Here is a 288,358-nt window from a genome sequence, read left to right as displayed (position 1 = left end):
AAAAATAAGGATACTGCATTTCAAAATTTAGACTTTTGGATTGTCTTGACAAACCTGGAGGACCTTGTGTGGCAACAGCTGAGCAGTGGCTGCCCCTGGTGGGGAGCAGGGAGGTGTCATCTCTGCCCACTCCAGTCTCTAGGGTTGCCTGCTGGTCTCCAGTGTTGCCCACTGTGTGCACTGGGCTGGGGTCCCTGCTCTGTGGGCCTGGGTCTACCTCCATTTATCAATCCTCCCCCTTGGAGCGAGGTTGTCTCTGAAGGCTGGCCAGGCTTCCTCTGAACTGAGATCACAGATTCCATGAGGAACTTCCTTTCATACTCTGCTGGGTGACCTTGGGTGGGCCGCCAAAGCTTTGGGACTCAGGTGCCCCCAGGAAAGAGACAGTGAGATGAGAGATGGGAACATCTTAGCAGGCACAGTGCTTAAATGCATGGCTGGTGACTTGGCTCAGACCCCATTTTTAGGTACCTTGGGCTCATTTAGGTTCTGGGGAGGTTGAAAAGATGTCGAAGACCCGTCTGGCTGGCAGTGAATTGAGGGAGTTTACTATCACACGTATTGAGTGACTTGCTCCAAACTTATTTCCAAGGGGATGACTTTTGCCCGAGACTTATAGACCATAGGCAACACCTCCTCCTGGGGCAATAATGAATAGTCTCTTCTCCTGTTTAGCCACCTTTCTGCAGCATGGTAACTGGCCACACTGTAACTGGGCAGGAGGTAGGCTGCAGAAGGCATGCTCTGTCCTGAGCAGGTCCCCATCTTCTGAACTCATCACATTAGGGTTCTTAATATCCACTTAGAATATTTAGAGGATAAAGGCTTTTAATAACCATTGTGGAGCTTGGATCCCCCTGCTCTGACCTCATGTCATGCTGAATACCAACATTAAATGGATCCTTCACAGCCATGAGACTGACATTTCTCATAGTGGATCTGTACCCAGGCGTAGCCCCACACCCACTGCCCCCAGGAACCTGTATTTTACTAAACCCTACCTAGCCAGGTAAAGTGGACTCAAGTGAAAGACTGAGGCTTAACTGATATAGACCCAAAATTTTAGAGAAAAGTTAAAAATATATATAGGCAATGGAAGTTGAGTTTTTCACTAGGTGGCTTTACTTTATAATTAAGATTTGGCAGAAAGGACAGCTGCAGTATTTAAGGCTGGGTTTAAAGGCTTTAAGAATTGAAAAAACTATGTTGTTCCCCAGATATGCCACTATAAATGCAAAATAAAAACAACACTCAAGCATAAAATGCAAAGTACATGTAGCAATAGCTTCCTTCTAGATGTGCTAATTAGCAAAGATTGAATGCATTTAGTGAAATGGAAATGGTCTTATTTTGGGGCTGCCACTGCTTAGCTGGTATCCACTGGTTCCTCATGAGTCATCTGGCTCTGGTAACATCCATCCATCCATCCATCCATCCATCCATCCATCCATCCATCCTTCTATCCACTTGTGCACTGAGTATTTATTGAGCTCACCTTATATTCTAGTGTGTGAGAGATAGGCAAGAAACAAAGTCAATACCTAAAATATATGGCATGTTAAGAGTGATAAGCACTTTGGAGAAAATAAGGCAGGCGAGGGGGACAGAAGTTCTGGAGGTTGGAGGAAGCATAACCATGGAGGGTTTCTCAGAAGGTAATGTTTAAGAAAAGTCCAAAAGAAGTGAGCGAGCAAACCAGTGGCCCTGGAGGAGGAGGGTCCAAGCATAGGGACAGAACTATGCCTAATCTGGAGCATCCAGGACACAGGACTCCTGAGCATGAGAGGGAAGGCCTGAGTGGCTCCAGGTCCAGAGGGAAACCATGCCAGGCCATCAGTTCAACTCATTGGACCTGCTTTTCACCAGCAGGTGGCCTCTAGTTCTTTTCTCTCTTATCTCTGGAGGCCAAACCCTGCTGACAGTACCACCTTCCCCTTGTGGGGCCAGGTCAGATTTGTTCAGTGGACACCAAAAAAGCACTGATTCTGTGCCTGAACCTATGCCAGGAGCCTGAAGGTTAGACACAGGAAATTGGAGCCCAGTATGAGAGGCAGAGACGGGGCCTGGAGCCCAGCCTGTGGGGTGGGCTCAGGTGCCTGCCATGTCTTTGGCCTTCTCTCATGCCATTCCCACCTTGCTCACACTTCCCAGGCACACCTGTTTCTAAGTCTCAAGATGCTAAGTCTACTTGCGTCGGGGCTTCTGTGAGTTCTTTCCCTGAATTCTCTCTCCCCAGACCTTACAGGGGGTAGTTCTCACCATTCAGGCTTCAGGCAAATGCTGCCTCCTCAGGAAGGCCCTCCAGAACTGCCCTGTAGCCTACATCACCGTCACACTGTGTGTTCTTCTTTTTGTCCTCCCTGTACCACCATCTTAAATGGCACCTGTTGGTACCCCCTCCCCCATCCTCTGTATGAGAGCTGGGTCCCAGTTTCTCTCATTCTCCCTCTATCCCAGGGCCTGACAAATAGGAGGTATTCAAACAATATTGGCAAGAAAATTTATTTAATGCACAAAGGCCTGCCGATGTATTCTTGAACAACCTGCACCACCCTCTGCCTGTGGTTGGGTTCCACATGATACATCCTCAGATGCTGCCACTGGTCATGGAGGACTATTGTCATCCATCCTGTGAGACTCAGAATTGGGGATCTAGGTAGACTTGCTTTGACCTCTGGCTCTGCCACTTTCAGACTCTGTGCCCTGGGCAAGTTAATTAACCTTTCTGAGCCTCTATTTTCCCACCTAAGCAGAGGATGCTTCCAGGAAATGGTAGCCTTTGTTTTTCTGCCCAATGTTTACCAGATTCCTCTGTTCAGAAGTGTAGCTTGTACCACCTTCCTGAGATGAGAGCCCTGGCCTAAGCTGGAGCCTCAGAGCCCTGCTGCAGAGACACCAACCAAAAAAAAGAAAGGCCAAACTCAGTGATCATGCCCTAGGGACCAGGAGCTAATGATCTGGCACTGTTAATGAGCTTGCTCCTCTGCTCTTCATTCGAAGGTTGTGTGGCAGCCTTCCAGGTCCAGTGGCTGCTCCCGCACCTGCCCCTCCACATCCAATTTCTTTGCAGTGTCCTAAAAAGCTAACCAAGCTGAAATCGCTTATAGCAAGGCTCGAAAACTCTTGCACTGTTATTCAGTGTTCTCCAAGGTCCCGGCCTTGTCCCTGCCTCCCAGTCCTTTCCATCTGTTGGGGGCAGTACAAGGACTCAGTGAAGAGAACTGCTGAGATAGTCTTTTCAGTGGTCTGCTTGAGGCTGGAAGGGCAGAATGAGGCTGTTCTGGAGGGCTGGCTTTAGTTGTGAATTCCTGCAGTGCCCACTCTCATCCATGGTGGGCAGTTCTCATGCATGTGGACAGTGTCCTACCTCAAGTGCCTGCCTTCTCTCTGCTTTTCTGCCTCCATGAGAGCTGGCTCAGCCCTCAGGCAGGCAGGGGAGGTAAACCTTCATGGACCTGGGAGATGGTGGATAAACATCCCAGGCTCCTGTTTTTCAGAGGGACAATCACTCAGAATATCCATAGTGGGACTGGGACCTAGTTACCTACAGCAGTAATCAGGTCAACAATACACAGTTATTGCCTTTTTGTCCTTCCCCTATTCTCTCCTGCTTCTTCACTCTTACTTCTTGAAATCATCTGTCAAATAACTACTGTCACTTGAATCCTTGCCTCTGGCCCTGCTTCAAGGGATTCCAAACTGAGACAGTCACACAGTGCTGGGAAAACAAGGGTATTGGCCCCCGGGTCAGGGCAGTGCTTTCTCTGCTGATTCCCAGAGCACTGGGTGAGCTGGTACACAGGGACCATGGCACTCAGGTCATGGGCAAGTACAGGTGAAACATCCCCCAGGGCTCCCAGCAGAACTCAGGGTGGTGCCACATTGCCTCCTTATTGCTTCCCAGAAGGTATTCTTTCCTTCTTTTAGTAAGAAGACTCCCTAGGCTGCCTAGGGGAGGTTTCATTTCCCAGCCTCCCTTATAGCTAGGTGTGGCCATGTTCTTGCCAATGGAATAGGAGAGCAAGTGATGTGTCTCTTCCTTAAAAAGAAATTACTTGGCCTCTAGTTCTTCTCTTTCTTATCTCTGGAGGCTGGAATGTGGACTTAGAGGTGGTGCATGAGCTCTGATTTGAATGGGAATAACATCTCAGAAATCAACAAGGTAGAAAAAACTTGGAACCCTGAGTGACTTTGTGGAGCAGAGTTACCTCCCTCCACAGGACACCATTCATTTCTGGGATGTCACTTGAGAGAGAAAGAAAGTATTCTGCTTTAACTACTAGGTTTTTGAGTCTTCCAGCAACTTATTTTGTGCGCTAACTAACATAATCAATCTGAAGGGGTCTGAGCAAGCAAATTATGAGTATAAATGCTGATGTGACCTCATTTGTGCCTTAAGGCTGTGAGGCCTGGGGGCATTTGGGTTACATAATTTTTCTATGTGGTTTGAAAAGCACCATAGGCAGAGCATCTGGGAGTTAGCTGGCCCCCAGGCTACTCTCTGACTTGTCACAGACTTTAGGGGCTCCCTTCTTACCTTGTGTGCCCTTTCCTGTAATGCTGTCTGCTTCCATGTACTTTCTCCCAATGCCTCTCCTCCTGGGGCTGGCTGTGCATTGGGGCTTGGGTGGTCCCATATGGAGTTGGCTTCAGAGGGAATTCTCAGCCAGCTTTGGGGAAGTGGGCCCCACAACAAATAGGCAGCAGTTCTGGAGCAAACATGTCCTGCCTTGTGTTTTCTTATCTTTGTTCTTCAAGTTTCTCAGTCATCCTTTGTCTCCTTATCTATCAAACAGAGCCCAGTGGTGATAACTTGTAGTATTAGTTTTCTGTTTTTGTGTAACCAATACCACAAACTTGGTGGCTGAAAATAGCACCCATTTATTATCTCGTGGTTCTGTGGGTCAGAAGTCTAGATGGACTCAGCCGGGTCCTCTGTTTCTGTCAGCGGGGTTGAGCTCTCATCTGGAGGCCCTGGAGGAAAAACAACTTCTAGCCTTAGAGTTTAGTTCCTTCTGGTTGTAGGACTGATGTCCCAGTTTCCTGGCTGGCTGTCGGCCCCTCTCTAGTCCTTACACATTGTCCTTTCATATTTAAAGCCAGAAATGACACGTTGAGACTTTCTCATCTTTGGAATGTCTGATTTACCCTTCTGCTACCAGCTTGAGAAAATGCTCAGCTTCTAAAAGGCTCACAGTGTTAGATTAAGCTCACCAGATAATAGTTTTTCTTTAAAATTGTTGTTCAGTTACAGTTCTCCCTCCTTTTTCCCCATTGCTCTCCCTTGCCCTGTCCTCCTCCTACTCCCACAGTCAATTCCCCCTCCCCACACCATTGTCCATGCCCATGAAGCCTCTGCTCATGTTCTTTGACTTGCCCCTTCCCTTTCTTTCCCCTGTTATCCTCCTCCCCTCTCCCCTTTGGTTACTGTCAGTCTGTTTTTTATTTCCAAGTATCTGGTTCTATTTTGCTCATTTGTTTGTTTTGTTCATTAGGTTCCACTTATAAGTGAGATCATATGGTATTTTGTCTCAGTTTTTTTTAAATTAACTCAAAGTCAAGTGGTAAGTAACCTTAATTATGCCTGCAACACCTCTTTTTCCATGTAAGATAATATGATTTTGCATTATATTTGCAGTCTTGGGGATTAGAGCAGGGAATCATGGGGGCCACCTTGGAATCCTGCCCACTACATGTATGGCCCCTTGAATCTTAGAATGTTTAACCATCATCTTTTCTCAAGGGAAGGAAAGGTGATCTCTTGTTGCTAGATTTGGGGAAAGACACTCCCCCCACTATGGCAAGGTGTCCAAGGGCGCTTGGAATAGGTGGAATTAAGAGCCAGAAGGATGGGTAGTCTTGGTTAAGGATGAACAATTTATTTGCTTATGCAGCCATATTTATTGAGAATGTGTAGCTCTACACTAGAAGGGTCAGTGAACAGAGCAGAGACAGTCCATGCCCTCATGGAAATGAGGGCCTTCGTGGTGTAGCATATGTTAAAGGTGATGAGTGTTCCCCAAGGAGAACTATGGGGTTCAGTGGGAGGGAAACTGAGGCTAATGACAGCTAAGGGTGAAAGTTCAAGGTTTGACACAGGGTTGAGGTAAAGTTTTATAGCTTCTGTGAAGAATGGGAAGGACACTATCTGCTAGGGGAGGTTAGAGCTTAGACACTGACAGGCAGGTCTAATGTGCACTGAGTCCTTCAAGAATCCTGAGTTCTCCTCGAGTCCCATGGATCAACAAGGAACTCCAAATTTTAGCTTATTAGCTTAGCCTCAGAGTCACTAACTTGAGTAGAAATGCCTACCAGGGTAGGAACTTAACATAAATACTTGAAGCAGTCTGCAAGTTAACAAAAGAACAGGGCACATGTGATGGCAGATGGTGGCTGGCCCTTGGCCTCAGTGTCAGGAGGTAACAAGGAGAGGTATGTGGCAGGGGGTGGGAGGTGGTGTTTAGCACGCTGGGGCAAGGGCATCTATCTACAGGAGAAGCCAGTATTTTGTCCAGCTGATTGTGCCATTGGGGACAAATAATCAGATCTGACTTTTAACTAATTCAGATGATTTTGTGAAACATCCCAGATTTTTACAATTTAAGCAATTTAAAGTTTAAGTAACTTTAAAAAAATATAAGGACCTCCAGAGAGGTGACATATGAACAAGTGTTTATGGCCCTGGGGCCAGTCTACAGGCTTCTGTTTGCGACCTCCAGTTGAGCTGCCCTCACTGAGTTGTGTTTGGATTCCCTATCATCATTTTAACTGGGAAAAGTTCTGAGATTGCAGGTGACCTCTGCATCTCAGGGTTCCCGTCCTGAAGTTCTACATCAGAAATGCCTTTGAGGTATCAGTAGAGGATGTCTTGTGTCTCATCCTTGAGGTTTCCCCTGCTTTCTTCTCTTCCACTATGACCGTGAGAACAATCAAGAGCCCTCACTGCCATGCACATTAGAAGCCCACTGTTCAATTCAATTTACCGCTCCTCCAAAATCCAGTATTTTCTCTCCCTCTTCCTCCTCATGGTTTCATCAACTCAGGCAACTGTTCCATTTCCTAGCACCTACTGTTTTACTCTGGGCAAGAGAAGTTAAGTATTTTATCTACCTCTGCATCTACAGTGACTGGTACATGGTTGGTACTCAATAAATATTTGGGTGTTAGACAACTGGTGTGCTGACTGTTGTTTTTGGTTGTTATAGGAAATGAACATGTGTCAAAGGAACTTTTTGATTTTGTAAATATTGTATTATTATTGAGAACTCATTCCTTGCATTGATTACCCAGTGTCCCTTAATTAATTAGGGTGAAGCAGTCATTTCAATTTACCCAAGACTGAGGGGTTTCTTGGAATGGGGGATGTTCAGTTTTAAAACTGGGATAGAGAGGTTTCCTGAGACATAAACTTCCATTGCAAAACTGGTCAAGCCCTAGGGAAATTGGGACAAGTTGGTCCCCCTGCTCTAAATAAAGACCAAAGGAAAATAAGATTCTATTTAAAAAAATCTTTTACCTATTTACTTTTAGAGAGGGGGGATGGAGGGAGAAAGAGAGGGAGAGAAACATCAGTGTGTGGTTGCCTCTCTCACACTCCCTACTGGGGACCTAGCCCACAGCCCAGGCTCCTGCCTTTACTGAGACTTGAACTTGCAACCCTTTGGTTCCCAAGCCAACACTCAATCCACTGAGCCACACCGGCCAGGGCAGAAAATAAGATTCTTTTAAAGTTCAAAAAGTGGGAAAAAGCCATTTTTCCTGCTACACAGGTTGTTTCATTTTATCTGCTGGTGGGAGCTATGAAAGCTCTCATGTTTTTGTCTTTGCCTTGACCTCAAGGAAGTTCCAACATAACTTGTCTGGATAAAGTCAATAGCTTCTGTAACCCCAGATTGTCTGAAATAATTGCCTCCTTTCTCTGCCTTGCTTTTTATTGTCTTTTTTCTCTTTAAGAATTTTAACATGGTGCAAATTGCACCCAGAATTACTTTAAATGACTCTCACCATGCAAACATGAGAGAATGCCTATGTCTTGCCTTTTTGCTTCTCTTCAATTGGCTATTTCACTCTATGTGTGTATTATTTCAGGGGTTGACAAACTATGGCCTGTGGGTCAAACCTGGGGCAGCTACCTCTTTTTGTAAATACAGTTTTATTAGAACACAACCCTGCTGATTAATTTATGTGTAGTCTATGGCTTTTTTGTGTGCTATAATGGCAGAGTTGTGTACTTGCCCAATGAGATTTTGTGGCCCACAAAATCCAAAATACTTAATATATATAAAGTTTGCCAACCCTGCATGATATCACAAACCTCAAATCCTTTTGAAAAGATTTATATAGAGTTTCAAATTTTACATATAAATGTATAGTTTTTGTTCCAAAGTTTATAGTTTCCATATACATTTTTCTGTTTACAAAAGTAATATATGCTCATTATAAAACTAAATCACAGAAATATGTAAAGATGATAGTAAACAGCCCAGTTTAAACTCCTTTCCTGTTGGTGGCCTGATCAACTAGTCAGTGCAGATTTTTCCTCATGCCTTTCAGTGCCTAGACTAATCTATACATCTCATAAGAATAATACTAAGAAAGAAATAAATCTCTATGTGAGCAAATTCTTCTGGGTAAGCACTCTTAAATTCTCCATCAGCATTTTTCATCCACATCTCCACTGACAGATTTGCAGACATTTCCACTCATTGTTTCCAATATCCTTCCTCATTGATCTCATTTAATCAAAAGCCTGTTCTCACTCCTCTTCACACCAGCAACATCATTGCGAGTTCTAATTATTCCTGGTCCTTCTCATTATACCAATTATTCTTTTTTAAATCATTATTAATTGTGGTTACTTTAAAAATCTCTCAGAACCAATTGTCACTTTGCTTCCAAACCATCAAGCTAAGTAAGTATTCAGGACAGTAGCGTCAGCTGATCATCCATTTGCTTCTGTGAGATGATTGGGACCCATGCCCTCACAAGGTACACATCTAATTGCATCTCTTGTCCCCAGAATTCCAAGTCTTCTAGGGCACCTGTCATCACCCAGAATCTTAGACCCACAGTGTGTTCTACATCTTGATTGGACTGCCTTGCCTTTTCCACTTTCCTCTCCAAACTTTCCTCTGTATCCTCTGGAAATCTGTTAGTAGAGCAGACATTCCAGTATTGTCAACCTCTTCTCCAAATATTTTCTTTCATTTCTTGCCTTAACTTAAACCCAAGGGTTCTCCCTCACCTTCCGGGTCATCCTTCTCGATTTTCCAATAGGTTGCTTTTCTCTCTCACCTCATGTACCTCAGGGCTCCCTTTTGCTGCTTCCAAAACATTTTCCCTCTCAAAAAATCCCCAGATCTTTCCAGAGAAGTCCTTAAATTATATGAGTAATATCAGCTGCTACTACTCAGAGTGGTCCTTTACCATCCCCTGGATCATTCAAGACTCTAGTGCCTAACTAGTAGTCACTACCTTTCTTTCCATCTCAGTCTCATCATTCTTAGTGATGCCAACATTTGAACAGATAGCTCATCCAACCCTTTGATTTCTCCATTCCTTGGCCTTCCCACATACCCATGATTCTTTCCCTCATTCTTCCTCACTCTTTCCTACAACTTTGCTGGCAGTAAATGTATAGCCTTAACCCTGAATTTATAGTCTCCCAATCTCAAGATTTCTTCTCTTACTCTAGTACCTCCACTCTGAACATTTCCCAAGTTAGCAAGACCTTTAGTCCAGCCCTGTCATCATAGAAATATGATGCAAGTCACATATATTTAAAAAATTTTTCTGGTAGCTACATTAAGAAATATAATATAAACAGTTAAAATTAACTTTAATGATATTTTTATTTAACCCAATAGATCCAAAATTTTATCAGTGTAAACAATATAAAATTATTAATGAGATGTTTTTTACATTGTCTCATACTGTCTTTGAAAGCTGGTGTGTTACATTTAGAGCGCATCTTCTACCAGCCACATTTTAAGTGCTAAATAGCCACATGTGGCTGGTGGCTGCCATATTGGACAGAACAGCTCCCCGCCATTGAGCTAATTAAGCTTCCATCCATTCTCTTGAATGTCCTCCCAATCTGTCTTCTCCAATGTAGATGATGTATCCCTTTACTATCAGCAAATGTCCTTCACTCTCCAGATGAATAGATATTCATCTAGAAAAAAACTCATTATTGGTTGGACTAAACCACCCATGTGTCCTCAGACAACTGAATACTGCAGGAGAAAATCTCACATCTGGGCTGCTCTGCTTCACCTTTGCTTCATGACCACGAATTTCCAGTGGACACATGATGTTCCCCAGGAGCCTCATCACGTGATCCTCATTAAATTTGCTTAATCTCTCTCTGAGACTACTTCAAATGTTTCCATCTTTCCTCCAACCTCCCTTCTTTACCCCTTCTCTCCCTCTCAGCTGATGACCAGCTTTATTAGTCACTAACTGACATCACAAATGTAACATGTCCAAAATGGAGCGCAACACTTCCCAGCCTGTCCAGTTCAGGGGATTGTGCCATCACTGAGGCCAAAACCCAGGAGTCAGCTTAATTGTCTCCTCCCTTCTAACTCACCAACATGTCCCATTGTCCAAAAGGAATCTAGAGCCTGTCCCCTTCTCTTTGAATCTGTTGCCACCGACTTGGATCTAGCTGACACTGCCTCTTACCCAGACTTCAGGGACGCTAACTGGTCCTCCTTTTTTCCACTCTGCCACTTCCCAACCCATCTTCTACTCAGCAGCCAGAGCAGTGTTTTAAAAACATAAATCAGAGCATGTCACTCCCTGTTTCACAAGTCCTCGTTTCCATGGCTACAGAGGTCCTACACGATGGCCATTTATCACATCTTCAATGACATTTTTCATTGCTCTTCTCCCTGTGCCCCACACTATTGTCACATGGGCTTGTCTCTTGCTTCTGGAACATATCAAGCTCTTTCATGCCTCCTGGCTTTGGCACTGCTATTCCCGCTGCCTGGAAAGATCTCCCCCTAGTGTGTCTCATGATTGATTCCTTCTCACCTTTTGGCTTTTAGAGAAATTTTCACGTAAAACCCCATGCAAAGCCCTCTTCTCCCCTTCACCATCAGTTACTCTCTTATCAGGTCTTCATTTTTTTTCCTTCATGGCATGCAGTGTCTGAATTTACCTGTTTATTTCTTTGTTTAATTTGTCAGCTGTATATCCACTAAAAGGATGTTGTCTTGTTCTCTATTGAATTCTCTGAGCCTGGCTCAGTACCCAACAGAGAAACTCAATGAATATTCACTGAATAAATGAATGGATGAGTCAGGGAACTGGTTGACCCAGTATTTCAGAACCCCTTTCATTACTGTGAAATGCACAGGCTCACAAGAGTGACCTTAACAGCCCTAGCAAGATCATTAATCTATAATCTGGGTCACTGAGATTGACACAGTACCCCTCCCCCCACCTTAATAGAGCTCATGTCTAAAAACACTTTTGGGTGTTTAAGCTCTTTAAATGTGGTAAAACAGCAAGTCTAAATATACTGCTTTCCTGACAGGGTTGGGTCAACAGAATATATTATTGCAGAGAGGCAGATGGGGGGAAGCCTCAGGGCTGCATCAGCTCCAGAGCTCAAGAGATGTTCATTATGCAGGCTGTACACATAGGCTGGAGCCTAGTGGTAGTTCTGGAAACTGACCATATACTTGCTTAAAAAATTGTGCTGGTTTCCATGTGGAGGATGGATTGGAAGGAGGAAAAAAAGGGTAGGGGGCATTGTTTATAGTATTTAATTTGCAAGTGACAGAAATTTAACTCCAATTGGTTCCAGCAGTAAAAGAATGTATTGGCTTATGCAACTGAGAAAGCTTGGGTGTTTGGCTTCAGGTATAGGTGGATCCCGGGTCTTAAAACTACTATTAACCAGGATGTGGAGTTTAATTACCTCTTCTCTCTTGAGCTTAGGCTGGACTTAATGAGTTGCTTCCAAAAAACAGAGTGTAGTAAAGGGAAAAGAACAAGCTGACTCAGAGGACACCTGGCAAACATCAACAGTGACAAGTCATTTTGATAATGCATACCCCCTGCTGTGATGTGACTGGGAGGGCATTTCACTTCTAGGGTAACCCCCCTCCAGGTCCTTAACTCCAGTCTAATTATGAGAAAAACATCAGAAAAGCCCAAATGAAGGGATATTCCTCAAAATATCTGACCAGAACTCTGCTAAGGTCTCAATGCCCGGAATACAAGGAAAGACTAAGACATGGTCACGGACTGGAGGCACCTAAGAGACATGACAACTAAATGCAACATGGTTCCCTGGATGGGGTCCTGGAACTGAAAATATAGTTGGTGGGAAAGCTGGGGATCTCTGAGTGAAGTCTGGACTTTAGTTAGCCATATGTGCCAGTGCTACTTTCTTAGCGGTGACAGTGCACTGTTGTAACGCAGGAGGTCTAGTGCTGGGGTCTCTACTATTCGCCCGGATAAGCTGAAATATCCACAAGGAGGACTGGGTGGAATAGACATTGCCTTCATTATTCACATTGCCAGGAGCTCTGATGGTGGTGGGTTGACAAGCAGGACCGCATTCCCCTGGGTCTGAGACTTGTTTTAAGGAGTCCCAAACAAAGGAGGTACGTGTCCTATGTGTGACTCTAAACTACATTACCTCAGTGTAAAAAAAAAAAAAAAAAAAAGGTCAAAAAGCAGTCATAGGACAGGAAGCCACTCCCCCAAAGTGATAAGGTAGAGGTTACAATGCATTTCCAAAACCACAGACATTCCTTCTGGCCAGGGGCCCCCTGTTCAGCCCTCAGTCATGGGAAGGGGGAGTGACCCCACACTCCACCCCAACATTGTTTTTTAACTTATACTTTTGGCGTTAATTTTTTCAATAGGGGACCTGTGTGGTGAGCATGTTGGCATATTGTGTTCATATACTAGAGACACAGTAAAGGCTACACCCCAAGACTAAAAGCACACGATAGAAGCCAAAGAGATCCAGGCTAGGAGGGTATACTACCAATAGTCTGTAGCAGTCAGTACCGTAATATTCTTGCACAGGGTTGTTGGCATTCACCTTATAAGTTGCATAATTTCATTTGCAGTCCTGTTCCTGTGTTCAATACATATGGGTACAGGGTGTCATACTTCTACCTGTAATGCTGAGAGTCACTTCACACCATCCCAAACTGTGTATGTGAACTATGGCTTGGTGTGGTTAGCCTGCTTTCTTTTGAGGGAAAACACCTTTTTATGTACTTTTTTAAAGAAGGGACCAGAAACCTTCCAGCCCTGAAGCCTGTCCCAGCTTGTCTGGTTCACAGGGTGGATCCTCCATGGCAGGCCAGCAGAGGCCATGGTCGGGAACTTTGTGCAGACCCAACAGTCTGAGTGCTAGTGCTTAGTGGTCAGCATCCTGCGCATTAGAGGAAGGTGTTGCTTCTGTAGGATCCAACCAGACAACCCTTGAGAATTAGACAGAGAAACCAGGTAAACAAGGTTATAGTGTATATTTTATGAAAACAGAAAGAACATAATGGTTTATGAACACAGAAAATCATAAACTGGTTTCCGAGTCTGCAAGAGTGTCAGATGAGAAGACTCCCAAATGCAAGGCTTTTGCTGGAATGAAGTTAAGCAGTGACAATTTGATATACTTTTTTACCTGTAGTTTAAATGTTTTTGGTTATATTATTTGGTGCTTAGGTATATTCTGTAAGGTTGATACTGCACCAGCAGTTTTCAATAATTTTAAATTAAAGGATGAAGGAAAAATGAAACACTAGTATTCAGTCTAGTTCATAGGTGAGAAATAAAATTTTACTGACAATATACTGAATTAAAGTTAATTTCCATAATTGTGTATAAGAGATTTTATTTAAACATAATTAAAAAATATTTTCATTTTTATTAAAGAGTCAAATTAAGACCAATGTATTTATTGTATTAAGTTCAGTTTCAATTTGGTCTGATTATTTGCATAAACACAACAGGAATAACAATTGATCATGTAGGCTGTTACAGACTGTTTGCTGGAACTTACTTAAGGAACTTTTAGACTGAGTTTTGGTCAACCATCCAGGGCACAGAAGCCGAGCCACACAAATTTGTCATCAGGCTTTGCGTGCACTGTTTATGTTCCTCGAGTCCTTGAGGTTTTCATTGTGTTTTGAGTTTTTTTCCTTGCTATTTTTTAGGAAAACAACTTTCATTCCTTATTTGGGAAGACTGCCATGAACTGTACAACCAAACACAGTACCAGGCTATTTTTTCAGTGGGCTTTTATTGGCATTGAAAGTCAATCTAAGTTCCTCAAGGCTTTCTGGTAACGACCAGAGTCCAGGCGTGCCTCCTTCAGCCATGACATTCGGTCCAAATCTTGTTTAATAAAATCACAATTGGAAACTGGCTTTATGTGTTCTGTTATGAAGAAATCAGACTCCTATTGGATTATGCAAACAAATATGTTATCATGGAAAGAATAATACTTATTAAGAATTTCCAAATTTTAGAGAGATTAGGCAGGGAGGAATATATAAATACCTTAATATTGTTTATGAAATTATATTTCACTAATTGTTTTAAGAAACAGAAAGTTTTCTTATGTTTGAAAAACAAATGATTAAACATTAGCAATATTTTTCAACAAAAAGGTTATAAAAGTTACAATTACTTTTAGTTTCTTATGTTCCATAATTAAGTTTTGTTTATTTTGATTATTTATAAGCACCTTTATAAATTTAGTCATTTTACAGAGCTTCAGCAATTTTTACTCAGTTCAAAGGTATGATTAAAAAATCCATTGTTAGAAATATGCAGTTCAAAAAGTCAGAGTCCTCTTCATGAACCCTTTCCAAGGCACACTATATCGTTACAACTGTGTTACAGTATAACAATGACTGTTTACATATAAATGACAAAACTTAAAAAAACATGGTTACAGATTTGAACATAATGTAATTTACAAAGGAATTTTCTTTCCTGTATCTTTATTTTAAGATAACAATTAAAATTACAAATGAGAGTGTATTGAAACCTATATAATTTTTAGAACATTTATTTTAATAATATGTGTATACAAAGAGAGTATATTTATTATTTTTTTATTTGACAAAGTTCTCCATATATTTTAAGCATATTAAATAGATCTAATTAGTTCAAAAACTTCTCTTTTATAAAAAGGGAGAACAAATCCTTGAGGTATTTCAGGGGACCATTGGAATAACTTAAGGTCATTTTTTAGTTAAAAAGTTTCTTAAAATTTAAACTTAGGGAAGGCTGTCAAATAAACTTAACCAAAAGAGCATAACATAAACTTTTTGTAAGACAACACATTTTTATGGTAATAACTTTAAAAGACATTAGTTAAACTTAAAATCAGTTTTCACATTAAATAATTTGTCTAGACCACAGGATTTTGCTTAATTTATATGACTTTAATTTTTTAGGCCAATAATATATTACACTCTAGTAATGTTATTTGGAGGCAGAAAATGTACCACATGTAATATACAGACAAACACATAGTACATATAGACTATACACATAAAGGCTATACATATGAAGAACAAGATTTTATTTGGTTGTTTTTTCATAATTGTTTAACTTATACAGACCTTTCGTAATTTTTCTAATTCCTTTTAGTTTGCCATTTTAATGCATTCAGGAATTACAACAATTTACTTTTAATTTTATTTTTTAAAATATATTGTCATAATTTATACTTTTTAGTACCAAAACCATGTAACTTGTTTTTAATTTAATTTAAATTTTTAACTTTTAGAAACCTTAATTTCCAATGATAACCAAAAATAAGCAGCCAGTGTTCCCTAGATTGACTTTTATGAACACATTTTATAATCTGTAGAAACATAGTTTCTTCTATTGGCAAATATATTTACTTATAAGAAATATACCTTTAACAAAGATATTTATTGACAAGACACTCATTAACAGCCCCAAATCCACTCCACAGCCTTTCTGCAATAAAAGCCAAAAGCTGGTGAACCCAACACTTATCTAGCAGTTAGCGTTTTAGCATTTCAAAATATTTAGATGTTCAATAACTTTAATTAAAATTCATTAATTTAGAAAGGAATACCATAGCTGAAAAAATTGATTTAATTAGATATAGCTAAGGTTTTTCTTCTTTAACCTTTTTGATAAGATTTACCTTCCAAAATTTGCATATTAAGAGATGGTCCAGATTAAGAAATTGCATATTAAGAGATTGAGACCAAGTATTTGCACTTCAAAGACAGACCTTGGTTTTGGAGTTGTAGAGGGTAGAGGAATGGGGTGTTGGCCTTTATTAGCCTCAGAAGCCTTCTTTAGTTCAGAAACAGTCTTTAAAATTTCTTATTACTTAAAAAAAAATTTACCTGTGCTCTTCCTAAAAACTTTTAATTTCCAAATTAACATATGCTTCCCATTTATTAGACCTTTGTCCAAAAGGGAAATAAGAACAATATTTAAAGCAAAGACAAAGAAAGTTTCAAGGAGAGCTTATTTTCTTTTTTTTTTTTTTTTTAACTTAAGTTAACCCTTTAATTGCCTTAATTTTGCTCTGGCTGATTCTTTCTTTTCCCCTCACAGGCCCTCTGAAAAGACCACAGGATTGTTGGGGGTGTACCCCCAATACTGGGCACCACCCTGGCTGTACTCCTGACCATTATCCATTCTTGGGATTTCCCCTGCTCTTCCCCACCCGGCATGTTGTTGTTCACAGTCTACTCAACTCAGGGATTTTTCAGGGTACCCAAATCCTGCCAACTATGCCAATTGTAATGCAGGAGGTCGGGTTCAGGGATCTCAATGGTTCATTCAGATAAGCTGAAAAATCCACAAGGAGGACTGGGTGGAATAGACATTGCCTTCATTATTCACATTGCCAGGAGCTCTGATGGTGGTGGGTCAGCAAGCAGGACCGCATGCCCCTGTGTCCGAGACTTGTTTTAAGGGGTCCCAAACAAAGGAGGTATGTGTCCTATGTGTGACTCTAAACTACATTACCTCAGTGTAAAAAATAAAGGTCAAGAAGCAGTCACAGGACAGGATGCCACTCCCCAAAAGTGATAAGGTGGAAGTTACAATCCATTTCCAAAACCATACATTCCTTCTGGCCAGGGGCCCCCTGGTCAACCCTCAGTCGTGGGAGGGGGAAGGGCCATGTCCATTGACCCCATAACAGTATGATGTAAAATACTGACACTGGGGTGCTTGGGGAGGGTTGCATGGGAGCTCCCTGTACTACCTTTACAATTTTTCTGTAAATCTAAAACTGTTGCCAAATTTAAGGTTTATTAAGTCCTTGGTATTTACCCAAAAGAGTTGAAAACATGTCCTCACAAAAATGGGCACACGTATGTTTATAGCAGTTTTATTCATAATTGCCCAAACTTGAAAGCAACCAAGATGTCCTTCAGTAACGATGGATAAATAAAGTGGTTCATCCAGACAATGGACTATTATTCAGTGCTCAAAAGAAATGAGCTACTAAGCCATCAGAAGACATGGAGGACCCTTAAATACATACGACTAAGTGAAAGAAGCCAATGTGAAAAGACCACATACTGTATGATTCCAATTATATAACATTCTGGAAAAGGCAAAATTATGGAGACAATGAAAAGATCAGGGGTTAGGAGGGAGGGAGAAATGAATCGGTGGAGCATAGAGGATTTTTAGGGCAGTGAAACTACTCTGTATGAGACTGTAATAATGGATACATGTCATTATACATTTGTCCAAACCCATAAAATATAATGTACCAAGAGTGCACTTTAATGTACACCATGGACCTTGGTGATGATGATGTGTCAGTGTGGGTTCCTCTATTGTCACAAAGGTACCACCCTGCTGTGGGTGTAAACAGTGGGGAGGCTGTACTTTAATGTGTGCAAGCAGGAGGTATACAGGAACTCCATGTACTTTCCACTCAGTTTTGCTGTGTACGTAAAACTGCTCTAAAAAAATAGTCTTCTCTTTAAAAAATTTATTAAAAAACAAAACTGTCAGCAGAACCTGGTTTCTATCTAATTCTGAGTCTTGTTCTCCCTGCTGTCAGCTCTTGTCATGTAGAATGAGCAGTCTCTCTGGTTTGACTGTGACGGTCCCAGTGTTTGCTGGTTGTGCAGCATAATTATTAATAGCATCTCCTTTTACTCTCAAAGTGTTCCAGTTTAGATGATGAATTATATGGTCACCCAGCTCTCTCTGTGGGCCTCTGGGCCAGTGCTCTGGGACCATATCCTCCCAGCTTTAAGGCCAAGAGACAGGAGAGGTCTCTGTTTCTCAGACGTTCTGACATAAGTCCCAGCGCTGTGTCTGTCCCTAATTGAGTTGGGAGACCAACAAGGAAGCAGTGATCAGGCTGGGGGTGGATCATATCCCCACGGCCCAAGTCTGGCCATGTGCCCATGGGGGCAGTAGGACTGGATCAGCTGTACCCCAATTGCTTTAGAAGGATGGAGGGCTTGTATCAGGGCTAAACTGGAATGCACACCAGGCAGGCAAAAGCACAGATGTCACCCAGCAGGGGATTGATGAGCTTTTCAAATGGTTTCCTTTGCATCTTCCCAAACCAGAGTGGTGTAAGGTTGTACTCTTTTTTTAAAAAATATATTTATTGATTATGCTATTACAGTTCTCCCATTTCCCCCCCTCACTCCACTCCATCCTGCCCACTCCCTCCCTCCCACATTCCCCACCTATAGTTGATGTCCATGGGTCATACTTATAAGTTCTTTGGCTTCTACATTTCCTACACTATTCTTACCCTCCCCCTGTCTATTTTCCACCTGTCATCTATGCTACTTATTCTCTGTACCTTTCCCCCCATCTCCCCCTCCCACTCCCCTGTTGACAACCCTCCATGTGATCTCCATCTCTATGGTTCTGTTCCTGTTCTAGTTGTTTGCCTACTTTGCTCTTGTTTTTGTTTTAGGTGTGGTCGTTAATAACTGTGAGTTTGCTGTCATTTTACTGTTCCTATTTTTTATCTTCTTTTTCTTAGGTAACTCCCTTTAACATTTCATATAATAAGGGCTTAGTGATGATGAACTTCTTTAACTTGACCTTATCTGAGAAGCACTTTATCTTCCCTTCCATTCTAAATGATAGCTTTGCTGGATACAGTCATCTTGGATGTAGGTCCTTGCCTTTCATGACTTGGAATACTTCTTTTCAGCCCCTTCTTACCTGTAAGGTCTCTTTTGAGAAATCAGCTGACAGTCTTATGGGAACTCCTTTGTAGGTAACTGTGTCCTTTTCTCTTGCTGCTTCTAAGATTCTCTCCTTCTGCTTAATCTTGGGTAATGTAATGATGATGTGCCTTGGTGTATTCCTCCTTGGGTCCAGCTTCTTTGGGACTCTCTGAGCTTCCTGGACTTCCTGGAAGTCTATTTCCTTTGCCAGACTGGGGAAGTTCTCCTTCATTATTTGTTCAAATAAGTTTTCAATTTTTTGTTCTTCCTCTTCTCCTTCTGGCACCCCTATAATTTGGATGTTGGAACGTTTCAAGATGTCCTGGAGGTTCCTAAGCCTCCCCTCATTTTTCTGAATTCTTGTTTCTTCATTCTTTTCTGGTTGGATGTTTCTTTCTTCCTTCTGGTCCACACCGTTGATTTGAGTCCCAGTTTCCTTCGCATCACTATTGGTTCCCTGTACATTTTCCTTTGTTTCTCTTGGCATAGGCTTCATTTTTTCATCTGGTTTTCAAACAGATTCAACCAATTCTGTGAGCATCCTGATTACCAGTGTTTTGAACTGTGCATCCGATGGGTTGGCTATCTCTTCCTTGCTTAGTTGTATTTTTTGTGGAGCTTTGAAGTGTTCTGTCATTTGGGCCATTTTTTTGGGGGGGGTCTTGGTGCGTCTGTTACTTTAAGGGGCGGAGCCTTAGGTGTTCACTGGGGGTGGGGTAACGCTGTTCAATGCTCTGTTATGCTTACGTGGGGGAGGGGTTGAGAGGGAGCAATGGCGCCAACTCCACTCTCCACCGGATTTCAATATTTCACTCCGCTATCCACAATCAAACTGGGCCCCTCTGGTGCTGGTTCCCAAGTGGGTGGGCTTGTGCACGCCCCAGGCCCCTGTGGGTCTCCAACGACCCCTCCTGTGAGGCTGGGAGTCTCTCCTGCTGCTGCCCCAACCCCCACGGGCGTTTTCAATCAGAGGTTTGAGGCTTTATTTCCCCGCGCTGGAGCCCTGGTTGTTTGGTCTGCTTCGCTCCCCGCCGTTTGTCCGGTTTATCTGTGTGCGAATGTGGGGCCGCAGGGTCTGCTAGTGGTCAGACTGCCTGCCCCGTTCGTCCCACACTCCACCAGTCTCGGTCCCGCCTTGGCCACGCGAGTCCTCTCCGCACTGGTGCCCGTCTCCGCCCCTCCTACCCGTCTGGATGAATGTTTATTTTTTATTTCCTTGGTGTCGGACTTCCTTGCCGTTCGATTTTCTTTCAGTTCAGGTTGTGCGGGGAGGTGCAGTGTGTCTACCTACGCCGCCATCTTGGTTCTCCAGGTTGCACTCTTAAATGCAAGGCTCTCTCTCACTTTTCATCATGGTTAGTGTGCTAAGAATCACACATATCACAGACTGTTTTGGCCACAGTTCACAGCGATGGATTGTTTCTGTGATGTTGTTGTCTTCACTGTGATACTGGACTGCTTGTGAGTTATGATTTATAGTTCATTCCAGTTTCTTTTACACTTTACTCGTGAGCAAAGTAGACATTTTGCTCTCTATGGAGGTATATTGTGAATTCTACCTAACATATGTGTCATTGGCGGGGAACGGGAAAGAACCTCCATTGCCATTTTCCATAACTAGAGGTCTCAGGACCACCCAGCAGGGCCTGCACAGTCCTCAGCACGTTGGGTTGTGGGCAAGTCCACCCACTTAGGCAGTTGAAATAAACACTGGTTAAGGTCATAGACTCAGAGGGAGGACAGCCTGTGTCCTCAGGACTGTCAAAGCTGTGTGACCTCGGCAAGTTAATCTCTCTGAGACTAAATGAGACTAATAATCATGCTCCCCTCATCTCTCAGCACTGCTTTAAGATTAAGATAATGCATAGGAAGTACTTAGTAACTCACAGTAAGAGCTTGATAAATATTTGCTGTTATTTTTACTATCCATGTACAACTCTGGAGGCCCGCCAACAAGAAGTCTGCATGCCAACACAGGCTGCCTTAAGGCACTGCAACTCCAAGTGTGGTCTGCAGCCCCGAAGCTGCAGCTGGGGGCTTGTTAGAAACACAGACTCTTGGGCCCCATCTTACACCTGTGAACCAGAATCTTTGGCACTGGGGTTTCAGTGATTTAGATGCATGCGAAGTGTGAGAATTACTGCCTTATGGCGCCTTTGCGTGAGTCCTTCACTCCGGAACTCAGTGCTTCCAAGCCATGGACTTACCATTGTGGAAAGTGATAGGAGGAAAGAAGGTAATGCAGAAGGGATGATGTTGGGGGAGGGAAGCATTGGCGCTTGAGGAGTACTCTCCAGCTGCTGGGACCTAGGCTCTGTCTGGAGGTGCAGGAGGATCTTTCCATAAAAATGAGCAGACTCCTGGGGCCACACTTATCAGGAAGATGTCAGGATGAGAAGAAGGAGGTTGGGTGGCTATTCTTTGATGAAGCTCTTACTTTGTGGAAGTCTCTCTCTCTCTTGTCCTGATTTTCCTCCCTTGCCCTCAAACCTGTTCTCAGGATTCCATTCTCAACCCTGTCCTCCTCATGCAGGTCTATCTACCTATGTGGTGCCACCCATGCCCACAGCCTCAGCCACCGTTCTTCAATGTCTGGAGCCTTTACTTCTCTCTGGAACTCAGGTGAGAGCTTTTAATGCCATCAGAACTTTGCACCAGGCCTCTCAGTCACCTCTGATTTAAAACACCCAACGCAGACACAGTGACCATCCTCTCTCAAACCTGATTTTGCCTCTGTATTCCTTGCCCTGTTGAATGACTTCTTCCAACTATCTTTCCCAATCCCACACACCTTCTACTCCAGCCATACTAGACTTATCAGACTAGTAGCAGATTCTCAAACATGTACTGAATTTTCCTCTCTCCATGGCTTCAATAGCACCTCCACCCAAATATTTTCAGTTTGTCATTTGCCCAGGTATTGCCTACTCAGTCTTCTTCCTCTTTCTAGTCAGTGGTACCACTGTCCATTTAGTTGCTGAAGCCCCAAATCAGAGAGTCATTATGGCCTCGGTGGGGTTTTTTTTTTCACCCACACCTAGCAGAACATCCGCAGGTCTTGCTGTCTGTCTTTAGTATATTCCCAGGATCCCCAGTTCTTTCTCCTCTGCCACCAACTTAGCCCAAGTCATTATCACTTCTAACCCACATTGTGATGAAACTTCCTAGCAGGTCTCCCTACTTCTGTCCTTCCTTTACCTAACAACCAGAACCATCTGTTCAAACTGCAGAAAATATTACTCCCTAGATATAAATCCACCAATAACTTTCCATCTGACTTAGAATAAAATTCATGTACCTAATCTTCAAGGCTTAATATGATCTGGGCCCCACTGGCCTTTCTCTCATGCCCACTCTTGTTTTGTCACATAGGTCTTCATTCTGTTCCTTAAACACACCCAGCTCATTCCTATCTCAGGGCCTTCACACTTGCCATGAACATCTGACTCTCATCCCCATGTCTGCACATGGCCGACCCCTTCAAAATTTTGGAAAGCCAAAGGAACCTGTCCCTGACAATTGCTAGCATATAATTAGCTGACACTATTTCCTTCCTCTTAGCATTTATCACTGGTTGAAATTATCACTGGTTGAAATACCTTGTTTGTTTACTTGCTTATAAGCACAGTGACCAGATCTATCTAGTTAGCTGCCACAGCCCCAGTGCCGAGAACAATGCTAGGTCAGAATAAGTAAGTACTCAGTAAATATTGGTGGGATAAATGTCTAAAATGTCTTTTCTAATTTTCTAGCTTGAATTAATTCCTTTGCCCTTTATATCTGGTCATAGTTTGAGTTTCAAGGAAAAAGACTCCGAGGCAGAGATTTGCAGTAGGAAACACTGGAGGTCTTGGGTGTAGCACCTGTGAGGGAGCAAGATAAGCAGGAAAGGATGGAGTTGCAAGTGAGACCTCAGCTGATCCAAGGGGGACTCATAGCTGGGGTGGCCTTTCAGACATGTCCTTAACTGAGGCAAGGCTCCTGTAACCCCATATATGCCAGTACTTTCATGTCTTTGCAGTCCCTAGAGAGGGGTATAACCTTTAGCATGGCAGATTTGCTGGCTGAGGGCAACTCCTGGAAAAGGACCCAGCTGTGAGCTGATGGCAACCGACATTTCTGGTGCTAAGGGAAGGAAGTCATGCAGGGGCAATCTGGGCAGCCCATGTGTTGTTCACTACCCACCCCCAGGATAGCATTCTGCAATATCTGCTGCATATCACTTACTTGTGTAATCCACCTCTCTCTAAATTTATCAATCCCTGGAGGCTAGGAACTGGGATTTTTCCATTTTTGTGTCCCCCTTAATGTTTGACACATATCATGTGTTTAGTAAATGGTATTTGGATTTGATTTAGCAGGAAAAAAATGTAGCTAAGAATTGCTTTTATGTTTGGGAAATTATCAGTGTAGATTCTACAAAAAGGTTAATGAAAATTCTCTTTCAGTTGGAGAGGGGAGGCCCTCAACAGGTTCCCAGAAAAGTAAGCATGGGAAAGAACTGAGCAAGCAAATCCCTTGCTTAAGGAATAAGTTTCATACTCCTAGTCATTGGGCACCTTCCTCTTTGTGAAAAGCAGAATATGAGCAGGTGCTGAGAATCACATATTCGGACTTCTTGCACGTAACACCTTGGGGTAAGAGTGTTGTTATAAGATGGAAATTTTGGGAGCAATTCAATGTGTTTTGCTGCTTTCCATCCAGATATAACACCCAGAATACACAGGCTTGAGGAAGGAACCAGAAGGAAGAGGAATAATTGAGAAGAATAATGGGTTTCAAGCCTGGTTAGTAAAAACTTTGATGTCTCTCTAATGGATGAGTAACTGAGAAGAATAAGACAGGGAATGCTAAGCATAAGGCTGTTGACAAGGATTATCAGTTTAGCGTTGAACTATTTCAGGTCCATCCTGGTGCCAGACTCTCCACCCAGCTGGAATGGCTTCTGTCTCTCTCACTCCTTGTTTCTCAGTCTCACAGCTGTTGGGGTCTTACCAGCTCTATTCCCACCGAATGAGGACAGTGAGAGGTGGCAGGGCAGTGGCAGAAGGAGTCTGATTGATTTAGGAATAGGAGGAGCAGCTAGAATGGAGAGACAAAACCAATCTACCTGGATTGTGACAAGATGCTGTGACTGTGTCCTTTTTTGGACTCCAGGATTAAACACAGAAAAGGCAGAGACCAGAGTGGAGCACAATACCTTTGAGGTTTTATTAATGTCATGTACTTTTATACCATGGGAATAAGATTATGATGTCCCCAGCTATGTGTATTTGAAATCACCAACCAATTCAGCCAGCTTCCTGTTTTTCCTTTTTATTGAATTTATTGGGGTGACATTGGTTAACAAAATTGCAGAGGTTTTCAGTGCACAATTCTATAACACAACATCTGCACACTGTGTTGTGTGTTTACCACCCCAAGTCAAGTCTCCTCCCATCACCATTTATCTCCCCTTTACCCTGTTCTACCTCCTCCCAACCCACCCCCTTGGCAATCTCCACACTGTTGTCCATGTTTATGAGTTTTTCTTCTTTTTAAATTTTTGCTCAGTTCTTCCACTTTCCACACCCTTGCCCCTGACAGCTGTTAGCCTGCTCTATCTGTGAAACTGTCTCTATTTTGCTTGTTAGTTCATTTTGTTCAGCCATCTTTTTAATAACCTCTCTTCCATGTCAAGTGGCAGGGCTGTACCTTATTCATCAGAGAATGTGGTTTAAGCAAATTTCACATACATTATGGCTTTGGATAGTTTCTTTGCATTTCCTGTTTTAAAGGTCTTAGGGACTTGGTACATGCTGAGCATAGAGGGCAGTTGACTGGAAGGCTCCAAGATTTATTCAGCAACTTTGTCCCAACAATCTCACCATATCCAGCATTAATCAACCAGACAAACACTGAAACTGGAGTCTGGCCAGATTATGAAGATTGACAATTGGGGTGGCTGGGCAGGTACTAAGTGTCCTGGGGCAGGGCAGGCTCAATGGGCCCAAGTGTGTGTCCTGGGCATCTCACATGAACTTCTGGGGCCTTGCAGGTGAGTGGAGCCCGATGGTGGTAGAGACAGACCTGATGATACAAGAATGACCATTTGGAAAGTGGGTGAATCTTCTCAGGGAGACTTTCTATTTTGGGTTGAATTGTATCCCCCCTGCTCTGCCCCCTCACAAAAGATATGTTGAAATCTTAACCTCCAGTACTTTAGAGTGTGAACTTTTGAAAATATGGTCTTTACAGAGGTCATCAAGGTGAAATGTGGTCATCAGGGGGGCCCTGATCCAATCACTGGTTTCCTTCTAAGGAGAGATTTGGACACAGAGACAGACATACATGGAAGGAGGATGATGATAAGACCTACAGGAGAAGATGGCCATATGACTGGAGTGATGCCCCTACAAGGCCAGGAAGGACAAAGGACACTGGGAAACCTCAGGGTTGACAGCAGGGCAAGGGAGGACTTTCTCCCAGAATCGTCTGAGAGACCATGAACCTGCTGACACCTTGATATTGAACTTTTAACCTTGAGAACCATAAGACAATACATTCTGTTGTTTTAAACCACCTAGTTCTTGGTACTTTGGTATAGCAGCCCTAGGAGACCACTATGATCTCCAAGAAAAACTGGCCAAGAGAATGAGGACAAGTAGCACATGACATAGTGAGAAGCAGGCTGTATTAGGGAAACTCACAAGTGTAGAGTGGCCAAAAAGGGGCAATAAATACCTCCTCCTCCTCCTCTCATCCCACAGAGTGGTTAGGACACAACATGGGCTGTACTCTGGGGGAAGAGTCAGGTCCTCTGTGTCTCCACGTTTTTACAGTATCTCTATATAAGCAGCCTTATGTGGGAAATAGAAGGCTCTGGCACAGGCATCTATGTTTAGATGCTAGTGGTACAGGGACTGCCAGCTTCTTGTAGTTGGAAGCTTGGTAGGAGTTGAATGTGAACTGCAACCCTATCTCTGAGAGCAGTGGAAACTCTGATCTCTATCACTCACTGCTGGGAAGCCTGAATTACTAGGCCCACTTACTGGCAATCCTATTTTCTCTGCAGGTGGAATCATCCTTGACATGTGCTGGAGGCACGATTCAGGGATATGCTGCTATTCCTCAGGTGGTGCCAGAGCACAAGAGGCAGGCAGGAGTGCTGTAGATAAAACCTGGGAGGGTAACAACTCAGGGCATGGTACACTGCCCAGCAGTGATGACTGGACACCAGATTTCAGATCAGAGCCGCAGAAAAGTAGATGGGGTGTAAGGAGAGAGCCTGGAGGTGAACACTGGGGCACCCAGACCTCAAGTCTGGGTCTGTGACTAGTGCTGCATTCCAAGGGGAGGAAAAAGAGGCTGTGGGCATTGCTGAAGAAGTTCAGTTCACAAAAATCAGTGCGCTCAGCATACCTTAAGGATGGTTCTTACAGGACTGGTTCAGGTTCTGGGGAAAATGGAAGGAACCTAAACCTGCAAACAGAGGAAGGAGTGGGTGGATGGGATGGGAGGGGGATGGGGAGACAGCTGGCCAGTGACAGACCACTCTGTGGGAATACAGAGGCAATGGGAAAGAGACAGGTGAACAAACTGGAATCAGAACTTCACATGGAATTAATCTTGTTTACAGTGATGATTTATATGGATAACATCTTCTTCCAGTTTGCTTAGTTTTTCCATGAAATCCTCAAGGGCAGAGACCAAACTTGGTGTATCTTTGTCTTCTCCATGCCTGAGTGAGTACTGCCACATAGTAGGTATACAAAAAAAGTTTAATGTTGTGTGGATTACTATTATGGCTACTGCATGAATAAATTATTTCTGTATTGTGGCCTTGGAGAAAAGAGGTTCTAGTATGATTTCTTCCTCATTTGTATGGAAGGTGAGCTCCCATCTCCCCCTACAGAGATGGGGTAGCTGACACAGTGTTGGATGGTGATTTTGGAGTTCAGTGGAAGTCAAACATTGAATAACACCTTACTTCAGAAATCCACACTGGGCAGAGACATTTGGATGGGACTGGACATAATGGCGGGTCACTTTTCCCAGAACTGATTAGTTCTCAAAGGATGTGATAGGCCAGGTTCTGCCTGAGGCAACAACCCAGCATTTGAATGGGTAAGAATATTTCTGAGGTGAAGCTAAATTTCATAACCATAAAATATCTTGTGAGGTCCCAAGCTGTGGAGGAGTAAGTGGAAGTTACACTAACCTCCTCCAGGACCAATCTGGAATTACAACTAAACTGTAACGAAATCATCCTAAATAACCAACTGAACACTAACTGGAGAGAAGCCTTATAACCATAGACAGAATGAAGAAACCACTTCACCACATGTGGCTGGTATGGAGTGCAGAAGAGGTGTGAGAGGGCTGGCTGCGCTTCTGCAGGCGGCAGCTGAAGTTCCAGAGGGATATTTCAGCAACCAGGGGGGTTCCCATGAGGACTGTGGGATCTAAACCCTATGCTTGTCTCTCCAGCCTACAACAGCACCAGTGCTGGGAAAGGAACCCAGATAACATCCAGCTGTGAAAAGCAGTAGGGTTTCTGTCTGCCAGGAAGAAACAGCTGGAGACACAGAAAGCCTCTTAAAGGGCCAATGCACAAAATTTCATTTGTAGCCACTTACTCTGGGCTCTGTCAGAAGGAAGGCACAGTGAACTACAGACAAGTGAGGAGAATCTGGGGCTGGTGGCTCTGGGGAAAATAAATGAAGGAACAGCCACCAAGATCCCTGTGCTGTTATTCCCCATACTGCAGAAACATCTTTCACAGGCAGAGCACTCCCTTCCAAGTGGCATCAGCCTGAGAACCAATAGCCCTGCCCACAGGAATTACTCTGCCCCACCCTGTGGAGCTTAAGCTGAGCTGCTGATTACAGCTGGAAGCTATATCACTGATTAAGTTTAAAAACTAAGGTGGATATCTAGGTGTTCTGAGCCTTTAGCTGACCCTCCCCTGGTCCTGGTTCTGGTAAAATATGGCCTTGGTGTACAGCTTGGTACTTTCTGTACACACCAAGGCCCAATAGAGGAAGCCACAAGCTGTGTATCATTGATACCTCCAAACAGGTTGCCCAGGGCAACCAGCGAAATGCCTAGCTGATGTGAGAAACAGAGTGAACAGCCAATGGTATTCCAGCATATATGAAGATCGGAGACCAAAGATAGAGGACACTGAAAGATCAGACGGTGTGACAACAAAACCAGGAGCTCTGAAAAGCCCAGAGTTAGACCCTGTTAGACCCATAAACGTCAGCTCAAGACTAGTGAGCACAGGAGAATAAGGACACGGCACCACTGAATCCCACTGGCATTCTACCATAGAAGTTCATACCATAAACCCAGGGAGTCAGAACAGATCAATTTAAGAAGCACAGGCTAACAAGAAGAGTCTCACAAACAATGGGGAGACAAAGAAACAATCCCCAAATGAAAGGAAAGGAGGAAGCCTCACAAAGAAACCTAAATGACATAGAGACAAGTCAACTATCAGATACTGAGTTCAAAGCAATGGTTATCAGGAAGCTCACTGAGCTCACAGAGAACTACCAGAAACTACAGGGAAACTACAATCAACTCATTGCAAACTATATCAACATGAAAAAGGAAATAGAAACTATCAACAAGGACCAAGAGAAAATGAAGAATACAATTTCTGACCTGAAGAACACAGTAGAAGGAATCAAAAGCAGACTTGCTGAAGCAGAGGATCAGATCAGCGAGCTGGAGGACAAAGTAGAAAAAAACACCCAGAAAGAACAAGAAGAGGAAAAGAGGCTCAGAAAGAATGAAGAGGGCTTAAGGGAAATTCAGGACAACATGAAATGTAATAATATCTGTATAATAAGGATACCAGAAGGAGAAGAAGAAGAGCAAGGGATAGAATACCTGTTTGAAAAAGTAATGATGGAAAATTTCCCTAATCTGAGGAGAGAAAAAGTCACCCAAATCCAGGAAACACAGAGAGTCCCAATCAAGAGGATCCCAAAGAGGCCCACTGCAAGACACATCCTAATTAAAATGGCAAAATTCCAAGACAAAGAGAGGATCTTAAAGACAGCAAGGGAGAAACAGGAAGTAACACACAAGGGAGCCCCAATAAGGTTAGCCACTGACTTCTCAATGGAAACGCTCCAAGTCAGGAGAGAATGGCAAAAAATATTCCAAGTAATGAGAATCAGAGGCCTGCAACCAAGGCTACTTTACCCAGCAAGGGTCTCAATCAAGATAGAAGGTCAAATAAAGAGTTTCCCAGACAAAAGAAGTCTAAAAGAATACAGCTCCACCAAACCAGCTCTGCAAGAGATGCTAAAGGGACTGCTTTAAGGAAAGGAAGGAAAAGAGAAAGAGAGAGAAACACAGGTAGGAAAAAAAGGCAATGAATAACTACCTATCGATAATAACCTTAAATGTAAATGGATTAAATGCTCCAATCAAAAGACATAGAATAGCTGAATGGATAAGAAAACATGACCCACACATATTCTGCCTACAAGAGACCCACCTCAGGACAAAAGACCTACACAGACTGAAAGTGAAGGAATGGAAACAAATTTTCCAAGCAAACAGACAGGGAAAAAAAGCAGGGCTGGCAGTACTCATATCAGGCAAAATAGACTTCCAAAGAAGGGCCATAAAGAGAGACCCAAAAGGTCACTTCATAATACTCAAAGGAAGAATCCACCAAGAAGACATAAACATTATAAATATATATGCACCCAACATAGGAGCACCCAAAGACATAAAGAAAATCTTGGAGGATTTCAAGAAAGATATTGACAGCAACACAATCATAGTAGGGGACTTTAACACCCCACTGTCAAAATTGGAAAGATCTTCCAAACAAAATATCAACAAGGATATTGTGTCACTTAACAATACCCTAGATGAAATGGACTTAACTGATATATATAGAGCTTTTCATCCCAAAGAAGCAAAATACACATTCTTTTCAAGTGTCCATGGAACTTTTTCAAAGATAGACCACATGATAGGACACAAAGCAAGCCTCAACAAATTCAAGAAAACTGAAATCATATCAAGCATTTTCTCTGACCACAAGGGACTGAAACTAGAAACCAACCCCAAAGGAAAAAACCCCAAACACTCAAAATCATGGAGACTGAATAGCATGCTATTAAACAATGAATGGGTCAAGAACGAGATTAGGGAAGAAATCAAAAACTTTCAGGAAACAAATGAAAATGAACTCACAACAACCCAAAACCTATGGGACACAGCAAAGGCAGTCCTGACAGGGAAGTTCATAGCAATACAAGCCTACCTTAAGAAGATAGAAACATTTCAAAGAAACAACCTAACCCTACGCCTACAAGAACTGGAGGAACAACAACAAAGACAGCCCAGAGCAAGCAGAAGGAAGGAAATAACCAAGATCACAGCAGAGTTAAATGACATAGACACTAAAAGCACAATTCAAAGGATCAATGAATCCAGGAGCAGGTTCTTTGAAAAGATAAACAAAATCGACAAGCCTTTAAGTAGGCTCATCAAGAAGAAAAGAGAGAGGATCCAAATAAACACAATTAGAAATGAAAGAGGAGAGATTACAACTGATACCACAGAAACACAAAGGATTGTAAGAAATTACTACGAAGAACTGTATGCCAAGAAATTTGAAAACCCAGGTGAAATGGACACATTTCTAGAAAAATATAACCTTCCAGAACTCAGTGAAGAAGAAGCAGAAAACCTGAACAGACCAATAACAGCAGAGGAAATTGAAGCAGTCATCAACAAACTCCCAACACACAAAAGCCCTGGACCAGATGGTTTCACAGGAGATTTCTACAAAGCATTTAAGGAAGAACTAACCCCTATCCTTCACAGACTGTTCGAAAAAATCCAAACTGATGGAAGACTCCCAAACTCTTTTTATGAAGCCAGCATCATCCTAATCCCAAAGCCAGATAAAGACACAATGAAGGAAGAAAACTTCAGGCCAATATTGCTGATGAACATAGATGCTAAAATTCTCAAGAAAATATTCTCAAACTGCATCCAGCAATACATTAAAAAGATCATCCACCATGACCAAGTGGGATTCATCCCAGAGATGCAAGGATGGCACAATATTCGCAAATCAATAAACATAATACATCACATAAACAACAGCAAGGATAAAAATCACATGATCATATCAATAGATGCGGGAAAAGCATTTGATAAGATACAGCACCCGTTTCTGATAAAAACACTCAGCAAAGTGGGAATAGGGGGAGCATTCCTCAACATCATAAAGGCCATATATGAGAGACCTACAGCCAACATCACACTCAATGGACAAAAACTTAGAGCTTTCCCACTAAGATCAGGAACAAGACAAAGATGCCCTCTCTCACCACTCCTATTCAACATAGTATTGGAAGTCCTAGCCACAGCAATCAGACACGAAAAATAAATAAAAGGCATCCAAATTGCAAAGGAGGAAACGACACTGTCATTGTTTGCAGATGACATGATAGTGTACATGGAAAATCCTATAGACTCCACCAAAAAACTACTCGACCTAATAAATGAATTTGGCCAAACAGCTGGATACAAAGTCAATACTCAGAAATCAAAGGCATTCCTGTACACCAACAACGAAACTGCAGAAACAGAAATCAGGAAAAAAATCCCATTTGATATAGCAACAAGAAATATCAAGTACCTAGGAATCAACCTAACCAAGGAGGTAAAAGACCTGTACTCAGAAAACTACACAACACTGAAGAAAGAAATTAAGGAAGACACAAACAAATGGAAGCATGTACCATGCTCATGGATTGGAAGAATTAACATCATCAAAATGGCCAAACTACCCAAAGCAATTTATAGATTCAATGCAATCCCTATTAGAGTACCCATGACATATTTCACAGATATAGAACAAACATTTCAGAAATTCATATGGAACCATAAACGACCCTGAATAGCTGCAGCAATTTTGAGAAAGAAGAACAAAGCAGGAGGGATCACAATACCTGATATCAAAATGTATTACAAGGCCACGGCAATCAAAACAGCCTGGTGCTGGAATAAAAACAGGCACATAGACCAATGCAACAGAACAGAGAGCCCAGAAATAAACTCAAGTCTTTATGGTCAATTAATATTTGACAAGGGAGGCAGGAGCATAAAATGGAGCAAAAACAGCCTCTTCAATAGATGGTGTTGGTAGATCTGGACAGCTACATGCAAAAAAATGACACTCAATCACCAACATACGCCACACACAAAAATAAATTCCAGATGGATAAAAGACTTAAATATAAGTCGTAACACCATAAAAGTCCTAGAGGAAAACATTGGCAGGAAAATCTCAGACATTCCATGCAGCACCATCCTCACAGACATGTCCCCTAAAGCAAGGGACATAAGGGAAAGAATAAACAAATGGGACCTCATCAAAATAAAAAGCTTCTGCATGGCTAAAGAAAACAGCACCAAATTACAAAGAGAACCAACAGTATGGGAAAACATATTTGCCAAGGATACCTCAGACAAGGGCCTGATCTCCAAAATATATAGAGAACTCACACGACTGCACTCCAGGAAGACAAACAACCCAATTAAAAAATGGGCAAAGGACTTGAACAGACAATTCTCCAAGGAATACATACAGAGGGCCCAGAGACATACAAAAATATGCTCAGCATCACTAGCCATCAGAGAGATGCAAATTAAAACCACAATGAGGTACCATCTCATACCAGTCAGAGTGGACAACATAAACAAATCCACAAACAAATGTTGAAGAGGATGTGGAGAAAAGGGAACCCTAGTACACTGTTCGTGGGAATGCAGACTGGTGAAGACACTGTGGAAAACAGTATGGGATTTTCTCAGAAAACTAAAAATGGAACTGCCCTTTGAACCAGCAATTCCGCTGCTGGGATTATACCCTAAGAACCCTGAAACACCAATCCAAAAGAACCTATGCATCCCAATGTTCATAGCAGCACAATTTACAATAGCCAAGTACTGGAAGCAACCTAAGTGCCCATCAGCAAATGAGTGGATCCAAAAACTATGGTATATTTACACAATCGAATTTTACACAACAGACAGTAAGAATGAGCTTATACGTTTTGCAACAGCATGGATGGAACTGGAGAGCCTTATGCTAAGTGAAATAAGCCAGACGGTGAGGGACAAATGCCATATGATCTCACCTTTAACTGGAACATAATCAACAGAAGAAAAAAGCAAACAAAATATAAGCAGAGAGAATGAAGTTAAGAACAATCTAACAATAACCAGGGTGGAGTGGGGAGGGGACAGTGAGGAGAGGGGATTACAGGAAGTACTTTAAAGGACACATGGACAAAATCAAGGGGGAGGGTGGAAGTGGGGGAGGGAGGGAGGTTCAGTTGGGATGGGGTGGAGGGATGGGGAGAAAAGGCATACAACTGTAATTGAATAACAATAAAAATTTTTTAAAAATGTAATTGCCTGTTTGCCAGAAAAAATTTCATTTTCAAAGTGGAGAAATCAACGCATATGTTTAAATTTATCTATGTAAAGAAAATTAATGAAATAAAAAACTCATACAGAAATGTTCAAAGAAATATGCAAATAGGTAAATAGTTTCATTTATAAAAAATGTTTTAATTGAATATTTATCTATACCAATTATGTGTATCATATATTGTTAAGAAAAAATGAAATAAGACAATACAGGACTTACATTTCCAATAATCTAATGGACTTGATATCCTGAAAAACAAATCTCTGACACAAAACACATAGAAAGGTTTTTATTTTAAATACATAAGCTAGCATGCAAATAAATAACAGAAATTCCAAGGTGCCAAAATATAAAGTAATGGCTAAAAATCAGAGTGGCAAATTGACATTGAGGCTATCATAGGCTTGGGAACACTTGCCCATCCTAGTGACCAAGAGATTTTTACAGTTTTACAGATTTTAGCAATTACATGGGGACAAATAACCAAAGGCATAGACGTACCCATGGTGGGAAAGGATTATTTTCTCGGTAAAAAGTTTCACTAGAGAATAATTCACCCCCTAGCAAAGAGACAACACTGAGGAATCTCTTGGACTTGGTCTTGGATCTGAAAAGGAAACATTTCCCTGAGAATTCATAACCACAGAGTTATTCTCACATGCATTTGGGATCTAAACTGTGCTACCTACATGGTCCAGAAAACACCAAGACAAAAAAATTAGTGGAGTGATGCCAGGTTGGTAGCACTTCTGATGCCTAGAAGAAGGAAGTGCCATTTCTCTCTAGAGGTACCCACCCTCAACCCCAGCCTCCGGAATCTATAGAAAACACTTCAGTAAACATTAGCTCACTACTCAAAACCAAAAAACTCATGAATAAATATGCCACCATTAATGGAAATAAGCAAAAACCATAAACAGTAGAATTAGACCCCAAGAACTTCATAACATAGAATTGTTGAATTCAGATTACAAAACTATGTATTTTTTAAAGAAAAAATAAAATATAATCCAGAAAGAACAGAGGAAAGAGTGAAAATAATCAAATATCACTTTTGGAAGTAAAAAAATTTTAAGTGAAAAACTCAATGAACAGATAAATCAGCAGGTTAGAAACAAATAAACAGAAAATAATGACATAGAATATACATCTGGAAAAACCACCCAGACTATTGCAGTAAAATGATAAATGGCAAAGAGATACTGATTCTAGAACATACTATCTAATCGTATTTCCAAAAGAAGAACAGGAAGGTGATGTAAGCAAGATGGTGGGTAGGAGATCCCAGCCCTCAAACCCTCATAGATATGTCAATTCTGACAACCATCCATAGACAAGAACACTTCTCTGGGAATGTGGAAGCCAGTGGAGAGATTCTAGCACCTCATTCAAGCAACAACAACAACAACAACAAAAAACAGGTACACTGAAGAGGGGAAAAAGAAGAGTATCACTCTACCTGCATCATTCCTCCTTCAGGATCGCACAGCTCAGCACCAAGAGAGGCCCCTGGCCAGCAATTTCTCCTATGGGAAATAGTGAGAGCAAACCAAGTGCCTGGTTTCCCTAACCTCTTCCTCCCCAAGAGGCCCACTTCTGCCTTGCCCCACCCAGGTTATTCAGGGGACTAGCATGCAGAAGGAGCAGGGAAAAGGCATAGAGGCTCACCATAACCACACTGTGGATCCCAAACACTGGCCACAGATCCTACTGACTGGTTCACGAACTCCACCAAGAAGCCAGCCCATAAATCCCGTGGAACTCCACCTGCATTCTCACCATCTGGCCAATTCAGATCCCAGTACTCCAGATACACTGCCTTGACAGTGCACACGAGCCTCCAAAGATGATGTGCAGGGGCTCCCCAAAGGGCCCACACAAACCCCTACAAACAATACTGGGATATTAACAGCAAGCTCAACTCTCTGGGGTTGGGAGAAGCCACACAATCTTGAACGCTTCAGGGCACTGCCCTGGGGAATATAAACAGACTCTCAGCTCCTGGCTTAACATTGTGGAATGGAGAGAAGGAACACATCCTAAGACTTCCACCCCACCCTTAAACAAAAGAAGGAAATAGAATGAATGGAGAAAAGAAATCCCTAAAGAAATAATGACTCAAAATTAATTGATTAATTAATTAATTAATTAATAGATAAATACATTAATCCTGGGACTCAGCAAGCAAAACAATTTTTTAATTCATTTCTGTGCACATCACCGTGGAACTGAAGGATACTCAAACTACCCATCCCCACTCCCCCACCAAGAGGAAATCTTAAAAGCAGCCTAAAGGATAGAAATGTAAGTGGCAGACTGATCAATAGCAGCAATGGAACCCTGTAAACAATACAACGAGATCTCAATGGGCTAGAAGAAAATACTGTCCATTTAGAATTGTATATCTAGCTAAACTGTCATTCTCTAACAAGAACTAAATAATGCCATTTAAGACCAACCAAATAAAATTATGTCTTCACTAAGGAACTAATTTTTTAAAAGTATTTCATGAATTAAAAAACAGTGAATCCAAGAAAAAAGGTCTAAAATGCACAAAGACATGTACATAGAAGCAGGTCTGTGGATTTCGTGGTGTCCATAAGTGTGGTCAGGATCACAACAGCATAGGGCATCTGATGGTGCTCTAAAGCAGGATGGTCAGGTGATCCTTTTGAAGATGCTAACACATGCAGAAACTCTTGCTCTGCAACATGTTGGTTCAGAAAATCTTCTGCAACCAGTTTAGAAAGACTTTTCTGATGGATACCCCAGTTACTTCACTTCCCCTAGGGTACTCTTCCCTCAGAATGAACTCAATCCACAACTTAACTTCCCTTGTAGTTACAGAGCTGTTAATTTTCCAGACAATTCTTCAAATCCATATGCCAGCTTTCTACCCAACTCATGAAAATTCTGGATAAATCAGCCTGATTCCTCACATAAGTAGCAAATGCCTCACACTTACAAGTATATAAGTGCCTTAAACATAAATAAATAAGTGCCTTATTTAAGGCACTTAACCACAATGTTTCCTTTGCCTAGGGAAAAATAAGGCTGTTGGAAGCTTTTATTAATTTTTCTTATTAGTCATTGATTCATGGGTAGGATTTTCCAAGATCTAGGAACTTCAGATAAATCTTTGGGCGTTAAGTATCTAAAAGGGCTGTATTTCACTATAAAAATCAGAGAACATAGGACTAGTTTGGAGGCAGATCAAATATCCATATTTTAACCAAGTCCCTTAGTTTGGACTTTGGTAACCTAGTAGATTGCTTCTCCATGAATTGAGTCTATACTGTTCTTCCATAGCAAATAGCAAGAGAGAAGCACATACTGAGAACATGGTTTTATTATCCTGAAGATTTATTTCCATGGACCTCATGAGACAAGTAACTCAGTTACTTAACTGCAATCATAAAGATGTAGCTCAATATCCATCTTGCAAAACTGAAAATTATTGTCTTTGGTACATTCCTCAAATTCATTTGATCAATGTTAAATACCAAGTTAACATTGCTGGGTATCTGTTATATTTTGCTGCTAACTTGACCCAACAAACACATAGGAAGACTGTTTGTCTATATTAAAAGTCATTTGGAAATGTGACTGAGTTTTTCCTAGTCCAGGCAAAAATGATAGCACACAAAAACTCGTGAAGACAAGAAACAACATGGTTTGCTCAGGAAATATAAATAGTGCTGCCATATAAGTGTTGGTGTAGTGATTTCTGGATATTACTTTGTATCCTGCTACTTTGCTGAATTCATTGATCAGTTCTAGTAGTTTCTTGGTGGTATCTTTGGAGTTTTCTATGTACAGTGTCTTGTCATCTGCAAATAAAGCCAGTTTTACTTTTTCCTTTCCAATTTGGATGCCATTATGTCTTCTTGTCTGAGGGTTGTGGCTAGGACTTCCAGTACTAGGTTGAATAAGAGAAGTGAAAGCAGACATCCCTGTCTTGTTTGCAATCCTAAGGGGAACAATTGCAGTTTCTGCCTGTTGAGTATGATGCTGGCAGTAGGTTTGTCGTATATGGCCTTTATTATGTTTATTATGTTTACTATTCCCACTTTGCTGAGAGGTTTTCTTTTATCATAAATGGGTGCTGGATTTTATCAAATGCTTTTTCTGCATCTATTGATATGATCATGCAGTTTTTATTCTTCATTTTGTTTATGTGGTGAATCACATTCATTTATTTGCGAATGTAGTACCAACCTGGCATTCCTGGAATAAATCCCACTTGATCATGGCATTTGATCTTGATGAATTGCTGGATTCAATTTGCTGATATTTTGTGTTTTTTTTTTAATTTTTTATTGTTATTCAGTTACAGTTGTGTGCCCTTTCTTCCCATCCCTCCACCCCACCCCGGCTGACCCCCCTCCCTCCCCCACCTCCAACCCAATTAAAAAATGGGCAAAGGACTTGAACAGACACTTCACCAAGGAAGACATACAGAGGGCCCAGAGACATATGAAAAGATGCTCAGCATCACTAGCCATCAGCGAGATGCAAATTAAAGCCACAATGAGGTACCATCTCACACCAGTCAGAGTGGCCAACATAAACAAATCCACAAACAAATGTTGGAGAGGATGCAGAGAAAAGGGAAATTTGCTGATATTTTGTTGATGATTTTAACATCTATGTTCATCAGGGATATTGGCCTATATTTTCTTTTTTGTAGTGTCTTTATCTTGTTTTGCAATTAAAATAATGCTGGCCTCATAAAATGAGTTTAAGAGTCTTCCCTCCTCTTGAACTTTTTGAAATAGTTTAAGACAAAGAGGTGTTAGTTCTCAGAATGTTTGGTAAAATTCAACTGGTTCAGGGCTTTTGTTTGTTGGGAGTTCTTTGATTACTGCTTCAATTTCACTAGGTGTAATCTGTCTATTCAGATTCTCTACTTCTTCCTAAGCAAGTTTTGGAAGATTACATGTTTTTAGGAATTTATTCATTTCATACAGGTTGTCCAATTTGTTGGCATATAGTTGTTCAGGATATTGTCATACAATCCTTTGTATTTCTTTGGTGTCAGTGATTATTATTCCTCTCATTTCTGATTTTATTTATTAGGGTCCTTTTTTTCCTTGATGAGTCTGGTTAATGGTTTTTCAATATTATTTATCTTTTCAAAGAACCAGCTCTTAGATTCATTGATAGTTTTTATCATTTTTTTAGACTCTATTTCATTTATTTCTGCTCTGATCTTTATTATTTCCTTCCTTCTATTCACTTTGGGCTTTGTTTGTTTTTGTTGTTGCTTTTCAAGATCCATTAAGTGTAAAGTTAGGGTGTTCATTTGAGCTTTTTCTTGTTTTTTGAGATAGGCCTGTAATACTGTGAATTTCCCTGTTTCCCACAGATTTTGGATTATTGTGTTCTCATTTTCATTTGTTTCAAGGTATCTTTTGATTTCTTCCTGATCTCTTGGTTGACTCATTCATTGTTTAATAACATGTTATTTAGCTTCCATGTCTTTGTGTGTTTTTCAGTGTTCTTCTTGTAATTGGTTTCTAGTTTTACAGCATTATGGTTGGAAAAGATATTTGATATGATTTCAATCTTTTTAAATTTATTGAGACTTGTTTTGTGTCCTAACATGATCTGTCCTAGAAAACATTCCATATACACTTGGAAAGTATGTATGTTCTGTTGCTTCTGGATAAAATGCTCTGAAGATATCAATTAAATACATTTGATCTAGTGTGTCATTTAAGGCTGCTCTTTCCTTGTTGATTTTCTGCCTGGAAGATCTATCCATTGAAGTCAATGGGGTGTTAAAATTTCAGACTATGGCTGTATTTCTGACAATCTCCCCTTTTATGTCCATCAAGATTTGCTTTACATATTTATGTGCGCCTATGTTGGGTGCATAAATGTTTACTAGTGTTATATACTCTTGTTGGATTGTTCCCTTTATCATTATATAGTGTCATTCTTTGTCTCTGTGCTATAGCCTTGGTTTTAAAGTCTATTTTGTCAGATATAAGTATTACTACCCCAGCTTATTTTTCCTCTCCATTTTCATGAAATCTTTTTTTCTGTCCATTTATTTTTTGTCTGTCTGTATCTTTCAATCTGAGATGGGTCTCTTGAAGGCAGCATATATATGGGTCTTGTTTTCTTACCCTTTCAGCTACCCTATGTCTTTTGTTTGGAACATTTAAACCATTTACATTTAAGGTGATTATTGATAGATATGTATTGAGTGCCATTTTATTGTTAGACTATTTTCCTTTGGTTCTTTTCTTTCTCTTTTTCTTCTTCTTTAGCCTTTGTTGCAGTACTGGCTTGGCATTAACAAACTCCTTTAGATTTTTCTTGTCTGGGAAGCTCCTTATTTCTCCTTTGATTTTAAATGATAGCCTTGCTGGGTAAAGTAGGCTTGTTGAAGGTCTTTGCTTTTCATCACCTTGAATATTTCACATCACTCCCTTTTGGCCTGATATGTTTCTGTTGAGAAATCAGATGACAATCTAATTGAAGCTCCCTTGTAGGTAACTGCCTGCTTTTTCCTTGCAAATTTTAGAATTGTCTGCTTGTCTTTAAGCCTTGCCATTTTCATTATGATGTGTTTGAATGCATACTTCTTTGGGTCCAACTTGTTTGGGACTCTCTGAGCTTCCTGGACTTGTGTGTCTTTTTCGTTCACCAAATTAGGAAAGTTTTCAGTCATGTTTCTTCAAATAGGTTCTTGATCCCTTGCTCACTCTCTTTTCCTTCTGATATTCCCATGATGCAGATGTTGTAACACTTCATGTTGCACAAATGGTTTTTAAGCTCTCCTCATTTTTTAAAATTCTTTTTTCTTGTTGCTAGTCTGCTTGGGTGCTTTCTCTACCTTTTCTTCCAAACCACTGATTTCATCCTCTGCTTCATCTAATTCATCATTTATTCCTTCCAGTGTATTATTTATTTCAGATATTGCATTTTCCATTTCTGACTGTTCCTTTTTTTATGGTTCCTATGTCTTTTTTCTTGCTCTTGAGTATCTTTTTTTTTCCTACAGGTATTTATTTATTTATTTATTTATTTATTTATTTATTGTGTGTGTCTGTCCTTTGTTAATTTTTCTTTCTTTTTTCCTTTTAGTTTTTTTACATTAATGCATTTAATATTTCTGAATTGGTATAATAGAAAAGAAAAGAGAATTTTAGTCTTTTTATACTGTCTTTCTTTTTTTTATTCTTTTTTAAAAATTTTTAATTGTTATTCAATTACAGTTGAGTGCCTTTTCACCCCATCCATCCACCCCACCCCAACCGAACCCACCTCCCTCCCTGACCACCGCCTTCCACCCCACCTCCACCCTCCCCATTGTTCAATTATTGTTATTCAATTACAGTTGTATGCCTTTTCTCCACATCCCTCCACCCCACACCAGCTGATCCCACCTCTTTCCCCCACCTCCACCCTACCCCTTGATTTTATCCATGTGTCCTTTATAGTACTTCCTGTAATCCGCTCTCCTCACTGTCCCCTCCCCACTCCACCCTGGTTATTGTTAGATTGTTCTTAACTTCAATGTCTCTGGTTATATTTTGTTTGCTTTTTTCTTCTGTTGATTATGTCCTAGTTAAAGGTGAGATCATATGGTATTTGGCCCTCAGCACCTGGCTTATTTCACTTAGCATAATGCTCTCCAGTTCCATCCATGCTGTTGCAAAACGTATAAGCTCATTCTTTCTCTCTGCTGCATAGAATTCCATTGTGTAAATATACCATGGTTTTGGATCCACTCATTTGCTGATGGGCACTTAGGTTGCTTCCAGTACTTGGCTATTGTAAATTGTGCTGCTATGAACATTGGGATGCATAGGTTCTTTTGCATTGGTGTTTCAGGGTTCTTAGGGTACAATCCCAGCAGCAGAATTGCTGGGTCAAAGGACAGTTCCATTTTTAGTTTTCTGAGAAAATCCCATACTGTTTTCCACAGTGGCCTCACCAGTCTGCATTCCCACCAACAGTGTACTAGGGTTCCCTTTTCTCCCCATCCTCTCCAACATTTGTTTGTGGATTTGTTTATGTTGCCCACTCTGACTGGTGTGAGATGGTACCTCATTGTGGTTTTAATTTGCATCTCTCTGATGGCTAGTGATGCTGAGCATATTTTTGTATGTCTCTGGGCCCTCTGTATGTATTCCATGGAGAATTGCCTGTCCAAGTCCTTTGCCCATTTTTTAATTGGGTTGTTTGTCTTCCTGGAGTGCAGTCGTGTGAGTTCTCTATATATTTTGGAGATCAGGCCCTTGTCTGAGGTATCCTTGGCAAATATGTTTTCCCATACTGTTGGTTCTCTTTGTAATTTGGTGCTGTTTTCTTTAGCCATGCAGAAGCTTTTTATTTTGATGAGGTCCCATTTGTTTATTCTTTCCCTTATGTCCCTTGCTTTAGGGGACATGTCTGTGAGGATGGTGCTGCATGGAATGTCTGAGATTTTCCTGCCAATGTTTTCCTCTAGGACTTTTATGGTGTTACGACTTATATTTAAGTCTTTTATCCACCTGGAATTTATTTTTGTGTGTGGCGTATGTTGGTGATTGAGTGTCATTTTTTTGCATGTAGCTGTCCAGATCTACCAACACCATTTGTTGAAGAGGCTGTTTTTGCTCCATTTTATGCTCCTGCCTCCCTTGTCAAATATTAATTGACCATAAAGACTTGAGTTTATTTCTGGGCTCTCTGTTCTGTTGCATTGGTCTATGTGCCTGTTTTTATGCCAATACCAGGCTGTTTTGATGACAGTGGCCTTGCAATACAGTTTGATACCAGGTATTGGGATCCCTCCTGCTTTGTTCTTCTTTCTCACAATTGCTGCAGCTATTTGGGGTCGTTTATGGTTCCATATGAATTTCTGAAATGTTTGCTCTATATCTGTGAAATATGTCATGGGTACTCTAATAGGGATTGCATTGAATCTATAAATTGCTTTGGGTAGTATGGCCATTTTGATGATGTTAATTCTTCCAATCCATGAGCATGGTACATGCTTCCATTTGTTTGTGTCTTCCTTAATTTCTTTCTTCAGTGTGGTGTAGTTTTCTGAGTACAGGTCTTTTACCTCCTTGGTTAGGTTGATTCCTAGGTACTTGATATTTCTTGTTGCTATATCAAATGGGATTTTTTTCCTGATTTCTGTTTCTGCAGTTTCGTTGTTGGTGTACAGGAATGCCTTTGATTTCTGAGTATTGACTTTGCATCCAGCTGTTTGGCCAAATTCATTTATTAGGTCGAGTAGTTTTTTGGTGGAGTCTATAGGATTTTCCATGTACACTATCATGTCATCTGCAAACAATGACAGTGTCGTTTCCTCCTTTGCAATTTGGATGCCTTTTATTTATTTTTCGTGTCTGATTGCTGTGGCTAGGACTTCCAATACTATGTTGAATAGGAGTGGTGAGAGAGGGCATCTTTGTCTTGTTCCTGATCTTAGTGGGAAAGCTCTAAGTTTTTGTCCATTGAGTGTGATGTTGGCTGTAGGTCTCTCATATATGGCCTTTATGATGTTGAGGAATGCTCCCCCTATTCCCACTTTGCTGAGTGTTTTTATCAGAAACGGGTGCTGTATCTTATCAAATGCTTTTCCCGCATCTATTGATATGATCATGTGATTTTTATCCTTGCTGTTGTTTATGTGATGTATTATGTTTATTGATTTGCGAATATTGTGCCATCCTTGCATCTCTGGGATGAATCCCACTTGGTCATGGTGGATGATCTTTTTAATGTATTGCTGGATGCAGTTTGAGAATATTTTCTTGAGAATTTTAGCATCTATGTTCATCAGCAATATTGGCCTGAAGTTTTCTTCCTTCATTGTGTCTTTATCTGGCTTTGGGATTAGGATGATGCTGGCTTCATAAAAAGAGTTTGGGAGTCTTCCATCAGTTTGGATTTTTTCGAACAGTCTGTGAAGGATAGGGGTTAGTTCTTCCTTAAATGCTTTGTAGAAATCTCCTGTGAAACCATCTGGTCCAGGGCTTTTGTGTGTTGGGAGTTTGTTGATGACTGCTTCAATTTCCTCTGCTGTTATTGGTCTGTTCAGGTTTTCTGCTTCTTCTTCATTGAGTTCTGGAAGGTTATATTTTTCTAGAAATGTGTCCATTTCACCTGGGTTTTCAAATTTCTTGGCATACAGTTCTTTGTAGTAATTTCTTACAATCCTTTGTATTTCTGTGGTATCAGTTGTAATCTCTCCTCTTTCATTTCTAATTGTGTTTATTTGGATCCTCTCTCTTTTCTTCTTGATGAGCCTACTTAAAGGCTTGTCAATTTTGTTTATCTTTCAAAGAACCTGCTCCTGGATTCATTGATCCTTTGAATTGTGCTTTTAGTGTCTATGTCATTTAACTCTGCTGTGATCTTGGTTATTTCCTTCCTTCTGCTTGCTCTGGGCTGTCTTTGTTGTTGTTCCTCCAGTTCTTGTAGGCGTAGGGTTAGGTTGTTTCTTTGAAATGTTTCTATCTTCTTAAGGTAGGCTTGTATTGCTATGAACTTCCCTGTCAGGACTGCCTTTGCTGTGTCCCATAGGTTTTGGGTTGTTGTGAGTTCATTTTCATTTGTTTCCTGAAAGTTTTTGATTTCTTCCCTAATCTCGTTCTTGACCCATTCATTGTTTAATAGCATGCTATTCAGTCTCCATGATTTTGAGTGTTTGGGGTTTTTTCCTTTGGGGTTGGTTTCTAGTTTCAGTCCCTTGTGGTCAGAGAAAATGCTTGATATGATTTCAGTTTTCTTGAATTTGTTGAGGCTTGCTTTGTGTCCTATCATGTGGTCTATCTTTGAAAAAGTTCCATGGACACTTGAAAAGAATGTGTATTTTGCTTCTTTGGGATGAAAAGCTCTATATATATCAGTTAAGTCCATTTCATCTAGGGTATTGTTAAGTGACACAATATCCTTGTTGATATTTTGTTTGGAAGATCTTTCCAATTTTGACAGTGGGGTGTTAAAGTCCCCTACTATGATTGTGTTGCTGTCAATATCTTTCTTGAAATCCTCCAAGATTTTCTTTATGTCTTTGGGTGCTCCTATGTTGGGTGCATATATATTTACAATGTTTATGTCTTCTTGGTGGATTCTTCCTTTGAGTATTATGAAGTGACCTTCTGGGTCTCTCTTTATGGCCCTTCTTTGGAAGTCTATTTTGCCTGATATGAGTACTGCCAGCCCTGCTTTTTTTCCCTGTCTGTTTGCTTGGAAAATTTGTTTCCATTCCTTCACTTTCAGTCTGTGTAGGTCTTTTGTCCTGAGGTGGGTCTCTTGTAGGCAGAATATGTGTGGGTCATGTTTTCTTATCCATTCAGCTATTCTATGTCTTTTGATTGGAGCATTTAATCCATTTACATTTAAGGTTATTATCGATAGGTAGTTATTCATTGCCTTTTTTTCCTACCTGTGTTTCTCTCTCTTTCTCTTTTCCTTCTTTTCCTTAAAGCAGTCCCTTTAGCATCTCTTGCAGAGCTGGTTTGGTGGAAGTGTATTCTTTTAGACTTCTTTTGTCTGGGAAACTCTTTATTTGACCTTCTATCTTGATTGAGACCCTTGCTGGGTAAAGTAGCCTTGGTTGTAGGCCTCTGATTCTCATTACTTGGAATATTTTTTGCCATTTTCTCCTGACTTGGAGCGTTTCCATTGAGAAGTCAGTGGCTAACCTTATTGGGGCTCCCTTGTGTGTTACTTCCTGTTTCTCCCTTGCTGCCTTTAAGATCCTCTCTTTGTCTTCGAATTTTGCCATTTTAATGAGGATGTGTCTTGCAATGGGCCTCTGTGGGTTCCTCTTGCTTGGGACTCTCTGTGTTTCCTGGATTTGGGTAACTTTTTCTCTCCTCAGATTAGGGAAATTTTCCATCATTACTTTTTCAAACAGGTATTCTATCCCTTGCTCTTCTTCTTCTCTTTCTGGTATCCTTATTATACGGATATTATTTTGTTTCATGTTGTCCTGCATTTCCCTTAAGCCCTCTTCATTCTTTCTGAGCCTCTTTTCCTTTTCTTGCTCTTTCTGTGTGTTTTTTTCTACTTTGTCCTCCAGCTCGCTGATCCAATCCTCTGCTTCAGCAAGTGTGCTTTTGATTCCTTCTACTGTGTTCTTCAGGTCAGAAATTGTATTCTTCATTTCCTCTTGGCCCTTGTTTATATTTTGTATTTCCTTTTTCATGTTGATATAGTTTGCAATGAGTTCATTGTAGTTTCCCTGTAGTTTCTGGTAATTCTGTGTGAGTTCAGTGAGCTTCCTGATAACCATTGCTTTGAACTCAGTATCTGATAGTTGACTTGTCTCTATGTCATTTAGGTTTCTTTGTGAGGCTTCCTCCTTTCCTTTCATTTGGGGATTGTTTCTTTGTCTCCCCATTATTTGTGAGACTCTTCTTGTTAGCCTCTGCTTCTTAAACTGATCTTTTCTGACTCCCTGGGTTTGTGGTATGAACTTCTATGGTAGAATGCCAGTGGGATTCAGTGGCACCGTGTCCTTATTCTTCTGTGCTCAGTAGTCTTGAGCTGACGTTTATGGGTCTAACAGGGTTTAACTCTGGTCTTTTTGGAGCTCCAGGTTTTATTGTTTCACGTGTGGGAAAAGGAGAAAGAGGAAAAAAAAAAGAAAGAAGAAGGGAAGGAAGGAGAAAGGGAATAGAAAGGGAGTGGAAGGAAGGAAGGAAGGAGGAAGGAATTAAAAAAGATCGGAGGAAAGATAAGAAGAAGGAATTTTATCAAAAATTAAAATAAAAAAAATAAATAAAAGAAGGCAGGAAGAAGGAATAAAAAAGGTAATGGATGGAAGGAAGAAGTTATAAAAAAAGAAAGAAGGACAGAAAGGAAGAAGGAATTTAGGGGGAAAGGAGGATAAAGAAAAAGAGAGAGAGAGAGAGAAAGGGAGAAAAAAAAAAAGTCTTCTACTGACTTTAAACCAGTCAGGTTAGTTCTGCTGGTCTTCCTGTGTGTGAAAGGGGAGGGAGTGGTTGGAGGGATTTCTTTCACTTTTCTCCCTTCCTGTGCCACACTCTTTGCTGCTGTTCAGCATCCAGTCCAGTTCCTCAGGGTCCTTCTGCTCCCCCTAGGCCTGTAGTTCACCAGTTGGGCTGTCCCTGAGGTGCACCAATCAGGGCAACTCACACTCCACCTTTCTGCTTTTTTTGTTTTAGATGCTAGGGGCTCTTGGTGCTCCTTCAGGGTAGTTCAGCCCCCTACTGGGTCAAGTCTTTCCAGGGACTGCAGTCTCCCCTAGCCCTGCAGCTCCCCTCTGCTAGGCATTCTGCCTTCCTCCTAGAGAGGGAGTGGGCCCTGCAGGACTCTGTGCGCAGGGGCTAGGTGGGAGTTGTTCAGAACTGGTGCTTCAGTTGTGGTCACCCCCCGGCAGCCAGGCCATTGATTGGGTTGGGTGGCCGATCCCCGGCTTTGGGCCTGTGCTCCAGGGCAGCCAGTCGCTGATCTGGGTAGCACCCATCGGAAGATTCTGGTGTGGGCGCCCACTTGGGGTTTCAGGTGTGGGCGCCCAGGCTGCTGATCGAGGTGTGCGCACACCCAGATGCTTTGGGTCTGTGCACCCAGACAGCAGGGCCACTGATCTGGATGCCCACTGAATCCCAGCTTTGTGCTTCCCGCCCCAGGGCAGCAAGGCCGCTGATCATGTTGCGTGCCCACCCGGGGTTTCAGGTGTGGTCCCCAGGCCACTGATTGGGGTACGCACCCACTGGGGTGCTTTGGGTCTGTGCGCCCAGGCAGCCGGGATGCTGATCAGTGTGCGCACCCACCCAGGGTTTCACTTGCGGGCGCCCAGTCTGCTGATCTGGGTGTGCACCAACCTGGCTTCAGGTGTGTGCTGGGGCTGCTTATCCTGCGTTCACAGTCCAGGGGCTGAGGGTGTAGTGTCCCAAGAGGCCATGGCTGCTGCAGAGGGTTCTCTAACTAGCCACTGAGTGCCTCTATTTTCTCTTTTTCTTTTCAAGAAGTTCTTCCTATTTAAGCCCCCCTGGTCCAAACAAGCACCTGGCCTCTCGCACAGCGCAGCCTGGCTCTCTCCCAAGAATTCTGCCACAGACCCTGTGTCCCGGCCGGGGGCTTCAGCCACCCTGGTCCCCGCGCTGGTCCCAGGGACCTTATTGTCCTTAAGCACTCTTCTTACTGTCTGATCTTTCAATGTCCTCTATCTTTGGTCTCCGATCTTCATATATGCTGGAGTACCGTTGGCTGTTTGCTCTGTTCCTCAGATCAGCTAGGCGTTTTACTGGTGCCGAGGGGAAGTGGACTCCGCTCCCACCTAACTTGCTGCCATCTTCTATTTTTACTTTTTAAATTCAATTTATTGGGGTGACATTGGTTCACAAAACCAAACAGGTTATAAGTGTACAACTCAAGAAAACCTCATCTGCACACTGCATCACTTGTCCATTGTGCCAAGCAAAGTGTCTTTCCACCCCCATTTACTCCCTTTTGCCCACCTCCACCTTCCCCACCCCCTTTTCGTCTGGCAATCACCACACCATTGTCTGTGTCTATGTGTTTAACATATACACACACACACACATATATGTATATGGGTTTTTTTTTTTTTTTTGCTTAGTCCCTTCACCTTCTTTTATTCAGCCCTCCAACCCCGACCCTTACAACAGCTGTCAGTCTGTTCCATGTGTCCACGTCTTGGTTTTTATTTTGTTCATTAGATTCCACATATAAGTGAGATCATATGGTATTTGTCTTTCTCTGATCAGCTTGTTTCAGTTAGTATTACAATCTCCAGGTCCAACCATGCTGTTGCAAAAGGTGAGATCCTTCTTTCTTAAGGCGGTATATTCCACTGTATAAATGTACCAGAGCTTTTTTATCCTCTCATCTACTGATGGGCACTCAGGCTGCTTCCAATACTTGATTATTGTAAATAATGGTGCCATGAACATAGAGCTGCATATATGCTTTCAAATTAGTGTTTTGGGTTTCTCCAGATACATTCCCAGAAGTAGAATCACTGGGTCATAAGGCAGTTCCATTTTTAATTTTTAGAAGTAACTCCACACTGTTTTCCACAAAGGCTGTACCAGTCTGCTTTCCACCAACAGTACACTAGAGCTCTCTTTTCTCCACATCCTGGCCAGCACTTGTTTGTTGATTTATTGATGATGGCCATTCTGACAGATGTGAGGTGCTATCTCATTGTGGTTTTAATTTGCATCTCTCTGATGATTAATGATGCTGAACATTTTTCCATATGTTTATTGGCCATCTGTATGTCCTCCATGGAGAAGTGTCTATTCAGGTCTTTTGTTCATATTTTTAGTTGGGTTTGTCTTCTTAGTGTTGAGTAATATAAGTTCTGTATATATCTTTATCATATGTATTATTGGCAAAATTGTTCTCCCATTCAGTGGGTCTCTTTTTATTTTCTTGATGGTTTCTTTTGCTGTGCTGAAGATTTTAGTTTGGTGTAGTCCCATTTATTTATTTGTTTTCTTTGTTTCCCTTGCCTGTGGAAATACATCAGCAAAAACATTGCTATGAGATGTCTGAAATTCTATTGCTGATATTTTCCTCTAGGATTTTTACTGTTTTGCAATTTATATTTAAGTCCTTAATCCATTTTGTGTTTATTCTTTTTTTTTCATGTAGCTGTCCAATTTTCCCAATAGCATTTATTGAAGAAATTGTCTTTACCCTGTTGTATGCTCTTCCTTCCTTTGTCAAATATCAATTAACCATAAAGACATGGCTTTATTTCTGTGTTCTCCATTTGATTCCAGTGATCAAAATAGCCTGTTCTTGTGCCCATAATGCTGTTTTGATTCCTATGGGCTTGCGGGTTAATTTGACATCAGGTAGTATGATACCTCCAACTTTGTTCTTTTTTCTCAAGATTGCTGAGGCTGTTTGGTGTCTTTTATGGTTCCATATAAACTTTTGGAGTATTTGTTTTTGATCCGTGAGATATGCCATTGGTATTTTAATGGGAATTGTGTTGAACATGTAGATTGCTTAGGGTAGTATGGACATTTTAATGATGCTAATTTTTCCTATCCATGAACCCCTGGGATATGCTTCCACTTATTTGTATTTTCCTCAATTTCTTTCTTTACTGTCTTATGATTTTTTGAGTACAGTTTTTTACATCCTGGGTTAAATGTATTCCTAGGTACATTGTTTTGTTTTGTTGCTGCAGTAATAGAATGGTATTGTTTTCTTTCTTTTTTCATGACGTTGTGATAAGGAATGGTTTATTAAGCCTTGTGATCTTCTGGCCAAGACAGAGGCATAGGTAGATACATTGTGCCTCCCCCCACAACCAAAAGAAGGATAACAACAAATTTAAAAATAAAAAACAACCAGAACGTCCAGAAAATCGAACTGTATGGAAGTCCAACAACCAGGGCGTTAAAGAAGAAAAATTCATTCATACTGGTAGGAGGGGCAGAGATGGGCAACTGGGGTGGAGAAGACTTGTGGTGAGGTGGTGGCTGGAGGAAGAGGAGAGTAGGGGTGTGTGCATGAGGCAGCTGTCGGTGGTCCCATATTTGCATGCCAATAAACTGGGAAGAACAACTGGGGAGCAAGACAGACCACTCAACCCAAGATTCCAGTGTGGGGAAACTAAAGCCTCAAAACCTCTGACTGTAAAAATCTGTGGAGGTTGTGGTGGCAAGAGAAAATCCTAGCCTCACAGGAGAGTTCGCTGGAGAGACCCACAGAGTCCTAGAACATATACAAACCCACCCACCCAGGAATCAGCACCAGAAGGGCACAATTCACTTGTGGGAAGTAAAGGAAGTGACTGAAAGATGGCCAAGAGCCCAGCAAGAGGCATTGTTCCCTCTTGGACCCCTCCCCCACATACAGCGCTGCAAGGCAGCAAAGTGGGTTACTCCAACCTGGCAAATACTTAAGGCTCTGCCCCTTACAATGTAACAGGTGCACCGAGACAAAGAAATATGGCCCAAATAAAATAATAGATCAAAACTCCAGAAAAAGAACTAAGCAACAAAGAGATAGCCAACCTATCAGATGCAGAGTTCAAAACACTGGTAATCAGGATGCTCACAGAAATGGTTGAGTAGGGTTCCAAAATAAAGGAAAATATGAAGGCTATGCAAAGTGAAATAAAGAAAAATATACAGGAAACCAACAGTGGAGGGAAGGAGACCGGGACTCAAATCAATGATTTGGAGCAGAAAGAAGAAAGAAACATTCAACTGGAATAGAATGAAGATACAAGAATTCAAAAAATGAAGAGAAGCTTAGGAACCTCCAGGACAACTTTAAATGTTCCAATATCCAAATCATAGGGGTGCCAGAGAAGAGGAAGAGCAAGAAATTGAACACTTATTTGAAAAAATAATGAAGGAGAACTTTCCCAATCTAGCAAAGGAAATAGAATTCTAGGAAGTCCAGGAAGCTCAAAGAGTCCCAAAGAAGCTAGACCCAAGGAAGCACACACCAAGGCACATCATAATCACATTATACAAGATTAAAGATAAGGGGAGAACCTGAAAAGCAGCAAGAGAAAAGGAGACAGTTACCTATAGAGGAGTTCTCATAAGACCATCAGCTGATTTCTCAAAAGAAACCTTATAGGCAAGAAGGGAGTTGAAAGAAGTTTTAGAAGTCATGAAAGGCAATGAGCTACATCCAAGATTACTGTATCCAGCAAAGCTATCATTTAGAATGGAAGGGCAGATAAAGTGCTTCCCAGATAAGGTCGAGTTAAAGGAGTTTATCATCACCAAGCCCTTATTATAAGAAATGTTAAAGGGACTTACCTACAAAAAAGAAGATAAAAAATACGAAATGTACAATGACAACAAATTCACAGCTATCAAAACCTGAACCTAAAAAACAAAAACAAACTAAGCAAACAACTAGAACAGGAAAAGAACCACAGAAATGGGGATTACATGGAGGGTTATTAGCATGGAAGCAGTGAGGGGAAAATGAGGGAAAAGGTACAGGGAATAGAAAGGATAAATGGTAGGTACAAAATTGACAGGGGGTGGTTAAGAATAGTATAGGAAATGGAGAAGCTAAAGAACTTATATATACAACCCATGGACTTGAACTAAGGGGAGGAGAATGCTTTTGGGGGTGTGGTGCAGGGCAGAGGGGAATAAAGGGAAGGAAAAAAATGGGACATATATATAATAGCATAATCAATAATATATACTAAAAAAAAAAGAAATAAGGCCATTCAGTTTGGGGATGGTTTATTATGTAGCCCAAGCTAACTGATACAACTATGCTGCACATTTGTTTAGGTTGAAAGTTTAGCCTCATCATTTAATTCTTTAACCTGAGAAAAGTTTCTTAATCTCCTTGTGCTTTAGTTTCCTCACCTGTAAAATAGATCAGGTAGCCCTGACCAAGTGGATTACTTGGTTGGAGTTTCATTCCATACACCAAAAGGTTGTGGGTTCAATTCCCAGTAATGGCATATACCTAGGTTGCAGGTTTGATCCCCTTTTGGGGAATGTATGGGAGGTAATCAATAGATGTTTCTCTCTCACATTGATGTTTCTTTCTCTCTCTCTAAAATCAATAATAAAAAATATCCATGGGTGAGAATTAAAAAAGAAAAAATAGATCATATAATTTTAAATGTTTAAGCATTAAATGAGTTAATATTTAAAAAATTCTCAAAATGGGGCATGGTACACAGTGCTATGTGCAAGCATAGCTAGTATAATAAATTATATTCTACCACTCATCTCATGTGTAATGAAAACAAAAGTTTAAAAATTTAATATATGTAAGGATGTCTACAAAGTGTGTTTTGGGGCTATTGAATGCAAGGTGCTATTAGCATTCCCCATACCCCCATTTTGTCTACACCTTCCATGCTTTGCCCTGTGGTTCTAATCTGGGGAGCCCAGCTGGGAACCCCTGGATGGAAAGATTCTCCCCTGTCTCCTGGCAGATGTTACAAAGGATAAAATGGCCCCTCCTTACAGCAGCCGCTATGGTTCAGAGGCTTCATCTGTATTCCAGCTGGGGAACCACAGCACAGACAAGAAACTCTAAAGCTAGCCTGAGACCCATGAAGCCTGTTCTCTGGGCCTTGATCTGTAGGACAGACAGAGCCCTTCCTGCCGACCCAGACTGTGCCCTTCTTCCTTGGGGGCTGTGCTTGTGAGAGAGGAGCTCACTTGCTGGGGTGCTCATTGGGCTGGCCAGGCTCTGGCACATGCTCTGCTTACATAGGCTTGTAGGGCCCAGAGGGTTACAGACCCGGGCCTTTGCCCACTTCTTCAGCTGCACCAGCTGATGCAGGTATTTCTCTTTAATAAATTTCCACTGAATGGTATGGATAGAGATAGAGCCAACTCCCAGTCCTTGTTCTATGTGATATCATGAAGTCATCCCAAGGGGTGCAGGGTGTCATTGGGAGCAGTCATCTTCTCCTTTATAGGCCTTTGGTTCACATCCAGCTCACTACTTACCAGGCCCCCAAACCCCCAAAATGCTGAACAGAACAAATGTGAAAGTATAAGACAAAGAGAGAGAAGAAAGAAATTCTATGGACTGTTTCAGTATTTCTCAACCCTTTAGTTTTTGTTTTCTTCCTGGGCCCACACACTGTGGCATAGAGAAGGGTTTCAGGAGATGACTTAGAGCTGAGGCTTTGATGGCAAACAGATTTGTGGCCACATCCCTGCTGAGTGACTTATTGGCCATACCTCAGTTTCCCCAGCTGTAAAATGAGGGTGACACTTCTTCCTATTGGATACAGCTGTTTGAGGATTAACAGAAATAAGGTAGGTATTCTCTGCCAAAGTTGACTTGCTTTTCCTGTCTTAGATTCCGTATTTCCTTCTTCCTCTGCCTTCTTCCCATGGAACTACTTCGTTCTATGCAGGAGGAGACAGAAAGGCTTGAGCTCGAAGCAGGTTGCTCCAGGTATCATACAAATTAGTGACAAAGCCATTCGTGGGTGCAGGTCCCTGATCTTCAAGCTCTTGACTTGTTACTCTGCCTGCCCTCCCATTAGGCCCTCTTCACATGAACCTGGTGTTGGCCTTCTAAGTGTTGATGGGACGAGTGCTAGACACCTGGCCTGAGAGGTGGCCCATCCATTCTTGTTGCCAGGAATTTGCCTGGGAGATTCCATTTCAGTTGAAGTGGTCAGTCTACATTTAGAGAAGTTGTTGTGTTGAGTAGGGGTCATGAGAGGGAGGAATGTGTGTCATGAGCAACAGGGTTCATACTGTAGAGGAAAGTGAAAGCATAAACCATGAGGACATAGTGGGAAGCATCAAGAGATGCAGACACCTGGAGAAATCAGATACAAGAATGTAGCTGGGAGAGCCTAGTCCAGAGTGGGCACTTGTCAAGTGTTTATGGAATCAGAAGGGGAAAAAAGAAAACTTTGGAATGTCCTTAGGCTCTGCTCACTCCCATCTCTCAGTTTCACTAAGGCAGGCCAGACTATGACTTTGGCTCTTGGATTTCTCGGAGACTTGCAACTCTGAAGGTCCTTGGGTATTCTGAACAAACCTCCTCCCTCTGCCTCTTTTGTAGGATTCACTCTACTCTCTGTCACATGAAAGGCACTGCTGCAGAGGGAGGGGCAGGTAGTGAGGGTGAAGATTTAAAAGGAGGACAGCATGGTCTTAGGACAGGTGGGAGGATAACCAGGAATACTGACAACCTCATTCAGGGTGGACACTCTTCTGGTTATTTATTTTGCTGTAACAAATCACCCCAAAACTTACTGGCTTAAAACAACAATTTATTTCTATCTTTCATGGTTCTGGGGGTTAATGGAACTCAGACAAGTTCTTCTTACTTGTGATCTTTTGTGAAGGGAGATGGCAGCTGAGTTGTAGTCAACCAAAGGCTCAGCTGAGGCAGAAGTCCAAAATGGCCCATGCACATGGCTGGCAGCTGATGCTGGCTGATATCTGTGAGCTCAGGTGGAGCTCGAGGCTGGGGTGCCCACATTTGATCCCTTTGTGTGTCTCAGGTTTCTCACAACATGGCAGCTGGATTTTGAGAAGGGGCATCTCAAGGGTGAGCATTCCACAGGATCCAAGTGGAAGGTGAAGGGCTTTTTATGATCTAAGAAGCATCATTTTGCTACATTCTATTGGTCATGTAAGTTGCTAAGAGCATTCCAGATTTAAAAGCAGGGGACTCAGACCCCATCTCTTAATGGGAGGAGTGTCAAAGAAGTTGTGTTCATCTTTAATCCATTGCAGAGGCCAAGCCAAACAAATAGGAAAATGTCTCTCCAGCATTCTGGCAGAAGATTGGAGTTTTGCAGGGCAGGCGAGGTTCAAAGGGTGTAGGAAAAAGGAAGGGAAACAGTAAGGCAAGTTCCCAAGGTCATCATCATCATCATCATCATTGTCTGCTTAATAAAATTAACACTTATTGAATGCTTCCTATGTGCTAAGTGCTCTCCACAACAATCCAATGGAGACTGTTGGATTCCCGATTGGCTATTCTTATCCCCATTTGAAGGGGGAGAAACTGAGCCACAGAGGCACCAAGTAAATAGGTAAGGTCACATAGCCTGTGAACAATAGAGCTGGGCCTTAACAAAAGGAATCTGGCTCTAGAGTTTATGCCACTACCCTACACTACCTAACATTATTGCCCAACTATCTATAATTGAGCACCTACTATGGTCTCAGGCCCTGTTTTTAGTCCTTTCTTATCTCATTTTGTACCAAATGAGGATATGGCTGAAACTCAGCTCTGTCATGAGTATCTGGGATCCCACAGTGGGTATAATTGCCACTAATTGCACCGGTTTGCCTCCCATGCCTTTATTTCCTATTGCCTGTACCTGGAATTTGCTGTCTGGGGGAGGGCATGAGTGATCATATCACAATGTGAGTACTAAATACAGACAAGTCAAGTGAGCCCCATCAGTCAGGCCACCAGGGTGTGACATGGCTCAGGGTTTCTCAAGGCAGTCATGTGGGCTGAGTGTTGGAATGATCTATGGCCTGATGGCTACAGCTCAGTTGGATCTAGATAGTGTAGCTGTATCACTGTTTAAGGAATTCACGTGTAACATTATATACATCTAATAAGAAAGTTCATATGTGTTTATACTGGTAGAAAAAGCTTGTCTCTTTTTGATCTCCTTAAGCATCACTTCCATGGACCAGGTGAGTAAGTCTTGCCCATAAGCAAAGATGTTGGTGTGCTCTTAGTTCCCAAAGATGGGGAGATCTGGTGTCAAAGAGTTAAGAATGCCTCTGGACACGTGAGCTGGCATTGCCTCTGAGTATAATCCCTCCATGCAAGCACAACCCCTTGCTTATTGGTCATTGTGCAAGGACACAGTGATCAATGAGGGTCTGTGAAGAATGAACTCCAGGCTCCCCCACAAGGTGGTGAGAAACTGATTCCAAAAGTCTCTAAAATGATCCCCAAGGCAATGGCAACAGCGTCATAACCCACAGACTCTATTAAAACAACCTTGTTGCTGTTCGGGTCAGAGGCAATGGTTGGTTTTACCTTTATTACCTTCTAGGTATAAGCACCACCTATCTCATTCCTTCTAGAAGTACCAGCTGTGTCCAAAATTGTGCTTACAGATGTTTCCCGAATGGTGAGGGTCTTCCTTGTGGACACTTGACCCTCTCGTAACCACCCATCATTTTTACTCTGAAACACTTGTGGGGGAATCATTATTTTAGATATTAACCAAGGATTTCCTGTCCCTCCTTGATCATTAAGTCGGTGTCTTTTAGTGCTTCACAGGAGGAATGGTATGGCAGATAAGCATGTGAGTATATGCTATCTGGGGAGAAAGGTTTGGAAATAGCTGAATGACTGAGCAGTGTTACTGCCCCGCATGGACAGTGGAGGGCAGCCAAGACAGTACAGGAGCAGGGTGGCTTGGCAGATGCCAGCATGGGCAGTGGACACTGACCAAGGACTGGATTCACCTTCTGGCACTGCCTTTCTGACCCAAGAATGTATGTGCCCTTCTCTTCCAGAAAACAAGCGGAGGTGCTCTCTGAATTATTCAGACTGTTTTCCCACCACCCCCAGAAAATGGGGTTTGGGAGAGCAATAAAGATTGGCTGTAGAACTATCCAGAAAACTCAATTTCTTGTACCCCTAATTTGTGGACTGAGATTGCATGCATGCACATCCTAATAGCAAAGGTTAGCAATAAAGCCCATGTTACCTCAAAGAAACACTGCAGCTCTGAGAGACTGGTGAGCAGAGGTGAGGTGGCTTTCAGAAGTAACTGCTGGTTTTCAAACTGATGTTACCTGTGATCAAAACGAAGGAGACTAGCTGAGCAGAACCCAAAGGAAAGACAAACAGAGAGGGAAGAACACTGCAAGAGATCTCTTTTGAAGGTGGAGTTTTGGAAAGAACCAGATCTTTCACTGGAGAGGGCAGAGCCAGGACATCAGGACAGAAAAGATTCTGATGTCAAACCAGACCTGCCTGCCTCTTAGGTTTTCAGAATGGGAGCTGTTGGGTAGTCCAGAGAGGAGCAGGTGTCAAAAGTCTCCCAGGCATGGGGCTTTCAACGGTGAAGCTGGTGGTCAGGGCCCTTGGCTTCAGGAGTGCGGCAGCTATCATAAGCAGTCTCCAGCCCTGAGTGGGGATTGGAATAGCTTAGACACAAATGCCACATTCCCGATTGACTCATTTCCATTGAGTCCATACCTAACAGGGATCTGTTAGTAATTACTGGGCTCCACTTCAGCCCTGGGAGCCTGTGTTCCGCAGGAGAAATGAGTCTGAGTGGCCTCTCTGGCAAAATAAACAGACCTGGGATGGGCACAAGGGCACTGGCTTCCTCTCTCAGTAGGGGAACTCAGGCTTCAAGGACTACAGAGAGACTCTGGATTACAGGCAAGCTTTAATGCTTTTGTAAAGCTGTAGAGGAGTAGAAGCATTGATGTCCCTAAAGTCTTGATTATTTTGCATGTTTGGAAAGGATTGAGATTAGCTCTCAGTTACTGGGTGACAGACTCTGAGCTAAGTGCTTTCTGTGCATTGTTTTGTTTAAAACTCACCACTACCCTTTCAGCTAAGGACCACTCATTGCCATTTTACAGATGAAAAAAGTAAGGCTCCCAAAAAGTGATGTCATTTGCCTGGTTGGTTAAAGATAGAACTGGTTGTCCATTTTGGGATGCTAGGGAGGGGGCAAGGATTCTGGACAGGAGGGCACAAATAACGTTTTCTTGTTGTTTCTTTGCCCTTAGGTTTGATGAGGGGGTGTCTATTTCAAAGAGATAAAGGCAAAGTAATATTTTCATATATGAAATTTTTGTCATAGTTCCTCTGTCTCACAGGAGGAAGACCTCAATAAAATCTCCTAACATGTGACTGTTAAAAAAATCTTTGTGTTCATGTAATTTAGTACAAGACCCCAAAATTTCACAGCCCTCAAGAGTAGCAAAAGGTCCTAATAACCACACATACAATATCTAGGAAAGAAAGTGACTTTTAAGATAAGTAGATTTTTTGAAAGGAAAAGCAACAAATAACAATATGCACTAAAGATTGGAAAGATGGTAGAATTTTAGATGATTTTTAAAATAATAAACCTATTTTTAATATAAAATAATCTCTGAAACAGTTATTTTAAAAAAAACACAACTGCAACCATAATAATTTTCTCCTAAAAGCCCAGCAGTGGATATAAACCATTTCAAAGACAGTGGGAATGAAAGGCAATATTTTTGATTTTATGAGGTAGGCTAGCGCTGAATTCAGGAAAAAATATTGTCCTAAATGCTTTAGCCATTAAACAAGTAAAAAGTGAAAATAAATGAATATTGACCTCAAGAACTATGAATAGAGTTTCCTTCTGGCCAAGATGGAGGCATAGGTAGATAAACTTTGCCTCCCTGCACAACCAAAACGAAGGACAACAACAAATTTAAAAGCAAAAAATAACCAGAACTGCCTGAAAATTGAACTCTATGGGAAGTCCAACAACCAAGGAGTTAAAGAAGAAACATTCATCCAATTGGTAAGAGTGGCAGAGATGGGCAGCTGGGTGGAGAGGACTCAGGGAGACGTGGTGGCTGGAGAACTTGGGTGGGTGAGGTGGCTGGCAGACGGGCAGTCCCACATTTGTGTGAGGATAAACCAGGAGAAACAACCGAGGAGCCAGACAGACCACACAACCCAGGCAGGTTCCAGTGTGGAGAAATAAAGCCTCAAAACCTGTGTCCAAAAGAACCCTGCGGGGGTTAAGGCGGCGGGAGAAACTCTTAGCCTCACAGGACAGTTTGCTGGAGAGACCCACAGGGTCCTGGAACATAAATGAAACCACCCACCCAGGAATCAGCACCCAATTTGCTTGTAGGTAGCATAAGAAGTGACTGAAAGCTGGCAGAGACCTGAACAAGCAACATTGTTACCTCTCAGACCCCTCCCCCACATACAGAGCCACAACCCAGCAACGTGGGTTGCCCTACCCTGGCGAATACCTAAGGCTTCGCCCCTTATTACATAACAGGTGAACTGCCGAGACAAAAAAAATATGGTCTAAATGAAAGAACAGATCAAAGCTCCAGAAAAAATACAACTAAGTGATGAAGAGATAAATAACCTATCAGATGCAGAGTTCAAAACACTGGTAATCAGGATGCTCACAGAAATGGTTGAGTAAGGTTCCAAAATAGAGGAAAAAAGGAAGGCTATGAAAAGTGAAGTAAAGGAAAATGTACAGGGAACCAACAGTGACAGGAAGGAGTTCGGAACTCAAATCAATGATTTGGAGCAGAAGGAAGAAAGAAAAATTCAACCAGAACAGAATGAAGAAACAAGAAAATTTTAAAAAAAAAATGAGGAGAAGCCTAGGAACCTCCAGGACAACTTTAACTATCCCAACATCTGAATCATAGGGGTGCCAGAAGGAGAAGAAGAAGAGCAAGAAATTGAACACTTATTTGAAAAAATAATGAAGGAGAACTTCCCCAATCTAGGAAAGGAAATAGAATTCTAGGAAGTTCAGGAGGCTCAGAGAGTCTCAAAGAAGTTGGACCCAAAGAAGCACACACCAAGGCACATCATAATCACATTATACAAGATTAAAGATAAGGAGAGAATCTGAAAAGCAGCAAGAGAAAAGGAGACAGTTACCTACAAAGGAGTTCCCATAAGACTATCAGCTGATTTCTGAAAAGAAACCTTATAGGCAAGAAGGGAGTTGAAAGAAGTTTTAGAAGTCATGAAAGGCAAGGAGCTATATCCAAGATTACTGTATCCAGCAAAGCTATCATTTAGAATGGAAGGGCAGATAAAGTGCTTCCCAGATAAGGTCAAGTTAAAGAGTTCATCATCACCAAGCCCTTATTATATCAAATGTTAAAGGGACTTATCCAAGGAAAAGAAGATCAAAAATACGAACAATAAAATGACAACCAACTCACAACTATCAACAATTGAACCTAAAAAAATAAAAACAAAAACAAACTAAGCCAACAACTAGAACAGGAACAAAACCACAGAAATGGAGATCACGTGGAGGGTTATCAGCAGGGAGGGAGAAGGTACTGGGGGAAAGGTACTGGGAAGAAGAAGCATAAATAATAGGTACAAAATAGGGGGAGGTTAAGAATATTGTAGGAAAGGTAGAAGCCAAAGAACTTATATGTACGAACCATGGACATGAACTAAGGTGGGGGAATCCTGGTGGGCGAGTGGGTACAGGGTGGAGGGGAATAAAGGGGAGAAAACAATGGGACAACTGTAATAGCATAATCAATAAAATATATTAAAATTTAAAAAAGAAAAGAATTAGGAATGGAGATCAACAAAATACATACAAGAAAAGCAGGAAATAGCACTTAAAAAAAAGAACAATCTTAAATTGATCTAGAAAATCTAAGACCAATAAAAATTGATAGGTACATCCAAGACCTGGTTCTTTAAAGAGACCCGTGAACTGACCAGCCTCTGGGAAATCTAAGAAAACAAGCAATATTCAGAAAGGAAAGGGAATAAGAAATACGGAATTAGAGGATATTTTTCAAGAATTATCAAAGGATATAGTAAAATACAATGAAAGTGAATTTGAAAATCTGGATGAAATAGATTCTTTTTAAGGAAAATACAAATGAATAAAATTGGCTAAAGGAAAAAGGGAAAAATGTAGATGTACCAGTAGTTCTGAAAGAAAGAAATAGTAAAAGCAGTAAGCAGACAAACAAAACCCCACTTCTCCACAAGATTCCGAGCTCAGCTAATTTTATTGGCAAGTTCTTTTAAACACACAAAGAATACATCATTTGTAGACCACTTGAATAGAGAAGATAAAAAGAAGAAAAGTTCCTCAAATTGTGTTATGAAGCTAGCATACCCGATAGTAACATCTGATAAAAACATCACAAAAAGAATATCACCAAACTTCTTTATGAATATTGACATAAAAATCCTAAATAAAGTTAACACCTAACTAATTCTAACAAAACTGATTTGAACATTATACTAAAAGTACAATAAAGGATGACCCAATGAAGCTTAGTCTTGTAATGCAAGGAAAGTTTAATATCAGGAAAGTTATAAACTTATTAGATTACATCAATAAGTACAAAGAGGGAAGCCAAATGACCAACTCTGTAGATGTTATTTTAAAAATTTGATAATCATTAATATTCATTTTTCTTAAGAACTCCAGGAAAAATTGGAATAAAGATGACAGCTGGTGGGGTGGCATTAGGGGGTGGAGGGACTGAGCAAAAAGGATAAAGGACTCATGGACTCATACAACAGTGTGTGACTGCTGGGAGGAGTGGGTATAAGGGGACTAAATGGTAATAGAAAAAAAATACAATAAAGATCAAATTGAAAAAATTGGAATAAAGTATAGTTCCCTAATGTGATAAAAAATTTCTATCTTAAAACAACATCTGCATGAACTTAAAAGAAAAATACTAGTTATAATCTAATATGGTCAAGGACAAAAAAGATGCCTATTATAATCCCCATATTATCAATATTTACACTGCCAATTTTTTATGCAAAGATTTTCAAAGATAATATCTTGTCAGAGATGATCTGAGAGGTGGTCTCTTCTGAGCATGCCACAGCTTGGTGCCTCATCAAATCTAATTTAAAAAAAGTTAAACACTTAAATTATACAAGTTGTATGTTCTCTTTGAAACAATTCAAACAATAGATGTAATTCAAGTATTTAAAGTAAAATTTTTAATCTTATCTTCCCCTTTACAAACTAATATGTAATAGGCACTGTTAAAATGTCATATGTTATTTTCCATATTTTCCTTTGTTTATATAAACATATGGAAACATATAAGTGCTTATGGAAATTCCCTTTAACAAAAGTAGGGAATACAAAAGATACTCTTCTCTGGCTTGCTTTTATCAATTACCAGTTTACCATGGATGTTCTTCTAGTTAATGCAAAATACTCTACATGATTAAAACCAATGTTCATTAAATGTTTGTTTGTTCAGCAGTTAAAAAGCACAGTGGCTACATACTATGTGGGGAAGAATGAAGAAGCATAATTTATAGTAGTTTCAGCCTCTCTGTCCGTGCCCTAACAATTTAGCTCTGGCCCTGAACTTGCATGCTCCATTAAGCAAAATAAAATCCTCTAGTTATTTGGACTCACCCTCCTCAGAGAGTAGTTTAATGACCATCTATTTTTTCCTCAAGTAATCCTCCTGAGGGGCCTACTTCACCTCTACAAATGTCTCAGTGTAACAGAGCAGCCTGGGGTCCAGCCACTTGCCACCGTGTACAAGCATAACACAAAGATTTGTGGGGAAGGAAAGTAGTTTTTATTAACAGAGTACCCAATTTGGGGGAGCTGAGAGGATATCTGCTCCAAGCCAACCTCTTCTGCAAAGCACAGACATCCCCATGTTCCCAGAAAGACTGAAATGCAAATCTATGCTCAGAAGTTCCTCTTTATTGCTTATCTGTCCTTTTGGAGCTCAAGATGCCTACACAAACAGGTCTCCACCATCAGGCTCGCTCCCTCTCTCTCTCTCTCTCTCTTTCTCTCTCTCTGGTGCACACTTGTGCCTTTTAGTGTCACCATCATCTTATGTAGCTCTCTCTCCTGGGGGTCTGTGGTGTGCTGCCAGATTGCTTCAGAAGGTTGTGCAAGGGAAGCTCTATCCATGGGGCCCTGGTGCCCAAGGTTGCCTGTGCCCCTGGGGTCGAGGAATATCCCCCAGCTTGCTCATCTATGTGCTGCTCTCAGGGAGAGAAAATGGAAGCAGTCCAGGACCTGTGCACTGTGCTACACAAGGTTGCAGTGTCCCAAGGGCTGGTGCCTGTCAAGGCATGTCACAGCATGGACTCCACCTCTGCGAGCTGGCTCCTACCCGTGTGAGGCCTAAGCCCCGAGTGGCCTGGCATCTGCTGGCCCCACAAGCACTCCCCAACTGGGGGCACAAGGCTAGGAAGAGAGAGAGGCTTCTGCGAGTGTTCTGTTTTAAAGTTCCCTCCCCAAATCCCAAGTACTGTGGGAGTGTCCAGCTTTTCAACCAATGTGGGTCAATGTCAGCCACATTTGTCAGTTGTCTTTAATCCTCTTCTGGCTGCCGGTTTCCCAAGGGGGCAAGGTATCCAGTCACACATAGGAGCACTGGGTCTCAGCCTGGTGAAGGGTGTCGCACGCCCTGCTGTGGCTTGCTGACCTCCACCATACACATGTTTTGACCTTTTCAGCCCCGGACAGCCTCAGTACAAGCTCCCTCTGGCTGGGTCAGGAGCTGCTCAGCTGCTGGGGCCATGCACGCCTTTTACCATTGCCTCAGGCAGAAGCCTCTTCTTGCAGCCCCTTCCCTGTCCAGGAAGGCATGGGTTCTGGCAGACTGCTGCTTTAATCCATAGCCCTTGGCATTTCCCTGCTCCCCCAACCCTCTGGGGTCTCTCCAGGGAAGTGTAGGTTCTTCTGTTAATTTGGGGATGCCTTTCCTTTGTCCCCAGTGATCTGGCTTGACCACCCTCTTACATCAGCATATTCCTTCAACTGCGTAAGAACCTCTTTTTGAGAGGAATTTTGGTGAATACAATGTTCAGTAATATGTGGTGCTTTCATTGATACCTCAGGTGTTTAGATGTCTTGCCTCATAATCTAGGTCTAAACCTGTGAATGAAGGGGTGGGAAATGAACACTCATACGTAGTATGTGGAAATTTGGTACTGTATTTATGTAGAGTAACTTGTGCTTCAAAATTAGTATACTGTTTGACCACATAGTTTAACATACAATAATATAACATAGATACACTTATAATATAAATAAAATAATCAGAGTTATGGGGAAGATTTTCTGGACAAGGATGTTTACCACAGATTGTATTTACAATGTCAAAAAATTCGAAACAACCTTAATGTCCATCAACAGAAAATATAATTATGGCACATTCACGAAATGCAGTTCTATGTGGTTGTTAAAAATAATGTTATAGAAAAATATTTATTTTCCCAGGAAAATAGTTATAATGTGTGGCTGCATGAAAGAAAAGATTTTGAAATATTAAGTATTGTGCATGCATACTCATACACACATAGATAAAATGCTGAAAGGGTATTTACAGAGTTCCTCCCTTTTATACCTAATGTTTTGCTAGAGGTATCTTTGGAAGTTGGCTCTCTGAAAGTGGAAAAGTAGGCTCACATATTACAAAGGATTTCTATTGCTAGGGAACTAGAAATAATAAAAATCCTGACTCACGGTTGCTACAAATCCCATATGGCTGGGAGTGTTCTACAGAGGAGCTCTGCCTTGGTCAAAGGCAGGAGGTATTGACAGTGTGGATGCTGCCCTCCTCCCTTCACTCAGCGGTGCTCACTGGGTGCCTGTGATGTGCCAGTGCCGCTGATGCGATTGGAGACGCCAGGGAGCGGAAGCAGACACATTTCTTATTCTCATGTAGTTCCCAGTCCAGTGGGTGCAATACATCCTAATGAAGTAATCACATTGACGAAGTTCCCTCCAAGAATAGAACATATCAACTGTTCCTCTAGCAGGGACAATTGATAAAATGGCTTTGAGCTACTCCCCTTGTAGCTGAACAAACTGGGGCTCGGCATGTGGCACCTTGACTCATGACACAACAATTAGTGTTGAAGGAAACAAGTTTTTATTAACAGGATTCCAACCTTGGGGGCGAGGGGCTAAAAGCACTCCTGCTTGGAGCTCTGTTCTTTCATGAGACCCAGCACTTCCCTTATTCCCCCCACCCCCAGGCTACGAAACCATGCCCAGTAGTCCCCCATATCATTCTCTGCTCTTAAGCCAGCTGTGTAAGCAGATCTCCATCCTCTCTGGAAGGTGCCCTTGTGGGTTTCAGAGTCGCCATCCTCTCTCAGCAGCTCTCTCCTTCAGGGTCTGGGGTATGTAGTCCTCAGCCTCCAATATAGTGGTTCAGGGAAACATGTGCCATGTTACACTGGATCACGATGGAGTCCAGGGAGGCACAGGTCCCAAGAGAGTGACTTCTCCGTATGTCCTTCAGAGAAGCAGAAGTCTGCAGCTCAGCATTCCCAGTCACAGTTCAGCTCCAAGCATCTGCCACAAATCCATGCTTGGTTAGGCTGCTCTCTGCACAGCTCTTCATCTCTCTCCTTACACACCAGACCTCATGGTTCACTGAATCCTGTCTGATACCCTTTTAGACCACATGGCTGCTTCTTCTCTCTCAGCCCATATGGCTTCTTTTTCCTTCTCTCTCAGCCTGCCCTTATTTTAAATGCTTGGCCCAGAACTTCCTATATGACCTCATAGCCAGCCCCCTCCTGTGATGTGCCATTTTTGCTAATTCCCTTGTATCTTTTACCTTCTTTTAGTTGCCATCATTAGTCAGGGCAAGAGTTCCCTCTGACACAGGGACATCTGCCTCACCTGGCTATGTCAGAAGTCACTATATGTTTTTTTTAATTTTAAAAATATATTTACTGATTATGCTATTACAGTTGTCCCATTTCCCTCCCTTCACTCAACTCCATCCTGCCCACCCCCTCCCTCCCACATCCCCCCCCTATAGTTCATGTCCATGGGTCATACTTATATGTTCTTTGGCTTCTCCATTTCCTACACTATTCTTACCCCCCCTGTCTATTTTCCACCTATCATCTATGCTACTTATTCTCTGTACCTTTCCCCCCTCTCTCCCCCTCCCAATCCCCTATTGAAAACCCTTCATGTGATCTCCATTTCTGTGGTTCTGTTCCTGTTCTAGTTGTTTGCTTAGTTTGCTTTTGTTTTTGTTTTAGGTGTGGTTGTTAATAACTGTGAGTTTGCTGTCACTTTTACTGTTCATATTTTTTATCTTCTTTTTCTTAGGTAAGTCCCTTTAACATTTCATATAATAAGGGCTTGGTGATGATGAACTTCTTTAACTTGACCTTATCTGAGAAGCACTTTATCTTCCCTTCCATTCTAAATGATAGCTTTCCTGGATACAGCAATCTTGGGTGTAGGTCCTTGCCTTTCATGACTTGGAATACTTCTTGCCAGTCCCTTCTTGTCTGTAAGGTCTCTTTGGAGAAATCAGCTGACAGTCTTATGGGAACTCCTTTGTAGGTAACTGTGTCCTTTTCTCTTGCTGCTTCTAAGATTCTCTCCTTATCTTTAATCTTAGGTAATGTAATTATGATGTGCCTTGGTGTGTTCCTCCTTGGGTCCAGCTTCTTTGGGACTCTCTGAGCTTCCTGGACTTCCTGGAAGTCTATTTCCTTTGCCAGACTGGGGAAGTTCTCCTTCATTATTTGTTCAAATAAGTTTTCAATTTTTTGTTCTTCCTCTTCTCCTTCTGGCACCCCTATAATTCAGATGTTGGAATGTTTAAAGATGTCCTGGAGGTTCCTAAGCCTCTCCTCATTTTTCCGAATTCTTGTTTCTTCATTCTTTTCTGGTTGGATGTTTCTTTCTTCCTTCTGGGCCACACTATTGATATGAGTCCCAGTTTCCTTCTCATCACTATTGGTTCCCTATACATTTTCCTTTGTTTCTCTTAGCATAGCCTTCATTTTTTCATCTAGTTTTCGACCAAATTCAACCAATTCTGTGAGCTTCTTGATTACCAGTGTTTTGAACTGTGCATCTGATAGGTTGGCTATCTGTTTGCTGCTTAGTTGAATTATTTCTGGAGCTTTGAATTGTTCTGTCGTTTGTGCCTTTTTTTTTTTTTTTTTTTTTTTTGTCTTGGAGCATCTGTTACTTAAAGGGGCAGAGCCTTAGGTGTTCCCCGGGGTGGGGTAATGCTGGTTGCTGGGCTGTGATGCTGTACGTGGGGAAGGGGCTGGGAGGGAGCAATGGCGCCTGCTCCACTCTCCACCAGATTTCAGTCACTCCCTCCACTACCCACAATCAAATTGGGCCCCTCTGATGCTGATTCCCGAGTGGGTGGGCTTGTGCACACTCTAGTCCCCTGTGAGTCTCTCCAACGACCTCTCCTGTGAGGCTGGGAGTTTCTTCTTCTTCTGCCCCAACCCCCACGGGTGTTTTCACTCAGAGGTTTGAGGCTTTATTTCCCCTGCGCTGGAGCCTGGGTTACGTGGTCTGCTTCGCTCCCTGCCGTTTGTCCCGGTTTATCTATGCGCGAATGTGGGGCTGCAGGGTGCTACCTGCTGCTCTGCCGGCCCGTTCTCCGCCACTCTGAGTCCAGCCCTCTCGGTTTATCTGTGCACGAATGTGGGACCGAAGGGTCTTGCCCCATTCGTCCCACACTCCGCCAGTCTCGGTTCTGCCATGGCAATGCGAGACCTCTCCACCCCGGCTACCCGTCCCTGCCCCTCCTACCAGTCTGGGTGAATGTCACACTGCGCCTCCTCGCACAACCAGAACTGACATAAAATCGAATGGCAAGGAAGTCCGATACCAAGTTGATAAAAAAAGAAACACTATATGGTTTTAAAGTCAGTACACCTTTTGCCCTAGGTGGTAGTCCTCTCCCTTCAAGAAAGGTACAGCTATTAACTTTCCATTGTTATGCAAAGTGTCTTAAACACCATATCATCCACTTCCCCCTACCCCCAACCAAGGGCTATGGGGTTTTCTCCTATTTTCAGGGTACCCCTCTCTGCATACTGTTACAGCCTGACTCAGGCCCTGCTGACCCTTCCCTCCTAACTGGGAGCCAGGGCTTGTGGTTGGAGCCTCCCACCTTAAATCTTACAGTTAACCACTTATCTGAGGCATTATTCAAAGCATTGCTGGGAGACTCAACTGTACTGATCATTGTATTCAAAATTCCTTTCAAAGAATAGTTCTTGTATGGTTGGAAGTGATATGTTGCTGAACCATTTGTAGAAGAATGATGAAATGTCAGGGAAGAAGAAGATGACAGTCTTCCCTCATTATCTTAGTGACAGGGGATGAGCATCACCTTTGCTGACTGCTCCCCACCCTTCACTGCCCAAGCACAGACCAATCAAATGGAGGCTTCTGGGCCATTCCCCAGAGAAAGTAGGGATGGTGGGGCAAGAGTTGGGAGAGGGGAGTATCTTGGTCAGGAGAGGGGACAGCCCTGGGAGGACCCAAAATCATATTCAGTCACTAGACATCCCGCAGTCCAGATTAAGACAGTTTGTTTTGCACAGTAGTTTTTTGAAAATTGAATTAGTTACTAACATTTAAAAATTGGGTGATTTTATTTAAAAATCCAGATCTCTAGCCCGTTTTGAAAAATCAGAAGATTCTGACACTACTGGTCCCCACATCCATACATGTAACAATTTCCAGGAGATGCCCTGGCCCTTTACTTTACCTGTAACTTTCTTTGTGTTGTCTTCCCAGGACCTGGGCACAGCCACCAAGCACAGCAGCACAGACTGTGCACTGCACAAGTTCAGAGTCATTCTGTCAGCTAGTAGCAATGGTGTCCCTGGAAGTATGCAATGTGGTGGTCCTGCCCTTGTTTTTACTTGTATTTTGGATCTCTGAATTAGGAATTCTGACATATAATGTGTAGTTTGTGCCCAAGTCATATTTTAAAAAGTCAAGACTCCCTCAGACCTCCATATATTAGCACTACTTATTTCTGGCTGGTGGCATATTCCTTCTTTAGTCATAGAAGGGAGAAAATGACAATAAATGTTACATCAAGAAAACAGTAAATGAGGTGTCTTGAGATTTGGCAGGCAGGAGAGAGAGGCCAGCATTTCTTTCAGGCAAGAGGCTGGAAACAGGCAACTGGAAGATTTCTAATGAGGCCAGGAGTCCAGGGAATGTGCCACAGGCTGGGCCATGATTACCCTCTGAATCTAACAGGCTCCTTTAGAAATAACTAAGTGCACAGTGTCCTGGGGACACAGGTAGATGGGCAGCTAGCATGAGAGCAGGGTACACTGCCCTAGGAATGAGGGGTGAGGTTTGCTTGCTTTCTCTCTCTCAGTGAGAGGGAATGAACATCGGCTTGAAGCCTGGGAGAAGCTTGATTAATTGTCAAGCTGGGGCTAGTGAGTACAAGTTCAATTAGAATTGCACTAATGAAATCCAAGTGTTGGAGCCAGAAACAGCAGAAGCAGTCCTGTGTTCTGAAACCACAAACCAGGAAGCTGGAAAGGGCGGGTTGGGGTACTGGAGGGAGTGGTTAGGTACTCCCTAGCACTGGAAGTGCTGTGGGCCAGAGGGGTTTCCCGACAGGCTTGGCAGCAGTAGATTGTAGTCAAGTGTGTAAACTATAAATCTCTTCATATTCTACTCTCCTATTCTGTAAAGTGAGGATAATAATACCATTTTCACAGGGTTATCATAGAAATGCAATATTTTGGCTTTAAAGGAGTTAGTTTCTCTCTCTCTCTCTCTTTTTTTTTTTAAAGTCAGTATGTTAAGTCCTTATAGAGATCAGCAGAAGGAGGACCACTATGGTAGACAGGGGGTTAAATACAGCACCATATTCTGTATGTATGTGACCTCTTTTGACATCACCTTGACCCCAGGAAATGAATAATTTATAATAACTTCATCTTTTAACTTTTCATTTTGAAATAATTTTAGACTCACAGGAAAGTTGCAAAAACAGTATAGAGAGTTCCTATTGTACCCTTCACCCAGCTAGTCCTGATGTACCATCTTACATAACCATAGTCCCATTTCTAACACTAGGTTGTTAACACTGGGGAAGGTGTGCTAAGTGAACCACAGACCTTACTTGGATTTCAGCAGTGTTTCCCCTAATGCCCTTTTTCTGTTCCAGGACCCTGCGTTGGATTTGGTTGTTGGGTCTTTAGTTTCTTCTAGGCTATGACAGCTTCTTGTCTTTCATAATCTTAATAGTTCTGATGAGCACTTGTCAGTCATTCTGCAGAATGTCTCTCAATCTGATTTTCTCTGATGTTTTCTCATGATTAAGTTAAAATATTCGATTACACATTTTGGGCAAGAATATCACAGAAATGATATTGCGTTCTTTTCAGTGCACCCTACCACACTGATCATGAGGTCACTGTGTCTTCTAATAACTTTTTAAAAACAGATAAGTCCAAGTATGGAGATTAAATAACTTACCTGATGTGGGGAACCGTTCCACGCGTGGGAAATGTGGCTCAGCCCCCACTCGGAAAAGCCAGTGGGGAGCGAGGTTGGTGGGCAGGACCCACGTCCATGGATAGGTTCTCCAGTGGGAAATCAGGCCTGCATTGTACCTAGACTGCTATGAGACTTGCTCTTGCTAAAACTCCCTCACCCTGAATTGAGGCAGCAAATGTTTACTGAGTAACTTTAACTTCCTAAAAATCTGTGCTAAACCTCCCAAGTATGGAGTGTGACCAGTTTCCCCCTTGAGCTGTAACATCCTTGTCTTTGAAGTAATTAGCAGTATTCTGTCCTGTGTCGTCCTTAAAAGGTAATTACCTGTGGTGAACCTGTGCATAGTAAATGAGGACCATCCTCCATGTAATGTGCCCAGAAAAACAATAAAAACCTGTCCAGGCGGGGTGTCTCAGGGCCCTCTCTCTAACTTGGAGAGCGGCCATGCAGCCCCTTTTTCTCCATAGGATTTCTTTAGTCTGTGTGTATTTGTATATTGCCGCCACAACACAGGATCCCACGGGTCGGGATCTGCATGAACATGAGGCCCACAGTTTTGAACCAAGCAGAATCCCAGGCTACATAAAAATGGTCTTGGGAGCAGGAAGTGTTTACAAATGTTAGAAATGTAGGTAAGAGAAGATGGTGGAGAGATAGGTGGGAGCAGAGTTAACTTCGCCCTGCACCTGGGTGAAACACCTACCCACTCTACTGAGAAACAAAGCAAACAGCCAAAAGGAGCCCAGCGTTTATGAAGATAGGAGACCAAAAAGTACAGAGGACACTGAGAAAACAGAAGGTAAGGGGATTGCTTCAAGACAAAAAGGTCCCTGGGACCAATGTGGGGACCAGGGCAGCTGCAGCCCCAGGCCCGCCCATGTGGGGCCTGCCACAGGACTCCTGGGAGAGAGCTGGGTTAACGGCCCCCTCCACTGCCAAACAAGGCCTGAGCAACACAGTGAGAGACCTGGCTGCCTGAAGTCGCAGGGAGGGGAATAAGGAAGAAGTGGAAAACCCAGGGAGACCCGCAGGCACTGGCCAAGGAGAGTTGAAAGTTGGGCCGCGTGCGATCCTGACCAGGACAGCCCCCGGCCTAGCTGGAGAGGTGGGCTGTGTGAGAGGTCAGGCCCTTCCTTGTACGGAGGGAGCCACAGGATTGAGCGGGAGGATTTTTCCCAAAAAGAAAAAGACCCTCTGGGGCACTTTGGGAAATTCCCCTGCAGCAACAGCTCCGGTCTGGGGGACTGTGAGCACCTCATCTTGCAGGGAGCTGAGACTACAGGCACCACCCGGGGGAGGGTACCCAGTGAATGGGAGTGTCTGCACCTCATCTCGGAGGTAACTGAGACCACAGGAACAAGGGAGAGTGCGAATCAAGGAAGGCTCTGCACGCACACCCATAGCCCGGAGAAGGCCTACCATAAAGAAAGAGTGGGTAGAAGCTGGGAACACCAGGATTCCTCCTGGAAGAGGAAACCCACCAACAAAGGAATCACCAACAGATAACAGAAGAAGGTGAAGGAGGAAGTGGAAGTCACACTAACTCAATGAAGGACCTATCTGGAGATACAACTAAAAGTGAGAACAAACAACTGAACAAGAGCAAGAGAAAAACCTCAAAACCTTGTACACATGGAAGAACCAGCTCCAACACAACCTGCCCACACCTGCACAACAGAAGACAAGAGGTGGGGGACACACTGACCCTCAGATAACCAGCTGGTGGGAAAGACCCACCAAAGAAAGACCCAAAAAGAACCAAAAACCAAAGGCATACACAGAGCCAACAGAAACCACAGCCCAAGATCAGTAAGATCAGGAGATCAAGGAGACCGTACACAAAATCTCAAAGGTATTCTACCACAGAACTTTACACCAAAAATTCAGGGGGTCAGAACAGAGCAACTTAAGAAGCAGAGGCTCACAGGAAGAATCTCACAAACAATGGGAAGACAAAGAAACAATCCCCAAACGAAAGGAAAGGGTGAAGTCTCAGAAACAATGCTAAATGAAAAAGAGGCAAGTCAACTATCAGATACTGAGTTCAAGGAACTGGTTATGAGGAAGCTGAATGAGCTCACACAGAATGACCAAAAACTACAGGGAAACTACAATGAACTCACTGCAAACTATATCAGTATGAAAAAGGAAATAGAAACTATCAACAAAGGCCAAGAGGAAATGAAGAATACAATTTCTGAATTGAAGAACACAGTAGAAGGAATCAAAAGCAGACTTGATGAAGCAGAGGATCAGATCAGCGAACTGGAGGACAAGGTAGAAAAAAAAACCCAGAATGAGCAAGAAAAGGAAAAGAGGCTCAGAAAGAATGAAGAGGGAATAATGCAAGAAAACATGAAATGTAACAATATCTGTATAATAGGAATACCAGAAGGAGAAGAGGAAGAGCAAGGGATAGAAAACCTGTTTCAAAAAGTAATGATGGAAAATTTCCCTAATCTGAGGAGAGAAAAAGTCACCCAAATCCAGGAAACACAGAGAGTCCCAAGCAAGAGGAACCCAAAGAAGCCCACTGCAAGACACATCCTAATTAAAATGGCAAAATTCCAAGACAAAGAGAGGATCTTAAAGGCAGCAAGGGAGAAACAGGAAGTAACATACAAGGGAGCCCCAATAAGGTTAGCAACTGACTTCTCAATGGAAACGCTCCAAGCCAGAAGAGAATGGCAAAAAATATTCCAAGTGATGAGAACCAGAGGCCTGCAAACAAGACTACTTTACCCAGCAAGGCTCTCAATCAAGATATAAGGCCAAATAAAGAGTTTCCCAGACAAAAGAAGTCTAAAAGAACACACTTCCACCAAACCAGCTCTGCAAGAGATGCTAAAGGGACTGCTTTAAGGAAAGGAAGGAAAAGAGAAAAGAGGGAAGAACACAGGTACAATGAATTGGTAATGAATAACTACCTATCAATAATAACCTTAAACTTAAATGGATTAAATGCCCCAATCAAAAGACATAGAATAGCTGAATGGATAAGAAAGCATGACCCACACATATGCTGCCTACAAGAGACCCACCTCAGGACAGAAGACCTACACTCACTGAAAGTGAAGGGCTGGAAACAAATATTCCAAGCAAATGGACAGGAAAAAAAAGCAGGGGTAGCAATACTCATATCAGACAAAATAGACTTCAAAAAAAGGGCCATAAAGAGAAACCCAGAAGGTCACTTCATAATACTCAAAGGAAGAATCCACCAAGAAGACATAAACATTGTAAATATATATGCACCCAACATAGGAGCACCCAAATACATAAAGAAAATCTTGGAGGACTTCAAGAATGATATAGACAGCAACACAATTATAGTAGGGGATCTTAATACCCCACTGTCAAAGATGGACAGATCTTCTAAACAAAATATCAACAAAGATATTGTCGCATTGAACAAGGCCTTGGATGAAATGGACTTAACTGATATATAGAGAGCCTTCCATCCCAAAGAAGCAAAATAAACATTCTTTTCAAATGCACATGGAACATTTTCAAAGATAGACCACATGATAGGACACAAAACAAGCCTCAACAAAGTCAAGAAAATTGATATCATATCAAGCATTTTCTCTGAGCATAAGGGACTGAAACTAGAAACAAATCTCAAGGAAAAACCCCCAAAACACTCAAATACATGGAGATTGAATAGCATGCTATTAAACAATGAATGGGTGAAAAATGAGATTAGGGAAGAAATCAAAAACTTTCTGGAAACAAATGAAAATGAACTCACAACAATCCAAAACCTATGGGACACAGCAAAGGCAGTCCTGAGAGAGAAGTTTATAGTGATACAGGCCTACCTGAAAAGAATAGAAACAGCTCAAATAAAAAACCTAACCATACACCTACAAGAACTCAAGGAACAACAACAAATACAACCCAGAGCGAGTTGAAGGAAGGAAATAACCAAGATCAGAGCAGAATTAAATGACATAGACATTAAAAGCACAATTCTAAGGATCAATGAATCCAGGAGCTGGTTCTTTGAAAAGATAAACAAAATCAACAAGCCCTTAAGTAGGCTCAACAAGAAAAAAAGAGAGAGGACCCAAATAAACAAAAACAGACATGAAAGAGGAGAGACTACAACAGATACCACCGAGATACAAAGGATTGTAAGAAATTACTATGAAGAACTGTATGCCAGAAAATTTGAAAACCTAGATGGAATGGACACATTTCTAGAAAAATACAACCTTCCAAAACTCAATGAGGAAGAAGCACAAAGCCTGAACAGAGCAGTAATGCCTGATGAAATTGAAATAGTAATCAAAAAGCTTCTGACACACAAAAGCCCTGGATTAGACAGTTTTACAGGAGAATTCTACAGAGCATTTAAGGGGGAGCTAACCCCCATCCTCCACAGATTATTTCAAAAAATTCAAGAAGATGGAAGACTCCCAAACTCGTTTTATGAAGACAAAATCATCCTAATCCCAAAACCAGATAAAGACATAACAAAGAAAAAAAACTTCAGGCCAATATCACTGATGAACATAGATGCTAAAATTCTCAACAAAATATTGGCAAACTGCATCCAGCAATACATTAAAAAGATCATAAACCATGATCAAGTGGGATTCATCCCAGGGATGCAAGGATGGTACAATATTTGCAAATCAATAAACATAATACACCACATAAACAAAAGCAAAGATAAAAACCACTTGATCATTTTAATACATGTGGAAAAAGCATTTGATAAGGTACAGCACCCATTTCTGATAAAAACACTCAGTAAGTGGGAATAGGGGGAGCATTCCTCAACATCATAAAGGCCATATATGAGAGACCTACAGCCAACATCATACTCAATGGACAAAAACTTAGAGCTTTCCCACTAAGATCAGGAACAAGACAAGGATGTCCTCTCTCACCACTCCTATTCAACATAGTATTGGAAGTCTTAGCCACAGCAATCAGACATGAAAAATAAATAAAAGGCATCCAAATTGGAAAGGAGGAAATGAAACTGTCACTGTTTGCAGATGACATGATAGTGTACATGAAAAATTCTATAGACTCCACCAAAAAACTACTTGACCTAATAAATGAATTTGGCCAAACAGCTGGATACAAAGTCAATACTCAGAAATCAAAGGCATTCCTGTACACCAACAACGAAACTGCAGAAACAGAAATCAGGAAAAAAATCCCATTTGATATAGCAACAAGAAATATCAAGTACCTAGGAATCAACCTAACCAAGGAGGTAAAAGACCTGTACTCAGAAAACTACACAACACTGAAGAAAGAAATTAAGGAAGACACAAACAAATGGAAGCATGTACCATGCTCATGGATTGGAAGAATTAACATCATCAAAATGGCCAAACTACCCAAAGCAATTTATAGATTCAATGCAATCCCTATTAGAGTACCCATGACATATTTCACAGATATAGAGCAAACATTTCAGAAATTCATATGGAACCATAAACGACTCCGAATAGCTGCAGCAATTTTGAGAAAGAAGAACAAAGCAGGAGGGATCACAATACCTGATATCAAACTGTATTACAAGGCCACTGTCATCAAAACAGCCTGGTACTGGCATAAAAAGAGGCACATAGACCAATGGAACAGAACAGAGAGCCCAGAAATAAACTCAAGTCTTTATGGTCAATTAATATTTGACAAAGGAGGCAGGAGCATAAAATGGAGCAAAAACAGCCTCTTCAACAAATGGTGTTGGTAGATCTGGACAGCTACATGCAAAAAAATGACACTCAATCACCAACTTACACCATACACAAAAATAAACTCAAGATGGATAAAAGACTTAAATATAAGTCGTAACACCATAAAAGTCCTAGAGGAAAACATTGGCAGGAAGATCTCAGACATTCCATGAAGCAACATCCTCACAGACATGTCCCCTAAAGCAAGGGACATAAGGGAAAGAATAAACAAATGGGACCTCATCAAAATAAAAGGCTTCTGCATGGCTAAAGAAAACAGCATTAAAATAAAAAGAGAACCAACAGTACGGGAAAACATATTTGCTAATGATACCTCAGACAAGGGCCTGATCTCCAAAATATATAAAGAACTCACACGACTGCACTCCAGGAAGACAAACAACCCAATTAAAAAATGGGCAAAGGACTTGAAGAGACACTTCTCCAAGGAAGACATACAGAGGGCCCAGAGACATATGAAAAGATACTCAGCATCACTAACCATCAGAGAGATGCAAATTAAAACCACAATGAGGTACCATCTCACAGCAGTCAGAGTGGCCAACATAAACAAATCCACAAACAAATGTTGGAGAGGATGCAGAGAAAAGGGAACCCTAGTGCACTGTTGGTGGGAATGCAGACTGGTGAGGCCACTGTGGAAAACAGTATGGAATTTCCTCAGAAAACTAAAAATGGAAGTGCCCTTTGACCCAGCAATTCCACTGCTGGGATTATACCCTAAGAACCCTGAAACACCAATCCAAAAGAACCTGTGCACCCCAATGTTCGTAGCAGCACAATTTATAATAGCCAAGTACTGGAAGCAACCTCAGTGCCCATCAGCAAACGAGTGGATCAAAAATCTATGGTACATTTACACAATGGAATTCCATGCAGCAGAGAGAAAGACAGGAGCTTATACCCTTTGCAATGGCATGGATGGAACTGGAGGGCATTATGCTAAATGAAATAAGCCAGGCGGTGAGGGACAAATACCATATGATCTCACCTTTAACTGGAACATAATCAATAGAAGAAAAAAGCAAACAAAATATAACCAGAGACATTGAAATTAAGAACATTGTAACAATAGCCACAGGGGAGTGGGGTCTGTAGGAGCTACTATAAAGGACACAAGGACAAAATCAAGGGGGACGGTAGAAGTGGTGGAGGGAGGTGGGACTGGCTGGGGTGGGGTGATGGGAAGGGGATAAAATGTAGACAATTGTAACTGAATAAAAATAAATAAATTAATTAAAACAAAGAAATGTAGGTAAGAGAGTGGGACTGTACTGGGACTTAAGTTGTCATTCGCATGTAGGTGTAAACTAAACTATGACCCCGTCCCAGGAGAAAACATGGAGGTCCAGGATCACCAACTGATTGATCAGAAGTCAGTAACTTTAGGAGGGCAGGTGGACACAGTTGGAGCAGGTGAATCCTATCTAGGGGCGGCTCTGCTCAGGGGAGCTGGCTGTGTCCACAGAGGAATGCAGGCCCAGTGTGGCCAGATTTTCCAGTTTTTAAAGAGCATCCTGCAATCTGATTCCCACAAGAAATGGCCTGATTTCTAATATTTCCCCCAGTTTTATCAAGATATAATTCACATATAAATTGTGTGAGTTTAAGTTGTACAACATGATGATTTGATACACGTATCTGTTTCAAAATGATTACCACAGTAAGGCTAGTTAACACATTTATCACCTCACATAGTTACAATTTTTTGGTGTGTGGTGAGAACATTAGAGATCTCCTCTCAGGAGTTCTCAAGAATATCATACAGTCTTGTTAACTATAGTCAACGTGCTGAGTATTAGGTCTCCAGAACTTATTTGTAGAGTTGAAAGTTTGTATCCATTAATCAACATCTTCCCATTTACCCCACTCCCAACCCTGGCAACCATCATTGTACTCTCTGTTTCTATAGGTTTGGCTTTTGTTTTAGATCCCACATATAAGTGAGATCATACAGTATTTGTCTTTTACTGACTTATTTCACTTGGCATAATGCCCTCAAGATCCATCCATGTTGTTGCAAATGGCAGTATTTTCTTCTTTTTATGGCTGAATAATATTCTATTGTGCATATATAGCGCATTTTTAAAATCCATTCATTGGTTGACAGACATTTAGGTTATTTCCAAGTCTTGGTTATTGTAAATAGTGCTGCAGTGAACATGAGGGTGCAAATATCTCCCCCAGAAAGTGATTTATTTACTTTGGATATACCCCGAAGCGGAATTGCTGGGTCATATGATAGTTCTATTTTAAATTTTTGAGGCCTCTGTAGTATTTTCCATAGTGGCTATACTAATTTACATTTCTACCATCATTCATGAGGGTTCCCCTTTCTCCACATCCTCATCAGCACTTCCTATCTCTTCACTTTTTGATGATATCCACTCTAACAGGTGTGAGGTGGTATCTCATTGTGGTTCTGATTTGCATTTCTCTGATGATTAGTGATGTGGAACATCTTTGCATGTATCTATTGGCCATTTGTATGTCCTGTTTGGAAAAATGTCTATTCAAGTCCTCTGCCAATTCTTAATTATTTGCTATTGAGCTGTATGACTTCCTTACATATTTTGGATATTGACTCCTTATCTGATATGAGGTTTGCAAATATTTCCTCTCACTCTGTAGGTTGCCTCTTCATTCTGTTGATTGTTGCTTTTGTTGTGCAAAGGCTTTTAAGTTTGATGTAAATGCATTAATTTAAAAACCATAAGATCAACCTTATAAGAGCCAAACAAATCACATCTTTTTGCTGGACATGGTTCACATATCACCTCTGGGCAAGGAAAGCAGAAAGCTTAGAGATGATCTTTGAGGTGAAGGAGGGGGAAAGAAGCCAGCCCCCAAGACGTAGAAGTCTTGGTCTGCTGGCCTATGCAGCAGGTGAGGGCAGCACCCCAAAAGGCAATTGAGGGGGGTTAGGAGAAGGTACGGATACCAACACTAAGGAATGCTGCACAAAGGCAAAGAACAGTGAAGTAGAGACTGCCAGAGGCCCATTCCTTCTGAATAACAAAACACTGATATTATTAGGGCTCATTGCCACTTGGAATAAAAGGCTATCTTCCATTCTCTCTTCTAAGTAATTATGGCCATTGAAATGTAAGAGGAAGTGTGTAGGGTTTCCAGGAAATCTCCTTAAGAGAGAAGGGGCACATCCTTTTTTCTTCCTTTCGTTCTTCTGGTTGTATGAAATATGGATACAATGGCTATGCACAAGCAACCATTTTGGACCATGAGGTGATAGTGGAACATCAGGACCGAAGGAGTCTGGGTCCCTGGTAACCATGGAGTTATTTGAGCAGTCCTGGACTCCCTATCTCAAGGCTTATTATTGCAAGAGAAAAATTAATTTCTCTATTGTTTAGGTCACTGATATGTTGAGAGGCTGGGTTGCATGTACCTTGAGCAATAAATGAGGAAAGGTCATTTAGTGTGAAAAGGATCCAGATAGCAAGTTCCATCTGAGATTAAATCAGTATTTCTCAAAATGCTCCTTCTTCCAACCAGACATCAAGGTCACCCTGTGGTGACCATGTGGATGGGGAACCAACAACCCCAAATCTTCTAAATCAGCCTCTGTGGAGGTAGATCTTAGAAGTTGCATTATAACTTGTTCTCCAGTGGTTTTATGCACATTAAAGCTTGTGATCTAAAGTAAAGAAAGAATGTATAAGGTGGAGAGAAGGAAAGTAGAGTGCTGACCATTTATCTAAATCTTATTTGCCTTGAAGAGGAGGGTTGTTATGTGGTGCCCTCCTTCCAGGAGAGTTAGACATCTCTGTCTTGAGGAACTGAGGCAAAGCAATGAGATTTGCTTCAGTCAATCAAATGTGAGCAGAAGTGACATGTGTCTCTTGTAAGCAGAACCTCTTAATACGAGCACGTTTTACCATGGCTCAGTAATATTACAAGTAGAGGCTATCCTATCAGCATGGGTCCGGGTATCAGATAACATGGAGAGAGCCTCACTCAACCTGTGCTGCATATAACTTTTCATGTTAAGCCACTGATATTTGAAGGTCATTACTGCAACAGAACCTAACCCATTCTGACTGATAGCAGCTAAGTTATCTAACGCTAATTCACCTAGTTGCCTGTGCACCTAACTATAAGGATTATTTTCTTTAATAAACATAAGGGAATTTTTTACTTAATTTAATTTCTTTGAAACATTTTCTAAATGTGTACTATTTGCATTCTTGTGGATGTCTTTTTAATCTTCTGTCTTCTGAATAACCCTTCTTTAATATGTATGTTTCTCCCAATAAATATTTTGAGACCTGCAGCATTTTGTACAGGATTTACCCAATTCATCGCTTTTGATTATTTTTGTCCCTTTCTTGATTTTTTTTGTTTTGTACTGTGAATGCCTGAGTGTACTTCATGAACTCAACCAAATTAATATGTAGCCAGAATTCTCTCCTGTTTAAGAAGGCATTGGCAGTTTACCAGGAAGGAGGAGTTTCAAAATTGTGTTGAATTTGACTCTATTTTATTTTTCAAGATACTTAATTCAAAAAGGCATTCTTAAATTGTGAGACACAATGATACATATAACATTACTACCAAGTACATTCATTATTAAATTATAAAAATTTGCAGAAAAGATCTCTAGATAAGCTGGCAAAAAGTCATTAAATTGTTTGAACATTCATTCATTCAAAAAATATTTACCTAATGTCTCTAGTCTACCACAGGACAGCAGGGAATGGCAGGCAGCTGCCCTTGTAGAGGGTTCATTAAAACGAGATGGTTAGAAAGAAGGAACTCCTACCCTTTGCAACAGCATGGATGGTACTGGAGACTATTATGCTAAGTGAAATAAGCCAGTTGGTGAAAGACAAATACCATATGATCTCATGTATAAGAGGAATCTAATGAACAAAATAAACTAACAAGCGAAACAGAACCAGAGACACAGAAACAGGGAACAAACTGATAGCTGCCATAGGAAGGGGGTGGGGATAATGGTGGAAAGAAGGGGAAGGGATTAGTCAAAGAACATATATGAATGACTCATGGACATGGACAATGGTGTGGGGATGGACTATGGGAACGGGGAGTGGGACAAGATGAAGAGGGGCAAAGGGGGAAAAATGGGATAGCTGTAATAGAATAAACAAGAATTTTAAAAAAGACTAGATGGTTAGAGGAGGAGTAGGGCCACTGGCATGGCTGAGCAAGTCACTTCACCACCTCCCCCTCCCCAGAACCTCAGTTTCTTCACCTCTAAAATGCAGATGGTCATAATTCACATGGTTATATGAGAAATGAGTAAGTTCATGTATATAAAGTGACACAAAGCTAGCCAAAAGCAAATGTTCATGGAGTAGTAGTCTTGCTGACCTTAGACATGTATGCTAGAGTGAGGATGCAAGTTTTATCAACAGAGGTTGCTTTTTTTGAGAAAAGTGTAGCAGTGGAGAAAGAAAGACGATGGCAGAGCTGAGGGAAAAGGTCGTTGGTTTAACTCAAGACAACTGAGTGTACTTATTGGCAGAGGGAGAGTGAAAAAATATAGATGACTCCAGAGGTGGGACAATAGGTGGAACTAAGCCTTGGAAAACCTAGACTGGTGTGGAATCTGAGGCAGAGAAATTAGACTCAACCCAGAGAGGTGAAACTGCTTCTTCCGAGGCAGCAACAAAGCTTAGAACAAGAGCATGGAGATGCCCAAGACTCCTGAGGGAGGGAGGCAGGGTGGAGGGCTCTCAGCTAGGGGTCTCTGCAAGGAGGAGGACACTGATGAGGCAGCTGGAAGCAGCTGGGAAAGGTTGGCAAATAAAGGCAGTTCTGGCCTGACCCTTCCTGCTGGTCCTGCCCCAGGGCTCAGCAAGTGCTGGGAGACCAGTGGGATGACGCGAGGTAGAAACATCCTCCCCTTCCCTGGCTTTTTAAAGACTGACTTCCGTCTTATGATCTCACCTTTAACTGGAACATAATAGATAGAAGATAAAAGGAAACAAAATATAACCAGAGATATTGAAGTTAAGAACAATCTAACAATGGTCAGGGGGGAGTGGGGAGGGGACAGTGAGGAGAGGGGATTATAGGAACTACTATAAAGGACAGATGGACAAAATCAAGGGGGAGGGTGGAGGTGGGGGAAGGAGGGGGGGTTGGCTGGGGTGGGGTGGAGGGATGGGGAGAAAAGGCACACAACTGTAATTGAATAACAATAAAAAATTAAAATTATTAAATAAATAAATAAATAAATAAATCCTTCATGTCGCAGATGAAAAAATAAATAAATAAAAAATTAAAGATTGACTTCCTTCCTTCCTTAAAAAAATATATTTAAAACAACCCATAAGATTTTTAGTCAGAGAAGCATGCTTTTTTTAAAGCTCCAGGCTTCCTAGGAATATAAAAGCAGCCAGGCTGCCACTCTATCCTCAGGGACAGTGTGGGAAGGAGAATCTGGTCACATCCCTGTCCCTGAGTCCTTCAATGACTAGTCATTTTCCTTTTGCCTAACAAGGGCCAAACAAGTTAACCTGTTTACAAGGCCCTTTAAGACCTGGTCCTGCTCCTCTCTCCCAGCGCACCTCACCACCCATCCTCTCCCCTACGGTGCCACATGTGTTCTTATGTAGAAGGCCGTACAAGCTTTTATAGTAGCATAAGAACTTATAACACTTTGCCTAAGACGCTACCACCTCCACTGAGACGCGACCATCTCAAAGACTGGAGGCGGTGGGACCACAGAAAATACAGAAGCTGCACTGTGGTGACTGATGGTGGAGATCCTGTGCTGTGCCTCTGCTTGCCCCTGGGTCTTCATTCATGCTCTTCCCTCCTCCTGCAACATAATTATAATTTCTACTCATCCACTTGCATGTGGGGAGTGGGAGGAGCATTTAGGGGCCAACAGAGGTGGGGGAAAGAAGCAGCGGGGGTGGGGGGAGGCGGGGGAGCAGGGGCACGCCCAGGCTGGTAATAGTTCCTTACTTGGGTTAGGACTGAAAGTCCTTTCACCTCTGTTGCTGAAAAACCATGTTGTACTTATGCAGCTGGCTTTTGAGGCTGAAGTGATGGATTCACCTTTATCAAAATGTGGGTTCTGCAGAGAAATCTCGTGATTGAGGCCGTTGGCTTTGGAATTGGAGTATCCTGAGTTTTAATCCCGCTTTATTACTTATCAGCTGTGAAATTCATTTTAGCAAGTCACTTAACTTCCCCTGAGCATCTAAGCAATGGGCGTGATGGTAATAGCCACCCTCTCTAAGAGGTGCTGCAAAGGTGGGAGGGGGAACGAGGCGTTCAGGGCTCCTGGCACAGGGCAGGGCACAGGCTGTCAGCAGGTGATCAGTATGAAAGCTGGGGGTGGGCTTTGTGAACTGACTTCCAGGGAATTTGGGGGCATCTTGCTCCCCTCCAATGCTCCCGGGCAGTGTGGTGGTGCTCGCCAGGCCTGGACCACTGCACACAGCTTCCACAACCTCTCCCGAAGGCCAGGAGGGGCAGTAGAGGTTCCGGGGTTTTCAGCCTGATTGGGGCCTGGAAAGGAAGCTCCAGGTCTTGTGGTCCCTTGACTTCCGCTGCTTCTCTCTCCCTCTGGTGAAAGCAGCTCTGCAACTCACAAAGTAACCCTTTTAAAAATGTTTTTTGCAGCAGCTAAAAGTGCCCCCGGTGGCAGCAGGGTCCCTCCTGCGCCCTCTAAGTGGTGGTAGATTGCACCTCTTGGCGGAGGTGGCTGCAGAGAGTGCCTGGATCAATAGCAGAGCCCTCCCTGGAGTCACTCTGCTCCGGCCTGCTTTCCCACCCTGCCGTGGGGTGGGCAGTCCCGGGAGCAGGTCAAGGCCAACACGGGCTCTGGACTGCTGGACTGGGTAGGCAGGACCCAACCAGACAACCACCAGGCATTGTCCTGTAGGATCTTTTGCATCCTAGGCGTCCTGGATGTTGGTGGGAGTATGTAGGGAGTGATGGAATTGGATCCAGGAGCTGAAGTGAGGCTGTAGCCCAATAGCCCCCATTACCCTCTTTCCGCCTGGTGTCCTATTTGGTGGCTGTCATAATAAGATGGTGATTGCCAGCATCAGCCCTGAGCTCAACAAACAGGTATGTGATTCAAGCTTTGCCTCTTGCTAACTATGGCTTTGGGGAAATAACGTATTTGGACCTCGGACCTCAGTTCCTTCATCTGCAAAATGGAATTGTTAAAGTAGCTTCCTCAAGTTGATGTGCTGTTATAGGTTTGGTATATTCGGTTCACTTCCAACCTGTGTGGACTGAATGATTGTGTCCTCCCTGCCCCCCAGTATCCGTATGTTGATAACCTAATGCCCAATGTGATAACCTTAGGAGGTGAGGCCTTTGGCAGGTGCTTCGCTGATGAGGATGGGACCCTGATGAATGGGACTAGTGCTCTTTTAGGGATCCCAGAGAGTTCTCTCATCCCTTCTGCTCTGTGGGGTCAAAGGTAGGTGAGGGCTATGAGACTTGAAGCAAACCCTCACTAACATCTTTGCCAGACACCAAATCTGCTGGTGCTTGGACCTTGGACTTCCCTGCTTCCAGAACTGTGAGAAATAAATTTCTGTTGTTTGTAAACCACCCTATTCATGATTTTTGTTATAGCAGCTGAAGGACTAAAACACACTACAGCCCTGCAGACATGACTAATCAATGGCAGTATTTTTCCTGCTGAGCCCAGAGAGCCTCAACTATTGTCCCTAGTGCCTGTTAATCAATGAGGGCTGATGTTCAGGATGAAATCTACAGGCCATCATGCACTTGGAGCTTTGCCAGACCAAGGGTTTTAAGCTATATCACAATGGCACCCTTTTCACCTCACTTAAGACTGAATAACCTGCAATTATTTCAGGTAAGCACATTCTAGCTTTCATTGCACTGGAAAAGTTTGCATAAGGCAATATACTTACAAATCAATGTGCATATCTTCCCAGTCATTTAGAGGAAGACAATGTATCTGGGAACAAACTTTGGTGTATCATTTGCCAGTTAGGACCTATTATGATGATGTGAGAGCTCATCAGGTTTTGACAACTAGGTGAAATAATGTAGGTAAAGTACTTACGTACAGTACCTAGAATATGGCATTGCTTGATAAGAGTTAGTTATCACTAATAGCAAGATATCAGTGACTGCAGCCCACAGGGTGTGAGCATAAATCATTGTTTAGTTAGGATTAGGTTTTGCTGCATAAACAGAAACTACTCTGCTTGATGGCATGCCCATGATTTACCCCCTGTTCTAGTCCTACTTTCCTGGCAGCATGTTTAATAAATGACTTTCACATGAATCCTTGTTTTGAGGCCTGCCTCTGGGGAACCTAGCGTGGGACAACTGCCATCACTGATATTGGAACCAGTTTGATACCAAGTCAGTTCAGCCAATCAGAACTCAGCAGCCCCCTTGTCCATCCTGGCCTTCTTATATCACTAGTCGCTAACACTTGTTCTGGGCATAGATTAATTGATTGAATCCTCACAGTAACTCTATGAAGTTGATACTCCTATCATCTGCATTTCTAGATGAAGAAACTTAGAACCAGAGAGGTCAATGACTTGCTCAAAGTCTCACAGCTAGTCAGTGGCAGAGCCTAAATTCAAACCTAGGCAGTTTGGCTCTTAGCATCTGGGTCTTAACGGAACACTCTATAGCCCATCACTACCAGATATCCAAGAAGACTCAGTAACTGAATGGCAGGAGTTGTTCATGTAAGCAAAAGATCAGTTGGGAAGTGAATTATCCAATGCTAATAAAATAATTTGGTTGGAAAAGCAACCAAAATGTCTATGAGAAGAAATTTTGGATAAGGCTAGGTGAAATAAATTTTTAAAAGTGAGTGATTTTTTTAAAAAAATACAAGTTTGTTTACAATGTTTTCCTGGGGTCTTGCTGGTCCTTGATTGAGGTCACCTCTGACTCTGGACATCCTAGCTCTGGGGTCTTGTAATCCCAATCAGAAATAGTTTCTGTAGGGCCTCCTGCCTGAAGACCTGGGTTGTAGGTGAGTACACATGTAATGCTCCCCCCCACACACAACCCACACACACCTAAAGGCTGGAGGTGCCATCTTAAGAAACCTAAAAAGGCCCAAGCTATTCCCATGAGGCCCCTGTTGTCTGATTCCTCCTCACAGAAGCTGAGGTCATCTCATTGAGGTGATGGTTCAAAGAGATGGTATTGGGGGTGTCACTGAAGGCTGGAGCTAAAGGTAAGGAAGGCACAGAATGTAAGGCAGGGGACTGGAATGTTCAAGATGGCATCTTCATTCTCACAATGGCTGTATGGCTGACAGAGCAGGATGCTGGCCATCACCTCTCTTTGTCTCTGTCTCTGTCTCTGTTTCCCTGTCTCTTTCTCTTTTAATATGACCTCTTTTCATGGCTAGCTTGGCCTTCCTTGCAGCATGGAAGTTTCATGGTAGTCTGACTTCTGATATGATGGCAGGCTTCCACCCAAGATTGCAAGCATAAGTTGTGCACCTCCTAAAGGCCAGGCCTAGATCTGGCACAGCATCAATATTGCTAAACTCCATTGGTCAAGCCAGTCACAGGGGTTAACCCAGCTTTGAGGGGAGGGGAAAAAGGCCCATGGAGTTTTAGGTGGAGGATTGGCCAAGATTTACTCTGCCATGGACTATATGATGTAAAGAAAATATAAAGTTTTATAGTTAAGCTACTAGGATGTTGGGGTTGGTTGTTACAGCAGCTGGTCTGTGCTGACTAATACATCCTGCCATAACTCATGTGGAGGGCTTATCGCACCTTCCCTCAAAAGAAGTCCCTTCCACAAGGACCATCTAGTAAATGAAGCAAGAGTGAGAGACAATGGAAAACACTATACAGAAAATAATATTTGGTTCTTGTAAAGACCTCAGTTTTCTGATTTCAAACTTTTTTTCATTAAAGGAAAATAAGTTCAAGCAAGAGATATATGGACTCATATTCGGTTCAAATAACAGGTGTTATTAGGGAAATCAAGCTGATAGTAAAGATGATTTCTAGCCAAAATAGACCATCTTGGAAGTAATGAGCTTCCCACCACTGGGGAGCACTGCCTAGTGTCACTGGGATGTTGTTGGGGGATTCCAGTCATCATTACTTCCATTCTCCAGACAAGTTTTTCTCAAACCCAGGGAGATCCCAGCATGATGGGAAATTTTCCCATTCCAGGAGACCACCTGGTTAGAATCTAAGCTCTGGATCATACCAAGCAGGCAACTAGGGAGTGTGAATAGTCATCTTGCCATTCTGTACATTTGACCCTGAGAGATCAGTTTGACATGAATCATGTACTCTCCTAATTCAAATTCTCCAACAATTCCTTGTGGTACTTGGAAGAGAGTTAGAATTCCTGCTGTGACTAGTAGCTCCGCAGGCTCTGACTCTTTATGTCTCATTAGCTTCATCTCCTACCCTCATCCTTAGGACTTGTCCTCAGCCACACTGGCACACACTTCGCACAATCCCACTGCTTCCTACTCTGACAGCATGCTATTCTCCCCATCAAATTGCCATCTTTGTCCCCACTCAGGGTCACCTCATCAGGGGACCTTCCTTGATCAGCCTAAGTAAAATAGAGGCCCCCATCATTCTCCGTCTGCCTACTATATTTCATTTTCTGTCATCAATTTATTTGCTTACTTGTTTATCTTTTTGTCTTCCCTCATAAAGTATTATTTCCATGAGACACCTTGGTTATCTCACATCCGCTGTTGAATCTCTAGAGACCAGAACAGTGCCTGGAACAGAGCAACCATTCAAGAACATCAGTGAAACACATGGGGAAAGGAAAGGATATTTGGAGCTCTCACTGCCTCTGGCACAGAGTGGGCAACCATTGACTTCATGGATGACTGAATGGATGGGAAGATTGGCTATGACTTCACACTGTCACTTAAATTATGGATACATGCAGCACGGTGGTTTTATTCTTCAGAAGGGTCTCTGAAATCCAAGAGACAATGATATGGGAAACTGTAGGATGGGGTCAGCCCACGAGGGCTCCTGCTTAGCTCTGTCCTGCACTTCCTAAAACTCTTCCACCTACCTCCTCCATGGGCCACCACACGTCCTCCAGCATAGATGTCTGATCCAGCAAGGAGCGGGTAGGCAAGTGTCTTCAAGGTCTGATTCAACAGTCCATCAACACTCTGGGTGTATAGGTGAGCTGCTAAGAGGACAGACCGTCTGGGTGGATGTAACATGTAGTCAGACTTGTTTGGATAGTGTTGTGAAAGGACTTTTTCCCTTTCTCTTTCTCCTGTGCAGGCAGGTGGCAGGCCTGGTGTTGGATTGCCTTGGGGAGGAATGTGTCAGGGCTGAGGGCAGAAGTATCCTCCAAGATTTCTGTTGTTGTTGCTGAAAACCTAAACATATTGAGGGTAGGTTTGTGGGAGGAACAGAGTCGCTTGGAAGGCTCAGGAAGGCAAGAGAGGCACTTCTCTCAGACTAAGAAAAAGAGATATTTGCTGGCTGGGGAAGATGCCAGAGGCCAGTGGGTCCTGGAGCAGTGGGAAGGCAGAACAACCCCAGGGAGAAATTGACACATGGTGTGTGTCCATGGATAGAGACTGGAGGGACCTGGGTTCCCAGTCTTGCTACATGGCTCTGCACCCTGGTGTCCCACAGGGGTGGAAGCAGCAGAGAGAACCCAGAGCTGAAGCCACCACACAGATGGAATGATGGAACTCTCAGGGAAGTTTATGACTGAAGATCCTGTGCCCTATGCTTTGGCTGCATAAGACCCCTTGACACTACAGCCTGGGTTGAGTGGAAGGAACCCCTAAGACACTGAGGTGGAGGTTCCTGCTAGCACCATGAGGTTCAGAATGGGAAACTAGGACATTTATGGATAGTAGAGAGAAGTGACAGTCCTTGACTTTTGAGACAGGGATTCAATCCACTCTGATTATTTTCGGTGGGCTAAGCAGTGAGTGAGGGAGAAGATTGCCAGGAGGATGGCAATGTTTCTGGTTGGTTAAGGGGATGGCAGAGTCTGTACTTGGTATCTAGGGTGTCCTTGAGGAGTTCCAGGGAAGTGACTTCCCCTGTGCTCTTGTGTTTACAGTGAGGAGGTGATCCATGCCCAGTGGTTTCAGAAGCACCATCATACCTTCCTTTGTGTAAATAATGTCTGATAGAAATGAGGTATGAGCAGCTGTTACAAAGAACACTTCACTGTGAAATGCTCTTCTCTGGACACTATTGACTTTCCTTACTTAGAGCTATCCCAGCAGAGAGCCTGTATCTTCATTGGTTCCTGCCAGCTGCTGGTCTCCTTGTCTAAGTCCAGAAGGGAAAGCCTCAGGTGCCTCTCCAGGACCAGCCACTCCCCATGGCATCACTGGCTTCCACCTGGTCAGGAGTCAACGTGGAAAATGCTCATCTCCTCCTCCCTGGACTGGCCCCAAAGCTCCTTTGCCAAGTGAGGCAGTAACAGTTCCCTGACCTGGGTTTACCTGCTGGTGTAGAAGCCTGTGAAGGCGAGGGGTAGCCTAAGAAGACAGTACTAGAGAACCTGGGGTGGGAGGGTATTTCTTGCCTTGAAAAGAGGAAGTAGGGTTAGTGACTAAGGTAAAGAGACTGCAGTGACTATACGGGACTGTGACAGACCAATACTGACACTAACATTAATACTAAGAGTAAGACTGGCTGTTAATCTTTATCGAGTTGTTTGCAGTGTACTGAGCACCATACTAAGAACTGAAATGCATCATCCATTTAACCTCATCCCAGCCCCATGAGGTGGGTCTTGAGTAGGCAGTATTGATCTGCAGGGAATTCATTTAGAAGAGGAGACAAGATACTGTGGCTGCTGAGTGGAAGTGAAATGAATTATGGGAGTACATTCAGGAGAAACCATGAGGTCAGCTAAGTCTTGTCTGGAGAAAGACAAAGTGAGGCATGTGGAGAACTAAGGAGAACTAAGGCATGTGGAAGTGCAGGATGTTTTTTGCCCTTTGACCCCAAGAGTGCATTTTAATCAAATGGAATTTAGGTGTCAGTAGAGACTGAACTTGTACAGACATCATTCCTGGTGCCTCAGTAATAGGACTCTCACTTTAGGATAATAACCTTGTAACGAGAAAATGCAAATGAAATAAGTGGAAACTAGAGAAAGAGCTATGTGTGTCTCTGTTAGCACTACCTTAGGGGAAGGCAGGTAACAGAGGGCAGGAAGGAAAATGCTTGTGTCATGTACAAGAATTGACCTGAGTGAATTTGGCATTGCTTCTGCAGGGCAGGTAAGCTCAGGGCCACCACCAGTGATTCTGGCAGTCTGCTGCTTAGATTTTTCTTCCTGTTCTTACTACCAGAGGGTTGGGCATGTCCCAAAGGAGTAATGGGACTAGGCCAATGCATCAGAAGTCCTTGCTATTGACACCACTGCCTAAATGAGAAAATTGAAGTCCAGAAAGGCCATGTCATACTAGAGCTGATGTTAGAACCCAAATATTTCTGAATCTAGTTCAAGCATATTGTTCCTTCTAGCCTCTTATGTACCTTCTCAAAACCAAAGAGACTGAAGGAAGACAAAGAAGATTATAATAAACTGAGTACAGAAAATGGTCACAATTCTTCCCTTCTCTGAATCCTTTTCTTTTGCAAGGTGATTCTGAAGTTTTTCCCATCAAGAGACACTTCACTCTGAAACCGGAACTGGCCTTGTTACTCCCTCTGTTGGTGTGTCAGGTCTGAGCCCACACCTCATGGCTCTTGCAGGTTTCCATGCATTTCTTAGAACCCTGTCACTGCCATGGGAGGGCTGGAGGGTGAAGAACCCTGTGGAGCAAGCTGAGGTCCCCAGCTGGCTGCAGATGCACTAGATCAACAGATAATGGCCCAGATCAGCAGAACAGCTCAGCCAATCAATGTTTATTGTCATACACCCTTGAAGTCCTATGATTGTTCATCACACAGCCCTATTGTGGCAATAGATAACTAACACAGAAAGCTGTGGAAAGACACACTATATATAGAATATAGGGCAGCAGGCTGCTCTCAAGGACTCCAGGAATCTGAAACCCTCTGAGGATTCTGCACTCAGAGATAGACAGAAAAAAATAGATATCATCTATTACCATCCTCAGAGATGTTGCCCTTGGAGAAAGAAAAAGGAATCCAACATTCTGCACTAGGCCATTGAGATTCACTGTTCCTTTTTCCCCTCACAGCTACCCTGTGGATACTGTTTCACAGCTGAGGGAGGGAAGGGATGTGTTCAAGGTCACACAGCTAAGAAGTGGCAGAGTATGGATTCTCCACCAGGTCTGATGGACTCCAAAGACCACTTTCTCCTTAATTGACTCTGAGTTTTCCATCTAGTTATGGAGTGAGCTTTTGTTATGCTGTGCCCTGTGCCAATCTTGGGATTTCCTAGTTGAATGGATGATTGTTTCTTTCCCCAGAGAATGGGAAGTCCGTGAGAAATAAGGTGTTTTGGGGTGTTATGAGACAAGTCTATTTAGAGTTCAGCTTTCTTCCAGTAGAGAAATACTGGGTCAGAGTGTTCTGGATTGAGGTGATGAATAATTTTATATGATGGTTTCCAATAACTTGGATGACTTTGACTCCTTCTTATTCCTTATCCTGACATAGGCTTGGGACTTGAGCCCTGGTTGTGGACCTAAGGCAAGACTTGATTCAGGGCTATTATTCCACTGAGTTCTGGATTTGGCCACGTTTTAGAATGGGTTACAGAGAGGGCTCTAAGGTTATACTTAGATTAAACTTTAGTTTGTGTCTGAATTTCCTTGGAATTGCTGGTTTGTCGCCTAGCTAAGCTTTTTGTTTGTTTAGGTTCTATATTTGGCTTAGGACACTAGGGTCTTGGCTGAGCTGGTATCTGAGATGGATAAGGCATGTGGGCTTAGGACAACCACCAGATAGTGATATCCCCTCTTTGATTGTCCTTTCTCTCTCTTGCTCAGCCAACCCCTAATATCTCATCTCCTAGAAGGTCTTCCTTATTTTCTTTAGAAGAAAGACACACTTTCCCTTTCACCCTGGAGTGGACATATAAAAGCATGCTTTGCATGGTGCCTCAATCTATTTGCCACTTCCCCAAACAACATTATACCACTTCCCTGATACTTGCTATTGGTGAATCCTATATCAATCTATGTCCTAGAATCTAGAGCAGGAGAACTCTAAGGACAGGTTCTGACTGCAAACTGCTAAGGCAGTCTTTCCAAGATCCTGTAGCCTCTGGGTCAAAGGTCACCTTCGAATGGGCTGTGGTCGTCAGGCTAAATGCTATGGGGTTCAGTTTGTGCCAAGTGAGCTGAATAAACCTGGAGACCTGGGATACTCTCTTGGCTGGATTTTTTTTTGGGTGGGGGAAGGGTTTCCCAAACAGAAAAGTTGGTAGCTGTCCTATCTCTGCAGGGTCTAGGCCAGTGGGTGGCTGTCCACCTATGTTCAGTAAAAAGCCATAAGACCAGTAGCAGGTTTATGGAATTAAATGCCTAGATTCTGGGCTGGAGAAGACAGCATTGACAGATATGGGGCCTCAGCTGGAAACTACACTGAAAGAAGATAGAGGGGCAAGGAGAGGAGAAACTTAATAACCACATTAAAAAATTAAACACCAGGCTCCAGTGGTTGTTGCTTTCCATCCACTGGGATGCACAACACTTGACATCCAATTATAATTGTGGGTTCCTATAAAACAGCCCATTAACTGCAAGTATAAATTATTATTGCTTATGTGGAGTAGGCTGCTGGCTTAGTAGCTGATACTGAGGATTACAGAAATTATTAATAAGCAACAGTGTCTCTCTGAGTCCTCTTGCTCTGGGGAGGATGTATGGACCCTGGAAGAATGAATACAGCCGTCAAGGAGTCTGGAACTACATTGTTCTGCCACATGTACAGCTGTCTGTGTATTTGATGGAAGGAGAGCTTCTTTCTCCAGTACTCCTCAAATGTCCATGTGGTCACCTTCCATAGACAGGAGCTACATGGCTGTGTCCAAGGACTGGGAACACACACACACACACACACACACACATTCTGTAACTTCTGCTCCTACTTTCTGAAGGAAAAACCAACGTACACCATTGGATCCAAGGAAACATTTTTTAAAATTCTAGAAGACCTTATTTCATCCTTTATCTGTTCCAGGGTCAGCAGCTTCCTCTCCCTCCCTATTCTTCTCTCAGACAGCACTGCTTCCTGGGAGGGGAGGGCCAGTGGCTAAGGATTCTGGCAACACCCTCCCACGACCCCGCCCCATTCCCCTGCCCCCTCTGCAGAGCACAAGCTCAGTCTGAGGGAGCCTTCTGTTAGGCTGTCTGCATCCATTTCACATCTTCCAAGAATTCCCTAGAGTCTCACATCTATTGATCATAGCTTTCTCTCTCTTCCAGAATTACAAAGGTTTTTGCTTACCATCTCAGTGGTATTTGGAAAGAGAATAGAGGTAAACATGTAGGCTAAATTCACCTCTAGAAAACAGAAGCTGTTCATTGCATTTTAAAATTTGGTAAGTTTTTTTTCCTTTCTTAAACAAGCAAAAAGAGTACAAGTATGTAATGTTAGTGACTGCTTTGCCAAACATTTGACAGATACCAACACAGCCATCTTCTAGAGAACATTGTGACATAGGAATTATCATTATTAGCCCTTTTTACAGATCCATAAACTAAGGCATAAGGCAGTCAAGCTCACACAACTCATAAATGGCAAAGTCAAGATTTGAACTGGGTTGTCTAAATCCAAAGCCTGTCTTTTTAACCTACCCTATAGCCTTCTTTTGGCTAAAAACAGTATTCCTTAATTCCATCTTTTAACAAAATGTGTCTTTGAATATCAAGAAAATGTGAAATAGGAATGATTATCATATGCTTTTCCACTTTTCTTTGCTTAAGTCTAAGAAGAACTTTCTTGCGCAATCTTTATTTAAATTTCCGAATCTTTTAGTTCCTCACCCCCTCCACCTATAATTTTTCTCTCCTTGGGCATCTTTACAGAGGGGGATCTCCTTGTCCATTCCTGGGTTTAAAAAAATAAGTCAGAGATCCTGCAGGTCCTGGGTCAGCCTTTTTGTTTCAGGCAAAGGGGAAATGGAAAAACATATTTTTGCAGTTTTCTTTTGCTGGATTGGGGCTTTGGTTACCTGTGATGAGTAGGAAGCAAGTTTCCAGGGGAGTGAGCATTGCAAGAGAGGAGTTCATGCTGGGCAAAGCAGTTTCCTTTCTGAGTTTATTTTGGCAGCCAAGCTAGTAGGGTACTGCCCTTCCCAATAAGGAGCTCGCTGAGGAAGGTCATCTGACTGGCTGGGCATGCGTCTGGGGATGTGCCAGGGCCAGCAACTCCATGTGTCCTGCCTTGTCTCCACAACCCAGAGCTTGGGCTTCAATGTGGGAATCCTGCATTAGGCTTGTTGCTTGGTAAACTTCCCTGTTTGTCAATGCTGATGAAGGTCTCCTCCCACCTAGCCATTTCTATTTATTTTCCTGAGCCTATTTCCATTGGAATTTATGAAGAAGAGAAATTAAAAGTATGTACTTCAATAATTATAATACAAATGCAAATTTTATATTTCCTTTTTTGAGTACTAAGGGTTATTTTACTTCTTCCTCTGTGTAAAATCCTTATTTTTGAATACCAAGTAATTATTTTATTTTATCAATCAGACAGATAACTGCTAATCGGTACTTCAGGCAAACATAGGATGATGGTGTTACCACACCGAGATAATATAATTTCAGTCAGAAGTGAAGAAGTGTTTAATAAGAAAAGAGACTGAAAGGATAAATACCCAAAGATACATCTATCTGGGTAGCAAAATTACAGATCATTTTTATCCTTTTCTTTATATTTTTCTCATTTTAGTTGGGCACCTACTATTTTTACTTAACAGATTTTTTTTTATCACCCTGGCTGGTGTGGCTCAGTTGATTGGAGAGCTGTCCTGTAACTGAAGGGTTATGGGTTTGATTCCTGGTCAGGGCACATACCTAGGTTGTGGATTCGATCCCCAATCCAGGAGCATACAATCCCTGGCACGTACAGAAGGCAACCGATCAATGCTTCTCTCTTACATCAATGTTTCTCTTTCTTCTTTCCTCTCTCAATAAAAAGCAATGAAAAAATGTCCTCAGGTGAGGATAACATTTTTTTTAAATAAGTTTTTTATCTTTTAATTTCAAATTTTGGAACATATAGGAAATAATATGTCCAGACATCCACATACCCACCACAGAAAGTTTAATGCTGAACCTTTTTAAAGGCATCAATTCCTTTTATAATGAAAGGCTTCAATACTTAGAGAACTCAGGGACTTGCTAAAGTCCTTCTGGAAAGACTCATTTCCTGACAGTGGAACAGGAAGCTGACACTGTCAATGGGAGGCCCAGTACCTAACTGTTCAGAGACACAAATCAGATTTGGGATACTGCCCCTGGTGTCACAGCCCTTCTGAGGGAGGGAAGTTAGGGGTGTATGCCCAGCTCTGATGCCTGGAAGCTGTCTCTCAATCCGAGTCTAGTGATATCCATGCCCTTGTTACTCAAAGTGGGGTCTGAAGTATTCACTGGCAGATTTTTTTTGTGGGGGAGAGTCTTTGAATACAGACGTTATTCTACAGCTTTATTGAAGTATAATTATATACAAAAACCCTGAACATGTTTAATGTACACAATTTGGTGTGTTTTAGCCTGTGCATATACCCATGACACCATCACCACCATCAATATATCCATCACCTCCAAAAGTTCCCCTGTGTCCTTTTTTATTTTTAAAAAATATTATTGTGTGTTTTTTTTTAAAGATGTAGAGTAGGTGTAAGCTGCACTCACCTCCTCCCATGATCCCATCAAAATTACAACTAAATTATAGAACAATCAACTGGAATAACCAACTGAAGACCAGCTGAACAGTCTTATAACTAAGAATATTCAGAAGTGTTCACTTGCACAGCATGTATATTAAGGATATATAGAAGAAGCTATGTTGAGACAGGTAGGAAGGGTGGAGACAAAAAAAGGGCTGGTCCTGCACCCACGTGTGGTGCTTGAGAATCCAGATGGATATCTCAGCTGTAAATGTTCCCCTTGAGAAGCAAGGGGTTTCAACTCCAAGTCAGGCTCCCCAGCCTGGAGCAACAGTGCTGGGAAGAGGAGTCCACCTAACATCTCACTGTAAAAATTAGTCTGTCTGCCCAGGAGAGATGGAAGGCTGCTGGAAACCCAGGTGTCTTCTTAAAGGGACAGCACACAAAATCTTGTTCACAGGTACTCACCCTGGGCTCCAGTGGAAGGACAGTGGCTCAGAGTGGATTAGAATCATACAGGGAGGGACTGAGTTATGTGGTTTTGGGGAGAAGGCTGGGGCGACAGTCACCAATGTCCATGTTTTTAGTTAGTTCCTTTCTTGCACCACCCACTGATGCCATCTTTCCTGGGTTAAGCACTCTTCCTATACAGCATTAGCCTGAGAGCTACACTAGCCCCAACCTGATGAATCCCAAAGCCTCACGCTACCCAGCTTGTATTCATGGTTTTAAGCTTTGTCAGAAGTTACTAGCTTGGGCTTGTATTACAGTCTTTCTTGAAAAACACTTGAAGAATTCTGGGAAAGCTTGGGACAGGGCAAGGGGTGCCACAGACACAGAGAGAGAGACCGAGTTATGTTTCTTTAGGGTGAGGACCATCTTACCATGTTCCTGACCAGTACCATCATTTCTGCACTGGACTCTCCCTCCACATAGCAAAATTTTAATTGTCTATAATCTAACGATCTCTACTGGTTCTATCCTGAGGACTCCCCAAGACATCACCTCCATCAGAGGTCCATGGGCCCCAGGAAGGTGGTGGCTGGCCTTGGTGTACCCTGAGACTTTTGCTGAGTGGCCTCAAACTCAGCACTGACACCAAGTTTGAATCTCTATTAACCTGGTGAACACCACTTGCCTTTACCTGATGATTTCTTGTGAACCTGCCTTTTGAAACTCATGTACTGCCTGAAGCTCTTTCAGTGGTTGAACCAAATGGGAAGCTGGCAGACAGCAGCAGTTCTTAGGGTGTATTGGGCCTTGTGCTGACCTGCTTCAGGCCTGGTACTAGTGGCATCTAGGATTGGTATGCAGCTTGGCCCCCTCCATGTGCACCCAAGCCCAGCACAAGCAGCTACCATATTGGATTGCTTTGTATCTCCCAACAAGTAACCCAGGCCAAGTCACAGGAAGTATCTGACATTGACCTGCACCACAGTTCCTCCCAAGGGGCCCCAGACCCAACACACCCAGTGGTTGGCTTCAGACTAAACAAAGCACAACCTGATTAGCTCTGCAAGTAGCACATGCAGAGAGAAGTCTCAGCAGGCACAAAAACCTACTGGGGAAAATTCCATGTCATGGGGTCAGCTCATGAACAGAAGCTTATACACTGGTCATGGCCAATCCTCACAGCCAGCCAGTCTGAGGGTCAACCCTACCCACAGACAAGCCAACAGAAATCAAGGCTCAACCAGAACAGGAAGGCACACATAACTCACACAAGGGACACTCATGGAGCACCCAGCTCAGATGATCAGGGAGACTATGCCACTGGGCTCCATGGGACACCTACTACATAAGGCCATTATGCCAAGATTAGGAGGCATAGAAGATCTACCTAATACACAGAAACAAACATAGAGAAACAGCCAAAATGAGGAGACAAACATGTCCAAAATGAAAAAAAAAGAACAAAACTCTAGAGAAAAAACTAAATGAAATGGAAGTGTGCAATCTACCAGATGCAGAGTTCAAAACGGTGGTTATAAACATGCTCAGGAACTTAGTGAGGACTTCAATAGCATTAAAAATGGCATAGAAACCATAAAAAAGAACAAGTCAGAAATGACAAATACAGTAAGTGGAATGGAGAATACACTAGAAGGAATCAACAATAGATTAGATGAAGTAGAGGACTGAATCAGTGATTTGGAATACAAGGTAGCAGAAAACACCCAATGGGATTAGAATAAAGAAAAAGACTTTTAAAAAATGAGAATAGTTTAAGGGTCTTCTGGGACAACACCAAGCATAACAACACCTGCATCACTGAGTTATCAGAAAGAGAAGAGAGAGATCAAGGGATTGAGAATCTATTTAAAGAAATAATGTCTGAAAATGTCTCTAACCTGGTGAAGGAAAAAGACACACAAGTCCAGGAAGGGCAGAGAATCCCAAATAAATGAATCCAAAGAAACCCACACCAATACACGTCATAATTGAAGTGGAAAAGGTTAGCCCTGGCTGGTGTGGCTCAGTGGATTGAGTGCCAGCCTGTGAACCCAAAGGTCACCGGTTCAATTCCCAGTGAGGGCACATGCCTGGGTTGTGGGCCAGGTCCCCAATAGGGGACATGAGAGAGGCAACCACAGATTGATGTTTCTTTCCCTTTTTCCCTTCCCTCTCTCTAAAAATAAATAAATAAAATCTTAAAATAATAAAATGGCAAAGGTTAAAGATTGATAGAATCTTAAAAGCAACAAAAGAAAAACAGTTAGTTACCTACAAGAACACTCCCATAAAACTGTAAGCCAATTTCTCAACAGAAACTTTTCAGGCCAGAAGGGATTGGAACAAAATATTCAAAGTGATAAATAGAAAGGACCTACACCTATGACTACTCTACTCAGCACGGATATCATTTAAAAGAGATGCCCTGGCTGGTGTGGCTCTGTGGATTAAGTGTTGGCCTGTGAACCAAAGGGTCATTGGTTCGATTCCCAGTCAGGGCACATGCCTGGGTAGTGGTCTAGGTCCCTGGGGGAATGTGAGAGGCAACCACACATTGATGTTTCTTTCTCTTTCTTTCTCCCTCCCTTCCCCTCCCTCTAGAAATAAATCAATAAAATCTTTAAAAAATAATAAATAAATAAAATAGAAGGAAAACAAAAAACTTTCCAGGCATGAAAAAACAAAAGTTATTCATCATTCATCATCACCAAACCAGCATTATAAGAAATGTTAAAGGGACTTCTTTAAGAAGAAAGAAAAATAAAAAAAAAGATGTAAATATGACTCATAAAGTGGCAATAACTACATACCTATCAATAATCACTTTAAATGTAAATGGATTAAATGCTCCATTTAATCAAATGACAATAGATAAATAAATCAAAAGACATAGGCTAGCTGAATGGATAAGAAAATAAGACTCATATATATGCTGTCAACAAGAGACTCAGTGCAGATGTAAACACACACACAGACTGAAAGTAAAGGGATGGAAAAAAATATTTCATGAAAATGGAAATGAAAAACATGGGGAAGTAATACTTATATCAGACAAAATAGACTTTAAAGCAAAGGCTATAATAAGAAACAAAGAAGGACACTACATAATGATAAAGGGAGTAACCCAACTGAGGAAATAACCTTTGTAAACATTTACGTACCCAACATAGGAGTACCTACGTGTGGAAAGCAAATATTGATGCATTTAAGGCAGGGATCCCCAGTAATACAATTTTAGTAAGGGAGATTAACAAACCATTGGCATCAATAGATAGTTCTTCCAGACACAAAATTTATAAGGAAACAGCAGCTTTAAAAGACACATTATAACAGTGCATTTAATTGATATTTTTAGAGCATTTCACTACAGAGCAACAGAACATACATTCTTTTCAAGTATACATGGAACATTCTCCAAGATAGATGGCCTCTTAGGCCACAAAACAAGTCTCAATAAATTTAATAAGATTAAAATTATATCAAACATCTTCTCTGACCACAATAGTGTGAAACCAGAAATCAATCACAAAAACTGAAAACCACACAAACACATGGAGGCTGAATAACATGTTTCTAAACAATGTGTGGGTTATCAACAAGATCAAAAGGCAAAATCAAAACTATCTTGAGAAAAATGAAAATGAAAACACAGCAACCCAAAATCTACAGGACACAGCAAAACAAGCAAGCAAAATATAACCAGAGACATTGAAATAAAGAACAAACTGATAGTAACCAGAGGGGAGGTGGGAAGAAATAATGGGGATGAAAGGGGGAATGGTCATCAAGGAACATGTATAAAGAACACATGGACAAAGCCAAAGGGGGGTTGGATCGAGGGTGGGAGATGAGGATGGCTGGGGGTGTTGGGAGTGGTGGGGAGACAATGGAGACAACTGTACTTGAACAACAATAAAAAAGGGAGAAAATTAAAATGAAATAAAATTGGCTAATATTAAACATAAATAAAGAAGTAAAAACTCATTATTTACAGATGACATGATACTGTATATAGAGAACCCTAAAGATTCCACAAAAAAACTACTAGAACTGATAAAGAAATTCAGTAGGACAATAGGGTATAAAATAAATATTCAAAAATCAGTTGAATATTTATACACCAATAATGAATTATCAGAAAGAGAAACTAAGAAAACAATCCTATTTACAATTGCATTAAAAAAGAAAACTATTAAAAAATTAACAAAGGAGGTAAGAAAAGTTGATTTGAAATATTATAAAATACTAAAGAAAGAAATTGAGGAATATACAAATAAATGGAAGCATATGCCATGCTCAGGGATAGAAATACTTAACATCATTAAAAGTCCATAGTACCCAAAGCAATCTATGGATTCAACACAATCTCTATTAAAATACCAGTGGTATTTTTCGCAGAACTAGAACAAATAATCCAAGGTTTTATGGAACCACAAAGACCCCAAATAGCCACAGCAATCATGAGAAAGAAAAACAAAGTTAGAGGAATCACTCTAACTGATATCAAACTATACTACAAGGCCACAGTAATCAAGAGAGCATGATACTGGTATACAAACAGACATACAGATCAATGGAAGAGAATAGAAGCCCAGAAATAAACCCACCCTATACGGCCAATTAATATTTGACAAGGAAGACAAGAGCATACAATGCGGTAAATACAATCTATTTAATAAATGGTGCTGGGAAAATTGGACTGATACATTAAATAATAAAACTTGACTACCGCTGAGACAAGATGGTGGAGAGATAGGTGGGAGCGGAGCCCACTTCCCCTCAACACCAGTGAAATACCTAGCTGATCTGAGGAGCAGAGTGAACAGCCAACAGTATTCCAGCATATATGAAGATCAGAGACCAAAGATAGAGGACATTGAAAGATCTGACGGTAAGAAGAGTGCTTAAGGACAATAAGGTCCCCGGGACCAGCGCGGGGACCAGGGGGGCTGAAGCCCCCACCCAGGCGCAGGGGCTGCTGCAGGATTCTTGGGAGAGAGCCAGGCTGAGCTGTGTGAGCAGCCAGGTACTTGTTTGGTCCAGGAGGGCTTGAATAGGAAGAATTTCTCAAAAAGAAAAAGAAAATAGAGGCACTCAGGGGCTAGTTAGAGAACTCCCCGCAGCAGCCACGGCCTCTGGTGCTCCTCCCCCCTCAGCCCCTGGATGGTGAATGCGGGATAAGCAGCCCCTGCACTCACCTGAAGCCCAGTTGCATGCACCCAGATTAGCGGAGTGGGGGCCCACCCCTGAAACCCCAGCGGGGCGCCCACACCTGAAACCTTGGGTGGGTGCACAGCGGGAGCAGAGGCTAGCTGCCCCAACTGAAGCAGGGTGCAGCCAAGAGGAGGGCCCCAGGAAGGGATTTGTGATGGGGTCCAGGACTTGGGGTGTCCAGGAAATATTAGAAAAATGTATGTAGGATGTCCTCACCCCCACAAGCCTGAGCCAGGGGGGATGGGACACATGGAACAGGGCCATTCAGAGCTGTTTTGGGTATCAAGAGCTTTGCAGCTAACCCCTGGCACAGTCATTTAACATATCTATAACCTTTAACTGGTTTCATGGATGTGTTAAGTAGCTGTGGCCATGCTTTGAGCCAGGGGGATGGGACCAAATTCCACCCAAGATGGGACTGGGAAGCAACTCCCCCTGGTTACAGGGCCTGTGGGAGAGCTTGGAGATGATTGGCTCCATGCCATGGGGCCACACCTGCCCAGACTTACTATGGTAGCCCAGTGAAGCTGGAAGAATACAAGGGTGCTGACAGGTGTAACTGACTAGGAGGAGTCAGAAATGGGGCTGCAAAGGAAGATGGGCACTGGGATTTAAACCTAGGCCCGGCAGGCATAGAGTGGAGGAGACCACGCGGCTCCAAAGTAAATGGGGAGGAGACCATGCAGCTCTGAAAGAAGGAGTAGACCACGCGGCTCTGAAGTAAATGGGAGAACCACGAGGCTCTGAAGCAAGTAGATAGATAGAGGTCCATGTGGTTCTGAAGTGGGGAAAAGGACTACAGGGTTCTGAAGGAGAGTAGAGAGGACCACGAGGTTTTGGAGTGCTTCTTTTTGCCACGCAGCTTAGGCAGCAGGAGACACTTTGCAGCCACAGAGAAAGGGGAGAGAGGACTCTTGCTGCTGGGCCATGAGAAGGTGCCACATGGCTTTGGATTAACTGGAGATCGCAGCAGCCACACAGCTGATGGTGCCGGCAGCCTGAATCACGGACTTCTACTTCTTTTCCTGAGACACTGTACCCCGGACTGGGCACAGGGAGAGGGAAGGACTGTGCATCTGTGGGTATTCTAGAGGACTTTAGTATCTTATTGAAGACATTAGGTCATTACTCTTAAGTTTGTGTAACTTTTAAATAAACAATTCCTTTCCTTTTCACCAGTCTCTGGCATTGAGAGACGTCTTTCCTCTGGCAGCGGGCATTTCGAACCTAGCAGGTGGGCGTGGGGGAAGGAACCTCCAGAGACAGAAAGGGGGATCCTTTCTGTAATAATTTATCGTGAACCACCCCCTGCCCTTGCACTGTAACACAACCACAGGCCCAAAGTGGCGGATCCGAGGGCCACGTGACTCAGTCCCAAAGAGGCTGGATCGGCCCAGAGCTGCCGACCAGCCAGCCGTGCGCCACCCAGGCCCAAAGTAGCAGATCAGCTGATCAACGGCCTGGCTGCCTGCCAGGGACCACACCTACAACTCCTACCTAGCCGCTGGCACAGAGCCCAGCAGGGCCTACTGGCTCTCTAGGACTAAGGCAGAACACCCAGCAGAGGGGAGCTGCAGGGCTAGGGGAGACTGCATTCCCCGGAAAGACTCGACCCAGTAGAGGGCTGAACTACCCCACAGCAGCACCGAGAGCCCCTAGCACCTAAGACAGCAAAGAGCAAGAAGGTAGAGTGTGAATTGCCCCTAACTGGTGCAATTCAAGGACAGCACAACTGGTGAACTAAAGGCCTAGCGGGGAGCAGAAGGACCCTGAGGAACTGGACTGGAGGCTGAACAACAGCGAAGAGTGTGGCTCAGGAAGGGAGAAAAGTGAAGCCAATCCTTCCAACCACCCCCTCTTGTTCCACAGACAGGAAGACCAGAACTAACCTGACCGGTTTAAAGCCAGCAGAAGATTTTTTTTTTTTTCCCTTTCCTCCTTTCCCCCTGAATTCCTTCTTCCTTTCTGTCCTTCTGTCTTTTTTCTTAATTCCTTCTTCCTTCCATCCTTTACCTTTTTTATTCCTTCTTCCTGCCTGCTTTTATTTATTCTTTTGTTTTAATTTTTGTTAAAATTCCTTCTTATCTTGCCTCCAATCTCTCTTTATTCCTTCGTCTTTCCTTCCTTTCCCTTTCTATTCCCTTTTTCCCTCCTTCCCTTCTTTTTTTTTTCTTTTTTCCCCCCTTTCTCTTTTTCCCACAGGTGAGACAACAAAACCCGGAGTGCTGAAAAGACCAGAGTTAGACTGTGTTATACCCATAAATGACAGCTCAAGACCAGTGAGCACAGGAGATTAAGGAGACAGCACCAGTGAATCCCACTGGCATTCTACCATAGAAGTTCATACCATAAACCCAGGGAGTCAGAATAGATCAATTTAAGAAGCCGAGGCTAACAAGAAGAGTCTCACAAACAATGGGAAAACAAAGAAACATTCCCCAAATAAAAGGAAAGGAGAAAGCCTCAGAAAGACTGCTAACTGAAAAAGAGGCAAGTCAACTATCAGATACTGAGTTCAAAGCAATGGTTATCCGGAGGCTCACTGAGCTCTCTGAGCTCAAAGAGAACTACCAGAAACTACAGGGAAACTACAATGAACTCACTGCAAACTATATCAACATGAAAAAGGAAATACAAAGTATCAAAAAGGGCCAAGAGGAAATGAAGAATACAATTTCTGAACTGAAGAGCACAGTAGAAGGAATGAAAAGCAGACTCCATGAAGCAGATGATCGGATCAGGGAGCTGGAGGACAAAGTAGAAAAAAACACCCAGAAAGAGGAAGAAAAGGAAAAGAGGCTCAAAAAGAATGAAGAGGGATTAAGGGAAATGCAGGACAACATGAAATGTAACAGTATCCATATAATAGGAATACCAGAAGGAGAAGAAGAAGAGCAAAGGATAGAAAACCTGTTTGAAAAAGTAATGATGGAAAATTTCCCTAATCTGAGGAGAGAAAAAGTCACCCAAATCCAGGAAACACAGAGAGTCCCAAGCAAGAGGAACCCAAAGAGGCCCATTGCAAGACACATCCTAATTAAAATGGCAAAATTCCAAGACAAAGAGAGGATCTTAAATGCAGCAAGGGAGAAACAGGAAGTAACACACAAGGGAGCCCCAATAAGGTTAGCCATTGACTTCTCAATGGAAATGCTCCAAGCCAGAAGAAAATGGCAAAAAATATGCCAAGTAATGAGAACCAGAGGCCTGCAACCAAGACAACTTTACCTAGCAAGGCTCTCAATCAAGATAGAAGGTCAAATAAAGAGTTTCCCAGACAAAAGAAGTCTAAAAGAATACACCTCCACCAAACCAGCTCTACAAGAGATGCTAAAGGGACTGCTTTAAGGAAAGGAAGGAAAAGAGAAAGAGAGAGGAACACAGGTAAGAAAAAATGGCAATGAATAACTACCTATCAATAATAACCTTAAATGTAAATGGATTAAATGCTCCAATCAAAAGACATAGAATAGCTGAATGGATAAGAAAACATGACCCACACATATTCTGCCTACAAGAGACCCACCTCAGGACAAAAGACTTACACAGACTGAAAGTGAAGGGCTGGAAACAAATTTTCCAAGCAAACAGACAGGAAAAAAAAGCAGGGGTAGCAATACTCATATCAGACAAAATGGACTTCCAAAGAAGGGCCATAAAGAGAGACCCAGAAGGTCACTTCATAATACTCAAAGGAAGAATCCACCAAGAAGACATAAACATTATAAATATATATGCACCCAACATAGGAGCACCCAAATACATAAAGAAAATCTTGGAGGACTTCAAGAAAGATATTGATAGCAACAGAATTATAGTAGTGGACTTTAACACCCCACTGTCAAAGATGGACAGATCTTCCAAACAAAATATCAAAAAGGATATAGTGTCACTTAACAATACCCTAGAGGAAATGGACTTAACTGATATATACAGAGCTTTTCATCCCAAACAAGCAAAATACACATTCTTTTCAAGTGTACATGGAAATTTCTCAAAGATAGACCACATGATAGGACACAAAGCAAGCCTCAACAAATTCAAGAAAACTGAAATCATATCAAGCATTTTCTCTGAGCATAAGGGACTGAAACTAGAAACCAACCCCAAAGGAAAAACCTCAAACACTCAAAATCATGGATACTGAACAGCATGCTATTAAACAATGAATGGGTCAAGAATGAGATTAGGGAAGAAATCAAAAACTTTCAGGAAACAAATGAAAATGAACTCACAGCAACCCAAAACCTATGGGACACAGCAAAGGCAGTCCTGAGAGGGAAGTTCATAGCAATACAGGCCTACCTAAAAACGATAGAAACATTTCAAAGAAACAACCTAACCCTACGCCTACAAGAACTGGAGGAACAACAACAAAGACAGCCCAGAGCAAGCAGAAGGAAGGAAATAACCAAGATCAGAGCAGAGTTAAATGACATAGAGACTAAAAGCACAATTCTAAGGATCAATGAATCCAGGAGCTGGTTCTTTGAAAAGATAAACAAAATCGACAAGACTTTAAGTAGGCTCATCAAGAAACAAAGAGAGAGGATCCAAATAAAAACAATTAGAAATGAAAGAGGAGAGATTACAACTGATACCATAGAAATACAAAGGATTGTAAGAAATTACTACGAAGAACTGTATGCCAAGAAATTTGAAAACCTAGGTGAGATGGACACATTTCTAGAAAAATATAACCTTCCAGAACTCAATGAAGAAGAAGCAGAAAACCTGAACAGACCAATAACAGCAAGGGAAATTGAAGCAGTCATCAAAAAACTCCCAACACACAAAAGCCCTGGACCAGATGGTTTCACAGGAGAATTCTACAAAGCCTTTAAGGACGAGCTAACCCCTATCCTTCACAGACTATTCGAAAAAATCCAAACTGATGGAAGACTCCCAAACTCTTTTTATGGAGCCAGCATCATCCTAATCCCAAAGCCAGATAAAGACACGACAAAGAAAGAAAACTTCAGGTCAATATCGCTGATGAACATAGACGCTAAAATTCTCAACAAAATAATGGCAAACTGCATCCAGCAATACATTAAAAAGATCATCCACCATGACCAAGTGGGATTCATCCCAGGGATGCAAGGGTGGTACAATATTCGCAAATCAATAAACATAATACATCACATAAACAACAGCAGAGACAAAAATCACATAATCATATCAATAGATGCGGAAAAAGCATTTGATCAGATACAGCACCCATTTCTGATAAAAACACTCAGCCAAGTGGGAATAGAGGGAGCATTCCTCAACATAATAAAGGCCATATATGAGAGACCTACAGCCAACATCATACTCAATGGACAAAAACTTAGAGCTTTCCCACTAAGATCAGGAACAAGACAAGGATGCCCTCTCTCACCACTCCTATTCAACATAGTATTGGAAGTCCTAGCCACAGCAATCAGACAAGAAAAAGAAATAAAAGGCATCCAAATTGGAAAGGAGGAAATGAAACTGTCACTGTTGGCAGATGACATGATAGTGTATATGGAAAATCCTATAGACTCCACCAAAAAACTACTCGACCTAATAAATGAATTTGGCAAAACAACTGGATACAAAGTCAATACTCAGAAATCAAAGGCATTCCTGTACACCAACAATGAAACTGCTGAAACAGAAATCAGGAAAAAAATCCCATTTGATAGAGCAACAAGAAAAACCAAGTACGTAGGAATCAACCTAACCAAAGAGGTAAAAGACCTGTACTCAGAAAACTACACCACACTGAAGAAAGAAATTAAGGAAGACACAAACAAATGGAAGCATGTACCATGCTCATGGATTGGAAGAATTAACATCATCAAAATGGCCATACTACCCAAAGTGATTTATAGATTCAATGCAATCCCTATTAAAGTACCAATGACATATTTCACAGATATAGAACAAACATTTTAGAAATTTATATGGAACCATAAATGATCCCGAATAGCTGCAGCAATTTTGAGAAAAAAGAACAAAGCAGGAGGGATCACAATACCTGATATCAAACTGTTTTGCAAGGCCACTGTCATCAAAACAGCCTGGTGCTGGTATAAAAACAGGCACATAGACCAATGGAACAGAACAGAGAGCCCAGAAATAAACTCAAGTCTTTGCGGTCAATAATATTTGACAAAGGAGGCAGGAGCATAAAATGGAGCAAAAACAGCCTCTTCAACAGATGGTGTTGGGAGATCTGGACAGCTACGTGCAAAAAAATGAAACTCGATCACCAATTTACACCATACACAAAAATGAACTCAAGATGGGTAAAAGACTTAAATATAAGTCATAACACCATAAAAGTCCTAGAGGAAAACATTGGCAGGAAGATCTTAGACATTCCACGCAGCAACATCCTCACAGACATGTCCCCTAAAGCAAGGGACATAAAGGAAAGAATAAACAAATGGGACCTCATCAAAATAAAAGCTTCTGCATGGCTAAAGAAAACAGCACCAAATTACAAAGAGAACCAACAGTATGGGAAAACATATTTGCCAAGGATACCTCAGACAAGGGCCTGATCTCCAAAATATATAAAGAACTCACACGACTGCACTCCAGGAAGACAAACAACCCAATTAAAAAATGGGCAAAGGACTTGAACAGACACTTCTCCAAGGAAGACATACAGAGGGCCCAGAGATATATGAAAAGAGGCTCAGCATCACTAGCCATCAGAGAGATGCAAATTAAAACCACAATGAGGTACCACCTCACACCAGTCAGAGTGGCCAACATAAACAAATCCACAAACAAATGTTGGAGAGGAATCGGAGAAAAGGGAACCCTAGTGTACTGTTGGTGGGAATGCAGACTGGTGAGGCCACTGTGGAAAACAGTATGGAATTTCCTCAGAAAACTAAAAATGGAACCGCCCTTTGATCCAGCAATTGCGCTGCCTGGATTATACCCTAAGAACCATGAAACACCAATCCAAAAGAACCTATGCACCCCAATGTTCATAGGAGCACAATTTATAATAGCCAAGTACTGGAAGCAACCTAAGTGCCCATCAGCAAATGAGTGGATCAAAAAACTATGGTATATTTACACAATGGAGTTTTATGCAGCAGAGAGAAAGAAGGAGCTTATACCCTTTGCAACAGCATGGATGGAACTGGAGATCATTATGTTAAGTGAAACAAGCCAGATTGTGAGGGACAAATACCGTTTGATCTCACCTTTAACTGGAACATAATAAATAGAAGAAAAATGGAAGCAAAATATAGCCAGAGACATTGAAGTTAAGAACAATCTAACAATGGTCAGGGGGGAGTGGGGAGGGGACAGTGAGGAGAGGGGATTACAGGAACTACTATAAAGGACACATGGACAAAATCAAGGGGGAGGGTGGAGGTGGGGGAGGGAGGGGGGTCAGCCAGGGTGGGGTGGAGGGATGGGGAGAAAGGGCACACAACTGTAATTGAATAATAATAAAAAATTAAAATAAAAAAAGAAGTATTCTGGAAATTTTAATGCAAGGTGCACATTTCAGTAAAGTTGCTTAACTTGCACACAAAAAAATCTTGACTACCCTCATATGTGATATGCAATAATAAACAAAATAGTTTAAAGACTTAAATTTATATCTGAATCCATAAAACTTCTAGAAAAAAAACATGGGCAGTAAAATCTCAGACATTTCTCTTAGTAATATTTTTTCTGATACAGCTCCCCAAGCAAGGGAAACAACAAAAATCAACCGATTGGACTACATGAAACTGAAAATGTTTTGCCCAGCAAAGGTAACCATCAACAAAATGAAAAGAAAACATATTGGATGGGAGGGAGTATTTACCAATAATACATCTGACAAGGGGTTAATATCCAAAATTTATAAAGAATTCATATATCTCAACATGAGAAAAACAAACAATTCAATTAAAAAGGTGACAGAGTACCTGAATAGACACTTTTCTAAAGAGGACAAACAGATGGCCAATAGACATAAGAAAAGATGTTCAACGTCACTAATCATCAGAGACATGCAAATTAAAAACAATAATGAGATATCACCTCACACCTTCCAGAATGGCTCTCATCAATAAATCAACAAACTGAGTTGTGAGATGAGAGGGGCATGGGGGTTTGTGTAAAAGGGTGAAGGGACTGAGAAGTACAAATTGGCAGTTACAAAATAGTCGTGGGGATGTAAAGTACAGCATAGGAAATACAGTCAATAATATTCTAATAACTATGTCTCATGGTGCCAGGGCATGCCACTGGGAGTCAGGAGGGTGGGGCTAGTGGATCTCCTGTTGGGGGATGGGTATTCCTGGTACCTCTCTGGTGTGCAGTGCCCACTCTGGTCTTCATGGTGCAGGTGTGGGAGAAATGGCCCCCACCCCGGAGTTGCACAACTCAGTTTCTGACATCTCTTGAGTTTCCTCTCAAGAGCCCTCCAAGAAAGTCTACACCATGGCCCAGGCAGCTGATTCCTCCACAGGACCTGAGCTAGATGGGGCAGGTGACAGGGAGTTGGGAGGGTGAGGTTATTACATTCCCCCAGGCTGATGCAGTTTGAAGGAGAGTGCTCCACCCAAGAAGGATGGTGTCTGAGGGCAGTGTGGGAGAGGGACTCAGCATAGGCACCCTGCTGGCTATCCCTTCAGCTCTTTCCCAGAGCTATACAACCCAGTGTGTCCTTGTACGATTCCAGTCAATCCAATCTGTCCTCTCTTCTTCATGTTTGTTAGGATTTGAGGGAGCCCAGGGTGAGTGGCTGTGAATGAGATTTTGTGCTTTGGTCCTTTAAGAGAGTGCCTAGGTTTTTAGCAGACCCCCACCTCTCTGTGGTGGGCAGATTTTTATAGCCAGATGTTATGTGCATGCTTTTTCTCAGCTCTGTTGCTCCAGGCTGGGGAATGCAACATGGCACTGAGAGCCCATGTTTCTCAGCAGGGACATTTGCAGGTGAGATAGATATCCCTCAGGAATCTCGACCACCACATGTGGGTGTGGGGCCAGCCCTCTTTGCCTCTCGGCTCTTCATACCAGTCTGCAAGTGGCTTTTTTTTGAAATCCTTGGTTATAAAGCTTTTGTTAAGCTGTTCTTCAGTTGGTTATTCAGGCTGATTATTCTATATTTTAGTTGTAATAACAGTTTGAATCTGAGAGAAGGTAAGTGTAGCTCCCCACTTCTTCACTGCCATCTTGGATCCCCTGTTGTACTGGTTTTGAAGTCTGAATATTACCCTGCTCCTGAAGAAAACATTTGGCCTCCAGAATGCTTTAGATTTTGGTCTCAGTTTTTATTGCCCCAATTATTACAAATTATTATCACTAGTCTTTGGATGAAGTCCATCAGGTTAAACTCAAAATATAATCTAGTCTAGCTAGAAAAGATATATAAAGCACTACAACTTACCAAATCATTGTCTAATATTTGAAAATAGGAGGAATATCTCATTGTTGGTACATTACAAGATTTTAGGTAGCATATTGATGATTTTTAAATTTTTCTTCCCATTTATTAGGATTTGAGGGACCCAGTAAAGTACTATTATTATTTTCCTCTGAATTCTGAACCAACTGAGAAAAAGACCAAAGTACAGGCAAATGGGAGATTACAATAGCCTTCTCACCATGATAAAGGCTAAAATGGGACCTGGTTTTGTTAGAGTGAGAGGACTTACTGAAACCCTCCCCTCCTCGCCCCACCTGACCACCTGAGGGGATGTGTGAATCTGAGAAACAGACCTTTTACCTAGATCACTGCCTGACTCCAGTCTGGGTGGAGAGGGAAGGAGAAAGAGACAAAACCAAGGATTTTTGATAGATTAGCTCCTGCTAATTGAGAAATGTAGACCAATGACTGCCTCCACCAACCAGGTAAATTCTTACCACCTCTGGGAAGAGGAGAGAGGACAGACAAGAATCTTGGAATGTTTGTGGAAATCCCTTCTCTTCAAAACCAAAGGGATGGGGGTGGGCAAAGACACTCCCTCATAGTAACAGTTAGGCTTTTGTATTTTAATGAATCAGGGTTAGTGAGACTGATTTTCCATGTATGATAGAAATATAAGGTTTCCTTTTTAAATAAATGTAACTAAATAAGAAGGAGTTGATGAAAAGGAAAAGATTAAGGTAATAATAGCACAGGTGGTATGTGGATATGACCAAAATTGTCAGGATGATACTTACATGATCAGGTTCACAAACATTAGGGTTTTTCATCCTAATGCTCTCTGGGTGGACAGCAGCTTTAGTTTACTTATCTGAGCAGTGGTTATGGCTTGACTGTTTCACTCAGCAGAGAGTGGTTAGAGCAAATAACCTAATACATGATTGGCTACATTATTGGCTTTCATTTCATATGTATAAATCATTTATGGGTCTAGGCATATGGTCTAAATCCTATTATTGATGTAAGGGTTTTAATTCCCTCTCTCTTTTTCTCTCTCTTATTTTTTCTAAATTCAGCAAGAATCAGAGTGGGTAGAATAGTGAATTTGATTTTTTAAAAATGGCATAAAATGAGGCTGCCCTTCAACAATTTGATGTCATTTCTATGTAAAGATAGAATTTGATGTCATTTGATGTCACTTTGATGTGAATTAGAAACATTTTCTATTGTTACATTGAACGGGTAAACTAGTATTCTTTATCCACTGGATTTCAAGGTTATAATCACATGTTCCAGGGGACAACATGAAACAGCCAAACCTGTTGACTAAATGGTGCCAGGTAGAATAAGCTAAATGTGCATTATGCCAAAAAGAAAACCTGGAGGTGGGGGAGGGAGGTGGGACTGGCTGGGGTGGGGTGGAGGGAAGGAGAGAAAATACAGACAATTGTAACTGAATAAAAATAAATAAATTAATTAAAAAAAGAGAAAAGAACATATCTTTGCCTGTCAAATCCAAAACTTCCAGCTTAAAAAAAGTTTTATTGAAGAGTTTGACTGCATAGTTCTCTTAAGAGCTAGAATTATTAAAAATAATTAGAGATTGGAAAAAAACAAAAAGAAAACCTGCATTTGGAATAAAAAAGTCTTGGCCTCCAAATGGGAAACATTAAGTTGTCCTACTCAGAAGTTACATTCACTCAATTACCTAAGGGTCATTTTGCTGCCAGATTTTCCCAAAAGGTTAATGGCTGTGCACTTGGGCTCAAAATTGAAAACTTATCTCTGAAAATGCATATGTATGAGGTGACAGCTCCCCCCATGAAAAAGTCCCTCAGAAAAAATAGAGTCATCTTATGGTTGAGTCCTTATAAAGTCTCTGTATAAAAGGACAGTCTTTACATGACTTTACTTTGAACCATGAAGGACTGTTGGGAGGAAACTCAGTGCTAATTTGGAATGTTAATATAGGTCACCGGTTGGATTGGGGCATGTGTTGAATTTTTTAATTAAGGACCACTTGGGAGACACAGTCCTGGCTCCAACAGTAATTAACTCTAGCAATCCTCTTTTTACAATAATCAAGCTTTTCATTGTTTTTATTATAAATTATAAGTTCTGTTCACAATTTGCCCAATTTCTTTTTAGAAGGTCTTATTTCACATGAAGTCATAGAATACTTGTCTTTTAGTTGCTCACTAGTGACATCATTAGTGGGGAGCCATTAACAGGTAATGCCAGAATCAGATGGCTGATATTCTAAGAAGGATTAAAATAATTATTCCCTCTCAGAATTTCCAGGCTTTATCCCTCTGTCAATTCGTACCAGCCATCACTTGTAATTCTGCACAATGTCCCCTGGATCTCCTACAGAATGCCCTTCCTGGCCCCATTATTCTATACTCTTACTATTTCATGTTTATCACTATTTTATGTAAGAAAGACTAGCATGTGGATTATCCCAGGATTTCCTGCAAAAATAATTATCAAGGATACATTATGTTGACCAGCAGCTCTTATGTGAAGAGCCTCCTCAGAAATTGGTCCTCTCTCCTCTGAGCTCACATCATTGGCTTATATAAGGCACACTACTCACTGATTTTCCTCTTTGCCTTGCCTCTTAAGAAACTCAGAGCTATGTTTGAACTCAATGACCTTGCATCGTATGTCACAAACATTTCTTGACATGATCCTATCTCTCTCTTGATGAGGGAACTTTGATCTGGAATTTTACATTGATCTGTGCAGCAATTCTGCTCTCCAAATGTCAGTTTAATTTCTGATACATGCTTGGGTCAAACCCTTACCCTTCTCTGCTTCCATTTTTCCACAAACAAGAACACCAGGATTTGATGCCCAATTTCTTATTATTATCTCCATTTCTCAGATATTAGTATACAGGACTAAAAGACAACGCATATCTGTTCTTCATTCCCAGATCTAACAAACTTTGTTGATGTCAAATTCGCCCCAGAATACAACTTAAATTTTAGTTTCTTCCTCACGAATACAAGGAATTTGGAGTTAGAAGTTATAGATTTGAGTCCTGGCATTGTTAATTTAGATAAGTGGATTTTTAAAAAGATTTTATTTATTTATTTTTTAGAGAGAAGAGAAGGGAAGGAGAAAGAGAGGGAGAGAAATATCAATATGTGGTTGGCCCTCCTGCACCCCCAATTGGGGACCAGGCCTGCAACACAGGAATGTGCCCTGACTGGGAATTGAACTGGCGACCCTTTGGTTTGCCCACACTCAATCCACTGAGCTATACTAGCCAGGGCTGACAAGTGGATTTAAAAAAAATCTCTGGGTTTCAATTCCTTCCCTCTGCAAAATGAGAACAAAAATCTTAGTTATTACCAAGAGAAAATGATGTGAGGTATATGAAAAGCTTTTATCGTCTTAAACCAGTTTACAAGTTATGTAATTATTATTAAAAGTCAGGAGGAAGATCATCAGAGTCCCATATAGATAACTTTGTGTCCTGAACACTTAAAATATCTTTGTCTCCTGAATACTTTGCCTGTGCCAGTTTATCATTGAGTCTCTGTGTTACCCAGAGTCTCCTTACTCTGCTTCTGCCCAAGGGCTCTGAATGGATACAGCCTCTGGAGAGAAGGTTCTGGACTCTGAAGGGGGCATGAGATGCTTTTAAAGCTACTTTGAGGAACCTGGAACTGAACCCAATGAAAACTAAGTTTTTCTGGGTAGACTGAATAGCAGGGCACATGCTGGGCTCCAGAGAAGCCAAATACCCAGCATGGCAGGAAGATCAGGCCAGGGGCTGAGAGGCAGCTGCAGGCAAGCTAGAAAGGCACCCTTTTCTCTGGGCCTAGAGCGGAACAGAGCCCCTTCCCAGAGGCCTGAGAGCAGGACTGCAGACCCATCGGTAGGTGTCAAGATGCCAGCCCCACTGCAAAACTGGGCATGTGTCAGTCAGACTGATACTCCTCAGACAAGCTCCAGGCCAAGGTGTCTGGGTTGCCCAGACCCACAAAGCAAGAGTCAGGTGGCTGTGATTCAATTAATGACATGTCAATCATGTTCTGGCCAGATGAGGCTCAGCAGACCCATGTCAGTTGCAGAGGCTCCTCTCCAGTTGTTCGAGGCACACACACACATTTTCATGGAAAACTCTGCTGGGTGCAGGAGGGGTGTCAACCATGTGCCCACAGAAACAAGCAGGAGGAAGGTTGATGCAGGAATTAAGAAGCTACTAGAAGGCCTTCCATCCACCCCTGCTTTTCTCTTGCCACTTTTCATTCATGGTTGACATTTCTGTTGCATTCTGAGTGTGTGTGTCCACAAGGGATGCAGATGCCACATGATGGAGGAGAATAAGTGGACTTGCCTCTCACTGAGAGATTGGGTTATAGAGTCAATAGGCCACCTGACAAAGGCAAAGACACCTTGAGAAATCCCCTTGATTCAATACTACCGTTTATCTGCCATTGCTACGGATTTGTTTATTTATCCCATTGGGCATGTGAAGAAGGAATCGGCTTGCACTTAGGGGCTGTGGAGTATGTAAAATAAGTGATAATCAACAATAGAACCACAATCAATGAAGCAAAATGGTCACACCGTGATGGGCAGCAGGGATGGAGGAGCAAAAGGTCCATGATGCCTTGCCATGGTCACTGGGTTATACGTTCACAGGCAAAATGTCAGATAAAACTACTCACATGATTTCAATCACTCCTCTCTGCTCTCTACCAGAATATAATTGAATTTAGGTGAACTACATGCTTAGTTATGTGACTGACCTCCTCACATCATTAGGTGAAACACAATCTGACTGGTTGCAGAGTTGTGAACATCTCTCAGTCCCACACCTAGATCGCAGGGTCAATCCCAGCACCAGGCACAAGTGCATCAGGAGCGCCAGGGCCTCTGACTCTTTCAGGTGTTGCCTGTGCTGGGGAGCTGGGAGGAGGAGATGATGCAGGGTGTGCACCAGAGCCAGATCCTGCTCACTCCTGAGAGCTGACTCTGCCCTCAGGGACATCACACCGGGATAGCTTGACTTGGCCCACATTCAAGTGCTGGCAGGTAGAACTTGATGCTGGGAGCATTTGCCTTGAGAAGTGGAAGGGATAGGGAGACAAGCTGGAGATCTCTAATGTGAGAGGTCCTGGAGCCATTTTGAAGATTGATTGGGAGATATTGGTAATCTAAGAGACAGCTTCATTATAACAGAGACTGTTAATTGCCTTCTCAATAACCATTCACTCCTTTTTCCTTAACATCAAAATCCTGGCTGTCAGGGAGAAATGTGTACAGCTAAGAGATTATATTTTCTGGTCTCCCTTTCATCTAGAAGTAGTCAATGTGATGGAAGTATAAATTACTGGATAGACTTTCTGGGAAATCTCCAGATGAGTTTGACTTTGTCATGAGGAATATTTTCCTGACTTTTTTCTTTCCCTCTTTTTTTCTGACTGAAACATGGGTGTGGTGGCTGGAGCACCAGCATCTGTTTTGGACCATGAGGATGAAAGCCAAGGACTAAGGACTATGTGTCAGAAAGACAAAGGAGCCTGAGTCCCTGATAATATAACATGATGGAGCTACTGTATCAGACCTGCACTGTCCAGTTCAGGATTTCTTTAATTGATCTCCTTCATTTGAGAGAATAAATCCCTAATTTGTTTAAGATACTATTGTCAGTAAAAAGCAGTGAGGAGTATAGATCCTAACTAGCACATTCATACTTTGTTTCTCAATAGAAAAATGGAACAAAATTTGCTCTAAGTTTGTTTGGGGGGTTGAGGTATATATGCTCCCCCCTTTTTTAATGATAAAAGCAACATGTTCTCCTTACTTGCCAGGAAGCCAAGTTTATGAAGAGCCAGGTTCATTGTCACAGTGTGAGGAACCCCAATGGGACACCTGTTTAGCCATCTGAATTGGTTCTTCAGCTGTCTGGTGGTGTGTGCTGTGAGGTGGGGTGAGAGATGAGGAGATTACATATGTCTCAATGAATCTAAGTTGAGTAGTGGCCCATCTTATCCTGGAAGAAGAGTGGGTCTGCATTTCTGCCCTTAGTACCAGGTAGGGAGGTATGAGGTACACTCTGAATCTGGGGAAAACTGACAGTCTCTTCTGAACTGGGTGTGGTGTAGATGGGCCCATGGTCTGACCCAGTGACCAGAATTTAGCCCAGTGCCCTTAATCCTTGGTCCCAGTTGACCCCATCTAGAAAAATCATGCTCCAGGGCATTTCAGACTCTTCTCCAACAGAGGAGTTCCTACTCATCCTTTAAGACATGGCTCCCTTCCTACTTCCCCTGGAAAAGTTCCTGCTCTCTTCCCTGTGCCCCTCATCACATGATTTCAGTTTGTTACATTGGAGAGTAATTATTTGTTGATATGGCTATGATCCTCACTAGTCTGGCAGCAGGAACAAAGTCTAACACAGTCATGCATCCAGCTTCTCTTGCAACTAATGAGACCAAGTAACTGAATTCTGCCCAAGGGGAACATGAACAGAAGTAATCCCACACCTTTGCACAAACCTAGGAGGTACCATTCACACATAATGAAGAAGCTGTGAGTAGAAAGGATATTACAACCTCAAATGGAAGAGGCTTGTTCTGCCCAAGCTGCCACTTGCTCTCAAGTAGCTGAATAGTCAACAGCAAGACCATATATGACAACAGAACTCTGACCCACAATCTCTGCAGTGCCTGTCCCACAATGGTCAGGACTCAATCAAAGATGCCAGGTTTCCTATTTTCTTGTGTCTCTGCTTCCAACTCAGAACCAACCAGAGAAAGTCATATATGCCTGCAAACCAATCGTATAGGATTCCTGTTTCTAGTCAGTCTCCTTCTAGCTTGCGTCTGCCGATGACTTCCCATCAGGGCACACCTGGAGTGTTCTCAACGCAGACTACTCGCTGTAGCGAGCTCTGAGTCCATAGACTTTGCTTGTTCTCTTTTGGTCAGTCTTCATCCATTACTGCACTCCCTGCTTCATGCAAGGCAGAATGGGCTGAGCACTGGGATGGAAGGAGCCAGAATCCCTGATATTGTGGAATCACCATACACCCTGTACTGGTAGTGAGAAACACACATGCACACACACATGCAAATGCACACACAAATGTCCGGAACTTGTGCAAGTTTGCCCTGGGGCGGCCTGGGCAAAGGGTACATTTACATTTGTACTGGATTAAGAATCAGAGTTTGCTGAGCAGATTCATGTAAACTAGTTATCACTTAATTAAACCAGGACTTTTAAGGTAGTTGAGCATCTTTCATTTGCATACAATGATCCCTATGCTAATTACAGTAGACCCTGACCTATTCATTAATATTAGGAGGCTGCTTAGTCTGGGTGGTCTGAGAATGCTTGTAGTGCAATGGAATGAAGCTGCCTTCATGTACACAAAATTCAGAATTTCCATCTCTTCTGAATGGATTCTCCTCAATCAGGATAAACAACCTATCTCACCAACTATTTCTGGGGGTTTTCCTTTGTGTCCAATGTCATTCTGTCTTCCTTTGGATACAGCTTTGGCTACCAGATGGCCCAGGATCACAGGACACCAAGTACTTTTGGATAAAGAATGTAAGGGCTATTCATCAATGTCCACATTCAACCCATCCTTCTTCTGGTCACCATAGCTTCAGGGCCCCAGCTTTTGGGAGGTGGTGGCTCTCACAGCTTTGGTGTCCTTTTGCCATGCCCACAGGGGATGTACGATGTACAGAGGGGAAAAACTCCCAGGACTGGCTTCTGGTACTGTCATTTGATCTCCTATGAGATGTTTGGGGCAGGAAGATAGGCCACCAAGACACAGAACTAACATCTTAGGGTTTCGTATCCTCCAGTCTTATAAGCCAGACTCACATTTTCAGGAAAATTCCATGATGCCTGGTGGAGCAGACAAAGGCAAAGTGGCCCTGGAGGTTCAGCAATCTTTCCTAGCCACCTGTGGGTACTATCTGGGAAGTATATCAAAGTACAGTTCTTTGAGGCATGCCTGTCCATGCCCGTAGGCCTCTAACATCCCTACAACCATTTACAAGTTCATCCAGCAAACATTTCCTGTGTGCCTACTACATGTTAGCAAGCTACAAGCTTGACTCTCAAGGAGTTCACAGTGGAGGTGCAAGATGGCGGTGAGATAGGTGGGAGCAGAGTCCACTTCCCCTCAACACCAGTGAAACACCTAGCTGATCTGAGGAGCAGAGCAAACAGCCAATGGTATTCCAGCACATATGAAGATCGGAGACCAAAGATAGAGGACATTGAAAGATTTGACGGTAAGAAGAGTGCTTAAGGACAATAAGGTCCCTGGGACCTGTGCGGGGACCAGAGTGGCTGAAGCCCCGGCCCGGGCACAGGGTCTGCTGCAGGATTCTTGGGAGAGAGCCAGGCTGAGCTGTGTGAGCAGCCAGGTGCTTGTTTGGACCAGGGGGGCTTGAATAGGAAGAATTTCTCAAAAAGAAAAAGAAAATAGAGGCACTCAGGGGCTAGTTAGAGAACTCTCCGCAGCAGCCACAGCCTCTGGCGACCCTCCCCCCTCAGCCCCTGGATGGTGAACTCGGGATAACCAGCCCCGGTACACACCTGAAGCCCAGTTGCATGCACCCAGACTAGCAGACTGGGGGCCCACAACTGAAACCCCAGCTGGCCGCCCACACCTGAGACCCCAGCGGGGTGCCCACACCTGAAACCTTGGGTGGGTGTGCACTGGGAGCAGAGGCTAGATGCCCCACGCACAGGCCCAAGGCAGCAGACCGGCCGACCAAGCACGAACCAGGCCCAAAGCGGCAGATCCGCTGATCAAACACCTGGCTGCCTGCCAGGGACCACACCTAAAAGTACCAGTTCTGAACTACTCCTACATAGCCCCTGTGCAGAGAACCCTGCAGGGCCTACTGGCTCTCTAGGACTAAGGCAGAACACCCAGCAGAGGGGAGCTGCAGGGCTAGGGGAGACTGCATTCCCCGGAAAGACTCGACCCAGTAGAGGGCTGAACTACCCCACAGCAGCACCGAGAGCCCCTAGCATCTAAGACAGCAAAGAGCAAGAAGGTAGAGTGTGAATTGCCCCTAACTGGTACAACTCAAGGACAGCACAACTGGTGAACTAAAGGCCTAGTGGGGAGCAGAAGGACCCTGAGGAACTGGACTGGAGGCTGAACAACAGCGAAGAGTGTGGCTCAGGAAGGGAGAAAAGTGAAGCCAATCCTTCCAACCACCCCTCTTGTTCCACAGACAGGAAGACCAGCAGAACTAACCTGACCGGTTTAAAGCCAGCAGAAGACTTTTTTTTTTTTTCCTTTCCTCCTTTCCCCCTGAATTCCTTCTTCCTTTCTGTCCTTCTGTCTTTTTTAATTCCTTCTTCCTTCCATCCTTTACCTTTTTTATTCCTTCTTCCTGCCTACTTTTATTTATTCTTTTGTTTTAATTTTTGTTAAAATTCCTCCTTATCTTGCCTCCGATCTTTCTTTATTCCTTCTTCCTTTCTTCCTTTCCTTTTCTATTCCCCTTTTCCATCCTTCCCTTCTTTCCCCCAACTCCCTTCTCTTTTTTCCCACAGGTGAGACAATAAAACCTGGAGTGCTGAAAAGACCAGAGTTAGACCGTGTTACACCCATAAACGTCAGCTCAAGACCAGTGAGCACAGGAGATTAAGGAGACAGCACCAGTGAATCCCACTGGCATTCTACCATAGAAGTTCATACCATAAACCCAGGGAGTCAGAATAGATCAATTTAAGAAGCAGAGGCTAACAAGAAGAGTCTCACAAACAATGGGAAGACAAAGAAACAATCCCCAAATGAAAGGAAAGGAGGAAGCCTCAGAAAGACTGCTAACTGAAAAAGAGACAAGTCAACTATCAGATACTGAGTTCAAAGCAATGGTTATCAGGAAGCTCACTGAGCTCTCTGAGCTCAAAGAGAACTACCAGAAACTACAGGGAAACTACAATGAACTCACTGCAAACTATATCATCATGAAAAAGGAAATAGAAACGATCAACAAGGGCCAAGAGGAAATGAAGAATACAATTTCTGAACTGGAGAACACAGTAGAAGGAATGAAAAGCAGACTTGATGAAGCAGAGGATCAGATCATCAACCTGGAGAACAAAGTAGAAAAAAACACCCAGAAAGAGGAAGAAAAGGAAAAGAGGCTCAGAAAGAATGAAGAGGGAATAAGGGAAATGCAGGACAACATGAAATGTAACAATATCCATATAATAGGAATACCAGAAGCAGAAGAACAGCAAGGAATAGAAAACCTGTTTGAAAAAGTAATGATGGAAAATTTCCCTAATTTGATGAGAGAAAAAGTCACCCAAATCCAGGAAACACAGAGAGTCCCAAGCAAGAGGAACCCAAAGAAGCCCACTGCAAGACACATCCTAATTAAAATGGCAAAATTCCAAGACAAAGAGAGGATCTTAAATGCAGCAAGGGAGAAACAGGAAGTAACATACAAGGGAGCCCCAATAAGGTTAGCAACTGACTTCTCAATGGAAACGCTCCAAGCCAGAAGAGAATGGAAAAAAATATTCCAAGTAATGAGAACCAGAGGCCTGCAAGCAAGACTACTTTACCCAGCAAGGCTCTCAATCAAGATAGAAGGCCAAATAAAGAGTTTCCCAGACAAAAAAAGTCTAAAAGAATACACCTCCACCAAACCAGCTCTGCAAGAGATGCTAAAGGAACTGCTTTAAGGAAAGGAAGGAAAAGAGAAAGAGAGAGGAACACAGGTAAGAAAAAATGGCAATGAATAACTACCTATCAATAATAACCTTAAATGTAAATGGATTAAATGCTCCAATCAAAAGACATAGAATAGCTGAATGGATAAGAAAACATGACCCACACATATGCTGCCTACAAGAGACCCACCTCAGGACAAAAGACCTACACAGACTGAAAGTGAAAGGGGGGAAACAAATTTTCCAAGCAAATGGACAGGGAAAAAAAAAAGCAGGGCTGGTAGTACTCATATCAGACAAAATGGACTTCCAAAGAAGGGCCATAAAGAGAGACCCAGAAGGTCACTTCATAATACTCAAAGGAAGAATCCACCAAGAAGACATAAACATTGTAAATATATATGCACCCAACATAGGAGCACCCAAATACATGAAGAAAATCTTGGAGGACTTCAACAAAGATATTGACAGCAACACAATCATAGTAGGGGACTTTAACACCCCACTGTCAAAATTGGAAAGATCTTCCAAACAAAATATCAACAAGGATATTGTGTCACTTAACAACATCCTAGATGAAATGGACTTAACTGATATATATAGAGCTTTTCATCCCAAAGAAGCAAAATACACATTCTTTTCAAGTGTGCATGGAACATTTTCAAAGACAGACCACATGATAGGACACAAAGCAAGCCTCAACAAATTCAAGAAAACTGAAATCATATCAAGCATTTTCTCTGACCAAAAGGGACTGAAACTAGAAACCAACCCCAAAGGAAAAAAACCCAAACACTCAAAATCATGGAGACTGAATAGCATGCTATTAAACAATGAATGGGTCAAGAACGAGATTAGGGAAGAAACCAAAAACTTTCAGGAAACAAATGAAAACGAATTCACAACAACCCAAAACCTATGGGACACAGCAAAGGCAGTCCTGACAGGGAAGTTCATAGCAATACAGGCCTACCTAAAAAAGATAGAAACATTTCAAACAAACAACCTAACCCTACACCTACAAGAACTGGAGGAACAACAACAAAGACAGCCCAGAGCAAGCAGAAGGAAGGAAATAACCAAGATCAGAGCAGAGTTAAATGACATAGAGACTAAAAGCACAATTCTGAGGATCAATGAATCCAGGAGCTGGTTCTTTGAAAAGATAAACAAAATCGACAAGCCTTTACGTAGGCTCATCAAGAAGAAAAGAGAGAGGATCCAAATAAAAACAATTAGTAATGAAAGAGGAGAGATTACAACTGATACCACAGAAATACAAAGGATTGTAAGAAATTACTATGAAGAACTGTATGCCAAGAAATGTGAAAACCTAGGTGAAATGGACACATTTCTAGGAAAATATAATCTTCCAAAACTGAATGAAGAAGAAGCAGAAAACCTGAACAGACCAAGAACAACAGAGGAAATTGAAGCAGTCATCAAAAAACTCCCAACACACAAAAGCCCTGGACCAGATGGTTTCACAGGAGAATTCTACAAAGCATTTAAGGATGAACTAACCCCTATCCTTCACAGACTATTTGAAAAAATCCAAACTGATGGAAGACTCCCAAACTCTTTTTATGGAGCCAGCATCCTCCTAATCCCAAAACCAGATAAAGACACGACAAAGAAAGAAAACTTCAGGCCAATATCACTGATGAACATAGACACTAAAATTCTCAACAAAATACTGCCAAACCACATCCAGCAATACATTAAAAAGATCATCCACCATGACCAAGTGGGATTCATCCCAGGGATGCAAGGATGGCACAATATTCGCAAATCAATAAACATAATACATCACATCAACAACAGCAAGGACAAAAATCACATGATCATATCAATAGATGCGGAAAAAGCATTTGATAAGATACAGCACCCATTTCTGATAAAAACACTCAGCAAAGTGGGAATAGGGGGAGCATTCCTCAACATCATAAAGGCCATATATGAGAGACCTACAGCCAACATCATACTCAATGGACAAAAACTTAGAGCTTTCCCACTAAGATCAGGAACAAGACAAGGATGCCCTCTCTCACCACTCTTATTCAACATAGTATTGGAAGTCCTAGCCACAGCAATCAGACAAGAAAAAGAAATAAAAGGCATCCAAATTGGAAAGGAGGAAATGAAACTGTCACTGTTTGCAGATGACATGATAGTGTACATGGAAAATGCTATAGACTCCACCAAAAAACTACTCGACCTAATAAATGAATTTGGCAAAACAGCTGCATACAAAGTCATTACTCAGAAATCAAAGGCATTCCTGTACACCAACAACGAAACTGCTGAAACAGAAATCAGGAATAAAATCCCATTTGCTATAGCAACAAGAAAAATAAAGTACCTAGGAATAAACCTAACCAAGGAGGTAAAAGACCTGTACTCAGAAAACTACACCACACTGAAGAAAGAAATTAAGGAAGACACAAACAAATGGAAGCATGTACCATGCTCATGGATTGGAAGAATTAACATCATCAAAATGGCCATACTACCCAAAGAGATTTATAGATTCAGTGCAATCCCTATTAGAGTACCCATGACATATTTCACAGATATAGAACAAAAACCTCAGAAATTCATATGGAACCATAAACGACTCCAAATAGCTGCAGCAATTTTGAGAAAGAAGAACAAAGAAGGAGGGATCACAATACCTGGTATCAAACTGTATTGCAAGGCCACTGTCATCAAAACAGCCTGGTATTGGCATAAAAACAGGCACATAGACCAATGGAACAGAACAGAGAGCCCAGAAATAAACCCAATCTTTACCGTCAATTAATATTTGACTAAGGAGGCAGGAGCATAAAATGGAGCAAAAACAGCCCCTTCAAAGATGGTGTTGGGAGATCTGGACAGCTACATGAAAAAATGAAACTCGATCACCAACTTACACCATACACAAAAATAAACTCAAGATGGATAAAAGACTTAAATATAAGTCGTAACACCATAAAAGTCCTAGAAGAAAACATTGGCAGGAAAATCTCAGACATTCCACACAGCAACATCCTCACAGACATGTCCCCTAAAGCAAGGGACATAAAGGAAAGAATAAACAAATGGGACCTCATCAAAATAAAAGCTTCTGCATGGCTAAAGAAAACAGCACCAAATTACAAAGAGAACCAACAGTATGGGAAAACATATTTGCCAAGGATACCTCAGACAGGGCCTGATCTCCAAAATATATAAAGAACTCACACGACTGCACTCCAGGAAGACAAACAACCCAATTAAAAAATGGGCAAAGGACTTGAACAGACACTTCTCCAAGGAAGACATACAGAGGGCCCAGAGATATATGAAAAGAGGCTCAGTATCACTAGCCATCAGAGAGATGCAAATTAAAACCACAATGAGGTACCACCTCACACCAGTCAGAGTGGCCAACATAAACCAATCCACAAACAAATGTTGGAGACGATGCGGAGAAAATGGAACCCTAGTGCCCTGTTGGTGGGAATGCAGACTGGTGAGGCCACTGTGGAAAACAGTATGGAATTTCCTCAGAAAACTAAAAATGGAACTGCCTTTTGACCCAGCAATTCCGCTGCTGGGATTATACCCTAAGAACCCTGAAGCACCAATGCAAAAGAACCTGTGCATCCCAATGTTCATAGCAGCACAATTTACAATAGCCAAGTACTGGAAGCAACCTAAGTGCCCATCAGCAAATGATTGGATCAAAAACTATGGTATATTTACACAATGGAGTTTTATGCAGCAGAGAGAAAGAAGGAGCTTATACCCTTTGCAACAGCTGGATGGAACTGGAGAGCATTATGTTAAGTGAAATAAGTCAGACGGTGAGGGACAAATACCATATGATCTCACCTTTAACTGGAACATAATAAATAGAAGAAAAAAGCAAACAAAATGTAACCAGAGACATTGAAGTTAAGAACAATCTAACAATGGTCAGGGGGGAGTGGGGAAGGGACAGTGAGGAGAGGGGATTACAGGAAGACTATAAAGGACACATGGACAAAATCAAGGGGGAGGGTGGGGGTGCGGGAGGGAGGAGGTTTGGCTGGGGTGAGTTGCAGGGATGGGGAGAAAAGGCACACAACTGTAATTGAATAAGAAAAGAAAATTTAAAAAATAGAAGTTCATTGTCTATGTTAAAACAGGCATTGAACAAATAATGATTATCTAGTGTAATAAGAGCTATAAGAGGTGTGTACACACTACCAAGTGAACACAAAAGAGTGAGCAGTTCACTCATCTTGGTTGTGGAAGGCTTCACAAATATCTAGCAAGGGACACTTGACTAAAGTCTTCTGGGAGCATGGGGTTTCCATTAGTTGGGAATGCAGGGTGGAAGTAACTGTCCAGGCAAATGCATGGAAGAGTCAAGAAAAGGCCTGCAGTTCTTTGCGACTGGAGCAGAGGGTGAGGGAGGAGAAGCAGGAGAGGACCAGAGACTGTCAATTGGGGTTGTTTGGGCACCATCTGAACTTTATTCTGAGGTTACAGTACACACCCAAAGTAGGGCTGTGTACTCAAATGCCTGCAGGGGACAGGCGGATGATTAAATCATTTAGGCGTGTCAGGTGGGGACTGGAAGACGGGGGAGTGCAGGCCCATCCAAAGGTGGTGCCCATTGTTGCCATGGTGGAGTGCAGGCAAGTTTCCAGTAAAAAAAATCTGGACATCATATTTTTACATGAACCTTCCCAAGTTTTAAATGTTGGAAATTATTTCAAAACATCATGATGGCCTAGCAAAAAAAAATCTGATGTCCTCTTAGCCCCTGGGCCTCTAGTTGGGCATTTGAGATGCAAAGCTTAAGCAGGGAGCTGACACAGCCAGACTTATGTTTCAGAAAGAAGATGTCCCTACAGATCTCTCCATGCATGATATTTATGCCCCAGCCTCTGCCAGCAAGAACTTCTTTTCCCCACCCACTCCACACCCTTGCTACACCCACACATCTCTATATCCTCACTGCTCTCCCTGACCGTCCCCGACACCAGCTCCACCTTGCATGGAGGCCCTGAATTAATGAGACATGCTCCAATCCCACTTACAGAGAAAAGTCCACATTCAGGACATGAGAGAGCCACATTTATTTCACATGGACAACCATGATTCTGTCACATGCTGAACATGAAAGCTCACATGAGGCAAGTACCCATAACAGCAGAAATTATGTGCTTTTGTCCACAGGGAGCAGGAAGAGTCACAAAGTGGTTTTCAGAGACAGTCACCCTTCAAGCCGAGGTGAGACCATGGCCTTGGAAAGCTCTGGTTTGTGGCATTATCAAGGGGTCTGTCTACTAGAGGTGGCTGGGGGAACTTCTGCTCTGCATCTCTGAATGCACTGCCGAGGGCAGGAGGGCGAGAATGGTCTCCCATGCCACTACCCAAGCAGCTCAGGAGAGCTCAGCACAGGGGGGAAGTATATGACACTCAGAATCAACAAGCTTATGCTGGGGTGGACAGTGACAGGGACAGACTGCTGTGTTCATAGCAACAGAACCATCACCATTTATAATAGCTATCATAATGGGAAGATCCACTCTTCTTAAAGAAATTTCCCAAGGCAGCTTATGGGCTGAAGAGAAAGCATTTGGAATTGACTGGACATTCCAGAGGCAGATCTACTTTTTCTAGACACACTGGGGAGAGCTAGTAGCAGGGACCCCCAGTCTCTTGACCTTGGCTGGGCTTCCTGGTTCCGGGATGATGGAATCCAAGATGGGAAGGGGGTTGGGGCCTGGTTTTGCTGGGATGAGAGGATGATAAGCTCTAAGAACAAACCTCATGGAAGAGACAAACAGAAGAGCCTTTGTGTGTTGGAGGTTTATTCCCACCTGAAGTCCTGCCCAACGGTTTCATAAAACTTAATGTTATAAGGTCTATAAAATTCCCGGAGCTGGTCTATCACTTCAGGATCAATCTGTACATGAGTTCTACCCTTCGATTTGCCCAGACATCGAGGCAGGAGGCTCGATTCTGTCTTTTTCAAGCAAGGGAACCCTTTGGTCTTGTTGAAGTAGAAGTGCTTGTCTGTGATGAACCTCCTAATGCCCAGGAAGTCCTGGACCCGCCCCATTTCACCAGCGGGGTCGGTGATGAGCCTCTCGCCACTAACAAAGTGGATCTGAGCCAGGGGGAAGTACTGCAGCCAGCTCTCCAGGTGCAGCACGTACAGGCCGATGCGGATGGCGTTCCACGACACGTCCACCAGGCCTAGTGTTCGGTTCCGGAAGGACAGGCCCTCGAAGGTGGGGATGTCTGGCTTCTTGGACAGCGTTTGCGTGTAATCAGAGATGGCGCGGGTCACAGGGTTCCGCACCACCACGATCAGCTTGGTGTCTCGGGACATGTTGAAGATCCGACGAGGGGCCTCTTGAGTGACAAAATAGCTGGGGGTCTTCTCCAGTGTGATCTGGCTCTCCAGGGTCCTGGGCATCAGGCTCCTGTGGGCAGAAGCAGCACATCATCAGACAGGGCTCCCCTGAGAGCCCTGAGATCATTGCCTTACACCCAGCTCCCTGGTTGAGTCCTCCTTCTCTCCTCTGTGACATCTGAGGCTCACTTACTCTCACCTAGTAAGAAATCCACGTTATCTCTTGTTGATTTTTATTTTTTAGTTTTTAACAGGTTTGCTTTAAGACAGGACATGTCCATCAGTATGGGTTAAATAATGATGGAATAGCCACTTCGTAGAGTCAGGTAGATCTGAGTGTACTAACATGGAATGATTTCCAAGATAAAGCATTAAATGAAAAAGGGCAAGGCACAGCACCTTCATCTCCCGCAAGGTACCAAGAAACTGATAAAGTCAATTCTGGGGAGGGGATAGGAGTAGAATGAGGAGGTAAGGGATGGATGCGAATGACTTTTTATTGTATAACCTTTTAAGCTGCTCAAAATTGTTAATGCAGTTATTACGTATTTAAAAGATATGAAGGAAGGCACTGAATATTGTTCTGGCAAAAAGGGACTTATCCAAGTATATTAGAAAATCTTTTTTTGGGGGGAAGGGCTTGTTTTATAGGAATAACAAGTATTTTAGAAATGAGTTCTAACCACTATGCGGTACACCTGAAACTAATGCAAAATAGTATTGAATGCCAACTGTAATTGAAAAAAAAATAAAATCCCTCATCACTGAATTAACTGAGAACAAAACAGAAATTCTCGGCACTTTCACCCCACAAGAAAAAGAAAAAAGAAAAAAAAGAGTCTTGGTGACTTTTCTTGCTGAAATACATCCTCGGAAAAGCACAGAGGGACAACTCAGTGGGACCTCAGGCAGAAGCTAGGTACTGCAACCTCTCATTCCCTCACTTTTTGATTTCCTGGCTCTGCTTGAGATTCTGGGGTATGATGGTGGAAACTCCTTCCCAGATGCATCTCTTTCAGACCCTGATGGAGGGGAATATCCCTGGCTCTGAGTCATTAGTTCTTTCTGAAGGTCATGTTTTACCTTAAACTAGTTTTTCTAATGCTGGCTACACAAGGGACCACCCAAGGAATTCTAAAAATATAGATGTCTGGGCCCTATCCAGGACCAGCTGATTAAAACTCTTTGGAGTTGGGTACTTTTTTAAAGCTCCTCAGATCATTCTAATGGAAGGCAGAGCTGAGAACCACCAATAGAGGGTCCTCACTCCTAACACTATGATTGACCAACTCTCAAAGCATCCATCTTCATCCTCTGGATTATAGACTCCTGGTTCCTAGTTTTCTTCATCCCAAGTCCTGGTATCATCCCTATTCAATAACCTGGTGTCATAGTTCTTTGACCAAGTATCTCCATTTTCTCTTCTCTTTTAACAACTTTTACTCCTGCACACCTTGGGTCTTATCATTGGAATTGCCCTAATTCTGAAATGGTTCACTCTGAAATTCTACTCTGGACTATGTATTGGGTTGAACGGTAACCCTCCAAAAGATGTGTCTTCCCAGAACCTATGAATGTGACCTTATTTGGAAAGAATCTTTGCAGATGTAAGTTAAGGATCTTGAAATGATATCCTGGATTAGGGTGGACCCAAAGTCCAGATGAGGAATATGCTTACAAGACAACAAAAGCGGAGAAGAGACACATGTAAAAGAAGGCGATGTGAAGACAAAGGCAGAGCGTGGAGTGATATGTGTATAAGCCAAAAAAATGCCAATGAAATGAATACAGACTGAAACCTTATTTCTTTATACATTTACCGCAGTCTCAAACTCATTGTACTTGATCTTCAAATTCATCTATGATCCTCTTGATTTCACTTTCTTCCATACCTTCTCTAGATCAAATGAACAATCATTTCAGTTTCTTCTTCCTGTTCCTGTTCTTCCTGTTCATCATCATCATTGTTGTTACCATCATCACCATCATTATCAATTTCTTTCTACTACTTGTTCTTCCAGTCCCTAACAATACATCTACCCAACCTTTCATCATTTCTAATTTTGTCTCTGCATTGCCAAACAGCAGGAGAGAAAACTGCTAACCCTAGCAACTGGATCCTTCCTATATTTATTAATTCTATCTTCCACTGAGCCTCAACACTGCTCTGTAATTGGGTATATTTGTTTTTACATATATTCTTAAGATTCTTCATAGTACGTGTTCCAAATTCTCACCATAAGCTCCCAACCCTATTCCTGATACCCACTCTTAACATGCAGTTAGTCTCCCCCTACACTAGAAAGACAAAAACTGCCACACAGTCAACTTTTCTCTCCTCTATCCTGAAACTGTCCCCATGATCTGTACCCATGCTGCACCCCTCTCACCAGTCTCAGAGGAAAAGGCAAGCAAGGGCTCACCTGTGCTCTCAGATCTCTTTCTCTACTGCCTTACCTGCAAACCTGCTCAGACCCCCTTGAACTTTCAAATTCACTGTGAAACTGATTAGCTGATACAACTGATATTTTGCTTCCAGGCTCAATGTTTATAATGATCCCTTGTGATTGGAATAGGCCATTTTTTTAAATTGCATGCCATTATTAGCAAACAATCACAATGCACTAGAATAGAATTCTTTGGCTAGCTTTTCTTAGAAATCTGGCTATATTAGATTATGACCTTGGCATACATTGTAATTAGATGTTGGTCGTTATGATGAAAGTAGATAGAATCATATAAATACAGCAGTACATTTAAACTTACGGAGTTTTCAAACTCTGTGGGGGTTATTGTGTTGGTTTCTCCCAACACAAAGAAGTTGACTTGACAAGCCATGAAGCAGATTTTTCTGCAATATCCTTTCATACACTAAAGACTATCCAAGAGAGGAAGTGAGGATGCAGCATTTTCCAAGCTTATTTGACTAGAGTTGTGAACTCTTGCCAGGGGCACAAATGAACATCTTTCTGTTACCAGTTTGGAAAACTATGACCAGTTCCAGTGATCTTCAGAGTATCACACATGCCCTGGCTGTAAACTGAAGTGAAGCTCCACTCTTCTAATTCCTAACTGACATGTCAGCTGTAAAACCAAATTATAAATACTAAGGATGATACAGACACCACACTAAACAACATCACATATGTAATTGTGCCATGGGTCAAATGGCTCTTGTGTACTTCAAATTTTCTCTCTCCTACCAAAGAACACCCTTACAATAGAGTGTTGAGGCCTAATGATGATAATGTGCAAGGAGACTGGCTATGCATCTCCCTGCTCTGTCCCCATGTGGGAGGCAGGGATTCAACTTTTCCTTAAGGCTCATTTTGTGTCATCATGTCATTGTTTAAATTTTGCTTACTTGTTTCCAGCTGCTAACACACAACTCAAATTTTCTCTCACCCTGTAACACTCTTAAGCTTCAGCCTCTTTTATTTTCTATGTATCTGCAAAAATTACTGAAATAAACTGACATCATTTGGACTTACCTCCTATCTGTTATTTTAACCTGCTCAGCAACAATTTCTCTACATCTGATAAGAGCCCCACATTTTTCTTTGAGGAACCACCACTCCTCCTTTGGATAAAATCTTGATGGGTGAAGGGGTGGGTGCATGACCAAAGTAAGGCCAATTAGTGCCAGCTGTGTCATAAACTCTAACAATGTATTATCAAGACTGAAAATGGTTGGACTGAACTTTCCCACCAGGTGTAAGAGCCTGGAAAAGCCTCCTCATCAGCATCTCTTACCAAATCCCCTCAGCTCTTTTGATTCTTGCCCTGAGACCTGGTTCTTCCACTTTGGTCTGTATTCTGTGAGTTACTACACATCCTTCCAATAAATTATGACTACTTTGAGTTAGTCATGGTTGGTGTTGCTTCCAACCCAAGAACTCTAACTCAACTTCTAGAACCTGGCTTCCTCTATGTGGAATCTCTGCTCACCCCACTCAGACCTAAACTCCATGAGGGCAGCATGCACCATACCTATATCTGTATCTTCTGAGTCCTCCACAAACCATGGCACAAGTAAGGTCTCCATCAATACTGTTGAGGTTCCAATGAAACCAATGACCTTTCTAATCCACTTATGCATTGAAGCCTTCAGTCCCTTTTCAAATTCTCCACACTCTTAAGACCATTCTGGATCTGTCCATTGGTGTGTCCCCCACTTCTCTCCTTGTGGTGCTGAACAGGGAACATGACTCGGATCCCACCCTTTGCCTCCTTCCATTAACATAAGTGGTGCTGTGACTGGGATCCTGACTAGAATCTCACCCTTGTCTCCACCCATTTGGAATGTAGTAAGTGTGATCTCACCAGCAAGGTTTTCTTGTCTTTCTCACCCTTTGGGATAAAGGAGATGCTGAGCTGTGGGGGTAGGGCTAGGCCTTTGTTTGGAGGTAGAAACAATGAGATCTGAAATGAGTGCTCAGATTTTGCTCCAGCTCTGAAGACAACAGAGGCACTTCCTCCCTCCAGCGGAGTTCTGAGGCATCCCTAGCTGAGTGGGGGCCACACAGAGGTACCTGGGGTCAATCCCAAGATGTGCAGGGGCCTCATAAGGAACTCCCATCATTATGTAACTTTGGCTCATTTGGGGACCTGCAAAATAAGGGCTGGTCATCCAGAACTATGAGCCCCCTTGGCTGAGAGTGAGGAACGACCAAAGGGGTAACGGCCTTTGGGAGCCCTACTCAGAAACAGCACATTTTGACCCACATGGATTCCTTAGCCTTTTCTGCCTCTAAACCTGGCTAAAAGTCAGTTTAAGCTTGCAGCTTCTCCCCTAGGTGGCTTCTAGCAACTCAATTTGCATCTGAATACCCCTTGCGGGAACTTCGAGGAGGGGCTGTGTTACTTTTGCCTGGTGAACGTCTAGCTCTCTCCCTCAGCAGAAATTGCCACACCCGGGGGCTGGGGTTAAAAGCCCTAAGAAAACTTGCTGCAACAAAGACACCCATGGGAGGAAAAGATGGGACCTGGACCTGGACAGAACGCTAGGTTTCCTGCCAGCTGCAAGCAGAAGTCCACACAACAAGAGGATCACTGTAAATGCAATCACACACCCACCACTGAGGCGCATTACTCACTTAGTTTTAGTTCTCAAGAGGAGAAAGCAAGATTTTAGCCTGTAAAGGAAAGCTCCGGTCTTTCCAGGTCCTGTTCTCCTAACTAGGACTTTTCATTCAAATTTGCCTCATTCATAAGTCTTTTTCCCCTTTCTCTGACTGCTCTCTTTACATATCTACCACTCCCTTGTCTATCTGTTTTACAAAGTAATTGCTGTGTTTGTTTTCCAGCTGAGTGACATTCCAGTCCCCGTAAGGACTAATCCTTACCTGCCTAACCCAAGCTCTGCATTCAACTCCAGCTTCAAATTAGGCTTGGCCTCACTGCACCCAACTTGACTGGGAAAAAGGATACAAAGAGGGGAAAATCTCATCTCCTCCAAGACTGTAGAACTCAGAAAGAAAAATAAGGAGGTAAGTCTTTGAAACACTGAATTCTAAACCTAGAAGCTACTAGTTCCTGGGAACCATAGGGTAATTAACTCCCTACTCAAACTCAGTACTGGTTGTGGAAACAGCAGGGGACCTGCTTTCCTCAATGCAGAAAAACAAAAGTAACACTTTTAAACTGCAGCCACTTTTCCACCACCACCTGAGGCCTGAGCGTGCCATCTCAGCCACTTTTTCTCCAGCCTCTGTCCTGAGCTGAGCAGGGGAGGGATGGGGTGGGGGCGGGGGGAGCATTCTAACAGCAGATGATCCAGCTTACCAGCTCACTCCCTGAGCACCCTCCCCCCACCCCCCCAGTCCACCTGGTATTTTACAGAGATAGGCTTGGCTCTCCTCCTTAGATACCTTCTATGTTTTAATCCAAAAGACCCCTGAGACCTGAGCGACCCAAGGCCCCATTGGTGGCAAGTATTTTGCCACAGTAGGGACCTCTCTCACTGGGTTGAACAATATGATATCTGCCTTCAGTCCTTGCAGGAAATACACCACGTAACTAGTGCCATCTTCTTTCTCTTCAACTCCTTGCCGGTGAGGAGCCAAACTTATACAAGCCTCGAGATCTGTAGAAAGGGTCCAGTTTAATTGAAGCCATTGACTTGACAGTAGCAAAGGGGATATTAAGTCTCTAAGGAAAAGGTCCAAATTTCCAAAAGATTATAAACTATTTAGGAAAAATCCTAACTCCAGGACCTAGGCAGCTGTCACCAAAGAGAATAAAGGCCGTTGCCTAGCTAACACCACCTGCTACCAAACAGCAGCTCCGCTCTTTCTTGGGAATGGCTGGGTTCTGCAGGATTTGGATCCCAAACTTTGGGCTAATTGCAAAGCCTTTATATGAGGCTACTAAGGGGCTACACATTGAACCCATTATATGGGGAAAAGAATGTGATCAGGCTCTTAATAAAATCAGGCAGGCTCTAGTCAAGGCCCCAGCCCTAGGAATCCCTGACTTAAATAAACCTTTTTCTTTATACATTGCAGAAAAGGGAATAGCATTAGGGGTCTTAGTCCAGTGACTAGGAAATGACCTTCACCCGGGGATTGCATGTTTCTTCAGAAAGCTGGACAATGTAGCAACCAGATGGCCTCCATCCTCAGAGCAGTTGCAGCCACAGCCACATTAGCAGAGGAGGCTACTAAGCAAACTCTTGGGCAAAAGTTAAAGGTTCTAACTCCACATCAAGTCCAAAGTGTATTAGAAATGAAAGGGTACCTGCGGTTGACAGGAAATAATTAACCAGATATCAGGCCCTTCTCCTGGACAATCCTGAAGTAACTGTAAAAACCTGCAATACCTTAAATCCAGCCTCCTAAATGGATCATCCCCAGATTTAGCTCATGCCTGCTCAGAGATTATTAATCTCACCTATTCCAGCAGGGTTGACTTGTTGGACCAGCCCTTGGATAACCCTGATGAAGAGTGGTTCACTGATGGGAGCAGTTTTGTACAGAGTGGGCAATGAAGAGCAGGATATGCAGTGGTTAGTTTATATGTCACCATTGAGGCACAATCTCCTCCACCCTCCACCATGGCCCAGAAGGCAGAGATTGCAGCCCTTACCGGATCTCTCATTCTAGTACAAGGAAAAAAGATTAATGTTTATATAGATTCCAAATATGCCTTTCTTGTTCTACATGCTCATGCTGCCATCTGGAAAGAGCGGGGACTCCTTACTGCAAGGAATTCCGCCATTGAGCACAGGCAGGAAATTTTAAACCTGTTAGAAGCAGTTAGATTCCCTAAACAGGTAGCTGTAATGCATTGTAGGGGTCACTAGAAGGACATGTCCCCTATTACCAAAGGGGACATCAAGGCAGACCAAGGGGCTAGGAAGGCAGCTCAGAGGCCAATCGCAGAATTGTCACTGTTCCCTTCCACAGACAATGCTAACCTGAAGCCTGATTACTCATCTGAGGAGAAATCTTGGGCTGTAGAGGGTGGGGGCACTCAAGAAGGGCCCTGGATTTACATTGACCAGAAACTTTTCCTTCCCCAGGCCTTTCAATGGAAGGTTTTAAATGCCTTGCATGACTTCTTCCACATAGGAAGAGATGCTACCACAGCAGTAGTTAATAAATTATTTACAGGCAGAGGACTAACGACTACTATAAAGAACATTTGCCAAGCCTGCTCTCTTTGCAGTTATAATAACCCTGGGTAAAAGCCATTCTTTCCCCCACTGCTGAAGCCAGGAGAAGACTGGCAGATTGATTTTACCAAGATGCCCCCCTGTAAAGGATACGAGTGTCTACTAATTTTGATAGACACCTTCACTGGGTGGATTAAAGCCTTTCTGATCAGGACAGAGAAGGCCACAGAAGTAGCAAAGGCATTCCTAAAAGAAATAATACCCCAGTCTGGTCACCCATGCTCCCTGAAAAGTGATAACAGGCCTTCCTTTACATCTAAGATCACTCACTCTCTGAGGCCCTAGGCATAAAATGTTACCTCCATTCTGCTTGGAGACCCCAGTCTTCTGGGAAGGTAGAGCGGGAGAATCAGACTTTAAAAAGAACATCAGCAAAGCTCTGTCAGGACACTTCTGAGAACTGGGCTAAATTACTGCAGATAGCCCTCATGGGAATCAGGGGCTCCCCTAATTCCCCTAAGAGGGCTTAGCCCTTTTGAAATGCTATATGGCAGGCCATTCCTAACTCTGGATTTAATATTTGATGTCGAGACCCATTGAGCCATGAAGCATATAATAAACCTGGGGCAGGTACAGAAAGCATTGTAAGAATATGGGAATAAAGTCTTGGCTTCTCCCAGAGGAGAACTCCAGGCCACTATCTCCTGAGAAGGATCCCCTGCAGACCAACTTAGCCCTAAATGGAAGGGACCCTACCAGGTTGTTCTGAGTACCGCCTTGTCTGTGAAACTATTAGGGGTCGATAGTTGGGTTCATATTTCCAGGGTGAAGCCAGCTCCTGTTGATCCAGATCACTCCCCGGACCAGCATAGGAATCCAGACTCCACCTATACCTGTGAACCCCTCGGAGTCCCTCAAGTTCCTATTCAAAAAGAAGATGACTCAGACAGCAGGATGACACTGTATACTCCTGTGAGCCAGCAGAGGACGTCAAGGTCCTTTTCCACAGGACTGTTCCTGAGTTTGATAAGTACCTTCCTATTTCACCCCTCAACCCCTTTCACTTATGCTAAATCTCCACCTAAAACTGCCTATGAATTAGACAATCATATGGCCCAATCTTTAAAATTAAATTCTTCCTGTTGGCTTTAACTTTCCACCCATAGCTGGGCCTATGCCCAGCCATTGGCACAGGAACAATGGGGAAACATCTCCGTTACCCTGGATGAAAAGACTGTACATTTCAGACCATGGGACAACATAGTTACTCAAAACCTTGCTAAACTATTGCTCAGGACTCTCTCCACTAGCAGTCAATGCTCCCTAGAGGGCCTCTATTTTCTCACTTAATAAACCATCCACAGGTCAGCTACCCCTTCTGCATGTCATTAATGCCCCAGGGGACACGCTTGTGGGGAGGCTTGCTGACAGCCAATACTGACAAGATTTTCTAATCCTAGACCCCCCTCTCACAAACATTAGTCATGGAATTTTCCTCACTGCAATGCCCTATGTCTCTGGAGGAGTTCCTAAGTCAGGGGGTAAAAGAAATTTCTAACACACCTACTTTCCAAAGCAGGCTGTTCCTAGCCCACCTTTAGACAAAAACTTCCAAAAACAGCTTACTGCCAAGGCAGGCCATCCTATCAAGTTAATGAATTCCCCCCACTCTGGACCACAGCTCTCCAGTCACCATACATTTTGGACTGAAGAGGGCCTCTTTCTCTACCGAATTTATAAATAGCACAAGTTTCCACAACCCCGTGATAGACCCCCTGGTCACAGCCTCACTGGCAGCACAAGGATTACAATGGTGGGGCACTAAATACCCAAGGACCAAACAACTAGTCAATGGCAGATACATCTCTGTAGAAACCAAGCCAGTTAAACTGGCAGAAATTGCTTTGATGGCAGAAATACTCCCTTTGACAGGAGTCTGTTGGATTTGTGGGTCCCAGGCACACTGGACCCTCCCTCCACAGCAGAGGGGAATCTGCTTCCTTGGGTATATTCTTCCTGATGTTTCCATAGTGTGGGAAAATACCTCCCTCCTGTTCCTGTTATGAGGACAAAGACATCTTTTCAAAAGGGCTGGTGACTTTTTCTCTAATATCACTTATTGGGATTCTCTCTGCCATGGGGCAGTGGTAGGGGGAGCTTCATTAGAAATCCACCACTGCCTATCACAGTAAACAGCTGAATCATTAACTAAAACAGGGAAATTTCTTGCAGCACTCCAAGAACAACTGGACTCATTAATTGGAGTTGCCATCCAAAACTGAAGGGCATTAGACTCCTCGCAGCTTCAGCAGGAGGAACATGTTTGTACCTCAAGGAAGAGTGTTGATTCTATGTTAACAGATAAGGACAGGTCCAGCAAAACATCCAAAGCATCTTTGAATCCTCATCTAGGATTACAACTTCAACGTCTTTTTGGGACTCAAATTCATGGCTTATCTCTTTACTTCTTCCCTTTCCAGCACCATTATTAATTATACTAGTAATATTACTATTTGGATCCATAATAATCAACTTACTAACTAAATTTATCTCTTCTAGAATAGAGGGTAAAAAGCTACAAATGATCATCACAAACAACTCTTGAACTGTGGGACCAGAGGCTTCCAGCATCTATCATGGGCCAGTGGAAGGACACTTCCCTCCACTTCCTCTGACCAACATGCAGTGCCCCTAACAGTCTCAGGAATTTTTCACCAACTTCAGATAGAATAGGACGAGAGTTTCATGGTTCACAATAGGCAGGGTCTACTGTCCCATTCAAACCTGAAGTAGCTACAGAAGACAGACTGTCACCCCTCAGCAACCCAACAAGGAATTTTTGAGAGCCATGCCTCTCAGAGGGGAGTTGAGGCAGGAGATAGCATAGGAAGAACTCTGAGACTGCCTTGCTGGCCAGTGTCCAGTGTCCTGTTTGCCAGGAAACACCTTTTAGTACTTAGGCAGTAAACCAAGGCAGGGAGGAAGAGGGAGACATGTCTCACCCACTAACTCAGCAGTCCTGAGCCTGATCTGATAATTTTTCCAGGTATTCCAACATCACAAGAAATACAATGTTAGCACAGGAGAAGGGAAGCCCTTGAAATTCTGTGTATCATTTCCACTACTGGGAAAGAAAGCCTTGAAATTGTGTATTAATCCCAAGGCCTACAAGGAGGAAGAAGAGGGGATCCACAGTGCCCAAAGAAGAAGCCCATAAAACAACTCTGGTTAACTGCCTACTTCTAGACACTATCTCCTTTATGAGAGAGTACCTAATGCTTACAGAAAGAGCCCATAAATAACTTTGGGTAACTGCCCCAACTTTAATTAACTGCCTCCTGTCATATATCTGATTTACAACAAAGTTAACAAATGGGGACTGGAGCAAGATAAGGATTCAGGCTAACAGACCCCACATATACCTGGTTTGTGTGATCACATCACCCTGGGAAAGCTGGCACCATATTTACCCACAAATCAATATGTAACTTCTTCACCCCCATCCTGCCAACTATGTAAGTCCTCAGAACAAAGGACCTGATGTTCTTGCCACCCCTGCCCTTGCCACCCTGGCTCTTGTCTTTTTCCCCCACCTCAGCAAGACCTGTTCTCTTTCACAAGAATGTATAACCAATAAACCCTACTTGGACACTAATGGACTTGCTGATCTGTTATTCTTTACTTCATCAGCAAGAACCAAGTTTCTTGTGTAACACTTGCATATGATCTTCCTGGATGACCTCATTCCTTCCCCAGTCTTTAACCACCACCTGGGAGCTGCTGACTCATGTCTGTAACTGCACCTCCCACTTTCCCATATTATAGACTGGAATGCCCAGCTGTCTGTGGACTGGACATCTTGCCTCAGCAACTGGACTTGCCATTTGCCTCCCCAAACTTAATGCTCTCCTTTGCCTGTTTTTACAGATGATATCACCATGCATCCACTCACAGAGGAGAAAAACTATGTCATTCTTGACTCCTTCTCACACCTGTCTTTCATCCTCATAAGCTTTACCTCCCCAACCTTCTCAGGTCTCCCCCTTGGGCTCTTGTCATCTATTCCTCAGAAAACAGAGTCCTTTCTGACCTCCAGGCTTTCATTCTTCACCCTTTTAATCCATTCACATCCTGTGTCCATCGGAGAAATCTTTCTAAAGCAAATACAATCATGTCAACCATCAATTATTCTTTTGGATAAAGTCTGAATTCCTTGACTTGGTGCTCAAGGCCACTGCTTACTTTCCTAGAACTAATCTCTTGCTGTTTCCTGGAAACCCAAATCTCATGCCCCGCTGGACACAAAATTGTGCTCTTTCAATTGCTGTTCTTTCAAATTGAAGGTTTGCAATTGCTGTTTTTCATTTTTATCCTTTAAGACTCAGGATCATCTTTTTTTTGTCTCCCTCATTGTGGTGAACCTTTATTCATCTTTGCAAGTCTAACCCAAAAGTCACATCCTCTGTGAATCCTTTCTTGTAGTTTCATGGCACTTTGTGCCTCCAATGACTAGGACCCTCAACCCATGTGTGGAACTTATTAGATAGGCATCCATTTATATCAACAGGTTGTCAGGAACTTGGGCATGTTTCTTATTCATTTTTGCCTTCCTAGCACAATACCTGGCACACCATAGGTACTCAATGAATTGATCAGAGATCCAGTGTCAAAGGTATTGAGAGGTTACCTTGAGTTCTCAGAAATAGCCAGTGTTAGTTTATGAAGCGCAGGCTTTTCTTGGCATTCTGACCTTGGGCAGAGGAAGGATTCAGCAGATAGTCCTGGGGTGGGGGAATCACTGTGCCATTGTTAAGATTTCATCATGACCACAGGTGCTCAGGCTCACAGACTAAGGGGATTCCAAGCTCCAAATATAAGAAGTCAAATGAGATGGAAAGGAACACATCTTGTGACATTTTTGCTTGGCTCTCTGCACACTGTCCTTCACCCAAGGTCCCCCATGGTGTTCAGGGAGGACAGAGATGTGGTCACTCTGCAGTGTGTCCGGGAGGTGAGGAGGTGGGCAAGTCACGCTGCACACTGGGACCCCGTGGAGAGCCTTTGGAGGTATGCAAACCCTTTAATCAGAGACTCCAGGCCTGCACCAAAGCCAGGCACCTGTGATTTTGAAGCTCCCCAGGTGATCCCAATGGGCTACCAGGGGCTAAGAACCTCCGTTGCAGACTGAGTGTTCCTTTAGCCACTCAGCTTTTAAAACAGTTGTTCAAGTATCAACCCAAGGCGCGACTTGGAGAAAGAGAGTCCCAGGACCATCCCTGTACATTCTCATTCAATGGCTTTGGGGTGCAGTCCAGGAACCTCTATTTCTAACACCCCCAACCCCGCCATGATTCGTACAATTAGAGAAGCTTGGGAAGTGCAGTCTTAACAAATGCACTCTCATTAGTACCATGACGGCACACATTACTACATACTAGGTCACAAGTTTATTTGTATGTTTCTGTCTCTGCCCATCCCCGCCCCCAGCTGTTAGACTACAAGCTCCAGGAGAACAAGTTTGGTGTCTGTCTTGGACACAGCTGTATTCTCAGCACCAAGGAGATGATGTGGACTTAGTAGGGCTGAAGTAAATATTTGTTGAAGGGAAGACACAAAGGCAAGGCTTTAATTTGGGCACGATGAAGAAGCACATTGGTGTGAGCCAGAGGAGACTGCACCTCATCCCCAGGCCACAGAAGTCCATAAAATCACAGACTTTCTGTGGCCCCTACAGAAAAAGAAACAACCCCAATGCTTTCTTGTTGGCTAGGAAATGATAGTTTTGACCCATCCAGTGGGGCAGAAAGTGTTCCCATGGCCACCCCTCTCCATACAAGGGACATCCTGCGTGTGTCAGCATGCAGGAGCCCATGTGAGTGGGGCCTCTGAGGAGCCCCCAGAACGGACACATCTTTGATTATTGCGAGTAGGATTCTTTGGAAGATCTTAGTTTCTGCTAAATTTGTGCACCCATGTATGTGTTTGGAAGACCTGGCTGCCCAGGGGTCTTTGGTGACTTATTAGCTCTTAATTAGGCAACCAGGCTCATTAAAAACCATCAGTTTCCAGAGGGATAATTAGGAGCCAAAGAGGAAGGAAAAGGCTTTATTGCAAGAAACTGGTTCTGACAACAAACCCCACTCACCCTCCATGTGCGGAGCCAAGTGCAGGCACAGAGCGTGGCTGTCTACCTTCCTCAGGCTGAGAGTCCACAGCCCTCCAATCCTTGGGCTTCTGTGACCCAGGAGCAAAACACTAGGTCCCAGCTTGAACTATTACATCCCTTATTCATCACTGCTCACAGGATAAAGGCCTTAACAGGATTTATGTGGCTTTTCTTAATCTGGCTGGTGGCCACCCCAGGTTCTGGCCATAATGGTCTATTCAGAGTTCCCAGATTCTGCATTTTTCAAGCTAAGGGACCTTTGACATGTTGTGCTTTTAGGATGAAGTGCTCTGTAGCTTGTCAGGCAAAACTTCTCTCAGCTCTCAGCTCATTATCGCTTCCACCAGGGAGCCTTTCCTTACCTCACCTTAATTATTTTCCCCTTCCCAGAAGAGTTAGGCATTTGTTGAGCCAGTGATTCCATGATATGCATTACAGACATCTCCCATTTTTGACACATTATCACGCTGCATCTATCATCACACTGGAGTGCAAGGCCACAGAAGGCAAGGCCACATGTCTGTCACACCTCTGTACTGACAATGCCTGTCTTGGGTCTGGTATGCATTCAGTGGAAGCCTCCTGTGTGCCAGGGTTGAGAAGATAAGCAAGGTGTAGTCTGTGCTCAAGCAGTTAACAACCTCTACACCACAGGGGTGAGTGGGCTCTCTTAGCTCTGTGGTGTTAAGAGGGAAGTTGATGGAGTTGTGAGGGCAGAGCCCCTTTCCTGGAGTTTCAGCCTAGTTTGTACAGGCCCATGCGTGTCCCTCAGGGTGATGGTGAGAAGACAGAGTAACCCACACCTGCCTCTTCTGTTGAGACCCTTGGCTGGCAAGTTCCCGCTGGGAATGCCTATTTCTTCCTCCCATACCTTGTGCATTATGGGATTGGTCCTGAATCTTCTCTTGTGATAGATGGAGACTAGAAAGGGATCCTCCTTGCATGATAGAGCTACACAGAGATGGTCAGGGTAGTGGGCTACTTCAGTGCCTGGTGGTAAGGGATTTAGAATGAAAGAGACCTGAGTTTGGATTCTGTCACTTGCTAACCATAAGAAAAGGGCACGCAGCTTACTTTACAGAGAATCAAGTCCTCCAGGCTCATCCATATTGTTACAAAGGCAGGATTTCCTTCTTTTCATGGCTGAGTGAAATAAGGCAGACTAGAAACACACATACTATGTGATCTCATTTATATGTGGAATCTGTATGTCGAACTCAACTAGAGAGTACAATGGTGGTTGCCAGGGGCTGAGGAGTGGGGGAAATGGGGATGTTGGTCACAGGGTACAAACTTGCAGTTATAAGATGAATAATCTTATCACTGGGGTCAGATGTACAGCATGAATGACTACCACTAATAATACTGTGTTATACCCTTGTAAGTTGCTAACAGACTAGGTCTTAAAAATGGTGACTATGTGAGGTGATGAGTATACTAATTAACTTGATTGTGGTAATCATTTCACAATGTGTTTTATATTACATCATCATGGTGTATATCTTTACAAAAAATGGGCACACAGCATATATCAGCCATCCACACAGTCTGCTGTGGACTGAATGTTAATATTCCTCCAGGAACTCACACATCAGTGTGATGGTGTTAGGAGCAGTCATGAGGGTGGAGCCCTCTGGAATGGGCTTAGTGCTCTTATAAGAAGAGACACAAGAGATACAACCTCTCCCTCTCTGCCATGTGAGGATACAGCAAGAAGGCAGCCATCTGCAAACCAAATAGAAAGCTCTCACCAGGAACCATGCGGGCTGGCATTTTGATCTTGGACTTTCAGCCTCCAAACTGTGAGAAATAAATTTTTCTTGTTTAAACCACTCAGTCTGTGGCATTTGATTAATAGCAGCTCAAGCTGACATGGCATTGATGTCCTGGACATAAACAAGCCACCAGCTAACAGTGGCTGGGCCTGAGCCACCTTGCTGCATTCACACCAACTCAGTGAAGCAGGCACTGTCACCAGTCCCATGTGTGGGCTCAGGAAACTGGGACACGCAGAATGAAAGCCAGTCACCAAAGCAACACAACAAGTTGCAAACTCTGGATTCGAGTATGACTCTTGCACTAGAAGGTAACATGAAAATGTAGGATGAGTCTTGGCACAAGGACGGCCTTTCTAAGCATAAGACAAAAATCATGGAGAAAAGACCCAAAGTTAGACCATATAACAAACATAGGTCTGTGGGATGGAAGGATATGGTAAATAAAATAAAAGGAAAATGACTAGCTGGAAAGGTATTTGAATATATGATAGAGAAACAAAGGATAATTTCACATTCACACACACATATTTAAATACATTTTTCAAAGATCTTGCAAATCAATAAGAAAGAGAGAAACAGCTGGTAGAATAGGAACAGAAGCTATGAGAAGAGTTAATAGAAAAAGAACTATGAGTGGAATATAAATATATGAAAAGGTACTCCCTCTCTCTTAAAACTAAAGAAATGCAAATTAAACCTATCACGAATAATATGATTCACCTGTAATAACAGTTGTTGCTGGCAAGTGTGTGTAGAACTTACTCTTTAATATTGGTAGCAGCATATATCAATGCAGTCTTTAAGGAAGGTAATTAGATAGTATCTACCCACATGTAAAATGCATGTAGCCTTTAACCCCACAATTTCATTTCTGGAAATTTATTTGTACAGGCACATAACGACTGTGTGTGAAGATGTTTGTTGCCGCATTTGTGGCAGAGACAGAGAGACGTCCACCAAAGACTCCTGCTCCTCCCTGCTGAGTATAGCTCTGTTTCTAGAAGGCAGCTGCCCAGCCAAGGACTCCATTTCCCAGCAACCTCCTCATCCATGTGTGGTGATGTGGCTGGTTGGTAACATGGACAGTGAGTAGTACAGTGTGTTACCTCCAGGCCAAGGTGCTCACAAAGTAGGAGTGCCTGCTTCACTGTCTTTTCTGTCCACTATCTCAGCGATTTTCAATCTTTTTCATCTCATGGCACACAAACTAATCACTAAAATTCTGCAGCACACCAAAAAATGTATTTTTTGACAATTTGACAAAAAAGGGATAATTTTGATTCATTTGAACTGGACAGCTATTGTGTTGGCTGCTGTCAATTTTTTAAATTTGACAACGTAAGGGAAAAGAGGTCAGCACCCCTGAATAAATAGTCAAGTGCAAGTTTTAAAATTCTAGTGGCACACCTGTTGAAAACCGCTGCACAAGCTGAATGCAGAGAACTTTGTGGTCCTAGAAGAGAGTGGGTCCAAAAGGTAGAAGGGACATGAAGACCACTTAGAAGGAAGAAAACACCCCTTGGACTATGATGAGAAAGAAATACACTTTTTATCTCCAAGTTTGTTACAGCAGCTGGCATTGACCTAACTACTGAAACAATGTTTGTATTTGCAAGAGACCAGAAACAACTTACATTCTTTAGCAGGAGGTTGGTTAAATAAATTTATAGTGAGGCCAGATGAAAGATGATTACATGGATGTTAAAAAATGAAGTGGATCTACAGATATTTTTTTTTCACAGAAAGGAATGCTAAATGTATTATTTAGTGTAAAAAGAAAGTTGCATAACAAAGAGTTCCATATGTTCCATTTACATATACAATATGCACACATGTACTAGTACGGATATGCATAAACCATCTTTAAGTGGATACGCAATCTTTAAATGGATACACAGCAAACTGTTACCAGTGATTACCTCTGGAGAATAATCTTGGGGACCCTGGGTTGGACTAGAGAGTAGAACAGAACTTAATTTCTATGTTTACGTTCCTGCACTCATTGGATTTTTTTTTTTTTTCTGTAATGAGCATGTTTTCTTTGTAGTTACAAAAATGAGCTCATGAGCCCTGGCTGGTGTGGCTCAGTGGATTGAGCACAGGCCTGAGAACCAAAGAGTTGCTGGTTCGATTTCCAGTCAGGGCACATGCCTGGGCTATGGGCCAGGTCCCCAGTTGGGGGCATGTGAAAGGCAACCACACATTCATGTTTCTCTCCTTCTCTTTCTCCCTCTTTTCCCCTCTCTCTCTTTAAAAAAAATGAGCTAATGAAAAACTGTTTAAAAGTCCCTATTGGTACCAGTCTGGAGGGGCTGCAGTGCAGGTGGGAAGCAAGGATGTGGGAGATGGAAAATATGGCTCCTTTCTTGGAAAGCCGGGTTTGGAAAGGAGGGAGGAGGCAGGAGAAGTGGTCATGGGTGTTGAGGGAATGGTTTTTGCTCTGATACTTTTCCAGGCAGCTGGACCTCAGTTTCTCAGGTGCCATGTGCGGCTAGCCTGACCCGACATGGGGACACTATCAGGGCATTTTCTGGGGGTAAATGCGTCACTTGCCTTCTTTCTCAGTCTGGGCTGAGCTCCTTCCCCACATGTAAGCCTATCTCCCCTTTCTCTGGAGTGGGTCCCTTAAGTCAGAGCATCTCACACATTAACAAGCATTTAAATGCCTGGGTCTTTTTGAAATGCAGATTCTGTATTTGTTGGGAGAAGGCCTAAGGTTCTGCAGTTCTAACAGACTCACTGTGGTTGACCTGCTAGTTCGTAGACCACACTTGGAGTCACAAGGTCTTTCTAGGCAACATTGGCACAGATGGCCATGTCCGTGGGTGTTAATTGCATTGAATGGAATTGGTTAATTGATGTTGGGTGGGGAACCGTGGATGATCTGAATTCAGAAAACCCAGATTTGAGTCCAGCTTTTCCATTTCTTGGCCTTGTAACTTTCATAGTAGTTTCTTCATTGCACCAAGTGGATGATGATGATGCAGACTGCACCTGGCTGTTGTGAGTTTTGGGCGAGTCCCATGTACACCAGGAAGCACTGTACCCAGCCATTCATGGGTTCCTCTTTCTCTTCCTAATTTAGTTCTCCTTTTTCTTTTTTGTTTATTTACGTATTTATTAAATATAATTGACATATAAAGTGTATGAGTAACATGATTTGATATTTGAATATATTGCAAAATAATCACCGCAATAAGTCTAGTTAACATCCATCACTACACAATTAAAATTTATTTTCCTTGTGATCAGAACTGTTAAGATTTCTTCTCCTAGTAACTTTCAAATATATAATATAGACTATTGACTATAGTCACCATACTGTACAGTTTAAGTCTTTTATTTTTAAAAAGCCACTCATCCAACCCTTCACCTTCCCCTGCTACAGCCCTATGTGCCTCATTTTCTTTCCAAAGTTCTCAAAGGCTCCACTTCTTCTCTTTACATTCATCCTCAACTTGTCACATCTGCCTGCCACTCCATCAGAAGCAGCTCTCTGGGTACACCCCCAAACACCTCACCTTTTTGTGGCATCTGAGGCATTAGCACAATTCCAATTCATCTCATGTGTCAGTGAATGGCCTCGCCACCACCAACTGTCCAGAAACACCCACATCTGGTCTGTAACCAAATCCAACTGGTATCCTCCTACCCAGTCTCACCTGACATCCGTCCCAACCGACTCAGGACCCACTGAGGTCCGTCACTCATGGTCAGCTGTAGGGAGCAGCTCAGTGCTTTTCTCTCATTAGGCTCTACTTTCTGGCATCCATTCTAAGCCCTTCTGGCTCTTGTGTGACACTCCCCAGTGACATCAACATTAAGGAAGCAAGATGGTACCTGGGCACTACCAGGTGGTGCCAAGGCAACTGGTGATGGTACCAAGTGGAGCCCTAGGAGATCTGGTGCTGCTGGAGACCATCTGAAAATGTCAGGTTGTCCACTACCAACGCCCATCACCAATACCAGGGGCCACAGCACAGCCAGGAATTCTGTGTTCCTCTTGCCAACTCCTTCTTCCACTGTGCACTATTTCAGACCTTTTCTACTCTCTGCAAATGATCAAAATCTGCCCTTTCCTGTCCTTCTGGACAGATGAGCTCACATCACACTTCATAGAGAACGTAAAACCGTTCAATATCGTGCTATCAACACATAGACCAGCCCCAGGTGGAGGATGGAGCTGGCCAATCCAGCGGCTTTCTGAGGCTATTCTCCCAGCCTGTGGACCTCCCTGACCTCGAGGGCTCCCTGCCCGCAGTGTCCACCTGCAGCAGATTCTACCTACTCTAAGGACCTTTCAGTCCCTTCCCCCACCCCGGTTCTGAATGCTTCCCAGACATCAGCAAACTTCCTTTTTTTAAAAAAAGATTTTATTTATTTATTTATTTTTAGAGAAAGGTGGGGAGAAAGAGAGAGAGAGAGAGAAACATCAATGTATGGTTGCCTCTCCTGCTCCCCCAGCTGGGGGCACCAGCATGTGCTTTGACTGGGAATCAAACGGGTGACCCTTTGGTTTGTAGTCCGATGCCCAGTCCACTGAATCACACCAGCCAGGGCTGGATGAGTTTATGTTTAATACCAAGCTTTTCAACCTCACATTCCAGAGTCCCCAGCGCTGAGAGGTTGTGCAGGGAGGCAGTCTGCAAACCTGTCCCACTTCCTGCAGCATAACAGTGCCCTCTAGTGGGAGGTGATCCAACTGCCGCTGTGGGAGTGAACACCTGCTTGCCCCTCTGCCATTCCCTGTTGCCTCCCTGGGAGAAATCAGCCTCTGACTGGAGTCTTTCCCATTGTGTCTCCCACAGATGCAGGTATAGCAGAATACATTAAGCTCCATGGTTGCAAAGAGTTAGCAGGAGTTGGCTTGCTTGCTGATCATGCAGGGAGCAAGAAGAGCAGTGGGCTGTGCAAAGCACCAGGAGTCAGGTGCTCACATACCATCCAGGCCTCTGCTGTGCCAAACCTACGTGTATGCTTGTTGAGTCAACAGCACTTCTTTAGGGTCCAAGTCCCATTTAAACTATACAAATCTGACCTAGTGTCCAGGCTATGATGTGGAATGACCCCACTCTGCATTTCTGTTCTGGAAGGCATTCAGGACACCTGGCAAGATGAGCAGACACTCTTGAATCTCCCAGCCCTATCCTTTCTGTCTCCAGGACTTTGCTGTTCTCTCTGCCTGAAAACTTTCCCCTGGCTTTTTCCACAGCCCAGTCTTTCTCATCCTTGGCTCTCTTCAAATGCCACCACTCTTAAATGTAACTCTAACCCCATGGTTTATTCCCCTCATAGCTCTAAGCACAGTCTGTAACTATCTTGCACATCTATTTATTTAAGCCATTGGCTTCCACCCAGTAGTCTGCAAACTCATCAGGAAGGAATGGTGTCTTCCTTGCTGACTGTGGTATCTGCAGTCCTTGTCACCATGCCATCCCATCACAGGCAGCCCCAGGGAATGATTCATGCTGATCAAATGAATAACATGGAAAGGAACCAATGCCTAAAACTGGAAGACCTGGGCTCCTTCAGGAAATGCAGCAGCCTGAGCTCTTCAGAAAGGGTTTCCCAAAGTGTGGTCACATAGCATCTGGGGTGCAAGTGATGTATGGACCGTACTTACATATTTTTATAGTTATGTCTTCATTTGAATGAATTTTAGAAAATTGGAACTAGGACATCACTTTTATTTCCAGATTTTGTTGCTTAAGATGAGGCTTAGAGACATAGTGAATGTAGAAAATGTGAAGTGATTTAAAGACAAATATTAAGTAAATGATGGTAAAATGGTACATGAATGTGGTGAAAAGGTGATCCTTCAATGATGAAAGTTTGAGAAACTCTGGATCAAAGCAGTGTGGGCACATCCAAAGGCAATCCAAGCCAGAGTATTGTGAACATGTACTCATTCAACAAATAATTATTAGGCCCCTACTGTTTTCTAGCCATTGTGCTATGCACTGAAGTTGTGGCTCTAAATAAAAAAGATGAAGCATTTGTCCTCATGAAGCCTCTCGTCTGGTAAAGGACATAATAGAAAAATGCATAAACATACAATTACAACTTGTGTGAAAGAAGAGGAAAGCAAGTGTCACGAGGGAGCCACATGCTCAGAGGAACCCCAGAGGGGACATTTGAGCAGCAGGTCAAGAAGTGAGCATAAGCTTGCATGAGAAGACAACAGAATAAGACATAACCAGGAACGGACAAGATAGGATGCTACAGCAGATAATCTAAAAATGCACTAGTGCTTGGGCGCAGAGTCTATGTGGGCACCATTGTGGAATGGTGCACCGTGGGGTGCCCATGGTGGACCTGCAGCAGCTTTGGGTGATGGAGGCAGTGGACTCCATGGTGAAAAGCCTGGAGAGAGAGAGACTATGCAGAAGATGCAGGGCCTCATGTTCTGGTGCAGTGCTGGCTGTTGTGAGGCGATCATGCAGCATGTGCACCGGTGCACTGAGCCCTGCCACATGCCCCTGGCACAAGCCCAGGGCATGATTACCAGTGAGCTGGAGAAGTTCCAGGACTGCCTGGCCCAGTGCACCACGCATTGCAATGACAAAGCCAAATATTCAATAGATGCAGGGAGTAAAGAGCTTCACGTGAAACGGAAGCTGGAGAATTGTGTGACCAAGTGTGTGGGTACTCATTGTGGATACCATGTGAACCTCATTCCAACCATGACCAAGAAGATGAAGGACTCTCTCTCACTCATTCAGAAATAGAAGCCTTTGCCATTGACCATTGAGGCTGAGGGCAGAATCGATTTAAAATGAAGAATGAGAATTTTGGTCTTTTAAGCAAAGTTTATGAACGAAGAAATTAAGGTTGGCAGCAAGGTTAAGGCATGTGTCAGTTCCCTCTGGATACTAATTCTTTTATGTTTTAATCCTAGAAAGTGAAATGGAAAAAACTGGTGCTAAAATTTGAGTCAGAGAATTTTTGAGAGCCTAAATTTTATGTGGCAAATGCTTATCCTGGCAGCAGGTATTTCCCTCAAACCAAGCTAGAGCCCTCTGAGTCTATCAACAGGCTCACAGGTTCCTTTAACATGCCAGGGATCTGGTGGAATGTGAGGAGAGGTGTTTCTGTTTGTTGTCAATCTCCTGTTTACCAGAAGCAGCACCACACCATTTTTCATAAGCTATAAAACAAAATCCATGAGGTCACTAATTTAGAAAGGGAAAAATGGTTTCTGGGTATTTGTTTTCCTTCTGGGTTTTGTTTTACATACAAGGGCAAGAAGTTGACTGAAGATGTGGAGTTGGAAGAAGTAGTTTGGATAAGAACTTTGAACGATTCCTTTTGGATATCTGTTTTTGTCCACCAAGATGTAGATGCACACTTCTTAAATTCTCACACAATACATCTTTCAGCTTGGAGATCCTCCAAAAACATGAGCGGCAATGTCACACTGGGTATGGGAAACAGACCTTCCCTCTCACTGGCTGCTGGGGTGGGCCCTGAGGTTATCTGCAGCAGAGTGACAGGACAATCTTGCAGTGGTACCCTCCCTTGAAGGGAAAGGGGATTTTGCTTGTGCTATATACCAATATCCAGGAATGAACAATGAAAGAGGAACTGTAGTCTGCTTAATTAAGAGAGTTATCAAGTACTGGGTTTGGAAAAAACCTGGTTTTCAGAAATGAAACCTAAATCCAGTATTGCTAACTTAGCTCCCTAAAATAACAGAGCCCTACTGAAACAATCATTTGGCAACAGGAAGGTCAAGGTAAATCAAGTAAGCAACTCAGGGAGCTGTGGCTCCTTTAGAGCAAAAGAGAAGCTGTCTCCCGCCCCTCCCCCCCCCTTACCAAATACCACTTTTGCCTGGGGGCTTTGCAACATGCAGTGTTCCAACCCCAGCTCAGGCACCTTACCATTTTGATAAGGACTTTGTTGGGTGTTTTTTCTTTGTTTTCCAACTTACTACGTATTTTGCCATGCGTAATGTGAACTTTTTTGCCCAAATTTTTGAGGCAAAAATAAGGATGTGCTTATACATGGGTAGTACTAATTCTGTATCTATGTAAATTTTTAATTCTTTTATTTATGCTTATGTGTTAAAATGTAACTCTAGAAAGCAATAACAATATCCATATGCAAATAATGTCCTGGAATATGATCATTGTTTTTGTTTCTAAATATGAACAAATAAATAATTGAATTAAAAAATTAAAATGAAAGATTTTCTTCCTGAAAGTTTGGGTCAAAAACATGGGTGCACATTATACATGGCAAATATGGTACTTGAAATGGTAATACAGCCTTTCTGTTTGCTGTTTCAGGACTATGAGACATTTTACTAGTGGTCTGGTTTTAAAAGATAAATAAGGTTTAAATTTTCCTTCAAAAAGTAACAATAAAAATGCATAGTAAACTACACAGAGAGCAGTAAATAGTAAAATCAGTGATGTAGAAAGTAATAACCAGAACCAGCTTGAGCCTGATATTGTGCTCCTCACGTAAAAGTCTGTAAGATGGAACTGATGGGACAGAAGGCGACATGGAAGATGGAGTGTCGCAGGCAATGTGCAGTGTGCAGTGTTATTGAAGAAAAAACCTGAAACCAATTGGACAGAGGTACAGGTAAACATTTAATTAAAGAGACATTTCCAGAGACAGAGGATGGCTATTGGGCAGACCAAAAAGCCAGCTTAGTCAGAACAAAAATAAAACCCACATCCATGAGGATCCAACCATCCATCCATTCATCATCTATCTATATAAACATGCATAGGGGCAAACATTTCATAATATACATAAAATGCACAAGTTCTATAAGTATTATATCCTCTATCCAGAATGGATAAAGCAAACAAAATAACTTTTCTACAAATACAAGCCAGATGAGGACTTTGTAGCATAATTAAATGCTAGAAAAACACAGATTATCCATAGAGTTTTGGAGAAAAAAGTTTGTGACTCCCAATATCTAGTACTTAGCTGATTTGCTTGTGAAGGAAAAGCAAAGAATTACAAGACATGCAGCAGCTTGAAAGGCATTCCACCTTCCTCTCCAAAAAGTTCCTTAGAAATAAAAGGCAATGACCTAAAAGATGGTGTGGAAGAACTCAAGAATGAGCAAGTTGTGAATTAAAGGGTAGTGATCGGGATCGAAGAAAGCTCTGAGTCCAGACAACAAATAATTTAACTTTTAATATCAAGATTTTCCTTTAAAATAAGATATAAAAATTAATAATTTATACCTCAATAAAGTTGAAAAATATCAGCAAGTTGATAAATCAAATCTGAAATCCCAGCTTGAACTGACAAAGACTGACAGGTTGGCAATAGGGAAACAAGGGGAGGGAAGGGTATATGAGATTATTTACCAAAAGTCACTCATTTTCTCTGCCATAGAAATGTAAAATGAGGAATTAAAAACTGGACACATACTTTCCAAAACACTGGAAAATAAAAAAAGCAATGAAAATGTAGCTCACGTAATAAAAGAGACAGGGAGAGGAAAGCAAGAAAAAAAATAATAAAAATTGTAAAAGTATAGAAGTGGAACTGATTGTATTAATATGAAAAATGATTGGAAATAGGCTAAACACCATAATTTTTAAATAGCAACAATAAATAAATACAACCTAGTCATATTTGTGTTTACGAGACCACCCTAGAATATAGGGACAGAAACATGTTATATGCAAGTGGAGAGGTTCAGATACATCAGGAAAATGCCAGTCTAAAGAAAGCTAGAGTCATGATATCAACAACAAAAGAAGTAGAATTCAAGGGGAAAAAAACATTAAATGGGACAAAGAGAATCATTAATATTGATAAAGGGCTCAATTCATAGCAGTACTTCCATACAACATGGTCAGTCAGTGTTTATCTCTACTCCTGCCGGGGTCAGCACTCAATTGACAGATAAAAGGTATATCCTGTAAAGTCAACATATTGAGAGAAAGTATGAAGAGTGGGTGGTGGCCAACAAATGGAGTCATATTTTTGGGAGAAGGAGGGCTGACATATGAAAGGTATTGGACTTAGAATACTGAAACTTAAGTGGCTGTGGGAGAAAGGGGGTCTCATTAATGAGAAGAAAGTGGATTCTTGCCATAGAATCTCCCAATAGCTCTGGAATTGGAGGCACCCTGGTGGGGTCAGAGGTGCGAGCAGAAGCACAGTCGATGTTAGAGGTCTCTAGAAAGAGCAGCTAGATCTACAGAGCTTCCCCCAACCCTACAGCCAGGTCACTGCCTGCAGAGGAGAGGTGACGCCTCAGAGCTACTGAGCCAGAGGGCAACACGCCTGCAGAATGCTGCAGGCAGCTTACCTGCCACAAACTGGCATGTGCATAATCCTTCTCTGGAGAACTGACCAGTCAAGATTTTAAGTAATGGCCACCAAAGCACCATTTATTAAAGGAAAAGCTCCCATATCCCATTGAAATCTGTATCATTACATCTAATACAGAATCATAATTCAGCACAGAAATGGGTCAAAGGAAAAAAATGGTCATCCTCAACAGATTCTGAAAAGGCACTCAGTAAATTCAACATTCACTGCTAGTTAGAAAAGTAACTTTAAGAGCTCATTTAAACCTTGTGACAGTAGCCAGCATCAGGTAGGTATAGTATTATTAGTCTTATTATTCACATAAGGAATTTAGGCACAGAGAAGTAACCTGTCCAAAGTCCCAAAGAACTGATGGAGGAGCCTGGATAGAAACCCAATTGTTTTGGTTCCAGCACCTGTACAGGTAACTTCCAGGCTATGAGTCCCATTAAAGTTCAGCAAGACAAAGATGCCTGCTAACACAATTAATATTTATTATTGTTCCATAATTTATAGACACTTCAATTAAAATGTTAATAAGTAGGATGAAAAGCGTCATAATACAGTATTAAAAAGACATCTATTCTTCTCAAATTAATCTATAAATAACGTAATTCCAATCCAAACCCAAGAGGATTTAAAAAATTCAATTGGACATTGCAACGATAAAGTTTCTTTTGAATAAATAAATTAAAGATAAGATTGTGTTAGAAGGAAGAATCATGGGAAGGAAACTGATGTCACAGTATACTTTACAAAGCTGTAGTCATTTGAACAGTGTGGCTCAGGAATAGGTGAATAGATTAATAGAAAAGAATATGAAACCAGAAATAAGCACAACTATCAACAAAACACATGATAAAGATAGCATTTCAATCAGTTGGGAAATTATGGATTATTGGGACAATCAGCAAATCAGCTGGGAAAAAATGGAATCCGGTTTCCTCATTCACACCTCCAAAGGTATAAATTCAAGATGAAAGAATTTCTTTCAATATTAAGAACACAATGGAATAAAAGATTAAAGTGTGAGTAAATATGTGTATATTCTTTAGAATTGGGAACGTTTTGTAACCGTGATGCCAAAGGAAGAAAGCAAAGACTTAACATGTGACCATATAAATAGTTGAAAGTTTGGGAAGATGAAAAATCACAAGGGGAAATAAAATGCAAACTAATAAACAAACAAAAAAACAAAAAAACCCAAACCCAAAATCTGTGTTCCATATATAATATACAACTATTTAATATCTTTAATAAGTAGAGTTTTTATAAATTAATAAGAAAAGCACTGCAATAGAAAACTGAAGAAGATTCATAATCAATTCCTGAAAGAAGATATAAAATTGGCAACATATCCACATTCGCTAGATTTCAAAGAAACACAAATTAAATCCAAATAAGATAGCATTTTGACCTATTGCAAAGTTGAGTTATTTTGTTTTCTCCATCACACAGAATAGGCACTCTACAAATAAGTTTATGTTTTATGGAAGGTATTCTTTAGAATTTATCGTGTTGAAATGTTGATATTTGCAGAGAGATATATGTTATAAAAAGATGATCAACACACTATTATTTATTTAGAGTAGTGAACTCACAGAAACAACCTAAATATATACAATACTACATAGATTACATGGCCGTTGATGCATTTGGTGAAATTCTAATGCTGTGCCCTGGCTGGTGTGGTTCAGTGGATTGAGTGCTGGCATGTGAACCAAAGGGTCGCCCGTTCGATTCCCAGTCAGGGCACGTGCCTGGGTTGCAGGCCATGTCCCCAGTAGGGGGAATGTGAGAGGCAACCACACATTGATATTTCTTTCCCTCTCTTTCTCCCCACCCTTCTCCTCTGTCTAAAAGTAAATAAATAAAATCTTAAAAAAAAACAGAAATTCTAATGTGATAATCAAAAGCATTTTAGAGAATGCTTAAGGCCTGGGGAAAATGCTGCTATTAAATTGTCAGCAGGAAATATCTATGTACACATCATAACTGGTCTCCGTGTGTTCAAGTGTGTCTGTACCTGGGTATCCCAAGGAATAACACAGTCCCCCATTATATTCTAGTATCTTCTCACTCTTCTTACTATACAGGGTGGGTAAAAGTTGGTTTACAGCTGTGTAAACCAACAAAACACCAAGTATATTCTTGTTTTATTATTTATTATTTACTGTATTATTTTCCATACAAACTGTAAACCTACTTTGCTCACCCCATACAAGTATATAAAAATATGTGACCTGCTATGCATGGTGACTTTTCCTGAAAGGTGTGTAGAACAGCCTGGGCTTGTTGGTAATCCTACAAAAAAACCTTCCCCACTTAGCTTCTAAACATTTATAAATTCTAAATAGGAAACCTCAATACAGAGCCACACAGTCCATTTCAGCCAAACAGCTTGTAACAACCACTTCAAAGAAGAAATAAGCAAGAGACACACAGAACCTGAGCCTGGGAAGGGAAACTGTGGGGAGGGCTGGCAGGAAATTTTCCATTATATGGCCTTTTTGTATCCTTGGACTTCTTTTGTCAAATGCATTTTTTTTTAATGAGAGTGCAAAAGGGGGGAAAATACAGGCTTTGGAGACAGTCATGTCTAAGTTTGAACCCCTGTTTTGTCACTCAGTGTAGAAAGTCATTAACCTCTCTCTGAGCCCCAGTTTCCACATTCAAGTGGATAAAATAAAACTCACTTTGCAGGGTTGTGGGAAGCACTGGAGATGATGTGTGGAAATTTCCCAGGATGTTGACTGTCGCACAGCAGGTGCTTGTGAGCTGTAGCTATGATCACTGAGCTTGGACCTTCCTGAGACTGTAGGGAGGACCAGGGCAGAATGAAATTACCCATGCTGGGACAAAGCCAGGATGCCCGAGTCTCGAAAAACATGCTGTTGAATGTTCAATCAAGATATGTAGGTACACTCAGCTGCAGAGCACACTCAGTGCTTTCCCCCAGGGCTTGGGAGGTAAAATGCATTTTACCACAGCACATCTGTGTTTTTTAAAATTCCTAAACCAATTAACCAGAATCCTCATCAGCAATCTCCATGTGGATTAACTAAACACGTCAGCAAACCCTGGTCCTTTTCTGTTAAACACAGGTGATTTCTTCTACCCACTGGTGCCTCCAGCAAGAAGCTGGGTGCCTGGAAAGTGGAACAGCAAAGTCTCACTTTCACTTAACCTGCTGGAAGGCTATTCTCAGACAGTTGGTTAGTTGGAGAGCTTTTTAAAATTAGGAAAGCACAGTAACTTATTGATTCAACCCACAAACTCCAGAATCAGCCTGACCTGGCTTCTAACTAATTGATCCCCTGTTAACGAGAAGTAACAGGTAAGTTATCTAACCTCCGAAGCCCAGTTTTCTCATCTGTTAAATGGAACCAATTATGGTGCCTACTTCACAGGATTATTGCAATAATTAAGGTTGAGGGTGAGGATGAGAATTAAATATATTTTGCACAGTGTCTGGTGCTCTGCAAGGCCTCAAAAACTGATAACAAAACAAAAACAAATGTGCTTTTTCATTAGAAGATCCAAAGGGAGGAGGATAATACCTTTGTGAAGGTAGTGGAGGGGTCACTTATTGCAGAACTACATATGTGGCGGAACCCTGTAATGATCAGAGAAAAAGAGTTGCAAGAACATTCACATTGTCCACTGTGTTAGGCTTATAATTAAATATCCTTAAAAGAAAAATGTGTTGAAAACTGTTTAAAGTATGATTCCATTATGGTTGAAACATTTCAATAGTTTAAAAAAATACAGCAATGCTCCTTCAATAAAACTCCTTTAGAAAACCCCAAGTTGGGACTTCTAGTCAAGACGGAGGTGTAGGTAGACACACTTTGCCTCCTCACACAACTACAAAAAGAATTACAACTAAACCTCAAAACAAATGACCCAGAACTGTCAGGAAAGCAAGCTGTATGGAAGTCCGACAACCAAGGATTTAAAGAAGCCACAGTCATCCAGGTGGGTGCCTTTTTGACGACAGGCCATGCTACTAAGACAGGGAGTAAAAGCAGCTCTAACTAATACACAGAAACAAACACAGGGAGGCTGCCAAATTGGGGAGACAAGAGAAATATGGCCTAATTGAAAGAACAGAACAAAACTCCAGAAAAAGAAAAAGGAAATGGAGATAGCCTACCCTATCAGATGCAGAGTTCAAAACAATGATGATCAGGATGCTCAAAGAACACACTGAGTATGGCAACAACATGGGGAAGAAATGAAGGTTACACTAACTTAAATAAAGAAAAATCTACATGGAACCAACAGTCAAGGGAAGGAAGCCAGGATTAAAATCAATGATTTGGAACATAAGGAAGAAATAAGCATTTAACCAGAACAGAATGAAGAAACAAGAATTCAAATCAAAACAAAACAAAACAAAAATGAGGAGCATAAGAAACTCCGGGACATCTTCAAATATGCCAACATCTGAATCATAGGGATGCCAGAAGCAGAAGAGCAAGAAATTGAAAATTTATTTGAAAAAATAATGAAAGAGAAGCTTCCCTAATTTGGCATAGGAAATAGTCATACAAGTACAGAAAGCACAGAGAGTCCCAAACAAGTTGGACCCAAAGAGGATCATACCAAGACATATCATAATTAAAATTCCACAGGTAAAAGATAAAGAGAGAATCTTTTTTTTTTAACTTTTTAAATAACTTTTTAAAAAATTTTTGTTATTCAATTACAGTTGTATGCCTTTTCTCCCCTTCCCTCCTCCCACCCCAGCTGAACCCACCTCCCTCCCCCACCCCCACCACCCCCCCGATTTTGTCCATGTGTCCTTTATAATAGTTCCTGCAATCCTCTCTTCCCACTGTCCCCACCCCACTCCCCCCTGGCCACTGCTAGACTGTTCCCAACCTCAATGTCTCTGGTTGTATTTTGTTTGCTTTTTTCTTTTGTTGATTATGTTCTAGCTAAAGGTGAGATCATATGGTATTTGTCCCTCACCTCCTGGCTTATTTCACTTAGCATAATGCTCTCCAGTTTCATCCATGCTGTGGCAAAGGGTATAAGCTCCTTCTTTCTCTCTGCTGCGTAGAATTCCATTGTGTAAATATACCATAGTTTTTGGATCCACTCGTTTGCTGATGGGCACTTAGGTTGCTTCCAGTACTTGGCTATTGTAAATTGTGCTGCTATGAACATTGGGATGCATAGGTTCTTTTGGATTGGTGTTTCATGGTTCTTAGGGTATAATCCCAGCAGTGGAATTGCTGAGTCAAAGGGCAGTTCCATTTTTAGTTTTCTGAGGAAATTCCATATTGTTTTCCACAGTGGCCTCACCAGTCTGCATTCCCACCAACAGTGCACTAGGGTTCCCTTTTCTCATAAAGAGAGAATCTTAAAGGCAGCAAGTGTAAAGCAGTTAGTTATCTCCAAGGGAGCTCCCATAAGTATATCAGATGATTTCTCAAAAGAAACTTTGCAGGCAAGAAGGGACTGACAAGAAATATTCAAAGTGATGAAAAGCAAGGACCTACATCCAAGAGTACTGTATTCAGCAAAGCTATCATTTAGAATGGAAAGACAGATAATGTGCTTCCCAGACAAGATAATGCTAAAGGAATTCATCATGACCAAGTGATTAGTACATGAAATGTTAAAGGGACTTAAGAAAAAAAGTTCAAAACTATGAACATTAAAAAGGCAACAAATTCATAACTATCAAGAACTGGCTCTAAAAACAAACAAACAAAGTGAACCACCAGAACAGGAACAGAATCATAGGTATGGAGATCATTTGGAGAGATACCTGGGAGGGGGAGAATGGGAGAAAAGATTTTCATAAATTAAAAAGCATAATTTGTAGGTAGAAAATAGGGGAATGTTAAGAATAGTATAGGAAATGAAGAAGCCAAAGAACTTATATGTACAACCCATGGACATGAACTAAGGGGGGAGCATTGCTGGAGGGAAAGGGGGTACTGGAGGAAAGGGGACAAAGGGAGAAAAATTGTAATTTTAACTTTAATTACAATTTTAATAACATAATCAATAAATTATACTTAAAAAAAGAGAAAAACCCAAGTCAGGTTATTACTGTGATTATATAATGGGATCTCACATGTCAACATTTTATCAAGGGGTGGGCTGTCATATAAATGTAATTAATTATTTTTTAATATATTTTATTGATTATGCTATTACAGTTGTCCCATTTTTTTCTCCCCTTTATTCCCCTCTGCCCTGTACCCCCCCAACCAGCATTCCCTCACCTTAGTTCATATCTATGGGTCGTACATATAAGTTTTTTGGCTTCTCCATTTCCTATACTATTCCTAACCTCCCCCTGCCTATTTTGTACCTACCTTTTAAGCTTATTATTCCCTGTACCTTTCCCCCATTCTCCCCTCTCCCCCTCCCCACTGATAACCCTCCTTTTGATCTCCATTTCTGTGAATCTGTTCCTGTTCTAGTTGTTTGCTTAGTTCGTTTTTGTTTTTGTTTCTGTTTCTGTTTCTGTTTTTTTAGGTTTAGTTTTTGATAGTTGTGAGTTCGTTGTCATTTTACTGTTCATAGTTTTGATCTTCTTTTCCTTGGATAAGTCCCTTTAACATTTCATATACGTATTTTTCAGACTTTAAGACGCACTTTTCCCACCCCCGCAATTTGGGAGGAAAATGGGGGTGTGTCTTATAGTCCGAATGTAGTTTACCTGGCTCCGTGGTGGTGGGGGGTGGCGGTGGAGCAGGGCTTTTTTTTTCCTATTTTCCTCCTCTAAAACCTAGGTGCATCTTATGGTTTGGTGCATCTTAGAGTCCAAAAAATACAGTAATAAGGGCTTGGTGATGATGAACTCCTTTAACTTGACCTTATCTGGGAAGCACTTTATCTGCCCTTCCATTCTAAATGATAGCTTTGCTGGATAGAGCAATCTTGGATGTAGGCCCTTGCCTTTCATGACTTGGAATACTTCTTGCCAGCCCCTCTTGCCTGCAAGGTGGCTTTTGAGAAATTAACTGATAGTCTTATGGGAACTCCTTTGTAGGTAACTGTGTCCTTTTCTCTTGCTGCTTCTAAGAGTCTCTCCTTATCTTTAATCTTGGTAATGTAATTGTGCTTTGGTGTGTGCTTCCTTGGGTCCAGCTTCTTTGGGACTCTCTGAGCTTTCTGGACTTCCTGGAAGTATATTTCCTTTGCCAGATTGGGGGAAGTTCTCCTTCATTATTTGTTCAAATAAGTTTTCAATTTCTCGCTCTTCCTCTTCTTCTTCTGGCACCCCTATGATTCAGATGTTGGGATGTTTAAAGTTGTCCCAGAGGTTCCTAAGCTTCTCCTCATTTGTTTGAATTCTTGTTTCTTCATTCTGTTCTTGATGAATGATTATTTCTTCCTTCTGGTCCAAACTGTTGATTTGAGTCCTGGTTTGCTTCCTTTCACTGTTGGTTTCCCGTACATTTTCCTTTATTTCACTTTGCATTGCCTTCACTTCTTCCTCTATTTTGTGACCATACTTAACCATTTCTGTGAGCATCCTGATTACCAGTGTTTTGACCTGTGCATCTGATAGTTGTCTATCTCTTCATCACTTAGTTGTATTTTTTCTGTAGCTTTGATCTGTTCTTTCATTTGGGCATTTTTTTTTTTTTTTTTGGTTTTGGCGCACCTATTAGGTAGTAAGGGGCGGAGCCTTAGATATTTGCCAGGGCAGGGCAATCCACATTGCTGGGTTGTGGCTGTGTATGTGGAGGAGGGGTCAAAGAGGGAACAATGCCACTTAATAGGCTCTTGGCCAGTTTTCAGTCACTTCCCCCTCTACCCACAAGCAAATTGGGCCCTTCTGGTGCTGATTTCTGGGTGGATGGGTTTTTGTACATTCTAGGATCCTGTGGGTCTCTCCAAGGAACTCTCCTGTGAGGCTGGGGGTTTCTCCTGCCACTACAACCCTTACAAGATTTTTCAGTCAGAGGTTTTGAGGCTTTATTTCCCCAAACTGGTACCCTGGGTTGCTCAGTCTGTCTTGCTCTGCAGTTGTTCATCCTAGTTTATCTGCATGCAAATGTGGGACCATTTGGTCCTCCAGCCACTGCCTTGCCACAAGTCCTCTCTGCCCCGGTTGCTTGTGTCCACCTCTCCTACCAGTCTGAATGAATGTTTCTTCTTTAATTCCTTCATTGTTGGACTTCCATATAGTTCAATTATCTGGCAGTTCTGGTTATTATTTTTTTTAATTTGTTGTCTTTCTTTTGGTTGTGCGAGGAATCAAAGTATGTCTACCTATGCCTCCATCTTGGTCAGAAATCTCAAATGTAATTAATTAGTATTTAACTCCATGCACTTATTAGAAAAGTAATCTTGTGATTATCAAGGAGGCCAAAAGTAGATGTCAGAGCTTTTTTTCTTTTTGATTATACAGGATTGTAATGGAGGGTATGCGGGTGTTTCCTTTTTATACCAAGAATTGCGGCATGGAATAAAGTAGACACTATTTAACTGCTCTATCTTGAAATCAAATCTAAGAATAGTCATTGCTCCGAAGGCAGCTCTTTAGTCTGTTTTATTTTTATTTTCAAAGAAATATTCTTGTACCACATCTTCTTTATGCAATCATTTACCAAATGATACGTTGGGTTTTTTCCATATCTTGATCTTTGTGAATAATTCTGCAGTGAACAAAAAGGTACATATACCTTTATGAATTAATGTTTTCAAATTTTTCTGATAGATACATATGGAATATTACTCCGTCGTAAAAAAAAAAAAGATGAAATACTGCCATTTGCAACAAAACGGATGGATCTTGAGAATATCATGCTACAAAAAATGAGTCAAACAGAAAAAGTCAAGAACCATATGATTTCACTCACATGTGGGATATAAAACTAAAGGCAACAAATGATCAAACAAGGCAAACAAACAAAAACTCATAGACACAGACAACAGTAGGGTGGTTACCAGAGGGAAGGGGGATAAAAGGGGTCAAATTTGTGGCGATGGAAGAAGACTTGACTTTGGGTGGGGAACACACAATAGAATATACAGATGATATATTTGTTGTATTATAGAATTATATACTTGAAACCTATATTATTTTATGACTAATGTCACCCCAATAAATGTAATAAAAATGTTTTTTAAAAAGAAATATTTCTGTCCAAAGTTCATGATTTTCCAGAAAAAAAATGGGTTTTAAGCAATTCCCAGACTCTCAGGTCTTATCCTACGTCCTACTTGTGGTAAAAACCTGTTGTGTGTGTAAAGCACAACCCACAAAGAACTGTTGCAGGGCAGTGAAACACTCAGGCCTAAGTGGGGATCCAATGCGGCACACTGAGCAGGTCACTTCTACTCAGTTTCCACATGTATACAATGGAGAAAGTAATCTATTTTTGCAATGGATAATTTTATGGGCTAACTTGACTGGGCAAAGGGATGCCCAGGTAGCTGGTAAAACATTGTTTCTGGATGTGTCTGTGAAAGTTGAAACTTGGGGACTGAGTAAAGAAAATCCCCTCACCATCTTGAGTGGGTATCACTCACTCCACTGAGGGCCCCAATGGAACAAAAAGGAAAAGGAAGGGTAAATTTGCTCTCTCTTCTTGAGCTGTAACATCACCTTTTCCTGCCACGGAACATCAATGTCCCTGGTACTTGTACCATTGGCTCCTCTGGTTCTCAGGTCCCGCCATGTATTGAATTTTACAAGCTTACAGACAGCAGACTGAGTGACTTCTCACTGGCTTCTGAGTGGCTTGTAAACGCACAAGCCAATTCCTATAGGAAATCTCCTTTTTTAATGTGTCTCTCATGTATCCTACTGGTTCTGTTTCCCTGGAGGACCCTGACTAATATAATTTCTTACAGGGTTTATGTGGGGATTAAATAAAACATATGTACAATGTGAGCCCGGCGCCCTGCATGTAAGCCATAGAAGGTGTTGAGAGAGCAAGGTCAGTCACTGAAAGGCTGAGAAGTGTCATATAGAAGATCCGAAGATGGACAAAAGGTTTCAAAGGACCACAGAATGGAACAGGGAGGTCACAAGGCAGACACAAGAAATCTTCTCAGGAATGCTAGGGACTCAGATGAAGTTTGTGGCTCATAATTCAAAAGTGGAATCAACCTTTGTGGGAGCTATAAACCAGAGAAGAGTGAAGCAAGTATCTCCTCAGGTTCTTGAGTTTGTTTTGTGTTTTTTGAAATCTGTAAAACAGAGGTCACTTTGTGGGCCCATTATTGAAAGTTTGTGTAAGCCATTTCATGCCAAGGATAACCAGCCAAGGGAGATATGGAGTGAAACCCTGTCTCTTCCTGGTTAACCAAGCCATCTCCCACACAGCTGGGGTTACTAGGAGTGGCATACCTGTCTCTTTCACACAAAGCTGGAGGTGGTCCTGAGCCTCCTATGAGGAATCCCTTCACCAGGGTTTGGGCCAAACGTGGACCTCCAACGATGAGTCTTCCAACCTCTGTGTCCAAGGGAGTGATGGAAACACACTCTCACCTTTCAGTACCCCTTCCCCAAGTTGTACTTCCCAAGAAAGGTTTTCTGCCCATTGGTATCAGAGAGAGAAAAGAAAAGCTATATTTCAGTTTGTTTATTGCTCTAAAGCATCTGTTACTTGGCTATGTTTTGCTGGGAGACTTGGCATTTCATATTCATAAACAGGCTGCTTTGGGTTTAATTGTGCAGCTAACTCAAGCTATAAAGTGGGATCCATGGCGGCCTGGAAAGGTTTTTGAGGGAGAAGTGAAGGAGCCTCCAGGGCTCTTTTGTTTTAGAAGATAATCTTTGTGTTAACTGATCCCCTATAAGTGATGCACACTTGGCTCTCAGCCTTGGGGTGTGAGGGAGCCTGGGCTCCCTCACAAGCCACAAGAGTAAGGCTGTTTTCTGATTACCTGACCCTTGGAGATGGTGAGATGGGCCAGAGATGGTCCATTGGAACCTCTGACCCCGAGCCTTTGGCAACCAAAGGCCTGGCCACCATGTGCCAGACATTCCACTTGGTGTTGTGCTCAAGTCTTCTCTTCTTCCTGACACACCAAGGTGAGGTATGTGCTGTTCCTCTAGGGAAGGGTCTACACTTATCCCCAGTACAGGAGCATCTCTGGATTGAGTTGGCATCTGGGGGATTGTCCTGAATTGGAGACTTAGGAGAATAAGGGTCAGGTAGGTTTTCCTCTTCCAAGACAGCTCTCATGGAACCTTAAGTTAAAGAGACAAAAATGGGTGGTGGTGGTGTGCCATATAAGAGTGAAGAATACAATGGTTTAGGGCTGATGATGTACCTGGCAAAAAAGAATCAAGGTAGATGTCCAGATGGGATTAGACTTTTTGTTGACTTTTCACAGGGGAGAAAACTGACAATAGATAGTTTCCTTCCACTTTACAGATGGAAAAACTGAGCTTAAGGAAGTTACCCGGAGAGGACCAAGATGGCAGCGTAGGTAGACATACTGCGCCTCCTCGCACAACCAGAACTGACAGAAAATCAAATGGCAAGGAAGTCTGACACCAAGTAGATAAAAAAGAAACATACATCCAGACTGGTAGGAGGGGCGGAGACGGGCAGCCGGGGTGGAGAGGACTCGCGTGGCAGTGGTGGGAATGAGACTGGGGGAGTGTGGGACAAACAGGGCAGGCAGTCTGACCACTAGCAGACCCTGTGGCACCACATTCATGCACAGATAAACCGAAAGGGCCGGACTCAGAGTGGCGGAGAACAGGGCAGGCAGAGTGGCGGGTAGCACCTCACGGCCCCACACTCGCACACAGATAAACCGGGACCAACGGTGGGGAGCAAAACAGACCTCGTAACCCAGGGCTCCAGCACGGGGAAATAAAGCCTCAGACCTCTGATTGAAAGTGCCCATGGGGGTTGGGGAGGCAGCAGGAGAGACTCCCAGCCTCACAGGAGAGGTCGTTGGAGAGACCCATAGGGGCCTAGAGTGTGCACAAGCCCACCCACTCGGGAACCAGCACCAGAGGGGCCCAATTTGATTGTGGGTAGCCGAGGGAGTGACTGAAATACGGTGGAGAGTGGAGACAGTGCCATTGCTCCCTCTCGGCCCCTCCCCCACATACAGCCTCAAGGCGCAGTGACCAGTGTTACCCCGCCCCAGGGAACACCTAAGGCTCCGCCCCTTAAAGTAACAGATGCACCAAGACAAAAAAAAAAAAAAAAAAAAAAAAGGCCCAAATGACAGAACACTTCAAAGCTCCAGAAAAAATACAACTAAGCGAGGAAGAGATAGCCAACCTACTGGATGCACAGTTCAAAACACTGGTTATTAAGACGCTCACAGAATTGGTTAAATTTGTTTGAAAACTAGATGAAAAAATGAAGCCTATGCTAAGAGAAACAAAGGAAAATGTACAGGGAACCAATAGTGATGAGAAGGAAACTGGGACTCAAATCAATAGTGTGGGCCAGAAAGAAGAAAGAAGCATCCAACCAGAAAAGAATGAAGAAACAAGAATTCAGAAAAAGGATTGAAGATGGCGGCAACATAGGTGGGAGTGGAGTCCACCTCCCCTCAACGCCAGGGAAATACCTAGCTGATCTGAGGAGCAGAGCGAACAGCCAACAGTATTCCAGCATATATGAAGATCAGAGACCAAAAGATAGAGGACATTGAAAGATCTGACGGTAAGAAGAGTGCTTAAGGACAATAAGGTCCCCGGGACCCGGGTCCTGGGTCCGCGCGGTACAAGGGCTGCAGAAACGCCAGCCCAGGCGCAGGGGCTGCTGCAGGAGTCTTGGGAGAGGGCCAGGCTGAGCTGTGAGTAGCCAGGTGCTTGATTGGACCAGGGGCGCTTGAATAGGAGGAATTTCTCAAAAAGAAAAAGAAAATAGAGACACTCAGGGGCTAGTTAGAGAACTGTCCGCAGCAGCCGCGGCCCCTGGCGCACCTCCCCCCTCCGCCCCTTGACTGAGAGCACCAGATAAGCAGCCCAGGCGCTCACCTGAGGCCCGGTTGCGCGCACACGATTAGCGAACTGGGGGCACACACACATGAAACCCCGGAGGGGCGCCAACACCTGAAACCTCCGAGAGCATCTGGAGCAGAGATTAGCTGCTCCACCCACAGGCCCAAAACCTCGGACCGAGTGCCCTGTGATTCAGTCCCAGGGCGGCCCCGCCCGCCCGAGAGACTCAAGCCCAGGGCAGCTGGATCGGCAAGCTGCGCGCTCCAAGCACAAAGCCGCTTGAGAGCCTCACAAACCCAAAGCGGCTGGATTCCCCTGCTGCACGCGCAAGCGTCCCAAGCGAAAGCGGCTGGAGGGGAACAAAGCTGCTGGATTGGCTGATCAACGGCCTGATTGCCTGCCAGGGACCACACCTACAACGCCTACCTAACACCTTCGCACAGAACTCTGAAGGGCCTACTAGCTCTCTAGGACAAAGGCAGAACACCCAGCAGAGGGGAGCTGCAGGGCTAGGAGAGACAGCAGGCTGAACATCAGTGAAAAGTGTGGACCAGGAAGGGAGAAAAGTGAAACCAATCCTTCCAACCACCCCCTCCCATTGCACAGACAGGACGACCAGCAGAACTAACTGACCGGTTTAAAGCCAGCAGAAGATATTTTTTTTCCTTTCCTCCTTTGCCCCTGATCCTTCTTCCTCTCACTTTTTTTTTCTTCATTCCTTCTTCCTCCCATCCTTTACCATTTTTATGTCTTCTTCCTGCGTTCTTTTATCTATTTCTATGTTTTAATTTTTGTTAAAATTCCTTCTTATCTTGCCTCCGATATTTCTTTATTCCTTCTTCCCTCCTTCCTTCCTTTCCTCCTTTTCTATTTCCCTTTTCCCTCCTTCCCATCCTTTTTTGTTCTTTTTTCCCCCTTTCTCTTTTTCCCACAGGTGAGACAACAAAACCTGGAGTGCTGAAAAGACTGGAGTTAGACCGTGTTAAACCCATAAACGTCAGCTCAAGACCAGTGAGCACAGGAGAGTAAGGAGACAGCACCACCGAATCCCATTGACATTCTACCATAGAAGTTCATACCATAAACCCAGGGAGTCAGAATAGATCAATTTAAGAAGCAGAGTCCAACAAGAAGAGTCTCACAAACAATGGGAAGACAAAGTAACAATTCCCAAATGAAAGGAAAGGAGGAAGTCTCAGAAAGAATGCTAACTGAAAAAGAGGCAAGTCAACTATCAGATACTCAGTTCAAAGCAATGGTCATCAGGAAGCTCACTGAGCTCTCTGAGCTCAAAGAGAACTACCAGAAACTACAAGGAAACTACAATGAACTCACTGCAAACTATATCAACATGAAAAAGGAAATAGAAACTATCAACAAGAGCCAAGAGGAAATGAAGAATACAATTTCTGAGTTGAAGAACACAGTAGAAGGAATAAAAAGCAGACTTGATGAAGCAGAGGATCAGATCAGCGAGCTGGAGGACAAAGTAGAAAAAAACACCCAGAAAGAGCAAGAAAAGGAAAAGAGGCTCAAAAAGAATGAAGAGGCAATAAGGGAAATGCAGGACAACATGAAACGTAACAATATCCGTATAATAGGAATACCAGAAGGAGAAGAAGAAGAGCAAGGGATAGAAAACCTGTTTGAAAAAGTAATGATGGAAAATTTCCCTAATCTGAGGAGAGAAAAAGTCACCCAAATCCAGGAATCACAGAGAGTCCCAAGCAAGAGGAACCCAAAGAGACCCACTGCAAGACACATCATAATTAAAATGGCAAATTTCCAAGACAAAGAGAGGATCTTAAAGGCAGCAAGGGAGAAAAAGGAAGTAACATACAAGGGAGCCCCAATAAGGTTAGCAACTGACTTCTCAATGGAAACGCTCCAAGCCAGAAGAGAATGACAAACAATATTCCAAGTAATGAGAACCAGAGGCCTGCAACCAAGACTACTTTACCCAGCAAGGCTCTCAATCAAGATAGAAGGCCAAATAAAGAGTTTCACAGACAAAAGAAGTCTAAAAGAATACAGCTCCACCAAACCAGCTCTGCAAGAGATGCTAAAGGGACTGCTTTAAGGAAAGGAAGGAAAAGAGAAAGACAGAGGAACACAGGTAGGAAATAATGGCAATGAATAACTACCTATCGATAATAACCTTAAACGTAAATGGATTAAATGCTCCAATCAAAAGACATAGAATAGCTGAATGGATAAGAAAACATGACCCACACATATTCTGCCTACAAGAGACCCATCTCAGGACAAAAGACTTACACAGACTGAAAGTGAAGGGCTGGAAACAAATTTTCCAAGCAAACGGACAGGAAAAAAAAGCAGGGGTAGCAATACTCATATCAGACAAAATAGATTTCCAAAGAAGGGCCATAAAGAGAGACCCAGAAGGTCAGTTCATAATACTCAAAGGAAGAATCCACCAAGAAGACATAAACATTGTAAATATATATGCACCCAACATAGGAGCACCCAAATACATAAAGAAAATCTTGGAGGATTTCAAGAAAGATATTGACAGCAACACAATTATAGTAGGGGACTTTAACACCCCACTATCAAAAATGGACAGGTATTCCAAACAAAATATCAACAAAGATATTGTGTCACTTAACAATACCCTAGAGGAAATGGACTTAACTGATATATACAGAGCTTTTCATCCCAAAGAAGCAAAATACACATTCTTTTCAAGTGTCCATGGAACTTTTTCAAAGATAGACCACATGATAGGACACAAAGCAAGCCTCAACAAATTCAAGAAAATTGAAATCATATCAAGCATTTTCTCTGACCACAACGGTCTGAAACTAGAAACCAACCCCAAAGGAAAAAACCCCAAACACTCAAAATCATGGAGACTGAATAGCATGCTATTAAACAATGAATGGGTCAAGAATGAGATTAGGGAAGAAATCAAAAACTTCCTGGAAACAAATGAAAACGAACTCAAAACAACCCAAAACCTATGGGACACAGCAAAGGCAGTCCTGAGAGGGAAGTTCATAGCAATACAGGCCTACCTTAAGAAGTTAGAAACAGTTCAACAAACAACCTAACCCTATGCCTTCAAGAACTGGAGGAACAACAACAAAGACAGCCCAGAGCAAGCAGAAGGAAGGAAATAACCAAGATCAGAGCAGAGTTAAATGACATAGAGACTAAAAGCACAATTCTAAGGATCAATGAATCCAGGAGCTGGTTTTTTTAAAAGATAAACAAAATCGACAAGCCTTTAAGTAGGCTCATCAAGAAGAAAAGAGAGAGGATCCAAATAAACACAATTAGAAATGAAAGAGGAGAGATTACAACTGATACCACAGAAATACAAAGGATTGTAAGAAATTATTATGAAGACCTGTATGCTAAGAAATTTGAAAACCTAGATGAAATGGACACATTTCTAGAAAAATATAACCTTCCAGAACTCAATGAAGAAGAAGCAGAAAACCTGAACAGACCAATAACAGCAAAGGAAATTGAAGCAGTCATCAAAAAACTCCCATCACACAAGAGGCCTGGACCAGATGGTTTCACAGGAGATTTCTACAAAGCATTTAAGGAAGAGCTAACCCCTATCCTTCACAGACTATTCAAAAAAATCCAAACTGATGGAAGACTCCCAAACTCTTTTTATGAAGCCAACATCATCCTAATCCCAAAACCAGATAAAGACACAACAAAGAAAGAAAACTTCAGGCCAATATGGCTGATGAACATAGACGCTAAAATTCTCAACAAAATATTAGCAAACCGCATCCAGCATTATATTAAAAAGATCATCCACCATGACTAAGTGGGATTCATTCCAGGGATGCAAGGATGGTACAATATTCGCAAATCAATAAACATAATACACCACATCAACAACAGCAAAGACAAAAATCACATGATCATCTCAATAGATGCGGAAAAAGCATTTGATAAGATACAGCACCCATTTCTGATAAAAACACTCAGCAAAGTGGGAATAGAGGGAGCATTCCTCAACATAATAAAGGCCATATATGAGAGACCTATAGCCAACATCATACTCAATGGACAAAAACTTAGAGCTTTCCCACTAAGATCAGGAACAAGACAAGGATGCCCTCTCTCACCACTCTTATTCAACATAGTATTGGAAGTCCTAGCCACAGCAATCAGACAAGAAAAAGAAATAAAAGGCATCCAAATTGGAAAGGAGGAAATGAAACTGTCACTGTTTGCAGATGACATGATAGTGTACATGGAAAACCCTATAGACTCCACCAAAAAACTACTCGACCTAATAAATGAATTTGGCAAAACAGCTGGATACAGAGTCAATACCCAGAAATCAAAGGCATTCCTGTACACCAGCAACAAAACTGCAGAAACAGAAATCAGGAAAAAAATCCCATTCGATATAGCAACAAGAAAAATAAAATACCTAGGAATAAACCTAACCAAGGAGGTAAAAGACCTGTACTCAGAGAACTACACAACACTGAAGAAAGAAATTAAGGAAGACACAAACAAATGGAAGCATGTACCATGCTCATGGATTGGAAGAATTAACATCATCAAAATGGCCATACTACCCAAAGCAATTTTTAGATCAATGCAATCCCTATTAAAGTACCAATGACATATTTCACAGATATAGAACAAACATTTCAGAAATTCATATGGAACCATAAATGACCCCGAATAGCTGCAGCAATTTTGAGAAAAAAGAACAAAGCAGGAGGGATCACAATACCTGATATCAAACTGTATTACAAGGCCACTGTAATCAAAACAGCCTGGTACTGGCATAAAAACAGGCACATAGACCAATGGAACAGAACAGAGAGCCCAGAAATAAACTCAAGTCTGTACGATCAATTAATATTTGACAAAGGAGGCAGGAGCATAAAATGGAGCAAAAACAGCCTCTTCAACAGATGGTGTTGGGAGATCTGGACAGCTACGTGCAAAGAAATGAAACTGGATCACCAACTTACGCCATACACAAAAATAAACTCAAGATGGATAAAAGACTAAAAGACTTAAATATAAGTCGTAACACCATAAAAGTCCTACAAGAAAACATTGGCAGGAAAATCTCAGACATTCCACACAGCAACATCCTCACAGACACATCCCCTAAAGCAAAGGATATAAAGGAAAGAATAAACAAATGGGACCTCATCAAAATAAAAAGCTTCTGCATGGCTAAAGAAAACAGCACCAAATTACAAAGAGAGCCAACAGTATGGGAAAACATATTTGCTAATGATACCTCAGACAAGGGCCTGATCTCCAAAATATATAAAGAACTCACGCGACTGCACTCCAGGAAGACAAACAACCCAATTAAAAAATGGGCAAAGGACTTGAACAGACACTTCTCCAAGGAAGCCATACAGAGGGCCCAGAGACATATGAAAAGATGCTCAACATCACTAGCCATCAGAGAGATGCAAATCAAAACCACAATGAGGTATCATCTCACACCAGTCAGAGTGGCCAACATAAACAAATTCACAAACAAATGTTGGAGAGGATGTGGAGAAAAGGGAACCCTAGTGCACTGTTGGTGGGAATGCAGACTGGTGAGGCCACTGTGGAAAACAATATGGAATTTCCTCAGAAAACTAAAAATGGAACTGCCCTTTGACCCAGCAATTCCGCTGCTGGGGTTATACCCTAAGAACACTGAAACACCAATCCAAAAGAATCTGTGCACGCCAATGTTCATAGCAGCACAATTTACAATAGCCAAGTACTGGAAGCAACCTAAGTGCCCATCAGCAAACGAGTGGATCCAAAAACTATGGTATATTTACACAATGGAATTCTACGCAGCAGAGAGAAAGAAGGAGCTTATACCCTTTGCCACAGCATGGATGAAACTGGAGAGCATTATGCTAAGTGAAATAAGCCAGGCAGTGAGGGACAAATACCATATGATCTCACCTTTAACTGGAACATAATCAATAGAAGAAAAAAGCAAACAAAATATAACCAGAGACATTGAAGTTAAGAACAATCTAACAATAGCCAGGGCAGGGGGGGTGGTGCGTGGACAGTGGGAAGAGGGGATTACAGGAACTACTATAAAGGACACATGGACAAAACCAAGGGGGAGGGTGGAGGTGGGGGAGGGAAGTGGGTTTTCCTGGGGTGGGGTGGAGGGATGGGGAGAAAAGGCATACAACTGTAATTGAATAACAATAAAAATTAAAAAAAAAAGAAAAAGAGATTAGTTGTAGCTGATCTCTGTCTTTAGAATCTTAACCACTTGAACGCTAACTTACTTACCACTAACTTGTCCCCCTCTCTTATTAATTATAAAGGTGAACTAAAAGTCTCTGAGCACCTTTGCTGAAAATGCCCATATGATCTTTGAAACACTCATGGGTGTTGGAGAACATGTATTAATGGAAAAATGGTTTTCTCTTTGAAGGTTCAAATGTTTTTGTTGGAAAAACTATTAAGTAACACACGGCTTGGGCTGCTACCATATTTTTCGGACTATAAGACGCACTAGATCATAAGATGTACCTAGGTTTTAGAGGAGGAAAATAGGAAAAAAAAAACCCGTTCCATCTCCCCCCACCCTCAGGTGAGCCAGGTAAGCTACATTCAGACTATAAAATGCACCCCCATTTTCCTCCCAAATTTGGGGGTTGGGGAAGTGCGTCTTACAGTCCAAAAAATACAGTAATTATGCTCTATGTATAAAATTTTTTAAAGTTAAATATTTCAACATGGAGATGAGTATATTTATTGGAGATTATAATTTTGGATGCCTTTCCATTTTTACTTCTTATAATGAGATAGCAGCTGATTCAAATACACAGCATTTCAAAAAAAGTATTTTTTCAAATTATTAATAAATGTTATCATGAAAAAATCTAAAAAAAAAAAGAATTCAGAAAAAAAGAGGAGAGGCTTAAGAACCTCCAGGACATCTTAAAATGTTCCAACATCCAAATTATAGGGGTGCCAGAAGGAGAAGAGGAAGAACAAAAAATTGAAAACTTATTTGAACAAATAATGAAGGAGAACTTCCCCAGTCTGGCAAAGGAAATAGACTTCCAGGAAGTCCAGGAAGCTCAGAGAGTCCCAAAGAAGCTGGACCCAAGGAGGAACACACCAAGGCACATCATAATTACATTAGCCAAGATTAAAGATAAGGAGAGAATCTTAGAAGCAGCAAGAGAAAAGGACACAGTTACCTACAAAGGAGTTCCCATAAGACTGTCAGGTGATTTCTCAAAAGAGACCTTACAGGCAAGAAGGGACTGGCAAGAAGTATTCCAAGTCATGAAAGGCAAGAGCCTACATCCAAGATTACTGTATCCAGCAAAGCTATCATTTAGAATGGAAGGGCAGATAAAGTACTTCTCAGATAAGGTCAAGTTAAAGGAGTTCATCATCACCAAGCCATTATTATATGAAATGTTAAAGGGACTTATCTAAGAAAAAGAAGATAAAAAATATGAACAGTAAAAATGACAGCAAACTCACAGTTATTAACAACCACACCTAAAACAAAAACAAAAGCAAACTAAGCAAACAAGTAGAACAGGAACAGAACCACAGAAATGGAGATCGCATGGAGGGATATCAATAGGGGATTGGGAGGGGGAGAGAGGGGGGAAAGGTACAGAGAATAAATAGCATAAATGATAGGTGGAAAATAGACAGGGGGAGGGTAAGAATAGTGTAAGAAATGTAGAAGCCAAAGAACTTATAAATATGAACCATGGACATGAACTATAGGGGGGGAATGTGGGAGGGAGGGGGTGGGCAGGATGGAGTTGAGTGAAGGGGCAGAAATGGGACAATTGTAATAGCATAATCAATAAATATATCAAAAAAAGGAAGTTACCCAATGTCCACCAGTTGGCAGAGGTTTGAAGTGGCTCTGTCTGACCCAGAGCCTACCCTGAGGGTGACACTGTGTGCCCTGCTCCTTGGGTCCACGGAGAAGGCAGGAAGTGAAGCTCCTTCTATTATGAAGTCCTGTGCCAAAGGCTTCTGCTTGAACTAAGCGTCCTCTTGTTAAAGTATCATGAGTGAAGCTTCTGCTGTTCCTTGTATCTTGGCAGGAGCTCCAGTTTGGAGTCAGATGAACCTGGGTTTGAAGCTCAGCTCAAACTCTTAGTAGTGTGTTTCTAGGCAAGCTACTTTACTTCTTTGCTCCTTGAGGTTCTTATCTATGAAGGGTGACAATACTAGTAATGCTTCATGGAAGAATACTAGTAATGTTCCTTGAGGGTTGGTACAAGGATTAAATAAGATAATATAGTGAGATAAATCAGATCATGAGAAGCCTTTAGAATAGCCTCTGAGACATAAGCACTCTGTTAAATGTCAGAATTGACATTTATATGGTGACATTTGGGTCAACTATGGCTTGCTTCTTTCTCAACCCTGTATTTCTCCCCCCTCCATCTCTCATTGCCGAGAAATGGTGCCTGGGTGCACTGGGGGAAGCATCTGTTGTGATTTCTAGAGTCAGGCATGAAAACCACCCCTCTGGCTTTCTCCACTAGACCCAAATGAAGCTGAAGCAAGCCCAGATCCTTTCTGTGGCTGGTGTGGCAGGCACCCCAACTTTTCCTGCAGGCTGGCCCCAAAGTCATGTGTAAGAGATGGCAGTCAGTTGTAGAATGACTAATCTTGCCTTGACCAGGAATACAAGTAGAAATTCTATTTTCATTTCCACCTGCATCCATTCTTTTTATTTTTTTGGAACTAGGAAGTGAGGAGGGGTGTGATCAATTGCTAACTTCAAACTGCCAACAGAAGGAAGTATACAGTTCAACTATCATCTAATATTTTATCATCAAGCCACAAAACAAAACAAAAATAGAACCCCCTCCCCCCCAAAACAGTTTAGTGGTTATTCCAGCCACTCTAATGACTTTCCCAAGACAGCTTGCTTTGGTTTTTTTTATAGTGATGATTGTGATGCCTTGAACTTCCCATCCATCTTCTATAGCATGGGTGGGCCCTCCATGAACAGATCTCCAAGGAATGGCTTTTCAAATACTTCTGTTTTAGAACTCTATTGTCCTAGCAAAATAGTTCCTATTCCTTCAATTCCTGCTCATTGGACCAGTTTTTTGTTTGTTTGTTTTCTTTCGCCTTTCCAATTTTCTGACTTGCTCTTAAAGGATGCAGAAGTCTTGGCATTGCTGAGCTGCTGTGCTGGACAGCACCTGCCTGACACGCTGTGTGGGACATGTGCCCTGAACTTGGCTATCTCTTCCTTTCATCCATGACTCTCAGAGTGGGAAGCATAAACGGTCATCGTGCTCAGGAACTGGCATCTCTTTGCAGATTATAACATTCTGCAAGTGCTATAAAGTGATCTGAATCAGCCCCAAATGGAGCATATGGTTAGCAGGAATGTTGCTATAGTCTGAGAATCTGAATGCAGCAAGGTTTGCCTCCCTCGCTGATCCCAGGATGCCCTTTGCAAATCTCACATATGCTATTACTTTTTAAGTCAAATCAGAAATAAAGATTTTCATGGGAAATTTCTCAATTATAAATTTTCACAAGTGGTTTTACATAAAATCAACAGTGACAAAAACATGATAAGAACTGACTCAAACATGTTCCTTGAAGCTACAACCTGCTGGCTTCGCAACCTGTGTGCCTCCACTTTCTTCCTCCTTCTACCAGATGTTTATTAAGCGCCAATTAAATGCTGAGAACTTGAGGATCTTGCAAAATGTTAAATTAGGCAAAGAACCTTTGGCACCAGTTTCTGAGATGCCAAGTGTCTGCTCCAGCTTCCCAAGTTCACAGGAAACCTCTCTGTCCTCATTTTGGTGAGAAGGTAGAATTCTGCCAAGGAAGTCATGCTGTCTCTATGTAAACCTCTGTTTCTCCTCCTGTCAGCTTGCTGCATGCTCTACTTTCTCTCAGTATGATTTCCTTCGATCTTACCATTCTGACATGGCTAGACTGCACTCTGGTGCCCTCCTTAGGGCATGCAGGGGCTGGTGACTGAGAGCAGATGGGGAAACAGAGGAAGGGGGAGAGGCAGTGCAAGAGGCAGGGCCTGACAGCACCTCTCAGAGCTTTACTTTGCAGACCACTCTCTGGATGTGCCTGGTAAAGCACAGATTGAGATCCTATAGGAAAAGGAACTTATTTCTATCAGGGTCCATGTGTAATATCTTAGGAAAATTTTGATTGGCTCATTCTGAGTCACATGCCATCCCTGAACAAATCACAATGACCAAGGGAGAAATTTCCCTGATTGACCATCTTATGGAGCTCTGTGGAGCTGGGAGGATCCTGGTTCTCTCTCACCCAGATCCACCCAGTTCATGACTGACAGTCATGGTCTCCCTCCAGGCCTGTGGCCACTAAGCCCTGTCTCAGGTGCTTGGCCATGGAAAATTCCATGATTTGGTGGCATAAGATAAAAGTGACTGCCTCACCCACTGTAGGAGCCTAGGAAAAGATTTCAAACTCACACATAGTTGGAGAATTCAGCAGTGGAGTTGCCACCTCCAGATTAATTTACACTCCAGCTGACAGACTGATGGTGGTGCCTGCCGGGCGTGTAGCCCCATTAATGCTGCCGCAAACTCAGCTCATTAGCTCTGGGTGCTTCTCCTTCCCTCGCCATACCCTTAGACACAGTTAATCTCATGTAAAATTGGGTCAGCTAACTAGAGCCATGTGCATTCATGGCACATCCCTGGGGCAGATTCCTAACTGGGCTACCAACACAGCAGAGGGTGCTCAACCCCTCCCTACTCCATCCACTATCTTCCATCATCCTCCCAAGGGCATGGCGCAGACATGCAGATGCCTGGCAAGAATATATATACTCCATAGGGGAGCCCAATTCCCTTCCTCCCGGAACTCACAAACAGTTCAGAAGACAGTAAAGCTCCTAACTCCACAGTCCCATCCTGCAGGGCTTTAGGTATTGAACTTCCTGTGGTGGTCTATAAGATGCTAAAACTCTTGGTGGCTTCTGTTGGAATCCCCCCAAACAATAAGTCAATCTGGCTACTTGCTCAGCAAGCAGAGAATGAGTTTGGAGCTGTCTAGATAGACACAGACACCAGGCTGGTGATGACATTGTACTAATGTTGAGTGTGTAGTCAGAGCCCAGACATCTGCTTTGGTGGTCCTGGGACTGGCTGGTGAAGGCTGGTGCTCATCTTGTGAAAATGAAGTGCAAAATGGTTGACTAAATTTTCACCTTCTCCCCTAAAACTTGCAGGAATATGTAGCTAGAGCTTGGGGCAAATGCCAACAGACTATTTGTACTCTCCTTACTTCTGACTTCATCTCCAACCATTTCCCATCTCCCATGCTCTGCTCTGGCCTCACTGTCTATTTTGCAGTTGAACATGCCAGGCACATTCCTACCGCAGAGCCTTTATACTTGCTGTTCTTGTTGGATGGAAAGCTCTTCCTTCAGTTCTCCATGCCTCCCTCTCCTTCTTCAAGACTGTACTCAGACGCACCTTTTCAAGGAAAACATCTCTGACCAACATATTTAAAATTGCAATGCCCTCCCCCAGCACTCCTTATCCTCATTTATTGTTTTATTCCTCTGCATCACTTACCAATTTTTTTATTTAAATATATTTATTGATTATGCTATTACAGTTGTCCCATTTCCCCCCCACTCCACTCCATCCTGCCCACCCCCCTCCCTCCTACATTCCCCCCCCATAGTTCATGTCCATGGGTCATACTTATAAGTTCTTTGGCTTCTACATTTCCTACACTACTTTTACCCTCCCCCTGTCTATTTTCCACCTATCATCTATGCTACTTATTCTCTGTACCTTTACCCCCCTCTCCCCCTCCCACTCCCTTATTGACAACCCTCATGTTCTAGTTGTTTGCCTAGTTTGCTCTCGTTTTTGTTTTATGTGTGGCCGTTAATAACTGTGAGTTTGCTGTCATTTTTACTGTTCCTATTTTTGATCTTCTTTTTCTTAGGTAACTCCCTTTAACATTTCATATAATAAGGGCTTGGTGATGATGAGCTTCTTTAACTTGACCTTATCTAAGAAGCACTTTATCTTCCTTTCCATTCTAAATGATAGCTTTGCTGGATACAGTAATCTTGGATGTAGGTCCTTGCGTTTAATCTTGGGTAATGTAATTATGATGTGCCTTGGTGTGTTCCTCCTTGGGTCCAGCTTCTTTGGGACTCTCTGAGCTTCCTGGACTTCCTGGAAGTCTATTTCCTTTGCCAGACTGGGGAAGTTCTCCTTCATTATTTGTTCAAATAAGTTTTCAATGTTTTGTTCTTCCTCTCCTCCTTCTGGCATCCCTGTAATTCGGATGTTGGAACGTTTCAAGGTGTCCTGGAGGTTCCTAAGCCTCTCCTCATTTTTTTGAATTCTTGTTTCTTCATTCTTTTCTGGTTGGATGTTTCTTTCTTCCTTCTGGTCCACACCATTGATTTGAGTCCCAGTTTCCTTCTCATCACTATTGGTTCCCTGTACATTTTCCTTTGTTTCTCTTAGCATAGGCTTCATTTTTTCATCTGTTTTTCGAACAGATTCAACCAAGTCTGTGAGCATATTGATAACCAGTGCTTTGAACTGTGCATCCGATAGGTTGGCTATCTCTTCGTCGCTTAGTTGTATTTTTTCTGGAGCTTTGAGGTGTTCTGTCATTTGGGCCATTTTTTTGTGTTTGTTTGTCTTGGCGCATCTGTTACTTTAAGGGGCAGAGCCTTAGGTGTTCACCAGGGCGGGGTAATGCTGGTGGCTGCACTGTGACGCTGTACGTGGGGGAGGGGCCGAGTGGGAGCAATGGCACCCGCCTCACAGTCCTCCGGATTTCAATCTTTCACTCCGCTACCCACAATCAAACTGGGCCACTCTGGTGCTGGTTCCTGAGTAAGTGGGCCTGTGCACACTCTAGGCCCCTGTGGGTCTCTCCAACAACCTCTCTTGTGAGGCTGGGAGTCTCTCCTGCTGCCGCCCCAGACCCCAGGGGCGCTTTCAATAAGAGGTTTGAGGCTTTATTTCCCCGAGCTGGAGCCCTGGGTTGCATGGTCTGCTTCGATGCCCACCGTTTGTCAGGTTTATCTGTGGGCGAATGTGGTGCCGCAGGGTGCTACCCTCCACTCTGCCTGCCCCACTCTCCGCCACTCTGAGTCCGGCCCTCTGGGTTTATCTGTGCAAATGTGGGGCCGCAGGGTCTGCTAGTGCTCGGACTGCCTGCGCCATTTGTCCCACACTCCGCCAGTCTCAGTCCTGCCACAGCCACGCGAGTCCTCTCCACCCCTGGCTGCCCATCTCCACCCCTCCTACCAGTCTGGGTGTGTTTATTTTCTATTTCCTTGGTGTCATTCCCCCTTGCTGTTCAATTCTCTGTCAGTTCTGGTTGTGCGAGGAGGCGCAGTGTGTCTACCTACGCCGCCATCTTGGTTCCCCCCCTTGTGAATGTTTTCCACTTACCAATTTTTAATATACTTTATGATTTACTTCTTTTGTTCATATCAGGTGATGTCCTACAGTGGTTCACCATGGCTTATGGGTCTCCCATAGGATGGGGTGATTTGGGTGGTCCTTGGGCTCAGCATTAACACTGATTCACAGAGAAGAACGGTTCATTTATTTCCAATTGCTCCTGTTAAGGACAAGGTCTCAGTTTGGTGTTAGTGTGTCTCTAACACATTATTCTCTATTTTTTAATAAAGAGAGAGTAAGTCTTAAGCTCTGGGCCACGAGTAGGCAACTATGACCAACCAGAATTGAATAGCTTCATTTTTTTTGTTATATTTACTTCTTTGACAAAAGATACCAGTTTTCCATTTACCATAGTGATAAAATTTCACTTACTAATTAAAGTAAAAAAATCATGAAGGGGCTATAAGAATGAAGAAGTTAAGAAATTGTAATTTATACAACAAATTCTAAATAACCTTCAAGAATGCACTTGACCTTTCATGACTGGTACTTCTGGCCTCTTACTTTTGTTCATGAGTCCTTAACTACAAAAACGCAGGAGTATTAAGGTTCTCCAGCACTTTGTGCAGTTTTCTGCAGCTCTACCCAGAGTGGATGCTCCAACATCATCTTCTGGGTGAACTCCTGCTCATGCTTCAGAAGCCAGCAGCAGCATCACCTCCTTTGAGAAGCCCTCACTATTTTTCCATGCAAGACAACATTCAGTCTTTGCTTCTCTCTGTGGCTATCTTGCTTATAGCTTTCGTATTGCACTAACTCCGAGACCCTGTCTTCCTTGTTTAAGCAGTTGTTCTTTGAAGGCAGGCACTGCCCTATTCCTCTTCATATCTACCATGCCCAGCCCTGCACCTGGCACATATGAGATGCTAAGGAATGTTGAGTGAGCCATTACCTCATGGACACTCTCTAGGATAATCTGATTGCCTGGTACTTTGGGGTCTGGAATTGGTCTGGGATGAAATCCATACTGATACTGGCCTGAAGCCTCTGCAGGGTATGTCATGACCCTAGGACTCCCTGAGATTTTCAGATCCTCTCCTCTATCCAAGTGAGAAACTCCCCACCTGGCACAAAGGAATATGCCTTCTCCCCTGTACACTGAGTCACCTGGCCAACCAGACATGTTAGAAGGGACCTCCATTTCCATGCCCACTTATAACCATGTGCAAAGGCTTCAGTTAGACCAACAGTCCTGGTCTCTCTTCCCACCCTCAGTCACTCCTCATGTGGACTTAACCAGCTGGCATGTTTGGAAGAAGTTGCCAACTATGCTGTGGTCCAGAACCAGCTATTCTCAAGCAAAGGTAGTCTCCATTCCTTTGAACCATCAATGTCACATTGAGGATGCCCACAGCCACCCAGCTATGCTGGTGACCATGTGGGTAAATCTAGCTCAGCAGGATGATTAGCATGCTCTTCTGACTATATTTGGAAGCCACCTTTATCAGTGACAGAGCCGACATTCTGATCATCATCTGTCTGACTCAACTTGATTAGTTCTGAACTTGGCAAGGGAAGAGAGAATACGATCCTTATATATTGCCCTCCTCACCATCCCAACTTTCAACAGAGTATAAAATCTCAGAAGTCTGAAGAGGCCAGAAGTCACACTCAGGCAGAAGATGTGAGTTGTTCCTAAAGGGACCCTGTACTCAGGACTCAACTGGGGTGCTGTCAGAAGACTGTCCCAGGTCAAAGCTCCAGAGTCACAGCCTGTTTAAAGGAATGTGATTTGTGTGACAATCCCACCATAGTGAGAGTCTGCCATTTCTGGATTACCTCATCTCCCTTTTCCACTTTTGCCCTTCCTGCTCCAACTCCAACCTCATGATCTCATTCTTCCAACTCTGGCAGCAGCAGGTGCAGTGAGTAAGGGCCCTGGAGTCAGACAGACAGACTAGGGCAGCAGTTCCTCAACAGTTTTGGAACCAGGGACTGGTTTCATGGAAGACAATTTTTCCACAGACCAGGTTGTGGGTGGGGAGACAGGAGGTGAAGCTCAGGCTGTAATACTAGTGGTGTCCACAGAGGGGAGGAGGGAGGTTGGGGACCCCTGAACTAAGGCATGTTTCTCATTCCCTCCACTGACACCTGGCTAAGCCAGCACAGGGACTGCATCTCTGGTGTCTCAGTTTCCCCTTCTTTAAAATAGCAACACCGACAATACCAACCTTGCAGGGCACATGCTCATCACAGTGCCTGGTACATGGTCAATGCTTTGTCAATGCTGCTGCTGTTGTGAGGGCTCCACTTGGGCATGCTTCTGCAGCCTTTTCTCTGACATTTTTTCTTGTCCTTGGTATTGACCCTCATGCTCCAGCTGCAGGTTAGAGACTTGCCCTGGGAGAAACAGACTGTAGGGATTTGCCCATGGTGCCTCCTCACTGGGTTTCTAGAAGGATCAGGCAGGCCTCAAATTGTCCAGATACTTGCAACATTCCTGGGGATGTAAACCCTGGTGAATCTCTTCAAAGGATCTTGAGGACTCAGAACACTAGCTTCCTTTGGTGCCAGTGGCCTGGGGACATGGGACCCAGAGATCTGAGGAGAACTAGGAGATCTGTCGTTGGTCCAGCTGGTTCAGCTCCCTGGGGCCTGTAGGTACACAGGTCCAGTACTTGTCCTGACTATGACAGGTCCCAGTCCCAGCAGCTGCCTCTGGCAGTTCTCAGCAATGATGTTTCCAGTGAATAATGCCTTTTCCCAGACAGCATATGGCCTTGGCAGGGTTTGGCATTTAAGCAGCACAGACTCAGCCATATGGGCCCACTACCTAAGCAACTCTGGCCACTTAGGGAAGCATGGGCTGGAGGGCTGAAGGGCGGGAATGGGTATCACTGTGGAACAGGTTTGAGGAGAGCAATGCAAGGCTGGTTGTGCAGTCGCCAAGGAACAAATTCCTAATAGGTCCAAGAACCTGGAGATGGGATGCTGGGGAGGAACACTCACCTTCAGGGTTTTCTACTTAATACAAGTTGAGGGAGCAGGTTTGCAGGTAGGCTATCAGTCATGGTGGGGTCGATTATTGCAAAACTAGCTATAGTAACTCCCCTTCCTGTGTTCACCCCCTTTGGCAGAACCCTTCCACATGACTCCAAACTTGGCCACATGACTTGCTTTGGCCAATAGGAGTAGCAAATGTGACACATGCAGACACTTGAAAAGTTCTCGTGCATCAAAGCTTGCCCTCTTGCTGCTCCTGAACCCCATGGCCGCCACTGAGTGTGCCCAGGCTAACCTCCTGGAAGATGGGAAACCATGTGGAGGCGGGGCCTCCATCATCTCAGGCATAAAAGAACTGCCCAGGTGAACTCAGGCCAAACTATCAACCTGAAGAGTAGTTGAGTTTAATAAATGCTGTTCTTTTAAGCCACAAAGTCTTGGCGTGGTTGATTACACAATAAAAACAAATTGAAAACACAGATTTTGTGTTGTTAGAAACTGCCAGAGTAGACATAGTTTAATTCAGCTAGACTCTGATATATCCATCCAGAACACTCCAGAATGGTCAATTACAAGATTTAAAGAACAAAGGAAGTGGTTATGTATTCAAAACTACCAGTACCAGGAACAAAAACCATTGTCCATCTCACCTTGTTTTGTGGTTTAGGTTATCTGTTACCCAAAAGTTTTAGTCAAATAACCATATAAGTAGAAGTCAGGGGAAAATGATCCAAGAAACTTGTCATTAAAGTGAGATGAGGTTTAATGGAAATTTAAATGTCCACTATGTGCCAGGCTTTGAACTTGGTGGTTTGAACCTACTAGGTTTCATTTGCCTTCACCAGCCTCATTTAGTAACCTATGAAATGGATTCTGTGTCCACAGGTTCTAAAGCCCAGGCTCAGAGAAGTGGTGTTGTTCTCCCTAGGAATGGAGGAGCTAGGCTTTGAAGTCTGCTCTAAAAACTCAAAATTCAAGTGTTTTTATGACAACACAGGATCCTTCTTCTGGCAATCACTTGTCAACCATCACTCATGTGCCCAGCGGTGCTTTCCATGAATACTTTAATCCTGAACTCTAACCCACTGATGTACTGTTATCACCTTTTTACAGATGAGGAAACTGAGGCATGGAGAGGTGAAGAAATATGTGCACAACCACATGTGTGATGAGTGTTGAGCCAGGCCTTCTTCCTCGAGAGCCCATGTTAGCCAGATTGTTCAATGTAAGTGGCTAAATGTCTGGAAATCATATAAGTAGCTCCTTCTCATTTTGCTTCTTATAAACCAATGCGAGGGTCCTAGGCAGGGATGCAGGTTGCCTAATAGGTTCATATTTTGGATTCTTTGGGATAAATTTTGGAAGAACCTTCTATTATGGGGTCCAGAGCTGCCCCCTCCTCTGTCCTCAGCAGAGCAGCCCACCACCCTGGGAGGATGCTAGAATTGCCAGTTCAGACACTTCTATGGGTCAGGCAGGTAATAGTGGAATGAGCTGGGTAGGCCTGGTGGGGGAACCCTAGGCTGCACAGGAGCCCTGGGCTGCACACCTTATCTAACGAGGACACCCCTACTTTCCAACTGATTGTTAGCAAGCAGGAGTATGGGTCCACTGCTGTCCCATTTCCCCATTTTTAAAGACAAGCCAGAAATTCAATTTTGTGGGGTTTTTTTAGGTTGGCACCCAATAAATTTTTTCCCCTCAAATACCATGTGAGCAAAACAAAATTTCTCTGGGCCAAATATTGCCCAAGAGCACCATTTGCTGTATTTGGTACAGGAGATAAAACTCAGGGTAAATGACAATAAAAATCAGGATGAGTTCAGGGGGGACTTATCTTTTGGAAAGTAAGTGGAACAATCATCTTTAAGGTCAATATGAGAAATGAGGGGTGGGTTATTAAACAGTTTCTCACTTGGGTTTATCTCCAGCTCCTCCACTTGACACCCTAATGCTCAGTTGACAAATTGGAAGACTGTCCCACTTTCGTGTAGAGAGCAGATTTACAAGCCAAGTTCTGAAATTTCCATCTGAATGTCTGTGTGCTGGCAACCCTTTGGGCATCTGCAATACACAGCCCTCATTTCTATCAACAATAGCAGACTGCCTGGAGAGGCACAGCCACCATCTGCAGACATCCCACTGGCACCAGTGAATGTCTGCCCCTCCCAGGTCAGCCACTCTGACCCTGTCAACATCAGAGTCTGAGCCACACGGATGTCCAGCCCAGGAAATGTTACTCATTTTGACTGCTTCCAGTGTGGGAACCTTGCTAGCTTCCCTGGGAGTTTGCATCCAAATATCAGGGCCCTGTGGGAGAAAGATATTGTACCAGGTTCATTCATCAAATATTTACTGAGCTTCTACTATGTGCTATGCACTGTTCCAGAATCCAGAGGTGGACTGAACAAGAGACAAAGATCCTTGTCTTCATGGAGATTGTGTTGCTATTAGGAGATGGACAATAAACAGGATGAATAAAGAAAATATACAGCATGCTAGACACATGCTAAGGAGAAAAATGAAGCAGGGACGGGGAGGATGGAGGGTGAGGGAGGTTGACATTTTACAAAGGTTGTCCAGGGGAGGCTTTACTCAAAGGAGTTTTTGAGCAGAGATTTAAAGGAAGTGAGAGAGCTACCCACGAGACTTTCAGAGGAGCAAGCATTCCAGATGGGGCAAACAGAGGTGCACAGTACCCAGGGTGGGACTGTGCCTGGTGTACGCTAGAGACAGTGAGGAAGCCGGGGTTGCTAGAATGCGCTGGGGGTGGGGATAGCGGGAGAGGAGGTCAGAGAGGCAGTGGAAGGGGCAGGGGTGTGGAATGTGGGAAGTCATAGAAAGACTTCTGAGTTCCCTCTAAATGAAACAAGAGGCAGAGGAGCGACCTGATGTAACTCGTTTCAGCACATCTAGGCTGCAGTGCTGAGGACAGAGAGGAGAGGAGAGGACAGAAGCAAGAATCATTTGGGAGGCTGTTGAGAGTCATCCACAAAAGAAACGATGGTGGCTTGGCCTAGAGTGAATAAAAGTGATCAGATTGTGGATACATCCAAATCCCCAAATCCTCAATGTTATTGCCAACACGGCTTATTGAGTATTCCTGGTGGGCTTCAGTGGTGGTCCATGGATCCCCTGGATTGTCTGAAAAATGCTGTTTTGTGTACGGTAAATATCTGGGAGGGTCAGCATAAGACAGTTGATCCTAGAGGTTGTAAATTGTGCTCTGCAGTCAAATGGCCTGAATTCAAATTCAATGTGAGCCACTTCCTCTCTACATAACCCTAGGCAGGCTTTTAAACCTCTCTATAAGTCTCAGTTTCCTCACCTGTAAACTCAAGGATATTAATAAATCTACCTGATAGATTTTATGTGAAAATTTGTAAAATACTTCATAGTAAGTGTTCAATACACATTAGCTATTTTAATCTAATTTTCTTAAGGGATCAGTGGCCCAAATAAGGCTGAGACTCTAGCAAGGGTGTCCAACCCGTGGCCTGTGGGCCACATGTGGCCTAGGATGGCTATGAATGCGGCCCAACACAAAATCATAAATTTACCTAAAACTCTTTTTTTTCTCATCAGTTTTCATTAGTGTTTGTGTATTTAATGTGTGGCCCAAGACAACTCTTCTTCCAGTGTGGCTCAGAGATGCCAAAAGATTGGACACCCCAAGCTTTGCCTTCAACCTAAGCTGGATCACAGATGATAAAAAAAAAAAGGGCTCCTTTTGTTCCCCTGGCCTAAATGAAAGGGATTTTGAAGATCTAGGGTTTTAGCTTAGACCCACTCTATAATCTTGAACCAGGAAACTGAGTCTTGGGTAGGCCAAATAATTTGCAATAACCTGCCCATAGTTACAGAGCTAGAAAGTGGCAGAGCTGGCTTTGAACCCACAGCTGGCTGATGTAGAGGTCACCCCTTTGCAATACCACATTGCCCCTCAATGTAAGGGCAGACCTCTTGCTCAAAGACTTGTCCAGTGGGACCAAGGCAGGAGGCCTCCATCAGATGGCACAGTCAGTCCTGCCTTGGCGGGCTAGTCATACAGACCCCCAGTTCTGCCTTCACTGGGTCTCCTTCTGTTCCAACAATGTAAGTCCCAGCGGCATGTCTCACTGTTTAATATGGGCCAGTAAAAGGGTGTGCCACTGTGCCACTGCTGTTCTGATGACAAACACGTCAATCAAAATCCTCAGGGAGCAGCATTTGTAAGTGAGTCTCCCCATGGACTCTACCTACAGAGCCTCCTAAAAAGGACTGTTTCATTAATGGGCCATCTTCACATTTGCTAATGCCTAATTACTGACACTAATGAATCCATGCATTTTAAAAATGAAATCATAGGTTTTATTCAATTAGGAAAAGCACTAAAATGCTGAATAAATCTGGCAAGGGACACAAAGGACTGGTATTTAGACAGGCACCCCTGTTCAGGAGACACCAGGAGGTTGTGGAATTGTAAGATGGGGCCCAGTGGTGGGTGGATTCATCTTCAGATTAACACCAGCCCTGGGCAGGGCCTGGGCTCAGAAACACATCTGAAACTTAATTCCCACTGACCTGAAAATACCTCCTGATTTTGCATTCTCTGCCTGGTTTACATGGAAATAACACATTGGATAAGTAAAAAAGAAAAAAAAAATACGATCCTGTATAATCCCGCCATACAGAGATGAACACTATTAAGTGTGTTTTATATTCTCCCAGACTTTTTATGGTTCTATTTGTAGGATTTTGTGTACATATAGCATTTTTCAAAAAGTAAATAGATTCCACTAACAGAACATTTTAAATAAATATTTTATTTATTTATTTTTTAGAGAGAGGGGAAGGGAGGGAGAAAGAGAGGGTGAGAGGCATCAATGTGAGAGAGAAACATTAATCAGTTTTCTCTGGTACATGCCCCACCTGAGTACTGAACCCTCAACCCAGGCATGAGCCCTGATGAGGAATCAAACAGGCAACCTTTCGCTTTGTGGGACAATGCCCAACCAACTGAGCCACACCAGTGAGGGTGTTAATATACAATGGATGATATTCCATGTTAATAGTTTACATCCATGTACTTCTCATTAAAACAGTTGTCCAGTATTCCACACCAATCTCCTACATTGGAAATTTGTCTGCCTTTTCAAATATTCAAACAAACTTACTAAACATCCTTGAGGTGAAACACCCATCTACTCTTTATTTCCTTGAAATTATTTTCTAAAAGCAGGATTTCTGGGTTTGACTGACCGAGTCCAAGGCTTTTTCCTTCCAGAGCAGTTGTACCAGTTGACATTCACATTAGGGCAACAGGAGAAAATTTTCACATTTTCCCACCTCATATGTGAGAAAAAGCTATCATTATTTTATGTCTTTTTTTTTGTGACTACAAAATTGAGCATTTTTCCTTCATTTGTAGATTGTTCATTTGAATTTCTGCTCTTGCACATTGCTTATTCATGCTCATTGCCCAATTTGCTATTAGAATATCTGTCTCTTACTTGTATGTTATCAACCTGTACAACTTAAGGGTATTTAATTCTTGACCATGTGTTGCATATATCACTACCTGTTCTACTTTACCTTTGTAATTTTTGTTGTGTAAAATTTTTTTTACCTATTTGTGGAGCCAAATTTCTTAGTCTTTTCCTTCATGCTTTGTTGTGGGTGTCATTCTTAGAAAATTTTTTACTATTCAACAGTGATAAAGTGGTTTCCTTATCCACAGCTTTGCTTTCCATGGTTTCAGTTACCCTGGTCAACCACATCTGAAAATATTGAACAGAATATCCAGAAATAAGCAATTCATAAATTTTAAATTGCACCTCATTCTGAGTAGCATGATGAAGCCTCCCTCATGGAGTCCTACTCTATTCTGGCCAGGACATGAATCCCCCTTTGCCCAGCATGCCCACGCTATAGGTGTGGCCTGCCTGTTAGTCATCCAGTAGCCACCTCAGTTATCAGTTATCAGATCCACCGTTCAGGTGTCACAGTGCTTATGTCCAAGTCACCCTAATTTTACCTAATAATGGCCCCAAATCTAGTTACATAACTTTTATTGCAGTGTATTATTATAATTGTCCTGTTTTATTAGTAGTTATTGTTGTTAGTATCTTACTGAGTCTAAATTATAAATTGAACTTCATCATAGGTACACTTATATAGGGGAAAAATAGCATGTATAGGGTTCGGTACTATTTGTGGTTGCAGGCATCCACTGCAGGTCTTAGAATGTATCACCTATGGATAAGGGGGCACTACTGGTTTGGTTTCTTTTCCCCAGAAAAACCAGATTTATTTGGGGAAAAAGGAAGCATTGCAATCTGGTATCAGCAACCATGATGAGCCATGTGCAAGTCTCCAGGAAAACAAAGGAGAGGCAGTTTTCACACAGAAGGGAAGAGGAAGTGGAGAGGCTGTTATAACCACACAGTTCTTCCTATAGGGCTTTTGCAACTGACAGAGGCCATGAGAGCTCCTCTCACAGGCCCTCCTGATTCCTGTCTCAGTTAAGGTCTTTATGATTGATTTGAACATTTACCCCTTTCACTTGAGGATTTTCTCTGAAAGCGTCACTGGTTAGCAGTCAGGTCTTCTGATTTCAGTGGCCTTTTGTCTCTCAAAGCCAGGAAGGACCTCTTCCAGGTGTCTGTTCCATGTCAAAGGGAAGGCACATGGCCCCCAAACCACTCCCCTCCAGGGATGACAAGCACCAGGGACAGTGCTGATAGGTAGCCTTGCAACAAGGCTGGAGGAAATCTTTTTGGAGGTGTCTTTTCTATTAAAAAATATCTCCAGGTTGAAGAGTATGGTGTTTGGGGTTTTTATCTCTTCAGAGCACACATGTTCACACTTTAAATCTGAACCATCTGTAAACGACGAGCAGTCAGCGTTACCCAGAGGAATTTCCTGCAGATCTTCATGAGGGGTCAGGAGACGATCTGTCAGTATTCAGCAATCGTGAGGAACTGGGCTTTGGAAAACTGCAACTTTTCCTTAGAGAATTTATGTCCCTTTAAGGCCAAAAGTTTTAACAGCTGTCTTCCTGTGAGGACACCTTCAAGCTTCTGAGTTGGGATGAAAACCAGCAAGCTCAAACGGCTCTGTAGGCACCACACCTGTTTGCTCACCAGCCCCAGAGCTATTGGGGGATCTTCTCTGGAGCCTCTAAATGTGTTGATGGTAAACAAGAAAGTCACCCAGGTATTCCTCAGCAAAAAGATCTATTCATTAAAAAATGATTTCAATCTGGTACCTGCAACCATGGTAAGCCGTATGCAAATCCCTAGCACTGCTCTATGTTTAACATTTAAATATGTAACCACATTGAGACATGTTGATAAATGTCAAATGCCTAGCCAGTTGTCCCAACGCCATTTCCAACAACATTTGTTGAATAAGTCTTCCCACTGATTCAAATGTCACCTTATCATATGTTAAATTAAAAATTTTAAATGGGCCCTGACTGGTGTGGCTCAGTGAATTGAGTGCTGGACTGTGAACCAAAGGGTCTCTAGTTTGATTCCCAGTCAGGGCAGCTGTCTGGGTTGCAGGCCAGGTCCCCAGTGGGGGGTGCTCAAGAGGCAACCACACATTGATGTTTTCTCCCTCTCTTTCTCCCTCCCTTCCCCTCTCTAAAAATAAATATATAAAATCTTTTTAAAATTTTAAGTGGATTTTCTATTCTATTCCACTAATCTTTCTTATATGATAGTACTATACTTTTAATTATTATAAACTTATGTTTTAATATAATAATCTTATTCTCCATATTCAAAATTTTGTTCAGTGTTCTCACTGATATCCAGGGATATTTCGTGGAACTTTGAAAGTCAACATTTTCTTTTTAATTGAATGAAAGGAATAAATTAATTTGAGTAGAACTGACCTCTAGGTACAGGCCACACCCTCCACTTATTCAGATCTTTTGTGTACACAGATCTTTTGTGAAAGTACAGTTCTGTTGTTTTCTTCATATAGATATTTTCTGTGCATTTATTTATTTAACATTTTTATTTCCATTGTAAACACCACTGCTCCCCTAACATGCACAATATTGTCGAATTGGTTTGTGTGTGTGTGTGTGTGGTTTTGTATGTATTTTCTCCTCTGCTAAACTCTCTTATTAGTTCTAATAGAATGTGGGTTGATTGTCTTTGGTTTTGTGGGAAGACTATACCATCATCCATTAATGATGAAAAATAAAAATGCCTTCAGGATTTATGACTATTTTCTCTTTTTTCTTGTCTTATTACGTTGGTCGTATCATACCTTTCAGAACAATACTAAATAGTTGCAGTCATTTTGGTGTGGTTCTGGGCTTTAAATTTAAATGCTGTTTAAATATAATGTAGGATCCTGGTCAGATTAATAAAACAGATATCCTCTAGTCCTAATTTAGCTTTGTCTTCATAAATGACCACTGATTTCCATCAATGCCTAATTTAAAAGCCATCCAATTGACTGTGCATTATTTCTTTGTTTTGAGCCACTATAGTGCTCTATTTGTGCCATTGGGCACCCTAAAAACAAGCCATTCTTAGCATTCTTGGAAGAAATCCTGCTTGGATACAATACATCCCCTCCAAATTCCCCAGACACATATTTCCTTTTGTTAATTTAGCTGAACATTATTTGCTCCTATGTCATTCAGGTTTTATGCATCTGTATTCAAAGTCTGGTATGAGGGCAGTCTCATTACTTGCTAGTAAAATAAATAGGAACACATTTTTTTATGTGTTTCAACAACATAGCTTACTTCCTTGAACATTTGACTGAACTCATACATGGAATCTTTTTGGTCTTGCTGCTTTTTTTGGACATGATTTTCAAATACATGCAAGGTTGTTAGCATACTTTGTTTTTCTGTATCTTCTTGAGTCCATTTTCCCCTAGAAAACCATTTACTTAAATGATATTTTATCTTTTAATAAGTGCAATATATATATAGTAAAAAATCTGCTATTTTAAGTATATTTTATTGATTATACTATAACAGTTGTCCAATCTTTTTTTCTCCCCTTTATCTACCTCTGCCTTGCACCCATCCCTTCCTCCAGCATTCCATCCTCTTAGTTCATGTATATGGGTTGTACATATAAGTTCTTTGGCTTCTCCATTTCCTATACCATTCTTAACCTCCTCCTGTCTATTTTGTATCTACCAATTATGCTTCTTATTGCCTGTACATTTTCCCCATTCTCCTCCTCCTCCTTCCTTCTGATAACTCTCCATGCGATCTCCATTTCTGTTATTCTATTCCTGTTCTAGTTGTTTGCTTAGTTTTTGTTTTCATTTTCGTTTTTTAGGTTCAGTTGTTGATAGTTGTAAATTTGTTGTCATTTCACTGTTCATAGTTTTTGATCTTCTCTTTCTTAGATAAGTCCCTTTAGCATTTCATACAATAAGGGCTTGGTGATGATGAACTCCTTTAAGTCAACCTTATCTGGGAAGCCCTTTATTTGCCCTTCCATTCTAAATGAAGGCTTTGCTGGATAGAGTAGTCTTGGATGGAGGTCCCTGCCTTTCATGATTTTGAATACTTCTTTCCAGCCCCTTCTTGCCTGCAAGGTTGCTTTTGAGAAATCAGCTGACAGTCTTATGGGCACCCCTTTGTAGGTAACTGTCTCCTTTTCTCTGGTTGCTTTTCAGATTCTCTCCTTATCTTTAATCTTGGGTAATGTAATTGTGATGTGCTTTGGTTTATGCTTCCTTAGGTCTAACTTCTTTAGGTCTCTCTGAGCGTCTTGGACTTCCTGGAAGTCTATTTCCTTTGGTAGATTGGGGAAGTTCTCTTCATTATTTGTTCAAGTAAGTTTTCAATTCCTTGCTTTTCCTCTTTTCCTTCTGGCACCCCTATGATTTGTATGTTGGAACATTTAAAGTTCTCCCAGAGGTTCTTCAGCCTCTCATTTTTTTGAATTCTTGTTCCTTCATTCTGTTCTGGTTGGATGTTTATTTCTTCCTTCTGTTCCAAATCATTGATTTTAGTCCCAGTTTCCTTCCCATCACTGTTGGTTCCCTGTACATTTTCCTTTATTTCACTTTGTATAGACTTCATTTCTTCCTTTATTTTGCAACCGTACTCAATCATTTCTGTGAGCATCCTGATTACCAGTGTTTTGAACTCTGCATCTGATAGGTTGGTTATCTCCCTGTCACTTAGTTCTCTTTCTGGTGTTGTGAGCTGTTCTTTCATTTGAGCCATATTTCTTTTTCTCAGTGCACCTGTTACATTATAAGTGGTGGAGCCTTAGGTATTCGCCAGGGTGGGGCAACCCAATTTGCTGAGTTGTGGTGCTGTATGTGGGGGAGGGGTCAGAGAGGGAACAATGTAGCTTGCTAGCTTGCTTGACTCTCTTCCCACTTCCTGTCACTTTCCTCACCTCCCACAAGTGGATTGTGCCTTTTCACATGCTGATTCCTGGGTGAGTGGGCTTGTGCACGTTCTAGGGTCCCATGAGCCTCTCCAACAGACTCTCCAATGAAGCTGGGAGTTTCTCCTGCTGCCTCACCTCCATAGGTTTTTACAGCCAAAGGTTTTGTGGTTTTATTTCCCCACACTGGAACCTGGGGTTGTGTGGTCTGTCTCACTCCCCCGTTGTTCCTCCCATCTTACCCACACGTGAAAGTGGGACCACCCAGTCCACCAACTGCCACCTTGTCACATGTCCTCTCCACCCCAGCTTCCCATCTCTGCCCCTCCTACCAGTCTGAATGAATGTCTCTTCTTTAACTCCTTGGTTTTCAGACTTCCATACAGTTTGATTATCTCACTGTTCTGGTTGTTTTTTGTTTTTAAGTTGGTTGTTTTCCTTCTTTTTGGTTGTGCGAGGAAGCAAAGCATATCTACCTGTGCCTCCACCTTGGCTGGAACTCTACTTTGTTTTTCTAATGTTGTATATTTGAGATTCATTTTCCCTTGATTTACTTATGAAGACATCTATTTTGCCTTTTTAAAAAAGCAGCACTTGGGCTTATTTATTAATTACAGTGTGTCGAGGGCCACATTCCCAGAAGTAGTAAATATGTGATATGTATTCAATCACTAAATAGATATATTGTGGACTTCCACATCTACATCTTCCTTCCTGCACACAGCCCCTTCACCTGTAGGAGTGGCCCCTGCAGCCACATTTGTGCTGAACTGGACCAGCTGTAGTCTTGGTTTAAACTACAGCAGTCAAACAATCTCTCCTGGGAACTTGGAACTAAGAACCAGAAATGCTGGTTAAACTTTGTCATTTGCTCAAACAGATAATGACCTCCTTGGTTCTTGGCTACAGTGTTTCAGAGTTTCTATCACATTTCCCATACTGGGTTCCATGACATATTCCTGTAACTTTATAATAAATCCTCTTTTTCTGATTTACCTAATTTGAATATGTTTCTGCTATTTGTAAACAGATGATACTTGACTAAGAGAGCCACCAAGGGCCAGAAATCCATCACATCACCACCTCCAAAAGTAGAGAAATTATGTGCTGTCCATGATGGTGTGCCCTCAGCTAAAGGAACAATGTGCATTGGATGACTCTGACAGCCTCTCTATGTTTTTAGTTTTTAAGTTGATAGTTCTTATGTTGATCACCTAAGACTTCAATTTTCACCCTGCTTACTAAGAGAACACATGTCCTATACATTTTAGGTTACCCTGGTGTGGGCATTTAGCTCAGCTATTCCATGCTATTGCTACCTTGACATCCATTTGTTTGGCCAAATGGCCTGAAGGGGCCTTAAACCAACATTAGCACCATCAGGCAAACGCACACCTAGATAACAGGTGGCAGAGTCATCGCAAATGTAAGTTCTTGATATGACTTCCCCCTCAGTCCTTCTGATCAAGTCTCCCTGCCTCTCAGGGCCTTCCCTTTGATAAGACCCCATGGAGCTTACCCAAATCCTGCTCTTTTGGGTTTGAATTGACCAATCCAGCCTTAGCCCAGAACCCCCAAAAACTCCCCACACAGGCCCTAAAAAGGCATGGGCCTCAGGTGCTCCCTCTCCCTCTTCCTCCACCTGCCATGACCTCCTGTGTGGCCCCTTGAGATGTGCCATGTACTTCTTCCAGGACCTGTGAATAATTAACATCTCTATTTTCATTTCTCACATGCTGTTTTGTTGAACCTCCTCACCATCTGGCACCCTGTACTGCACCTAACAAATCTGAATTAACAAAGTCATAACACCTGGTCACATGAGCTCTGTGACAGGGGCTTCATGTAGAATGAGGAGGAAACTTAACATAGGAGGGAATAGTGGGGCCCTGTAGTGAATGCTGAGAGCTGAAGAGGATGAGAGGAGAGGGAGCAGGTATTTGCCACTGAGCCTCTTGACCAAAGAACTATGGATTGTACTAAAGGGGCCAGAATGGCTGTCTCATTGATGGAACTTCCAGGCACTTCCTTTTGTATGAGTCTTGCTGTGAGCAAAAGCTGCTTTCTGGATGAGGCGCTATGGCAGGAGATGATGATTTTAAGGGTGTCCCACAGACAGGTCCTTCAGAAGGTCTGAGCCTGGGAGATCAGAGATTTCTGATGCTTCTCAGAGTCAGGAGACACAAGTGTGGAAAGACAACAGTGAGTGTCATAGCCATTTTCATGATCACATCTACAAGAAGAACATCATTATGGCCCCAAGGTGGGTACAAATCAGTGGTAACATGTCCTTGTGGGATATTGCAAAAGGTAGGATTCAGGAGGCATGTCATTCTCAAATATGTGCCATGAGTCCTGTTCTTTGGAGGCACTAGTGGGGCTACCAGGAACCCCAGAAGATCTTATAGAAGGCCCTTGGAAACTTCTTTTGTCTCACTACTAGGAAGTTTGTGTGTAGTTGGTGGAATAGTGGCACCAAAGACATCAAGGCATAATCCCAGGAGCCAATAAACCTTACTGCATTTAGAAAAGTAGTCTTCGCAGATGTGATGATGTTAAGGACTTAAGCTGGGAAGATAAGAGGTGTGTCTGGAAAAAGTCCAATCATTGTTAATATAATGAGAATGGTTTTTGCAACATTGATGTAACCTGGCAGCCAAGGAGAGTGAACTGGAATGCGCATGCGTGAACAACAACTTCCTTCTACTAGTCAGTGGGGGTGGTAGAAGCCGTTGAGTGAGCATGTGTACTGTATGGCCATTGCATTCAAAATAACTGAACAAGTAGAGCAACAAATCTGCATTAAATTTTGTGTTAAGCTTCAATGTGCCTCCGTGGAAACTATTCAGATGATTCAGAAGGTGGCAGCTATGGACAACTGGTGATTGGCAGCTTCATCATGACAACACGTCTGCTCACACATCACGTCTCGTGCAGAGATTTTTTGGTGAAACATCAAATAACCCAAGTGATTCAGTTCCCTTACAGCCCAGATCTGGCACCCTGTGACTTGTGACTTTTCCCAAAACTGAAAGCACCTTTAAAAGGGAAGAGACTTCAGACTATCAGTGAGATTCAGGAAAATAAGACAGGGCAGCTGATGGCGATTGGGAGAACTGTGTGAGGTCCCAGGGTGCCAACTTTGAAGGGGACTGAGGTGTCTTATGTACAGTGTTTCTTGTATCTGGTATCTTCTCCAATAAATGTCTCTATTTTTCTATTACACAGCTGGATAATTTCTGGACAGACCTCATTTCCTGCACTGTCAGGGTGGGCTCTAAATGCAGTCCCGTGTACTGTAAGAGGGAAGCAGAGAGATCTGACACACACAGAGGAGAAGACTAAACTGTGCTGGGTGCTGAGAATATTAGCACTGGACAAAACAGACCTGGTTGCCGCTCTTAGGCGGGTCTCCTGTATCCCCACAGGAGACGTCCCAAATCTTTACTCTTTACCCATTTTTCTTTCTTCTTGGTTGTCAACCTTGCTCAACCTGTCCATAAAGATGAAATATATCAGCATACCTTGCTAACCCCTGAGCCTGGGACCATCACAAATATGTGAGAAGACTGGTTCCTACGCCAGATTCCTGAGAACACACTCTAATCCATGGGGACAACAGTAGAAGCCACAGAAGGTATCTGAGTGTTCTGAGTCCAAATGATCCAACAGCCCAGGGAAGGTAGCCCAAATGCTGCAGGAGCCAGGCAGGTAACAGAAATGTGTGAGATGGGAAGAGTTTAAGGTGATTAATGCTAACCAGCTGCCACTGCAAAAATAAAAGGGGCCTGGTTAGTTTGCCTTTAAAACACTTGGGAAGGCCAATCAAACCATTTCAACAAACCCACAGGTTCTGTCTTGCTTCACAGTCTACCAGCTAGCAACCTCTGCTGCCAATTCTGCCTTGTGCATGAGACACACACCACATCAGTTGCCTTTACATCATAACACGAGTATGCCTAATTGCTTGTTGGTGCATCCATTCATTTATTCATTCTACAAATGTTCATTGAGTACCTATGATGTGAAGGATGCTGTGTAGGCATTAAGGCCACAGTAGTAAATGGAACCCCATTCTCACAGAGCTCACATTCCCAAGGTGGGGAGCAGGGAGACAGGTTGGAGGGCAGGAAGACAAGAAGTGAAAATTAAATAAGTAAGCAAGATATGTTACAAATAAGTTAAACAGAATGGGAGAGTACTTTAAACAGGGAAAGTCTCTCCAATGGGATACGTTGGGCTCAGGTGTAAACGAAGAGAGGGTGCCAGACTGGGAAGCAGAGCACCTACGAAGCAAGTGCAAAGGCCCTGAGGCAGGAAGATAGAGCTCAGGTTTAAGACACAGAACGGGCCCCATGGCGGAAATGTGGTGAGCAAGGAGGGAGGAGGAGATCAGGTGCAGAGGCTGACAGTGGCCCAGATCTTAGAGGCCATGGTAAGAGGTTTGTATTCTATTATTTTAAGTTCCATTGACCCATGGCTCCTGGAATGAGGCTCCCACCCAACTCTGGATTAAAAATTTATTAGTATTCAGATGAATGTGCAGAGGCCTGCCTACAAGAGACAACAGAAGCTGGTCCTGGGGACTGTAGCCCCTCCAGGTCCCCTGTCACCTCGTATCCCCACAAATCTTCCAGGCCTGTCTCCAACAGAAGCCACCTCCCCAGCAAGCTCATGGTATCAACACCTGTTTGCACCAGCAGCCTGCTGGGTCCAGTTCTGCTTGAGCATGTAGCTGGGGTGGCAGCCCCCAGGCCACAAGCAGAGACAAGGGTGAGAGGCTGGTGCCCATAAGCCTAGAGTCCCTGAGGGATCCGGAGAAGGCTGAGACTCTGGAGGCCAGAAAAACAAGTTACAGAACCAAAGCCTGTGTGTGACTGGACTGTGGATGCTTCATTTGTTCCTCCCAGAGATGTTTACTGGGAATGTACAATGTGTCAGAATGGTTCTAGGTGCAGAGCACTACAGAAAGTCCTGCTTAGAGGGGGAAAGAGACCCTTCCCCAAAAGTAAATTATAGAGTATCAAGTAAGAGCTGCTATGAAAAAAAATGAAGCACAGAGTGGAATGGGAAGTTTTGGTGTGTGCTGGGGTGGTAGGGGAAAGGGAGAGTTCCACTCACATTGAGGCAGAGGTTTGAGTGAAATAGGGGAACTAGCCAGGTGGCTGCCTGGGGGAAGAAAATTCCAGGGAAAAGAGCAGGTACAGAGGCTTAGGGCAGGGTGTGCTGGACATGTGTGAGGACAAGCGATGTGGCTGGACGTCAGGTGGAGGGTCAGGCGCAGCTAGGGTGCACATCAGAACTCTTCTGTTCCTGCTCACTTACCACCTGCCCAAATCCTGCCTCTACGTCAATCTCAGGTCAGTCTCCACCTCCTGCAAGAAACCCTCTGGGACCAGACCAGATGAAGGTGACTCTCCTTCAGAAATACGGGCTTCGATTGCTGCCACCCCCATCTGGTAGTGCTCAGCTTTTGCCAGAGATGAGTGTTTCAGGTTTTATTCAGCTCTGGGTTACAGATCCCAGACTGCTGGAATTTTGCATCAAGACTGGCAGTGGGAATTTGGAAGGCAGAAGCCAACTCTGATGGGAGAGGACCACTCTGGCCCAACCAGGACTGTTAAGGCAGGATGAACATGTAGATCCCTGAAGCCCACAGCAGAAAGGCTGGAAGGAGGTCTGACAGCCATAGCATTGAAGGTGAGAATGAGCAGTAAATTACTGATTCAGTGACAATGTCACTGTTAGTGACATTGTCAGCAAACAATAACAACTGTTCTCAATTCCATTATCTAGCCTTCTGTAAATTTGCGAATTACTGATATTTTTCCCCAAATATCCTCTTTGTGCTAAGAATTATTAGAGACCGTTGCATTGTTTGTGAGTAAGAGCAATAACTTGTACTGTGAGTGTTACAAACTACTTCATACTAGTGTCTGATGTGAAGGCTTGGGCCTTTTCAGAGCATGGGCAACATCTGACCAGAAGTGGGTGGGGAGACAGGACCAGAAAACAAAGACAGAGTGGTTTTCTCTTATTTCTGATTGGCAAGACTGAATTTTCTCTATTACACTGATGTAGCACTTTGCAATCCACACAACGAACTATTGCAAACTATTGCAGAGAAGCCCAGCAAGGGAGGCATGTCCCTCCTATTAAATGCAGAAACAGGCTCAGAGAGGTGAAGGGACCTGTCTAAGGTCACACAGTACAGAGTAGGTACTTGAAACCAGGCAGTCTGTGAGTTTATTGCTCCAACTACCCTAGTCTCACACCCTCTCAAAAAAATTGGTTCCAAAAGGCCTTCCTAGAATTATCCTGGTAATACTATAGCATGTGATTATCCTATACCTTATAATTTTAGAACATAAACCATCTTGTTGTCTTGGCAGAATAATTTTCTGGTTTGACATATGTGTTTAAGTCTGTTCCTGGAGAGCCCAGAGCTGCCCGAGAGGGCCAACGCGAGACCTCTCCTGTTGCCGTGGGTGTCCAGCATGGTGCCTTGCATGCTGCAGACATCAGGAAAGGTTTGTGGAGCGAATGAATGAACAACAGAAGAAGCTATCCTGCTAAAGAATCCCTCCCATCTCTCCTTCCTCTCCCCTGCAAAGCACTGAGTGGCTTATTAATTATGGATGGAAGTGAAAGCTCTAAAACAGAAGCTGATGTGAGTGTGATCACACCCTCCCTGTGTTTTCATGACTGTAAGTAGATTATTAAAAACAGATAAGGCGGCCATAATGGGCTCCAGCCTACCAGGAATCTTAGAGGAAGTAGATGGAGAATTTGGACATTTTCTGTGCTTTAATCTAACCTGGCAAAAAACAAATTGATTAGAAGCTTGTCTCTCACATTCCATTATTGATGTCCCAGCTATCATTAGTAGATGGGCCACTGAGGAGCTTTCTTGGCACAGAATCAGAGACATGGAAATTTTTATTTTTATTTTTATTGTTATTCAATTACAGTTGTCTGCATTTTCTCCTCATCCCTCCTCCTCACCCCAGCCGAACCCACCTCCCTCCCCCGCCTCCACCCTCCCCCTTGATTTTGTCCATGTGTCCTTTATAGTAGTTCCTGTAAACCCCTCTCCCCACTGCCCTCTGGCTATTGTTAGATTGTTCTTAACTTCAATGAGAGACATGGAATTTAAAAAAGTTTTTTTAATTGTTTGATTTTAGAGAGAGAGAAACATTGATTCATTGTATGTGCCCTGACCAGGGGTTGAATCCGTAATCCTGGAGTGTCAGGATGATGCTCTAACCGACTGCGGTACACAGCCAGGGACAGAGACAGGGACATGGGGTTTTATTTACAGAGTTAAACTTTGTTCCCTTTATTTTGTTTTGAGAGTTTGGGTATTTGAGCAAAGTTGTAAGTGAATTTTTCCTCAAACACATTTCCCTTTCATTTTAACATGGGGCTGTAAAGGAAATTATATTAACACACCTTCCAGTGTTTATGCTTTAAAATTATCTCAAATACCTGTCAAGAGGCTACACTGGAAATAACAAGGAGGGGCTTTCTTAAAGGCAACAAGCAAAGCTTGTAGGAAAAACACTGGTCCTTAGATAATGTAAGTGTGGAAAGATACAAGTGTCTTGTGAAAAAGAGTCCATATTTTCTCACGTAAAAATATATTGATTGTGGAAAGCCAAGGTTAACAAGAAAGTAAATGCAACAAATGGAGGAGGAGCATTTGCTGAGAGAACTTATACTATTGCCAAGACAAGGGCACTTGTCTCATCCTCCAGACCATCTCTCTTATAAGGGAAGTATTATTACCCACTTTACAGAAGAGCATATAAAGGCACAAGGTCAAAAAGGTATTAAGCATCCAAGGCCAAATCTAAACTCAGCCCTGTCTGAATCCATATCACCCTCTCATCCACATTTGCCATACAAATATGTGTCATTAAAATTAATATTATTTTTGTCACCATACTTAGCATCAGGAAATCTCACATGTAGTTATGGCTTTGAGACCTCACTGAATATATATATTTTTAACAAACAGTTTAACAAACAAGTCATTTAGCCTCTCTGAGCCTCACTTTCCTTACCTTGGGGGGGGTGATGTGGGGTTGTTGTAAGGATTAATGACATAGTGTGTATAAAAAGTCTAGGGCATGTGTTGTATTAGATATTAGCATCTAATGGGAAAAAAGGGTTGGTATTGAGATTACATAACATCTCTGCATACATTTTTATTCTCTTCCAGAGTCTAATCCACCTACCCTAGAATGGACTTCCCGCTACTCTTCACCATCATTAAGGCTCCACACCTAGGCTGTAAGGGATGGGAAAGTCTGCTTTCTTAGGGAAGATGTATGTTTTGGGAACAGGCATGGGGCCAGGGGAAAGAATAATCCTATCACAGCAGTGAAAATTCTATTTCTGGGAAATGACACAAGATTGAGGATTTACATACTTAAACATGCAAAAAAAAGCCAAAGAAACTATGTCAGGATAGGAAGCTCAGGGAACAGAGCTGCAGCCTGTGGAGGGAATGACTGAGCAGTGACACGGCAAGAGCCCTGCCACTTGGTGCAGTCCATGAGGCACTTCTATGCATTTAACAAAGATATTCTGTGTGACGCTTCCATTTGCTGTAAAAGTGCTACAAATGTATGGTCCATGATGTGACCTTGGCTCCCTTAGATGTGGCATGATTGTGGAGTGCACAACCTGCCCACCTGTACACTGCAGCCCTACTGGGCCCACTCACAACTTGCCACTCTGAGAAAGTGGAGTGGTTTTTACAGAATTAAGTAAGAAAGCTTCTACAATGGACATTTATTTTTTGTGCCACTACCATCCATTCATCTTACAGAAACAGTACCCCAATAGTTCTTTTCAGGTTTGCACAGGGCAGATTCTAATCACAGCTTGAGAAGCTGGCATATGACCCATGTCTAAACCAAGCAGAATATCCCAATTCCAGGATGTGGTAAGAGGCTCAAAGGTGAGCATGGCATCTAATCAGAACTAACAAGTTTACAATTAAACTCTTCCTGGGATGCTGGGAGAGAAGAAAACATTCCTTCTGTTGAACTTGGAATTGTGAGGCTCTGAGAATTGAAGCTGTAACAGGCATCATGCCATGAAGAGCCTGAGAATGAGGCCAGCAAATGGAGTGGAGGTGGAGGGGAGGGGGGAGAGAAAGAGGGAGACTTGCATTATTTCTGATGCCCCTGAATCCAGTCACACCAAAAGCCAGAATGACCCTTGAACTTTTTCAATTAAGCAAGACAATAACTTCTCTTTTAATTAAGCCAGATTTTTAATGTTACTGTGCACAAAAGAGTCCCGAGCTTCACGAAAAGCCCTGATTTTGAGAGGTCTGGACACCTGGGGTGTTTGAAACCTACCACGGTGGCCTTGTCAAACGTGGCGAAGTCACCGTGCAGTGCTGGGATCGTCTGTGGCCTCCCTTCTCTGCCCCCCAGATGCTCAGTCCCTGAACCTGCACAATCTTTCAGCTTTGGATCCACGTGGAGGAAAACTGCCAGAAGAACCCAATGCCCTCTACTTGGGAGGACATGCCAAGTCTGGATACAGCTGTCATCAACTAAAAATAATTTTAAAATGTGAAGCCTATGAAAACTTCCTATGTCATTAAATAGGCAGAGGACAAATGAGTGCTTTTGAAAATTATTTTCTTCAGGCAATAGAAGTAAATCCCAATAGCATTTGCTTTGTACTTTCAATAAAATCAAACAAAATGCACACTTCATGGAACAAAAACAGGTAAGATGAAGGGAAAAGGTTGAAACGATTATGGTTTACAGTCAGAAATAAATTAAGCATTTAAAAGTGCATTTGATACTATAGAATGGCTAAATGAACAATGCAGAAAAGCAACTAAGTGATGATGAGGACAAGCTTGGGAAGTTTCCCAGGATTCAGAGAAGGATGAAGGGCAAATGATGAGAGATAGCAGGTACTAAAGACAGGAAATGGGATGTAGCACATAGGAAAGGTACATGCATGAGCAAGATGCCAAAACCCATGTTCAACATGAGATAAAAGTTTCCTAAGTTACTGACAAACCAAATCTGTGTTTCAAAAGAGTAAAAACTGTATCAGAGAAAAAACTGATAAAAAGACACTAAAACCTAGGCAGGTCTCCTGGTAAAGTTGTAACTGTAAATAAAAGAACTGCACAAATATTTGGGGAAGAAGCTACCTATAAAGGGAAAAATTCAGCCTGGCCTCAGACCTTACCTCTGCAGCATCAGATAGAAGAGAAGTCTAGTTTTGAAGATTCAGGAAGCCAGCAAACACAGGACTCAACACACACATCCAAGTTGCTGTCTTTGTGTGCAGCAACAGGAAGGTACTCTCAGCTGTTCAAGGCTCAGAAAGTTCAAGACCCACCACATTCCACACTACTGAAGTAATACTCCAGCCAACCATCAGCTGATTCAAAATACAATTGTGAGATCATGTGTGTTTGTGCTTATAAACTGAAAAATTGAATGAAATGGGTGTTTTTTCCAGGGAAGAATAGATCATCAAAATTGACTGCAGAAGAGGCAACTTGCTTAGGCCAATTAGTACGCTAGGCTTCTTGCTTGGCCAGAGGACCAGCCTCAGAGGATGCCTGGTGTCCATAGATCTGTATTTGCTTTGGCTGCCAGCGCTGCGGAGGTGTCTTCCATGGAGCTTTTCTGTTCATGGCAGCCTCCCAGGCTTGGAGGAAGCCCAGCCACCATGCTGGCTTCTACATCAGGGATCTGCCTACCCATGGAGGTCTTCCCTGGGGAAGTTGGGGAGAGGTGGAGGAAATGAGACTGTCTTTCATGGCGCCTGCATACCAGCTTCATCTGTACTGGTCTAGCAGAAAATTCCTTGCGGTTTCCACCAAACAGGCAAAACTATTCCTACTATCTAAAGCCAGTGCAGATTTTCCTCCTGTTGTATTGATCATTGTCATAGGAGTGGGGGGAGGAGAGGGGAAAAGACTTAGATGCCCATCTTATCCCAAAGTCCTTAATTCCCTCTTTTATCTATTCATGGACTCCTGAAAGAGCAGTCAGTGGTAGAAATTTTACCAAATCCTTCCTCTTCCTTATGGAAGATGCCATTTAGAATCCTCCAAATGATACAATAGCCAAGACAGGGAAGCAACCTAAGCATCTATTGATAGACAAGTGGATAAAGAAGACGTGGTGCATATACACAATGGAATATTACTAGGCCATAAAAAGAATGAAATCTTACCATTTGCAACAGCATGGATACACATTGAGGTCATTATGCTAAATGAAATAAGTCAGTCAGAGAAAGACAAATGCCATCTGATTTCACTTATGAGGGGAATCTGAAAAATAAAGTAAATGAACAAACAGAAACAAACTCATAAACACAGAGAACAAACTAATGGTTGCCAGATGGGAATGGGGTTGGAGAAATGGGTGAAAAGGTGGAGGGACTGAGCAGTACAAATTGGTAGTTACAGAATAGTCATGGGGATGTAAAGTACAGCGTAGGAAATAGAGTTAATAATATTCTCATAACTATGTCTCATGGTGCCAAGTAGGTACTAGACTTATCAGGGGGATCACTCACTACCTAAGTTCTATAAATGTCTAATCACTATGCTATATACCTAAAACTAATATGATATTAAATGTCAATGGTAATTCAAAAATTAAAAATAATTTTTAAAAAAGAACACTCTAAATGATACACACCCAACAATGTAGATGAGTTTGAAAAACATTACGTAGACAGAAAGAAGACAAAAGTGAGCAACAACTGTATGATACACTGTCTGATTTGACCTATGTGAAGTTTGAGAACAGGCAGAATGAATCCTTGGTGACAGAAGACAGAATGAAGATGACCTCTCTGGGGGTAGTGAGTGACTGGAAAGGGGCACAAAGGGACTTGCTGAGGTGAGGTAATGTTCTAGATCTAGATCTGGGGGGGGGGGGGTTACACAGGTATACCCAGATGTGAAAATTAATCAGTTCTACTCTTCAGACTTGTCTATTTTGCTATATGCACATTGTACCTCAATTTTCTAAAAGTCCTTCAAAGTGAGTGGAAAATCTAAGCAAATGTAAAATGGGATCACGTGTTCGGTTGGTGAAAACCGTTTCTGTAATTTCTTTTTTGCAGATTAGTCAGAACCTAATCCTTTTCTCAGTTTGGAAACCAAGACTATGTAAAAAGATCTTAAGGGTTTTTTATAAAGGACCAAAAGGAACACTTTCTGTCTTTTCTTAGTGAGTACAGAATGAATTCGTTTCCTTGGGGACATGAGTCACCATCAAGAGCATGTAGGCATCAGGGCTGGAAAGACTGGCCTGGAATGACAAGAGAAAAGGCTGAGCTTTTCTACGGGAAAAAACAAAATAAAACAAAAGGAAAAAACAACAAAAAATGAGTGTTCATAACCAGCTGGAGAAATCATTTAGACAATTGAATGTGGCAGAGAAGGGAAGGGACAGGCCTTGGGAGGCAGACAGTCATTAAGGGCTTCCAGAGGCAAGAAAGAGGATGACATGATGCTTGAAGGAAGACTCTTTGGGGCTGAAGGTGGTGCCCTCCTTCCCCTGGGGTGGGAGTGGTGCGGGGGTGGTAGCTTAACAAATGGTCAGGATGTGAGCTGATCAGCAGGGTCATTCTTTGCCAGAGGACATGACTGGGACCCAGAGCCAGCAAGGAGATGAGAAAGTTTAGCTGGGAGAAATCGTTTATGAGCCTGCCTCACAAAGCATGGTTCTCACATTTGCCATTATATCTGCCATTACCAATAACACTGCATTGCAAACCTACCCCAAACTCAGAGGTTTCGAATCACAGTCACTTCTTGGTTCTCATGTCTACAGTCGGCTGGAAGTTTGTTAGTCTAGCTCAGAGTTTCTTGGCCGCAGCACTGCTGACATTTGGGGTCAGGTAATTACTTGTCACAGGGGCTGTTCTGTGCCTGTATGATGCTTAGCATCTCCCCTGCCCTTCACCCACTAGATGCCCATAGCACCCTCCTCCTAGTTGTGACAACCAAAAATGTCTCCAGACATTGCCAAATGTCCCCTGGTGGGAAAAATCACTTTTAGTTGCAAACCACTGGTCCAGGCTGAGCTTGGGCTGGGCTCACCTGGGATTGGGTCTAAGCTTCAGCCCAGGGCTGCTCCATGTGTGTTCCATCCTTCTAGGGCCAGCTGGTTCCCTGGGGCACATTCTCATGGCAATTGCAGAGGAAGCCCAATGACACAGCACATTTCCAACCTTTGATCATGGTACACCAGCAATATCCCTCTTGGACAAAGCATGCCATATAGCCAAGGCCAACATTGATGGGGTAAGGAATCATACCATACCACAATGGAGGGCAGAGGGGAGTGAATACTCATGGACTAATGATCCAAGTTATCCCAGACATTGCCACCATAACTGGCTTAAAATTACCTTAGTCTATGAAGTTTTTCACCTTTTGTCAAAAATTATGCTAGAGGAGACCCAGGGTACCAGTGGGGGATGGAAACTCCCATGTGGATAATATTGGAGAGCATCCTCCTTCAGGAGGATGGAGTTTCACCTTTATCCTTAATCCACGTGCAATGGCTCTGCCACTTCAAGAGAAGTGGGGCTGCAATGGAGAAAAAAATAACATTGACTTGGATTAGAAGACCTGAGCTCTAGAACTTGCTTTGCCACTTCCTAGCTGTTTGATTTCAGGTGAGTCCCTTGACCACTAAGACTTTGGTTTTCTATTTGTAAAATGGGGTTACAACAGTTTCTACCCAATAGAGTGGACATGAGGGTAAATTATATAATGTACATAAAATACATGTGGTTGGTCATCTCCAAGACAACCTCATTCATTCCTTCCCTCCTGTACACACATGCTACTCCTTTCATGAGAGATGAAGGCTAATTTCCCTGCCCTTGAATACAGATTGGCCTCAGTGACTTACTTGACTATTAGAACACAGCAGAAGTGACGTTCTGGGACTTCTGAGGCTAGGTCACACAAAGTCCTGAAGCTTCTTCTTGGACCTCCTGGGACACTTGCTCTTGCAATGCTTCTTCTCAGAATAAGTCCAAGCCATGTGGAGAGACCACCTGTCATCACACTGGTTGACAACCCCAGCTGAGCTCAGAGCTGACAGCCAGCATCAACTGCCAACCATGCGAGTGAGCCATCTTGGACATTCATCCCAGTAGACAGTTCAGATGATTACAGCTCCAGCTGACATTTGACAGCAACTGCATCAGTGATGCCGTGTAAGAACCGCCCAGCAGAGCCCATCACTCCATGGAGCCATGAGAGGTAATGATAAGCTACTGGTTTAAGTGGCTACATTTTGGGATTTTTTGTTACACAATTTCATGCCTTTGGAAGGTATTCTTTTAAGACCAGATCACACATACACACCTCAGGGAGATCACACCCATTCAGCCCAGCACAGTTATTATTGCAAACAACTGTGGTTTACGCCACTCAGTAGACATTGTCTCTTATTCTGATAACACAGCACCTGGTTTTGCTTTGGAGGAACCATCCTGCCCTTGCATGTGGTTTGGGAAAGGGCATCCATATGGGGTTTCCAGTTTTAGCAAATAAAAATACAGGATATCCAGTCAAATTTGAATTTCAGATAAACAATGAATAATTTTTTAGTATAAGTATATCCCCTGCAGTATTTGGGACTTACTTATACTAAAAGAAATCTGTTGTTTATCTGAAATTTAAATTTAACTGGGCATCCTGCACTTTATTTCATGGGAGCAATCTTACTCCCATAGCAAGCCCCAGCAGTAGGTACAATCTCCGTTAAGCTGATGGTAATTACACTGTATTGCCCTAGCCATAGTTATCTAATCACTTCAGGCTGGTTATAGTCCTGAACCCAGGGAAGAGAGAGGGTTGCCCAGGATTTGTATGGAAACTCTTTCAGGGGAGTCTGTTCTGCTGAACTGGGTGCTGTGCTGATGGGAGGCCTGGAACTGCCAGAGCCTGAGCATCAAGATAATCCAGAGGAAGCAGATCCAGAAAATGGAGAATAATGGCGTTGCTTGTACCTGAATCAAGCATTCCTTGAAGCTGCTTCCAGGCAGAAACATTAAGAGCCAGCACACACTATCTACCACATTACATTCCCTTTCCACTTCTGGGGTGACCTTGGAAGTCATGCTGAGGTGAAGCTTCCATGAGTTGGGTCCCTGCAAAACCACAGTGAGCAGAGGTCCCACACTTGAAGGACATGTAGCACAAGCAAGAAATAAACCTCTGCTGTGTGAGCCATTGATGTATGGGGCTGTTTGTTACTGCAGCACAGCCAAGCCTTTTCAGTCTCTCTGAATCAAATCAGAGTGAGAATTAGACAATCACCTGGGTGCAATTCCCAGACACAGAAGATGAGCTGGAACATTGCCATAATGCAAATGCTTGAGTAAAAGTCCCCTGGCCCCTTAATTTATACTCTTAGTCTCCGAGTGGCTGGATTATTTTAAAGAGGCGGAGAAGGGATTATCTTAGAGAAGTAACTGCATGTTATGAGCTTTTGCTGGCTGTCACTGCTGAAGTGACATGGATCGAGAGTGACCACTTCCAGAAAATGGGACTCGCTCTAGTTACATGTGCAGGCGACGTCGGGCATATGGCATGCTTCACATCCTTTGGGTGTTTCAATATGCCATCATTCTTATTTCCTAGATGAGAAAAACAAGACACAGAGGGTAAAAATACCCACCCAAATCACACTGAGCCAGGGCATTTTCCAAATCTGCTGGATTGAAAATGTTCAAAATGTGAAGGCTTTTAAAGACCTCTCAGGTTGAATGCAAGACTTTGGAAAGCAGCTGGGTAATTTTATAGAGTGTACAATAAATGCAATCAGCCTCGAGGCCTGGGGAAGTCACCACGGTCCACTGGCCAGTGTCAGGGTTTCTCCTCTTTGCAGCAGGCACAGGGCAATCACCTGGCCCACAGTAAGTTATGGTCTCTCTCACAGACAGCAAAAACAAAAGGAGAGAGAAAGCAACATGAATACATGGAAGGTTTCTCTCTGAGACCAGCAGGGAGGAAGGAGAGTGAGAAATCATGGAGTCCTGAACACAGACCAACAGGGCTAGGGAGTAGGATGGCAGAGGCAGGTGTGAACGTAGAGAATTCTCTACTCAAAGGATAACATTTCACAAGTATACTCAGAAACAATCCTGATGCTTTAAAAAATGCTGCCCGGAAGTCCTGTTTTAGCCAGACCTAAAGCCACTACCTTTTGGTTCAGTCTGTGGGGAACATCAGTTCATGTCTGTTAAACATATCTGGATGGAACACCTACCATCCAAGGAGAGGATGCCAGCATTACTGAAGAGCTACTACAGGCACTGGACTGGGGACAACAGTCCATAAACATCTCAGTTAGTCCTTGTAACAGCCCTCAGAGGTCTTTCACTCATTTTCCAAATGAGGAGACTATGGTTCAGAGAGATGACACAATCTGACCCCGGAACCAATCCTCTTTCAACTACACCTCGGTGCAGCCATGTAACAAGGAATAAGATACAATTCCTACAATTAAAGAGCTTAGCAGTGAGTTGGAAGGAAAGGACATGTATCACAGTAAGAATTACAGGGTTCTACAAATCACATGAGACTGGCCTAATCAGGCAAGACTTCAAAAAAAAATGAGACTACCAAATGAACAAATTTTTTAAAATTATTGTTTTAAACATCGTATGTTGAGAGTTAACACACTTTACTCTGTAGTTTATCATCATTGTTGGTCTGTGAATGCCTCCCTTCTTATGTGTTTATTAATTACTGCATCACTTTTCTTCTCATTCCCCTCTCTCTTGTAAGCAATCCATTCTCATATATTTAATGTGCATTTTTTAAAATCTGCTCTTGCAAAATGTATATTGTTTTGTTTATGGGCTTTAAAAATTTTACATAAATGGTATTGTGCTGAGTAGCTCATTCCCTTTCTTGCATTTTTACTCAGGGCTGTTGTTTTAAGGTCTATCTGTGTTGCTCTGTGTTCATCTAATGTGCTGATTCTACAATGTGTGGTCCACGGGACCCCATGCTGTATGTCTCCACCTTGCCCACCCACTTTCCCAGGGATGGACCTTAAGACTGGGTTCAACTCCTCACCACCACAGCTACACTGTAATCACTCTCTTTACACATGTCTTTTGATGGGTCTCTGTGAGAATGCCTTTCGGTTACCTCCCCAGGAGTGGAACTCTGCAGTGTGATATGTTTAATTTGACAGCAATGTCAGATTGCTCTTCAGAATTACATCAGTCCGCCTACCCATCAGCAGTGCACGAGAGTTCTTATATCCTCTCATCCAGTCCAACATGTGGTATTTTTCTAAATTTTGCTAGTCTAATAAGTGTGAAATGTATATCAAATTGTTTTAATTTGAATATCTACAAATGAGTTCATAAAAAACATAGTTTTTTTAACTACCTACTATGTGCTTGGCACCATGGGTGATATGAAAAGAGAATGGGACATTGTCCAGGATCTCAGCACACTTACATAAGGGTCCAAAATAAGACCAAGCATATAACATGGAGGCATTGAAAGGGGAACGGAAAGGATGTGCAATGAGATGTGCTGGGGAAACGACTGTCCAAAGTCAGTCATAATGTAGTAGCAAGTGTTGACTGGGTCTCTCGGTCCAATGCATTAACCAATTTGAAGGCCCAACTCATGTCTGTCCTTGCTGAAACAACATCAGACAATAAGTTTGATTGACAAAACTCAATTTGAAAAGACTGGAGCCCTGACTGGTGTTGCTCAGTGGGTTGGGCATCACTCTGTGGACCGAAAGCCTGCAGGTTGCTGATTTGATTCCCGGTCAGGGCACTTGCCTGGGTTGCCAGCCTGGTCCCCGGTTGGCGGAGTGCAAGAGGCAATGGATCGATGTTTCTCTCCTGCTCTTTTTCCCCTCCCTTTCCCCCTCTCTAAAAATAAATAAATATATACAATCTAGAAAGGAAGGAAGGAAGGAAGGAAGGAAGGAAGGAAGGAAGGAAGGAAGGAAGGAAGGAAGGAAGATAGGACTAAAGCTTTACCAAAAGTTGAATTTGCTTTAACAGAAAGTCTTATCTTCAGTATCCTACTAAGTTGTTTATTGTATTGCTAAGAAATATAGCCATGATTAAATAGCCATTATGAGGCCCTGAGCAAACTAGCCTGAGCCAACATAAATTTTTCTGTTAGTTAGAAATGCTAGATGAAATGTTACAATAGAGAATACATAGATGAGTTCACAAAAAAGAGAGTGAGATCCTCAATTGTCAGAAATGAAGAAAGCACTGATGTTCAAATGATGCCACAGTGGCTCACAGACGTAACAGTTCATATACAGGCTTTAGTCTATAAAGTTGTTATGCCCCAGAAGGAGTGAAAGTGTGAACCTAAGCTCATGTGAAGTGGTTACCAGGAAGAGAGACCCATTCACAGAGCTGAGAATCTTATAATGGTTCCCATCTTTGGGACAGAAGACTAAGAAACTCTTCCCAGTGGCCCAGGAGAATTGTAAGGACCTTTGTCTTTACTCAAGGCTCTGGGAGGAAAAACTAAGTCTTGAAAAATTGAGTCAGTGAGCCTCTGTCTAGCACGGGGCAGGCATCTCAAAGCAAGAAATTACACAAAAATTTGTCCCAGTGCAGCAGAAGCAAGTGCAAAGTCATTCAGTAGAAACACTCCCACATGGCACTTATATGAGCTCAACATTTAAAAAAATCACAAAACATGCCAGGATATGCCCTGGCCGGTGGCTCAGTTGGTTGGAGCATCGTCTAATACACCAAAAGGTTGCAGGTTCAATTCCCGGTCAGGGCACATACCTGAGTTGCAGGTTCAATCCCCAGTCCAGGCACATGTGGGAGGCAACCAATTGATGCTTCTCTCTTGAATCAATGTTTCTATCCCTCCTTTGCTCTCTCTCTCTAAAAAGCAATGAAAAAATGTCCTTGAGTGAAGATTTTTAAAAAATCACAAAACATGAACATGCTGGGATATGCCCTGTCTGGTGGCTCAGTTGGTTGGAACATTGTCCCATACACCAAAAAGTTGTGGGTTCAATCCCCAGTCAGGGCACATACCTAGGTTGTGGGTTTTGATCCTTGGTTGGGGCATGTACAGGAGGCAACTGTTCAATATTTCTCTATCACATTTATGTTTCTCTCTCCCCATTCCTCTCTCTCTAAAATCAATAAAAAACATATCTTTAGGTAAGGATTTAAAAAATTAAAAAAGTAATGAGATAATAAAGCAACTTAAAAGAAAATATAAAATAAAGGTTTAACATAAATGCAGAGATTATAAAAATAGTAACACTAATGAAAGGATAACACATTATGGGGGGAATGGGAAATCCAAGTTTGGCAAAAGTTCTAGTCTTTCCAAATTGAGCCCTTTTTTTCTTAAAAACAAATACTCTTACACAAATAAAAATACAAAGAAAATTTTATATAGTTTATTTATAACATTTTTAAGTGGTTGTTCAAGTACACTTGTCTCTGTTTCTCCCCCATCACATCCCCCCGCCCCACCCTCAATCCTATTACCTTTGGCTTTGTCCATGTGTCCTTTATATATGTTCCTTGATGACCCTTCCCCTTACCCCATTATCCCTATTCCCCTTCCCCTATGGTTACTCTCAGTGTGTTCTTTATTTCCAAGTCTCTGGTTCTGTTATGCTTGCTTGTTTGTTTTGTTGATTAGGTTCCACTTACAGGGGACATTCATATGGTGTTTGTCTTTCACTGCCTGGCTTATTTCACTTAGCATAATGCCCTCCAGATCCATCCATGCTGTTGCAAAGGGTAGAAGCTCCTTCTTTCTTTCTGCTGTGTAGTATTCCATTGTGTAAATGTACCATAGGTTTTTTATCCACTCATTTATTAATGGGCACTTAGGTTGCTTCCAGCACTTGGCTATTGTAAATTGTGTTGCTATGAACATTGGGGTGCAGAGGTTCTTTTGAATTGCTGTTTCAGGATTATTAGGGGATAGTCCCAGTAGTGGGATTGCTGGATGGAAAGGCACTTCCATCATTAGTTTTTTAAGGAAAATCCGTACTCGGTTGCCAGAGTCTGCATTCCCACCAACAATGTACTAGGGTTCCCTTTTCTCCACAACCTCGCCAGCACTTGTTTGTTGACTTGGTTATGATGGCCATTCTGAATGGTGTGGAGTGGTATCTCATTGTGGTTTTAAGTTGCATCTCTCTGATGGCTAGTGATGCTGAGTATGCCTCTGTCTCTGCGCCCTCCTTATGTCCTCCTTGGAGAAGTGTCTGTTCAGGTCCTTTGCCCATTTTTTTAATTGGGTTGTTTGATTTCCTGGAGTGGAGTCGTGTTCAGTTCTTTATATATTTTGGAGATCACACTCTTGTCCAAAGAATCATTGGTAAATATATTTTCCCATAAGCTTGGTTCCCTTTTCATTTTGCCGATGTTTTCTTTAGCCATGCAGAAGCTTTTTATTTTGATGAAGTCCCATTAGTTTATTCTTTCCTTTATGTCCTTTGCTCTAGGGGACACGTCGGTGGAAATATTGCTGTGTGGAATATCCGAGGTTTTTTCCTGCCTGTGTTCTCCTCTAGGACTTTTATGGTGTCATGACTTATATTTAAGTCATTTATCTACCTTGAGTTTATTTTTGTGTATGGTGGTGATCGAGTTTCATTTTTTTACATGTAGCTGTCCAGCTCTTCCAACACCATTAGTTGAAGAGACTATTTTCACTTCATTTTATGTTCCTGCACCCTTTGTAAAATATTAACTGACTGTATTGACATGGGTTTATTTCTGGGCTCTCTATTCTGTTCCATTGGTCTATGTGTAGGTTCTTACGCCAGTACTAGGCTGATCTGATTACAGTGGCCTTGTAATATAGTTTGATATCAGGTATTGTGATCCCTTTAGCTTTGTTCTTCTTTCTCAAAGTTGCTGAGGCTATTTGAGGTCCTTTATGGTTCCATATAAATTTTTGAAATGTTTGCTGTATATCTGTGAAATATGTCATTGGTATTTTAATAGGTATTGCATTGACTTTATAAATTGCTTTGGGTAGTATGGACATTTTGATGATGTTAATTCTTCCAATCCATGAACACAGTATATGCTTCCATTTATTTGTGTCTTCCTTAATTTCTTTCTTCATTGTTGTGTAGTTTTCTGAGTGAAGGTCTTCTACCTCCCTGGTTAAGTTTATTCCTAAGTATTTTATTTTTCTTGTTGTTATAGTAAATGGGATTTTTTCCCTGATTTTTGTTTCTGATGTTTCATTGTTGGTGTACAAAAATGCCTTCGATTTCTGAGTGTTGATTTTGTATCCTGCTGTTTTGCCAAATTCTCTTATTAGGCCCAGTAGTTATTTGGTGGAGTCTATAGGGTTTTCTATGTATATTATCAAGTCATCTGCTTGATAATATAAAACAGTGACAGCTTTACTTCCTTCTTTCCAATTTGGATACCTTTTACTTCTTTCTCTTGTCTGATTGCTGTGGCTAGCACTTCCAATACTATGTTGAATAGGAGTGGTGAGAGAGGGCATCCTTGTCTTGTTCCTGATCTTAGCAGGAAAGCTCTAAGTTTTTGTCCATTGAGTATGATGTTGGCTGTAGGTCTCTCATATATGGCCTTTATTGTGTTGAGGTATTCTCCCTCTACTCTCACTTTGCTGAGTGTTTTTATCGTAAATGGGTGCTTTATCTTATCAAATGGGTGCTTTTTCTGCATCTATTGATATGATCATGTGACTTTTGTCTTTCCTTTTGATTACGTGATGTATTACGTTAATTGATTTGTGGATAGTGTTCTATCCTTGCATCCCTGTGATGAATCGCACTTGATCATGGTGTATGATCTTTTTAATGTATTGCTGGTTGTGGTTTGCCCATATTTTGTTGAGGATTTTATCGTCTATGTTCATCAGTGATATTGGCCTGTAGTTTTCTTTCTTTGTTGTGTCTTTATCTGGTTTGGGGATTAGGATGATGCTGGCTTCATAAAAAGAGTTTGGGAGTTCCTTCTTCTTGGAATTTTTGGAATAGTCTGAGAAGGATAGGGTAGGCTCTTCCTTAAATGTTTTGTAAAATTCTCCTGTGAAACCGTCCGGTCTAGGGCTTTTGCGTGCCAGGAATTTTTTGATTACTGCTTCAATTTCATCAGCTGTTATCAGTCTGTTCTGGCTCTCCGCTTCTTCTTCACTCAGTTTTGGGAGATCATATTTTTCTAGGAATTTGTGCATTTCACCCTGGTTTTCAAATTTCTTGGCATATAGTTTTCATAGTAATTTCTCACAATCCTTTGTTTCTGTGTGGCATCAGTTGTAATGTCTCTTCTTTCATTTCTGATTCTGTTTATTTGGGTCCTCTTCCTTTTTTTCTTGATGAGCCTGTTTAAAGGTTTGTCGATTTTGTTTAATGTTTCAAAGAACCAGCTCCTGGATTTATTGATCTTTTGCATTGTTCTTTTAGTCTCTATGTTGTTTAATTCTGCTCTGATCTTGGTTATTTCTTTCCTTCTGCTCGCTCTTATCTTTGTTTGTTGTTGTTCCTTCAGTTCTTGTAGATGGAGGGTTAGGCTGTTTATTTGAAATGTTTCTACCTGTTTTAGTTAGGCCTGTATCACTAGGAACTTACCTCTGAGGACTGCCTTTGCTGTGTCCCATAAGTTCTGGACTGTTGTGAGTTCATTTTCACTTGTTTCCAGAAACTTTTTGATTTCTTCCTTGATCTCATTATTGAACCCATTCATTGTTTAATAGCATGCTAGTGAGTCTCCATGAATTTGGTTGTTTTTGAGTTTTTCCTTGAGGTTGGTTTCAGGCCCTGTGGTCTGAGAAAGTGCTAGATATGATTTCAATTTTTCTTGAAATTGTTGAGGCTTGTTTTGTGGTCTGTCTTTGAAAATATTCCATGCGCATTTGAAAAGGATGTGTATTTTGCTTCTTTGGGATGAAAGGCTCTACGTTAAGTCCATTTGATCTAGGACATTGTTCAATGCTGCAATATCTTTGTTGATATTTTGTTTGGAAGATCTGTCCATTTTTGACAGTGGGGAGTTAAAATATCCTAGTATAAGCGTGCTGCTCTTTAAATCTTTCTTGAGGTCCTCCAAGATCTTCCTTATATATTTGGGTGCTCCTATGTTGGGTGCATATATGTTTACAATGTTTATAGCTTCCTGGTGGATTCCTTCTGGGTTTTTCCCACAGAAAGTGACCATTTCCTTTACATAAAAAAGCTAAGGTAAAAAGATGTAACTCTTTTCAAAGACCACATTTATACTGCACAGATCTTAAGGCGATCAATTTCCACAATTATATGAATTCTCTGAAAAAATGTTGCATGTACATATTTGTCAATTCAAGGTGCATAGAAACATACCTTTCATCACATTCTCAGAGAAATTTATAAGCAAAGTAAAGTTAAAATTATCTAACAATATTAGTTCTAACTCAATGGAGGGAGGTAATCAGAATCTTTGGGTTAAAGGGAGAAAAACTATGTGTCATCTTTATTTTTTTTAAGATTGTGTTTATTTATTTGTTTGTTTGTTTGTTTGTTTGTTTATAGACAGAGCAGAAGGGTGGGAGAAAGAGAGGGAGAGATACATCAATGTGTGGTTGCCTCTTTTGTGCACCCTTCTGGGGACTCGTCAGCAACTCAGGCATGTGCCCTAGATTGGGAATCGAAGCAGCAACGCTTTGGTTCTCAGATCAGCACTCAATCCACTGAGCCACACCAGCCAGGGCTGTGTGTCATCTTTAAAAAGCATAGAATATGCTGCCTTGAGTTGAAGAAAAAAATGTGGGGTGGCACTAGGAAGGAAATTTCACCTAACTCAGAGAGGTTCTCTGTTCTGTAACCTTTGTGCCAAGAAAAATACAGGGTTGCAAAATGCTGCTTTAAGGTATGATTTAATTTATCAAATGTGATTGACAGAGCATTCAGAATTGCAACTATTATAAAGCTATAGGCAAAAAGGAATATGGTCACACTCCTCCTTCATTACTTAGATTTTTTGTTCTTTTCAATAGCTCCTTTCAGGTTGCCTCCTTCCTGTATTTGCAGCGGTGAGTTGACAGTGCCCCGTGTCTTCAGTGGGTGCCTGGAGCTGTGCTGAGTCCTCTGCTCTGCCCATGCCATACAGTTGTTTGCTCACCTAACAAACAGTTTTCAGTGTCACTGGGGACCAAGCACTTTCCTAAGCACAGAGGAGGTAACCAGGGACAGGTCTGTGTGTCATTTCACAGGGATGCACAGGTGCTTAAGGATGTTCAGTGTCATGAGGAGAGCATTTACAGGGTCACTAAAGGCCCATAGGATGCACGGTGGTCATCACTTAGAGTGCAGCACACAGAGGGTGACGGTGTCGGCTGGTGTATAGTGAAGTATGGGGCGGGCATTTGTGTCTGGGCAGTGAAGAGTGACACTGGGCAGTAGAGAAACTGTGTGGTGCAAACACAAGGTCAGCATCACCATTCTCGAGTCTAGGGTAATGAGACTAAGGCAGGATTTCCTAGGAAGAAACAGCATTCCTTGGACTCTTTTCCAGGTTGCAAATGGTACTGAGCACCTCACAGACACCTGTCCCACCCACCGTACCAACTGATACTAGAAAGAACCAACTTTTCAGGGGCCACCTGCCTCTGCATGCCTCTGTTCTCTAAACAAATGGCCTCCTCCCTCAATCACATTCTTGCCCTTTTCTGTGCCCCCTGCCTTTTCATAAATGCAGCCCCAGGTGCTTCCACTGCTGGGTGTTGGTAGCTGTGGACACTTAGTCAATAGCTTTTCCTAACGATTTTCTCACCAGCCAGGACTCTGGCCCAAGCTGTTCAAACCACCTGGATTGAACGAAACAAGGGTATCGAAGCAGCCAAAGAGGCACTGGGTGCTCTATGATTTTTAAGAACTCATTCTGCAGCTACTGGAGAAGACAGAAGCCTCCACCAACTGTCAAAAATGACTCTGATTCCATGCTGCAGACCTTCCATCAGGAAGGCAGTGCTCAATGGTTCTGCTGGGAACATTCCAAAGGAATCCAAAACAGAAATTTGAAACCTGAGGCCATGGAACAGTACACCCTGAGTCCTGGCAGTGCAATGGGGTTTTGCTCAGAGGTTCTAGATGTTGATAACAGATCTTGAAGTCCTTTCTCTCCAAATTCAATCACTCACATACAACTCCCACAATTCTGGCCATATTCTTGCACTATTACTTTATATTTTTCTTTAAAAACCACCCAGAATACGCAAATCCAGCCTAACTCCGCTTCTACAAATGGAAACAGTAAGAGCACACAAGTCGCTCACCCAAGTCAGAGGCAAGTTGATGAACTTACTGGAACTAGCACATAGGTTTCTTGATCAAGAGAAAAATTGTTTTGGACTAAGATTTCCTTCCCTCACAGGCAGGGCCACTGAGCATCACTTACTTCCCCTTAGGAGAACCAGGCTGGTGTCATTAGCCTATGAAGGCTTGCCTCTCTCCCACCCATCTGAAATCACCACTGACTGGCCAGGGGTGTGGCAGAGCCCTGGAAATGGCTGGCTGTTCTGGTACTGTCCCTTCAGGCACCCATTCTAGGGGAGAAAGCCTGGTCTGAAGGAGTCAGAGCAAACAAAGGCCTGATAAGCACCTTTTAGCAGGAGACCAAGATAGGTCTGAGAATCTGATCTTCTGTCCAGACCAAGCTCAACCTGAAAACTGGGGGCTTAAAGGTCAATGTTAAGTTATCAATACTGAGCAGCAAATTAGATCCTTGGGAGGGGTGCTTAGTTCCTGGTCCTTGGGAGTCCTTCAAACCAGAGAGCTTGACTTCTTTTGGAGGTCATGAGTAAGAGTATGCCGATATACTATGTGTCAGATACATCTAGATGTGCCCTATTTCTCTTCCCTTAGCTTTCCTTGGACTTCAGAAGCAGCTGTGGTGGACAGTTCCTGTGAATCCTGGCAGTGCCCCTGCTTAAGGACCTGTCTGGCCTTTTTAATACTCTGTCCCAGGGCTTTACCTAAAGCTGTGGGTTCCTGCTTTTCTCTCACAGGGCACGCCAGGAGCACGAGGAGGAAAACATTCTTTGGAAAAACTCTTAAGCCAATCAGTCATTTTGGAGGGACAATTCTGAGGCATTTTCTAGAGCAGGGGTGTCAAACTCATTTTCACCAGGGGCCACATCAGCCTGGTGGTTGCCTTCAAAGGACCAAATGTAATTTTAGGACTGTATAAATGTAACTACTCCTTAACTAGCGGCAAGGGGCTTGGAGCTGCTGCCGGGTAGAAACAAGGTGCCAGGCCAGATAAAACAAGGTGGAGGGCCAGATTTGGCCCACAGGCCTTGTGTTTGTCACCCGTGTTCTAGAGGATCCCCTAGCATTCCTTAGATTCCCCAGCAGGGTTGGGTCCCAGTCACCACAATGCCAATTCCCTCTACCCCTCCATCATTCCTGCCTTCAGGAATCACCTTCTAAATAAACTATTTGTACTCATGTTCCTGTCTCCATCTCTGGTTTCAGGGAAACCCAAACTCAGACATATGGGAAGGTCAAGAGTGTCAATGTCCCATGCAATCCTGATAGGGGGCCAGTGTGGGTCATGCTGGGGAAAGGTGATGATCCTCCAGAACTCTGGGTATATGAGACCAGTCCTGTCCCACTTGACGAGGGTACTCTTTCTGGAGAAGTGAGGGCACTGAAAGCTCAATGATGTGACAAAGGAAAGAGAAGAAAGAGATTTTAAATCCAGTCTCCAGGGAGAAACACTGCAAATAAATCCAGTAGTTCCAGGACATAAAGGATGATTGTAAAGCTGGTTTCAACTTCCCCGCCCCACTAGCCAATCTTTATGTTAATGACAAAAATAGGAGAAATTTGTGCTGGCATTGGGAACTGAGGATGTGTTTAACTCATGCCAGGAATTCCAAGACTTTTTACAAGATGTAATAAATACAAGATCACAGGGGCCAAGACATGAAAACAACCTAAGTGCCCACTGACTATGAATGGGTAAAGAAGTTGTGCTGTGTATATACCATGAAATATCATTCAGCCCATGAGAATAATGGCTGAAGTAATATTAAAATCCTGCCATTTGGTAGGAGAAGATGGCGGCCAAGTAGGTGGGAGGTGAGCCCACTTGCTCATGCACTCAACTGGGACACTTCGCTGATCTTCCAAAAAACAAAGTGAACAGCCAACAGAATCTTAGCTGATATGAAGTTTGGAAGCCAAAGTGTACAAACAACACTTAAAACGGGTGGTAAGGGGGTTTTATAGGTGGATGAGGAAAGTCCCCAGATGTGATACTAGAAACCACTGCTGCTATGGGGACAACATTGGAGGAGAGCAAGGTCAGTGATAGCAGCCTAGTGGCTCCCTCCCCTCCCAGGGTGAGGAAATTGCAGACCCATGCCAGGAGAGACTTGAACATGTGAAGTCGCTGCGGGGTGGGGGGGGGCGGGGGGAAGAGCACACACACACACAGCTAGCAGTGCACCCAAACTGGGCCAGCAGTTGTGGCCAGGACAGTGCAAGAGAGTAGGGGGGATCTTGGCAGCACCCGGAACTGGAAGAAGAGGTGAGCCGCAACTGGCTGTGACTGAGGTAGACTCCGGACTTGCCAGAGTTGGAGTGGCAAGTGGCTTGGAGGAGCAGTGGCGCCCACAGAGACTTTTTTCAAAAGGGGAACTGAGACGCATTGGGCAGGGACCTCGCGTACCCAGCTGCCTGGCTAACAAGAAGGGAACACTGTGGGCGTGACTTGCTCCCACTCAGTGCACGTCATGGATTGATCAAAGGGGTGCAAAGCGAGGTGGTTTATCAGCATCAGCCTGGTGCAACTGCACAGAGAGGAGAGTGCACATGGACAGTGCTCTGAGGGCAATCTGTGATTATTGTAGCCCAGACTGAGCCCCCATCCTTGTGGAACCAAGGGAAAGTAAAAACGGAGCCCAGCCCCCAACTGCCTGTGGGAGCAGGAAGATCTGCAAAACCGGCCTGGCAAGCTTAACAATCAGCAGGGAGCTTTATTATTTTTTTTTCCAAGAGTAAGATAGTAAGACCTGGAGCTGAGAGAAAACCAGAGACAGATCCAGAAAGAAGTCAGAAGGTGAACACCAAAATAGCTGAGACAAACATCACCTTGTTCGTCATCAGAACTTGCATGTTTTTTTAAATTTCTTCCTTCTTTTCTTTTTTTTTTTTTAGGTTTTTTTTTTTCTGTTTGTTTGGGGGGGTTTCTGCTCCCTTTCATATTGCATTTTAATTTTTCTTCTTTCACTGCACTCCTATTCCAAATAACTCACTACTCTTGGTCTTTTACTTTTTTTTTATTTGGATTATATATTTCTTATCACATTATTGTTATTCCAAATGCCACACACAACCTTTTCCTGGTCTTAATCCATTCTACCATCTTCCTGAACTTTATTATTGATCTTGTAAACTGTATTTTCTCTCACACTGTGCCATGATCCTATCCCTTACTCTCACTATGTCTCCTCCATCTAAACTTGCATAAGTGCTCTCCTTTCTTAAATAAGCTCACATTCTTTTTCCACTCTTATAAGAATCTTATTTCTTTTCCACCTTTTATAAACAGTGGTTAGTTGGGTGAAATATGACAGTTATTGCTGTGCTTCTCCAACGGAACTCCAATTTGTTCACTTTTTGTTTGTACTTTAAATCCCATAGAATACTCTCCCCCGTCTTACTCCATTTCACCTTCCCCCTGCCCATGATCAGTTGAGTGTGGAATTTTATTTCATTCCCCGTCTCTTAACCTGGACTTTACTTCTTACTCTTATTAGTTTGCTTCCCCCATCCTCTCAAAATCACTTTTCTTTACTTCAGACATTCATATTCACTTTCGATTTTCTACAATATTCTTACTCCCATTCCACCTTTATTAAACTCCATTTAGCTGTTGTTGCTATTGACCCTGCTGTGGTGTTTCTGCAATTTTGCTCCCGTCAGTCTAGTACCTTTTCAATTTTACTTCAAACCTCATAGTATGCTCTTCTCTCTTCTTACCCCATTGTTCCCAATGCCCTTCCGTGTTTTACTAACTTTGTAAATTTTGTTCCCTTCCTTTCTTCACCTCAGTTCTATCCCAATTCTCATCATTCTCCTCCCTCTTACTACTCAACAACATTTTCCCCTCTTTCATCTCATATTCCCTTTGTCATATCTTATAACATTCGTACTCTCCCTTCACCTTTATTAATATTTGCTCAATTGCAGTTGAGACTGCTGATGAGGTTGCAGAGTTCTTTTTGTTGGCATATGTTTGGTTGTCTGGTAATTCTGCTTTGTTAAATAATACCTATACAACAGCATATAAGACAAGGTGGGAGTTGTGACTACCAAGAAGCCTGCTGGAGGGGAGAACCCACCAATAAAGAAGCCACCAACAGGGATAGTCCAAGTAAAACTAGAGAGCCCACACAAATGGAAGAAAGGGCAACCCTAGAGCATCCAGGCAAGGAGACCAAAGAGACTGTACCACTGGGTCCCACAGAACTCCTACCACAGAAGTCCACCCCACGAAGGCAGGCAGGCAAAGCAGAGCATGCTGAGACACAGTAACAAACAAAAAGAGTCACCTAAAATGTGGAGACAAAGACAGAACCTCCAATCAAAAGGAATGGAAGACTCCCCAGCAAAAGATCTAAATGAAATGGAGGCAAGCAATCTACTAGACAGAATTCAGAAAAATGGTTATAAGGATGTTCAAGGAACTCAGTGACAACTACAGGGAGCTGAGTTAGAACTACAACAGCATGAAAAAGGAAATATAAACTGTAAACAAGAACCAGGAAAAATTAAGAATACAATATCTGAAATAAAAAATACACTAGAAGGAATTATAGGAAGGCTGGATGAGGCAGAGGACTGAATCAGTGAGCTGGAAGACAAGGTAGAAAGAAACACCAAGGTAGAGCAACAAAATAAAAAAAGACTCAAAAAGTATGAGGACAGCTTAAGGGAACTACAGAACAACATAAAATGTAACAACATTCTCATCATAGGAATACCAGGAGAGAAAAGGAGCAAGGGACATAAAAACCTGTTTGAAAAAAAATAATGACAGAAAACTTCCCTAGCACAGAGAGGGGAAATATCACACAAGTTCAGGAAGCACAGAGGGTCCCAGTCAAGATGAACCTAAAGAGGCCTACTCTAAGACACATCAAAATTAAAATGCCAAATGTTAAAGACAAATAATCTTAAAGGCAGCAAGAGAGAAACAGATAGTAACATACAAGGGAACTCTAATAAGGTAGCAGCTGGTTTCTCAACAGAAACACTACACAAGCCAGAAGGGAATAGCAAGAAATATTCCAAGTAATGAAAAACAAAGGCCTGCAACCAAGATTACTCTACCCAGCAAGGCTCTAAATTAAAATGGAAGGTGAAATAAGGAGTTTCCTAGACAAAAGAAGCCTCAAAGAATACACCTCCTCCAAACCAGCTCTGCAAGAGATACTAAAGGGACTGCTTTAAGAAGTAGAAGGTATAGAGTGAGAGAGAGAGGAACACAGGAGCAAATAGAAAAAATCGCAATGAATACATACCTATCAATAGTAACCTTAAATGTTAAGGGATTAAATGCTCGAAACAAAAGGCATAGAATAGCTGTATGGATAAGAAAACATGACCCACACATATACTGTTTACAAGAGACCCACTTCAGAACAAAAGACCTACACAGCTGAAAGTGAAGGGTTGGGGAAAATATTTCAAGCATATGGAAAGGAAAAAAAGAGCCAGGGTAGCAATACTTATATCTGAAAAAATAGACTTCAAAACATAGGCTATAAAAAGAGACATAGAAGGTCACTTCATAATTCTAAAGGGAAGAATCCACCAGCAAGCTATAAACATTGTAAACATATATGCACCCAACATAGGAGCACCCAAATATATAAGGAAGATCTTGGAGGACCTCAAGAAAGATTTAAAGAGCAGCACGCTTATACTAGGATATTTTAACTCCCCACTGTCAAAAATGGACAGATCTTCCAAACAAAATATCAACAAAGATATTGCAGCATTGAACAATGTCCTAGATCAAATGGACTTAACGTAGAGCCTTTCATCCCAAAGAAGCAAAATACACATCCTTTTCAAATGCGCATGGAATATTTTCAAAGACAGACCACAAAACAAGCCTCAACAATTTCAAGAAAAATTGAAATCATATCTAGCACTTTCTCAGACCACAGGGCCTGAAACCAACCTCAAGGAAAAACTCAAAAACAACCAAATTCATGGAGACTCACTAGCATGCTATTAAACAATGAATGGGTTCAATAATGAGATCAAGGAAGAAATCAAAAAGTTTCTGGAAACAAGTGAAAATGAACTCACAACAGTCCAGAACTTATGGGACACAGCAAAGGCAGTCCTCAGAGGTAAGTTCCTAGTGATACAGGCCTAACTAAAACAGGTAGAAACATTTCAAATAAACAGCCTAACCCTCCATCTACAAGAACTGAAGGAACAACAACAAACAAAGATAAGAGCGAGCAGAAGGAAAGAAATAACCAAGATCAGAGCAGAATTAAACAACATAGAGACTAAAAGAACAATGCAAAAGATCAATAAATCCAGGAGCTGGTTCTTTGAAACATTAAACAAAATCGACAAACCTTTAAACAGGCTCATCAAGAAAAAAAGGAAGAGGACCCAAATAAACAGAATCAGAAATGAAAGAAGAGACATTACAACTGATGCCACACAGAAACAAAGGATTGTGAGAAATTACTATGAAAACTATATGCCAAGAAATTTGAAAACCAGGGTGAAATGCACAAATTCCTAGAAAAATATGATCTCCCAAAACTGAGTGAAGAAGAAGCGGAGAGCCAGAACAGACTGATAACAGCTGATGAAATTGAAGCAGTAATCAAAAAATTCCTGGCACGCAAAAGCCCTAGACCGGACGGTTTCACAGGAGAATTTTACAAAACATTTAAGGAAGAGCCTACCCTATCCTTCTCAGACTATTCCAAAAATTCCAAGAAGAAGGAACTCCCAAACTCTTTTTATGAAGCCAGCATCATCCTAATCCCCAAACCAGATAAAGACACAACAAAGAAAGAAAACTACAGGCCAATATCACTGATGAACATAGACGATAAAATCCTCAACAAAATATGGGCAAACCACAACCAGCAATACATTAAAAAGATCATACACCATGATCAAGTGCGATTCATCACAGGGATGCAAGGATAGAACACTATCCACAAATCAATTAACGTAATACATCACGTAATCAAAAGGAAAGACAAAAGTCACATGATCATATCAATAGATGCAGAAAAAGCACCCATTTGATAAGATAAAGCACCCATTTACGATAAAAACACTCAGCAAAGTGAGAGTAGAGGGAGAATACCTCAACACAATAAAGGCCATATATGAGAGACCTACAGCCAACATCATACTCAATGGACAAAAACTTAGAGCTTTCCTGCTAAGATCAGGAACAAGACAAGGATGCCCTCTCTCACCACTCCTATTCAACATAGTATTGGAAGTGCTAGCCACAGCAATCAGACAAGAGAAAGAAGTAAAAGGTATCCAAATTGGAAAGAAGGAAGTAAAGCTGTCACTGTTTTATATTATCAAGCAGATGACTTGATAATATACATAGAAAACCCTATAGACTCCACCAAATAACTACTGGGCCTAATAAGAGAATTTGGCAAAACAGCAGGATACAAAATCAACACTCAGAAATCGAAGGCATTTTTGTACACCAACAATGAAACATCAGAAACAAAAATCAGGGAAAAAATCCCATTTACTATAACAACAAGAAAAATAAAATACTTAGGAATAAACTTAACCAGGGAGGTAGAAGACCTTCACTCAGAAAACTACACAACAATGAAGAAAGAAATTAAGGAAGACACAAATAAATGGAAGCATATACTGTGTTCATGGATTGGAAGAATTAACATCATCAAAATGTCCATACTACCCAAAGCAATTTATAAAGTCAATGCAATACCTATTAAAATACCAATGACATATTTCACAGATATACAGCAAACATTTCAAAAATTTATATGGAACCATAAAGGACCTCAAATAGCCTCAGCAACTTTGAGAAAGAAGAACAAAGCTAAAGGGATCACAATACCTGATATCAAACTATATTACAAGGCCACTGTAATCAGATCAGCCTAGTACTGGCGTAAGAACCTACACATAGACCAATGGAACAGAATAGAGAGCCCAGAAATAAACCCATGTCAATACAGTCAGTTAATATTTTACAAAGGGTGCAGGAACATAAAATGAAGTGAAAATAGTCTCTTCAACTAATGGTGTTGGAAGAGCTGGACAGCTACATGTAAAAAAATGAAACTCGATCACCACCATACACAAAAATAAACTCAAGGTAGATAAATGACTTAAATATAAGTCATGACACCATAAAAGTCCTAGAGGAGAACACAGGCAGGAAAAAACCTCGGATATTCCACACAGCAATATTTCCACCGACATGTCCCCTAGAGCAAAGGACATAAAGGAAAGAATAAACTAATGGGACTTCATCAAAATAAAAAGCTTCTGCATGGCTAAAGAAAACATCGGCAAAATGAAAAGGGAACCAAGCTTATGGGAAAATATATTTACCAATGATTCTTTGGACAAGAGTGTGATCTCCAAAATATATAAAGAACTGAACACGACTCCACTCCAGGAAATCAAACAACCCAATTAAAAAAATGGGCAAAGGACCTGAACAGACACTTCTCCAAGGAGGACATAAGGAGGGCACAGAGACAGAGGCATACTCAGCATCACTAGCCATCAGAGAGATGCAACTTAAAACCACAATGAGATACCACTCCACACCATTCAGAATGGCCATCATAACCAAGTCAACAAACAAGTGCTGGCGAGGTTGTGGAGAAAAGGGAACCCTAGTACATTGTTGGTGGGAATGCAGACTCTGGCAACCGAGTACGGATTTTCCTTAAAAAACTAATGATGGAAGTGCCTTTCCATCCAGCAATCCCACTACTGGGACTATCCCCTAATAATCCTGAAACAGCAATTCAAAAGAACCTCTGCACCCCAATGTTCATAGCAACACAATTTACAATAGCCAAGTGCTGGAAGCAACCTAAGTGCCCATTAATAAATGAGTGGATAAAAAACCTATGGTACATTTACACAATGGAATACTACACAGCAGAAAGAAAGAAGGAGCTTCTACCCTTTGCAACAGCATGGATGGATCTGGAGGGCATTATGCTAAGTGAAATAAGCCAGGCAGTGAAAGACAAACACCATATGAATGTCCCCTGTAAGTGGAACCTAATCAACAAAACAAACAAGCAAGCATAACAGAACCAGAGACTTGGAAATAAAGAACACACTGACAGTGATCAGAGGGCGGGTGGGGCAGGCAGTGAGAAGGAGGAAAGAATGGGAAGGAGCAAGCAAAGCAGTACAAATTGAGGACTCATGGGTATGGACATTTGAGGGATACTGACTGTAGGAGTGGGGTGGGATGGGATAGTGGTGAGCAATTGGGAAAAAGGCAGAACAATTGTAAGTGAACAACAATATATTTTTTATAATCCCACCATTTGTGAGAACATGGAGGGATTTTGGCAGTATTATGCTAAGTAAAATAATTTGGAAAAGGACAAATACTGTATGATTTCACTTATATCTGGAATATTAAAAAATTATTAAAACAGATAACTCATAAAGGCTGAGAACAGATTAGTGGATGGCAGAGAGCAAGGGGGTGAAATGAGTAAAGGGGTCAACTGTATGGTGACAATGGAGCAAGACTTTTGGTGGTGAGCATGATGTGGTGTATACAGGTGTGAAATTATATTGCACTCCTGAACCTTACATAATGTTATCAGTCATTGTTACCTCAGTGAAGAAAAGGAAAAAAGAAAATAATTCTCCACTAACTCAATAACAGAGAGTCAGGGGAGGATGGAATAAACAATGAAAATGAAGAAAGGAAATGACAGAAAAATGTCTAAATATGTTAAAAATCAGAACACATAAAAATGTAAACTCTTGACTTCCAGCAAAGATGGAGGCATAGGTAGATACACTGTGCCTCCTTGAACAACTAAAAGAAGAATAACAACAAATTTAAAAACAAGAAATAACCAGAACCACCAGAAAATTGAACTGTATGGAAGTCTGACAACCAAGTAGTTAAAGAAGAAACATTCATCCAGACTGGTAGGAAGGGTGGAGACGGGCAGCTGGGGTAGAGAAGACTCGTGGCAAGGTGGCAGCTGGAGGACCTGGGCATCCAAAGCAGCAGCTGGCAGACTGGGTGAGGCGGCAGCTGGTAGAGCATGCAGTCCCACATTTGCATGCAGATAACTGGGAGGAACAACTGGGGAGTGAGAGAGACTGCAGACTCAAGGTTCCAGTGCAGGGAAATAAAGCCTCAAAACCTCTGACTGAAAAAAACCTGTGGGGGTTGCAGCAGTAGGAGAAACTCCCAGCCTCACAGGAGAGTTCGTTGGAGAGACCCACAGGGTCCTAGAACATACAAAAAACCACCCACCTGGGAATCAGCACCAGAAGGGCCCAATTTGTTGGTGGGTGGTGGCAGAAGTGACTGAAAGCTGGCAGACAGCTGAACAGGGGGCATTGTTCCCTCTCAGACCCCTCTCCCACATAAAGCACCACAATGCAGCCATGTGAGTTGCCTGGCCCTAGTGAACACCTAAGGCTCCGCCCCTTAGTATGAACAGACCCACAGAAACAAAAAAAATGATGGCCCAAATGAAAGAGTAGATCAAAGCTTCAGGAAAAATACAACTAAGTGACGAAGAGATAGCCAACCTATCAGATGCAGAGTTCAAAACACCGGTAATCAGGATGCTCACAGAAATGACTGAGTACAGTTGCAAAATAAAGGAAGAAATGATGGCCATACAAAGTGAAATAAAGGAAAATATACAGGGAACCATCAGTGAAGGGAAGGAAACTGGGACTTAAATAAATGGTTTGGACCAGAAGGAAGAAATAAACATTCAACAGGAACAGAATGAAGAAACAAGAACTCAAAAAAAAAATGAGGAGAGGCTTAGGGACCTCCAGGACAACTTTAAACATTCCAACATCGGAATCATAGGGGTGCCAGAAAGAGAAGAGGAAAAGCAAGGAATTGAAAACTTATTTGAAAACATAATGAAGGAGAACTTCCCCAATCTGGCAAAGGAAACAGGCTTTCAGGAAGTCCAGGAAGCTCAGAGAGTCCCAAAGAAGCTAGACCCAAGGAAGCACACACCAAAGCACATCACAATTACATTACACAAGATTAAAGATAAGGAGAGAATCTTAAAAGCAGCAAGAGAAAAGGAGACAGTTACCTACAAAGGAGTTCCCATTATACTAACAGATGATTTCTCAAAAGAAACCTTTCAGGCAAGAAGGGGCTGGCAAGAAGTATTCCAAGTCATGAAAGACAAGGACCTACATCCAACATTGCTCCATCCAGCAAAGCTATCATTTAGAATGGAAGGGCAGATAAAGTGCTTCCCAGATAAGGTCAAGTAAAAGAGTTCATCATCACCAAGCCCTTATTATATGAAATGTTAAAGGGACTTATATAAGAAAAAGAAGAAGATCAAAAATATGAACAGTAAAGTGACAACAAAATCACAACCATCAACAACCGAACCTAAAAAAACAAAAACAAAAACTGACAGTAGCCAGAGGGGAGGTGGGAGGGGATAATGGGGGGAAAAGGGGGAAGGGTTTTCAGGAACAACTATAAAGGATACATGGACAAAACCAAGGGGGGGTGGGAGCAGGGGAGGGAGGTGAGGACCGCTGGTGTGTGGGGGAGTGGTAGGGGGAAAATGCAGACAACTATACTTGAACAATAATAAAAAAAGAAAGAAAAAAGAAAAAACAAACTAAGCAAACAACTAGAACAGGAAAAGAATCACAGAAATGGAGATCACATGGAAGGTTATCAGCCGGGAAAGAGAGGGGGGAATGGGGGAAAAGGTACAGGAAATAAGAAGCACAAATGGTAGGTACAAAATAGACAGGGGGAGGTGAAGAATAGTATAGGAAATGGAGAAGCCAAAGAACTTATATGTACAACCCATGGACATGACCTGGGAGCGGGGCAGGGAATACAGGTTTGAGGGGGTGTGCAGGGCAGAGGAGAATAAAGGGGGGGGAAATGGGACAACTATAATAACATAATCAATAAAAATATTTTTAAAAATACCAAAAAAGTTGGCAAAGGTTCTCAACAACAAAAACATTTAAATGTAAACTTTTATTGAGAGATGATTTTATCAGACTAGATGAAAATATAAAAGCCCAATGCTATTCACCCACTAGAAACATTTCTGAAATGATATGACAGTAAAAAGCAGCCCAGCTAAGCATCTTTAGTCATTAAGTATTGTCTTTTTAAAAGAAAAATCCCCAGCAGGAAAAACAAGTAACTAAAATTTCAGAAAAGAAATGCAAATGGGCAATAAACACTTTTAAATAGCTATCAAAAAATTTTCAAATGCAAAGGAGATCATTTTCCCATGTTAAATTGCACAGATCAAATAGATCGTTAATAGTGCTGACAAGGTTCTAGAGTATAAATGCCTCAGCTGTATTGTCACAGGGGTGGGGATTGCTGGCAATTTGTGTCAAAAATGTTTGTTTTTTTAGCATGCTTATTTTCAGAACTAAAAATTCTTCTGCAAGAGATCCATCCTGACTGGGGAAATAGATGAAATGCCTGGCTTCTGTCATTTTTATTTTTAAATAATAAAATGTGGGGACAATCCTAATATCCGTCAGTAGGAGATTTGGTTAAATAGACAATGGTATAGCTATAGAACTAAATGCTATACAAGCATTGAAAATGATTCTGTAGAACCATACTTACCATCATGGAAAGATATCCATGTTACATGGTTAAATGAATTGCAAATTATAAAATAGTATATAAAACATGGTAACATATACATGTATATATCTATGTATAAAATGGTATATAAAGTTTACACATGATTTGTCTATAGTAATAAAAGGCAAAATTCTAACAGTGGTTACAACCAGAAGTAAAATTTTGGGTAACTTTTTAATTCTTTTACCAATTTCCTAGTTTTGCCACAATGCACAATTTCTGTTTTAATTTTTCAAAGAATATACTGATGTAGCTAAAAAATGTATAACAGGTATGTAGTAAAGAGTTTCCCTCCTACTCTGTCCCCGTCCACCCAATTTCACCCCCAGGAAACTGTTATTATTAGTTTCTTATGTATCCTTTCAGGATTAACATGCATAAATTACAAAATTTGAATATATTTTATTCCTTTCCACCCTTCTCCACAAAAGATAACATACATTCTTCACCTTGTTATTTTTAACTAAACAATATATTTTGAGAACTTTCTATATCAGTATATATCTGATATTTATTTATATATGTATATACATATATATATATCAGCATATATGTTTATCTGCTATACTGTGTGGCACCATGTGGATATACCTCTATGTGCTAGTTTGCTTATGTAGTTACTTAGAGATGAATTATATTCAGACCAAGTACAAGTATTTATACACTGGGGACAACGGTGACCATAACAAATGTCAGGCATCTGGATATGCAGTATGATCATCATTTTTGAAATGGGATACCATGAATATCCAAATAGACCAATCTACAGGAAAATGGCAATGCTAGGCAACACAGACCATGTTTCCCTCACAAGCTCACACAGTTAGAGATGTTGGAGGGTGGGCACCTCAAATGCATCTGTGCACATACCCTCTGCTCTGCTGTGGTTTAGGACTTGAACGGACTCACCCTCTGTCCCTCCCCATCACTGTGTCCCCATCACTGTGTTAAATTATTTCCTGGTCATGCCCCACCTTGTGACCTTGCTCTCCAGCTGTACAGGCTCCTGACTTACTGCGGCCACTTCCATAAATTAAATCATAACCCATAGACTGGCAACACTCACATTTTTGCCTCCAGCACATGTGGCTTCAGCACATCATGCAAGTGATGTCTTAGTCACCCAAGGAAAATAAGCCCATTCATACTAACTCAGTAAAATGCAGGGTTTGTGAAAGGTCACAGGGGTGCCTTGTGGTATCAAGTGCAAGCACTATAGCCAGGCTTCAATGGCTACTCTTGCCCACAGGGTTTCTGTGTCCAATTGCAGATGCCACGGGAAGAGAGAACACAACTGGTGGTCGGTCTTCAGCAGTGGCTAGGGTGGAATCTGTGGCATGGGGGCTGTGCAAAGCATGGGTTCTTCACCAAGTACTGGGGAGGAGGACTCTGGACATCTCCAGTCCAGGGTAGCTGCTCTTCTCCAGCTCTGGCTGGAAAGGATACATTTCAGGAGCTTCTTGTCCCTGCTGACTTGGCTCAGGGTGAAGGGTGGGGTCATCAAGGGGATGCTCCTAGCTGAGTCCCTAGGCTGCTTATAACCAGAAGTGGTCAGGAGGACAGACATGCTGTCAGAAGGTTGTAAATGGCCTGGCGGGACAGCTATGCTGGCCACCACGGCCCCAAACTACAATGAAGTCTTCTCCACCTTTGCTTCAGACCATGGCATCAGTTAGGAACATGGTTGTGGGACAGGGAAGCTTTGAAGGCCACTCGTATCCTTGATTCAGACTCATAATAAGGATGGAAGTTGAGAAGGCCTGTGAACTCGAAAAATTTGGGAGCTAGGTCTCTCTGACAATCAGAAATCACTCTCTTTTGAGGGGGGTGGGATGTCCTTCAGTAGCTGAGTTGTATAATCATGGATGTTTATAAAATAAAGTTTTACTTTTTATTTTATATTTAAAAGTATCTTACAGTAGGGTAGACTTTTTATTGGTGTTCAGCTCTATGAATTTTGACATGTATAGATTCCTGTGACCACCACCACAGTCAGGATAAAGAATGATTCCACAGCCCCAACACTCCTTCATCTGCCTCTTGACAGTCACACCCTCCCCCTGCCCCAACCCTGGGGAGCCATGGATTGTTCCCTGTAGTTTTAGTTTTGTTTATGTGAGGGTGTCATATAAACTGAATCATACAATACATAACCTTTCTTTCATTCAGAATAATGCCTTTGAGACTCATTCAAGTCACCGTTTTTTTAAGAAATAATAAAGGTTTTACCTGGGTCATTTAAATTGAAATTGCAAGGAAACTTTGGGTTAGGTCTCAGGTAATATCTTAAAAAGCACATATTGCAACTTATCAAACCCAGAGTCCAGATAAAATTATACAAAACCGATACAGGGAGAAGATCTAAAAATACTGCATGGCTGGATCAGTTCCCCCAGTTCTTCCGGGAGGCATTTGCTTTCCCCGTGATGCCCCACCAATTTGCAATTTAAATTAGAATCACAGCTTGGTAAACCACCCAGACTTTGTAATGTCAGCCAGTCCCCCCCCCTCAAGCTGTTGATGGACCAAGACATGCAAGTATGATAAAAATAATACAGTGACATCAAAGCGAGAGGGACCTCGGTGGGCAGGTCATCATTTCCTAAAGTAGGGGGTACAAATCACTTGTAGTTTTAAAAAAATCATTTAGGTCTCACATGTACTTGACTTTAAATGCCGCTTAATCACATCATTAGAAAATAATTCTCTTTCCATTTTCATTCTAATCAAATCTTTTGATTACATCATGGAGAAAGTCTGAGGTGCTAAAATGTTGCTAACACCTCTCTAATAGTTTTGATTCTCTTTAACAGAAAAAAGATGCAGAACATGGTACAGGCAACAGGATAAGGCTGGAATTTAATTGCATTGTTTGGTCTTTATGGCTGCTTTTTATTTCCAGCAAGTGATGGTTCTCCTTTAGGACAATGATAGAGAGTTTCATGTTTAAGTAAATAAGTTAACTCAAAAGTTATGAGTAGGCTTCAATACCATGTAAAGTAAACAAAGTATTCCATATATGTGGATACATCCAAAAATAAATCATGAAGATGGCACCCAAATGACTGAAGGTTGGGGAAACATGTGTCAGATTTTAGGTAGAATTTGATGGCGCTGTGATTATGGAGGCTTAGAAAGACTGCCTGGGGGGCAAGGCAAAGCTCGATGGTCACTCAGCTCTTCTACAATGGTGCATGCCTCCAGGCTGTCAATACTGATCATGCAACCAATCCCAGTGGGCCTCCCTTCACCTCAAAGCTTCGCTTGGCTTCAAAGGGAATTCTGTCATTGCTGACACAATTCGTTCTCCTGTGGGGTGGTTGCCTTCTGTTTTCCATCATATTCTCCCTTTATACTCTTCTGTACCACTGTCCCAAGGTTCTTCTGTCATTCTGCAGGTACCAACTTCTGATCAAGGCTGAACAGAAATTCCTCCAGGCTGACCTTTATGGTCTAACCCTTAGTCTCTCCTTGTTAGCAAGACCCCTCTCTCCAGGTTGGACTTCTTTTTACACCAAATCACCAAATCAAAGAGGTGTTCGCCTTCTGTGCAAGTTCGTCTCTAAAATACGCATCTCTGAACTCCTCTACCCTATCCAATGACTGAAGCCAAAAGAAATGTGCAGAAGGATAGACAGCTCTGAGCTGTTCAGAATTGGGCACTGGGAGCTAGGGCCAGTGACCCAGCTGCACAGGGCTTCTGTCCGGTGGAGAACAACTTGGAGCAGAGATGGCATCACAAACTCAGCATCCTCAGGGACCTTAAGGGTGTGAACATGAATGACTATGAGGAGCAGTAGAGATTGCTGACTTCCACCCTCGGGGTCAATTCTACAACCAAATGGGACCCTCCAACCGTGGGTCATCCTGGCTCCAGCTTCTGCACCTCCCCATTGGCCTGGGAAGACCCCAGCTTTCCTCACCTTGACAAAGGTCCAAGTTATGCCTCTTGTCTTCCAGGCATACCCATCATCTTAGTGATGGTCATACCTTCTCCAGGCACAATCCAGGAAGGGGACCCACAACAGTAATAAGATCGAACACATACTTATGACATTGAATCACTACAGCTTAACTTAGGAGGTAGGAGTGCTTGATATCATTGTCTATAAAGAAGAAACCAGAGCTTAGAAATGTGAATCAGCTTACCCTGCAGCAAATAAGTGCTAGAGGCAGGATGAGAAAGTGGTAAAGCTTGTTTCTAAGGATCACCCTCTCAGAGTCATGGAAGGACATCTTACAGCTAACATCTAACCCACAAACATGTCCTGCCTGGTCCATAAGTGTTCTATAACCATCATGAATCAGTAAGACACAATTATAAATTGACAGTTCATATTTTTTAAATGTCATATTTCAAGATTTTTTTTCTTAAAAAACAGCAACACTTAAAAGATCTGGCAATATAGGGATCACAAAAAGTCTGTTGGGATTGACTAGTGGTCGTCCCTTCTAAATGGGACAAGTACCCTCCAATGGGACCAGCACTCTCTCTAAATGGGACTTGTGTAAGTGGAACAATTCCCTCCCTCTCCTCACTGTCCCATAGCCAACTTCATTCATTCATGGCCATGCCCTCAGAGTCCCTGAGGATGCTGAGTTTGTGAAGCCATCACTGCTCCAAACTGCTTTTACACAGGGTAGGAGCCCTCTGCAGCTGGGTCACCATCCTCAGCTCCCAGTGTCGTATTCAGAACAGCTCAGAGTGTCCATCCTCCTGCACCCTTCCCTGGGCATCAGCCACTGGAGTGGCTAGAGGTGCAGAAGTTCATGTTGTACAGAAGACCTTGCTTGCACAGTTGTCATCTGAATCACGTCCACCTTGGAGTACCTATAAAAATGGCTTTGACATAAGTACCTCCAGGGTCATTTATGCCTATTTCCTCCTCTTCATTCTTGTTAGGAAAGAACAACTGAATTATGTCAGGTTCTTTCCTTCCTGGAGAAATGACTGACAGGCAGAGATTTGGCCATGTTGCCCAAGAGTGACTGGTTAACAGAGATGTTAGTGCTAGAGAAAATATAAGAAAGGGGGCTTGAAGTTGAAATTTTGCCAACACAGAGCTTTGCAATGACTTAACTCATTTTTCACAGAATTAATAATTCAGATCGTACACTATTTCAGCTAGAAGTGGCCATAAACTGCAGAGAGTTTAACCAACCACTTCTGAAAATGGAGATTGATCCTGGGAAATGCTACCTCCACTTTAAGCCATCTTGCTCCAGCAAAATGAAAGCTGAGAGATGATTTCATATCTTCATTAAAACCATCAAAGCAGAAACACAATGCAAAGAGGCTGCCAAAGCAGAGAACATTCCCCACACTCTGTCTGGCAGCTTTGGAGAAGTCGGGAGATTTGGGTCCTGATTAGCTTGCAGAAAGCCATTATGCTATTCTATTCTGTTAGAAGAAAACCACACACATAAGCCCCCTAAATCTAGCATCACCATCAAGGCAGCCACATTGCTATGCATGTTGCTGAGGCTGGAACAAGAATGAGAAACCAGAGGACACACACACTGAGTGACAGACTCACTCGAGTTAGGAGCAAAGCTAATTCAACCTTCCTAGGACCTCAAGAGGTTACCTAAGAACCCCTTAGGTAACTGAGGCCTTTAAAAAAGACCTCAAACACTGCTAGAAAGAGGGACCGTAACATCTGCTACCTATTCAGGGGTGGACCTGAAGCCTTTAAGTTATGGTAGAATATGACTCCACTTTTGGTTAGGTGAAAGACGCTTGCAGATAGATGTTTGGCCAGTCATGCCAGGGTCTGTACTGGGCAGTCTGTTAGACTCAAACGCCAGCCTGTTACCTGAAAGGGCCAGAAAGACATCAAGCCCTTAATAGATGATGTCATCACCACTACCTTTGACCCCATGAAGCCATTACCACTGCAAAAGCCTGAGATACTTTAAAAATGTATGGTTTTGGCTGCAATATCACCTTCTCAGTGAGTCCTTCCCTGCCCACCTATTAAAATTGCACCCTCCCTGCCCACCTCTTTCCCTATGTTTTCTCCATAGCAGTTGCTTTTCACCATCTGCCATAGATGTGATATACTTATTCATTTATTGACCATCTCCTCCCCACCCCATAGGAAGTGAGCACCACAGGACAAAAGTTTTTGTCTGTTTTTTTCCCTGCTCTCTCACCAGTGACTGTACCAGTGCCCAGCACAGACTAGGTATTAAATAAATATGGTAACTGTGGAAGCGATGGCTGAGTCACCAGCATCTGTATCCTGCATTCTCTCACCCAGTATCTCGAGACCCGCGTGTGGAAAGACTAATAAAAAGCTGGGGCCAGCGTGTGGCCTTGGAACAGAACCACCGATTCCTAGTTATCCCTCACACTTAATTGTATATACCCAACAACTATTGATTGAGCACCTACTGTGTGCCAGGCACCATTCTGGGCTCTGGAGAAACAGGCATGAACAAGACAGACAAGATCTCTGCTCTCAGGGACTTTCAGTACAGTAGGGGAGAGAGTCGATGGAAAGAAAAATGAACAAGATAATTTCAGACTGCAATAAGAAGTATGAAGTAAATAAAACAAGGTGGTAATGGGAAAGGTAAGTCAGCTCAGACTGGGCAGCTCAGGAAGTTGTCTTTAAGGAGGTAATATTTGAACTGGAACCTGCATGATGAGAAGCGGTCAGGTCTGGGCTACGGCAAATGCAAGAGTGCTAAAGCCTAGGCCTCAGCTCCCACACAGCCTTGCTGACCCACCCTAGGTGGCGGCCCCTCTCCCTTGACCCCACAATACTAGGAGTGTTCACTTTCTCAGCAAGTCTTGCTATTGGACTTGCCTGCCCCTTCAGCCCATCAATGAAGAGATCTTCTTTCTCATCTTCCTTTCCAGGGCTTGGCACAGTGCCTGGCACAGAGTAGGTGGTCAACAAATGTGTGCAGAACTGAAGTAATTGGAACCAACTTTACTTTGTGATTTGACTGTAAGCAAAGGTGAAGACATGGGATGAATATATTTAGAAAAAACATCCTTATAAGACCACCTGTCCCTTGCAAAAGTTCTATATGCCCATTGAGACTGAAATAATGTTCTGCCTCCTCCAGGAAGCATTCCCAAATTCCCCTAATTGGATTTTGTCTACTCTTTGTGCTACTATAGCTCTGCTTGTATCTCTATTATGATACCTGTCACCATCTGACTTATGTAAAAATATCCAAGAACATCTAATGATCCCATCAAACAATGAAGAACCCAGCAGCAGGATCTGTGGCCTATTCAACTCTAGGTCCTCAAGCACTTAGCTCAGTAAAAGTATGATGGAAAAAAAAGACAAAAGAACCCCCAAAACAATGACCGATAATGACAGCTAACATTCATTGGACACCTTATACATTCCAGAAAGAATCTGAGCACTTTCACATGTTCTTAATCACTTCCTCCTTACAGCAGCCCTACATAGTAGGCATTATGATCTGTCCCAGTGTGCAGGTGAAACTGAGGCACAGAGAAGCCATTGGCTGCTGGACACTTACCTGGCAGATGGCGGAACTGAGATCCCAGTCTGTTCATTCTGATTCAAGAGCCTGAACTTTGAATCACTGCGCTAAAATGGCCTCCCCTGACAGCTTCACTGTCCTTATTTGCATTTGAATCCATCTCATCCATGCTTTTGACTCTGGGCTTCTCTCCCTCCCTTCATAAGTGCTCCCTGAGGAGCACTATGCCACCCAAGCCTGTGCATCTCCCCACCAGCCTCAGGGTGGGACTGGGACTCCTACACCCAGCATGAGCACTGAGGCCAGGGAACCCTGAGAGAGCAAAGCCCCTTCCTCATCAGTGCTGATGGCTATCTGCCCAACAAAAGGCAAGCTTAGGAAGCTCCGCTCTCATGGACAATCTCTAAGTCGCTTCTGTTGACAATACATGGGAAGTCCCAGGGACAATTTTCTCCAGTGGAGTTCCATTTGTGCACAGAGAAACAACATTGTCTTCCCCTTGAACAGTATTGACCTGAAACTGTCTGAGAAAGAGAAGTGACACCCTGCCCTGCCACTAGGTTTAAGCCTCACACCATGCATTGTAGAGTGGAAGAAAAGGGACTTTGCATTCTGACATTTTAAAGACACCCTGTACATGAGCCTCATAATTTTGTTGTTTTATAACTTTAAATACTTGATTCAAGAATTTTATTTTATCTTTCAGTTACAGTTGACATTCAATATTACTGGTACTTGGCATTAGTTCCAGGTGTACAGCATAGTGATTAGACAATCATATACTTTACAAAGTGTTCCTCCAATATTTCCAGTTACCACCTGACACCATCATAGTTACTACAATGTTATTGACTATATTCCCTATGCTGTACTACACCCATGACTATGTTGTAAATGCCAATTTGTACTTCATTTTTTAAATATACTTTATTGATTATGCTATTACAGTTGTCCCATTTCCCCCTTTATTCCCCTCCACCCTGACACACTCCCTCCCACCCACATCCCCCCCTTTAGTTCATGTCCATAGGTCATACATATAAGTTCTTTGGCTACTATATTTCCTATACTATTCTTAACCTCCCTGTGCATTTTCTACCTACCATTTATGCTTCTTATTCTCTGTACATTTTCCCCCATTCTCTCCCTCCCACTCCCCTGCTGATAACCCTCCATATGATCTCCATTTCCGTGATTCTTTTTCTGTTCTAGTTGTTTGCTTAGTTTGTTTATCTTTTTCTTTTTTTTAGGTTTGGTTGTTAATAGCTGTGAGTTTGTTGTCATTTTACTATTCATAGTTTTTGACCTTCTTTTTCTTAGATAAGTCCCTTTAACACTTCATATAATAAGGGCTTGGTGATGATGAACTCCTTTAACTTGACCTTATCTGGGAAGCACTTTATCTGCCCTTCCATTCTAAATGATAGCTTTGCTGGATGGAGCAATGTTGGATGTAGGTCCTTGTCTTTCATGACTTGGAATACTTCTTGCCAGTCCCTTCTTGCCTGAAAGGTTTCTTTTGAGAAATCATCTGTTAGTATAATGGGAACTCCTTTGTTGGTAACTGTCTCCTTTTCTCTTGCTGCTTTTAAGATTCTCTCCTTATCTTTAATCTTGTGTAATGTAATTATGATGTGCCTTGGTGTGTGCTTCCTTGGGTCCAGCTTCTTTGGGACTCTCTGAGCTTCCTGGAGTTCCTAGAAGTCTGTTTCCTTTGCCAGATTGGGGACGTTCTCCTTCATTATATTTTCAAATAAGTTTTCAATTTCTTGCTCTTCCTCTTCTTCTGGTACCTCTATGATTCGAATGTTGGAGCGTTTAAAGATGTCCTGGAGGTTCCTAAGCCTCTCCTCATTTTTTCTGAGTTCTTGTTTCTTCATTCTGTTCTTGTTGAATGGTTATTTCTTCCTTCTGCTCCAAACCATTGATGTGAGTCCTGGTTTCCTTCCCGTCACTGTTGGTTCCCTGTATATTTTCCTTTATTTCACTTTTCATAGCCTTTGCTTTTTCCTCTTTTGTGACCATATTCAGCCAATTCTGTGAGCATCCTGATTACCAGTGTTTTGAACTGTGCATCTGATAGGCTGGCTCTTTGTCGCTTAGTTGTATTTTTTCTGAAGCTTTGATCTACTCTTTCATTTGGGCCATTATTTTTTTTGTCTCTGTGGGTCTGTTCCATACTAAGTGGTGGGGTCTTATGTGTTCATCAGGGCCAGGCAACTCACGTGGCTGCGTTGTGGTACTGTATGTGGGAGATGGGTCCGAGAGGGAACAATGCCACTTGTTCAGCTATCTGCTGGTTTTCAGTCACTTCCCCTGCTACCCACAAACCATCTGGGCCTTTCTGGTGCTGATTCCCAGGGTGGGTGGGTTTGTGTACATTCTAGGACCCTGTGGTTCTCTCCAACAAACTCTCCTGTGAGGCTGGGAGTTCCTCCTGCTGCCACCTCAACCCCACATGTGTTTTCAGTCAGAGGCTTTGAGGATTTATTTCCCCGCACTGGGACCCTGGGTTGCATGGTCTATCTCGCTCCTCAGTTGTTACTCCTGGCTTATCTGCACTCAAATGTGGGACCACCCAGTCCACAAGCCATCACCTTGCCTGCCCCGGTCCTCCAGCCACTGCCTTACCATGAGTCTTCTCAGCCCAGCTGCCTGTCTCCACCCCTCCTACTGGTCTGGATGAATGTTTCTTCTTTAACTCTTTGGTGGTTGGACTTCCATACAGTTCGATTTTCTGGTAGTTCTGGTTGTTTTTTGTTCTTAAAGTTGTCCTTCTTTTGGTTGTGTGAGGAGGCACAATGTGTCTACCTACTCCTCCATCTTGTCTGGAAGTCCCAATTTGGACTTCTTAATACCTTCCCCTTTTTCACCCAGTCCCCCAACCCACCTTCCATCTGGCAACCATCAGTCTGTCCTCTGTATCTATGAGTCTGTTTCTCTTTTGTTGATTTTGTTCTTTAGATTCCACATAGAAGTGAAATCATATGGTATTTATCTTTCGCTGACTTATTTCACTAAACATAATACCCTCTAGGTCCACCCTAGGTCCATTTGTTATCACAAATGGTAATATTTCATTCTTTTTTATGAGCCTCATAATTTTTTTTAAAAAGGCATAGCCCCTTCCCCCTAATCTGCTGTCTTACTTTTATAACACTGATGCCTGCAGGTATATAATGACCCAGGCGGATATAATCATGGGGACACTGCTGATTTTCTGCCAGTGAGAGCAGTGAAGAAACCTGTGGGGTTTTCTTCTTTAAATACCTGAAATACACTTTATTCAGAGAACCCTGCTGCTCTGAAGGCTAGACTATCTTGTAAATGCTGCAAGTCAAAATACTGTTTTTAATGCTCATATTCATTTGGACTTTTCCTTTGGCTTGTCTCTTCCTATCATTAACACATCAAAGGAACTGAAAGCAAGAAACAGGGCTAGATTTACTGAAGCTGGGTTTTCTGTAAACTCCAGCAGTGTTCCCCATGGTGTTGGTGTGTACCCCATCTTGGTAATTTTAGGTATGACATAGGCCTACTAAATATCACTGACTCTCATAGGGAGAAAATGCCTTATCTTTTCCACTTCTCTTTCAAACCTTCTGATTACACCAGGGGGAAAAGTCTCACATTGATATTAGTATTCCTTTAACTGCTTTTACTAGTAGCAAGCCCAACTCTCCTCTTTTAAACAAAGATGGGGCAGGCTTGGAACATTCTAGCCACCTTAGGGAACAAAACTCAACAGCACTGTTTTGTTTTCAATCTATTTAGTTTTACGATACTTTCTAATTATGGCAACTAATGCTGGTTTTCCATTTAGGGTGGTTTTCAAATAACATTGGGTTTTACAAATACGTATTTTAACTATATTTGCATAATGTGTGTTAGGTTTACAAGTGCACAGCGTGCCTCTAGAAGGGCACACAAAAACAGACGCCGTGATTGCTCCTGGGAAGGGAAGTGTATGGCGGGGTCATGGGCTGGGAAAAAAGAGAATAATTTCATTAAATATCCTTTGTCAATTTGAAGTTTGCATTATGTGAACATATTATCTGTTCTAAAATATACCCTGAAGGGAATACAAATAAGCCCAGTTCTTTATGAAAAAATTATCACTTTTAAATGTGTTAACCAAAAATAGTAAAAGAATAATAGCAGAAGACATGCTGGGTTTGGGGAAATATCAGAAAGGTAGTACAAGAACATCGAAGCCTGGAAAAAATTACCCTCAGAGAATGGGGGCATGATGCCAACCCCTAGAAGATGGCAGGGAGAAGTCCGCAGGCCTGTACCCAGAGCAGACACCCCTACTTTCCTTACACATGGAAGCTGGTGGCTGTGGGCACTGAGATGGAAGCTCTGATTTCAAAGCTTAGGAGGAGACTCCCAATGGACTTGTGCCCAGGAAATCCACGTGACACTCAAGCCCCAGTTAACCCAACCAGTACCTCTGGCCCATGTTCCTTGGAAAAACATGCTCAGTAACTTCCCCTTGCCCCTCTCCCTATGCCATTATCCCGAGGAGAAAGTCCCTGGGACTGCCGCCCTGGACCAACAGACCAGCTGTGTCACTTGACAAGTAGCAATTACCTCTGAAATGCTAAGTTATTTCCACTCACTGGTGGCTTTCATCCACCTTGTCAAGCTGCCCATGGCCTACAAAGCACCTGAGCCCATCAGCACAGCCCATTAGGAGAACAAAGCAACAGCGGAGCAGGCCCACAGCAGCTTGGTGCTGAGCCTGGCAATGGCCAGCATGTGACAAATAAATGGATTAATGTGTCCAGGGGTTAGCTCTGGAAGACAGTGAGTCCCACAGTGGTAGATTGGCTATGTGACCTTTCAGACCCTCCAGCCGGACTCAGCCCAAGAGTTTACCTACCCACCTCCCCTATGGCTGAGCCCTCGCTTGTTCAGGCGGCCTCCCCCCAGGTTCTCCAGTGGACCCTGATGAACAGAGAGACATGTACTTTCACCCCTTCCCACCCACTCTGTCATGCAACCATTCAAGAATGGTTTGTGGTGTCTAACCAAAGGCAAGGAAGTTATTCTACAGTTCTGCATGCTTGTGCATGGAGCATCAGCAAGCATGCAGGTAAACAGCACCTGTTGGGCACCGGCTCTGCTAAGAACCTGTTAGGGACCCAGGATGTGCCTCCAGATAGCTGCGTGGTCCAGCAGCCCATGAAGAACATGCCCACCATAGCATCTTCTCTGCTGGTGGGTGTCAGCCCACATGTTCCCTTATTTCAGGACAGACACGTTCAGGGAGATGGCATAGGTGACAATCAAACATCAAAAATGGGTATAGTTCCTTGACTAGAAGAAATGCTGCTGGTTGTAGAGATAAGCAGGATGTGGGGGTCTCTGCTGAGCCAGGCATTCAGCACTGGTCCAGTGGGTCTCCAGCACAGAAGTCGCCTCTGGGGAGAGGATTTCCATCCAATATGGAAGCATCGTATCTCATTGAAGCTAAGACCCCATCCATCATCAGATACATCCTAATTTCAGAAATGTTATAATGTGGGTGAAATATCCTCCTTAGAATCTATGGTAAGTGATGGTTTCCCAGTTTTAACCTAAGGGAAAGCCCAACTTTAAAAAAAATTTTCACTGAAGCTCTTCCACTGTCTCTATAAGCTCCAGAGGGAGCAAAGCCAGAATTTCAAAAAGACAGTTCTGCTGGCCCATTCTGCGTTCTTCAGTGCCTGACAAGAACTGCACATGTGCAGGAACTAGTGTATTTCCAGAGTGCTCGGGGCTGACAGAAAGCTGCAAGGCAAGTGGGGATTTATGGACTCGATGGTTCCACTTAATCAGTGTGTGACGTCCTCCTGGACTGAGGCAGGAAACTCCTCACGAAGACGAGTCTACACGGACCGTGAACTGTGTGCACTCGACAAGCATGGACCAGTGTGTGTCACATATTGACCACTTTGTTAAAGATGATTCAAGCCTTCTTCATAAACTACTTCCCTCACCTCTGCCTCTGATATTATTCTTCCCAAAGTTTGCCCTTAAGGATTAATTTCTTGACTGAAATGAGCTGGATACAGTAATAGACATTATTCTGTGTTTTTTATTCGTTCTTATGTAGACAGTTGTCTCTGGGGCAAACACTGTGTCTTCTTTGTCTTACACTGTCCCCACAATACCATCCACACTGAACAAATAAATAAGCAGTGGAGTGGAGTCTAAAATTTACAGAACAGGCTCATCGGTCAAAACGCTGACACCAGAGCACAGTCAATTATCACATATTAACTTGCTCTTGTTGGCATTTCAGTGCATTTAAAGAAGATTCACTTCCTCTTCACAATGCTCCCATGCCCCCCACCCACCCCTGAAAACTAGCAAAACAGAGAACACTTTACACAAAACTCAGCTTCCCCCAAGACTCTAAAAACTATCAGACAAGGCACAGCTTGTATCTCTTTATAAAAGATGAAGACCCTGAATATTGTCTCACTCCCAACCCTTGGTGGATCATAGCACCCTAAATATAATCTTAGATCAGGGAAGCTTTCTCACATACACTGTCTTAATTGATTTTTACAAGATTGTAAAGCATGTCAGGCATCATCCCCATGTTAAAGGTGAGCAAACTTACAGCCAGAACTGTGAAATGACTTTTTATCAATGGGGAGGGAGTAAAAGTGAAAATAAAATTGAAGAAGCGCTGAAAGGAGAATTTAAGGCCAGGACCCTTGTCTCATGGGACTACTTTCATAGCAATTAATTAACTCCTCAGCCCCACTGGGTAACAGCAGTGGGGTCAGAAACTAATCATTTCGATACTAACAGTACTGATAGTGAAAACAGGCATGTTGGTAATGAAACAGTAGGGGTAACAGTGGCAACAGTAGTACCGTTACTGCCTTATCTTTAGGTACCATAGAAGTTGCAGGCACTTTATTTCATTATACAGTGTTTCATTCACTCTCTGAAACAACCTCCTATGACAGTTACTGCAGGTGCCCTTCTATGCCGAGGAAACTGAAATTCAGAAAGATCACTCAAGTTCGAATCACACAGCATCCATGTGACCATTTCCAGCCTCTGGTAGGTCCTATCCTAGTTCCCTTGTCAGCATGGTCTCACTTTTCCTACCTGGCCAAGCAGCTAGCTGACTCCATCCTGCAAGCAAGCCCAGCTGCTACTGTGAGGAGGAAATTGAGAGAAGGGAATCAGGTAAGATGGACAGATGAGGTAAGCTTCCGTGAAAGGATCTTAGAAAATACCTAAGGGGAGGGTCCCACCATGGAGGGCTGGGCTATCCTTGGGTGGCCTGACCTGGACTGGTTCCCAAGAGGGGCTCCAGCTGGGATCAAGGGAGGTGCAGACTCTGTCTCTTGGTCTCTCTGGCCGATGGTGTCACTCTGGTTGTATCACCCTGCCTTCAGGCACTGTTTGTCAAATCCTGGGTTATCTCCATCTACCCACAGAAAGAAGTATCTCCTTTGGGTTGAGGGTAAAGCTATTAATTTTCCACTGTCCATCAGTCTGGGCCTCTGGGTCCAGGAAGTCATCCCTAGGGCTTAGCAGGGACACGTCACATGAGATGCACCATCAGCAACTCCGCAACTCCACTTTCGGAAAACACAGTCCACCACAGTGGGTACAGAGGCTCTTTGGCCAGGTCTACGCAGTGAACATTGGCTTTCTGGTGGCAAGTTGTGCAGAGCAGGGTGAGAGCACTTAGCTGGAAATGCACACGTGCACGCACACATGTGTGCCAGGGACTTCCGGTCCTGGCTTTCGTCAACTTGCTTTGTGACCCCATGTCACATGCTCTCTCCTTTTGGGGTTCCAATGTTCACATCTGTTAAAGAGTGGAGGCAGCAGGCAGGGAGGGGCACCATATCACCCACCAGTCAACTTGTGGAACTCAGGAGTAAAGCGAGAACACGGGTTTTAAAGGACCTCAGAAATTCTCAACATTTCTGCAATTAATGTATATTACTTGAGTGATAATCAAGGGTAAAACACACAGAGAGAAATGTTCTGGAAATTATGGAAACAGAATTCAAATGGGGAAGTATTACCTTAGCATAGCTGGCAATTCACAAACAGACCCCTGAGCTAATTGTTCTCTTAGAAATATGAAGGGGGGAAGGGAGGGTAAGTCAGACCCTAAGAAGTTGAGCTGTCAGTATGCTTGATGATATATAAAACCTACCAAGACTCAGCTGAGAATTTTAGCAGAATCCAAATGTGCTATAAAAAAAAAAAAGGCACGGCTCCCATCTCTAAGGTTCACAGCTAAGCTGGCTTAGATTCACACATGCCAAGGTTAAAAATAAAAAGCAGCAATTCCTGAGTGACATGAGCTCTGGGCAGGAAGCCTGAGGTATGATGCTTATGGTGGAACGGAGAGATGGGAGTGCAGAGACTACGCGGGGTACAGGTGTTTATTGGAGGGCACAATATCTAACAGCCAGATGCTCAGAATTTTGTTATTTTGCACTTAAAAAGCACTTTACATTGGCAAAGGGTTTCATAATGATCTCCAGACCTTCCCTCGAGGAAACCCTGCCATTCATTAGCGTATGACCATGGCTGATACATCTAGGACTCTGCTGTCTGACGCACTGGCCTCCCCTGCCCTGGGGTCTGGGTCCCACTGTGTCCTTGTTCACCTCATATGCCCAGATGGAATGCCAGCTTGGAAAGCACTAGACCTGCCATTCTGGGCCACCTTCTTCCACTGAGCCAACATAATGGTGCCAGGGCCACTTGTAAGCCAGCTATCCCAGCTGGGCTCCACTGGAGACATACTATGCCTGTCTACCTCCTGAGGAAGGTGCATGTCCCACCCCGTGCCCCCACAACCATGGACACTGAAGGCTAACAGGCAAAGGAGACAAGTCAGCCCTGTTGCCTCCATTCTTGCAAATCCAAGACCCCCTATTATGAGCCCAGTGGGGTCTTTCTAATGAAGTTGTTCTTTGCCCAATATACTTAGGACTTTCTACTTCCTAAAGGGTTTACTTTTATACTTTCTTTTAAAAATTTATTTAAAAATTTTAAATTAGCCTCAGCTACTGTGCAGCTATCATGTTACCTACCCCTTCCCAGTTCCATTACTATAGAAAGTCTTCACAGGGTCAGGGGAATGGTGAGAATTCTGTGAACCATGTGTTATGGGGAGCCCATACATTACACCAGCCCCCCAGGATGCCTTGATTATCCCATACAGGGGTTGGGAGGTAAATGGACATTGAACAGCAGAGGCTGTCACCTTCCAGAAGCTTCAGGCTATGCCCAGACACCACAGCGTGGTGACTGTCATCCCCAGCAGTGCAGAGGAGGTGTGGACAGTCTGCGTATGACTGGCTGCCCCTACATATGACTGGCCAATCTTCACTGAGTGCCCACCAGTGAAGACCAAACTCCCCATCCTGGTGGCTGGTCTAGAAGCACCAGCCGGCGTTGCACTTTTTAAGCACTTTAGAAAGGCCTAGGAAGGCAGACAGGGCAGGGACTGCTTCCCTACCCAATGTAATGAATGAAAAAAACGAGGCTCAAAGAGTTTTAGGAATTTGCTCAAGCTAAGTGACAGAACCAAGCCTCAAATGTAGGCTTCCTTCCAGTATTCTAAGACCACTAACTCAGGGTCAGAGGGATAGGGTCTCAGCCCAGTTACAACAGCAAACATCTGGAGCTGGAAATGAGCCTGTAGAGAACTTTCTCCTCCCAGCACCTCCGTGTATGCCCTCTCATTCGGCCTGAACTATGGGGACCTTGCCCAAGCACGGAGCCCTGTCGCAAGGGGTCGTCCTGTTCTAACTTTCGATCCTTCTCAGGGTCCTTCAGGTGCCAGAAAAGACCTGAGGACAGTCAGGAAAGAGCTGTGTGTAGGTAGTGCGTGTTCTCCCTGACCCTTCCCTGAGCACCTTGCTCCACCAAAGGCTGGACCCGCAGTCAGCTTCCCCGGCTCACTCTGAGCTTGAGCTCCAGCCCTCCCTTCCCTCCAGGCGACTCCAGTGATAACGGCCCTTTGCCAGTCAAGAAAAAGCCCGTCCAGAGGGGGAAAAAAAACGAAAATTCTGGGTAAATTCATCCTCTAATATCCCCCCACGTGTCAGCCTGAACCCACATGACAAGCCGGGTAAAGGGAAAACGGAAGGGTGGCTCTGAGAATGGAGCCGTTTGGGAACCGGGCGCTGCTTGGGGCTCCCCTCCTTACCTGTACCAGTCCAGCCCGCGTCCGTAGTTCCTGTCGAAGAAGTGGGGCTCTGTGCCCAAGGCCCGCACGTCCGGGTGCACGCGGATAAACTCCAGCACGGCTCTTGTGCCTCCCTTCTTCACTCCCACAATGAGGGCCTGGGGCAGCCGCTTGGTGCCCAGCCTCGGCGAGCTGGAGAGACTGGGAGCCGGGAGGTGCGAACCGGGTACAGGGACAGCAGGTGCACTCGGAGTCGGCCCCAGGGGATCGCAGGGGCGGGACTTCTGAAGTTTCTGGCCGTCTGCACTGGGGCCACGGAGGCAGCGGGGCGCGCTGAGGAGGTGACTCCCACCGAGGTCGTCACAGCAGCACAGGAGGTTGTAACACAGGTAAGTGCAGGAGAGTGACAGTGTGAAGGCGAAAAGCAGCCTGCGCGCCCTTCGCGGCTGAGGTGGCCCCGCGCGGCCCAGGACCCTATAGGCCATGGCTCCATGGGCCCGCGCCGGGGGGCATGGTTTCTGAGGGGGCGCCGGCAGCGGAGCTCTTGGGGCCCTGTGGCCACCTAAAGGGCTGGAGCGGCTCTGCCCAGGCCACGTGGGTCGGACGTGGGGGACGCCGTCTTTTCCAGGAACTGCCGTCCGGGACGCGTACCCTGCCCTGGGGGCCGGGAGGTGGCGGCTCGTGGAGGGACTGGCGGCAGCGCCTCCAACATCGCCCAGTCCTAGACGACGGCGCTCCAGGCAGTGGGGCGTCTCCCGGTGCTTCTCGCCTCTCGGACGCGCTGGATTCCGAGCGCAGGCAGAGCCTGACGCCCCATTTCCAAACCCAGGCGGTCGCCCGGCAGTGCGGGCTGGTGGAGGGCCACAAGGTGGCGCTGGTGAGGGCCGTGTTGGGCTCCTCGGGAACTGCCGAGGCGAGCACGCTCCGGCTCTATTTAACGAGTCGCCTGACGTCAGCCGCTCAGTCCCGGGAGGCCAAGCCCCACCCGGGGACCCGGCCCGCCACGCATCTTCTTACTGCTCCCAGGACGCACACCCCGGGTCCTCCCCACCAAGGCCGCACCCTAGGGAGCTCTGGCCAGCTTGTGGTTGGGTGGGGACAAGGTGTGGAGGCATTTACTTCTTCAGGGTTCTGGACACCCCCACCACGCTGGCCTCCCGACACCGAGGGGTGGGAGCCCAGGTCGAAAATGCGCCAATATTCGGACCCAGACAGGGATCGGGCACAGACGCAAGCACTCCACACTGATAAACGGTCCCACCACGCTGACACACGCAAGCACAAACACAGGTACAAAGGTACCCTGCCCGGACACACCACCACACCCACCTGGGGTGGGGAGGGAGAAATCTAACCCGGGCATAGAAACGCGGACAGGGGCACTCCTCTCCGCCCACCCCCCCCCCCCGCCCCACCCCCATCTCACCAAACAGACACAGAGCCTGGAATCGGACCTCGTGCCTTGTGTGCATAAACGTGCGGGACGGGGACACACGTGCGAGATGGGGACACACATTCTAGACCGGCTGCGTGGAGGAGCCGAGCGTGAGGGAGATTCGGTGACTATTGAGAGTGCTCCTTAGCTGCACCCCCCGCCCCTCGCTGACACACACCCAGGCGGTTGCTCCATCTCATACCCATGACGCGTGCGCCCTCACCCTACTGTCATTCTACCTCTCACTGGACCTGGGGGAGAGCCAACCCCAAAGGAGCGTACTCAGCGCAAGTGGGTTCCCTTTTAGCGGCCGCTCCCTAGCGGTGGACTGCTCCCTGGGGAGTTATTCAAGGTCCCATAGGATCCCTAAGGTCCAGGACTCCTTCACGCAGTGGCACAAGGAGGAGGAAAGGGAGGGCAGAGAGGACTTAGGAGCATTTCCACTTCGAATGATTCCTAAGTGACTGCCCACAGGGCAATTGTCAGTGACCATGATCAGAGCAAGACTGAGTGACCAACCCAGTACTTCCCTAAGTGATCACATTACTTAGTGGTCATCAGAACAGGCCTAAATGACCATGGCCCAGAAAGCAGCTAAGTTGTCAGTCCATGACAGGGCCTAGTGAGTACCCCCATAGAATGTCTGAGTGACCATCACTCCCCAATCCTCCCTCTGCATGACCCCCCTCCACACACAACGGAGCATCCTTCCAGGAGTAACTAATCAGGCCCTGTGGACCTTAGCCCGAGTCAGGGTATAGTTTGTCCCTAAACCAGGCCCATTCATGGAAACCTTAGGCTAGGGGTGTCAAATGTAATTTCAACTCCTTAACAGTTAAGGAGTAGTTACATTTATACAGTCCTAAAATTATTTCAGCCCTTTGAAGGCAACTGAGAGGCTGATGTGGCCCCTGGTGAAAATGAGTTTGACACCCAGCCTTAGGCTATTCCCTCTACTGCAGATAATAATGACTATCAAGTTTGTTTCAAGCACTCAGCATGTGTTAGCTCATTTAATATTCACCACAACCTATTATGTTGTTCCCGTTATCCCCAGGTCACTTCGCTTCCTTAATCCTAATAGTAGCTAACCTTTGTGGAGTATTTGTTTTGTGCCAGTAATGTGCAAATCACGTGACATGCACTAACTTATTTATCTCCAAAGAGAGAGAGGCACTATTGTAATTCCTCATTTACAGAAGTGCGATTAAGGCTTAATATACATATCCTCAGTAATTGACAGAGCTGGGATTAAACCCAGGCCATCTGACTACAAGATTCAAGCTCTTCATTACAGTGCTTTGCAGTTCCCTAACTTCCATTGGCCATTCTTCATGTGACTCCACCCTAAAGCTGAACTAATCATCTAGATCATTTCTAAAATCTGACACCTGGGACTGAGGAAGGAATCGCAGGTATAGATGGAAGGGTTACACAGGACTCAGATCTCTCTTCTGTACACTATTTCTAGTGATGCCACCTGTGACTGTGTTATCTTTTTTTCTTGTACTTGCATCACACTGCTGACATCTCAAGCTTGCAGACAATTCACATCTCTAAATGCTTCATGAAATTGCTGCTGATTAAAGTGCATCAGCTCCACATTGTGCTTGTATAGTGGGCTTTTGTGGACCGAACATGTAGGTCCTTACACATTTGACCTGAATGAATTGTATCTGGTCTCATCAGTTCACTGGTTCTACTTTAAAAAAAAATTCTACTTGAATCTTGAATCGTGATATAGCTTTTATGTATTCAAAAAGAGAAAGTAGGAAAATTGAATCCCAACAGCTTTACCCTTGATTCCAGGTGTACCTGGGAAAAGTGGATTGACATCTCTGATCCTCAGTTTTCTCACCTGTAAACTGGGGAGTTATGACTAACTTCAAAAACCTCTTTGGGTTCTGATGTTGTATAATTCTATGATTCTATTATTCAAGGTATGAACTTCTCTATTGGCATCATGTCATCTCCACATTTGATTACAATTTAATTAATTCCTCACTCAAATTGTTAATAAAAATGTCAAAACAAATATGTTGAAAGGAGTTCTAATACATACTTTCACATTGTGAACCTGCTATTTCTGTCCTTCATTGTTAAAATTATGATGTTAAGTGTAGATTAATCCACTCTGACAAGCACTTTATTATTGGTGGGGAAAAACATGAATATAGTTCTTCCTCTTGAGGCTCTGCTGGGCTCCATTTAAAAATTATTTTTATCTTAAAATTTATAAATTCTGAAATTCTTGGGTGTTCAGAAACATCAGAACTAGGCAGATTTTTCTCTTCAAATTTCCGTGCAGAGTTATGACCATGACTTAGGTAGAATTTTTCAGGGAGTGAGACAGGAGACATGCCTACTCATTTGCTCTCGCCCTGCTTTTTACAGTAGTACCATGATTTTCTTTTGGGGGATCAGGGTTGATTATGTTGGGTTATGTGGTTTGTCAAAGACACCCACTTAAATAAGATATATTCCTTTTTCTATCACCTGAAAGAAGATGAAAATGACTCAGGGCTGGTATGACTCCACAGTGCTAGGGACCCAGGCTCTACCATGTGTCTCCTCCACTCCTAAATGGCTGTGTGGTCCAAGGTGACTTACTTTGTGGACAAAGAAATGACAGAGACATACCCTTTGATGACATTTCCTGGAAATTGCCTTCATTACTGCCACTTATGTTCAGTTGTTGAGAATGTTGCCACAAGACCTTCTAGCTCCAAGAGATCCTTGAACTGTAGTCTTCACTTGGCTAGATGCCTGGCTGATATTTGTGTGTTTGTTACCCAGAAAGAACTGAAGAAAAGTTATAGAGGGCAACTAGTAATCTCTACTGTCCTTGGAGAAAGCGTGTCCCCTCATTCTTTTCCTGTGTGGTTTGTGTGGGCTGGTCCTAGTTCAAGGACAGGCACGTGACCAAGCCCTGACAATTACAATTCTCTAATCATACTTCACTGAAAGCAAGTCAAATCTTTCCAGTGAGGATCAACCACAAGACTTTTGTTGATGTTATTGGAAAAGAGAAACTTTTTCTTTTCAGATGATGAGCTAGTACAAAATGAACCTGAAGCTTCCAGTGGTCACCTCTGCCATCAGGAGGGGAAACTCAGGGGCTGAGCAAACACAGGGGAAAGCAGGACTGAAAGATGGACACTCAAAGTATCCTTTGAACCTCTGATTCTAACCATGCTGGAAGCATGGTTCCTGGAATTCTATGCTCCAACTGATTAGTTATCTTCTGCTGCTTGCAGTTGAAAGAGTCCTGACCGATACAAAAATACTTGCTACCTCAGTTACAAAGAACGGGGGCCATTTTAATAAAAAATAGTGGAGGTGGGATAGAAACTCATTTTGAAGGATATGCACAGACTAGGCCTGGAATCCCTCAAAACTTGAAGCAGTTATAGGATCCAGGTGTTTTCTCTATCTTCTCTACTGCTCTTTGTTCCTTATTTATTTTCTTCTCATTTATAACTGCCTTCCCTTCACCCACCCACCCACACTTTATTTATGAATTAGTAAGGGTTATAGAGTAGCAAACAACAGAACTGGACTTTGGCTAATATAAGCAAAAAGAAGAATTCAGAATGACTCAGAAAAAGAACTTTGAGAGAGCTCACAGAATTAACAAGAAGCTGGGGAAATGGGTGCATCACAAAATGGCAACCACGGAATGCATTTCTTCTCTTCCCTTTCTGAGTGTTCTTTGCCTCTTTTGCATCAGTATTACCATGAATCTCCCTTCTCACTCTGATACTCAGCATTTAAGACCTCGAATTTGAAAATTATAAAACAAGGACATTTTCTTTCCCTAAAGTCTTTGGACCAATCAAGCCCAATTATTCAGTTTTAGTTCAATGTAAGTTTCAGAAATTTGCCCAAGAGCTGAGTTTTGTTAAAGGTGAGAAAATGGTCCAAAAAGGGTGGTTCTTATGAAGCAAAGGACTGTGAACTGGAGTCACACGGTCTGCAGATTGTATGAGGTGCAAAGTTCCCATCTGAGCCAAGAACAAATGTGAATGAATAGTCTACATTTAGGATGGAGGTCAGGAGTGAGGATGAGATTTTACACACAGTTGGTACCCTGAATAAAATCAGAGGTCAAAGGTTCAAGGAACCAGATGTACAAGATCAGAAACCATGGTTGAATTTAAGTACGTTTTAAGATTCCAAATCTTTTGTCATCTCCATGTTAGTTTACTTCTGCTATTGGCAATTATAATCAAAATAATGATAGGCTCTGCTTATTGAGCATTTTCCCAGCCCTAAGTACGGGGCCAAGTATTTAGATGTATTACCAAATTTAATCTTCTCAACAAAGCAGTAAGATGAGTATTATTATGACCTCTACTTTATAAACTAGGAAGCTGTGAAATAGGTTGAGTTTTCCATGTTCTCATAGATGCTGCAGGCTGGAGAATAGAAACAGTATTTAGAAGCATGAACAGGAGATTGATCACCAGCTTTCCCATAATTCCCTTGGGCCAGCATTGTTTCCAGCCCCCACCTCCTGCCCTGCATTATTTAATTCACAGTGTCTTGTACTCACCCTGTCTTACCATCTTGCTTTCCTAATGAGGTGGAAACTCCTTGGAGGCAGAGACTAAACAACCACTTCCAAATCAGCCTAGTACTTGGAATTTGGGCTGCGTATTCATGTTGGAACCCCATTGGTTTTTTTTATCTCTTCTCTCCCTCTTGATGGATCACTAAATATTACCTTGTGAGAGCTTCCCAGGAAGAACTAATATTCCATTTCAAAATAGACCAAGAGTGCATTATTTATCATGTCAGGGAAGATACTAAACCTGTTCATTTGTTCAATAATTGGTAGAGATGGCCTGGGGTCCTCCATCTTCTTGTCTTTAGCCAAATGGATAAGAATATCACCACTGGTGTTGCCATCTGCCATTTATCCATTTTCTGAGATACAGATCTTAGTGGTTTAGGGTGGGATGAGTGGGAAAGCACCTAGCTACAGAGAGCAATACAGAGAGATCTATTTGTTTGCTTCTGTTGCATTTTTGTTTACCTTCAAAAGTTTTATCACACAAATAATGTATTCTTAATGTAAAAAACAAATTAAAATACTGAGAAAAATAAAAGTAGTCCCCCAAGTCATAACACTCACAAATAACTATTGCTAGTGTTTTATTTATATCCTTCCAAACATGTATACATTTATGTGTGTGTATATATATATTTGTTGTTGTTTTTGTTGTTATTTATGGATCAGTGCTTATCTATTGTTTTGTAAAGTGTGAGTTCTTTTTACTTAACAAATTGTGAATCTATTTTATATCATTATAAACAGACTGATGAAGATCTAGCACTTTCAGAAGGGGAAAATAACTTTCTACTGGAAATGCTAGACGTAAGGATCATGTGAGCCTGAGCTACCATGAATGGGATTGATTCAGCACAGAAGTAAGTGGAGTATGAGTGAACCACTGAGTCCTGGGAACAATGTTTGAATCCCTGGATTCAGCTTTGTCTGAAACTATCTCTTCAAGGGACAGTAAAGCATCATGGTTAGGAATACAGTGTCTGGAAGCAGACTGCATGGGTTCAAATTCTGGCTCTGACACTAGGATTAAACAAGATAATAAATGTAATGAACTTAGAACAGAACCTGGCTAACAATAAGCCCTGAATAAGCAAGAGCTGTTATTATATTGCAAACTTTTCCATTACATCTGTTGATAAATTTGCTTTTGGACTTAAGCCATTTTTGATTGATACAGATGTGTACTTTTCAAGTAGATTTGCATCTTTCAACTTACTTGAAAATTTTATTGACAACAAAATAAAATCAATCTGTTCTGCATAATCAGCTAAGACCTCTCCTTCTTTGGATCCAGCTTATCTCCCTGATATTTTCAGTGTTTCTAGGAAAGTAACCAAATGTCCTCTCTGGACATAGCTCATGACAAGTGTCAACAAATGCTTATTGGATAAATACATAGGTAAGACCCTCAAACAGCCCATTTACCTAGAGGACAGGAATTTTAGTCATGAGGACATGGTACAACTTATCTTAAAGGACTGACTTCTGTGTTTATTGATCACCACCTTCATGTCCTCCATTCCCTCTTTACTCTTGGCGCACCTGATAAGTTGTAAGGGGGCAGGGCCTTAGGTATTCCCCAGGGCAGGGCAACCCTCTTTGCTGCTCAGTGCTGCCTGTGGGGGAGGGCCAGAGAGGAAACAATGCAGCTGCCTGCCCGTCTCTAGCGCACTTTCCTCTTGTGTGAGACTTGGGGTTTCTCCCACCTCAGCAACCCCTGACATAGTCCACAGTCAACTCTGAGTCTCAGATTCGCCTTCAGCCAGCCCCACCTGCGGGTTCTGCCACGGGTTCTTATTGGTCTGGTTGTTCTGGCTGATTTTTTCTTTAATTCCTTGGTTGTAGGAGTTCCATGCAGTTTGATTTTTCTGGTGCTTCTGGTTGTTTATTGATTTTAGATTGGTTGTTTTCCTCCTTTTGGTTGTGTGAAGAAGCAAAAGGTTTCTACCTATACCTCCATCTTGGCTAGAACCTATTTTTTTCTTTTTCAATTACAATTGCCATTCAATATCATATTAGTTTCAGGCATACAGTATACTGGTTAAACCTTTGTATAATTTATGAAATGATCCCACCGATGAGTCTAGTACCTACCTGGCACTATACATTGTCATTACAATATCATTGACTATATTTCCTATACCGTACTTTACATCCCTGTAACTGTTTGGTAACTGCCAATCTTGACTTCTCAATTCCTTCACCTTTTTCACTCAGCCTCCTAGCCCCCTCCCCTCTGGCAACTATCAGTCTTTTCTCTGTATCTATGAGTCTGTTTCTGTTTTGTTTGTTCACTTATTTTGTTCTTTAGATTCAACCTGTAAGTGAAATCATATGGTACTTGTCTTTCTTTGTCTAACTTATTTCACTTAGCATAATACCCTCTGGGTCCATCAATGTTGTCACAATGGTAAGATTTCATTCTTTTTATGGCTGAGTAGTATTCCATTGTACATATGTACCACATATTCTTTCTGTAATCATCTATTCATGGTTAGGTTGCTTCCATACTTTTAATGCCTATAGATTTAACTCAGTCTGCAAAGTATTTCTTCACATATATAACAACTCAAGTTGTTTCCAATTATATATATATATACATATATATGTGTATATATATATATATTTATATATCATGGTTGAATTAGCCATTTCTCTGTCAATAGGTATTTAGTTTTGTATCCATTGTGATCAAACTTGGCTGCATCAAACTGAGAAGCCCAAAGCAACCGCAGTTTTAATAGGGTACCAACTCCTTTCTCATTTAAAGGAAGTCCAGAAGAATCCTGTCTGGGTCTGTATGACACCTCCAGGAAGTTATCAGGCACCCAGCCTTCCAGCTCTGGGGAAAGTTGGATGTGTCCCACCTTCCTGTGGATGAAGACGGGTGCTGCCATTTCCACAATCACATCTTTAATCTGGGAGAATGCTTGGAGGACCCTCTTAAGAAGATGTCCCAGAACTCCCATGCTAATATCTGCTCAGCTTTCATTGGTTAGCATTTAATCACACAGCCACACCTGGCTGCAAGGGAAGCTGGGACATGTACTCTTTTGACGGACAGTAATGTTGATAGGTTCTGTTGGTGTGAAAGAGAAATCTGATACTTGGCAAGCGGTTAGCAGTATCTGCCTCAAGTTGTTTCCAGCCTGTTGTTCTCACAACAATGCCTTGATGAACATCTTCTAACACAGGAATCACAGTCAAATATCTCCAACCAACTAGAACAGACCCTGGGCCCAGGGCTGGAGCACAAAAGGGGAGGGGGATTCCCAGAGTGATCTGTGCTAGTCAATGACTCACTAACTCTTCATTTGCTGGATCACAGGACAGTATAGGTGTAAGTGGGGAAAGGTTAAAGTAACCTTGGCACTTTAAAGTGGGGAGAGGGGCATTTGCAGGATTTGAGACTGGGGCTATGTCCAAACCAAATGAGAAGTAGATCAGTCTTTTAGTGATGGGTAGAGCCCTGCTTAGACTTGCCCATACGTGTAAGTGTTCTAGTGTTTCTCTGGGTGGATTCACAGGTCATAGGGTGTGATGTTTTAAATTTTAATAAACCCTCCCCAATTTCCCCTAGATGACTTTGCTAATCCATACTTCCCAACAATTGCCCCCAACTTTGTCAACTCTACATATTAAGAAATTACATTTATTTTTTAATTTTTAAAAGATTTTATTTATTTATTTTTAGAGAGAAGGAAAGGGAGGGAGAATGAGAGGGAGAGAAACATCGATGTGTGGTTGCCTTTTGCGCACACCCTACTGGGGAAACAGGCCTTCAATCCAGGCATGTTCCCTGACTGGGAATCAAACCAGCGACCCATTGGTTCACAGGCTGGATTTCAATCCACTGAGCCACACCAGCCAGGGTAGACATTATATTTTAAAAATAATTTTTCCCATCATTTGGCAGAAAAATGTTATCTAATTTTTTTTTTGCATTTCCCTGATTATCACTGTGGGTAAGAATCTTTTTATATGTTTCTTGGCCATTTAGGATCTCTTCTCTGTAAATTGACTATTCACAGACTTTGCCAAATTTCCTGGAATTTATTTTTGTATATAATCTGAGATAGCACCCTAATGTTTTCCAAATGAATAAGAAATTGTCCTTGTCTAGACCTCTCCTTTCTCACAGACATAAAATAGTAGGCTTCTCATCTTTGCACTCTCTCTTTGGTTCCATAGTTCTCTGTAAGTATTTGCAAACAATATTGTCTTAACATGCATTAATTTTGTCATGATTTTCTAAGACTTTTCCAAAATATTCAAGTAAGATTCATAAAGAACAGACAAAATACTTTTGAAAGTAAAAATAAGAATGATGTACTTTTGTGAGATCTTAAAAAACACTAAAGTTATAGTAACTGAAAGAGTGTGGCATTAGGTCAACACAAAACAGATACATTGATCAATAGGGCAAAAGAGAAGGCTCACACACCCTCATGTTCACGTATGTGATAGAATTGGCATTTGGTATTGGAGTTGAGGTAATTTGTTTGCCGAAACAAATTCCAAATGAATCAAAGCATTTAATGTTAGAAATTAGGTGTAAGATAATTATAAAAACATTTTGAGATAGAAAGAACTTTTAAACATAAAAGCAGTGGAATTTACCATAAAGGATAAAGTGGGCAAATTTGGCTACATACCCAGCTTAACACTTATATATCTAAAACATCGCAAAAAATTAAGAGCAAATGACATCAAGAAAAATATTGACAATGTATATGACACAATATTTAATACCCTTAACATATAAAGAGCCTTTAAAAATCAGTAAGAAAAAATGAACTCTAATATTGAAAAATGGTGAAACACATGAATATCTATCTCAGAAAAGAAGAAATAAAAATAACTAGGATACAAATGGAAAAGTTGAGCATTAAAGAAGTGCAAAATTAAATACTATTAAATAACGTCAACTGGAAAAATTGTTCTAAAAGACAATTTGGCAAAAGACAATAAAGTGTATTACAAACTTTATAGAGAAATTTATACCAAGAAAATAGATTATGGACACATACAAAGTTTGGTGGATAAGGTGATTGGATTGTTATAGCATTTTTAAATAAAATTGAAAACAATCTTAAAATTGCACCAATTAGTTTTTGCTTAAATAGATTATAGCCTCTTACTCTCTCAATGATAATCCCCACTCCAAATCACAGTGTGCTAACAAGAGGTTACAGGTTGGAGAAAGAGCAAGATTGGCATCCCACATGTGTCCAAACTTGGGCCCTTAATAATCTATCCCAGTGGTTCCAAGCCCTGGGTGCTTTTAAAAAACCCTTGCTATCTGAGGCCTCACCTACTGATCCTCAGCAAGGTCTAGGACTGGTATTATTTTTGTAAAGCTCCTTAGGTGATTGTAGTGTGCAGCCAGGGTCAAGAACTGTTGCTCACCAGTGCTCCCTTTAAGCTGATTAATTACATAGGTTATTGACCCAAGCTGCAACTAACAGCCTCCAGGAACCCCCAGGGAAACCAAACCATTGCTAAAGCCAGGCTGATTGAAAGTGGGCAACGGCCAACCTCATGCCCCAGGAGACTGGCCTACCTGATCTGGCTGCAGCCAAGCCAGCCAAATGTCTGTTAGACTTAATATTAGGGAGATCACGGGCGACCTTGACAGTCATATTTACTGGTGAGGGATTCTTGACTGTTCTGTGACTAACTGCCATGACAAAGCTTCACACCAGCTCGTGTTTCCATTTTTAGGCTTCTTGATTACCTCCACCTGTTGATGGAGACGTGGCAGCAGACACTTGGAGGTGAGCTACAGCATTCTCTCGTCTTGTACAAATTAGGATGGCCAGACTTCCCACAGTATCCCCCTTGCTGTGGGGGCTAATGCTCCCTAGTGGGACCCTCCTCCTGTTCATGCATTCTATCTCCACCTCTCAACTTCTGCTCTCTTCTCTCCCACACCAGTAATAACTTTGCAGTTTGCATAACTCCTTCATACTTCCTCACTCATAACTTGGAAATGCTTATTTTTTTAAAGTACATTTTGTTGATTATGCTATTATAGTTGTCCCATTATTTTCTCCCCTTTATCTCCCTTTGCCCAGCACCCACCCTCCATCCAGCATTCTCCCCACTTTAGTCCATGTCCATGGGTCGTACATATAAGTTCTTTGGCTTCTCCATTTCCTGTATTATTCTTAACCTCCCCCTGTCTATTTTCTACCTACCATTTATGCTTCTTATTCTCTGTACCTTTCCCTCCTTCTGCCCACCCCACTGATAACTCCCATGCAATCTCCATTTCTGTGATTCTGTTCCTACTGTAGTTTGTTTTGGGTTTTGTTTTAGGTTCAGTTTTTGATAGATGTGAGTTTCTTGTCATTTTACTGTTCATAGTTTTGATCTTCTTCTTTTTCTTACCTAAGTCCCTTTAACATGTCATATAATAAGGGCTTGGTGAAGATGAACTCCTTTAGGTTTACCTTGTCTGGAAAGCACTTTATCTGCCCTTCCATTCGAAATGATAACTTTGCTGGAGAGAGTAATCTTGGATGTATGTCCTTGACTTTGATGACTTCAAATTCTTCTTTCTAGCCCCTTCTTGCCTGCAAGGTTTCTTTTGAGAAATCAGCTGATAGTCTTATGGGAACTCCCTTGTAGGTAACTGTCTCTTTTTCTCTTGCTGCTTTTAAGATTCTCTCCTTATTTTTAATCTTGGATAATTGAATTATGGTGTGTCTTGGTGTGTTCCTCTTCGAGTCCAATTTCTTTGGTATTCTCTGAGCTTCCTGGACTTCCATGTCTATTTCCTTTGCCAGGTTGGGGAAGTTTTCCTTCATTATTTGTTCAAATAAATTTTCCATTTCTTGCTCTCCCTCTTCTCTTTCTGGCACCCCTATGATTCGGATGTTGGAACGTTTAAAGTTGTCCCGGAGGTTCCTAAGTCTGTCCTCATTTTTTTGAATTCTTGTTTCTTCATTTCGTTCCAGTTGGATGTTTATTTCTTCCTTTTGTTCCAAATTGTTTATTTGAGTCCTGGTTTCCTTCCCTTCACTGTTGGTTCCCTGTACATCTTTCCTTATTTCACTTTTCATAGCCTTCACTTCTTCCTTTATTTTACAGCCATACTCAATCATTTCTGTGAGCATCCTGATTACCAGTGTTTTGAACTCTGCATCTGATAGGTTGGCTATCTCCTCGCTGCTTAGGTTGTTTTCTGGAGTTTTGATCTTTTCTTTCATTTGGGCCATATTTCTTTGTCTTGGTGCACCTGTTATGTTGTAGTGGGCGGAGCCTTAGGTATTCAACATGGTGAGGCAACCCACGTGGCTCTGTCATGATGCTGTACGTGGGGGAGGGGTCAGAGAGGGAATAATGCCACTTACTTGGCTCTAGGCCAGCTTTCAGTCACTTCCCCATAACCCACAAATGAGTTGCACCCTTCTAGTGCTTATTCCCAGGTGGGTGGCCTTGTGTACATTCTAGGACCCCATGGTTCCCTCCAATAGATTCTTCTGTGAGACTGGCAGTTTCTCCTGCCACCACAGCCCCCACAGGTTTTTACAGCCAGAAGTTTTGAAGCTTTCTTTCCCAGCACTGGAACCCTGGGTTGTCTGGTCTGTCTCACTCCCCATTTGTTCCTCCCGGGTTATTCTCACTCAAACGTGGGACTGCCCAGTCTGCCAGCAGCCACCTCGCCCACCCCGACTGCCAGCCACATCCTTGCCCTGCACCCTCTCTGTCCTGCCTGCCTGTTTACACCCCTCCTACTAGTCTGGATGAACGTTTGTTCTTTAGCTCCTTGGTTGTCAGACTTCCATACAGTTCAATTTTCTGGCAGTTCTGGTTGTTTTAAAATTTATTATTATCTTTTTGTTGTTATCGTTGTGTGAGGAAGTTAAGCATATATACCTATGCCTCCATCTTGGCTGGAACTGGAAATGCTTCTTTATCTTCATCAGCTATTTCTTCTTCCCTAATTCCTCCCACTACCTTGTCTCTGCCTCTTACCCACCTCAACCTCTGTCCAATGCAAGAACCACAGCTCATTTCAGATCAGTTATTAACATAGTGAAGGAGGTGATGTATGAATGCCCCAAATCCCCTCTTCTAAGAATAAGAAGAAAGAATAAAAGGGAAGGGGAAAAGATGGAGATAGTACTTATTGGAATCCTTATTTTTCTGCATCCTCTCCACCATGCTCAGATTCCTAAGAGAAGAATATTCCAGGGTAGTGTTTCCCAAATTTCATTATTTACATGGCACCTGCATGATTTCTGCCCACTCAGGTACCAACAATATAATTATTTCTTTTCTTTTTTATTTCTCTCTTTTTTTTTAGAGAGAGAGAGGGGAAAGGAGAGAGAAAGAGTGGGAGAGATATATCAATGTGAGAGAGAAACATCAATCAGTTGTTTCTCATATACTCCCTGACTGGAGACCGAACCTGAAACCCAGGCATGTGCCCTGACCTGGAATCGGACCAGTGACCTTTCACCTTGTGGGGAGATCATCCAACCAATTGAGTCACACCAGTCAGGGCAAGATGAGTACTGCTATAAGATATCTCTACATCATCTCACCTTTTATGCTTAAATGGATATTTTCAAAATGGATATTTTTAAGGTGATCCTAATCATTGCTAAAAGTAAAAAACCAATATCATTTCCCAAAATTGAAGGTAACCTTAAAAACATACACAATAAAGAAAAAGCTGTAATTACATTCTTCAGCTATTGTTGCCTATTGGGAGCTGAGTTTGAGACCTAGTCTCTCTTGGTATAAAAGCTGAATAAGGACCAGAGGTATACAGGACAGTTAGCACAGGTCTGAGAAGTCCTCTTGATGTAATCAGAAGGATTGGGAGATACTTGTAAAAGAATAACTTTCTCTGTCAGTTTATGGGTATGTGACACCTGTAATTATCTTGGTGCTATCACTACTAAACACCTTACACTGGGACAAGCACTGCTCTAACCCAGTGTTTACTTAAATTTCCAGTAAGACCCTCTATCTGCCTCCTTTCCAAAAGCATGATTTTGGATGTTTTCTCCTTTGAACCAGGCTAACCTTCTATTGACCAATAAATGCCCTAGAGACTCCATTTGATAAGACTGGGTTACAACTGAACGCTGTAATTCTGAGAAGTGCTCCAAGTGACTAATGACAAGACAGGTTTGGGAAATTCTTCCTAAGAGCTGTCCTGAAATAACAGATGCTTCCAATACCCCCGAAGCATCTAGAATATCTCATCCTTGCTCCACCACTCAGCCCATAAACTAAATCTCTCCAGAACACTTCCACCAAGCACAGTCCTCTCATCTCTTACAACCACTCTGCAAAACTGAAAACCCTTTTTTTAAACAGCCCCACAAGTCACTCCACACCCAGCGTTATACCTGGGGCAGGCACTGATGAGAGGAGAGAGACAGTGGGAAGCCTGCCTGCTCTCCACCACCAGGATGACATATACTTCACCTCCCATCTATCTCTATTTCTTGTGGTGTTCTTTAGTCCTGTCTCTAGAACTTTGACCTCTGGGAATCCTTGGTCCTACAGAAGACTGGTCAGAAGAAAGGGTGTCAGGTCAACAGTGTTAAAATGCACTTGAACTCTGCTTGAGAACCTGCTGCAGGGGATACATCAAACAGTAAATTCATCCTAGTGGATATCCTCATTCAGAATCAAACATTTGTAGAGGGTATTATTTAAATCTTCTATAATCAAGACAAATGCCTGCTAACACACATTTTAATTTTTAGGCTCAAATTGACCTCTGCCAGTTGGCTCTGCAGAGGACACCAGGGTACTGGTAAAGCTTGTAAACCCTGGAGCCAGGAATCCTGAGTTTAAGTCATGTCTTTCCTACTTGCTGCCCAACTGACTATGACCAAATTGTCTTAGCATTTCAGTTTTCTTACCTCTGCTGGTGGTGAAAGTAACAAAAAAGGCTACAACCTAGAGTTGTGAGGATTAAATAAGATAATGTAGATGAAGATATTTGCATAGTGCCTGACAGAAGTGAATACTCAATAAATGTTAGCCTCTGTCATCACCACCGTCATCATCACCATCATTAATTATCATCATCTTCTATGCATCCCTGAGTTGACAATGGATAGCATTTAGGAGCTAAAGCATCGTGGTGGACATCTTTTCTTCTTTGAGGCTACCCAGCTCTGAGTACCTTTCCCATGTTTGTGGCACTCTCCATACTATGAGTCTTGGTGGTAGGCAAAACCTATCCTTCACTAAGAAGGTGAAAGTGTCAGATCTCACTTTCCTAGATTCCCTTGCAGCTAGGGAAACCCAGACTCTAGCTGTGTCCCTTCCTGTGGACTGAGGAGTCCATAGGACCAAGGATATGTGCCCATGTATGACCCCTGCATCACATCACATTCTAGGTATCCTGGATCCTGGAATACTTGGCCAAACAGCCTCAAACCATTTCCAAGCCTTTTCCAAGATCACACAGATCTTTTCCCCAGGTCCATCTTCCTGAGAGTGGACTGTACCACCAGTTGCATACCCTGAGGCCCAAAGGGTGGCATAGAAATGGCTCGTTGCAGAGGTGGGGATTGGTTGGAACTTGGATGTTTACATGCTTGCTTGTGAGGCAGCTTGAAGTGGAAGGTGAGCCAGGAGTGGAAAGAAAAGGGGGGTGGACTGTAGTCCAGGGCTGGCTGTCCCTATATCATTACCCTCAAGTGAAGGATTCTGAAGAGTCTGATTCTAAATTTGAACTTGGCCTTGCAGGAGGCTCTGAAGGTATGTGTCAGGATTGGATAATAGAACATATATTTTTTAATAATTTGTAGGTCTGGTTTATAACTTTCATGTTTAAGCATATACTGTGTGAGCCTCCATTTGTGCCTTTGCTCCAGGTCCTGAAAACGATAGCATGTGCCTGTGGCTTTGAGTCAGGAGCATAGGACATGGGAAGTCTCTCTGTCCCTCCCTCTCTCCCTCCCTCTGTCTCTCTAGTGGTAATGATTGCAGCAATATTGAAGTTCTGGAAGCAAGTGGTAGCAGGGGGAGTGGGGACACCCAGAGTTCATTGCTTGTGATGCTGATGGGCAGCTATGTCATCACAGCAGCTCAGGGCAACAGCAGTGGTGCCCCAGCCAGAGGGGACCTGGCCAGACATTGCTGCTGCTCAGCTGCTCCTGCCTGCTCCCACCTTTCTCTTTTTCAGACATCTTAGCAATTCTGTAAACTACCCAACAGCCTTATATTCTCTTTTTTGAAATGTTTACATATTTTCACCCCACTAATCCATGTGTTCAGTTAAAAATAAATAGAACACACACAGAAATGAAAGAATGATAAAAATAAAGTTACCCATAGTACCTTCCATCACTTCAATGTACATTCCAGTCATTATGTCTATTAATATAAATATGCAAAATTATCAAAATAAATTATATCTTTATTCTATTTTGTAAGCTAATTTTCTCATGAAACCCTATGTTATGGAGATCTTTACATGCCAATGCATGTTTTTCTTCAACTAAATGTTTAATTTTGAGATAACTGTGGGTTTAAATGCAGTTGTAGTAACTAACAAGAGATCAAATACTCAGTTTCTCCCAATGGTAACATCTTATAAAGCTATAATACAACATCACAACAAGAATGTTGATATTGATACAATCCACTGAACTGGTTCCGATTTCCCCAGTTGTACTGACATGTGTGGATGGGTGTTTAGTTCTACACAATATTATCACATGTTCATGTATCCACTTGCATAGTCAACATGCAGAACAAATCTATCACTAGAGGGGTCCTTCATGATGCCCTTTGGTAGGTGCACCCACCCCAGCCCCTAAAACTGTGTCTTTTCACAAATGTTATACAAATGGAATCATAGAGTATGTAACCTTATAAGATTGACTTTGTCACTCAGCATAATTCCCTAGAGATCTATCCAAGTTGTTGCTATATCAAAAGTTCATTACTTTCTATTCATATAAGTAGTGTTTCATAGAATGTATGTACCACAGTTTCTTTAACCATTTGCCCTTTGAAGGACATTTGGGTTGTTTCCCCTTTTTTGCCTATTACAAACATAGATGCTATGAAGATTCATGCCCAGATTTTTATGTGGACATAAGTTTCATTTCTCTGGAATAAATGACCAAGAGCTGAATCACTGGATCAAATGAAATTGCATGGTTAATTTGTAAGAAATTGAGAAACTCTTCTCCAGTGTAGCTGTACCATGTTATAATATATGACTGATCCAGTTTCTCTGCATCCTCACCAGTATTTGGTGTTATTGATGTTTTTCTTTTAGCCATTCTGATAGGTGTGTACGTTTACCTTTTTGTGGTTTTAACATATGTTTCTGCAATAGCCAGTAATGTTGACCATCTTTTTCTGTGCTTATTTTCCATCTACATATTCTTTTGGGGGACAGTCTATGGTTTTTGCTTATTTTCTAATTTGAATTTATTTTTTTTACCGTTGAGTCTTGAGAGTTCTTTGTATACCATATTTTTCCGTGCATAATGCGCACTGTCTGTCCATCTTTTTGAGGGAAAATAAGGATGCTCATTATACATGGGTAGTACTAATTCTGTATCTATATAAATGTTTTCAATTCTCCTTAAAATTTCTTATAACTTGTACCTGTTTTATAATTATTTTTATAATTATTTTTACATAAAATTTCTTGTACCATAATATGTTAAAAAACAAATGCTAAAATTCTTTTATAATAGGAAAAACAAGTATCTAAATATAAATAAATAAAAATTGAATTAAAAAATTAAAATGAAGGGTTTTTTTCCTGTAAGTTTGGGCCAAAAACATGGGTGTGACTTATACACAACAAAATATGGTATTCTATATACTAGTTTCCCAATTTGCAGCTTGCCTTTTCATTCTTTTTTTAAAAATATATTTATTGATTATGCTATTACAGTTGTCCCATTCCCCCCCTTCACTCCACTCCATCCTGCCCACCCCCTCCCTCCCACATTCCCCCCCCTATAGTTCATGTCCATGGGTCATACATATAAGTTCTTTGGCTTCTACATTCCCTACACTATTCTTACCCTCCCCCTGTCTATTTTCTACCTACCATTTATGCTTCTTATTCTCTGTACCTTTCCCCCCTCTCTCCCCCTCCCACTCCCCTGTTGATAACCCTCCATGTGCTCTCCATTTCTGTGGTTCTGTTCCTTTTCTAGTTGTTTGCTTAGTTTGCTTTTGTTTTTGTTTTAGGTGTGGTTGTTAATAACTGTGAGTTTGCTGTCATTTTTATTGTTCATATTTTTATCTTCCTTTTCTTAGATAAATTCCTTTAACATTTCATGTAATAAGGGCTTGGTGATGATGAACTCCTTTAACTTGACCTTATCTGAGAAACACCTTATCTGCCCTCCCATTCTAAATGAAAGCTTTGCTGGATAGGGTAATCTTGGATGTAGGTCCTTGCCTTTCATGACTTGGAATACTTCTTTCCAGCCCCTTCTTGCCTGTAAGGTCTCTTTGGAGAAATCAGCTGACAGTCTTATGGGAAGTCCTTTGTAGGTAACTGTCTCCTTTTCTCTTGCTGCTTCTAAGATTCTCTCCTTATCTTTCATCTTAGCTAATGTAATTATGATGTGCCTTGGTGTGTTCCTCCTTGGGTCCAGCTTCTTTGAGACTCTCTGAGCTTCCTGGACTTCCCGGAAGTCTATTTCCTTTGCCAGATTAGGGAAGTTCTCCTTCATTATTTGTTCAAATAAGTGTTCAATTTTTTGTTCCTCCTCTTCTCCTTCTGGCACCCCTATAATTCGGATGTCGGAATATTTCAAGATGTCCTGGAGGTTCCTAAGCCTCTCCTCATTTTTTTGAATTCTTGTTTCTTCATTCTTTTCTGGTTGGATGTTCCTTTCTTCCTTCTGGTCCACACCATTGATTTGAGTCCCAGTTTCCTCCCCTTCACTATTGGTTCCCTGTACATTTTCCTTTTTTTCTCTTAGCATAGCCTTCATTTTTTCATCTACTTTTCAAACAAATTCAACCAATTCTGTTCAATCAATTCTGTGAGCTTCCTGATTACCAGTGTTTTGAACTGTGCATCTGATAGATTGGCTATCTCTTCCTTGCTTAGTTGTATTTCTTCTGGAGCTTTGATTTGTTCTTTAATTTGGGCCATCTTTTTTGTCTTGGCCTGCCTGTTATACAAAGGGGTGGAGCCTTAGGTGTTCACCGGGGCCGGGTACAGCTGGTCGCTACACTGTGATGCTGTGAGTGGGGGAGGGGCTGAGAGGGAGCAATGGTGCTTGCTCCACTCTCTGCCGGATTGCAGTCACTCCCTCTGCTACCCTCAATCAAACTGGGCCCCTCTGGTGCTGATTCCCAAGTGGGTGGGCTTGTGCACTCTCTAGGCCCCTGTGGGTCTCTCCAAGGAACTCTCCTGTGAGGCTGGGAGTTTCTCCTGCTGCCGCCTGAACCCCCAAAGATGTTTTCAATCAGAGGTTTGAGGCTTTATTTCCCCGAGCTGGAGCCCTGGGTTGTGAGGTCTGCTTTGCTCCCCTGCCAGTCCTCCCGGTTTATCTATTCTCGAATGTGGGGCCGCAGTGTCTGCCAGCCACCACCTTGTGGGGTCTGCTAGCTGCAGCCTGGCCTGCCCTGTTCCACAACGCCACCTCACTGGGTCCATCAGCCGCCGCCTTGCCCAAGTCCTCTTTGCCCCAGCTGCCCTTCTCTGCCCCTCCTACCAGTCTGGATGAATGTTTCTTCTTTATGTCATTGGTTGTTGGACTTCCATACAGTTCAATTTTCTGTCAGTTCTGGTTGTTTTTTATTTTTAAATTGTTGTTGTCCTTCTTTTGGTTGTGCGAGGAGTCACAGTGTGTCTACCTATGCTCCCATCTTGGCCAGAAGCCTCCTTTTCATTCTTTTAACACTTCTTTTGCAAAACAAACATTTTAAATTTGATGAAATCAAATTCATTAGTCTTTCCTTTTACAGATTGTGCTTTGGGGTGGAAGTCCTTAAGAACTTCCTAGCCCTCAAACCTGGAGGTATTCTATGTTTTTTTCCTAAAAGTTTCATAATTTCACATTTTGTATTTATCTTCATGATCCTTTTAAATTTAATTTTGTATATAAGATGTGAGGTTCAGATTTGCCCTTAGATTTTGTATATAAGTATTAATATAAATATATGCTATTAAAAAGATAAATTGTATCATATCTTACATCCTGTTCTGTAACCTCATTTTCTCACCAAGTTCTGTATTGTGAACATTTTTACATGCCAATACATTTTAACCTGCATGACTGCTTTTAATAACAAGTCATTGCGTCAATGTATCATACTTTATCAAGCAGGTGTATTTTACAACCTTCCACATGGTCCCAGTGTCAGTTGAATGGAACTGTTTTCAGCTCAAAGCAGGCAGTGTCAGTGTCTATTGCTTGAAGCTAAGAACTCTCACACAAACATATAAGCTGCTTTCGAGAGGTTATTTAGGGGGACATCACATGTCAAGTATATCAGAGAAATTGCTAGAACCTAGAAAACAGTTCTTTCCTTGAATCCTTTTAGGCCACTGTGTTAGACTGAATCAGAGAATCTTGCACTATCAATTTAACCTCATCTTCATGTGTTAAAATACTCCCAACCCATGGTGGTCAGGTTATTTGTTTCTCTTTCATCATGTATTTGAATGTTTACACAGATACTTTTTCAAGGACCTGAGTCGTTGCTAAGGTTGAGGTTGGGAGACAGAGGTCATCCATCTGACTCAGTGGTTCTTCCCTGGGAGTGCACCACCATTGTCAGGGAGCTTTTCCAATTTTCACCTGTGCAGCCCTAACCTGACTTGCCCAGATTGTAATCATCCAGGGTGGGACCAGGACCTGTGTGCTTGGCGATACCCTCCGGTGATTTTCATCCTCCCTTTCAAGTATCCCAAAGTAGAGATTTCTTCTTTAAAATCCTCTTGATTGGTTACCTTCAGAAATATGGAGTTCACTTCTGAAGCCACCTAATTGGTTATTCGAATTCTTTGACTACTGAAAGTTCTATCTACTGGGCATGATTTGTCTTAGAACTTCCTCACATGGTTACTAGTCCATCACAAAGCTGTGGTTCTTGTCCTTGACTGCACCTGGGAACCACTTTGAGGCACTGTAAGAAACACCACTGCCTGGGTCCCACCCCCCGTGGCTCTGATAGACTGGTCTCGGGTGCAGCCTAGCACTAGGGCTTTTTAAACCTTCCCAGGTGATTTAAAAGCAGAGACAAAGTTGGGAACCCCTGAATTAAGAGCACATGGAGTCACAAATTCAAATGCCTGCAGTGGCCAAACAGATAATGACACTAGGACTGTGACAAGCTCTAGTTTTATCCAAAATGGACATCAGCTACTCAACTCCAGGCAATTACTGCCATGTAGGAAGGTAGGCCCAAGTACTGTCAAATATAGAGATTTTTATTTTTTACTCTTATTGTTTTTAGAAAGAAAGGATGGAATTCCAGACCTACATGTGAAATCTCTGGATTCATGAATGTTGGCAAGTAATATAAAAAGAACAAAACCATGAAGGTCAGATCCAGCCAGGGGTCTTGGGCCTCTGCACAAAACATTATAGTATAGCATGTTCCTCTAAAGCAGGTTTCTCAAACTCAGCATGATTAACATTTGGGGCTGGATAATTCTTTGTTCTGGGCGCTGTCCAGTGCATTCACTGTAGGATGTTTAGAAACATCCTGGCCTCACCCACTAGAGGCCAGTAGCAGCCCTGGCCCCTCCCAATGGCGACAATTAAGAAGACCTCAATCTCCTAGGGGAGCAAAATTGCCCTTACGAACCATTTTTCTGAAACAACTCTGATTAATTGACTCCAATGATGAGGAACTCACTCCAGAAGCCTCCTGTCCTATTGTTTGATAGGTCCAACAATAAGGAGGTTGTTTATTTTTCTAAGTAGAATGTGCCCTTCCCATAATTTCCATCCATGACCGACCATTCCATTTTCTAATGCCACACAAAAGCAAGCCTTCCAAATTTTAAAGTCATCTCCTGTGTCCCCTGCAAAGTCTTCCCTTCAGCCTGCTAAGTTCCTTGATTTGTTTCCTGCTCCTCACAAGTCATGCTTTCCAGATTGTTTGTCCTTTGCCAAATGCCCTCCAGGTTTTCATTTCCCTCCTAAACTGTGGCACCAAGCTGAGCTCAGCATTCCAGGTGTGGCCTACCCAGCAAGGCCCACAGAGGCTATTTCCTGCCTCACTCTGAGCATCGTGCTTCTATTAATGCATCTGTGGATCCCATTAGTTGCTTTTTGGCAACCACATCCCAATGTTGACTCAGACTCAGCTTGTGGTCAATTAAAACCCACAACTCTTGGTCATGTTAGTCTTAGACGGGTCTTATTCCATCCTCTACTGCTGCAGGTGTGTGTGTGTGTGTGTGCACATATGCACTTTAACCTAATTTTAGCCTAGTACATTTACTGTTGTTAAATTTCATCTCCTTGGTTTCAGTACATCATTCTAGTATACTAGAGATTTTGAATCCATATTTATCATTCAACAGAAGAGATGTTATGCCCAAGTTTGTGTCATTCACATAGTTTGTCAGCCCTCCAGTGTCCTCAGTTAAGTCATTGTTAGAAATGTTGTCAGGGCAGTCTGGACAAGACTATTAGGGGACTTCCCAAGACAGCTTCTCCCCCAGATGACAAGGACTAGGTAATGCGTTAGTATCCCCTCCCTTAGTCCACATTCCTGCTTTTTATCCACAAGATTTTGGGAGAAAATTGGTCTTGTTAAAATTAAAATACATTATTATGCAGGCTTAGAAAAGGAAAGAAATCCTGGCTGCAACATAGATGAACCTTGAGGACACTGAGTGAAATAAGCCAGTCACGAAAGGGCAAATATTGTATCATTTCTTTAATATGAGGTACCTGGAGTAGACACACATTTATAGAAAGTAGAATGGTGGTTGTCAGGGCCTGGGGGAGTTACTGCTTCCTGGGTATAGCTTCAATTTGAGATGATGAAAAATTCTAGAGAAGAATGAATGGTAATGTTGCTTGCATAACAACTTGAGTGTACTTAACACTTAAATGGTTAAAATAATAAATTTTGTATTACATATTTTACCACAATACAAAAAAACTTTTAATACATTATATAGTTTTTTAAAAAGATTTGAGATACACAAATTCTATGTTATACATATCTGTGAGACTAATCCCCTCAAGAATCGTGAATTGGTTAACTTCATACAACTTTCTTGGTGACCATGTCATTAGTTTCCCAAGTTCTCACAAAGCAAAACTATAAGGATTCATTTAGGGTTTTGCCATTTAACTCTCTTTAGCATCTTGGAAGTTTCCTTTTTGGGAAATAGCGATTAATGCCTTTTTCTAATCTCTGGATTTTCTTCCCATAAAATTTATGTCTGTTTGTTGTCCCAGGTCACAAAGATGGGACTCAGTTTCTTCCCCTCAAGAAGTCAAATTACTTTTTACTATCAGTTGTTTGGGAATCCCCTTTTCATATATTTTAGAACTATTAAATTTTAAAATCAGTCATGAAGGACAGAATTCACAGAAAAATAGGGAAAGTAGGTCAGACAGACCATGATCCTGTGGAAACCAAAAGGCAGGGAAAGGAGGAAGGGGCTGACACCCCAGGTTCAATCAGCACAATATGGTTTATAAGGGTCATGAACTCTGTGGTCAGGGTTTAAGTAAATGGTTGGCACAATGGCTGCTATGAAGAGTGACAACATATGACATGGCTTAGAAGGCCCCAGAGGAACAGTGCTCAGAAGTCCAGGTAGACAGAAAGGCAGTGTCTGAGAAGTGTCCTCATGAGTGGCAGGTCCCAGCCCCCACCTAGATTGAGGATGGTGTTTCTGTGAGGGATGAGAGGCATAAATAAGTTGTAAAAAATAAGAGCAAAGAATGGAAGTCAACATATTGGTACAGACTTGTATCCCAATGGTCAGATGACTACATGGAGACTCAGTGGCCATTCCACACTACAACAGTCAAGGTCAGTTTATTAGGGAGATAATGGGTAAAGTTCTTGGAGTATTAATAGGAAGCTGGAAAGTCCAAAGGTGTGTACTTATTAATAGCAGGGGAGCAATCATTCTTATGGTCCTCAAACTCCCCTACTTCCAGTGGAGAAGAGATGCTTGGCAACAATAAAGTCTAGTTCACTGTCATCAGAAGACACCCTCCTTGACACCCTGGTAAAGAAATATACACACGACCAAGCACATGGATGCTCACCTGCTCACGGCCCTCTAGTCTGGCCACAGATAAGGACAGACTCTTCTACTCACCTGTTATGGCTCCTTAGTCATCTCTGTCATCAGACTGAGCTGTGAACTAGGTGGGAATATTCCCAGAAGTAAATGGGTAACTTGGTTGCCAAATGTGGGGGGAGTTGAAAAAGACCCTTGAAATGAAGTCGGGGATTAGGTTGACCATTACATTGGATCTGAAGGATCAATCTCATTTAATGAAACAAGAATTAAATCTGCCTCCTTTCATAACTCACTGGCTCTTTAAATTTAATTTTTAAGGATTTCTTATTTCAAATCTGAGGGCCATTAAAAGCAAACTAAGATGTGAGTTTGCTTTTAATCTGTCATCTGTTGGCACTATCCTGTCATTTATCTTCTTGCTTCAAATGTGTCCCCAAATCAATTTTTCCCAGCCTTAACATTTTTGCAAACCCTAACTCTTTTTTGGTCACAGCCTCCCTAAAACTGTTCTTGTCCCTGCTTACCACTCTTTTGTGATCCTGTGCTCATTTTTCCATCTTCTATGGACTGATCATTTTAAGATCAGAGCTCATCAGAAAATTCCATATAAGAACACATTAGTATTTTTTAGGGCCGTCACTCTTTTTTCTTCCCCACTGGATTACATAGGAAATTACCAAACTTCCCTTCACTGAGTTCCACACATTCTGCTATGCCTTTTTTGGCCATGGGACTATGGCCTGTGAAAATGTCTAAGTCTTTCTGTCCAACACTTAAGACATCTTCACAGCACACCTATGATCTAGTCAGGGCAAATATTACTATCCCACTTCTCTGCTAAGAAAGATGAATCTCAGGGAGGTTCTACGAGGTAATAATTAAGACTACCTTCCAGACTATTTGACTTCTAGCCACCAGCAACAACATATAGCAACAATATTGATTGGTATCTACTTGGGCCAGTTACTGTTCTACGCTGTGGGGATACAGTATAGATACAGTAGTGAACAAAACAAAGACAATGGTCTCATGGGACTTGTATTCTAGTGAAGAAAAACAAACAATAGACAAGTAAACAAAAATACAGAGAGTGTGCCACGTAGTGATAAGGGAAAAGATGTTGCTTTATATAAGATAAGGGCATACCTCACTGATGAGGGGATAGTTAAGGACAGGAAGAAAATGAGTCTTGTGGATAAGTGGGGAAATGGGAGAAGAGTGTTTCAGAGAGTATGAAAAGCCAGTAAAAAGGCCCTGAGGTTCACCTTTGTATTCGGAGTCTTGGGCAACAGCAAGGAGGTCAATGTGGTTGGAACAAAGTGAGAGAGAGAAGAACGAGAGTGACTATCTGAGGGTCCAGGTCATGTAGGACTTTATGGGTTGCTCTGAAGTCTTTGTTTTTTTGTTCTGAATCATGCAGAAAGCCACTGGATTTCCTGGAGGGTTGGAGGTGGAGTGTTAGAGAAAACAAGGAGTCAGTGATAACTTCATGGTTTGGGACTTCAACAGTTGGAAGGCTAGAGGTGCTTGTAGAGAAAGCAAGTTTTAGGAGGGGTGGAGATCAAGAGTTCAATGTGGACATGCCACTTATTGGAGTGAGGAAGACCAAGGGAAGAGGAGAGGAGGCTGAAGGCATTGTGGTATTTACTGATCACAATATAGGAGCTCCAGAGAATCCATGGAAAGATTTGAGAGGATGGTGTAATGGATTCAGAGAAGTATGGGGCTGAGAACATGATTCCAGACATCCATATCTAATTGCTCCCTTGGCCACGCCATTCATAAGTTTTAGTCCCTCAAATGTAACAGGTTTAAAGCCAGACCATTGATCTCTAACCCGAATCTGTGCCTCATCAATGTTTCTCATGTCAATAAATTAAAGCCATCTTCCCAGTGTTCAAATGGAAACCTGGAATTCTTCTTTGAGTCCTCACCTTCTCCACACCACCCCCAATGCAGTCTATCAGCGAGTCCTCTTCATCCTCACCCTATAAAGATCTCAAATCCAAGTACTTCCTTTCCCCACTGTCATGTGCCAGTCCAGGCCTTCACTACTTCTTGCCCTGTATATGCAAACTCTCATTCATATACCCTAGATTAATTTTTAAAACACCCATAAAATCACATCACTTTGCTTAAAACCCTTAGAAAAAAGTCTAGCACCTTACTGAAGTTTTCCAACTTCTACATACCAGGGTCTTTTCACTTGGAGATCTTTGCAATATGGTTCCCTCTGCCAGGCTCTCTGACCAGCTTTCCTATTGTCTTCATATCTAAATATCATCTCGAATGCATATCTATCAAGTTAGTCTTTTTTTCCCCAAAGTCACATAGACATCACTTGAGTCTATTGTGGCATTCATTACTGAAGGGGCCAGGTCTGAGCCACCCAATCTTTTTTTTTTAATATATATTTTGTTGTTTTTTCCTTTTGTGTTTGCATCTGAAAATAATTATTTTCCAGCTTGGAAGCTTGGTGCATAACTTGTTCATCTTCAAAACATAAAAGACATTTTTAGAGTGTGTCTAGAGGCACACTCCTAAAAAATAATTAAATTTTCAATTTAAGAACAGGAAAGCTTTTGCTTGTTCTGTCTTTTATAATTCTCTATTTATTGTGCTGTCATTTCCCCATCTGATTTTATATTTCACTTCCACCAGCTATGGTTTGCCTGCATCAAGGAAGAACATGTACATGGCATGAATGGGGAACCTTGGCCAGACCAGTACTGCCTGTCACAAGTCACAAGAGCAGGCCATCTGAGCACACAGCACGGCTTCTTTCATGCGGTTGTTGTATCAGAAGCAGGACATCCCCAGCCTAAAGGAGCCAAGGGTCCATGGGATAGAGTCTGGAAATAACAAATAAGATTAGGGGCAATATTCTGGCCTTGATGTTTTCATCAGGTTCTGGCTGGAATAGATCAAAGTTTGTCTTTATTTCCATAGCCAAAAAAAGCAGGGCAGGGCACCTCAGGACAAAAAATGTCACTGCTAATTCAATTTTTTTTTTGTAATGTGTGAGTCACTCAGCACCTTTTGTTTTGTAGCCATTTTCCCACTGCAGTACATTTTAATCCATTTAGAAATGAAGTTCATGGCCAGTTCTCCAGGCTTAGAGAGGCACATCCACCCATGGCTTCACTTATGAAGTTTGGAATGATTGCTCTCCTATAAGCCTAGGAGAGAAAGCAGCTGTTCACAACAACCTCTTCCCAAATGCCTGCCTTTTCCCTTTCCCACCTTTTTCCAAAATAAAACAAGGAAATCGAGGGTGGTATGAGCAACATTTTAGGTGTTTCTTAATCACCAGAGTTAATTTCACAATGTCCAGAATTTAGGCAGAGTCATGTTGAAATACTGTAGAGCCCTTTAAGACCAGTGAAAAATCATTGAACATTTAAAGCTTCCAGAGCTTGTAATCCCAATCTATAAGCAGATTTCTATACATGGTTGTGGAGAAAACAAAATTATCATTCATCACGGGTCTGTGACTGTGAGAGCAGCCAGGCGGAGGCCAGTCCAGTGGCCGAAGCCATGCTTCCTCTCTGCACCCCATCTGAAGCCCAAAGTGACGGGGACATGGCACAGGCACAGAATAATTCAGGCCCCAGAGCTCCCTCTCTGTTTGTATAGTTCTCTGTAGATCTGGCTGCTTTTGTGAACATCTATGGGTTTGAATCAGGAAATTACCTCTATTGATTTTGTGGGATTGTGTGATATAAATTTACATTGTGTCCCCCTGCCCCCAAGCTGAATGCCAGCACTCTCTCCTTATAGACAGCCAAGTACACTGGCCATTCAGCTAGACCTGTGGTTTGGGGACCTCTGCTGGGTAAGCAGTGCTCTGAAGGTATTTGTATTGAGATCATTTCAATTTCTAAATTTTTCTTTATGAACTGTGTCAGACATACAGCAAATACCAGAGAGCTATGTACCCAGCACCCTAATTGCACAGGTATTCACATTTCTTCATATTTGATTCAGATTTGGTTTTTTTTCTTTGTTTGGATTTTTGTTTTGTTTTGTTTCATTTTTATTGTTCAATTACAGTTTTCTGCATTTTCTCCCCACCCCTCCACCCCACCCCAGCCTTCCTCCCCCGCCGCCACCCTCCCCCTTGGTTTTGTCCATGTGTCCTTTATAGTAGTTCCTGACTTGTTTACATAGAGAATGTCACAAAGAAAGCAAAAGGCACCCATCCCCCTACATGCACATGACATCCCAGGCTTCTACTTATTACTTGCTCCATAAGTATAAATACAGTCCTGAAGCTGGTGTGTATCCCCCACAAATGTTTCTGTATTTTTACCACATCTGAATGCAGCTTTACAATTTGGAGAGATGATACCATGCTCACCATATCTTCAGCAGTATGACTTTGAGATTTATCAGCATTGAGAAATGTATACCTAGGCTATTTTAACTGCATTCGAGTATTTCACTAAGTAGATAAATGTGACTTACTGTCATTACACTCTAGGCTGTTTTCAATTTTCACTATTACACACAACACCACAGCAAACACTCTTACCTCTACCTCCTTGTGGACAAGTGTGAAAGTTGCTTTAAGGCAGTATCTGTTACATTATTTTATTTTATTTTTTTTACCATGACCCTGGGAAAGAATACATTTACACTGCAACCAACACATACACAACTTTTAGAGAAGCCAATACCAAATCTTGCTATGTGTAATGCTTGCTGATATTTCCCTTCATTTCTCTCACTTTTAAGGCTGTTTAGGACCCTTTCTGAATTCACAACTCATTACAGTGGGGGGAGGGAGGATGGCTGCGGGAGGTGCCACTCCGGGGTATATGCCTGGAGATTGCTGAGTTGGAGGGTATTTGTGTGTAAGTTTATCTAAATACTGATGAGCCCCCTTCAGAACTGCTCCAGCAGCAATGTGGGAGGGTCCCATTCTCTCTATCCTTTGCCAAGGCTTTTTGTTGTGAGAATTTCTTCAAAATTTTTGCCATACTGCTGAGTGTAAAGAATCTCACTGCTACTTTAATTTGCATTCCCCCATTTCTTTGCTCAACTTGACCTTTTACCCTTCCATATGAGTGTTTAGAATTAGCACCTATATATTTTAATAGGAAGTGTTTTTTCACTATTGCTTATGGTCTAAATACAGGGTGTGGCACAAATAACTCCCCTTTTTATTACAAAATCATAAGCATGTAATTCTGTAACATAGCAATATCACACTCAAGCACATATGTCAAGCACACCGTATGACATTTTAGGTGAACTGTTCAAATTATTGTCCACTTCGTGCAAGACATTCACGTACCCTACTGACCACACTCAAGCAAGCCTTACTTCTTTCTGCCAGGCCCTGTAGTTTCTAATCACCACCAAATTCTTCGTTGACACAGGAATTATTTAAAAGTGTAATAGTTTCCCAATGGAGTAGAGAGAAGGTTAGACTGTATTTTCCCCCTTCTTTTCCAATTTTATCATGTCATCAAGGAAGTGGTCTCCATCTTTTCTGTCTACAGATGTCTTTCACTATTGATATTTGTATTGAGTATAGAATTCTAGATTGACTTTTTTTTCCCAGGAGTTTGAAGGGACTATTCCATTATTCTGGGCTATCAATCTGTTTTTCCCTTGCAGATAATTTTATTGTTGTTAATATTTTCGTTATTTTTCAGTTTCAGCCTAATGGATCCATATGTAGATATATGTGTATGTATCCTGTTCAGAGCTCACTATGCTTCCTAAATTCTGAAAATTCTCACTGAATATTGCCTGTTTCCCATTGCCTCTATTCTTTCCTTCTAGAACTCTCTGCTTATTCTGTCCTCCATATCATTTATCCATCTTGTCCACAGCCACTTCTCTGTGACCTTTATTTTGGGTAATATTCTAAGCTCTGTCTATACTTCAGTAATTCTCTTTATAGCAGTGTCTAATCTGCTAGCACATTTATTGAGGTTCTATTTTATGTGTCCACATTTTTTGTTGGCAAACATTGATTTTTTTTAAATCTACTTGTTATCATTTTTATATTATCTGGTCGTTTTAGAATGATTGCTATTTTTCTTTATCTTAATAAAAGTTTTAAATGGACTTACATTATCTTTTGGATTGCCATTCTGTTACCTAAAGTTCTTAAGGTAGCTAATTTTACTGCGTGTGGTGTCTGCTGACTCAATCGTGGTTGACAATTTCTTGCTATGTTTTATAGTTTTTAAATAATAGCTAAATCCTAGGGGGTAGTGTTTATACCAGGGGTGTCCCATGGAACCTAGTGCTATAGTAGTGGTATTACAGAATATTTTTGCATTCATGTCTGTAGACATCCCTGGGGGTTTCACCAGTCTAGAACAAATTTTTGATGTGAATTTATCACTTCAGAAATCCATCACTTACTAGTATCATAATTTGATTTTCCATATCAACGTGTGGTGCACATTTGGTACTTCTGTTTTCTATAGGTGAGTCAGTTTTGTAGTTTTTCAGTTTGGTTAATGACAAATTCCTCAAATTACTTCCCTGGGCTAATGGGTGCAATTTTTTCAATCCTTTTTAATTAAGACAATAATCATATTAGAGTTCTAGCTTTAGTTTATTTAGACTTCAATATTCAACACCTCCCACTCTCCTTGTGGGGACAGTGAGTTGGAGCAACCCAAATAGAGAGGTAAGTGTGTGCCTTTCAGTGACCAGCAGTGCTGACTTCAGTATAGGAAAGTTCTCTCCTCTCATCACAACACAGGCCACTGTCTCCATATCCCCTAGGGTTAATTTTTTTCACATTGTCATTGGTATACATTTCAAACTTCAAACTCAGGTGTGTAATATTCCTTTTGTTTTCCAGCTGAACTTGATTATCTGACGGTGCATGCTTTCTATCCCTTTGATGTATAGAAAAATTTAACTTTAGTCCTTCCTAGGGTCAGCCACATCCGTGTCTTTGCATCCAAAGAGTGGCTGTGTTTGAATCTCAGTCATATGTCTACACAAATTGCACACATGTATTCATTGTCCCTGTCTATGTGTCTTCTTTTATGCACTCCCTCTCTGTGGTTCTTTGGATGCTAAGAGAATGAGAGGCTTTAGTGAATCTTCCTGTGGTCTCATCTACCTAGAATCACCACACAGCTTTTATTCTCTATGTGACTGAGAAATGAGGTTCCTTTCTGCTGCCCAGGGATCCAAAGGTTGTGCTCACTCTCTCCCTCCCTCTCTCCTTCTGTCCCCTGCCCCCCATGGCTCATTCTTTCCCTCCCTCACCCATTCCTGCAGACCCTATTTCTAAGGGAATACATTTTCCCATTTCTTCAGACCATTACACTTTGTGTTTTTAGATGCCACTTTCCTAAAGGCTTATGCTTTGTAGGCAAAATCCCAAAAGGACGCCCTCTTCTCTGACTTCCACTCCACTACAAATGTCCCATGAGGAAAGACAGACTTTTCCCCACTTGAATACAGGGAAGGAAAATTTGTGAGGAACAAAAAACACATTATTACCTAATAAAGTTTTCTTAGAGTTGTGGTTAATATCCATCTTTGGCTTTGAAATCAGACATGCCTAATTTCATATCCTGGCCATGCCTCTACTAGTAATGTGACTTGGGACGAGTTGTTTCCTCATTTTAATTAGGGGATAATAAATGAATTACTCTGCAGGTTTATAATGAGTAGTAAACAGTGCATGTACAGCATTTCTTTCTCTATCTAGCACACGGTTATTTAATTGCTCAATAATGGGTCATTATGTTTATGAACACATGATATTTGTTAGGATTCACTACTTAGAGCTGGAAAACCTCGGATAAGTTATTTAAGCTCTTGATCTCTTGGTTCCCTCATGTGTCATAAGTTATAGGGGCTGCCATTTTTATTGATAGTGCTTAGAAGTCTATAGCATACGCTCTTGGTTTCCCATCAGGACCCCTCTATAGCACCCAGCTCCTCTGTACCATCCAGATAGAGCCTCATTTTCATTCTTCTTGAAGTCAATGGGAACCACCCTGCTGGAGACTCTTCAGAGATTATGAGATGCTCCTTCCCAGGGCCACCCCCAGCCAATAGCTGACTGAGGTGGGGGGGGTACAAAAGCCAACTACCTTTCATCAAGACAGAACTGACTTTGGTGCGATTCACACTCCAGCACTCTCTACAGAATTAGACTGAGGCCAGACTGAGGTACCAGAAACCACCACGTCTTTGTCTAGGTTGTTAGTCTGCTTTATCTGGTCTCCTTTATTTTCTTACAAGTCTCTCTGGAGATCATTCTCATCATTTGCAGAAGTCCCTTCTCAGCTTCTGTTTCTAGGGACCCACCTAAGACAGGGCCCAAATTCATAGTAAGGCTTAGAGCCCAATATTCCTAACACCAAAGATGAAGGCCTTAACTCCTATATTGTACTGTATTTTCATAAATTAAGTTGTTTTGCAGGTGTACACATGAATGCTTAAGATAAGGTGAGTGCACAAAAAATGGTGGTTCATTCATTGATTCAAAAAATATTTATTGAGGGCTTATTATGTGTTAGACAGTGTTGTAAGCCCTGGAAATTATGGGAAAAGCCTCATAAGTATGTAAAAAAAAACCTGGATTTTGTAATGATATTAATAATTACCATTTATTGGCAACCAATTAAGTGCTAGAGACTTTACATATTATATCCAATACAACAACATTGTGAAGCTGATGTTACTCTTGCCTTTGTCATAGGAAACTAAAACCCAAAAGGTAAAATATCTTGTCTAAGATAATGCAGCCAGGAAGTTATGGAGGCAGGATTCATATCAATCTTCACAACACACACTCTTTCGATAAGATTTTACTCTCTAATTGATCCTCAGAATTTGTTATCTGTTTGAATCTCTGCATCCCCTACTAGTCTTGAGTTAATTGCAAGACAAGATCTTTTCATTTTACTATCCCCAGACCTAGAAAAACCTTGACATAATAGGTACCTGGAAATGTTTGTTGAATGAATGAGTGCATAAATGGGAATGAATGGTCAGGATTTGGGGGTGATCTGTTTCCAAAATTGATGCTGCACCACCTCTTCCCTGTAGGCCCAGTTTTCTTCTGGTTTCCCATTCCAGAAAAGGGTGGTCAGAGTAGACACAATTAGCTTTTGGTATCTGTTTCAGTTTAATTCAACCAATACTTCCTATGGGCCAAATATGGGGAAATTCATAGTGAGTTCCCAGCTAACAGTTGGGCTTGGCTGAGCCATCAGCCTGAGCAGGGGATGATAAAGCCCATGAGAGGAGTTGGGTGCCCTAGACATTGTGAAACATTAAGGAGGAAAGTTACTGGGGGCAACAGAGTAGCCAGCTAAAGGCAAATAAGATGATCCAAACTTCTGGGCATGTCCAGTATCTAGAAAGAGATGTGCATCCAGGTACTTCTGCAGAAGTTCTGGGTGAGTTAGGACACTGAAGGCAGGCTCGAGGAATGTGCTTGGTTGGAATTTATCAGGAAGCGTCACACTGAGAGAGAGTCTACAGAGCTGTGAGGCAAGTAGATGCTTTTTCTGAAGGTTAGACAAGATGTCATTTGATATGAGCATCTGTGAGATTATTTTCCAGCCTCTTATCACTGAGAATGGCTCACATTGCAAAGCTACAGCTTTGTGTTTCTACTTTGGAGCACTTCTCCTGGTCATTGGTGTTGGGGTCAGGGATAGACATTTAACTCAAGCTGGGCCAGCTGGATTCTGTCTCCTGGACAATCTAACTCATGGATGCAGTGTCCAGGAGTTGGGAGCTGTGTGGAGCAGTAGATGGACAGTCAATAAATCCTGCCACTGAATGAGATCTGCAGGCCACCCTGGTTCCCACAATTCCTTGAATTTCTTGTTTATCTTTCCCTTACATTTTAAAAACTACTATATCTCTCCAATAAATTCCCTTTTTCACTTAAACTAGCAAGAGTAGATTTCTATTACCTACAGTTAACTAAAAGCACTGCCAATTAAGATGGTAGAGAGACTCAGTGCGGCTGACTTTTATATGTATTGATCCTTCCTTTGGTGCATTTTCCTCCTATTCTTAAGAGGGGAAAAAGGGGAAGCTTCTGACACTTACAGTCTAGTGGGAGAGTCAGACAGAAACAAATTATTTGAACACAATGTGGTAAGTTCTGTAAGGAAGGTATGCTGAAGTGTCATCAGTTGGGGCGAGATAGGGGTGGGGAAGGCTTCACACAGAGCTGAGTCTCAGGATGGCTGGGGGTTTTGACAAACTGAGGTATTATCAGGAGCATTAGAAGAGCTTTAACAGTTTTTACGTTTCCTTTTTTTTCTTTTTATTTTTAAAGGAAAGGAGGGAGAAAGAGAGGGAAAGAAACACCAATGTGAGAGAGAAACATCAATTGGTTGCCTCTGGTATGCACCCTGGCCAGGACCAAACCCACAACCTAGACATGTGCCCTGACCGGAAATCGAACCGACGACATTTTGCTTTGTGGGATGACATCCAACAAACTGAGCTACACTGGCCAGGGCAGTTTTTATAAAGGTTTTTTAAAAGGATAAGAGATGAAAGAGGATATGGAGTTAGATGTAATTTGCTTCTGTCATTAAGAGCTATTTTAGTCAAGAGAGTCTAGTTTTTGCTGTGGCGACATTAACTCTGGAATCTCAGTGGCTCAGTGCAACAAGTTCTATCTCTTTGTACATATGCAGTAAGGCGAGTAGGGGTTCTTCTCCATGGAGTCATTCAGGGGCCTGGATGACAGAGGCTGTGACACCTTGTTGGTGCACCATCTAGAACATGAGGCCTCCTTAGTCACCAACACAAAGGAAGCCAGCGGGACAGGGTCATTATGACAATTAAATGGTTTGGCCCAGAAATGATGTCACTTTCAGTCCAGCCTGTCATTCAAAACTAATCATGTGGCTCTGCCCAACCTCATGGGGAGAGGGCTGTGTCATCCCTTGGTGTGCTCTGGAAAAGCTGAGGACCAGATAAGAGCAAGCACTAGAAGCACCCCCACCAAGAGAAGACCACCATTTTTATACATGTATCTGAGTCTTAGTTCCTATGCCTGAGACCCTGCCTTGGTCATTTGTCCCCAAACTCATTCAGTTTACACTTGCTCTGTCAGTGATACCCTGACCACACACCTTAGCTTAGTAGCAAAGAGTTCCTTGGGTTCTATGGAGAGCAGACAGACTCCATGTGGACTTTATGAGACTCAGCAGCATTAAGTGCTATGAGATTCTTCATAACTTCCTCCTGGAGCACTTTCAGAGAAGAATCTTGTAAGTACAGACCATCTCTTTCTCTGTACATTTCTCCAGTTCTCTTTGAGTCGTCTTGGCTCCTGACACCTCAAGCCACACTCCATGATTAACTGAGAGATATAGCAAGATGCATTCTAAGCCTTCAAATGTTCAAAACTGACCTCTCTATCTCCCCCCTCCAAATACCCCACAGCTTCCTTCACCTTAGTAGGCAGCCCATGTCAACCTTGACTGCTCTCTTTCTTTTACATCCCACATCCAATATGTTGCAAATCCCATTAGATTTACCTTCAGAATACATCCCAAATCCAACTACTCACCACTTTTATTCCTATCACCCTGGCCCAAGCCACCACCATCTCACAATTTTCCCATTAGATTCCTTACTGTACTCACTACCTCTATTTTTGTATAAGTATAGTCTATTCTCAACACAGCAGCCATCAGATACTAATAAAAATGTGTCAGGTCATGTCGCTCCTCTCTCTGCTCAAAGCACTACAGTAGCTCTCCTATCATTCAAAGGAAAAACCAAATAGTCCTGCATACCCTTCCCCTCAATCTCCTCTTTTGACCCCATCTCCTCTTCCTTATTTCCCCACTCCATACTGGAGTGTCAGCTCTCTGAGGGCAAGTTCTTTTTCACTTTGGGTCATTTGATATGTTACAAGTATCTGTTCACGTAATGCATTCCAAGAATCTAAGTGGTTCTTGGCACATAGTAAATGCTCAATGTCTGTGGAATACATGACTGAAATGTGGTTTGAGAGATGTTTGCCCTCAATGAATCCAGGTGAACTGATCTTATCCCTCTGCAACCTTGGGATTGTGAGCACCGGAAAAATGGCAGATATAACAGAGCACTTCCAATACTGGACAGTGAAGAGAACACTGGGTCCTCTTGTGGGTCATCCCCTAAGATATGAGAACATGACATAAATCCTACAGATAAAAGCAAGGGTTCAAAGCAAACTCACCACAAGGAGTGTGGTTTAACATAGGATGACCCCATTCCTAGACAAGAAAATGCAGAGTGTTAGAAACCTCTAGCAAGAAACTCAGTGTGTAGTTATAGGCCAGGGCAGCTGTCTGTACATCTGTCATAGGCCAAGTTTGTGAAATTCTCACCAATTTCTCCATTATATGTCCACCTTGACAGCCAACCAACGTTCACATGGCATCTCACCAAAAACCTGGCCCCAGCTGGGCCATTCTGCTCCTGACAGCCTGTATCCTTGAATATCACTTGTATTTATGTGGAAAAACAAGAAGCAGCAGTCTAGGGTACTGGAAAGGGCTTCAAAGTCAGACAAGCCTGAATCAAGATCCTAAGTCTTAGTTCCCTCATTTTCAAAATGTGGACAATATCTACACCATAGAGTTAGTAAGAGAATTAAATTACATAGTGAATGTTAAGACTCTAGCATAGTACATGGCACTGAACCAATACCCAATCAATGCCTGATCCCATTTTATGTTTCTGATCCCCTATAAGGATACTTGAGTTTTCTGTAGGACTCCCAACATTGATTAGTTGTCCAGTCTGCCAACTGTTATCTGATGATGTCTAATGATGCCATGGACCCATTTCTGCTTCTCCCAACACCCATGGCTGAGTCTTTCCTGCAAAGAAACTCTCAATTACCAGGGCTTAGTGCAAGAAATGAAGTAGTTTCCACCATTAGAAGATGAAAAATGTCTCTAGAGTCTTGGGTAGAGAAGACAAGTTTTAGTTAAAAATCTATCAGTGTGGATCTGCTGATATGCCAAGCCTGACTCTGTTGAAGGACCACATCTGATTCTACATGACTAGATTACAATTATGCTTGACCAAAACATTGCTAACACAGAGAAAGTCCATATATCAGCTGCCAAACTTAATAAAAAGTCCTATGTAGAGAAAAGGTTGGAGAATGAATATATAATGTTGAAGGTCGAAAAGAACTTTCTACATGGTAGAGGAGAGGATGGGGGAATAAATGACGATGGATGAAGACTTGATTGGGGTGGTGAACACACAATACAGTGTACACATGTTGTGCACCTGTCAGTGTCACCCCAATAAATTCAATTTTTAAAATTTCACAAAATTGCCCTGGCTGGTGTGACTTGGTGGAATGAGCACCAGCCTGCAAACCGAAGTGTCACTGGTTTGATTCCCAGTTTAGGGCACATGCCTGGGTTGGGGACCAGGTCCCAGTTGGGGATGTGCAAGAGGCAACCACACATTGATGTTTCTCTCCCTCACTCCCTCCCTTCTCCTTTGTAAAAATAAATAAGTAAAATCTTAAACAATTTTTTCACCAAAAAAAGTTCTTAATGTGTTCCAAAACATTTTTGTAAAAAACACCATTTTGAAAACTGGTGTGAATCATTTACACCTGATATATAAAGAGCTCTTACAAATCAGTGAAATAAAAATCAACTGTTCCAATAGAAAAGTGGTTAATGGACATGAAGTATACATTTATATAAAAAATAGAAACATTAAGTAAAATATTCTGCCTCATTCATACACAAATACATACAAGTGAAAACAAGATATCATTCCCAGCTATTATAGTGGCAAAGAATATCCAGAAAAATACTATCTAGTATTGACAGTTGCTCAGGAAGGTGAACATTTCCATATTACATTTTTAGGCAGATAAATACATTCTTAAAATTTTAACCACAATACTGTGCATATAATTTGACCCAGCAATAATCATTAATGGGCACAAATATTTGACTATTAAAGTGCATAATTGAAGCATTGGTTATATTAACAAAAAATTGGGAAATAGGATGAATGCCAAAGGAATCTAATTCTTTTTTTTGTTTTGTTTTTAATTTTTATTGTTATTCAGTTACAGTTGTATGCCTTTTCTCCCCATCCCTCCACACCACGCCAGCCGAACTCACTTCCCTCCCCCACCTCCACCCTACCCCTTGATTTCATCCATGTGTCCTTTATAGTAGTTCCTGTAACCCCTCTCTCCACTGTCCCCTCCCCACTATCCCCCCCCCCCCCCGGCTATTGTTAGATTGTTCTTAACTTCAATGTCTCTGGTTATATTTTGTTTGCTTTTTTCTTTTGTTGATTATGTTCCAGTTAAAGGTGAGATCGTATGGTATTTGTCCCTCACTGCCTGGCTTATTTTACTGAGCATAATGCT

General features: G+C 42.4%; 1 protein-coding gene and 1 pseudogene across 1 annotated transcript; one reads left to right on the top strand and one right to left on the bottom strand.

Moving 5' to 3' along the window:
* Positions 1-126,390: 126,390 nt before the first annotated feature.
* Positions 126,391-249,653, bottom strand: HS3ST2 (heparan sulfate-glucosamine 3-sulfotransferase 2). Its single transcript, XM_024560346.4, has 2 exons — positions 248,788-249,653; positions 126,391-127,743 (listed from the first exon to the last, which is right to left on the bottom strand). Exons 1-2 carry the CDS (start codon positions 249,249-249,251, stop codon positions 127,125-127,127), a joined length of 1,083 nt encoding a protein of 360 aa, XP_024416114.2. The 5' UTR covers positions 249,252-249,653; the 3' UTR covers positions 126,391-127,124.
* Positions 149,539-149,960, top strand: LOC112304794 (protein FAM136A pseudogene; annotated as a pseudogene).
* Positions 249,654-288,358: the final 38,705 nt, after the last annotated feature.

The sequence above is a fragment of the Desmodus rotundus genome, chromosome 1, assembly GCF_022682495.2.
Source record: "Desmodus rotundus isolate HL8 chromosome 1, HLdesRot8A.1, whole genome shotgun sequence".
Lineage (NCBI taxonomy): Eukaryota > Metazoa > Chordata > Mammalia > Chiroptera > Phyllostomidae > Desmodus > Desmodus rotundus.
The sequence above is the reverse complement of the archived record's forward strand: the minus strand, read 5'-3'. Positions and strand labels throughout refer to the sequence as shown.

Excerpts from the sequence above, each read along its gene's own strand:
- HS3ST2 (XM_024560346.4), bottom strand. The coding sequence starts at position 249,251 with ATGGCCTATAGGGTCCTGGGCCGCGCGGGGCCACCTCAGCCGCGAAGG. Across the intron at positions 127,744-248,787 it reads CGCGGGCTGGACTGGTACAG|GAGCCTGATGCCCAGGACCC; the intron begins GTAAGGAGGGGA and ends TTCTGCCCACAG.